Source organism: Anopheles coluzzii, chromosome 2 (genome assembly GCF_943734685.1).
Source record: "Anopheles coluzzii chromosome 2, AcolN3, whole genome shotgun sequence".
NCBI lineage: Eukaryota > Metazoa > Arthropoda > Insecta > Diptera > Culicidae > Anopheles > Anopheles coluzzii.
In genome coordinates this window covers 9,648,711-9,862,116 of record NC_064670.1, presented here as the reverse complement: position 1 = coordinate 9,862,116, position 213,406 = coordinate 9,648,711, and the positions used below count along the sequence as shown (strand labels likewise).

At 42.2% G+C, this 213,406-nt stretch overlaps 3 protein-coding genes across 9 annotated transcripts; 2 read left to right on the top strand and 1 right to left on the bottom strand.

Annotated features, from left to right (window-relative positions):
• Positions 1-319: 319 nt before the first annotated feature.
• On the bottom strand, positions 320-63,161 carry LOC120948470 (allatostatin-A receptor-like). 5 transcript variants are annotated; one of them, XM_049607496.1, is made up of 6 exons: positions 62,992-63,161; positions 21,995-22,264; positions 18,329-18,487; positions 7,825-8,060; positions 7,327-7,482; positions 320-2,151 (listed from the first exon to the last, which is right to left on the bottom strand). In XM_049607496.1, the coding sequence occupies exons 1-4, from the start codon at positions 63,013-63,015 to the stop codon at positions 7,959-7,961; spliced, it is 555 nt and encodes a 184-aa protein (XP_049463453.1). In that variant the 5' UTR covers positions 63,016-63,161; the 3' UTR covers positions 320-2,151; positions 7,327-7,482; positions 7,825-7,958. The 5 variants fall into 5 exon arrangements, with proteins under 5 accessions (XP_049463453.1, XP_049463451.1, XP_049463450.1 ...); XM_049607494.1 differs by lacking the exon at positions 7,327-7,482 and having other exon boundaries at positions 320-1,159; positions 1,915-2,151; XM_049607493.1 differs by lacking the exon at positions 7,327-7,482 and having other exon boundaries at positions 320-1,159; positions 2,004-2,151.
• Positions 63,162-65,086: 1,925 nt separating this feature from the next.
• On the top strand, positions 65,087-207,019 carry LOC120950787 (allatostatin-A receptor-like). 3 transcript variants are annotated; one of them, XM_049607488.1, is made up of 5 exons: positions 65,087-66,282; positions 102,534-102,803; positions 180,458-180,616; positions 190,872-191,107; positions 203,194-207,019. In XM_049607488.1, exons 1-4 carry the CDS (start codon positions 65,734-65,736, stop codon positions 190,971-190,973), a joined length of 1,080 nt encoding a protein of 359 aa, XP_049463445.1. In that variant the 5' UTR covers positions 65,087-65,733; the 3' UTR covers positions 190,974-191,107; positions 203,194-207,019. The 3 variants fall into 3 exon arrangements, with proteins under 3 accessions (XP_049463445.1, XP_049463446.1, XP_049463444.1); XM_049607489.1 differs by lacking the exon at positions 180,458-180,616 and adding an exon at positions 106,218-106,376 and having other exon boundaries at positions 65,088-66,282; XM_049607487.1 differs by lacking the exons at positions 180,458-180,616; positions 190,872-191,107; positions 203,194-207,019 and adding exons at positions 106,218-106,376; positions 116,951-117,186; positions 122,614-126,323 and having other exon boundaries at positions 65,090-66,282.
• LOC125906840 (uncharacterized) lies at positions 195,492-198,332 on the top strand. The gene has a single exon (XM_049607486.1). It carries the CDS (start codon positions 195,492-195,494, stop codon positions 196,770-196,772), a length of 1,281 nt encoding a protein of 426 aa, XP_049463443.1. The 3' UTR covers positions 196,773-198,332.
• Positions 207,020-213,406: the final 6,387 nt, after the last annotated feature.

Below are 213,406 nucleotides of genomic sequence, written 5' to 3'. Positions count from 1 at the left end.
TCCCATGTCCATTATGTTTATTTAACTGGATTGATAGCGAACAGGTCATCATCAGCGAACAGGTACAGGCCGGCAATAATTACCATGTAACCTACAGCGAAAAATAAAGTATAACTATGGCTAAGGGTTGAGGTTGTATTGACAATGGCAAAACAATAATTCAAATTAAAAAAAAACAGTAACATATCTATCGTTAAACAATAATGAGTAAAATTTGCATTTTAATTAATAATTTTCCCAACAAACCTTTTGTTCTCCCCCAATACTTTACATTGTTCCCAGAAATGGCATCGAAATAAAACTGCAACAGCAAAACCGATCGTGATGCTTTTCGGGCAAATGTTTATTGTTTCAACTGTTGGATAGACTTTAAAAATTGTTTATCGTACACTGGCTTGACTTGGCTAAGAAAGCAATTTGTTTCTCTATCGAATCGATATATATGTGTTTAGGTTAAGTCTAAAATTGCATGGGTTTTTTTTGCACTTTTCCCATATACTCAGATTTAAAATCAGCAAACAACATATATTCTACTCAGCTATGCTATAAAAATTCCCGATTATTGAGGACAGCACATTGCGTACCCAATGTTAAAGAACGTTCGATTCTATATGTATTATTTTTTTCTTTCTATCCACAATAAACATCTCTACTACTACTACTCTATCGAATCGTTTGTTATATTTGTTATCTATCGATTAGAGTTTGCTATAAAAGGAAGTACCACGCAGCAGCTGCCGACAAGAAAGCACATGGTTGTTTGGAGTTTTCTTTTTTTGTGTCGCGCAGAATAATTGAGGGATTTTACGTACATTCCGTTTTTGTTCATCGAAGGACACATATTTACACCACTGTTTGGTTTGCTGATGGATGGGAAAGTTCACGCTGCTACAAGTACAGAAATACAAGCACGGGTCCACGTTTTGCAAGCTGCTTTCGGTATAATTTTCCATTCTCGGGACGCACATGGTGATGTGTTGATATGGGTATTTTTGAGTACAGTAAGGAGTGATTTATGACGTTCGCGTACCACCGAACCAAGCGTGCTCCACCATCCTCCGCGTCTTTCTGTCGATGCGTCCGTTACCCAATGTGCGCCCGAATGGTGAGAAGGAACTTTTATAGCAAACTGTCGCCGCAGTTCCCAAAATTCCTCACTCTGCAAAACCAAACAGAGAAAAGAATGCGGATGATGATGATGTTCATGATGACGATGGCGATGTTGATGAAAATAGCTTTGTGACAGTCTTTGCTTAGCGAGCAGCACAATGCGCGAATCGGGGCGCGTTTTAGAGACCCAAAAGTGGTGCCGGCCAAATTTCAGCATGAACTTTGCACAAATGAGGAATGCTGAGAGCATCAGCGTACAATCTGGTATCCCTTTTGGCTGGCGTTGTTTGCGACACAATTCTCCGTCCGTATAGCGAGACTGTGCAGGGCAGTTTATCACGGAACAACGCGCCAACACGTGTATCGGAATGGTGTTGTGATCCGCTAGTACGCTTGGTTTGATTGATGTCACGTACTTAACTCAAACGGTGACCCGAAACAAATCCGAATCGATTTTTGGCAGTCGTCACGTGCAAACAAAACATGGCGTAAGCAGCACAGGTGCTCCTACAAGAGTGCCAGACGCGAACGAAACATAGCAAATCACGGTATCCTTTACTTTTACTTCTCTGTTTGTTATTTTCATACGCATACACAAACCATTCCTGCACTTGATCTTCGCAGAACACCGGTGGGGCTCATTTGTCCAGCCTAAGTCGTTTGAAAGCAAAGCCACACAGCAAGCAACGAACCGCCAGTGCCTGTTACGCTATACATGCACAGCTTAATTGTACCACACAGTTTTTAAGATGTGTGAAGCTCTGTTTCATATTAGATTTTGGTTTTGTTCCCTAATACACGTACCAATCACTACCATTCAGTATTGTTTGTCAAGCATTAGCACCCTCATACAATACAGTTGAAATTTAATAAAGTAGGAGATTAGACTGGACCTGCAAATTGTGTCCATTATGATAAACACACCATACGGTACGAAACGATCTGTTAATTACTACCGCTTATAATGAAGATGATGATGAGAGTGATTAAGGTAACGATTGGTTGGTTCGGTATGCATCACTGTTAAGCCATTTGGTGAACCTGTAATTAAGGTAGGGAAAAAACAAGAGCAAGGTTAATTATATTTCAGCATTTATTGTACGAATGCACATGTTCAATGTACTATTCCCTGTTATGGACAGGAATAGTATGAATAAACACTCGCAAAAATACTTAATTACAATTTTCGTTCAATGTTATATTTGTGTCAAAATTTAAACTTTCACAAACCAATTATCGCTTTTGTTTACTTTAACTTTAACCTCTAGCTCCGCCGACCGGTTCATATCCCTAAACACAAAAACTCATTCTACATGCAAATTATGTCGGTACAGCCAACCTCCATTACGATGTGCTGCTGTCGTAACATTGCGATGAAAGCTAACGATAAACTTTTTGCTACTTATAACGCCCAAGGGAATGTTACTTTGTTGATTTGGGATGGACGACCAGCATCAAATTACTGAACTTTTATGGTATATTCTTTACTTGCAACATAAACAATGGCATGAAGAGCATTCAGCTAGATTAATTTAAAAAATGATGCTCTTACAACGCTATGATTATTACATATTATTGCAATTTTAAATAAAATGCAAATGCAAGTCTGATCAACTATCTGATACTTTCTGTTCGAAAAAAGCAGGAAACGTTGATCTTTTGTTACTGAAATCATCTCGTACTTATTTAAAATTGCATTCTACCAATGCAGCAATCAACGTTATAAATTCACTCAAAACAACTATCAGTTGTTTTCAATGTACAATTGTGATTGTTTAAATTTTACAGAAACTTTACTGATTTTTACATTGTTTTCTGTCCTTTTGTTCGTTTTTCCCTCGAGGGATGAATCTTGTTGGCATAGTTATAGTGTAAGCAAATACCAGTGACACATTTACCAACAGAGAACAAAGCACACTGTACAGCTGGTTTGATATTGTATCTGAGAAAACATTGACCATTACTCTTTGTATTGCCGGTTGAGTTCGTCGGATGCAAGTGGATGCAGAAGGCATGAGTTTGCAGGCAAGCGAAAATAAAGTAATAACTTTTACCGTCCGGTTGTTGCTTTATATTCAACTTTCACAGTGAGGAACGTTTCATTTGACGACAAGTTTCTGTTGATTCAATTAGGCGAGTCCCTTTTATGAAATACACGTAGAACCAGGCATAAAGCATTTACTTTATTTTGCTCCACACTTGATACGGTATAGAATGATTGAAGGTATTACTTCACATAACGGTATCGTCTGAACTAAAAAGAAATAAACACAAAAACTCTTTCATAACACAACTCGAAATGCATTGAAAACTTTCAACTTCGTCTGGTGATCCATCCAGGATCTAGGTACGAGTGAGCTTTTCCGCTCTTTGCCAGTGTGAGAGTGTTTGCCTTATGATGGAAGTTTAATGTGCACCACGGGGGATAGTTTTCCACACATATGCCAGTAATGAACGAATGCAGTGGATCCATGGTTAAACTTTCTGACCTAATGTACTTTTCAATTTTCCAGTGATATCGTTATAAAATACCAGGAGAAATTCGCTGTTAGCCAAAACGCTGTCAACACTAAAAATACACCAAATAGTTGGTTGAAAACAAAAATATATAAAAAGATTTCTTTTTTCTTCTACCCTTTAATCAACGTCGTTGTTGTTCCTGCATGGTGTGTGTGATTCATCTGCCCGCAAAATAAAACCTTACGTAGCGTAGCGTTATGGCAGATGGAGCTTCCTATCTATCGAGCACGAATGCATATTTACTTAGCCCCATAGACCGCAGTAGCAAATGCGTAACCAGATCATGGACCGAAATTGGACCGAGCTTCGTTTCTGGCCGGCAACGCCAGTTCATAAACTTCGATAAAGGAACACACAATTTCACTTACGTGCCATGTAGTCAGTAATCTTGCTCTCATCTCAAACCGGTTATCCATCCATATTAATCTAAGCCGGAAATGGAACTCACTAGTCGACCAGCTGAACGTCAGCAGAGTCCCGTGCCCCGAAACCATACCGAAGAAAGAACAGGGTCAATCATTACGAGAAGGAAAAAAGGCAATCTTGCGTCTTCTTTTTATTACCCGTACGCTTTCTTCACCTTACCGTTCCGTACGTCCGTCACTCTAGGCATTCCGACGACGTTCCCTTCATCCCGCAGGCTACATCCTGGTAGCGTGCTCTCTGATACAGCCAACGGCAACCTGAGCAACGGTATATCGCTACTCAAAGTTCCGGAACTGAAATGTACCTTGGTTCTGCCTGCTCCTTGCGTCGGTTTATTTTTATTTTATTTTGCTATAAACTTTTATCCACTTCCGCTTGGCCACAAATTTTTCGTTTTAGTTTTTCATGTTTATGAGGGTCGACGCTCTGATACTCCCGTCACAGAGGGCAGGCAGTAAAACTCCTAACGAAAAACTGTCGAAAATAAGAACCAGGAACCACACATCATTGGAAAATATTATTGTATAAAAAATACAACATGGAAAATGCGAAAAATGTTTAAACATGAAGAAACTGTCGAGGAAAACTGTCTGCACGATGTGCTTTTTTTGGGGCGAATTTCATTTTTACGCAATTTCTTTGAAGTTTTTTGATGTTCTTGATAAAAAACGAAGTAGGAAGTGGGATGATTTTGCTCTACTCGGCTTTACAAATCACCGGAAACACTCTTTTAACTATGGTTGAGTGATAGTTGAAAGTTCGCAGCATTTCTCAAGTCTACGCTTCTGCTTGTGAAAGCGTGAAATTGCTCTTGCCGTAATAGATAAAATGCTAGCCTGAAATGAAACCAGTCGTGCGTTTGTGTAAGTAAAACTTTATCCTGCCATCAAGTACACTGGTTCACAGCAGTACTAGGCTAAAAATCCAATTTAATTTCAAGAGCTACGATAATGACCATTACGCAAGTGTATGAACGAATGTCTATAAGTCCCTTGTTATACCTTAATTTTACAACTACCTTTATTTAAAATAACTATGAAAAGTTATGTGCAAAGTTTGTTCGCATTGACTTTCTCTTCTAATTTCTACAACAAATTTTACTAGCAAAAAAAAAATCCATAAAACTTTACAACGCTTACGTACAAAATCAAAAGAAATTATTGTAGCTTGCTCCACACACCTTTTTAAGAAAAAAACCAAAAACACCGTTTAAACCGCACCCAACAGCCGAATAAAACGTATAGTTCTCTCCATTGCAATCGATATAAAACTCACGATACAACAGACATTACCTGGAGATTTATGTGGATTGATAAAGCAATATTTCGCCAATAATAAAAATACAATCCAAGCAATGTTTTCATGAAGATGCTTCTCGTGGAACAAAATGTGCAATTTCATTTCACACTCACATTCCCCATTGAAACAATCGAAGTCCGAAGAATTATGGTTGTATCGTGTCGATACAAAACCTGCCTCGGATATGTATTCGATACACACAATGAACGTTTTCATGAAATATCAAGCAAAAACATAAATTAGCACCAGGAATGCTGGCGATCTATGAATGTATGACTTGCACTCTGAAAACCAATTTTAACAAACAATAAAATATGCAAAAAGGTCAACATCTATTTCAGACCAACATTTTACATTTTTGGACCTATTTTACCTTCACATTCATTGTTAGGCTCGGTTCGTAACATTCATTTTGTCGGTATGCTTAATGAATGCTGAATGATAGATGGTAGTAGATGGCTGTAAGGCCCTTTTTTCACAAAACTCTTTTTTAAACGAATCTCTGGAAAAACCAGTGGCAATCTCCTTGCAAACAGTATTCTCTTTCCTCCCTAAAGTGCACTAAACCACCGTATTGGCTATTCGATCATTTACTGCCGGCGGAGATGAGCCGGTGATGAGAAAACAAGAAAAAATGATTTTCTACTTTATCCTTATCCTATCCTTTATCCTTTATAGTTCATTTTCTATTAGTTTTAAGTTGCTTTATCTGCTCCCGTGTAACCATCATTTTATTCCAGGAACTAAATGTTCCCGCCAGCTCCGGTGGACCAGCTGATGACCGGAAATGAGAAAATGCTTTTGATTAAAGGATGGACTAGCCTGTGCGCCCGTGCTGTGTCATTTGTCTTGTGTCACTAAATGCATTGTGCATTAAGCTGTTGCATTCAAGCGTAATGCCCGTGGGTAGCTTACCAGCTTGACTTGATACATTGTGCCAAATTTGTCTTGCTTATCAAAAGTGCTCTGTCATTTGCTTCATTCGATGATATTTAAGATATCATTAAATGTTTTACAATGTTACGAATTCGCAATAACAAAAATTGTTCAAAAAAACTCTCAAGTAATATTCAACTATCTCTAGCAGCCACCTGATAGCAACAAATCACAAAGAAAAGCTATAGTAAACAAGCCTTAAATCCCCATTAAACATTAACCATGAAATAGTTGTATTTACTTGTTCTGTTCTTAATCTTAAACATCCTCAAGTATTCACCAGTTAATTCACCACCCAAAGGAATGGACCTACCGTGCTTCCAACGCCTAACCATAGGGAGTTTATTTAATTTTGCCGATTACTTATTTGCCGTCTCACGCAACCCGGGTCGAGCAAACCAGCGAAAACATTTCTAATCTTCCAACCCAACCTCAAATTCCATCACCCATGGGAATGACCCCAGAGTACGGCTGAAAGAAATTCAACAAAATTCAGCAAAATTTGTTCAACTTAGCAAGATTTGCATGGTGTGGATCAGTGCGTTCCCAAGAGAGCTTTGTCACACGGAAGGTGGAATGAAAGAGCACAAACAGGTAACTTCAAGCCTTGGACATGGGTGTGGCTGCTACGCGTACTGTACAATAGATACCTGTCCTGGACTGAAACCCTTACCACTTTCCCCTTGCATATCGTCCGTACTAGTTAGTAAGTGGGTGGACTAGATTTCTTCAAACTTTCTTCATTTAAGACGTAACCAAAATGAATACAATCCCAATGGTTTAGATAAATTTTAGCCACATCCAAAGTATATACAATTTCCTGGAAGGAAAACCTCAATACTATGCCAACAACAGGAGAGAAGAAAAAACACTCTCACACTTAATTGCAAACCGTGGGTTGGATCGTGTTAGGCCAAATCCGATTAATGGTTTTTCGAGGCGAGTTGATGATGAGCTTTCGTGTTTGGTTTGAAAAGTGGGTTCGTTTCCTTTTCCTGCGGCCCTATCCTAATTTTGATCCCAACCATAACTCACCCTCACAGCCAATCTGTTTTGCTGCGGTGTTTTTTACTCCGGTCGATAGCGGTGGAAAGGTTTAAGTTGCTAAAATAGAACCGCTTTGTTGGATGATTTATTGGATTCCAGTCGTTCAACTTACTTTACGTGTAATTCATTTATGCTTCAACAGCTCTGCAAATATTGGAATATTGAGCTTGCATTAATTCTATTTCATCTTTCTATTAGGCTAATCAAACAGTTTTATGTTGCTCAAAATTTCGGAAGGAATCTTTGTTTTTGTTTGGTCGTGTAGCTAACGATATGCGCCGAATTCTTGCTATTAATTAGATGTTCCGTTTGATGTTCTGTATTTACGGACGCAACATTAATTGAAGTCAAATTTCCTACGATGTTTCAGGCTTAAACGTTATTTAAAGCTCCTCTCTTTACACTCCTGATACTGATACCAATCCAACACTATAGCAACAAACATATTGTATTCCCCAAAATGAGCCAAAACCCGTAGAGGCTTACCGTTTCGTAGAAGCTTGTGCCGCTGTGCTGATGATCTGTCGAGGACAGGATAAAAAGGAGACTCTGGGCTGCACTGTGCGAAAACAAAGAGTGTATTAAACGAAGGTGACGGACGTTTCCTCCATTGTTTCCGGTTATAAAATGTCTGGACAGCTGCCGGTTCGCGTCGTTTTCGTTGGCAGTGGCATATGTCGCTGGCTGCCCTGGCGACGGCTCCCCGGTCCACAGTAAACAATCTGAAATGGTACAAAAAAGACAGGAAATACACATGCACACAATGAAATGGTAGTAAATCTCTCATGAGAGCTAGATAAACGAAAAGCCGGCCGTCCGTCGAATGGTGGACGATCCCTTCCTGCACTCGTGATCCCGTGATCCTGAGAGGGCTCCCATCAGTCAACAACAATGGTAGGTGACGTAAAGGCGGTTATGCTCCCAGCGGATGGTACGTGATGGTTGTTTATTGCCGAATACTTTGCCGAAACAATAATCCATAATCTTGCGTGCCAGATCGTGCCACCTGCCTCATAAATTGGTGAAAAGGTGAAAAGTTGTTGAGATTGTAATATTCACCAAATAGAATATTTATTAATTGATATTAATTGAAGCGTATATTCGCTTACGAGACGTATTATGTCAGTGTTTCGGAAGATGTGCGTATTACTCGATATGAATGTTAGATGCAACAATAAAGTAAATATTTCCTTTCAAGCTAGCATGGAAAAGGCTTACAGACTTTACCTCTTAAAACTGTTGGAACTCTTAGAAATTCAATATGCTCATGCCTTTTCAATTGCACATCCGTTTTGGTTTAAATGAACCGATTCATACTATGGTTTCAATCAAGTTTTATTTAAAATTATACCTTCTTCTTCCATCGACCTATTACAATGCTGGTGCAATCATTGTTGAAGAGTAACAAAAAGCTTGCACAAGGCTGTTGGTTAAAGCAATGTTGCACCATGATGGATCCGGTTCAGGATAACAGAATTACAAGCAAAAGAAAAGGCTGTAGCAAAACATTATTACATTCTCACGTCGAGAGTGTTGTTCTGAGCATTTTCCCCCATCGACTGTTTGTGGACAGCTCTCTAGTGGCATTCCGGTGGGAAAAAAGAAGGCAAAACCACAAAAATCCCAACCAACAGCGGCCTCAATACAGAAGGATACTGTAGGAGAAGAATAATGATGATGGTGCAAAGTGTTTATGAGCAAGTATGCAATTTACTATGATGAATGGGCATGCCTAGAATGATGTTGGTGGTGGTGGTAATAGTATAACAAGTAAAACGTTTTAACACTGCACTTCACACCATAATGCACAAGGCCAGTGTTCGCGTATGGTTTGCAAAGTTGGAGAGAAGGAAGAAAGGCAAACTAAGATAAGCTTCCTATACCGTCAATTTCATCCCATACTACGGTTAAGGGCTGAACATTTATCATTCAAATTAGTCACATTTAAGCTTGGTGTGCGTGGTAGGTGCAATAAATCATTTAATCTCTGTGCTGTGTTTTTATGGTGACGCTGTGAGCTTAAAATCGATTCTGGGTGGATTTAGTGCATTGTGTATGATTAATGAAGGTGTTGAATTATCGCCCTTGTGGTTCTATTATATCATGGCTGTTGAAATATTTGTTGAAAAACCGGTTAGGTCCTTCGACCGGATCAATGAAATTTAATATAAAAAATAATGTTTGAAAGCTTTTTGAATTCATACAATTGTTATATTGAAACTGTAGCTTGCACTGTTAGGGCGTACAACTTTCCCTTAAAACCTTAAAGCTGTTGATTTGGTTGGTCTTTTTTAATTTATTTTGCTATTCTTGCACTGTACGAAGCGCCTAGCCCTCAGCCAAACTACCGTTTCAAATAGAGACCGCAATTGTTTATGCTTACTTTTCAGACGATTAGCCAATTGTCGTTAACTTCCTGCAACAACTCATCCCGCTTCTCCTGTGGCCGCTAATTACACCTCACCGTACCAATACAACGAGTAGCAGTGATAGTAGCCAAAGAGCGTAGAGAGCCCTCGACAGAAGCACGTTAAATAAATTTTCTCTTCCCATTTGCTGCACGACTACTGCGGTATGTTCTGGTACGGTGTCAAAATCGCAATAGTAGCCGCAGTGCACGCGTGCAGCATAAAACATTTAACATTTAGGCAAAGTATCCCACACTCAATCTGCCGCAGCAATCTGTTCCGTCGCTATCCATCCACCATTCCCACCGATACTTTCTTTCACTCGCTGTACCACAAGGACGCCTTTTATCAGCGCTGCATGTGCACATTTCCATGTTGTGCGCCAATTGCATGTTAAGACGTGTAGTTCGGTATAAAAGCAGCCAGCACACAATCACAACCAACAACTAGGAACGCCAGCAGCTCGTGCAGCACACGTGTATAGTAGGAGCCGCAGCAAGCGCAGCTGCAATTAGTTCACTGGAGCACAGGAGCCAACATTCTCATCAACGCGACCCTTTCCTCGTGTGACGGGTGTGCTCCTCATCAGACCGGTATACATATGCACATGTCCCAACGGGGGAAGTCTATTGTGTTGGGTTATATTAAGCAACAATTTTCCCGCGAGGAGCGAACAGTAAAGTCAGTTAGAGCACACCCAGCTGTATGAGTGCGCTGATATACATATTTACGTCGGTACGAAGAAAAGGGAATGAAAAGCTTTAAAAATAAGACAACAAACCAGCAAGTCCCGCGATAGAGACGCTGCAAGGAAACACCGGAACTCATTTTATGTGAACCCATAACCGCGATCTTGTTTGTCAACTTGCGCAGTCGGGAAACAAAACATGAAAAGCATCTGCACCAAGCGTGTCAGTCTTCTTGACATTCTGATGTGTTCGCCGCAACAACTTTCTCCGGTTCCTTCTTTTTTCTTCTTGAAAGAGTTTCATTCGCCATCTGCTGTATTTCCACAATGTGGAAATATTGTTACAATCGACAAGTTTGAGGAAAATGAACTACTAACAACGCCCAGGCTGGAAGAGTAAATGTGGAACAATGCGTTTTCGATACGAGGTTTGCTGAGAAAGCTGAGCGCTCTTGTTTAATTTTATTAACTTTGTCATTTTACGTGCGAAGTGAACACGAACACATACACAGGAATCTGGTTCATCGTATGCTTTGCGGCGTTAAGGAGCGTTGAAACTAAATTGATTTCTCATTGTTTGTGGAAATTCAACAGAGAGACGGACTGCAATAAAAATAGAAAAATAAATCGCCACGATCCCAGGAGCAGCTTGAACCATGTAACAAACTTCTACAATCTATTTTAACTTAACTCGTAGCTCCATTTACAACTGTGTCAACTTTTGTCTCAGTACATACTGTACACACTGTGTGTTTATTACAGTGAAGGGAGAAACGGACCCTAGTGTTTTTGATACTGTTTGGTAAATATCGTTTAGTTTTTATTTGTTCTTTTTGCTTTATCTAACTTAAATTTTATCGTTTATAATGCCACAGACCAGGAAAATAGTACCCTTCCCTGTTATGGATAAACTTTGACAAGGGTGCCGGGACCAAAGGGAAGATGAAATCTCCCAGGATAGCTTGGTTGGCTGGTTGGAAACAAGGACGAGTACCGTTGAATACCTAGCTGTTCTTCCGAAAGGACGAGTTGCTATTCAATAGAATTTGCAGCATTTGTCACATTGCCATTTGTCGCATCGAGCAGAACGCTATCGCTGTCCCCGGTGGGTATGAAACTGTCCAAGTTGTGTTTGCTGACAATTTGCACCAAATATGACAAATGGTAAAATAAAGAAGGGTCTTTCGATTGCTCCCATGTTTTGGTCGTGGTTTCTATAGGGAACTGGCATCCCATCGTATCAGAATACTTTTTAAATGTTCCACTAATAATACAATGTTACATTTACTTTATAAAATATACACCACTTTAATTTGGCAACAGAACAATGTGATTTGATAGTATGGATTTTATATTCCATCCTGAATAGCCTAAAACAGAGTATGATTATTTACAAGCTTTCACACGTTTTCATACCGTATGATACGGATGGAGTTTGTGTTTTATTAGAAGTAAATCTCATACACGCATGTTTCCAACCAATCATTGAATAAGACAGAGCTAGATTTAATCCATACTCGGATGGATTTGATCACGAACCGATACGGTACTGTGTTGTGGTACACAAAACCAACAGTTTTTTATGAAATAACATAGGAATTTACGCTCAAATACAAATGTCCTGCTGAGGTTCGTTTTGCGTGCGTGCCTAAATGAGAGACGCTCCGTCATTCCAATCCAGAAAAAGCCGCCGTATCTGTCGCATTAATCCATTGTTTCATGACGTAGGCGAAACCCAACCGCACAAAAAAGTATGCAAATTCATGCTTCGAATGGGCGGCAGCAGACATGCAACAGCTTCATTCAACGGGAAGTGGATGATTTACCAAAATTTGTCATACGGTTGGCACAAATTGACTGATTTTTACCTTTCGGTGAAGACCAAGATTATTCACTCATGATGCCATGTTTCCTTAATAATTGTATGAAAGACATAACAGCATCGTCACTGTAATGAAAAATTCACAAGCTGGTCTAGCAGCAAACTTTTGAACATTGAAGCACTGCGGGCATCTCGAGATAGATCTACGGCTGCATCACAAAACAAGCCAAATTGAAACCATCTTTTGGCAGGTTGCAGGCACCCTGGAGCCTTTCCTGCACTACGCAAACCGCCACAGTCCCTGACACGCCATCGTCTGCTCGTAAATAATCCAAACGATGGTGGTCTCTCCCCGCTGAGTGCAGTGCTGGAACACTTTAGCCGAGTTTTCCGACCGAGCGCAGAGGATAAATTCATTCCGATGAAAACGATTTAGCAAACCATCGCCACCTCCCACAACGCTCGAGCGGCCAAAGCGACGGTCAAAGCGTGAGGTCTCGTTTCGGCATTGTGTCACTACCGTTCTACGGTGGTTTTAGGCCGTGAGTGGTTGCAGGCTGCAGACACGCTTATACTCGCAACCTACGTTTTGCGTGCCTGCCTTTTCTCTGGGCCTGGCGTTCTGCAGTAAAATGTCACGCCAACGCTACTTCCGGCAGCTCATTCGCCATGGTTTTAACATTATGGGCTCAGAAATGACTCTCGTATTAAATATTTATCAGGTTAAATCGTGTCCCACCAGTGTGGTTCAGCGGTGTGCTTGCTATGGGAGGCGTTCAGGCAGTGGTCCGAAGATGGCTTGCCGGCAAGTGTCGGAAATGTGTCTTGCAGCAGCGTGATGATGGTGATGGTGGTAGTGGTGAGAATGGTGAAGAGATGGCACTGCCCGCTGCTGTGCCTGTCAACACTGGTCCCTCCTGTGACCGAGAAGGCCGACTAATGGGAGAAACAATGACGGCGCAAGGTAATGACTCTCGAGAATGAGGAATAGCTTATCGGAAAGTAGGTCACTCAAAGACCACCATGGAGTGGAGTGCTTGCGATGCTTGTCTGTGTCACTTGGTCATAAAATCAAGTTCAAGTATGTTAAACATTCTCGAAACAGCTAACCACCAAGGGTCACTTGACAGCCAAAATATAGTACACGTTCTGTTTTTTCCAACTTCCCTTCCTAGACGATAATATTGCGAGATGCTTTTATTGAAGAGGGAAAAATTTTGTAACTGTAACAAGCCCAAAAGTGTTGTATGTTAATACATGCCTTGGTAAGGGCTATAGAAGCTCATGAGTAACTTAAACTTCACTTCAGTTGGTTGTAGCCATAATTTTAAAATTTTAGGAACAAATGCACTAAGCACAGCCACATCTTTCCGTTTCAACGTGTTCATCTTTTCAGTGACATTGTTTTGGAAATATGTATTTCTCGTGAAATATGTATTTTCGTGCGGAACACATACTCACTAAAGTTTTGTGTTTATTTGACAGCTTTAAATGTGAGATAAGGAACGAGCCCGTTTGTACCATTCATCCATTTGACATTTAAATTGCCAAAATGATCATACACTTCAGAACGTTGCCAACAAACTCTCCCTTCGCCCTGGTGCGTTAACTGTCACGCAAGTTATATCAAGCTCCAACACAGCGTGACATAGAAGTGTGACATTCAAACGTCAACCGACAAACATACAGACGATTAAATGGCAACAGTATGGCAAAGATATGTTTCGATAGTGGAATAAACTTTGCCACGGATGTTTGTAATGGTAATGGAGGTTGGTAATGTGACAGATAATTGAACAGGTTATTATTTTGGCCACAATCTACCACTGTATTTCTTTGAAAGTCTGTAGATATATGAAAAGAATGATGTTTTTTTAAAGCAATTTGGTAATACGCTCGTAATATATAACTTCAAGGTAATATTGGTAATTGGTTTGGTAACATTTGGTAATATATCTTCAAGGGGTTTTTTTATGCTGCACAAAGGCTGTTGATACTCTCATGACATGGATAGGTTGAAAATCCTCTTGCAAACAGCTACGCATGGTATGAAACAAATGATCTTCACCTACTCGCTGCATTGGACACAACTTTGAGCACGAATCACACGCGCAATTCGCTTTGCAACACCACTGCCACCATAAAAATCCATTCTCATCGGTTTAATAAAAACGAGACTGTTTGCTCCGTTTTCTTTCGCACAACCCATGACACCGTTGCTGACAGCTGTACCATCATACGAATATTTCTCATTTACCTTTTCACAGAAACCCAAACACTCTGACCTTGACCGGGAGCTCCCATGGTGTTGTGAGCAGCGATAAAAACAACGCCAAGCCACCATCCCTGACCGTGGGCGGTCAACACTTCGCTTTATCCTGTTCGTCGTTTCCATTAACCTTTAATCGTTTGGGAAATCGTTTCAAAACAGACAGAGAGCTTGCACGACAATTTGCTTCGGGCTAGTACACCACGATCCTGGATTGCCTTTACCTTTTCCCACCTGACCGGATGAACTCGGATGTTGTGCAGTGAGAAGGTCTTCATCGTTGGATCGTTGAATCGTTTCCCATTTTCCTAGCACAAAAGAAAATCGTTCTCTTATCGTGTGGCAACGAATGCACGAATGCCGCTGATTCGTATGCCACGCCAATGCTGCTGCATACTGCCGTCGGTGCGAGCAGTATGAATACACAAACGAATCTCTCTAGCCTTGGGCTGGCCGTCAGCCATGAATGCACATGACATCGGATACATTGCACATTTTTCTGAAGTTGAAATATCTTGCCGACGAGCAGTGGTGACGTTGTTGTCCAAACTGATTCTACAGCGACTTTGTGACCTTTTGAATTGAATAGAGAACCCAAGCAACTGGTTTGTGACTTTTGAACTTTATGTAGAAATCTATGACTCACCAAAACCACACCGTACTGGAAGCTATTCTGTTTACTTTCCCATTATTTACCCGAACATTATTTGTCGTCTTCTAGGAACTTACCAAACAAGCTTTTACCACCTCAGCGCCCATCTAAATTGCATCATATATCAACTCTGTACGTTGACAGGAAGTAGCTGTTATCTGCCGTTGCCAATCGATAGCAACACGTGTGACTAACAATGCGATCAGGTCATACATTTATGCACAAAGCGTTCTAATAAAAGGAAATGGAAGCAAAAATGCCATACTGAATAGCTCAATTGAGATGATGACAGAAACGATGATCAAAATCAAAGCCCTTGCCAACTCGGCACCGACTCGAAGAAGTTTTACCGTCTGGCTGCAATCGTTTGATGTTACGACTCTATTTACACACTCTCTCTCTCTCTCTCTCTAGCGCACATAAACAAAACGTCCGTTACATGGGCACCATCCGTAAGTTCGCACCTCGCAAAGACGGCCTTTTCCGCTGGTCGTTTAGCAGTTTTCAAATAAACAATTTCCAACGGCCAGAAATACCGCAGAACCACTACGTGCGGGTAAGTGTATGACGTTCGTATGGTTTTTGTTTTACCTTTCTCCTTTACCATGCGGCAATCGTTCTAGATTACGTGCCAAAAATAGTATTTGGGAAATGATGATCAACTGAATCGGAACCGATGGATAGCCATTGAAAGTAAAACCAAATAATGAAGCCGAAAGAAAATTGCTTCTCCACTTCTGCACACTATCAATGGCAGGTTAGTTTGTTTTGTATCTAAACTTAAAAGTGCAATACGGTTTGAAAAGATAGACAGGCTGTGGAGGCAAGCGAATGGTTGATAGGAATGAGTTGAGCTGGATACGGTACAGAGATGAATGATACAGAGCAAACCCAGTGCGGATAAGTCCAAACATAATATGATTGAGATGAGATGCCTTTCATCGATCCGCACTGCCATGAGCATACGTAATCAGAATGTCACCTCACACAACAAGACCGGAAATGAAATCACCAAGAGCCTGGGAACACACTGCAAATGCGTCCGCTCTATTCTTGCATGAAACAAACTACCGCTTTTCACATGTTCAACTCTCAACAGGGAGCTCTAAGCCGGCAATTGTTCTCAAAAGCCATCCAATGAACATCAGTCCACATTTCTACGAACGAAAGCTACATGATTTCATTCGACATACGTTGCGCTTCTTCTGTCAGCCAACTGTCAGGCACTGCGATTTCCGCAATTTGACATTCAAACACAACAGTCAACAGTTCGTGGTAAGCGTGTCAGATGTAAACATGATTGGAATTCGTCGTAAATTTAATCTTTGCACAAGTTCTGGTGAATCTGAATATACGCCAAGATCGGCACAACGGCTATTAGGCATTAGTATGTTTGTTCTTTCTTTATAAAGTAAATTTCACAAAAACAACATCGCTCAGTGTGTTGCAGATGCTATTCAAAACCCTTTGTTCAGTGTTAAAAACTATCGTGTTTGCATTGTGTGCTCCGCTCAATACGGTTTGTGTCTTATCAGCTAATGTAACATTTCACTTTTGTCACAAAGGTTCAGGATTAGGTTGATTACTTTCTCCTTGAAGCAATCGTCACGTTTTACGACCCTTTGCAGGCTGACCAATAAAATACAAGCCGTAAGCCACGTGTTGACATAGCCTCCATCCAACTGCGAAAGCTGCAAAATGCAAATCAGCCCCGAACGATCGGACCTCTCCCTAGCCTCGGTGGTCCAGTTGTATCGATGAAAATCAATTTTGTTTCCGGTCACGTCAACCGGAAAACACACTCATCACACAGAGGTGCCGCAAATGACGGCAAAAACACGTGAGCAAACTTTACCCGTCTTCCTCGAATGTCACAGTGGTTGCTTTGGAAAAGGACACAGGTTGAGTGACAGAAAAAGGGAAACATGGGAATGATTTTACTTGAATGTTTGATGCCGTTGGTTGATGAAAATGTTTTTCTGCCAATTGCAGTACTTCTCTTAGGTTCAGAATGGTACAGGTTGTAGCATAAATAGGGCACCAGGTTGGAGTTCCTAATGAAATATAAACAATTGTTGCCAGCATGCGTGTGCGTAAATAATTTCATCTTTGTTATTTATTTGTACCATGCTCGAACATCTCAAAGATCGACTTTCAGAGGAAAAAGGTTGTGTTCAATAAAAAATACATTCTGTTGAACTGAAAAGAGTGAATAAAAACTTCGGTACGTAATATTCTACACAGTGTAACATCCATACAGTCGCCAATATCCTAGGGCGAGTAATTCATAGTCTGTATGTTTGTTATCCATCATGAAAACATCTCTTCTTAATGCATTCATTTACAGACAGCCTTAAAATACAACATTTGGTCATGATCTACGAGATTCGTCTCGCCGTATAGGTATATTGTGTTCATTTAAACAAACTCCAAAGCAAACAATTGTATGTTGAAGCTATTTAACCAACTGCACAGAACAACATCATTTCAGACTTTTTTACCCCGAAGTAAGAAAATCAAAACCCGATTGCAAACTCACATTCTATGGAGGCTCAAATGTACTGTCAACAAACATTCCAAGAAGCAAAGTAACATAGACGTGAATGCTTGTATTGACACAGTGAAATTCTGATGTTTTTTCTATGGTATCTCTTTATAAAAAATACCCCAAAACATTGTCACTATTTACGGTCTTGGCTTATCTTGGAATCCATGTTTTCCAAAGGAAAAAATAGCATGTACCGTGACATGTTTGGAAGGGAAAAAAATAAAATAAAGCACCACGCCTACAGAGATTGTTAGCAAGTGAAGATGAGAACAACCGCAAACCATAAACCACAGAACTAGAGAACATTGTTTCATCCAAACGGGAGAGAGAGAGCGAAACGATACAATTTCTTACTGCTCGGCAACGCTGATACCGCATTCTTACCCAACAAAACATAATGGAATGACAAATGGCTCCCCGCGGTGAGATGACTAGTCACGACAACTAAACCACAGACGATGAAAATAACGATGAAATCACCACAGCTCCCTATGCCCTGTGTCTAATGCGAAGGAGAACCAACTGAACAAATCTAATCCGATAGCAGAAACCAACAAAAAATTACCAAATTAACCTCAGGGGATACCTTACATGTAAACCTACCTTACGGAATGCTTTCCGAAAGTTTTCGGACAGGAACGCGTACAGCAGCGGGTTTATACAGGAGCTCGTGTATGCCAGCACGTGCGAGACGATTTGTAGTGAAATTTTAAAATGCGTGTCTGGTTTAAAGACGTCCACACTCTTTAGGACCAAGATGACCTGAAAACGTGAAATAGAATGAGAGAAAATTAATGAAAAGAAAGTCAAACAGAGAAGTTGTCTTCCCATATGACGCAACGTGGAAAATTGTACAGAGGAATAAAGAGTGCCGTAAAAGCTCTGTTGAAGCTTCTCAATTCCACTTCCGACTGATGCTGAACATCACATGATAACAGCTGAAAGCGAAGAGCCATTCGTGTGGTATGGGTACGTTCGCCTTGTGGAAAATTACCATCTGCAAATAGTTGTGTTGTGTTATCAAAAGCAAACCAACGTCCATAAAATAACACTCCGAACTACTTCAACTGCCCTTGGTGGAAGCTGCTAAGCAATTATCATTTTAATGAGATTGAATTTACACCGTGATGTGCAGTAACATGTTGACCCCGCTTTTACATGGTGTCCGATGCATCTCGTTCCTTCGAAGCATAAAATTAAAATTGGGATAATGTACTCTGGTACGGTAGAGTACCGTCCCCCGTGTTGAGCACTGCTGATGACGAGCCGGGATTGCCGCTTTACTATGTAGCATGGCACTTGTACTCAACGGCAATCGTTTTGCCAGATGTACAACACACTCTCATGACACACATAAGGTCGTGCTAATCTACAGTATGCAAACGAAATTAAATGGGTTGCATTAAAGCAGCTGGGAACTGCAATTTGAGAGCGGGTTAGACACTGAATGAGTATAATTAATATTAATAAGCTTTCTACAATATTCTAAGGATCTTTTTCACATGTTTCTCTTGCACACACTTGATTCGTCAGTGTTCATGACCTGATTTCTGTCGGAACTGTTAAAAACTAGTAAAAAAACTAGTGTTTGTCCTCCTAACTATGAATCAAATAAAACTCATGCTGTTTTCATCTAAGCTAAATTGATTCGTTCTTCGCACAGAAATAGTTCAAAGTGCAATATTTGGCTGGCTGGTGGAATAGCACGGAATGGAATATATAAATGCAGTGCACTGATGGCCGCCTCTAAACCCAACAACCATAACCACACACACAACCGTATGCAGATTATTTTGCCCATTTTGCAAAGCTGTTAATGGATCTCTCGTGCTCTTCCGTGCTATGATATCATACGGAATGGGTCACGGAGTCGTTTCGGAGCTGCAGTTCGAATAGTGGTGCTCATCCCGATAGTACCAAAACCGAAAAGAAAACGGAACAACGTTTCACGGGGGTTTCCATCCATTAGATTACTTTGGTCACAGCGAATCCAGCGAGTACGTACCATTTCATTGTGTGGTAGATTGGTTGTGCATAGTCGAAATCAAATTTGTTTACAAGCTATTTGCAAGTGGCGAGACAGAACATACAATACATCTGGCTGTTCTAGGAGTATTTCAATCGGAAGTGTGTAAATTATGCTAGGATAACCAAACATTTGTTGCAGAGCATTAGCCAATTGCGTAAAGCTTAGCAGCTCTTGGCACCGATTTGTAATGATTTAGCTAAACGTTGCGGTTACCAACGGTTTAAAGCTACTTTTATGATTCCTTTATCAAAATGAACCTTCGTCGTTTTATTCCAAGCGATTTAACAAGAATTCAAATGAATTGTGCTCCAGGAAATATCAACACGTTTGCCACATAAATGTACTTTAATTCAACGATCAAAGGGCGTTTAAATCGGCATGTGCAATTGATCATCGTTTGTAGTTGCATTCCTATTTGTGAAGCAGAAATATTCACCCCTTCAGCCACGGTCGGTAAATCATTCAATTAAACACAAGTAAATCCCTTTATTCTTCTTCTTCTTTGGCTCAACAACCGATGTCGGTCAAGGCCTGCCTGTACCCATTTGTGGGCTTGGCTTTCAGTGACAAATTGATTCCCCCCCATAGCAGGATAGTCAGTCCTACGTATGGCGGCGCGGTCTATTTGGGGATTGAACCCATGACGAGCATGTTGTTAAGTCGTACGAGATGATGACTGTACTACGAGACCGGCTCAAATCCCTTTATAAACCATTAATAATGCAGACAACAATCGGTTACACAATTCACCGAACCTCTGCTGAATGATTATGAATTTTGCATCCCTCTTCGCTTTGTTCACTCGACTAATCTCACCCACTGAGTAATATCAATCAAATGCAATCGGGGTCAGTTCATACGCATGCCGGCACAGTCCGCTTGTCAGCATTTTGGGTCATCCATCAATCACGGCACCCTGATCTGATTCGCACCGTCACGCTACAGGGCCCCTTGATTTGATTTGCTACAATTTATTAAACACATTGCGTACGCGTTTCGGAACAACTGACCGACGGCCAGAAGATCAGAGACGGGTTGGGGTATGCAAGCATCAAATACTGGAGAATGGTACGTCCCAAAGGTTGAGCCTTCTATGGCTGGTCAGCTATGGAATGAAGAGCGCATACCGGTTCCTGATACGGCCTACCGTTTTAGTATCCTACACGTCTGACCAACGCACACAAATACACAAGGATGTAGGCGATCGAGCAATTGCATTGCGGTGCTGGTACTGGTGGTCTTGGTGGTAGTGGCGACGCCCCTCGTTTGGGATAATGTTTGTAAAAGCGGCCCATTAAACGAGGGACTCAAAAGTGTTTCGTTCCATTCGCTGGGAATTCAGTACATTGGAACACTGGGGTGGAATTTACGGCGTCCTGTATGATCGGGCAACGATGCTAGCCATTTTATGGGGTATTTTTTGTTGGGCTGAAACCATGTTGATGACCCAAAACCGGTTGTTCTGGTTTATGGATATAGCTGCAAGGAAAAGGGCATTGGAATGATGATACGAATTGCGGGCGTGCTTGAATTGCTTCATAGAATGAATTTAAAAGAACCATGCCATGCTTCCATTACACATGATCGGCTAGGTCAGCACCAGCACGACGTGTATGTATTGGTTAGGTCTATATACTGCTTAAAACCTACCATTTTTCCCCAGTTTTCAGTGCGGCACAATTTTCCCGCACAATTAAAAATAGTACGATGCAAAAGCCAGTGACATTCGTGAATTGTTGATTGTTTGCAAACAAAATGTTCAAGCTCTAAATGTCCCAGATCAATTCAACTTCACCTCGGAGCGACACTCATCCTCAGCTTAAAAAACTTCGAAATAATTCGAGGCCACCCGATTCCTCAGCTATTTTTCCTTCTTTCGTTTACTATCACAACAAATGTTTGTGACAGCATTGGTTGGAAGTTTTACTCAACATTGTACGGAACCATTTTGTCAATGGAAAATAAACCTTAAAACCGTCCCACATCCAATACTTTCTCGTGGCTTCATTTTCGTAGACAGTAACGTGGTAGCTGCTGGCAAGTAAAATCTTTAACAAAGGCACTTCCTTCGCCTGCTTTCACTCCATTGTTCAACACTTTGTATGAGTGTTTGTGTTTCTATTGCCACCACCATGCTGCATCCTTCCACCCAAAAATGCTCTAATGCCATGACAACCATCGCACAATTTAAACCCCTCTCCACTTGCCTTTCGACCCTCCCATCAATCGCCTACACTTACCTGTATGGGAAACCATAATGAAGCAAACGCTGCCACCACAATCACCACCAGCCGGGTAACGCGCTTTTTGCCCTTCTTCGATTCGGCCGAACGACCGCCGACCGAACTTCGCCACAGCCGGGACAACATCCACATGTACAGGACGCTGATCAGTATGAGCGGGACCACGTACGAGCTAAGGAAGAACGCGATGTGGAAGGCGGCCCAGGAGGGACTATCCTTTTCGAGGAAGCCGCATGTCTCTATCTCCCGGTCTTGGTATTTGAATTTCTGAAATGGAAATAGAAAAGGGTGAAACGATGGATAACCCCGATTTTGTGTCACATATCTAAGAAAGCGCCATCATTCCATATGTTTCTTGGTAGTTCCACACAAATCAATTAAAGTGAGCTATCTTCCTCCCACCGGAGACATTGTTTATGCATTGTTTTTTGTGGTCTGTACATCTCTGAAATTTGCTCTATGTGCTCTAGAGTACAAATTTCCATAAATAGAATTGAAATACAATTGACTCAGCTGAACCCGTACGAGTGACTGCATTTTTGTGAGCTTTATTGTTTGTTTAGCCCACGCGATCGACACGATGACTGTTGCTTTCTTGTTAAGGATGAAGGATGATGAAACTGCAACCTTACAAATTCGTTTGGAAAAAGGAATTGACACTGCCAACGTGTTTTCTAAGATGACCTCAGCTGTGTTTGGTAACCACACATTGTTTCGGTTTTCGATTTCTCTAAAACTTTATCTGTGGTTTACTCCTTTCTTCTCTGCTTTCAATATTACTGATGGTGTATTGCGCAAAATAAACATTATTATTTGAAGTGGCACACTATTTTGGGCGCATAAATTCCAGTCACGTAGGTAGGGTATGTTTAATCCCATTTTCTTCCCTTCCAGCGTGTCATCGGGTATGGGCTTATCCTTCTATCCCGTCAGATATCATTTCTCAATTCCATCATGCATGGTTACGCGCAGACACCATCATACTTTCATTCCGGTTATTTACCTCGCATCACTAACAACAATCATCATCATTATCGTCATCACCATCGCTCAACCGGTGGACCGAATGAACCCGGGCCGGAATAATCCCGAACCGAAGGTCATGCAGGCGTAAATTAATTAATCAACACTTAATATATTTAATTACCGAGCAGTAACTCCATTACCTCCGAAACTCGATCGCCATCACCATAGAAGCGAACGCATCCTTTCCCCTTGGTAGCTGGCATCCGCTACTGCCGACAGAGGCCGGACAGTCTACGCGGTCTTTGGTTTTGTGTCGTAAATAAAAAAAAGGGGCAGCCATAAATTTTAGCACTGCATTTAATGACTAGATCTGCTGTGGCAGTGCCCAAAGAGTCGATTCGCTAAGCATCGTGTCGAGGCTGCCTCGTGCTGGCCGCAACAGTTTTAATATAACGCTCAGCGACTAAGCAGATAATGCGGTTATATAGAGGTGGTGCTTTAGTTTTCAATCTTCGCATTTCGACTCGTCTTACCAGTTAAAATGGTTTCGTGGAGGAAAAAGCCTCGATAATAAATTGTTCCATGAAATTTGGTCTCTTTTGATCGTTTTAAGTTGTGGTAAAGTTAAATCAATCAGCTATTAAAATATGTATTATCAATTGTATTAGGTTTGCTTCTGGGAAGAATATGATGTATTTAACCAATATAAATCAATCAATAACTCAATAACACCCAACCCTCAATAACTACCAAACCCAGATTAAATATTGCTCCATCATCCCCAGTAATCCACATTGGTCCCCGGGAAGCAGGTTCAAATGTGACAGCTTATTGTTATTCTTATCATCCATTTTGAATTGCGTCGGCTAGTATCCTTCTAGGGATTTCTTTGTATATGAACGCATTTTGCCTTTTATTCCCTTATCCCAGAACGTTAGGATATTCCACAAAAAATAGAAATGATATGCAATATAACAAAGGTTCGTAGGATTTGCCACATGATTTAAAGATATCGCAATCACGCAAACACAAACACGATAAAGCCGGACGTGTTTTGATCTCACATTCTTTCATAAGCAGAATCTCAAACCAATGTTTTGAGCAGATATCTCTCTTGTGTTGGTTGGATTTTAGGATGTGAAAATTCAATATTATCATTACTATTTCTAAACTCCCAATATAGCCCTGATCACGTAAATTAAAAGCATTTTCTGAGATAGATGATCTGAGTCTCTGATTGTATAATTTACATCACTTTTTTACTTTTTTTTACCGCAAGTTTCAAGATACTGGTGCCTTCTTCAACATACTGATAAGGTTTTTCGTGAACAAGAAAAAATACCAGCAGACATTTTCGAAATTCAATTCCATTTAACGCCACAGCCACGCACAAAGTTGTGGTGAACTCATCAAAACACGTTTCTTTTTAAACGCTGCCCACTCGCACTGCCTTTGAATGGCTGGCAGTGTGATGATGTTGAAAAATGTCAAAATCATCTACGTCATCCTCTAACGGCTATCAATCACATGAATGTTCTTTTTTTAACACCCGTTATCAAAATCTAATCGATAGATAATATATTAAACCGTCTGTACAGATCTTTTGCAATTGATGCAACAACGAGACATAATTTCACATTTACATTTTACACAAATACATTCAATAATGTTTGCATTATTGCCTTCATAGAACTGCTCATACTTTTATTGCATATTTATGCTTTCCAATAATTGGGTACCAAACGGAGTGGAATGGATGGATGTACAATAATGTGCTTCGCTGCAGAAACGTTTGATGATTTATTCAATGGAATGATAAATCAACACTTCAACTGGCCTCACCACGCATTTTTCATTTCCATCGATTTATTTGAAATGAAAAAAGGTTTTATTTTCTAGCGGATTTGATTTTGTTAGGGAACAAATCCCACCTACTCGACAAACCTTCTATTGGTTAGAAAGAAATGTGGTAAAATGTGTAGGAAGTGAACGAAGATTGGAAATGAGATGCTGTTAGTGGGCAGGCAGACATTCAGGAAATATTATTTCAAACTCTTCAAAATAATCCGAATCGTTTTACAACAAGTATGATGGTCGAAAATGATTCATAAATTAGTATTGTAAATACTAAATAAACTTCAACGATCAAATTATTTGTTAAAAAAAATCTACAATCGATGTACTACTCTTTACCATTTTTCCACAATATTATTTTGGTTGGTTAGTAATCTAAACAGCTTAATTAGCTTAATGAGCTTGATTCGTGACTCTCATTACACGTATCCAACATTGTGTCGATTTGGTTCAACCTCTTAACGACTATGGCCTAAGCAAACTACAGTCAGTATCGCTCTCAAACATTACTTCACCAGTCGTTTACCAAACCTGAAGCAGAAACATCGCAAGAAGAAAAGGAGCAAATTCCACACATAATTCTGCTTTGTGCTACGCTCGTCACATCGTCACGGAATTCCAGAAACAGGTTTGATACCACCCGCACTAGTGCGAATCACGGAATTGAAAGCGAGATTCTTTTGTTGTGCTCCTCTTGTCAATCAGATCCATCGATTCCATACCGAATAGGTATTGGAATGCTGAAACTTCATCAAATCGACAGGTAATAAAGTAACTTCACGGTGGTTCAGGGTGCCAAGATTCCTACTGCTCCCACACCGAGGATGCCGACTCATTCAATTAACAAACACTCTATTGTACGCTCCTGGAAGTTGGAATCTTCACTCCTATTGAGCTCCTGGAAATTGGAATCTTTGGTTTCGGTCCCGCTTGATATTGAGACTTTGAAAACACTTCATAACACACACACAGGTGAACATTCGCACACACCGACCCATAGCCGTCAAAAATTTCCCGTATTCCCGTATTGATTTTCAATTTCCCGTAAAATGGAAACGGTTCACTGGGAGCAATGAAGGAAGGATGCGCCATTTTTTCCTTAACTCCGTACAAAATACCTTTTCCAAACCCATAAACCCGATCCAAAACAACAACAAAAACAAGGATGAAATAGGTGTGAAGCATACAGAAAGGAGCATTCGGAAACATCAGCAAACCTGAAACAGTTCATCTGGTCAGTGTCTTGTGTGCATGCGGCAAAGAGCTTGTAGTTCTTTTTTCGAAGCTTGCGTGAAATGAAAAGAACAACATAAACCACCAACTTCCAGGTGTGTGTGATGCAACAACAAAAAAACTCATCCATCCTCATACAATCCCTTTGAATGATTCGCTCGAATTCGAACCGATAAGTGGGGAATAGTTCAGTGCAAACACGATGAGTGCAGTGCCATGCATAACAGCATCCACCTTGCACCATGGTAACCGACACCGGGGTTCGATTTCACACAAATACTCCTTTACACAATGATACAACGAATCTCTTACGAAATAAATCGCCCAGCTTACGATCGCGCACCTTCCCGGCCGGCTGTTTTGCTGCATGTAACAGGAGCATTCCAGTCGTCCCGAGCGCATAATGCGGTATGGAACTGGAAACCGGATAGAACGGTAAAACTACATACATGTACGAAAACGTGCACTATCATCGAACATTAGCAACCCAGGACCGGCGTAAATCCCATACTCCCATACACGTCGCAACCATCAGAACAGTCGTTTCCAGCAGTGGCGCTTAAAGTGAATGATGAGAAAATGGGAGGATCGTGGCTTGGTTGCGCATAGCATAGCGCAAAGATACACCGAGAAACATACAATTTCCGAACCGCAGAATGTAATCTTGTGCATTCTATGTGCGGTTTGTTTGTTCCCTCTTTTTGTGCCATAGAAGATGGATATGAACAGTGATTACTAAGCAGTAAAAAAAAACAATCATTTGCTCCGTCTAGATGTGGCTAGAAAAGAGCTACTCACCATCATTCCACCAGCTCGTCATTAATTGTACAACGCCCAACACACTTCTGACAGACACATGGAACTGGAGCATGGTGACACGGCCGCAGGAGGCGTTACAGAAGCTTACATTTATGGCACTTCGCATATTTCTCTGTGTTGGCGTAGCAAGCAGTCGGTGATGATTTTCCATTTAAATCGTATCCAACGAATCAAAAGACTTATCGCAATACTGTAAAAGGTTTCACACGAGTTTTTTTGTTTCTTTTTTTTATATCTGCTTTAATGAACTATATTCCTCGAAATTCAAAAAGGCCATAGGGCAGCGATAGACCTACGGATATCATCAGGCTCCAGTGTGTTTGTCCATTTAACTTCTGGGAAAAGTGAACCACTCTAATCCACTGGCAAATTAAAATTTGAGACCAGCTGAACTAAATCCGTCGGTTTGAGCTGCTCACGGCAACACGGGCGGATGTTTATTTACTATGTACACACCACAGGCCACACATGCAAGTACTCAAGATGAGTGCCGTTTACGTACGTCATTACCATTAGGTGTATTGGATAAACTAATTGAAGCAGCAGCAGCAGCCAACTGGCTTCCTGTGTGCGCTGTACATTCCGAATGATGGCAGGTTATTGCGCGGTTGTAATGTGTATGAAATATTTGTGCTACTACTCTACGGTGGAAGCGTATTTACCTTTGAAGAATGCTTCGCAGACCTGTTTGTTGGTTACAAGGCTGATCATATTAATTGATACTTTACGGCTTCGAATCAAACATATCAGAGCGGATTAATGGGCGAATCTTGCTGGATGCGTCTGGTAGTTGCCATCCAGCCGGCATTGCTGGCAGAGGAATGTGTTAACATTGTTTCGTTTAATGTGAGCAACTATATGGTTTTCAAATTTGATGAACGCAAGCCATTCTGATTTATGGTGGAAAGTGTAAGAACATTAGAGCTAAATGAAATTATTCTGAGCTCATGTCCCAGCTTTTGTTTGTTCAAAAGTGAATACGAGTATCCTTTTTGAAGGAATAAGCTCTCCTTACATTTGTTTTAATTAAATAAAAGATAAATGATTCCTGAGCTGGTCACTAGCGTAATCCCTACACATTTTTCTTAACCTCAAATCCAAACTATACAAAGCTCTCTTTGCAATGGCTTCATTGCTATGCAGTACTTTCAGTGCAAGGTTTATAATGTATGCGAACATCAAACGAGCTTACCACTAAACTTATGCTCTCAAACAATTGGTCGCAAAGGCTTCCTCTCCAGCAGACGCTAGCTAAGGATGCACCGAACATCTTCGCAAGACCGAAGAGCCATTTTAGAAAATCGATGCCAAAGGTAGCTGGGTAACCGGCCTTAGCTAATATGCCAGAATTTATACCCTCCTTAAGTGTGGGTAACTCCTTCATTATCGCCTGAACTTTGCATTATTTCCCAAAAGACACCAACTGGCCGGTATAGGGCACACAAAGAGTATGTGCCAACTACTGCTGTTCGTTTGGCTCACTCAACACGACACAACGGCGAAAGTGAGCACCAAAGGAAGGAGCACGGGTACGGATATTTGCAATGCAGATTAGCTTCACTCCATTTGCGCTCAAAGTATAAACGCAGCGACAAGTGAAATTTCCAGCCCAACTTTCCCTATTGTTAGTGTACTTAGGGGACCGCATGGCTGAACGATAGAAGGAGTGACACGCGACAGCTCGGTAGCTTGGAGGCTTTAATAAAATTCACCACAATTTACTTGTCAAGAGCTTTCTCATGAATAATATACACCAGCACCATCACCACGTCAGGCAGCAGACGTGCTTGAGGCGTACGGGTGAAAACGTATCCTTTAGTAGATTCAATGAGAACAAAATGAGCGTTCGAATGGGGAAGCAAGTGAAATGGGGAAGAGCATTAAGGCAGTCTCGCCCTCGTGTAGATCAGAGCCCTCGTAGAGATCAGATCATCACACCCAACGGCATAATGTCATTGATAACCTGATCGGTAGGCGAGCTCAATTGTAAAGCATTGAGTATACGGATGACAGCAGCATGATGATGCAGTCAGCGCGTTTTGAGGAGCTAATCGATTTAAACTGGTGAAATAAAACAAACCAAACGTGTGACATCAAGAAGGCAAAACACCATTACCCAGTTCTGAAAAGATAGTTGTTACGGTTTCTTTCACTTATTTATCCTCAAGACGATTATTACCGAGCCACTCAAATGAGCGCCCAAATGATAGCCCTCTGGAGAGTTAGCAAATCGATCGAAATTAAATCGAACTCCCCACGAATTGAAGCCCCTTTCTCGGTCCTCATTTGTATCGATTAAATGAATATCACATTAGTGTGCACGTCTTCCCTCGAAAACGGATAATGAATAATGGATTAGGCGCAACACATTGTTGCGTGTGTGTCGCTCGTTCATATCGAGCACAGGTGTGGTGGTGGTTTAGATTACATACCTCAAGCCGGCACTAATCACTAACTGTTGAGGTCAACCGTGACACACTTATCGACTTACCCCGTACACCAACACGATGCACGAAGCGAAAGGCAATCGATACTAATTAACACAACGGCAGAATGAATGGGCCAAAGCATATCCGAACCGAGCCACAAATTATACGCCGCACCGGCACCCTCTTCGTAATACAGTGCTCAACCGTGCTCTATGGAAAATCAATTACCTTTTCTGTCGTCCACCTTCTCAGGATGCCATTAATCGCTTCGTGTGAAATCTCCAATTTAATTACCAGTGCAACAACGCTGCAATCTTGCCACGGCTTAAGGAACCACTCGGCAATAACGCACAATGTGCACGTCGGAAATACTCGTCCATCCTCTCACCAACGTTGGGAGACAAGAGATTGTTTCATTTCCCCCTTAACATTTTGCTCGCTACGAACAGTTACTTAGTTGCAAATCTGTGGTTTTTGCAGCCTGTCTTTTCATTTGCCAGTCGGTTTGACATCCCAAACTGCTTGAGGCATTGCGTAGGCCAGTGAATCACGAGAACTGAGAAAACAACCACTGTCCAATTTCTGGCCAGGAAGCTTCTACGCAGATTTTCCCCCGTGGCCATTAAAACTGTGCCTTTCCGTCGTTGCGTTCGCTAGTCCTTGTTAGTGTCGAGTTAAAAGTGAAGAAACAACCCCGAGTACAACAAGTTCGTCTCAGCCCTAGAGGGTTCGTCCCTTTCAATTTACGGCGTAATGGTGCAGAAATTCTATATCTCAGTGATTGATAAACTGCATTAGCCGGTGCGCTATGAATCAAGAGAATCTCTAATGCATCCTCGCTTAGACTGTTGGCAGATAAGCGATAACTTGCTAATAATCCCACACCCCATGGCTAGCCGTTGTCGGACCTCAATAACAGCTCAGCGTCTTATCAACCCTACCATGGCTGAGAGCCACCCATTATGGTAACTTTTGCTACCGCTATTCACAGTAGCCGGCCACACTGTAGAAAGCTTTTTCCAATTAGCAAACACCTGTTGTAAGCACTTTCCGCTTAGCTCCAGCTCACCAGCAAGCTTAAACAAACCTTCCGCAGCTGATGCCTCGCCGTCGTCATACTTCACGCTCCACTTGCTTACGAACCCGCTCGTCATCTTTGTGTTTTTCACTAATCTGTTTTCCCAAACCGAAACCTTCCCATTCCTACTCCCAAAATGGATGTTTAATGCACCCATTTCTCAACCCGAGACCCTTTCAACTAATAACCTGTTCGACCATTTTCTGTAGTCTCTTTCATACGCACCTTTGCAGTCTGCTGGCCTCCCTTCCGATTTCACCCATCCCATACAAACATAAGAAAAAATACCTTCCAAACGCCTTTTTCCACCATTACGTTCATCGAGAACCAGGCCGCTTTTTGTCATAGCCACACCTCTGTTTGCTTCCATGAGTTTGGATGCCACTTTTTTCGTTTAGATATTTTTCTCTTTTTGTTTATTTGTGTGTTTCTGTTACCTAGGGGATCTAACCAGGGTCTGCTACTTAACCTCTCCAACACCTTTACCACCACCAGGCCAGCCCGTTTCGACCCATTGTAACCTGCGAGTAAAGTGCCTGCAAAGAATTTCGAATTTGATTACATTGTGTCTAATTTATCTTGTCCCTGTTTTATTAGACGAACCACTCGTTAGTAGCAGTTTTCACGGGACGAGCCTTTTGGAGTGTGAATGCAGCCGAAGCAGTTGAAGGAGAGGAACGGTGCTACACGTCGTTTTTTACCCGCAGTTGGGCAGTAGATGAAAATAAATGCGCTTCATTTAGCAAACAAAAAAGGCATATTCTTTACGAGCATTATTGATGCTGGTGCTGCTGCTTGTGGCCCTCCAGAGCCACACCTGTGTTCTGGGTTTTTTCGGGTCCATTTCGAATGAAATTACTTAACGTAATCATTGAACCATCCGAGACCGATTTCTATTGAAGCGTAACCAAACCAATTGGGAGGCAGCTCGAATTGAAGCGAATTTAATTACGTTTCATGTTGTAAATTATGCATCATTTTCGATCGTGAACTTCCACCAAATCGAAGCATTGGAATTAATGGTAAAGCCTTGGGCTAGTTTATCCATGAAATTGAATAAAAGAACATAACTTTCAAAACCCAATAATTCATCCATTTTGCGCTGTCATTCCTGTTCCCGAGGAAGTTGAGCTTGCGGTCGTCACAAGTTTTATCTTTCAAAGCGTCGGATGCTTAACTTCCGCGATCGCTAGCAGCTTGAACGCGTCCTTGGTGTGCAGATTCACGGTCCAAACCAACGACCATTAACCGTCATTACGCGTCGGAAGCGCGTGCCTCATTCAATCTCCTTCTCTTTCCGGAACGGGGTTTAATTTAATCAGCATCAGCGTTTGAGCTTTTCATCTACGGCATCGATAATGCAAAGGCTAGTAGGTCCAGTGAGAGGAAGGCAGTAGTACAGGAGGACATTTTCAATTAAGATTCGCATCCATTCAAATCGAGCAGCAAACAAAACGCCAGTAACACCGCCGGAGTAGATGTTTCAATCGACAGCGGGTTCGAACGGTAGTGCGATGGTGCACTTGCCTTGGTAGAAATCCGTACACAGCTTTTGATAAACTAATTAAATGCGTCTCGGTAATCAGACGGACGGTGGCTTCGACAGTGTAAGTTCGCGAGAGCTGCTGTCGCTGGCAGCCGCACTTGATGAAAGGAAAGTCGCCAACGTACCCTCCTTCACGCCATCGAGCACCACTTCACCTTGGATCTCTTGTGTGGTATGTGTGAAGCGGAATACCACTACTACTTCATCAGCGCAATAGTAGCGAACTGGAAGCCAATTTTGAAGTACGCAGAAGTACAGCCACGAGCTCAGATCCATCGTCTCCGTCTTTGATCGTTCGTTTGTGTTGAATCTTTCCCTTCTTCTCTCTTTTCAATCTACTATTGGATATGTTTACTGTCCATCGTACCAATTTTTGAGGGCACAGATCATTCAAAATTAATGAAACACTCCCGCCAACCACCAATGAGTGGCGCAATCTTCATGGAATTCCGAAGAATTCCAAACTCCCCTCAGCTCAGCCCACGAAAATCAATAAATGCTCATTCAAATATAATTTCATTTGCCCGTCAAAACAACATCCAATCGCTCCGCTGGCGATGACAAACCGCGCGGTGACACCCAAAATACAGCCGAGACCCTTCCGGTCCTTCCGTCCCCTGATGCGAGACGTCGCTACTTTGCGTAACAAACATTTGCGATCATAAATCATTAATATATTATTGATTATCGCCCCACTAGCGTGACGACGAATGAGTGGCAAACGAGCTAGAAACACTCTTCCCACCCACACCAACCATCCTCGGTCACGATGGAACGAATCGCGCGCGCTCTCTCGAATAGATCGGCCACGGAAATGGGTTAATCGAATTATGAATGACGGAGCCAGAGCGAGTCGATCGCCTGCAGTGAAAGTTACGGTAACTTTTAGCGCGAAACTCCAGAGGGCAGGATTACTTATGCCCGCTGTAATGAACTCATTTGCATGGCTTTTCCATACCGACCTCGAAGTCTGTGAGCTGGTTGCTGCTGTTTTTGGCCGGTGTTTGCGTCAGTGTACGGGTGAAACATTATGCAATTATTGGTGGAAATGTTCTTTCATTTATTTGGAACGGGAAAATACTCGAATAGTTTTAAACTGTTTTTGTGCCACGGGGGAAGGAGCAACTATTTGATTATATTTCTGGGAAAATGTTATTAAAAAAGTTAAGTTTAACTTTCCACGTAAGTCTTTGCCATCAGGGGTAAAAGTAAACTAATTCTATAAACTCACTATTAAAACGAAAAGCGCAATGACCTGATAACAGCGATTCTGTTAGCAAAATATGCTTTGCAACGCTTGTCTGACAGCATGAAACGACCGTGCCTTAATCATCTAGCCCTTTTTCCGGTGTAAAACCGTCATAAGCCAAACACGTGACTGACATTCAAATGGCGCTTTTCGTTTTCCGCTTAGCTGCACCGGCAAGTGTTGAGGATAAACCCTGATTCAACCTGATTCAAGTGAAACACAAGACTCAAAAAAGGAGCTCTCGCAACAACGAACTGTTTAGTGCAGCCAAAAGAGAAACAAATCTTAAAGCTCCCACGGAAACGGAGACCAGTTTTATGCTGGTTGGACAGATTTTTTGCACCTTCAGCAGGCAGTGGAAAGCAAAAGCAATAGCAGAAGAAGTAAAAAATGTCAAAGGTTAAAACAAAAGCAAAAAATATTACGCGGGAGGATGCGGTGGCTTGAAAGTGCCATTTGCTTAAAACGCGAAGTACAACATTTTTGTCCGATTTTACAAAAAAACAGGCAAGAAATTGAAAAGAGAGGGAACCAAAGAGCAACAAAAAGAAAGCTACAACGCTAAAAGGTACAACGAGTTCGGGCTGAGAAAGGCTTCCATCCGTACTTTGCCCGTACAAACGCTGCGAAACCCGGCGACACAAAGTACCGTAATTTATAATTTTATTGCCCCGCGAGTAAGCCGAAACCTTCGAAACGAATTCTTAATCCTAATGCCACCGGCAGACGGCCAGGAAGTAAGATGTTTGCCGGATAATCCCACCCTCCGCCGTACAGTCGACTGAAGAATCTATCGTTCTTCTATAATGTGGGCAGAAGAACAAAAGCGTAAAGAAATAGAAGGCTTCAGTGTGTTGTCTTGAGCTGTTTGATATTGAGAAGTTTACTTTCTTTTAGCCTCAGTTTGCCCCTTGTTTGCCTTGGCGATGGTGAGATGGATTTCGAAACACCAGGCATTGGGGATCACACTCGGTAAACACCAACACGCTCCAACCTCGTGCAAAGTGTCCCTCGGGGTGTCATCATCGTGTATCGGATATGTATCAGCAATGTGGTGCGAAAACGATCCAAACGATTCAACCAGCCAGTGATCATAAAGATGCGATTTCCATTAGACGCATTTATTGGTCTCCTACTGCGGCCGCCTCCATCTAGTCTGCGAGCGAACCCGCTAGCCAATCATCGATAGACCGATACGGCATTCTAGACACGTAAGCCACGTTCAGCAGAAAACAGAACAGGGCTCGTGTGGCGACCCGGGCAAAATTGTTGGATTAAGATTGTGCCGTGTAACACTACGTGCGGGCTTTGCCAAAGCCGATGAAAATCACTTTTACTCGTTAAAAACTCTTGTTAAGGTTGTACGGCCAAGCCCACGGGGAATTATTAATGTTGCGCCGTCGGAATACTGAAAGCATAATAGGATTATGAGCTGTTTATGTGCGAAACTGAAACAATGGTGTCGGCCGCTGGATCGACGTTAAACGACACAAGACCCTTAAAGCGCTTAAAATGGCAGCTCTAAATCTTCACGCGCTACTTAAATTTCGGTCTCTTGATTACTTTTCAAACGATCGGAAAGTTAGGTAGACTCCCTAACTAGACTACCACACAAACCCTTTACTCATCGCCACCAGCCGTACGGGAACCGGTGCGCTTGTTCACGAGTCGGGAAAAACAACCTCCTGCTGCACTGATAAAAACAAGCGAACAATGTTAGTGAACAAAGCGAGTGGGCACAGGTCCTTCGAGACAACCCTTCTGCCACTCCGGTCAGCAGAAATGAGGTCAGCCAAACAGCATCGTACAGCTCAACACTTGTTCCGCACTGCATTTCACTGAAATTATGCAACAGAATGTAAACCACCTGTGTGGTTTGTCTGGCCCCGCATGCTTCTGCATTTGTTCTCTTTCGAATTAACTGTTTTCACCCTGCCAACTGCAGTGCTGGAACAAGTCGCCTGCACCTTTTGTTTCGGCCTCATCATTCACCACCATGCCCATGTGGGAAGCAGGGTCGAATGTTGTGGCCCAATTTGTTGGGTTAAATGCAAACATGCATCGGAAAATCGAGGCACAGGGTTGTTCGTACTCGGTTGGTCCGGAATGGTTGACGGTAGCGGTGATAAGGTAACAATCGAGTGCGAGTTCCAACGAATGCTGTGGCAACCACTATGCAGTAAGTGAGAAGGCCAAAATAGCCGAACCGGAACCTTTTAAACGATTTCAATAAATGAAACGTTCTGCTCTTGGATATATGAAAAAGGGATCGAGGCCGTCCCCAAGCACGCATGGTATTATGGTGTATAATATCCCTAGATAACTGGGGTGCATTACTCGACCAGGTTTCTGGGGATGTAGAGAGGATGTAAAAAGGCCCTTAGAACTATAACAACGCCCAGTACCTTATCATCATTGTAGCTTTATGCCTGCCCGGTTGCATGCAATATTCATTAGAATTTTAATTGCTTATCCTGTACCTGCTGAGCGTTCACAACTACACAACTCGAGCTTTTTGTATAGCTTTCCCGTGCTGGCAGAAGATGGATGAAAAAAAGTCCTGAATTAAGTTTTACACATTTCAAGTGATACCATTTCAAGTACGCCCGTACACCACAACAGCGTCTATTCCACGGAGATGGCAAACATTACACACTGCGAACGAACAGTTCATTTCCTTGTGGCTTTACTGTTTGAACTTAGTAAAGTGTTGGGTTCCCCGGCGTGTGGTTGTGGTGTAATGTTAGCTTTCCCTTACCTAAAGTTGGGCTCGATCGTTGATGGTGGTTGGTGGAGGGAGAATATTTGCAAATTTAATCCAAACCACTGGACAACCTCTTTGTTACGGATGTTTGTTTTGGCTTTACATCACCTACCGTCGGTTACTACAGGTTGCCCGGGATCGTTCCTGCGCAATAAATGTCCGTCCGATATGAGCACACGCGTTTGTTCAGCTTCGTGCAGGTTGAGCCCTTTATCGTCCGACACTGGGCATGGGGGTTTGGGAACCATTTTCTGCACGATTTTTCTCCACTTGCAAAGTAAACTACTCCAACCAAGTTTCATGTGCTGCATGCTGTCTCCGCCAGAGTAAACACTGAATGCTGCCATGTGATAAAGTTAGCAGGAGGCGGAGAGGCAAATCGGCGTGATGTGATCGTGAAAGCACATCCTTAAAGCCTGTATTATGGCACGTTTATGCCTGCTCACTGCCTATGATAAAGGAAGAGGAATGAACCGGCACTGGGAGGAAAAGGTTGGGTGTAATTGAATTTTTCTGGTAGCGATAGTTGCTTGTACAACCGGCAACCCGGTGAAGAATGTTGTCGTACTTGAATTGGTTTTTTTCGCTCCGCTCCCACTTACTTTGTACTTCATAGTATATTCGTACTGCAGTACTGCAACCATGTATCGTGCAGGTATGTGTAGTGTAGCTGTAAGGCGTTACGGACCATAATTATGAGGACGTGCGTGGTCGTTAAGCTGCACAAGTTATTGAAGGGAGATTTGCATGGCGTGATTGTTGTTTAATAGTAAACACACTTAGCAGTGCACAATTTCAATGCGGATTGCGAACAAACATGTTCAATTAGCATATTACACTATTGTGCAGCAAATTACAATAAGCAAACCACCACCGATTATAATTCAATTCTTGACATTCAAGGTTAATATTGTGACTTGCTGATTGATTGCATTATTATGCCATAATGTTAGCGCAGTTTGATCGATTAAAACGAACTAAATAGTAAAAACTTGTTACAAAATATTTTACGTTTGCCTTATTTCAAGGATTATTCTTTGCGTGAAGCTCTAATCAACATTCTTGCATCAAATGCTGAATCAATGATATCTTATATGGCAAATAGCTAATATTTTAGATAAATCAAACGTAAAACTGTCATGTGGATTCACCAGAACTCAGAAAGCACCATGCGTCTCCACCAACAGTAATAAACCGAAAGTACCGCATGGTACGGCTCCTTAAAACACCATCGTACATTTTAAATTGCAAAGGTTGACGAATAGAAGATTAAAATGAAATCTTTTCATATTCTTATTGGAGATGTTTTTACTGATTTCCATATATTCACTTCAAAATGGAAACTTAAAACGAAAAATTGTAAAATAAATCAACCTTGAATGTTTAAAGTGTAAATGCATTATTTCTATAGTTTAGCTACGCTCAAACCTACGTTTTAGCAATCCATATTTCTTTTCCAGCCATTTTATACAATGCAATGGTAAGCAAAACCTGTGACAACGAATGCCGGCCGCTGAATGATAAATCAGTATAAAATGTAGACTGAACCCAACGATGATGAATTTACGATCGCTTCCATTTGCGCCAGGTCTACCTTTTCTCGTTATTTACGCTGTAAAATGTAACTGTCACGCTAGCACACGCAGCACGCTGTATCGCAGCACTTTCGCTCGACCATAAATCGGAAGGGGTAGGGAAGATTCTACATTTTTGCATCGTCATCTTTGCAACGCAATCAAAATCACGTTTAGCTGTCTGCCGGAACGCTGGCAGTTGTTCTGGTGTCCTGTTCTAACGATGTTGCCGTTTCCCGCAACCAAGAACGATGAGCAAGCAAACGGAAGCTAGTGTGCCTGTGTAAGGATATGAAACCACCGACAGCGAACGCTTCAGCAGCAGCAGACCCAGAAGCTTCAGCGAAAACTCATCATTATTCTGTCAGTCTGGTGAGCAAATTGATTCCGAAGCCTCACACACCGTGACACAAATCAAAATGCTTCATTGACAGCGCACCCAGTTTGTACGCACCGAGCCTGGGAGCAGTAAACTGAAAGCCTTTTTGCACATTCGTCTACATTCAAGTAAACATTGCTCATTTATTGCACCACCAACACCAACCAATGGTTTCTCCACGCGATGTGAAATTCTCAATACACGGTCACCAACAGTTCCTAGAAAAAAGAGATGGACCGAGAAAGAAGGAAAGAAAGACCGAGTAGCATCAACTGCCTGTTCCAACCGAGCAATTCATTTGATGTTGTTTGTTTTCGCTATTTCAGTGACCACATTTTGCAACATCATTCCATCACCACCACCACCACTAACACCAGCAAATACACAAAGCCAGGGCGATCGTGTCGGGTGTCTGGTAGAGGGCATCCTGGGGGAAGGATTAGTGGTAAGTGGCAAGACCGTAGCGTCGCGCAACCGTAGCTGTCAAAATTAACAGCTTCGGTACACATAAATACCCCTCCGTTTTGCGTCCTCCGACCTGTGTCTACCTCTAGTCCGCCGCACCACCACCCATCATTTTGGAACGGAAACCAGAAGGGTTAATCTTCCGTTGCGCTCGCTTGCTTCCGGTTGTGCTAACGAGCTGAAAATTTTCCACCAAGTGACCGAGCGAATCGAACCGGCAGACGCTCCGGCTTTATCCAAAGATGTGAGTCTGGGCGCGAAGGAAGCAGAGCCATCGAGTATCAGTATCGAAAAACATCGCAGCACACAATTCGTCGCGAGAAACCCTCCCCTATCCGATGCTTTCGTGCTCGCGCTTTCTCGGGGCATATCTCGAGGCGCTGGGATCAATTTCGATTGAAATGTACTGGAGCGTAAGGAGAAAATCGGCAGAAAATGAAAATTCCTCCCAGCGTGCAACAAGACATCGACGCTACTCGGTCCTTTCGCCCGTACAGAGGTCATGGGAATTTCTGTTTTCGCAAACGGATTTTGTGCCAGAATTCATCACTGAACTGAATTCACAGCAGCAGCAGACGACGAAACGAAAAGAACACGTAAGATGACGCGCTTCACATAAAAACAAATAAAATGTACTACTTTGGGGATTAAAACACAAATTCCAGTCTATTGTAGAACCTTATGGCCCCATCCAACTTGGTGGGAACACAGAGCAAGCGCCATCCATCATTAAAGGTAACAAGGAATTTCAACCAATCTTTTAATCGCAACCCGTAGCCACTCGAAAAACAAAGCAACGAATGCCAGCAAATTGAAAACTAGCGGAATACAAATAACATGTCACTCGAGGTAAGTGCAAGTGTTCGCTTACAACAAAATGTCACTAAAAAAGGGTAAAAGCTTTACCCGGGCAAATAACAACACAGCCGGTTGGACAGGTATGGAAAAATTTATTTTTACCGATCGGGTCGAGAGCGACCAACAAGGTTACAAACCGAGTCGAAAAATATGTTACAAAACCGACACGCCAAGGGCCTTCGAATTGGTTGGCTGTTTTGTCGGGGGGTTGGGATTTCATCAGCCGTTATTTTTCGTTTTATTCAGTCCAACACAGGCGCGGTAAGGCAATTTGGCCAAACGACACGCGTATCTACGGACGGGGGAAGATTGGCCCCGTTTATCCGTCAGACCTGTTACGGTTAGATGGAATCATGCATATCACCCAGTTCAAAGGAATGCCGAAATATGCCCAAAAGGCTCTACGGTTCTACGGAGAGTAGGGGAGGCCAACTTCTTAGAATCTGGGGCCACATTCGTACGAACGCTGAAGAAGCAACAATAAAAAAGGAAAGGTCCTCAAAATGGCCGTCACGAGTGTGTCTACTTTTCAATCACCGAACGATTACCTTCCCTTTTTTGTCATTCTTCGCATGTAGTGTGTGTGTGTGAGCGTCCGAAAACTGGTGACGACTTAACAGATTGCAACCCTCCGGCATAACATATGGTCCAAACATATTCATGACCCGTGTCCGTGTAACATTCACATTCACGCGTCAAGTGACACCCTCCGATAGGCTCACAATTCACTCGGCAATCGAATCTGCATGGTCCAGATGGTTGAGCTTTTGGGAAAGTCACAGTGATTCTCCCCCATCATCCCCTTCAGGGCAGATAATCGTTCGTTAAACGTTTTCGCGTCGAGGCAATTTTTTTCGTCGGTATATGTGTGTCTTATTGTATGATATCTTCCTTTTGGCTGTGACAACTATAAGCTTTCCTTCGCTAACTGGGACACGGTTTCAACATATTTGGTATTTACATTTTCACTTGTCCAGCCAGCGAACCATAAATCAGAAAGCGCACAATATGTGTCCCGCACATTCGCAAACAAACCGTTTCGAGCGGTACGTTTATTGGTTTCAATTGGGAATTTTACGCAACCGGAAGTGGCGGGAGCTTTGCCAGTGCCCCGCGTTATAAAAATATGAGCTAGCGGCTCGAGGCAATTTCTGCACTATTCAATATTCAAAAGGCCGTTCATATTTATTGCGACCTATCTTTCGCAGAGCAAAAATAGCGCAATCTTCCCTACATGCGATCAGATGACAACCAAAAGTTAAAAAAGCTTAATATTATTTGCGAAAATATGTTTTATCGGTAGCTCGCTTAAGTTCAATGAATTTCTCACATATAAAAGGTATTTTCATAAGGTTTCGTTTTCTAGTATGATTGTCAAGGTAACGCTGCAACTTCACTTTAAAAGAAATACGTTTTCATAAACATAAATAGGCCACAACATTATTCTGATTATCTTCTATTTTAATGACTAGACTTTTAATTAGTGACTCAATGGATTTGAACCACCATTCATTAAGCTAATGAGTGCGCACAGTTGAAAGTCTAGAATTAATGCTTCAAATATGATAAATGTACTTTTTTGTTGTTGTAGCATTTTTTTCATCGTGGGGCGTAAGCATTTCTTAGACCCTCGCATCTAGTATTTGCGTAACTCAAGCACAATGAAGCGCTACGCCTTAATCTTGCCTTTCCGATTACGATTAACAGTCATGTGCCTTTCGTTTGAAAGCGTTCCAGATTGTTGATTGTTGTTTGCTGTGCAATCTTTTCTTAAGCGCACAGTACCCGCTACACTTGAACGGATATAACAACACGCACAAAAAATAATGGGAAAAGATTGACGATTTCTTCAGAATGGTACCACCATTATCTTTGCTTGCTCATCGTGGGAGCGCCGCTAAAGACTGCAACCGGCGTCTTCAAAAAGCTCTCCAGCCACCTCCTCATCTAATCCCTCACACGCCTTGTTGCTTAAGGGGTGTCCCCCATAAAAAACAGCAAGCAAACATTAGCCTCGGTCCTGTATTTCCTATTACACGCTGCCGTGCGTTTGCATTTACATTCGACAACTGATGCAATGACGAACGATAACAGCACCGTCACAGAGACAGCGGTTAATTTGGAGACCAATAAGGGGTACAGGTCACGATCGCCTTCGGTGAAAAGACAAGCTGAAAAAAAACTGACTGACTTTATAACGGTAGAATCGAAACGATGGCGAACGAGGTATACGAAATCGGCTGAAGACAAAATTACAAAAGGTAGGAGACAATCTCGATAAATTATAATTACTAACACAGCTGAAAAAAAAACGATTCGACACATCGCAAAGTAAAAGATAATTTCGAAATGGCCAACACCACTACACATTCAAACATAACAGAATTCAAAAAATCCTATCGTATAGGAAGTATCAATATCTGCAATATATCTAACACAACCAAAACAGACGCTCTTATAGCCACAGTAAAAAAGCTAGATTTAGATATAATATGCATGCAAGAGGTCAATGATTCGTCATTGGAAATAATTCAAGGCTATGAATTAATAACAAACATAGATGAACGACAAAGAGGGACTGCAATAGCTTTGAAGCAAGACATTTCATTTACCCATGTAGAAAAAAGTTTAGACGGGAGAATTATATCCCTATGCTTTGGCAGAACAAAACTAATTAATATCTACGCACCATCTGGTAGCCAAAACAGAATACAAAGAGAACGTTTCTTTCAACAGTCGTTAGCATATCACTTAAGACATCCCGTTGAAAATATAATTATTGTAGGAGATTTCAACTGCATTATTGATAAAAAAGATGCACTTGGAACCTCGAACTATAGCCCAGCATTACGTAATGCAATTGATAATTTGAATTTAGTAGATACTTGGAATTTGTTAAAAAACGATCCAGAATTTACTTACATTACTTCAAACTCTGCTTCACGTATAGATAGGATCTATATATCACGTAATCTAAAAGAAAATCTCCGCTCGGTTGACATTCACAGCGTTTCGTTTAGCGATCACCGTGCTTATGTCATACGATTAGCACTGCCAAATAATAATCAACAAATAATAACAAGGTAAAAGCTATGGTCATATAGGAAATATATTACAACACAAGAAATTCAAAACGAATTCAAAGAAAACTGGATAAGATGGACCAGGCAAAAAAAACACTATGGAAACTGGTTAACATGGTGGATAAAATATGCAAAACCAAAAATCAAAAGTTTTTTCCTATGGAAAACTAAAATGCATTACAAAGAATATAATCAAACGCATGATAGGTTACAATCTAGATTAAATGAATCATATTCGAAGCTTGTAAATAATCCTGATGAAAAAATAACTATAAATCGTTTAAAAGCTGAAATGCTTACACTACAAAGGAAACTGACACAAAACTTTATCAAAGAAAACAATAACTACATTGCAGGAGAACCAATGTCTACTTTTCATCTATTTAAACGAAGGAAAAATCGTAATTTCATTAAAAAACTCCGTTTAAATAATCGAACATTAGAAAACGAAAAAGAGATACTCGACGCCATTCAGGAAAAATTCAAGCTACTCTTTTCAGGCAACGATAATTGTTTAAATTCAACTCCAATTATTCCCAGAAAAATACCTGAGGCATGTGAGCTCAATAATGATCTAACAAAAGAAATTGAAACTGTAGAAATATTTCATACCATTCGAACAGCAACTAAAAATCGTAGTCCAGGATTAGATGGTTTACCATATGAGTTCTATGAAACATTTTTTGATATTATTCATAAGGAACTTAATCTTATAATCAATGAAGCTCTTGATAATGATATTCCACCCGAATTTGTTGAAGGAATAATTGTTTTAATACCAAAAGATAATAATACCTTCGAAATCGAAAATTGGAGGCCTATAACACTGCTCAACGCAGATTATAAGATTTTTAGTCGAATTTTGAAATTCAGAATGAAAAATATCCTTGACACACACAATATCCTAACATCTTCTCAGAAATGTGGCAACGGAAAAAACAATATCTTTCAGGCACTTCTTTCGATTAAAGATAGAATTATGAACCTCAAGGAAAAGAAAATAGCAGGAAAACTCATCTCTTTTGACATGGAAAAGGCATTTGATCGAGTCGACCATACATATTTGTATAAAACCTTGACGGCAATTGGATTTAAAGAAAACTTTATAACGCTCATCAAAAAAATTTACTCAGTATCTTATTCAAGATTGTACATAAATGGATCCCTCCAAGAAAAACTTCATATAAAAAGATCGGTAAGGCAAGGAGACCCCATGGCAATTCATTTATTTACCTTGTATATACACCCGCTTCTATGCAAATTAGAAAACATATGCAACAGTCAGAATGATCTAGTCAACTGTTATGCAGATGACATTTCTATTATCACAACGGATCTTAATAAAATATTCAACATAAAAAAAGCATTCGAGGAATACGAAACTGAGTCAGGAGCAAAGCTTAACACAAACAAATCCCTGGCAATGGACATAGGAGTAGTCAATAATCAAAATAGAATCAACACAGAATGGATTGAAAACAGAGAAAAAATCAAAATCTTAGGGATTCTATTCACAAACTCATTTCGTTTGACGATGAAATTGAATTGGGAAGCGACAACACATAAGTTTGCTCAATTAGTAAGACAGCACAGAATGAGGGAGCTCAACATTCAGCAACGGGTTATACTAGCCAATACTTTCCTAACATCGAAATTGTGGTACATTGGATCAGTTATGACAATAAGCAAATACCATCTTGGGAGGCTTACATTCTATCTGGGAATATTCATATGGTCAAATGGAGGGCCAAGAGTAAAAATGCAACAACTTGCTCTAAACAAAGCCAAGGGAGGTCTTAACTTGCTAATACCAGAACTCAAACTTAAAACATTATTGATCAACCGACACCTAATTGAAAAACAACACATGCCATTTACAAAAAGCTTCTTGAATCAAATAGAAAATCCACCTAACATTAAAGATCTTCCATCATTCTATCCTTGTTTAGTGCCAATAAGAACTGAACTAGCCTATTTAAATGATAGATATAAAAATAATCCTTCAGCAAAAGAAATTTACAAAAAAGTTACGGATTCGCTTCCTCTACCACATATTCAATCTAAAACACCATCACTGCATTGGAACAAGATATGGCGTAATATTAATAATAACAAAATGAATTCAAAACAACGAAGCTACTATTATCTTTTGGTAAATGAAAAAATTATGACAGAAGAAATTAAATTTAAATTCGGAATGAAAACAAACCCGAACTGTGAGAAATGTGGAAATATCGAAGATCTCGAGCATAAATTTAAAGATTGTAAAAATATTAAAAACATATGGATATTGTTTACACAAATAGTGAAGGACGAGTTGCATATAAAACCAAATTTTCATGAACTTATTAAACCAGATATGAATAATATAAAAAAAGAAAAAAGAGCTAAAATTATGTCATTATTTATCAATTATTTAATATTTATTTACAAAGAGAATTTCACCAATAGCATAGGCAAAAATCAATTGAAAAACATAATATGTTAAACAAGAATTATTATAGATTTAAGCTAGCGAATAAGAATTTTTTGTTATAAGTGTGAATAAACTGTTCTTTGTTTTATAAAAAAAATTCATTAAGCTAATGAGTGCGCACAGTTGAAAGTCTAGAATTAATGCTTCAAATATGATAAATGTACTTTTTTGTTGTTGTAGCATTTTTTTCATCGTGGGGCGTAAGCATTTCTTAGACCCTCGCATCTAGTATTTGCGTAACTCAAGCACAATGAAGCGCTACGCCTTAATCTTGCCTTTCCGATTACGATTAACAGTCATGTGCCTTTCGTTTGAAAGCGTTCCAGATTGTTGATTGTTGTTTGCTGTGCAATCTTTTCTTAAGCGCACAGTACCCGCTACACTTGAACGGATATAACAACACGCACAAAAAATAATGGGAAAAGATTGACGATTTCTTCAGAATGGTACCACCATTATCTTTGCTTGCTCATCGTGGGAGCGCCGCTAAAGACTGCAACCGGCGTCTTCAAAAAGCTCTCCAGCCACCTCCTCATCTAATCCCTCACACGCCTTGTTGCTTAAGGGGTGTCCCCCATAAAAAACAGCAAGCAAACATTAGCCTCGGTCCTGTATTTCCTATTACACGCTGCCGTGCGTTTGCATTTACATTCGACATCGCGAACGTCGTTGTTGTGGCGCATTAGACCCTTTGAGATATCGTCGTAGATTTGTTCGTGGACAAATTAAAAACAGGAAAACGACCGAAACAATCTTACCGAAAGCTCTGCATTTGATTGCCCCAAGATAGACCGTAAAATGTTTCAAGAGACGGATGTGGGAGAGGAACGAGAAAGCCAGATAAGTGCGCTGTAGTATTGGATTGTTTAAGGGTGGGAGACAGAGCTATCAAAATAAAATATGCACAAGACAAACACACACAAACACAGCGATGGCAAAGCGCACAAGACGTTTAGGAAAACTCATTTCACATTTCCCCTTTTCGGAAAAGGATCGCTTTGATGTTTGATGTGGGGAACAACATATCAAAAGGGGATTTGGTTTTGATCCGTTAAATCGAAATCCCACAACCCATCGTTCGAAATGATCTGTGGAGGGGAAAGAGGGCAATAATTTTCCCGATGTCACTTGGGAAAGCACAGAAAAGCTTCGGCCAAGCATTGCCGGCATATCGTCATGCACGCTGACAGAGTATTGAGATAATACGCAATGACAGCCGGTTGTTGACGACGAGCGAACCAACGGGGTTTTTTGGCAGCCCGGGAAGCGTCTGCGTGTGTGTGACTGTGTGAGAGACCTTCGAATGGGTTTGAGTACAAGTAAATCATCATAAATTTTGAATATGTGTTTCTGGCGATTGTGTGTTGACATTGCGATAGGAATTTGTCATAGCGATGTAATTCAAATGGCTCGTTTTAGCTGCTTGAAAAAGCTTGCCCAAACGCCTACTTCAGTAGGACCCGTTGAAGCATTCGGATGACAAAAGACATGACTTTTTCAATTTCAATATCATAATGCTTTATGAGCTCGAACCTACCGAGCAAATATTGAGCCTCTCGAAAGTACTTATCGTGCACTGAAGCAGCAAGCAACGATTCAAAACTATTTCTTCATTGAAGTATGGATTTTGTCGATTAGAAACATCCATCCGTCTTTTTTTTGTCTGCGATATAAACGGTGCGTTTCATTATGAAGGCTAAACATGAGCCAAAGTTTAATAGCCTTTTCACGTGCAGCAATCAAACAAAAGACTGTTGGAAACAACGCGAATGTTCATTTGATGTAATGCCAACTTTAACCAAAACTTACTCCAAACAGCAATTGGAGCACTTTTTTCTACTTTTCCCTATTAAACGAGAGGCTGTGCCAGATCCAATGCCAAAGATAAAGCAAAAACAGAAAGACTTCTCCTCACAAAACCTCACACGCCACATTTACTCAACCGAGGCCCTTTTGTTTCGTGTTGGTGCGCTCCTGGTGCGTGGTAGACGAAAATTCATTACTCAGAAAATGGCTCTAATATTCAAATAACTTCGACCAACGGGGCGCAACACCCACAGGGGTCATTCAATCCACGCACACTGTCCTCGCCGGTTCCGGGCAAAGTTCAGGCGATTGGGGCGAGAGATCTGCCTTTTTTGTTGTTTGTGCTGTTTGTGTTTTTTGCTTCTATTATTATCTTTGCTTGGTTGCTTGCATACTGCTTGCTGGTCAAAACGAAAATTTTCCTTCGTTCAATGATCCGATCACGAGCTGGAGAATGGCTCAAATAGCAAAAATCACGTTTGCGACCGTTTAACGCAGGGCAAGCCAAACATCATTTATTTGCGTTGAAAAATGGACGTTTCACTACCCTTCTTCCCACATCGCGGCAGTAGCGACTGATTCGTCGCAATTCAATTCGGTTGGGGGAATGTTGCAAATTGGAAATACATAACTACTTTATTGGAACCTTCCCGAACCGACCCGACCAAACGAATCAACGGTTTTGGATGACTATTACGCTCGGTTTTGGTGCACGACCGTTTTTAAATTTCCACCAAATGAATTATAAATTTATTTCAGAGTTTTTCCTGACAGGGTTTCTCTTCTTTTTTTCGCTTTCTGCGCCAGAAAATGCAACTCATCCAGATAATAATGCTAGAGAAGGTATTGGATTGGGGTCTGGTTTTGAAAAATGCAACCATCACTATATCCGTATCCTGCATCCTGTTTTGTTGACCTAGTTTTTCCTACCTCTCTCTCACTCTTGGTCTCTTTTTCTCTCATGCAGTGTAGATATCAAGCATCATCGGCTTCCGCATATCGAACGCTATATCTTCTTCCACCCGATTGACGACAGACTTATCGTGGTGTGTTCTCTGACCCCAACGCCGACACACCCAGTATAATGCAAGAAAGAGACACAGAAAGAGCGGGAACGAGATCGAGAGCGTGTGTGAAGGGTGTCTGATTACTCGCACACGATGACGCTCATCCTGCTCGCGTCAGCATGTCTGCCTAGGGCAACCCCGCAGAGTGTAAGTCAATACCGAGGGGACCCGACTCGCCATTCCATCCTGCATTTTACCCGCTTCACAGGAAAGTGTAAAACTTCATCAACTCCGCACTGGGTCACGGACGCCGGGGCGAATCCAGTTAACGACAGTGCCAGCTCGGAACGAAAGAAAAGAATAAAAATTGCAGAAAGCGTCAGAAAATAGCACATGTTGTCGCCCGATGAGCTCCAACTTCATCTTTTCCCGTTGCTAGGTAACTTCCGGGTCGTGGGCTTCGTATTCAAGTTATGACTCCGACTAACAAGCTTTTGACGCACGCTATGCTTTTGTTAGATTTTTCTACGTTTCAATTTTCGGGCACGTCACATCAAAAGGTGAAACGCATTTCTCCGTACTTATCAGTTATGAGGGAAACTTTTCGCCGAAAGCGCATGGTGATGGTGTTTTTGACTCATTTTATAGTATATGCGAGAAAGTAGGTGAAACTGTTTGAGAGCAAACTTTTAAATTGAAATATACTGTTAGAAAAATGAAACATAACATACTTATTAAAACACAAAAAAAACTTTTATCAATCTACGCTACGTGGCCTCAAAACGTGGCCTCGCTAGTATTAACTACATCAATTAAGCTCAGGTTGATTGCTTCACACGTATCGTTGAGCGTATCAGAAAACTCATTATCTGGGGTTGGTTTTATCGACCGTGAGGGGTTTCTTCCCTTTTTTCCAGGTGATTTTGTATCGCATCCACAAAATTTCTCTCGCCTTTCACCTAAATGATTGATGGCCAATCGATGGGAAACGATTAACTGTGTACTTTTTTGTTCCATTTTCCGGTACTCTCGTCTTTTGTCTCTCTGTATCATTCTCTCTTTCTCTCTATCTCAAAATTCAATATCGTTCTAGCTTGTTAAAGCGTACACAAACACACACACTTATAGCCAAACGTTTGCAACATTCGACCCATTTCGAGGAAAATTGTGAAAAATATTTGCTTTTCCTAATGCTATCGAAACGAGTGGCTTCCGCACCATGCCTACGTTACCTTTTTTCCCCCAAACACCGTGCGACCCCGTGCTATCACAGGGAAATGGTTTATCATGAAAATAAAAAAAGTGAATAGACAAACTGCCGGAAGGTGAGTCGATATAGAAACGGGAAAAGCCATCAAGGATCAATACACGGATCTCGATTGCTTGAAACTTTGTGCCGACTACTCTCACGGTCATTAATAATGCACCAAATGCTTCTTCCCGATTCGATTCCGGCTGCCTTCGGTGCTCGCAAACCTATGCCGTTTGTTTTCAATTTTTAATATTAGCTCGGTGTTAAATATTTTGTTAAGAAGAAAAAAAGTTCTCCCAACCAAACGGTAGCAAAAGCACCATAAATAATCTTTCTTCTCACCGGATTCTGTTCAACACTTTCTGTGCATTATTGAAAGAAAATATTTCAATGTTTTCTACCTTGTTGCGCGTACATACTACCAAAATAAGTGCATACATTTTCCAGGTTGAACTTTTCGCAGGGAGTTTGTATGCTGCACAGCATTGCTGCATAAGCAGAACTAGGCAACGCGGGGCCAGCTTGACGTCAATGCATCAGGCAGTCTTGATGGGGACACCCACAAAGTACCAGTATCTAAAGTTTCGGCAAAACGCTCGAGGTCACGTTCTGGGAAGATGTTTGGACTGTTGATGAAGTTTATGGACAGGCAGGCAGGCAGGCAGGCAGGCAGGCAGACAAGAGCGTTTCTGCTTCACTCTGCCTCAACGGCGTCACTTCATAAATCAACAACCTGCTACTTCCCGGTGGCATAAGAAGAATTGTGTGTTTGTTCGACTAGGTTCCCGTAGAGACGATGCGCTACACTCCATACATGATAAGCATACACTCCCGCATACAAATTCACACTTGCACGTGTAACCTACCGAGCGTCCACACCGTCCACAATGACGAGCTGCTTGAGTGAGTGTCATTCAATTTGCTGTCACCGGCGGGACGATCAGAAGGATAGTTTTGTGGCTGTGAAAGTGTGTGTGTGTTTGTGTACATGAAACGTGTAGAAATGTTTATACATTCTTCTCCTCCTCCCAATCATGGAGAGAAAGGCGTTTTAGCACTTGTTCATCATGGCAGATGGAAACAGATTTGTTGCAAAAGCTTGCCCAACAAGTGATTGAAAAAGAAAGATGTTTTATATGTTTTATGTAATTAACCATACACAGACACACACACCACTTCCGTTCCCTGGTTCTGGTCGATGATCTTTGAAGATACATTCATCATGACCACATTCCGTTCCATTCCACTGCTACGTATTATCACCTTCCTCACATGGTCTTTTCTCATTTCACCTCCTTCTAGAACACGTCGACTGATGACAAACAATAAGTTTAATCCAAAGACAACCATTCTCCTCCCCCTGAACAAACGAACGAGCCTGCCCAAAGAATAATCACCCATCCTCTCGTTGTGAACTTCCTCGTTGAACACTAGCCGTCTTCAATATTGCCAGTAGAAAATATGATTTCTGTTTTACAAAAGACTCCCCACACATACACACGTAAACGAGAATGTGTTAGCTAAAGTGTATGGATGTAAGATAAATTATTTTACGACAGCCATTATACGATAGCAGCCGCTGTCAAAGACATCGATCCATGTATGGTTTTACGAAAGTTTGTGCCCCTTTTCAATCGCGGAGTTTAATTAAAATAAGAGCTTCTTTATTAACTGCACCAAGCGAGGAGATGCCGTTAGATGGTGGAAGTAATATTGCGGCTAGCAAGAACAAAAATTAAATCATAAGGTTATACGAAGATGAAAAATGAGTCCTTCCACCTGCAATCCACCACCACCGCCACTCAAAAGTCGCTGACTGGTTTCTTTCGAGCGCGAGTTTCGTGTCGATAGCGATTTTATATGTTTGCACCTACCGTGCAATGGGGAAGTTGGTTTTAATACCATCGTCACCACCACCACCACCGACTGCCTGTACACTGGAAGTGAATTCAATTATGTGAAACAATAACGCCAAAAGCATTTTCATTATTGCCCGCACCACGCTGTCAGTCCTGGTCTTGCTCGAACTTGCCTGGGCCTTGCCTTGTAATCGAGGTCGTAACGCTTGCACAAGCATTTTTCTAGCAGCATGGGTGTGCCGGTAACCGGCAATCGAAATTAATTCACTCCTATGCTCTTCTACAGCCCCTTCCCCTCGGCAAAGACTTTCTGGGCACATCAAACGGTAGGCAGCAAAAACAACACGCTCGTGCGATGCTTTAAAGCAAACAACGAAACACAAAGGGCCCCAAAATCGGAAAAACAAATAGTATTTTAGTGTACTCCCAACCCGTTGCCTTATGCAGGAGCACCTGCTCGAGGAGATTTAGCGAGCGGAACCAACGAAGGAGTATCCAACCTAAAGCGTTCTCGCGCACAACGAGAAGCTACGATCGCATCTATTCTGTGGAGCAATTTACGTGGCAGCAGGTGGCTCACATTGTCTACGAAAGCTTTGAAGTGAAAGAGAATGTGAGATGTTTTTCAGATATGTAAGCGATTTTAAGAGAGCTTATTTCATTACCTAACTTGTTGTTCTATTAGCTTAAATAACAACGTCGTGTTGTTTTTGAACTCAACTGTTTTGATGCTCCGCCATAACCACCACACAACCTAATCCTTTTGTTTGACTGCATCGTTCTCAAACCTCATACAACCAAACCCTTGAGGCACCTTCATGTGGAAACATAACACACTCTAATGCTTCCATCCTGCACCTCTGCTTCCCAATGGAGAAGGGTTGCCGCCGTCAAGGCCAACGCGAGCAACGGTTGTTCACCGGCTGTTATGCTGATTACGGCACGATTTTGATTCCCAAGTGGCCAATTTGAGGAAGGACCCGAAACAGTGGATCTCAACCAACCACCGCCACTTTCGACAACATCCAGAGAAACCCAAAAACCTACACAAAAATTAGGTTAATTCAACGACTACCCCTCCCGTGCCCGTGGCATTACGGTTCGCTTCGCTACTATTTGCAGAGGAAAATGGAAACAAAACTAAAAATGGCTTCCTCTTTTCACAATCGGCTGAAAACACTCGACAACTGGAAAAGGCACCAAACAAAGCCTCGGTGACACTGCCGAACCGAGTCCTTGTCGGTTTTTCGTACATTATTGGCCAAAAAAAATCAAGGTATAATTTTAACGCCCCATGTCTAACCGGCCTTTTCATCCCTTCACGGGATGGGACGGATGCAAAGTTTGGGAACGGCAATTGTTTTTTTTGCCTACCAACACATCCATGCTTGGGTTGTAATGGTGGAAATTAATAGCGAAACAACAGCAACAAAAACGTTTCAACTATTAACAATGTTATCAGAGACTCACATTTGCCAGCGTACATCTCACTTCAATAATTTCGGACCTTCATCAGTACGGGCCTCGGGGACTCAGGGATACGTTTTGAACAACGTTCAACAGAGAACAGCCAAACAAATAGCAAAGTAACGACAACATAAAAAGACGTACTCACAACTAAACTAAAGTCAACAATGGCTCAGGTATTACGGGTAGAAGAAGGAGGATCTGTTTTAAAATGGATGTTTGTAATAAATTTAAATGAAATAAAAACAAAAGGATTTAATCCCGTACAGGCGCGTCTACCGTGCTATCATGCTTTCAAAGCGATTTTATACCCCTGTGGATTAGTTTCGGTCTGTTGACTTGTGCAGCTTCATTAGTCACAATGCAAAGACATAGGAAGGAGGTTTGAAGGTAATTAATTGACGACACAGACGGCATGCAGATGAATAAGATTCCATTCATAGACAATATAATTCTTTGAAAATTTTAAAGTAGAGCATCGCGCTGGAAGGTGAGTCGCTGTGATGAATGAATTTATTTATTTATATATTTGCACGTCTCATATTCAAGCAGCGCTTTATTTTCACTGCTGCCTTCGCTTAGGGGCTCTTATCGGTAAGTCAGGTTCAATGTGGATTGTGCTGCTAAGGTAAGCCTAGATCCAATGAAGTCGTTAAGGCGCAGGATGTATGACTTGCAAAAATGTTTACAAATGATGATAATGATGGTAATTATGTAGTTTTTTTTTACAAAAAAGCAGCTTCAGTGTGCCCATAGCAGAGTTTTCTATCAAACATCTTAAAACCGTATAATTTAGCAACAAATTTAGAAACATTTGATAGTATGACTTTTAAACTAAGTTTACTATACATCAACATTTTCATGCTAAAATAATACGATTTATACATCAAATAGAAAGTAAAGAGAACACATATATTAAATCCTTCGACTACTCCGTTCGGACTCCGTTAATTCGCTTATCAACCGTGGAAAATAAGGATTTTTATTCAACAACAGATTCAGGAAATTATGTCTATAGATTGGGATATTCAATTACCTATCGTTCGATGCATTAAAGTTCATTTTCCAAATTGTTTCGTGGTAAAGAAAATTTACATTTCTTTTCAACATTCACACTACTTCCATTTCATTAAAGAGATTCCAATCAAACTAGCTCTCTCCGTGGAAGATAATGTTGTTTTCGCTCAAACACTCCAATCGAAAATATAATAACATAAAATCGCGTACTATTAAACAATTCATCTTGTTTCACCATGACAAATCATTAAAATCTGCACACAAACCATTTAACGGTACTAGATTGCCATTTTCGGCCTTTTACCAAAACACATCGACACACACGCACACTGGTTTGTGATTGATTGAAGGTGATTATTTATTTGTTTATCTGTAGCAAACGCAGTCAAAGCCAACGCCACCCAGTCTTCGCATAGCGGCGCCGCTCAAAAATTGCCCAATTTCCGGAGTATCGCCGGACTTTTATCCTCCTTCCACGCCACTCTGTCAAACCATGTCAGATGCAATCGATGAAGCGAATAAATCACACCGATTAGAAAACTAACGGCCAGTAACCAGTGCACTGAAACAACCGGCGTCGGCAATAATGGAGATTTATGGATGCTGAGCAAATAATAACTCACTCCGGTTGTGAAAGTAACGCGTACTGCCATACACACACACGCACTGACACACGCACTACGAAGGGAAGCTGATTAAATTATTTGCTTACTGCTAGCCTTACATATCAATCGGCAGGAGAGCACGTGTGGAAGTAAGGAAACAATCGCAATGGATAAATTGGTAAAAAAAGCCCACAAACAGCCATTCGGCAGACACATCTGCCGCTAGACGGTTCAAGGAAATGAAACAGAAATTGGTACTATCTTGGAAGTGGGTGAGAGTGAACCATCGTGAGCCCGGATTGCCATGTATGTCGGGTGTATTGATTTCCTTTCCAGCAGACGAGCAGCAGAAGCTAACAAGCTCAGGAGCCAATGTGGCAGCGCATTTTCACTCGAACTCGATCGTGCGTAGGTTACTGGCGTCTGGACGCGATACCGAAACCATCAACACTGCCTCGTCACAACACTCGCTCAAGCATGAACAATGTCATTGGAGGCCGAACATGAGCCTTGAAAACAACTCAAACGAAGCAGAAATGCCGGTTCGTCAGGGCGAATTAAGAATTATTATTTCATTATACCATTCCCAAGGCTTCACGCGATCGGCTAAGCCAAAATCCAGCTAAGCCATACACCCCAGGCTCTATTCCTTCCCTGCTTCTCTCCCGGTACACTTTCTGAGCGGAAATTGCCCGACCAAAAAAAGAACTTGATTCCGAAGCAATTCGGGAAAGGCAACAGACCGAGAATAATGATTTCCGCCTCCGTCCGGTAGAGGGAAGGAGAGTTTAAGCACAGATTCCTCCCCACCCGTGGGACGGAGAAGAAGTTTGTCCAGTTGTCGATGCCAAGATAATTCAACCGTCGGCCCCTTTCCCCATCCTTCCATACGAAAAGACAAACATCCGGCTAATGGTAAGATGATGCAAATCCTACAGAGCAGAGAGAGATACCGAGAGAGCCAGCAACAGAAGCATGGCTACGCGCGGTAAGAGGGAAGAAAAACACTGGAAAAAGGGAACCTAATTATTCGACAAGTTTTCTCAGCTTCCGGCTGAGCGAAGGGAAACATACTGCCCAGAATTACTTAGAGCGTGTAGCAAAGTGTTTAAGTTTCTACTTGCCGATATTAATTGTACCCAGGGAGAGAGCCAATGAGAGAGTGAGCGAGAGTAGGGCCTACCGGAAAGTGGTCGTTATCAGCAGCTTCGCGTGGGTAATATATTTTAAGGTCCTTCTTCGTCTCCCGCACCAGAGCAGGGAAGACGAAGAAAAATAAAACATCCAGCCAGGCAAGATCAACGAGTTCAAAGCATATACGTTAATAATTCGCACCAATATAAACAAACTCATGCGCATATCTTGCAGACGGTCCCCGTGACGGGCGGCAAGCGGCGTAAATTAATTCAAACTTTGCTTACCCACGCCTCCGACCCACGCACGCAGTTCAGCGTTCTTTTCCGCCATTTTTATCACGTGCCACCAAACAACAGTGGGAGGGAGCAAAAAATATGGTCTCCACCGAGGGTCAACTGGTGTGTGTGAGGAGTAAATTTACCAAAATGTGAGCAGAATAATTGGAAGTTTCGGCACTGGCGGATGAACGCCAATTCCGTGTAGAAAACGTTCGCCGAATTTAAGATTTTTGGCTCCACGACTACAGGAGTTTGGGCTTTCTTGTCTTTTTCTTTATCTTCTTCGTTCTGTTTATTCATTCCAGATTCTATTCAGTTGGTCATTCGCGACAGAACAGTGCTTGTCTATTGACAAGGGGGGAGGGTAGGAGGAGTCTCTTTGAATTGCATCTCGGCGAGCAACAAAAATAAATGGCGACACGATCCGAGAAAATGGTACATCCTGACGCCGGAAGGCATTAGGGCAGTAAAAGCTCACTGAAAAGAAGAGAAAAGCATGCACACTCACACACACAAGCAAATACCAACCCGAACATATCCAAGGTCGGCCAGTGGTACAACGTTTTATTATTATCATTTTGTTTTCGGCACTGCTTCACTTTCAGCAACATTAGGCATTACGCAGGCCCAAGCTTGCACAGTCCGTTGGTGGATGATATAAATACGGGGCTCGATATAACAATTTCCCGGCCCACGAGATGTAAAAAGCGCAAGCCTTCAAAGTGTTCGAACGATCCCAGGCTCGTGTTGGACGAACGGAATTGTGAAACTGTTGCCGACATTTTGCTGGGCCGTGAGGATTTTTTTCGGGAGTTTGACCTTCCCTTTTTGAATGATATTATTTCGTAGAACCTTGCCTCGTGGCTTCCCAAGGGTTCGAAAAGCTTTTGGATGGATCGCGCGATGAAGCATCTTAATGCGATTAAAACCGGCGAATTGTCCTGCAAGGCCGTTTCTCCTTCCGCTCAGGCTTAGGTTGCGAGCGGTTGGCGTACCATGTCGCCTTGATGTATCGCCTTGATGATGTATATCTTGGAGAAACCGTTTAAGATGATTTGGGACGCTATTCGCTCTTTTCGGTTTGTAAATCGGTAACCTTTTGTGGCACTGGCTCACTAATAGCGAGGTAGGTATTAGTATGTTTCAGTTAGATGCAATATTATGATCGAGATCATAAATTAAGGATTCAATGAATCTCCTTTTCAAGACTATCAGGCTTGCAACACTGTATCTGCCCACACAAAACAAATCTTCAAAAATTGAAAACCCTGCCAATGCTAACCCAATCATTCGGTATCATTGACGCACTAGAATCGATTCAAACTGTAACCTTTTCGCAAACAATTGGGCAGAAAATTCAGGCATGTTTTGCGCGTCGGCTTTGATGGTCTGAAAGCTCAGTTGCTGCTACAGGGAAGCTTAAACAAGGATGGGGATAGTAAACCATTCTAAGCGTTCGATCGAGTCACCCATAGAGTAACCCATCCCTCACCTCAATTCTTTGAAAAAGTTATTGTGCAAAACTCTTCAAGGTAAATGGCTTCTTCAGGCTGCTTAACGCTCGACCGAACGTGCGGTGCTGACAGTTTTCGGCAATGGCAATTATCATTCCACAATCCTTCGACCTGCGCTCGACCGCTTCGCCGTTTCGGTTCGTTAGGGGGCTAGATGATATAGGAATGGTCTTCCCGCCCACAATCTGCCCACTTCGGCGTTTAAGCCTTTCCGTTGAGCACACGAAGACTCTACGAACAATTGGCTTTGATCTAAAAGCAGATTCCATCGGAAAAAGCCATTAAAATCTGATTATAACCGTTACGCTTACTTGAGGCTGGAACCATCGGCGATGCCGCGCGGTAATTAACATTTGTCGGCCAAGAAAATGAACCACTGAACACAGTGCCATTTGAATAGATACACTTTTCGTGTGCTCTTTTACTTCTTCTGTTACGTTCCCTGCTGTCTCTTGCTCCTAATCGCTGGTGATGTAAGCTCATTGGAAGAAGGTGCCTTTTCCAACCCCCCTCCTCCGACAAATTAGACAGCTAATTAGTATTCGTGCATCGAACAATAGCCGGCCGGTGCAGGATGTAAACGATTTTTCAACGAACTTCTCGTTTAAGATGGGGTGGTCGATTTGTTGTTGTCGTTGATGTTTCTTGGCAGGGATTTAAGAGTGTACCTGTCTGTCCATCTGCCTTGCTTTCTTCTCGCACCTGCGCACACTGAGCCGGCCGGAAGCTTACGCTGTTGATGCTGCTTATCTGGGGCCCCGGTGTTGACAAATTTCTTGTGCCTGCTCTTTTCCTCTTATCTGCATGGGTATGCGAACAAAGTCCAATTGGTGGAAGATGGTGGATTATGTTAATTATGATTGACTGGTAACAGGCGAATGTCGACATAATTTCATCAAACCAATATTCGTGCCGGAATATTCTAGCGAAATACTAGCGTGTACGAACAATGTCACCCAGCCTTAATGATTCAAAGTCAGATGAGGTTTTGGGCAGATTTCGTTTTGATAGTGCCGGGAAGGGGATCATAGTTAAATTTCGATTTTGTTCATTGTTCAATAATTCAATACCATTCCTGGATTATAGCCTTCAACTCGCACGAAATGCCCGTCATGGGATCATACCCTTTATTAATCTTGCTCCTAGTACGAAGGACCTAGCCTATCCTGCTATAGGCCAACATCATCAACGCATCCAGATATTGGAGTATTGTAGTTTAGTAAATCGCTACCTTGAGTGACCATTTCACTCCAAAGGGCATACGGTTCCAAGCCCATACTACTAATTTCAACGCTGTCAAAACGACTGACAGATGAAACGTACCACCAAACAAGTGCGGCATGCTCGCCATGCCATTTCCAGCGGCACTAGCACACTACACCACACCTTTCCCCATGCATTTACGCGCCTGCACTTTCTCAATGCAAATCCAGCCAGCAAACTGTCGGTTTATGCAAACAATTTGCATCAAATGCCATACCTCAACTATTCCATATTCACCATACGGGATGGTGCAAGATCGCTCTCTCGCCCGCCATTGGATAAATTGCATTTCGCAAGCCGAGTCCGTCCGCAGCGCACTGAACGTTTAATTTGCATTGTTTACTCATTCCTGAGAGCATCCAGCCAAGAGAAGAAGCCGTTTATTGATACAACGGCAGCAAAACAAACGGTGAGTCAGGCGACCTGCTGCTGCTGCTGCTGCTGCTGCTTTTCTTTCTGTTTCTTTACCACCATGCCAAGGATGCATGTGCAAGGTGCTTGAATCGAGCAAGTTTGCCCTCGAGAGGTATGGAAAGTATACTTCACACAGTCACACACACAAAGAGACTATGCAGCAATACAAGAGCCGAGAGAAAAAGTGAGTGCAATCTAGTAAATGCAATTTCCATTAAGATATCACCATTGATGGATCTGATTGAACCGAACAAAGCTCGCGAGCATCGATGCGCCCGGTGTTTGTGTTTCTGTTTTCCTTGTACAAATAGCCAGTGGATTTTTTTTCTCACTCTCGTCCTATTGTTGTCTGTGTTTCCTCCATTCTCATGTGACATAGCTTCCAGCGACAAAATAAAATCCCATTAACACTTGAGCGACTAATGGTGCCGGTGTGTTCCTCAGAAACAACTCCACTCCCCATGCGCTTCAGGTGTTCAACGATGTGTGCATTTGCGCTCACGTTTTATCAACTAAAAAAATCACAGAAAATGTCACCGTTGAAGCTCGAACCAAATTCAATTCACTTGTTGCGAACGAGTTCATTTCGCGCGAGCTGGATAAACGAAAGCGAAGCACTGCGTCGAAGCATACCAATTGCGCAAATGGCTCATCAGGCAGAGAGTGCACAGATCGATAGGCGATGGGATTGAATTAAAAATAGGACTCCTACAGCGTACATGGTTGCTTCCCTTTCCAGGCATGCCAAAATCGCACAACATCTTTTCGTCATGCCATATTTGTGCCTTCTTCACGCTGTGTGTGCGCAAGTGTGTACAAGCAGTCTTTTTGCGTTTGCCAGCCAGAACTAATTGGGTTGCCGCCCGTGGAGGAAAAGCTCTCTGCACACACGCACACTCGAGCCATGCGTTCCTTAGCCTCGGCAAAGCACACGTATCCTGGAAACTGGGGAGTCTTTGATCTTGGAGCTCGAACTCGAATGTAACACGTGTGTGTACATTATTTTTGGCGGGAACACAGCGAGGCAGCGACTTCGTGCAGGGAAATTCGTTTCGTACTAGGACTAACAACATTAGACGCAAGCAGCAGGGCCTGCAGCATCGCTAAATACATCAAATCAACGAAAAAAAAACAAACGTTGTTGATTCGACTCGCATTAAAAACACGAGCATAGAATGCCATTAGCCGACGAGAAATTGGGTTTTACACTGGCAAAAGAAAGTGTCATTAGTACGGTGGCCGTGGTAAAAGTATTAGGCTAAGAGGAGAAAAACGAAGCAGAGAAAAAAAACCGCCCCTTGAATGTGTTCACATCCTATAGCACATCGATTGAACAAAGTGTTTGTGCGCCACGCTAAGTGACGAATGGAGATTCAATAGCTTTTGCAGACACAAATTTCCAATCTTTATTTTTTTGGGCGTCTCATTCACCCTCGTCTGCGGGAAATGTACCAGTCAGCAGACTGAAAAAATACAACTCCTTTTCTGTGGGACGCTCTTAAGTGGAATTGAATTTTCCATTCCGCATCCTGTAGCTTATTCTCATCTTCCCAAAAGGGCGGCGGGGAGAAGGTGCATTAATTTCATCACCTTAACGATCCTTTCTAATAACATAAAAGGGTTGAGCGAATAGCTTTTGATGGTACTTAGTAACGGGAATAAATGCTCTTTAGGCTGTAATTTAATAAGCAATTGAATCCTTTTGCCTTTTCGATCACCCTCGTATTGTTCTCTTCCAAACAACATAAACCAATAATAAAATTGTATACCAAACAAGAATCGGTCTACAATAACTTCAATAAATTGATCTGAATTGTGTCACTGACACCTTCCAAATGAAATACTGCGGTTGAAACCAGAAATCGAACACTACTTTCGCCCGACACCGATACTTGGTACGGATCAATTTGCTGTTTTAAATATGCATAATCTCACCGAACACGAGCCGGTGTGGAAAAGGATATTGCATACATATTTAAACAGCTAATTAACATACCTCCGACAAGATCACACCAGATACCAAACGCATCAAAACAGGTGAGGTCAAAGAGGAAGTTATGTTGCGCTCGGCAGTGAAATTTATAATACTGTCACGGCATCAGAGGCTAAAGTAAGACTGGCACAAAAGTGATGAAAAAAATGCAGTTGTTTTAAAAATAATATTGACGCAATGTGCGCACCGTTAGAACAATCAAATTGAACAACATTAATTACCAATAATTGGATTTTTCTGGCGGTTGAATCCGTTCTGGTGCATGAAGGCAATTAGTAGGATTGTCATTGTCTGTGAGCTTCTGCGTTGTGACTTGACGCACATAACTCGTAACTCGTGACATAACTCAACAAAATATATGAAGCTTCCTGTTTCCTTGATGAACAGAACCAAATCCTATGGTTGGAAAGTGCATTGAAGCTAAATGTCCTACTGATTTTCTGCTGAATGTTTCCATTTTGCTCATCCTTATCATCACCACCCATCATGTTTAATTTGATTTTATCTCTTTTCATTGTATATTGTTTCATTCAAGTACTAATACAAGTACTACACCGTGTCAATAAGATAAAACCCCTGCCAGATAAAACACTCGTAATGCGTGCCCTGCTTTCCGAGAATTCGCAACAAGCGTAACATGCCTTCTGCTCTTGCATCCTTATTTCCAGCTCCCATCGCTAATCAATGGCTGGTTTATGGCATCCTAAAACACACGAAAAGTATTGTGACACGTTCGGCCAGCCAACCATGCCAGATGGCATCACGGCTTTTCCTTATCCCGAGTTATCAGCGGTCAATGCGGTGAAGGAGTGGTGTTGTTTTTCTGGCGAATTAATGGATGGCAGCAGGAGGGCTGACAGTGACATAAAACACAAACAAATCTGCTGTACGCAACCACCAGCGTTTGGTGTGTGTCTGAGTGTGTGTTTGTGTGAGTGTGAGTGTTTGTGTATGAGAAAAAATCCGCATATTCCATCATCGCATTCCATCGCTAACCTGGTCTGAGGTGTTGTGCTGCATTTACTGGCCAGAAGGAAGCGATACGTTTGATTCTAGCATACATTCGAACGAAGTAAGTGAGAAAAAATCAATTCAAATGATTATTTGAATCGGTTAATCGGCTCGTTTTACTGGTCATTTTTACTGGTGGGTTTTATTTGCCCTGAATTTTCGGATTGCTAGTAATAATGACGCTTTTCAATTTGCTTCAGGCACACTTTCATAGGCTTTTATTGAACTTTGTTCTCACAGTTTCCACATGAGTTTCGGCATACTCACACTCTGTACTAGAAGAAGGGCGAGTCAATACAAACCTAATGGATCGGAGCCAATGGATCGGAGCTCTGCCCCAACGGTTCGGAGTCGCGTATGCTTTATTGTACCTACTGATCATAGGGGTCGACCATAACTCATTACACCCACGTGTCGGATTTGATTCCGACTTTGATCTAGTGCACCCGCTGCAACCACGGGTTGGAATTGCTTATGAAAGATTCCCACCGTAACTGGGACGTACAAGAAACGTATAACTCATCACACGGCATCACACCCAGCACACGGTAGGATGGAAAAGTTGCGGTAATTTTCCTTAACCCTTTCTCTCGTCCTTCCATCCATCGCTCAAGGATATCATGAACTGGTGCTGCGCATGTTCAGTCGGCACCTGTCTGCTAATGACATCATCGACTGGTGCTGCGCATCTTTAGACGCGTCCTTGGCGCCCTTGACAATCGTTCTTCTATGTATTAGCTGTGTTGAAAGCTGTTGATGGAAACTTAACCAATAATTAATCCATGCTGTTTAAAGACCCACTTACTCACTGCCACTTTAAAATTGTAAAACCAGACACCGTTTTCTTTCCTTCAATGATTATGCACGTTGTTGTCGAGGCCAGCAGATAGCCGTCGATTAATTGTGGACGAAAAGCTTCTGATGAATGTATCCATTTAAACACTCACGAGAACAACCTTAAAATTTCCAAATCATTCCACAATTGAAGAAACAGGACAACGGTGTAAAACGTAGACGAAGAAAATACGAGAACACAAGAAACTCCACACAATTCTAAAACATCAGGGCAGATCGAGAGCGACAGGTGGATTCAGTCTAGCTAAATTCGCTTGCAGATGCATGTGTGCATGTTGTTCTCAGGATATCGGTTGCTCCTTCATCCGTCACCCCACCACCCCTTCACGAACATTTCCGTCTCGTCCTCGTGCGACATGGTTGGACCGGCGTCGGTACTGAACGCAGACAGATTGTACCGACTCGTCGCATCCGTCAGCATCAGCGTGTAGTTCTCGCTTACCATTGTGATTGAGTTGTCGGTTCGATTCGGTTTGTTTCTCTTCCTTTCACCAAACACTACACAAACACATATGACCAGCTCATCTTATCTTCGAGCGATATTAAAGTAAAGACTACTAGCGATCATCTTGCGAGCTTCAATGTTAAATTCAACGTATAACGAAAGGAATCACCCAGACCACATCAAACAGCAGGTGCAACAGGTTGAAAGTTAAACAAACCTCCCCATGCACCATCAATCACAGGCATTTGTCATACAATTTTCGCTTCATTTTTATTCTTTTCACTTCATGCACACTTACACACTTACTGCCTCCATCTTGCATGTCGTTTGAACGGAGGAACTCTACGAACTGCCACTATTAGCACCGCGGTTGATGGAAATCACGCTCGCACTGAAAGTAATCGAAACCACCAGCAGCAGTGGATGTCAACCATGAACTGAAGCAGTCCCGTCGTGGAAAACCACCCTGAACCCGAACTGTGGGTACGCACGGGAGGAAAAACATCGCCACCGACTCGAACTCTCCTGGTGAGCGAGAACCGTGGCGCGATGAGAGAGCGCTTGGTGGTTCCAGCACGATTGGCCCCCATTTTACGCTCCGGAACGGCAACGCATTTCCATCCTCCATATCAACTGGTAGCGAATGTTATGCTCTTTCGTGGTTGCTTTGATGGCACTGATACGGTGGTCGTTTTCATGAATGAAATCGTGAACACGCACACACACACACAAATGCGTTCACATACACGTAAAGCTTTTTTTCGTAGGTGTCCGTGCCCGTTGCAAACGTGTCTAGCGCTCGTAGTGGCGTGTCAATCATCAGCATGTGGTGTATCCTTTTGGCTGATGACACCATTCTAGGTTTCAAAAAAGGTGTGAACGTACTCGACTAGACTCGTACGTTCGCAATCGATCTTAAATGCCTTTTTTTTGGAATATTGCCGAAGGTGCCACAACATGTGATTGATTGATAAGACGTTTTAATTGGGTAGAACAACACTAAAAGTGTTTAAAGAGTGCGGTGAATGTGTTGTCTTTAAAAGTAAATAATAATTATAATACTCGCATAACACGATATTCTAAAAAAAACCCATTTACCTTTATTTTACGCCAAAAATCAAAAGTACCAGGCGCCTCCATCACATTACGTCTGGGTTTTATTGCCCTTCACAAGAATTTGCAATAATCATGTGATAAAGTAGATCACTTTAACTTAATTATTTCATGGATAACGATTCAACCACATGAGATTAAATTTACAATTACTAGTCATATTGGCCCGGTTACAGGGCTATGCATCAGATCTTAGGTAGCTTACACAATGTCAAGGGTGTACACAGCTATGCTACGTTTGTGCTACGCTTGAAAGACAGAGAAATAGTTTAAATAATTAATGCCAGCTGATACCATCAGTATTTTTGCATTTTAAATATACGGCCGTAGAAATTTAAAATGTCACGCCATGGCCCGTGGAAGACGTTGAACACGTGCTGTTCCGCTGTCTACGGTTCGATCGGGTCCGGCATTAAATGCAGCTGCGGTGCCATTCCCGAGTAACAACATGGACAACATTGTCTCGGAAATGTGCGCCCGCAGCGATACGTGGGAGGCCGTCCGCGCCGCCGCCAGGACAATCTTCTCCACTCTCCAAGCGAGATGGGATGTTGAGCGTCCACCAACGGCAAGGCGACGCAGGCGGGCCAGACGGCGGGCGAGGGACGCAAATGGCGGTCCTTCAAGCCCTGCGGCACGGCAACAACCCGCGCCGCAAGGGCCACCGTAAGCTGGAAAGATACTAATCTTTTATTTCCTTTCTTTACGGTTCTTTCCAGCTTCCTTTTTTCTTTTCTCTCCTTCTATTTTCAGACTTTAACTTTCTCTTTTTTCTTTAGTTCTTTTCTTGTTTTCTCTGTCCAATTTCGTTAAAGGTGAACTGCAGCAGATGTGCGTCGTGAACCGGGTGAATTTAAAGTATGTTACAGTCTGTTCCCAAGTTACGCGAATTCGAAATACGTGAATTTTTATTTCTTACAGTTTAAAGGCCCATATCATTAGGATCGAAAGTGATAATACGGGCATAGTCGACTAGTTACACTTCTGTTCACACCTCTTTTGGAACCTGTAGGATAATGGTGTCACTACCCTAAAGGGTACACCACATGCTGAAGATTGACATGCCACTACCATAGCTAGACACGCTTGCGATGGGCACGGGCACCTACGAAAAAAAGTTTTACGTGTATGTGAACGCATGTGCGTGTATGCGTGCTCACGATTTCATTCATGAAAACGACCACCGTATCAGTGCCGTCAAAGCAATCACGAAAGAGCATAACATTTGCTACCAGTTGGTCTGGTGGGTGGAAACGCGTTGCCATTCCGGAGCGTAAAATGCGGGCCAATCGTGCTGGAACCGCCAAGCGCTCTCTCATCGCGCCACGGTTCTCGCTCACCAGGAGAGTCCGAGTCGGCGGCGATGTTTTTCCTCCCGTGCGTACCCACAGTTCGGGTTCAGGGTGGTTTTCCGAGACTGCTTCAGTTCATGGTTGACATCCGCTGCTGCTGGTGGTTGCGGTGATTTTTAGTGCGAGCGTGATTTCCACCAACCGCAGTCCTACTAGTGGCAGTTCGTAGAGTTCGTCCGTTCAAACGACATGCAAGATGGAGGCATTAAGTGTGTAAGTGTGCGTGTAGTGGAAAGAATAAATATGGAGCAAAAATTTTACGACCATTGTTTGTGATTTATGGTGCATGGGGAGGTTTGGTTAACTTTCAACCTGTTGCACCTGCTGTTTGATGTGGTCTGGGTGGTTTTTCCGATGTTCGTTGAATTTAATATTGAAGCCAATAGAGTGATCGCTAATAATATGTGAAGCTTACTCTTGAAGAATACTGGAAGTTAAGATGAGCTAGGGAAATTGGCCATGTGTTTGAGTGGGGTGTGTGTGTGTGTGCGCGTGCCTGTGTGAGCGTCTGTAGCTGTGCAGTGTTAAGTGAGAAGAAAACAAACAAATCTGACCGAACCGACAACTCAATCACAATGGTAAGCGAGAACTACACGCTGATGCTGATGGATGCGACGAATCGGTACAATCTGTCTGCGTTCAGTACCGACGCCGGTCCAACCATGTCGCACGAGGACGAGACGGAGATGATCGTGTCCACGATAGTGGCGATCTTTTTCGGCTTTATCGGTATTACTGGGCTGCTGGGGAATGCGCTCGTCGTGCTGGTTGTGCTGTCCAACCCACAGATGCGCTCGACGACCAACCTGCTTATCATCAACCTGGCGATCGCGGATCTGCTGTTTGTCGTGTTCTGCATTCCGTTCACTGCCACCGACTACGTGCTTGCGTCCTGGCCGTTCGGCGAGCTATGGTGCAAGAGCGTCCAGTACCTGATCGTCGTGACGGCACACGCCAGCATCTACACGCTCGTGCTGATGTCCCTGGATCGGTTTCTCGCCGTGGTTCATCCGATCGCGAGCATGGTCATACGCACGGAGCGGAATACCGTGCTGGCGATAACGATCCTCTGGGTGCTGATCATCACCACCGGGCTACCGGTGTCGTTTGCGCACGGAATCAATGTGAGTAGTGTGGGATTCGCCGTCCTTTCCTCGTTTATATTTGTTCTATCGTCAGCCCGAAATAACTACAACTAAGAACGCAAACAGAAGAGTTTGCATTTAGCGAATTAAGATATTTGTGCAAAGCTAAGTGGCTACGATAGGGGAACGGTTTTTTTATAGCCTGTAATTTCATATCGGATCCCGATACCGCAAGAGGGAGCCGATAAGAGCAATGAACGAAGGGCACGATTAAGCAAGGGGTATACAATAAAATACAACAAAAACACTACAATTTGAACATGGAAAGGAGACTTCCACAGCAATCCACCACCCGATGCGGATTCCATGTAAATCGATAACGCCAGACCTCGAGCGTGTGCCAATCATTCGCATTCTATGTATATTCGTGGTTTCGTCTCGTGATGTTTCTTTACACGCGCACTCAAGGACTGCAATATGGGGATCCACTTGTTGTTTGGTGTTTGTTTATCAGTGATGCTTGTGTTTTTGTTCGTTCTTTTTTTCTCACTTACTTCGTACGATTGAATCATTGTTATCGCTACGCTCTGGTCAACAAACGCACCAGAACACCTCAGTCGTTCATGGAATGCAATGATAGAATGTGCGTATTTTCTCACTCTGTTTCTCCCTCTCTCGCTCTCTCTTCCTGTTTCTCTGTCTCTTTCTCTCCCTCTCGCTATCTCTCTCTCTCTCTATTTCTCTCCATCTCAAACACACACTCTGACACAACGTCATATCGTTGATGGTTGTGTACAGCAGGTTTGTTTTGTGTTTCATATCACTGTCAAACCTCCTACTGCCTTCCATTCGTCAGAAAGCAACACCACTCCTTCACCGCATCACCCGTTGATAACTCGGGAGACGGAAAAGCCGTGATGCCATCTGGCGCGGATGGTTGGTCGAACGTGTCACAATACTTTTCGTGTGTTTTAGGATGCCATAAACCAGCCATTGATTAGCGATAGGAGCTGGGGAAAGGGGCGTCAGAGCAGAACGCATGTTACGCTTGTTGCCAATTCTCGGAAAGCAGGACACGCATTACGAGCGTTATTGTACTGGCCGGGGTTTTATCTTATTGACACGGTGTACTAGTACTAATGAAACAAAATACAACGAAAATAGATACCATCAAATCACATTACACATGAAGGGTGGTGATGATAAGGATGAGCAAAATGGAAACATTCAGCAGAAAATCAGTAGGACATTTAGATTCAATGCACTTTACAACCTTTGGATTTGGTTCTGTTCATCTAGGAAACAGGAAACTTCGTATGTTTTGTTGAGTTATGTTCAAAATAATCCAACTAATTGCCTTGATGCACCAGAACAGGTTCATTCAACAGATAAAGCCGATTATTGGTAATTAATGTTGTTTAATTAGTTCGTTCTAGCGGTGCTCAAACTGCGTCAAAACCTGTTTTGCTACAACTGCATCAACGCTATTTTTGCATCCCTTTTGTGCCAGTCTTACTTTAGCCTCTGATGCCGTGACAGTATTATAAATTTCACTGCCGAGCGCAACATAACTTCCTCTTTGACCTCACCTGTTTTGATGCGTTTGCTATCTAATATGGTCTGGTCGGAGGTATGTTAATTAGCTGTTTAAATATGTATGCAAATTCCTTTCCCGCACCGGCTCGCGTTCGGTGAGACTATGCATAATTAAAGCAGCAAATTGATCCGTACCGGGTATCGGTGTCGGGCGAAAGTAGTGTTCGATTTCTGGTTTCAACTGCAGTATTTCATGTTATTGGGGCCCTTTCCGTTGCAAGTTCGTAGGCTTAAATTTCAGCCTGTCAGCTGTTTGCATTGTATAGCAGTTTTCGAGCAGCTATCTAAGTGGGTATAATATACAGGTGGGCTTATCCCAAGGTGTATGAATTTTGAATCAGCCTTCATTTTATCGCTTCTGCTTCTGAATGAAGATTTTAAGAGTGTTTTGAGTATTCGTCAAGCCTCAAGAAAGCTTGTTTGAACAAAAATTTTCTCCCATCCTGTCAAAAAGTGATATTAAAATTTAGTTTTAAAAAACATACTTTGAGACCACCTGGACTACATACACTTTGATTCTAGATTCCACCACCTGATCTCTTTAATGCACCTTGGGGTAAATGTAAACAACACCGTGTTTTCGAGCAGGTACTCGAATCTAATTCTAGCTTTGTAGCTAGAATAATCTAGACTGAAAATTGCAGGCTAGTTTTTTGTGTGGTTTTGTATGGAGTGTTTACATGATTTCAGCCTCCAACTGTCAAACTCCATACAAAAAACTGACTAGAATCGTGAAGGGCCCCATTATTGGTTATCAGTATCAAATGTTATTATTGGTTTATGTTGTTTGGAAGAGAACAATACGAGGGTGATCGAAAAGGCAAAAGGATTCAATGGCTTATCAAATTACTGCAGCAAGAGCATTTTTACTCGTTACTAAATAGCATCAAAAGCTGTTTGCTTAACCCTTCTTCGTTGTTAAAAATGATCGTTAAGGTGATGTAATTAAACCACCTTCTCCCTGCCGCTCTTTTTGGGAAGATGAGAATAAGCTACAGGATGCGGAATGGAAAATTAAATTCCACTTAAGAGCGTCCCACAGAAAAGGAGTTGTATTTTTTCAGTCTGCTGACTGGTACATTTCCCGGAGACGAGGGTGAATGAGACGCCCAAAAAAATAAAGATTGGAAGTTTGTGTCTACAAAAGCTATTGAATCTCCATTCGTCACTTAGCGTGGCGCACAAACACTTTGTTCAGTCGATGTGCTATAGGATGTGAACACATTCAAGGGGCGTATTTTCTCTCAGCTTTGTTTTTCTCCTCTTTGCCAGATACTTTTACCACGGCCCCGTACTAATGACACTTTCTTTTGCCAGTGTAAAACCCAATTTCTCGTCGGCTAATGGCATTCTATGCTCGTGTTTTTAATGCGAGTCGAATAAACAACGTTTGTTTTTTATCGTTGATTTGATGTATTTAGCGATGTTGCTGGCCCTGCTGCTTGCGTCTAATTTTGTTAGTCCTAGTACGAAACGAATTTCCCTGCACGAAGTCGCTGCCTCGCTGTCTTCCCGCCAAAAATAATGTACACACACGTGTCACATTCGATTTCGAGCTCCAAGATCAAAGACTCCCCAGTTTCCAGGATACGTGAACTTTGCCGAGGCTAAGGAACGCATGGCTCGATTGTGCGTGTGTGCAGAGAGCTTTTCCTCTACGGGCGGCAACCCAATTAGTTCTGGCTGCCAAACGCAAAAAGACTGCGTGTACACACTTGCGCACACACAGCGTGAAGAAGGCACAGATATGGTATGACGAAAAGATGTTGTGCGATGTAGGCATCTCTGGAAAGGGAAGCAACCATGTACGCTGTAGGAGTCCTATTTTTAATTCAATTCCGTCGCCTATCGATCTGTGGACTCTCTGCCTGATGAGCCATTTGCGCAATTGGTATGCTTCGACGCAGTGCTTCGCTTTCATTTATCAGGCTCGCGCGAAATGAACTCGTTCGCAACAAGTGAATTGAATTTGGTTCAAGCTTCAACGATGACATTTTCTGTGTTGTTTTTTAGTTGTTAAAACGTGAGCGCAAATGCACACATCGTTGAACACCTGAGGCGCATGGGGAGTGGAGTTGTTTCTGAGGAACACACCGGCACCATTAGTCGCTCAAGTGTTAATGGGATTTTATTTTGTCGCTGGAAGCTATGTCACATGAGAATGGAGGAAACACAGACAAATACAGGACAAGAGTGAGAAAAAAAAATCCACTGGCTATTTGTACAAGGAAAACAGAAACACAAACACCGGGCGCATCGATGCTCGCGAGCTTTGTTCGGTTCAATCAGATCCATCAATGGTGATATCGTGATGTAAATTGCATTTGCTGGATTGGACTCACTTTTTCTCTCGGCTCTTGTATTGCTGCATAGTCTCTTTGTGTGTGTGACTGTGTGAAGTATAATTTCCATACCTCTCGAGGGCAAACTTGCTCGATTCAAGCACCTTGCACATGCATCCTTGGCATGGTGGTGAAGAAACAGAAAGAAAAGCAGCAGCAGCAGGTGGCGACTGACCGTTTGTTTTGCTGCCGTTGTATCAATAAACGGCACCTTCTCTTGGCTGGATGCTCTCAGGAATGAGTAAACAATGCGAATTAAACATTCTGTGCGCTGCGGACGGACTCGGCTTGCGAAATGCAATTTATCTAATGGTGGGCGAGATAGCGAACGTGTACCACCAAGGATGGTGAATATGGAATAGTTGAGGTAAGGCATTTGATGCAAATTGTTTGCATAAACCAGCAGTATGCTGGCTGGATTTGCATTGAGAAAGTGCAGGCGCGTAATGGTGGTGCTGTGTGCAGGAACCGCTGGAAATAGTTCACCATGCTGTGCTTGTTTGGAGGGTCGTTTCATCTGTCAGTCGTTTTGACAGCGTTGAAATTAGTTGTCTGAAGGCAGAACTGGAAGTCGTATGGGGTCAAATGGTCACTCAAGGTAGAAATTTGATCCGTACAAGGATAGGATAGGTCCTTCGTACTTGGAGCAAGATTAATAAAGGGTATGATCCCATGACGGGCATTTCGTGCGAGTTGACGACTGTACAATGGAATTGGTATTAAATTATTGAACAAAATCAACCCCATCGGACCGCGGATCATAAGACGCAGTTTCCCTGGACTCGATCAGAAAAAGTACAACATCTCGTCTTATCGTGTGCTCACGGAACATGAACATAATTAGATTTCCGTTCATCGGCCACACAGCTTATTGAGATTGGTTTGATGAAATTATGTCGACATTTGCCTGTTACCAGTCAATCATAATTAACATAAACCACCATCTTCCACCGATTGGACTTTGTTCGCATACCCATACAAACAAGAGGAAAAGAACGAGCACAAGAAATTTGTCAACACCGGGGCCCCAGATTAGTAGCATCAACAGCGTAAGCTTCCGGCCGGCTCAGTGTGCGCAGGTGCGAGAAGAAAGCAAGGCAGATGGACAGACGGGTATACTCTTAAATCCCTGCCAAGAAACATCAACGACAACAACAAATCAACCATCCCATCCTAAACGAGAAGTTCGTTGAAAAATCGTTTACATCCTGCACCGGCCGGTTATTGTTCGATGCGCGAATACTAATTAGTTGTCTAATTTGTCGGAGGAGGGGGGATGGAAAAGACACCTTCTTCCAATGAGCTTACATCACCAGCGATTAGGAGCAAGAGACAGCAGGGAACGTAACAGAAGAAGTAAAAGAGCACACGAAAAGTGTATCTATTCAAATGGCACTGTGTTCAGTGGTTCATTTGCTTGGCCGACAAATGTTAATTACTGCGCGGCATCGTCGATGGGACCGGCCTCAAGTAAGCGTAGTGGTTATAATCAGATTTTAATGGCTTTTTCCAATGGAATCTGCTTTTAGATCAAAGCTAATTGTTCGTACAGTCTTCGTGTGCTCAACGGAAAGGCTTAAACGCAGAAGTGGGCAGATTGTGGGCGGGAAGACCATTCCTATATCATCTAGCCCCCTAACGAACCGAGACGGCGAAGCGGTCGAGCGCAGGTCGAAGGATTGTGGAATGATAATTGCCATTGCCGAAAACTGTCAGCACCGCACGTTCGGTCGAGCGTAAAGCAGCCTGAAGAAGCCATTTACCTTGAAGAGTTTTGCACAATAACTTTTTCAAAGAATTGAGGTGAGGGATGGGTTACTCTATGGGTGACTCGATCGAACGCTTAGAATGGTTTACTATCCCCATCCTTGTTTAAGCTTCCCTGTAGCAGCAACTGAGCTTTCAGACCATCAAAGCCGACGCGCAAAACATGCCTGAATTTTCTGCCCAATTGATTGCGAAAAGGCTACAGTTCGAATCGATTCTAGTGCGTCAATGATACCGAATGATTGGGTTAGCATTGGCAGGGTTTTCAATTTTTGAAGATTTGTTTTGTGTGGGCAGATACAGTGTTGCAAGCCTGATAGTCTTGAAAAAGAGATTCATTGAATCCTTAATTTATGATCTCGATCTTAATATTGCATCTAACTGAAACATACTAATACCTACCTCGCTATTAGTGAGCCACTGCCACAAAAGGTTACCGATTTACAAACCGAAAAGAGCGAATAGCGTCCCAAATCATCTTAAACGGTTTCTCCAAGATATACATCATCAAGGCGATACATCAAGGCGACATGGTACGCCAACCGCTCGCAACCTAAGCCTGAGCGGAAGGAGAAACGGCCTTGCAGGACAATTCGCCGGTTTTAATCGCATTAAAATGCTTCATCGCGCGATCCATCCAAAAGCTTTTCGAACCCTTGGGAAGCCACGAGGCAAGGTTCTACGAAATTATATCATCCAAAAAGGGCAGGTCAAACTCCCGAAAAAAATCCTCACGGCCCAGCAAAATGTCGGCGACAGTTTCACAATTCCGTTCGTCCAACACGAGCCTGGGATCGTTCGAACACTTTGAAGGCTTGCGCTTTTTACATCTCGTGGGCCGGGAAATTGTTATATCGAGCCCCGTATTTATATCATCCACCAACGGACTGTACAAGCTTGGGCACAATGCCTAATGTTGCTGAAAGTGAAGCAGTGCCGAAAACAAAATGATAATAATAAAACGTTGTACCACTGGCCGACCTTGGATATGTTCGGGTTGTTATTTGCTTGTGTGTGTGAGTGTGCGTGCTTTTCTCTTCTTTTCAGTGAGCTTTTGCTGCCCTAATGCCTTCCAGCGTCAGGATGTACCATTTTCTCGGATCGTGTCGCTATTTTTTTGTTGCTCGCAGAGATGCAATCCAAAGAGAGTCCTCCTACCCTCCCCCCTTGTCAATAGACAAGCACTGTTCTGTCGCGACTGGCCCACTGAATAGAATCTGGAATTAATGAACAGAACGAAGAAAAGAAAAAGATTAGAAATCCCAAACTCCTATTGTCGGGTGGCCAAAAATCTTAAATTCGGCGAACGTTTTCTACACGGAATTGGCGTTCATCCGCCAGTGCCGAAACTTCCAATTATTCTGCTCACATTTTGGTAAATTTACTCCTCACACACACCAGTTGACCCTCGGTGGAGACCATATTTTTTGCTCCCTCCCTGTGTTGTGTGGTGGCACGTGATAAAAATGGCGGAAAAGAACGCTGAACTGCGTGCGTGGGTCGGAGGCGTGAGTAAGCAAAGTTTGAATTAATTTACGCCGCTTGCCGCCCTTCACGGGGACCGTTTGCAGGATATGGGCATGAGGTTGTTTATGAGGTGCGTATTATTAACGTATATCCTTTGAATTCGTAGATCTTGCCTTGTTGGATATTTTATTTTTCTTCGTCTTCCCTGCTCTGGTGCGGGAGACGAAGAAGGACCTTAAAATATATTACCCACGCGAAGCTGCTGATAACGACCACTTTCCGGTAGGCCCTACTCTCGCTCACTCTCTCATTGGCTCTCTCCCTGGGTACAATTAATATCGGCAAGTAGAAACTTACACACTTTGCTACACGCTCTAAGTAATTCTGGGCAGCATGTTTCCCTTAGCTCCGCCGGAAGCTGAGAAAACTTGTCGAATAATTAGGTTCCCTTTTTTCCAGTGTTTTTCTTCCCTGTTACCGCGCGTAGCCATGCTGCTGTTGCTGGCTCTCTCGGTATCTCTCTCTGCTCTGGTGGTTATGCATCATCTTACCATTAGCCGGATGTTTGTCTTTTCGCATGGAAGGATGGGGAAAGGGGCCGACGGTTGATTTATCTTGGCATCGACAACTGGACAAACTTCTTCTCCGTCCCACGGGTGGAGAGGAATCTGTGCTTAAACTCGCCTCTCCTCTACCGGACGGAGGCGGAAATCATTATTCTCGGTCTGTTGCCTTTGTCGAGTTGCTTCGGAATCAAGTTCGTTTTTGGCCGGGCAATTTCCGCTCAGAAAGTGTACCGGGAGAGAAGCAGGGGGGAATAGAGCCTGGGTGTATGGCTTAGCTGGATTTAGGCTTAGCCGATCGCGTGAAGCCTTGAGAATGGTATAATGAAATAATAATTCTTAATTCGCCCTGACGAACCGGCATTTCTGCTTCGTTTGAGTTGTTTTCAAGGCTCATGTTCGGCCTCCAATGACATTGTTCATGCTTGAGCGAGTGTTGTGACGAGGCAGTGTTGATGGTTTCGGTATCGCTTCCAGACGCCAGTAACCTACGCACGATCGAGTTCGAGTGAAAATACGCTGCATCATCAGGCCGTTATCTTGGCTCCTGAGCTTGTTAGCTTCTGCTGCTCGTCTGCTGGAAAGAAATCAATACACCCGACATACATGGCAATCCGGGCTCACGATGGTTCACTCTCACCCATTTCCAAGATGGTACCAATTTCTGGTTTATTTTCTTGAACGGATAGTGGCAGATGTGTCTGTCGGATGTCTGTTTGTGGGCTGTTTTTACCAATTTATCCATTGCGATTGTTTCCTTACTTCCACACACGCTCTCCTGCCGATTGATATGTAAGGCTAGCAGTAAGCAAATAATTTAATCAGCTTCCCTTCGTAGTGCGTGTGTCAGTGCGTGTGTGTGTATGGCAGTACGCGTTAGTTTCACAACCGGAGTGAGTTATTATTTGCTCAGCATCCATAAATCTCCATTATTGCCGACGCCGGTTATTTCACTGCAGTGGTTCCTGGCCGCTAGTTTTCTAATCGGTGTGATTTATTCGCTTTGTCCATTGCATCTGACACCATTTGGCGTGGTGGCACAGGAGGAGGGTGGAGGCCGCAAGCTAGTATGGAGGCGATACTCCGGAAATTGGGCCATTTTTGAGAAGTGCCGCGCGTCCTCCTACCGATTGCGAAAAGTGGAAGGTTTGGCTGCGTTTGCTACAGATAAACAAATAAATAACCACCTTCAATCAAACACAAACCAGTGTGTGAGCGTGTCGATGTGTTGCGGTAGGAGGCAGCATTAGGCAGAAAAGGGCAATCTATTACCGTTAAATGGTTTGTGAGCCGATTTTGACGATTTGTCGTAGTGAAACGTAATGTTTTGTTTAATAGTACGCGATTTTATGTAACGACATTTTTAGTTGGAGTGTATGTGCAAAAAAATCATTATGCTCTTTTGTGAAATTAAAGTAGTTTTAAGTGAAAATTTAAACATCATTTTCATGTCGTTCATTAAAAATGAAACAATCTAGAATATGAAGTTTAGTGCTTTAAACGAAAGGTAATGGAATCTACCCAATCTACCGGCACAAATTGTGTTCAGTTTGTTTATATCAATTGCTGAATAGAAACCTTAACATTCCATGGTTGATGAGCAAATGAATGGATTTCAATTTGGAGGACATTGAATAAATTTATTCCCTTAAATTTCTGTTATCAATCATGACATATCACCGTGTTAAAACTTAAGGTTTAACGTATATATTTGAAAGTGGTATTACAGTTATCACAGTTATATACAGTTACAGTTAGTTATATACAGTTAGTTAAAATGGTTTCTAGATCATACGGGTTTAAGATGTTTGATAGAAACCACTGCTAGAGGCACACACGAGCTGTTTCTTTGTAACAAACCTTCATAATCACCATCACGATAAACATTTTTGCCACGCATACATCCTGTGCCTTAGCGATTTATTTGGATCTAGAGCTACCTTAGGAGCACAATTGAAAAGAATATTGTTATCCATAAATGGATTCTGGCTCAATTCCCTTCAAACCACCTTACTACGACTTCGTATTGTGACTAATGAGGCTGCATAAGTCAACAGACCGTAACTAATCCACAGGATAAACACTGAGAGCAAAGGCGCTTTGAAAGCATGGTAGCACGGTAGCCAGACCTGTTCGGTATTGTAGCTTTTTGTAAGTTTCATTTAAATTTATTACAAACATCCATCTGCAAAACTGATCCTCATTATTCTACCCGTACTACGTTTGCCATTGTTGATTTAAGCTGAATCCTTTGAATTTAGTTGTGAGCACGTCATTTCAGTTGTCGTTACTTTGATATTTGTTTGCCTTCTCTCTGTTGAATTGAGGTCAAAACGTATCCCTGAGTTCGGGCATCGGGGAACTGACGAAGGTCCGAGATTATTGCAGTGAGATTTACGCAGATAAATGTGGTTCCCTGATAACGTTGTTAATAAGTGAAGCGTTTTTATTGCTGTTGTTTCGCATTTCATATCCACCATTTCAACCCAGACAGGCATGCGTTGATAGGCAAAAAATGAAAAAAAAACCATAGCCGTTCCCAAACTTTGCTTCCATCCCATATAACCCATATAACATCCCGCCAAGGTTTGAAAAGGCCAGATAAGCAGGGGGGGGGGGGGGGAGGGGGGTTAAAATTATACCTCCATTTTTTTAGCCAATGACGTACGACAGACCGCGATACGGACTCGGTTTAGAAGCGCCATCAGGGCTATGTTTGGTGCCGCAAATGAAACGATGAAGCGTTTTTCTGAGTGAGTGTGGTGTTTTTGTGTGCACGCCTACCGTTTCGGGCATCTACAGTGGAAAGTGGAAGCTTTTTCATGTTTTAGTTTTGTTTTCATTTTCCACAGTAAATAGTAGCGTTGCGAACTGTAACGAAACGGGCACGGAAGGGAGAGTCGTTGAATTAACCTAATTTTTGTGTGAGTTTTTGGGTTTCTCCGGATGTTGTCGAAAGTGGCGGTGGTTGGTTGGGTTCCACTGTTTCGGGTCCTTCCTCAAATTGGCCAATTGGGAATCGTAATCGTGCCGTAATCAGCATAACGGACGGTCTACTGCCGATGCTCGTGTTGGCCTTGACGGAGGCGACCTTTCTCCATTGGGAGACAGAAGCGACGGGGATGAAAATTGTGGTGTATTTTGTTTTCACATGAAGGTGTTAGTATCATATATCTTGGGTTTGGTTACGGTTGTATGAGTTTTTGATGCTAATGCAGTCAGACAAAAGGATTGTGTATTATGTTTTGTGGTAGCTATGAGGGAGCATAAAATCGGTTGGACTCAAAAGTAACACAGCGATGTTATTTTTTATAGTTTAATGAGTTTGATTATAGAGAAAACTCTTCTATAATCGCTTACAATCCCTGAAAATAAATGACATTATCTTTCATTTTAAAGCTTTCGTAGACAATGTGACCCATCAGCACGATATGGCTGTCATAGAATCTGGGCCATAGAATAAATGCGATCGTAGCTTCTCGTTGTGCGCGAGACTGTTTCGCTTTTTTGTTGGTTACTTCTTCGTTGGTTCCGCTCGCTTTATCTTCCGTAGCAGGTGCTTCTGCACGAGGCCACGGGTCAGGAGTACAGTAAAATACTGTTTTTCCGATTTTGGGGCCCTTTGTGTTCCGTTGTTTGCTTTAAAGCATCGCACGAGCGTGTTGTTTTTGCTGCCTACCGTTTGATGTGCCCAGCATGTCTTAGTCGAAGGGAAGGTGCAGTGGACGAGTATAGGGATGAATTAATTTCGATTAACGATTACCGGCACACCCATGCTGCTCGAAAAATGTTTGTGCAAGCGCGAACGCGCACATTGCGACCTCGATTAGAAGGCAAGACCCAGGCAGGAAGGTTAGAGCAAGACCAGGTGCGGGAAATAATGAAAATGCCTTTGGCGTTATTGTTACACAAAATTGAATTCACTTCCAGTGTACTGGCAGCCGATGGTGGTGGTGGTGACGATGGTAGTAAAACCAACTTCCCCATTGAATGGTAGGTGCCAACATATAAAATCGCTATCGACACGAAACCCGTGCTAGAAAGAAACCAGTCAGCGACTTCTAAGAGATGGTGGGGGTAAAATGCTGGTGGAGGGACTCATTTTTCATCTTCGTATAACCTCAGGATTTATTTTTTGTTCTTGTCTCCCGAGAATTACTTCCTCCGTCTAACGGTATCTCCTCGCTCGATACGGTTAATAAAAAAGCTCTTATTTTAATTAAACTCCGCGATTAAACTTATTGAACTTTGGATTAAACTTATTGTTTGTTATCAGTCGATGTGTTCTAGAAGGAGGTGCAATGAGAAAAGACCATGTGAGGAAGATGATAATACGTGATAGTGGAATGGAACGGAATGTGGTCATGATGAATGTATCTTCATCAATCATGGACCAGGACCCAAGAATGGAAATGGTGGTGTGTTTGCCTGTGTGTGTGTGTTTAACACTTGAAGCGCAGGCTTAAACGAATTCGCTCAGCGCTCAGTTTTGTATCTGACGCAAAGTAATTCTCTTAAGAACTAATCAGGCAGGCAAGAGAGAACGTGATCGACATGTGCTACGTCACTTATCGCAATCCAACAAAAGGGTGATATCAATCACACCAGACATTGTGGCTCGCGTCGCTCTCTTGCCATGCGTTACTCACTCAAAAAACTGAGACGTCAGGCTGGCGGACAAAGCGTAAATTACTTAAAAATCCGGCAATTAATTCCGGTAATTGTAAGTTCGATTCTGACTTCAGCTAAATCAGAACCATCAGGCTCCTGACGTACCTGACGGATTCATTCAAAGACGAAATCATGCAGAGTTGAAGTCGTCCAAAGTAGGACTCACCCGCAGTACGGCATTTCATATCGTTTTATTTTTTATTGTCTTTTCCTTTGCGCGTTCTCTTCGTAAACAGACCTTTGTTTCTAAGAATATCGCTCAGCGATGACAGCAATACTTTGCGACAGCATCCTTGCACCGGCCGTCTCCAACTCCGACACACTGACTCCCGTCGACTTCGGTCGATTCCAGTAAACTTTGATTCCCTCTCGAACTCCGAAATTGCACAACTTTGTCTCGGCAACTGCGGATAATTCGGACTTGGTACGATTCCAGGCGGCTCCGGGTATTGCTGCTTGGACTCACCTTTCGGAGACAGTGTGGAGGGTGCTGTCACTCGGTGGGTTACTGCTTAACGTCAACATATTGCTTAACCACTTTTCAATTTCAACCTCTAGTTAATATGAATGTGTATGTGCGTATGTTTGAACCTACAATTCTTCCTTTAGGCACCCGCAAACATTAGCAGTAGAAGCAGCAGCTTTTTGATAATTTTGAAGTAAAAGTGGTTACGAAAGGTGAAACAGGAACACCTGTGCATGCCTGCCTGTTCACAAACTTCGGAATTGTCCAAACACCTTCCCAGAACGTGACCTTGACCGGTGAAACTATAGACGCTGGTGCCTTGCGGGAGTCCAAATTATGACTGCTTGATGCATTGACGTCACGCTGGCCCCGCGTTGCTTCGTTCATCTTAGGCAGCAATGTTGTGCAGCATTCAAACCCTCCGAGGAAAGTTCAGACTGGAAAACTTATGTACTTATTTTGGTGACGCGGGTGCAACAAGGTTGAACATTGCAATATTTTCGTTCAATAATGCACAGAAAGCGTTGAACAGAATCCGGTGAGAAGAAAGATTATTTATGGTGCTTTTGCTACCGTTTGGTTGGGAGAACTTTTTTTCTTCTTAAAGAAATATCTAACACCGAGTTAATATTAAAAATTGAGCACAAACGGCATCGGTTGGCGTGGACCGGAGGCAGACGGAACCGATTTGAGCAGAAGGATTTGGTGCACTATTAATGGCTGCGAGACCAGACGACAGAAAGTTTCTAGCAATCGAGAACCGTGTATTGATCCTTGACGGCTTTTCCCGTTTCTTTATTGAGTCACCTTCCGGCAGTTTGTCTATTCGGTTCATTTCTTTTCCAGGTAAACAATTTTCTTGTGATAAACCGTGTTAGCATGGCGATTGGAGGAAAAAGGTAACGAAGGAAACGTAGGCACCCGTTTCGATACCATTAGGAAAGCAAATATTTTTCACAATTTTCCACGTATTGGGTCAAATGTTGGAAAAGGTTTGACTGTTGAGAATGGATCCTGATGGAATGGAAAGTAAGTGTTAGTATGAGTGTAGGTTGTAACATGCTCGAAAAGATGTCGAATGTTGAGAGCAAAGGATACGGAGAGAGAAAGAGAGTACCGGTAAATGGAACAAAAAAAAATGCGCAGCTAATCGTTTCCCATCGATTGGCCATCAATCATTTTAGGTGAAAGGCGGGAGAAATTTTGTGGATTCGATACAAAATCACCTGAAAAAGGAATAGAAAAAAGGGGAGAAAACCCTCGTGGTCGATAAAACCAACCCCGTATAATGAGTTTTCCGACACGCTCGACGATACGAGCTTAATTTATATAGATAGTGCGAACAAGGAAGGGCAATCGATTTTTTAGGTCATCGGAGATAGATGCGGTTGCTTTCATATTTTTTATCCAAATCGTTTATTCCCTTTTTCTAATAATATATTGCAATTGCAAAAGCTAGCTCTCAAGCCTTTACTTACTCTTAAGTTATTGCTTGTATAACAAAACTAGTTAAAATCATCATCACCATGCGCTTCCGGCGAAAAGTTTTCCTTCGTAACTGATAACATAAGTACGGAGAAATGCGTTTCACCTTTTGATGTAACGTGCCCGAAAAATGAAACGTAGAAAAATCTAACAAAAGCAAAGCGTTCGTCAAAAGCTTGTTAGTCGGAGTCATAGCTTGAACACGAAGGCCACGACCCGGCAGTTACCAAGCAACGGGAAAAGTTGAAGTTGGAGCTCATCGGGCGACAACATATGCTATTTTCTGACGCTTTCTGCTCTTTTTATTTTTTTTTCTTTCATCCCGAGCTGGCACTGTTGTTAACTGGATTCGCCCCGGCGTCCATGACCCAGTGCGGAGTTGATGAAGTTTTACACTTTCCTGTGAAGCGGGTAAAATGCAGGATGGAATGGCGAGTCGGGTCCCCTCGGTATTGACTTACACTCTGCGGGGTTGCCCTAGGCAGACATGCTGACGCGAGCAGGATGAGCGTCATCGTGTGCGAGTAATCAGACACCCTTCACACACGCTCTCGTTCTCGTTCCCGCTCTTTCGCTGTCTCTTTCTTCCACTGGACTGGGTGTGTCGGCATTGGGGACAGAGAGCACACCACGACAAGTCTGTCGTCAATCGGGCGGAAGAATATGTGGCGTTCGTTACGCGGAAGCCGATGATCGTTGGTGCTTACACTGCATGAGAGAAAAAGAGACCGAGAGTGAGTGAAAGGCAGGAAAAACTAGGTCAACAAAGAAGGATGCAAGATGCGGATATAGTGATGGTTGCATTTTTCAAAACCAGACCCTAATCCAATGCTTTCTTTTGCATTAATGCCAGGATGAGTTGCATTTAGTAGCGCAAAAAAGCGAAAAAAGAAGAGAAACCATAGCAGCAAAACCCGAAATAAAATTTTCAACTCAATCGTTGGAAATTTCAAAATTGTCGTGGACAAAAAACGAGTATCATCTAAAACCATTCTGTTGATCCGTTTGATTGGGGTGGTTCGGGAAGGTTCCAATAAAGTAGTTATATATTTCCAATTTGCAACATTCCCCCAGCCGAATTGAATTGAAACGAAAACAAGCATTATCGGTCAGTCACCACTGCCGTGGTGTGGAAAGCAAGGTAGAGAAACGTCCATTTTCCATTGCAAATAAATGATGATTCTCAGAATGACTTGCCCTATGAAATGGTGCGTAAAACGATCAGGTAAACGTGTTTTTGCTATTTGAGCCGTTCTCCAGCTCGTGATCAGATCATCGAACGATGGAAACATTTTCGTTTTGACCAGCAAGCAGCAAGCAGTAAGCAAGCAAGCAAGCAAAGATAATAAAAGAAGGAAAACACAAAAACAACAAAAAAGCAAACCTCTCACCCCAATCGCCTGAACTTTGCCCGGACCCGGTGAGGACAGTGTGCGTGGATTGAATGACCCCTGAGGGTGTTGCGCCCCGTTGGTCGAAGTTATTTGAAAATAAGAGCCATTTTTTGAGTAATGAATTTTGGCTACCAACGGCAGCGAGCCGGCTCCTGTACCTGCGTAGGACCGCAAATTCTATCGCAACGCCAGATACACACGTTTGAAATTTATGACTTTTAGTCGAGCCTATTCAAAGCTCACATTCACACATACGCAGACGATTCTCCGGTCGTCAAAAGAACCCTGTCGGCCTGCTCGTCGTCAACAACCGGCTGTCATTGCGAATTATTGCAATACTCTTTCAGAATGCATGACGATTTGTTGGCAATGCTTGACTGCAGCTTTTCTGTGCTTTCCCAAGTGACATCGGAAAAATGATTGCCCTCTTTCCCCTCTACAGATCATTCCCAACGATGGGTTGTGGGATTTCGATTTAACGGATCAAAACCAAATCCCCTTTTGATATGCTGTTCCCACATCAAACATCAAAGCGATCCTTTTCCGAAAAGGGGAAATGTGAAATGAGTTTTCCTAAACGTCTTGTGCGAATTGCCATCGCTGTGTTTGTGTGTGTTTTGTGCATATTTTCGTATGGCAGCTCTGTCCCCCGACCTTAAACAATCCAATACTACAGCGCACTTATCTGGCTTTCTCGTTCCTCTCCCACCCCGTCTCCTGAAACATTTTACGGTCTATCTTGGGGCAATCAAATGCAGAGCTTTCGGTAGGATTGTTTCGGTCGTTTTCCTGTTTTTAATTTGTCCACGAACAAATCTACGACGATATCTCAAAGGGTCTAATGCGCCACAACAACGACGTTCGCGATGTCGAATGTAAATGCAAACCCACGGCAGCGTGTAATAGGAAATACAGGACCGAGGCTAATGTTTGCTTGCTGTTTTATATGGGGGACACCCCTTAAGCAACAAGGCGTGTGAGGGATTAGATGAGGAGGTGGGTGGAGAGCTTTTTGAAGACGCCGGTTGCAGTCTTTAGCGGCGCTCCCACGATGAGAAAGCAAAGATAATGGTGGTACCGTTCTGAGAAAATCGTCAATCTTTTCCAAAATTGTTTTTTTGTGCGTGTTGTTGTTTCCGTTCAAGTGTAGCGGGTACTGTGCGCTTAAGAAAAGATTGCACAGCAAACAACAATCAACAATCTGGAACGCTTTCAAACGAAAGGCAAATGACTGTTAATCGTAATCGGAAAGGCAAGATTAAGATGTAGCGCTTCATTGTGCTTGAGTTAGGCAAATACTAGACGCGAGGGTCTAAGAAATGCCTACGCCCCACGATGAAAAGAATGCTACAACAACAAAAAAGTACATTTATCATATTTGAAGCATTAATTCTAGACTTTCAACTGTGCGTACTCATTAGCTTAATGAATGGTGGTTCAAATCCATTGAGTCACTAATTAAAAGTCTAGTCACTTAAATGGAAAATAAAACAGAAGAATATTTACGGAAACGAATTTCTGTTAAAGTGAAGTTTCGTAATCACTTGCAGCTTTACCTTGACAATCATACTAGAAAACGAAACCATATGAAAATACCTTTTATATGTGAGAAATTCATTGAACTTAAGCGAGCTACCGATAAAACATATTTTCGCAAATAATCTTCAGCTTTTTTAACTTTTGGTTGTCGTCTGATCGCATGTAGAGAAGATTGCGCTATTTTTGCTCTGCGAAAGATATATCGCAATAAATATGAACGGCCTTTTGTATATTGAATGGTGCAGAAATTGCCTCGAGCCGCTAGCTCATATTTTATAACGCGGGACACTGGCAAAGCTCCCGCTACTCACGGTTGCGTAAAATTCCCAATTGAAACCAATAAACGCACAGCTCGAAACGGTTTGTTTGCGAATGTGCAGGACACATATTGTGCGCTGTCTGATTTATGGTTCGCTGGCTGGACAAGTGAAAATGTAAATACCAAATTTATTGAAACCGTGACCCAGTTAGCGGAGGAAAGCTTATAGTTGTCACAGCCAAAATGAAGATATCATACACAAACACATACAACCACACCAAAGAAATACCAATCTCGATGTGGAAACGTTTAACAAACGATTATCTGCCCTGAAGAGGAAGATGGGGGCGAATCACTATGAAAGTCCTCAAAACTCAACCATCTGGACCATGCAGATTCGATTGCCGAGTAAATGGTGAGTCGATCAGAGTGTGCCACTCGACGCGTGAATGTGAATGTTGCACGGACACGGGACATGAATATGTTTGGACCGTATGTTACGCCGGAGGGTTGCAATCTGTTAAGTCGTCACCAGTTTTCCGACGCTCACACACACACAACATTCCACCCAGTCGATACCGAAGAATCACAAAAAAGGGAAGGTAATCGTTCGGTGATTGAAAAGTAGACACACTCGTGACGGCCATTTTGAGGATCTTTCCTTTTTTATTGTTGCTTCTTCAGCGTACGTACGAAAGTGGCCCCAGATTCGAAGAAGTTGGCCTCCCCTACTCTCCGTAGAACCGTAGAGCCTTTTGGGCATATTTCGGCATTCCTTTGAACTGAGTGATATGCATGATTCCATCTAACCGTAACAGGTCTGACGGATAAACGGGGCCAATCTTCCCCCGTCCGTAGGTACGCGTGTCGCTTGGTCAAATTGCCTTACCGCGCCTGTGTTGGACTGAATGAAACGAAAAATAATGGCTGCTAAAACCTCAAGCCCCCGACAGACCAGCCAACCAACTCGAGAGCCCTTGGCGTGTCGGTTTTGTAACATATTTTTCGACTCGGTTTGTAACCTTGTTGGTCGCTCTCGACCCGATCGGTAAAAATAAATTTTTCCATACCTGTCCAACCGGCTGTGTTGTTATTTGCCCGGGTAAAGCTTTTACCCTTTTTTAGTGATATTTTGTTGTAAGCGAACACTTGCACTTACCTCGAGTGACATGTTATTTGCATTCCGCTATTTTTAAATTTTTTGCATTCGTAGCTTTGTGATGTCAATAGGCACCGTGTTTTTCGAGTGGCTACGGGTTGCGATTGAAAGATTGGTTGAAATTCCTTGTTACCTTTAATGATGGATGGGGCCATAAGGTTCTACAAAAGACTGGAATTTGTTTTGTAATCCCCAAAGTAGTACAGTATATTTGTTTTTATATGAAGCGCATCATCTTACCTGTTCTTTTCGTTTCGTCGTCTATGCTGATGTGAATTCAGTTCAGTGGTGAATTCTGGCACAAAATCCGTTTGCGAAAACATAAATTCCCACCACCTTCTTACGAGCGGGAGGACCGGTTGACGTTGTCTTGTTGCACGCTGGGAGGAAATTTCATTTTCTTCCGATTTTCTCCTTACGCTCCAGTACATTTCAATCGAAATTGATCCTAGCGCCTCGAGATATGCCCCGAGAAAGCGCGAGCACGAAAGCATCGGATAGGGGAGGGTTTCTCGCGACGAATTGTGTGCTGCGATGTTTTTCGATACTGATACTCGATGGCTCTGCTTCCTTCACGCCCAGACTCACATCTTTGGATAAAGCCGGAGAGTCTGCCGGTTCGATTCGCCCGGTCACTTGGTGGATAATTTTCAGCTCGTTAGCACAACCGGAAGCGAGCGAGCTTCCCGGTTTCCGTTCCAAAATGATGGGAGGTGGTGGGGTGGACTAGAGGAAGACACAGGTCGGAGGATGCAAAACGGAGGGGTATTTATGTGCACCGAAGCTGTTAATTTTGACAGCTACGGTAGCGCGACGCTGCGGACTTGCCACTTACCACTAATCTTTCCCCCAGGACGCCCTCTTCAAGACACCCGACACGTTCGCCCTGGCTTTGTGTATTTGCTGGTGTTAGTGGTGGTGATGATGTCAGTGGTGATGGAATGTTGTTGCAAAATGTGGTCACCAAAATAACGAAAACAAACAACATCAAATGAATTGCTCGGTTGGAACAGGCAGTTGATGCTACTCTGTCTCTCTTTTCTTCTTTCTCTGTCTCTCTTTTTTTATAGGAACTGTTGGTGACCGTGTATTGAGAATTTCACATCGCGTGGAGAAACCATTGGTTGGAGTTGGTGGTGCAGTAAATGAGCAATGTTTGCCTGTGTTTACTTGAATGTAGAAACGAATGTGCAAAATCGCTTCCAGTTTTAGTACGTTTAGGCTAGGCACGAAGCAAACTGGGTGCGCTGTCAATGAAGCATTTTGATTGGTGGCACGGTGTGTGAGGCATCGGAATCAATTTGCTCACCAGACTGACAGAATAATGATGAGTTTTCGCTGAAGCTTCTGGGTCTGCTGCTGCTGAAGCGTTCGCTGTTGATGGTTCCATATCCTTGCTCAGACACACTAGCTTCCGTGTGCTTGCTGGTTGATTGTCATCGTTCTTGGTTGGGGGAAAACGGCAGTATTGTTAGAACAGGACACCAGAACAACTGCCAGCGCTCCGGTAGACAGCTAAACGTGACTTTGATTGCGTTGCAAAGATGACGATGCAAGAATGTAGAATCTTGCTTAGTCTTTTCGATTTATGGTCGAGCGAAAGTGCTGTGATACAGCGTTCTGCTTGTGCTAGCGTGACAGTTACATTTTACTGCGCAACTAACGAGTAAAGGTAGACCTGGTTCGAGTGGAAGCGAACGGGTGCGATCGTAAATTCATCATCGTTGGGTTCGGGCTACATTTTATGCTGATTTATCGTCCAGCGACCGGCGTTCGTTGTTATGGAGTTTGCTATCAATTGTATTGTGTATTTTACTTGGAAAGGTTCTGTGCTAAGTAGCACAAAATAAAGAATGCATTTGCGCTTCAGACTTTCATGGTTGATTTATTTTGCATTTTCCCGTGTTAGTTTATGTAATAAAAGTTATAGTAAAAAATGGTTAGATAACATTTCAATTTTAGTAAATAATTCGATTTCATTTTCATTTTGATTTTCCAACTAATGCAATTGAAAATGATTTGTACTACGCATCGAGTCGCATGGTACTTTATTACTGTTGGTGGAGACGCATGGTGCCTTGTGAGTTTCACCAGAATCCACATGACAGTTTTGCGTTTGATTTGTCTAAAATATGAACTATTTGCCATATAAGATATCATTGATTCAGCATTTGATGCAAGAATGTTGATTAGAGCTTCACGCAAAGAATAATCCTTGAAATAAGGCAAACGTAAAATATTTTGTAACAAGTTTTTACTATTTAGTTCGTTTTAATCGATAAAACTGCGCTAACATTATGGCATAATAATGCAATCCATCAGCAAGTCACAATATTAACCTTGAATGTCAAGAATTAAAAACTAATCGGTGGTGGTTTGCTGATCGTAAGTGCAGCAAATTGTGTAATATGCTAATTAAGCCCTGTATGCTCGAAGTCGGCATTGAAATTGTGCACTGCTAAGTGTGTTTACTATTAAACAACAATCACGCCATCCAAATTTCCTTTCAGAATCTTGTGTTATTCAACGACCACGCACGTCCTCATAATTATGGTCCGCAACGCCTTGCAGTTGCACTGCAAAAACCTGCACGATACATGGTTGCAGTACTGCAGTACGCTTACACTATGAAGTACAAAGTAAGTGGAAGCAGTGAAAAAAAAACAGAACTATTTCAAGAACGACAACATTCTTCACAGGGTTGCTGGTTGTACAAGCAACTGTCGCTACCAGAAAAATTCAATTACACCCAATCTTTCCTCCCGGGCATGGACCGTTCTTCTCCCTTCATCACATGCAGTGAGTAGACATAAACGTGCTATAATACAGGCTTTAAGCATGTGCTTTCACGATCACATCACGCCGATTTGCCTCTCCTCCCGTAACTTTATCACATGGCAGCATTCAGTGTTTACTCTGGCGGAGACAGCATGCAGCACATGAAACTTGGTTGGAGTAGTTTACTTTGCAAGTGGAGAAAAATCGTGCAGAAAATGGTTCCCAAACCCCCATGCCCAGTGTCGGACGATAAAGGGCTCAACCTGCACGAAGCTGAACAAACGCGTGTGCTCATATCGGACGGACATTTATTGTATAGGAACGATCCCTAGCAACTAGAAGCAATCGGTGGTAGGTGATGTTAAGCCAAAACAAACATCCGTTACAAAGAGGTTGTCCAGTGGTTTGGATGAAATTTGCAAATATTCTCTCTTCACCAACCGTTACTGATAAAGCCTTACTGTAGGTATGGGAAAAGCTTTCTTTACACTAGCACAGGGTGGCGGTCCTACACACTTTACACAGCTCAAACAATGAAGCCACAAGGAAATGAACAGTTCGTTCGCCGTGTGCGTTGCTAGTCCTCTCGAGAGGAAAGGCGCGCTTGTGGCATACGTAAACTTAATTCAGGACTTTTTTTCTTTCATCCATTTTCTGCCAGCTCGGGAAAGCTGTACAGAAAGTTCGAGTTGTGTAGTTGTGAACGCTTCACAGGTACAGGATAAGCAATTAAAATTCTAATGAATATTACATGCAACCGGGCAGGCACAAAACTACAATGATGATAAGGTATTTTGCGTTGTTATAGTGGTAGGGGCGTTTCACAACCTCTCTGCCTCCCAAAAACAGACGGGTCTGAGTTATGCACCCAAGTTATCTAGGGATTTTATACCTCATAATACCATGCGTGCCTCCGATCCCTTTCCGAGTTTTCTTGTGCATAACGTTCCATTTATAAAGATAAAGATATCAGTTAATAGATACCAGTTAGGCCATCACACCTGCTTCACAGTGGTTTTCACAGTACTCGATGGAACTCGCACTCGATTGTTACCGTATCAACGCTACCGTCAACCATTCCCGACCATCCGACTACGCTCAACAACCCTGTGCCTCGATTTTCCGATGCATGTTTGCATTTAACCCAACAAATTGGGCCACAGCATTCGACCCTGCTTCCCACATGGGCATGGTGGTGAAAGATGAGGCCGAAACAAAAGGTGCAGGCGACTTGTTCCAGCGCTGCAGCTGGCAGGGTGAAAACAGTTAATTCGAAAGCCAACAACAGCTGTAGCAGACGGTAGCAAACAAACCACACAGGTGGTTTACATTCTGTTGCATAATTTCAGTGAAATGCAGTGCGGAACAAGTGTTGAGCTGTACGATGCTGTTTGGATGGCCTCATTTCTGCTGACCGGACTGGAAGAGGATATCCCGAAGGATCTGTGTCCGCTGGCTTTGTTCACTCGCTTTTATCAGTGCAGCAGGAGGTTTGTGTTTCCCTACTCGTGAACAAACGCACCGGTTTCGATCCGGCTGATGGCGTTTAATAAAGGGTCTGCATGCGTTAGCAAATTGTTATTGTTCATATGTGAGTTTTTAAACTATGCAACCATTTGAAAAATAATCAAGAGACCAAAATTGAAACATCGTTTGGGGATTAAAGCTGCTATTTTAAGCCCCCAAAGGTGTGTCGTACAGCGGTCGACAACTTCGCTTCTGCGGTGCACATAAACAGCTCATAATCATATTACATTATCAGCATTCTGAAGGCGTAACATTAATGATTCCCTGCGGCGACCTCGACAAAACAACTTTCGAACAGTACTTTTAACGAGCAAAAACGATTTTCATCCGCACGCAGCGTTACACGGCACAATCTTAATCCAACAGGTTTGCCCGGGTCGCCACACGAGCCCTGTTCTGTTTTCTGCTGAACGTGGCTTACGTGTCTAGAATGCCGTATCGGTCTATCGATGATTGGCCAGCGGGTTCACTCGCAGACTAGATGGAGGCGGCCGCAGTAGGAGACTAATAAATGCGTCTAATGGAAATCGCATCTTTATGATCACTGGCTAGTTGAATCGTTTGGATCGTTTTCGCACCACATTGCTGATTCATATCCAATACACGTTGATGACTCCCCGAGGGACACTTTGCACGAGGTTAGAGGAAATGCCCGTTATGTGTGTGTTTACCGAGTGTGATCTCCAATGCCCGGTGTTTCGAAATCCATCTCACCATCGCCAAGGCAAACAAGGAGCAAACTGGAAAAAGGCAAAAAGAAAGTAAACTTCTCAATATCAAAAAAGCTCAAGACAACACACTGAAGCCATCTATTTCTTTACGCTTTTGTCCTTCTGCCCACATGAAGATGAGGCGATGGATGCTTCAGTCGACTGTACGGCGGAGGGTGGGATTATCCGGCAAACATCTTACTTCCTGGCCGGTCTGCCGGTGGCATTAGGATTAAGAATCGTTTCGAAGGTTTCGGCTTACTCCCGGGGCAATAAAATTATAAATTACGGCACTTTGTGTCGCCGGGTTTCGTAGCGTTTGTACGGGCAAAGTACGGACGGAACCCTTTGTACCGTTTAGCGTGGGAACTTTTTGTGTTGAATTTTGGCCACTCTCTTTTCGTTTGCTTGTCTGCTTTTTTTGTAAAATCGGACGAAAATGTTTTACTTCGCGTTTTAAGCAAATGGCACTTTCAAGCCACCGTATCCTTTCGCGTAATATTTTTTGCTTTTGTTTTAGCGTTTGACATTTTTTACTTCTTCTCCTATTGCTTTTGCTTTGCCTGAAGGTGCAAAAAATCTGTCTTACCAGCATTAAAATGGTCTCCGTTTCCGTGGGAGCTTTAAGATTTTTTTCTTTTTTGGTTGCACAAAACAGTCCGCCCAGTCGGTTGACGGGTTTTGCGAGAGTTCCTTTTTTGTGCCTTGTGTTTCGCTTGAATCAGGTTGAATCAGGGTTTATCCTCAACACTTGCCGGTGCAGCTAAAGCGGAAAACGAAAAGCGCCATTTGGATGTCAGTCACGTGTTTGGCTTATGACGGTTTTACACCAGAATAAGGGCTAGATGATTAAGGCACGGTCGTTTCATGCTGTCAGACAAGCGTTGCAAAGCATATTTTGCTAACAGAATCGCTGACATCGGATCATTTCGCTTTTCATTTTCATAGTGTGTTTACAAAATAGCTTTTCTATTTTTCAATTGAAGGCAGAGACGTGGAAAATGATACGTACCTTCTTTAATAACATTTTCAGCGCAAAGATAATCAAATAGTTGCTCCTTCCCCCGTGGCACCGAAACAGTTTAAATCCATTCGTGTATTTTCCCGTTCCAAATAAATGAAAGAACATTTCCACCAAAAATTGCATAACGTTTCACCCGTACACTGACGCAAACATCGGCCAAAGGGAGCAGCAACCAGCTCACAGCCTTCGGAGGTCGGTTTGGAAAAGCCATGCAAATGAGCTCATTTTAGCGGGCATAAGTAATCCTACCCTCTGGAGTTTCGCGCTAAAAGTTACCGTAACTTTCACTGCAGGCGATCGACTCGCTCTGGCTCCGTCATTCATAATTCGATTAACCAATTTCCGTGGCCGATCTATTCGAGAGAGCGCGCGCGATTCGTTCCATCGTGACCGAGAATGGTTGGAGTGGGTGGGAAGAGTGTTTCCCACTCGTTTTCCACTCATCCGTCGTCATGCTAGTGGGACGATAATCAATAATATATTAATGATTTATGATCGCAAATGTTTGTTACGCAAAGTAGCGACGTCACGCATCAGGGGACGGGAGGAGTGGAACGGGCCCGGCTGTATTTTGGGTGTCACCGCGCGGTTTGTCATCGCCAGCGGAGCGATTGGATGTTTTTTGGACGGGCAAATGAAATTATATTTGAATGAGCATTTATTGATTTTCGTGGGCTGAGTTGAGGGGAGTTTGGAATTCTTCGGAATTCGATGAAGATTGCGCCAGTCATTGGTGGTTGGCGGAAGTGTTTCATTAATTTTGAATGATCTGTGCCCTCAGAAACCGGTACGATGGACAGCAAATACATCCAATAGTAGATTGAAAAGAGAGAAGAAGGGAAGGATTCAACACAAACGTACGATCAAAGACAGAGACGATAGCTCTGAGCTCGTAGCTGTGCTTCTGCGTGCTTCAAAATTGGCTTCCACTGCGTTGCTATTTCGCTGATGAAGTAGTAGTGGTATTCCGCTTGACACATACCACACAAGAGATCCAAGGTGAAGTGGTGCTCGCAGGCATGAAGGAGAGTACGCTGGCGTCTTTCCTTTTTCATTAAGTGTGGCTGCCAGCGACACCAGCTCTCGCGAACTTACACTGTCGAAGCCACCGTCCGTCTGATGACCGAGACGCATTTAATTAGTTTATCAAAAACTGTGTACGGATTTCTACCAAGGCAAGTGCACCATCGCACTACCATTCGAACCCGCTGTTGATTGAAACATCTGCTCCGGCGGTGTTACTGGCGTTTTGTTTGCTGCTCGATTTGAATGGATGCGAATCTTAATTGAAAATGTTCTCTTTTACCACTGCCTGCCTCTCGCTGAACCTACCGGCCTTTGCATTATCGATGCTGTAGATAAAAACCAAGTTGAGCATTAATTAAACCGTTCCGCAAAGAGAAGGAGATTGAACGAGGCACGCGCTTCCGACGCGTAATGACGGTTCATGACAACACACATTGGTTTGGACCGTGAATCTGCATCCCGTATACGCGTTCGAACTGCTAGCGATCGCGGATATACAGTATTTGACCCTTTGAAAGATAAAAATAGTAGCGACCGCTAGCCCATCCGGAAATGCTTGTCATAGCGAGTAATTTGTGCTCAACTTGCCCGGGAACAGGAATGACAGCGCAAAATGAATAAATCATTGGAATTAATAGTTATATTCTTTATTTCAATATAATTATAAATCTAACCCACGGCTTTACCATTAATTCCAATGCTTCGATTTGGTGGAAGTTCACGATCTAAAATAATGCATAATTTACAATATGAACCGCAATTAAACTCGCTTCAATTCGAGCTGCCTCCCAATTGGTTGGGTTACTCTTCACTGGAAATCGGTCTGGGATGGTTCAATGATTACGGTAAGTAATTTCATTCGAAATGGACCCGAAAAAACCCAGGGCACAGGTGTGGCTCTGGAGGGCCACGTGCAGCAGCACCAGCATCAATAATGCTCGTAAAGAATATGCCTTTTTTGTTTGCTAAATGAAACGCATTTATTTTCATCTACTGCCCAACTGCGGGTAAAAACGATGTGTAGCACCGTTCCTTTCTTTCTACCAATTGGGCTGGATGGATGCATTCACACCCGAAAAGGCTCGTCCCGTGAAAACTGCTACTAACGAGTGGTTCGTCTAATAAAACAGGGACAAGATAAATTAGGCACAATGTAATCAAATTCGAAGGTTTCGTTCCTTTCGCTGCTTCTTTTTTGTGCCCGTTACAGGCACTTTACTCACAGGTTACAATGGATCGAAAAGGACTGGCGTGATGGTGGTAGAGGTGTAGGGAAGGTTAAGTAGTAGACCCTGGTTAGATCCCCTAGGTCAGCAACACACGAATAAACAAAAAGAGAAAAATATCTAAACGAAAAAGATGGCACCCAAACTCGTGGAAGCAAACAGAGGTGTGGCTACGACAAAAAGCGGCCTGGTTCTCGATGAACGTAATGGTGGAAAAAGGCGTTCGAAACGGTTTTTTCTTATGTTTGTGTGGGATGGGTGAAATCGGAAGGGAGGCCAGAAGGCAGCGAAGGTGCGTATGAAAGAGACTACAGAGAATTGGTCGAGCAGGTTATTAGTTAAAAAGGCTTCGGGTTGAGAAATGGGTGCATTAAACATCCATTTTGGGAGAAGCGGGATTCGGTTCGGGAAAACAGATTAGTGAAAAACACAAAGATGACGAGCGGGTTCGTAAGCAAGTGCAGAGTAGAGTTTTACGACGGCGAGGCATCAGCTGCGGAAGGTTTGTTTAAGCTTGCTGGTGAGCTGGATCTAAGCGTAAAGTGCTTACAACAGGTGTTTGCTAATTGGAAAAAGCTTTCTACAGTGTGGCCGGTTACTGTCAATAGCGGTGGCAAAAGTTACCGTAATGGCTCTCAGTCATGGTAGGGTTGATAAGACGCTGAGCTGTTATTGAGGATCGACATTGGCTAGCTATGGGGTGTGGGATTATTAGCAAGTTATCGCTTATCTGCCAACAGTCTAAGCGAGGATGCATTAGAGATTCTCTTGCTTCATAGCGCACCGGCTAATGCAGCGTTTGCTTTTCATCAGCCTCTGAGATGTAGAATTTCTGCACCATTACGCCGTAAATTGGAAGGGAGAAACCCTCTAGGGCTGAGACGAACTTGTTGTACTCGGGGTGGTTTATTCACTTTTAACTCGACGCCAACAAGGACTAACGAACGCAACGACGGAAAGGCACAGTTTTAGTGGCCACGGGGGAAATTCTGCGTAGAAGCATCCTGGCCGGAAATTGGACAGTTGTTGTTTTCTCAGTTCTCGTGATTCACTGGCCTACACAATGCCTCAGGCAGTTTGGGATGTCAAACGGACTGGGAAATGTCAAGACCGGCTGCAAAAACCACAGATTTGCAACTAAGTAACTGTTCGTAGCGAGCAACATGTTAAGGGGGAAATTAAACAATCTCTTGTCTCCCAACGTGGGTGAGAGGTCGAGTATTTAAGACGAGCACATTGTGCGTTGTTGCCGAGTGGTTCCTTAAGCCGTGGCAAGATAGCAGCGTTGTTGCACTGGTAATTAAATTGGAGATTTCACACGAAGCGATTAATGGCATCCTTGGAAGGTAGACGACAGAAAAGGTAATTGATTTTCTATAGAGCACGTTTGAGCACCGTATCACGAAGAGGGGGCCAGAGCGTCGTTTAATTTCTCGGATCGGATATGCCTTGGTTCATTCATTCTGCCGTTGTGTTAATTAGTATCGATTGCCTTTCGCTTCGTGCGTCCTGTTGGCGTATGCGGTAAGTCGAAACGCGTCTGATGGTCAACCTCAACAGTTAGTGATTAGTGCAGGTTTGAGGTATGTAATCTAAACTACCACCACACCTGTGCTCGAAGGGAACGAGCGACAAACACGCAACAATGTGTTGCGCCTAATCCATTATTTATCATCCATTTTCAAGGGAAACCGAGAATGTGATATTCATTTAATCGATACGAATGGTTACCAACATGGGGCTTCAATTCGTGGGGAGTTAATTTCGATCGATTTGCTAACTCTTCAGAGTGCTATCATTTGGGCGCACATTGGGATGGCTCGGTAATAATCGTATTTAGGTTAAACAAGTAAGTAAAGCCGCTGCCTTCTAGAAACGGTTAATGGAGTTTTGCCTTCTTGATGTCACCTGTATGTTATTTTTTTCTTGCCTATCTTGTGCTGTCAGTTGTACCTTGACGGGTTACAGGTTCTAGAAGTGATGAGTAGTGTAAATCGATTAGGTGCTCGAACCGCGCTGCTGCTGTCAGATTATACTCAATTCCTTATTTGAGTTTGAGCCAGCCATCCGAACAATTTACCAACGACATTATGTCATTAAGTGTGATGATCTGATCTCTACGAGGGCTCTTTGGCATGAGACTGCCTTACCTTACACTTCCCCATTTCCTGGCATCCCCATCCAAACGGGCATTTTGATGTCATTGAGTATACTAAAGGATGCGTTTTCTCCCATACGATTCGTTATCGCCTTAACTACGCCTGCTCCCTGGTAATGGTGCTAGAGTATATTATTCATGACAAAGCTCTTGACGAGTAAATTGTGGTAAATTTTATTAAAGCCTCCAAGCTACCGAGCTGTCGCGTGTCACTCCTTCTATCGTTCAGCCATGCGGTCCCCTAAGTACACTAGCTGAAGGGCAAGTTGGGCTGAAAATTTCACTTACCGCTGCGTTTATACTTTGAGCGCAAATGGAGTGAAGCTAATCTGCATTGCAAATATCCGTACCCGTGCTCCTTCCTTTGGTGCTCACTTTCGCCGTTGTGTCGTGTCGAGTGAGCCAAACGAACAGCAGTAGTTGGCACATACTCTTTGTGTGCCCTATACCGACCAGTTGGTGTCTTTTGGGAAATAATGCCAAGTTCAGGCGATAATGAAGAAGTTACCCACACTTAAGGAGGGTATAAATTCTGGCATATTAGCTAAGGCCGGTTACCCAGCTACCTTTGGCATCGGTTTTCTAAAATGGCTCTTCGGTCTTGCGAAGATGTTCAATGCATCCTTAGCTAGCGTCTGCTGGAGAGGAAGCCTTTGCGACCAATTGTTTGAGAGCATAAGTTTAGTGGTAAGCTCATTTGATGTTCGCATACATTATAAACCTTGCACCGAAAGTGCTGCATATTGATGAAGTCATTGCAAAGAGAGCTTTTGATAGTTTGGATATGAGTTTGAGTAGAATGTGTACGGATTATGGTCAGGAATCATTTAACTTTTATCTAATTTAAACAATCTTCAAACAAAGAAACCAACAAACAAAATGAGGATAGCCTATTCATTTAAAAAGGTTTCTCGTGTTTCAACTTTCAAACAAACAAAAGCTGAAATAACAGCTCAGAATAATTAAATTGCTTTAATTCTACTACAATTTCTATCAAAACTCAGAACATCTTTCGTTCATCAAAGTTAGGATACCATCATTGAATAGCTGCTCAAATTATACAAAACAATGTTAACACATCCCACTGCCTGCAATGCCGGCTGGTTGCAGACTACAGACACAGACACATCCAGCAACTAGCAGACACATCCAGCAAGATTCGCCCATAAATTCGCTCTGTTACATTTGATTCGAAGCCGTAAAGTATCAATTAATATGATCAGCCTTGTAACCAACAAACAGGTCTGCCAAGCATCCTTCGAAGGTAAATACGCTTCCACCGTTGAGTAGTAGCACAAATATTTCATACACATTCCAACCGCGCAATAACCTGCCATCATTCGGAATGTACAGCGCACACAGGAAGCCAGTTAGCTGCTGCTTCGATTAGTTTATCCAATACACCCAATGGTAATGACGTTCGTAAACGGCACTCATCTTGAGGGCTTGCATGTGTGGCCTGTGGTGTGTACATAGTAAATAAACATCCGCCCGTGTTGCCGTGAGCAGCTCAAACCGACGGATCTAGTTCAGCTGGCCTCAAATTCGAATTAGCCAGTAGATTAGAGTGGTTCACTTTTCCCAGAAGTTAAACGGACAAACACACTGGAGCCTGATGATAGCCGTGGTCTACCGCTGCCCTATGGCCTTTTTGAATTTCGAGGAATATAGTTGATTGAAGCAGATATAAAAAAAGAAACAAAAAAAAACTCGTGTGAAACCTTTTACAGTAATGCGATAAGTCTTTTGATAGTTCGTTGGATACGATTTAAATGGAAAATCATCACCGACCGCTTGTTACGCCAACACATGGTGATAGAAAGCATCATGCGAAGCGCCATAAATGTAAGCTTCTGTAACGCCTCCAGCGGTCGTGCCACCATGCTCCAGTTCCATGTGTCTGTCAGAAGTGTGTTGGGCGTTGTACAATACATGACGGGCTGAATGATGGTGAGTGGTCCCTTTCTAGCCACAACTTGTTAGAGTAAAATGATTGTTTTTGTTTTACTGCTTAGTAATCACTGTTCATTTCCATCAACTATCGCACAAAAAGAGGAAACAAACAAACCGCACATAGAATGCACAAGATTACATTCTGCGGTTCGGAAAACGAAATATATTTTACTCGGTGTATCTTTGCGCTATGCTATGCGCAACCAAGCCACGGTCCTCCCATTTTCTCATCATTCACTTTAAGCGCCACTGCTGGAAACGACTGTCCTGATGGTTGCACCGTGTCGGAGGATGGGATTTACGCCAGCCCCGGGTTGGTAACGTTCGATGATAGTGCTGGTTTTCCAACATGTATGTATGTAGTTTTAACGGTCTCTTCCACATACCGCTCCACAATGCGCTCGGGAAGACTGGAACGCTCCTAGATATGCAATTACATGCAGCAAAGAGCCGACCGGGAAGGTGCGCGATCGTAAGCTGGGCGATTTATTTCGTAAGAGATTCGTTGTATCATACTGTAAAGGAATATTTGTGTGAAATCGAACCCCAGTGTCGGTTACCTGTACAAGGTGGATGCTGTTGTGCATGGCACTGCCCCAGTACTATGGGCAAAAATGCAAGGTGGATGCTGTTGTGCATGGCACTGCACTCATCGTGTTTGCACTGAACTATTTCCCACTTATCGGTGTTAGCATTCGAATTCGAGCGAATCATTCAAGGGGATTGTATGAGGAAAGATGGTGTTTTTGTTGTTCCATCACACACAATGAGAAGTTGGTGGTTTATGTTGTTCCTTTCATTTCACGCAAGCTTCGAAAAAAGGACTACAAGCTCTTTGCCGCATGCACACAAGACACTGACCAGATGAACTGTTTCAGGTTTGCTGATGTTTCCGAATGCTCCTATCTGTATGCTTCACACCTATTTCATCCTTGTTTTTGTTGTTGTTTTGGGTCGGTCTGTATGGGTTTGGGTAAGGTATTTTGTATGGAGTTAAGGAAAACATGGCGCATCCTTCCTTCATTGGTCCCAGTGAACCGGTTCCATTTTACGGGAAATTGAAAATCAATCCTCTTAGAAAGTATTATTTTGATGGCTATGGGTCGGTGTGTGCGAATGTTCGCCTGAATGTATGTGTTTTGAAGTGTTTTCAAAGCCTCAATATCAAGCGGGACCGAAACCAAAGATTCCAATTTCCAAGAGCTTGGAACGTACAATAGATTACGAGTGTTTGTTAATTGAATGAGGCGGCATCTTCGGTGTGGGAGCAGTAGGAATCTTGGCACCCTGAACCACCGTGAAGTTACTTTATTACCTGTCGATTTGATGAAGTTTCAGCATTCCGATACGTTTTCGGTGTGGAATCGATGGAGCGAATTGAGAAGAGGAGCACAACAAAAGAATCTCGCTTTCAATTCCGTGATTCGCACTAGTGTGGGTGGTATCAAACCTGTTTCGAAATTCCGTGACGATACGGAGCGTGGCAGAAGCGAGAAATGTTCGTGGAATTTGGTCATGTTTTTGTTGCAATGTTTCTCCTTCAGGTTTGTTGAACGACTGGTGAAGAAATGTTAGACAGCGATATTGATTATAGTTTATTTAAGGTATAGTTGTTAACAGGTTGAGCAAAATCGAGACAGTGTTTCAAATGTGTAATAAGAATTATGATTTTGCAATAAAGTCTCGTTCTTTTTAAGTGGTCACGAGTTTGGGGAAACAATTTAGTGATAATGCAAAACATTAAGCTGTTTAGATTACCAACCAATCGAAACAATTTGATGAAATAAAAGAAAAATGCTTGTAGTAAAGAGTTATAATTCGATCAAACATGTTTTATCAAACAAATTGATCGTTGAATTTTGATTGCTAGATGCAATATGATAAAATAACAGTTTGACAAATTACAGAATAACAGGTTCTTTACGATTTTCTGCCTTTTTCTTGTTGTTTAATAATGCTTAAATAATACTTCAAGAATGTCTGTCTGCCCACTGATCGTGAGTAACCATTTTGAGTGTTCGTTCGCTTCCTACACATTTTACCACATTTCTTTTTAACATGCAGAAGCTTTGTTGTGTAGGTGGGTTTTCGCAGGCACAATCAATACCACCACAAAGTCACTCTTTTCCATTTTATAAAACGATGAAGTCACTACGTGGAAATGAAAAATGCGTGGTGCGGCCAGTTAAAGTGATGATTTATCATTCCGTTGAATAAATCATCAAACGCTTCTACTGCGAGGCAAATAATTAAACATGCATAATTTCCACTCAATTAGGTGCTCTATTATTGGAAAGCTTAAATTTGCAATCAAATTATGAGCAATTATATGAAGGAAGTAATGCAAACAATGAACATACTGTAGTATGTTTGATTTTAGATACGGTTGCCATGTAATGTGTTCGGAGAAAGTTACGGTCACCATATAATGTGATGATCGTACAAACGGCACAACTGATCATCAAGTACCGTCGCGGTAGGTCAGTGTGTCGCTGGCATGTATCGAGGTAGAATGAAACGTTGGTCGAAGCGGACTTTTCAACACTTGATCGCCCAGGCGATCATAGAAACTCAGCAGATATGTTACAATACCAATAGATCATAAGCCTTGATGTTCATATATTTACCCATTACGACTGCAAATTTATGTGTCATTAATGTATTAATAATTAAAATAAAATCAAATTGTGTTTTAGTTCTTCATCGACTATAATCTTCTTCTTCTTTGGCTCAATAACCGTTGTCGGTCAAGGCTTGCCTGTACCCACTTGTGGGCTTGGCTTTCAGTGCCTAATTGATTTCCCCCCATAGCAGGATAGTCAATCCTACGTATGGCGGCACGGTCTATTTGGGGATTGAACCCATGACGGGCATGTTGTTAAGTCGTACGAGTTGACGACTGTACTAAGAGACCGGCTCAATTGATCGACTATATTTTGATAAAAATGTACTAAAACATCCTTGTAATTGATAATTATTTCAGGATGATGTAGATGTTTTTGACGTGTTTCGACATCATTACATTTTGAGCCATTCAAAGCCAGAACGAGTGGCCAGCGTTTTAAAAAGAGCGTGTGTTGATGATTTTATCACTACTTTGTGCGTGGCTTTGGTGCTAAATGGAATTGCAATTCGAAATTGCCCGCTGGTATCTTCTCTAGTTCGCGGAAAACCTTATCAGTCTGAAAAAGAAGGCACCAGTAACTTGAAACTTGCGATAAAAATGGTATAAAAGTGATGAACATTAAACAATCAAATTCAATTTAGTCACTGACTCAGATCATCTATCTCAGAAAATGTTTTTAATTTACATGATCAGGGCTATATTGGGAGCTTAGCAATAGTAATGCTTATATTGAATTTTCACATCCTAAAATCCAACCTACACAAGAGATACATCTAATCACATCATTGATTTGAGATTCTGCTTATGAAAAATGTGAGATCAAAACACCTCCGGCTTTATCGTGTTTGTGTTTGCGTGATTGCGATATCTTTACACCATGTGGCAAATCCTACGAACCTTTGTTATATTGCATATCATTTCTATTTTTTGTGGAATATCCAGTCGTTCTGGGATAAGGGAATAAAAGGCAAAATGCGTTCTTATACAAAGAAATCCCAAGAAGGATACTAGCCGACGCAATTCAAAACGGATGATAAGAATAACAATAAGCTGTCACATTTGAACCAGCTCCCTATGAACCAATGAGGATTACTGGGGATGATGGAGCAATACTTAATCTGGGTTTGGGATTTAATGACCTATATTGGTTAAATACATCATATTCTTCTCAGAAGCAAACCTACTGCCATTGATAATAAATATTTTAATAGCTTATTGATTTATAAAATTACCTGTTTAACAACTTTTAATATAAGAATCGGACCAAATTTCATCGGTGAATTTATTATCCAGGCATGTTCCTTAACGAACAATTTCCACCGGTTAGACGAGTCGACGAAGATTTATAATTAAAGCATCACCTTAGTAGCTTAGTAGCTGAGTGTTATATTAAAACGGTCGCAGCCTCCAAAGTATGCTTAGCGAATCGACACTTTGGAAACTGCCACAGCAGATCTAGATATTAAATGCAGTGCTAAAATTTATGACTGCTCCCTTTTTTTGGTTTACGACCCAAAACCAAAGCTCGCGATGGCTGTCTGGCCTTTGCTGGTGGTATCGAGCGGCCACTACTGGGAATGGAAAAGGATGTGTTTGCTTCCAAGGTGATGGCGATCGAGTTTCCGAGGTAATGGAGTTACTGCTCCATAATTAAATATATTAAGTGTTGATTAATTAATTTACGCCCGCAAGACCTTCGGCCCGGGACTAGTCCGGCCCGGGTCCATTCGATCCACCGGTTGAGCGATGGTGATGACGATGAGGATGATGACGATAACGATGATAATTGTTGTTATTGATGCGAGGTAAAGAAGAAAAATGTTTAGAGAAACCGAATACCGAAATATTTCATTGTTACCATCCATAGCTGAGATCATTGTTATGTGCCCATGGGTATTGTGGAACACGTTGGCACTGTCACTTCCTTTTTGCAAACGACAACGAGTATAATTTTCTCCGTAGCAGTTTCATTGGTTTCCTCTGCCAAAAAGCAACAGTTATCATGTCAATCACGTGGATAAACCAGTGGTCTCCATCCTGTGGTCTGCGGACCACTTGTAGTCCATGGCGTTTACAGACGTGGTCCGCAAAATAAATTATTTTCGAAAAAGAAAAGCTTATTACAATACATTTTGTGCATTTTCCCCCAAAAATGCTCTCAAAGGATGTGGGTCGTAGCAAATGTATTTTCAGAGCCAAGTGGTCCTTAGGATCGCGGACCTAAGGTTGAAGAGCACTGGGTTAAACAAAGGAAAAGGCTTACAAGCATTGTTCGCACTCGTACGGGTTCAGCTAGATGAATCGTGTTTCAAATCTCTTTACAGAATTTTTACTCGACATCGCAATTTCTGAGGAGTACAGAGGATTGTAACACAACAAAAATGCATAAACAATGTCTTCGGTGGGAGGAAGATAGCTCACTTTAAAAGAATCGTGTGGAATTACCAAGAAACATATCGAATGATGCCGCTTTCTTAGATATGTGATACAAAACCAGAGTTATGCTTATTTCCATCGTTTCACCTCCATTCCATTTGCCGTTTTTCCATTGCAGAAATTCAAATACCATGACCGGGAGATAGAAACATGCGGCTTCCTCGAAAAGGATAGTCCCTCCTGGGCCGCCTTCCACATCGCGTTCTTCCTTAGCTCCTACGTGGTCCCGCTCATACTGATCAGCGTCCTGTACATGTGGATGTTGTCCCGGCTGTGGCGAAGTTCGGTCGGCGGTCGTTCGGCCGAATCGAAGAAGGGCAAAAAGCGCGTTACCCGGCTGGTGGTGATTGTGGTGGCAGCGTTTGCTTCATTATGGTTTCCCATACAGGTAAGTGTAGGCGATTGATGCGAGGGCCGAGATGGACGTGGAGAGGGGTTTCAATTGTGTGGAGTTTGTCATGGCATTAGAGCATTTGGGGAGGCAGAATGTAGCATGGTAGTGGCAGTAGAAACACAAACACTCTTACACAGCGTTTAACAATCAAGATAAAGCATTGGATGTGGAGCGGTTGGAAGGTATATTTTAAAAAATGGTTCCGTAAATTGTGGTGTGAAGTTTTCAACCAATGCTGTCACAAACAAGTTGTGTGATAGGAAACAAAACGAGGAAAAATAGCTGTGGAATCGGGTAGTATCGAATTATTTCGAAGCTTGATAAGCTGTGGGTGAGTTTCCATCTAAGGTGATGTTGAACTGAACTGAGGCATTAAGATCTTGAACATGTTGCTTGTAAACAATCAACAATTTACGAATGCCACTGCCTTCTGCATCGCACTGTTTTCAATTGCTCGAGAATATTGCGTTGTCAGAATCCATGGGAAAAATACGGTTAGTTTTAAGTGATGCAATACTATTACGAAGTAGCTTTTTGGAAAATAGCTTAATGTCTGCATTATTGTGTTTTCTTGGAATTTATATTCAAAATCAATATTAATAAAACAACAAACTTAAATATGTTATCTTTGACCTCGATCTGCAGATGTTTCTGCATTCAACCGTATAAGCTCATACATAATTCCCAAGCAACATAACAGCTAACCAAATCAGACTCGCCGTGTTTTTGCTGGTCTAGCCGGTCATGTGAAACGACAGCACGAGATTGTTCTTTTATATTCATTCTTTGAACCAATTCAAGCACGCCGGCAACTCGTATCATCATTCCAATGCCCGTTCCTATACAGTCATAGCCATAAACCAGAACAACCGGTTTTGGGTCATTTTTCAGCCCAACAAAAAAATACCCCATAAAATGGCTGGCATCGTTGCCCGATTACAGGACGCCGTATATTCCACCCTCACCCAGTACCGAGTGTACGTAAACCCAAGCGAACGGAACGAAACATTTTTGAGCCCATCGTTTAATGTGCTGCTTTTACAAACATTATCCCAAACGAGGGGCGTCACCACTACCACCAAGACCACCAGTACCAGCACCGCAATGCAATTGCGCGATCGCCTACATCCTTGTGTATTTGTGTGTGTGGGTCAGTGGTGTAGGATACTAAAACGGTAGGCCGTATCAGGAACTGGTATGCGTTCTTCATTCCATAGCTGACCAGTCGGGTCGGCTCAACCTTTGGGACGTACCATTTCCCAGTATTTGATGCTTGCATACCCCAACCCGTCTCTGATCTTCTGGCCGTCGGTCAGTCGTTTCGAAACGCGTACGCAATGTGTTTAATAAATTGTAGCAAATCAAATCAAGGGGCCCTGTAGCGTGACGGTGCGAATCAGATCAGGGTGCCGTGATTGATGGATGACCCAAAATGCTGACAAGCGGACTGTGCCGGCATGCGTATGAACTGACCCCGATTGCATTTGATTGATACTGCTCAGTGGGCGAGATTAGTCGAGTGAACAAAGCGAAGAGGGATGCAAAATTCATAATCATTCAGCAGAGGTTCGGTGAATTGTGTAACCGATTGTTGTCTGCATTATTAATGGTATATAAAGGGATTTACTTGTGTTTAATTGAATGATTTACCGACCGTGGCTGAAGGGGTGAATATTTCTGCTTCACAAATAGGAATGCAACTACAAACGATGATCAATTGCATTTAATGACCAATTACAAACGATGACTGGCACATGTCGATTTAAATGCCCTTTGATCGTTGAATTAAAGTACATTTCTGTGGCAAACGTATTGCTTTTTCCTGGAGCACAATTCATTCTAATTCTTGTTAAATCGCTTGGAATAAAACAACGAAGGTGCATTTTGATAAAGGAATAATAAAAGTAGCTTTAAAACCATTGGTAACCGCAATGTTAAGATAAATCATTACAAATCTGTGCCAAGAGCTGCTAAGTTTACGCAATTGGCTAATGCTCTGTAACAAATGTTTGGTTATCCTAGCATAATTTACACACTTCCGAATGAAATACTCCTAGAACAGCCAGATGTATTGTATGTTCTGGCTCGCCATTGGGCTACACATGGCACAAATTTGATTTCGACTATGCACAACCATTCAGCCACACAATTAAATGGTACGTACTCGCTGGATTCGCTGTGACCAAAGTAATCTAATGGATGGAAACCCCCGTGAAACGTTGTTCCGTTTTCTTTTCGGTTCATATACCATCGGGATGATCACCAGTATCCGAACTGCAGCTCCGAAACGACCCCGTGGCCCATTGCGTATAATATCATAGCACGGAAGAGCACGAGAGATCCATTAACAGCTTTGCAAAATGGGCAAAATAATCTGCATACGGTTGTGTGTGTGGTTCTGGTTGTTGGGTTTAGAGGCCAAGAGCCTGCATTCAGTATTTATGTATTTCATTCCATTCCATTCTACCAACCAGCCAAATATTGCACTTTGAACTATTTCTGTGCGAGAAACGAATCAATTTAGCTTAGATGAAAACAGCATGTGCATAGCTTTGGTTATTTGGTGCATAGCTGGGCGGACAAAAACCTTTTTTGACCAGTTTTTGACAGTCACGACAGAAATCAGGTCATGAACGCTGATGAATCAAGTGTGTGCTAGATAAAAATGTGAAAAAGATCCTTATAATATTGTAGAAAGCTTATTAATATCAATTATACTCATTCAGTGTCTAACCTGCTCTCAAATTGCAGCTACCAGCTGCTTTTATGCAACCCATTTAATTTCGTTTGCAGACTGTAGATTAGCACGACGTTATGCGTGTGTCATGAGAGTGTGTTGTTCGTCTGGCAAACCGATCGTCGTTGAGTACACGTGCCATGCTACATAGTAAGGCGGCAATCCGCTTGTCATCAGCAGCGCTCGACATGGGGGACGGCACTTTACCGTACCAGAGTACATTATCCCAATTTCAATTTTATGCTTCGAAGGAACGAGATGCATCGGACACCATGTAAAAAGGGGGTCAACATGTTACTGCACATCACGCTGTAAATTCAATCTCATTAAAAAGATAATTGCTTTGCAGCTTCCACTAAGGGCAGTTGAAGTATTTCGGAGTGTTATTTTATGGACGTTGGTTTGCTTTTGATAACGCAACACAACTGTTTGCAGATGGTAATTTGTCCACAAGGCGAACGTACCGATACCACACAAATGGCTGTTCGCTTTCAGTTGTTGTTTCGTTTGATGTTCAGCATCAGTTGGAAGTGGAATTGAGAAGCTTCAACACAGCTTTTACGACACTCCTTATTTCTGTCCAATGCTCCACGTAGCGTCATATGGGAAGACAACTTCTTTGTTTGACTTTCTTTTCATTAATTTTCTCTCATTCTATTTCATGTTTTCAGGTCATCCTGGTCCTAAAGAGTGTGGACGTCTTTAAACCAGACACGCATTTTAAAATTTCACTACAAATCGTCTCGCACGTGCTGGCATACACGAGCTCCTGTATAAACCCGCTGCTGTACGCGTTCCTGTCCGAAAACTTTCGGAAAGCATTTCGTAAGGTAGGTTTACATGTAAGGTACCCCTTGAGGTTAATGTGGTAATTTTTTGTTGGTTTCTGCTATCGATCAGATTTGTTCAGTTGGTTCCCCTTCGTATTAGGCACTGGGCATAGGGAGCTGTGGTGTTTTCATCGTTATTTTCATCGTCTGTGGTTTAGTTGTCGTGACTAGTCATCTCACCGCGGGGAGCCATTTGTCATTCCATTATGTTTTGCTGGATAAAATTGCGGTACCAGCGTTGCCGAGCAGTAAGAAATTGTATCGTTTCGCTATCTCTCTCTCCCGTTTGGATGAAACAATGTTCTCAAGTACTGTGGTTTATGGTTTGCGGTTGTTCTCATCTTCACTTGCTAACAATCTCCTTAGGCGTGGTGCCTTATCCTATGCCTTTTCCCTTCCAAACATGTCACGGTACATGCTATTTTTTCCTTTGGAAAACATGGATTCCAAGATAAGCCAAGACCGTAAATGGTGACAATGTTTTGGGGTATTTTCTTTCATAAAGAGATACCATAGAGAATGCATAAGATTTCAACTGTGTAAATACAAGCATTCACGTCTATGTTACTTTGCTTCTTGGAATGTTTGTTGACAGTACATTTGAGCCTCCGTAGAATGTAACCAAATTTTGCAATCGGGTTTTGATTTTCTTACTTCGGGGCAAACAATGTCTGAAATGATGTTGTTCTGTGCAGTTGGTTAAATAGCTTCAACATACAATTGTTTGCTTTGGAGTTTGTTTTAATAAACACAATATACCTTTACGGCGAGTCAAATCTCGTAGATCAAGACCAAATGTTGTATTTTAAGGCTGTCTGTAAATGACTGCATTAAGAAGAGATGTTTTCATGATGGATAACAAACGTACAAACTATAAATTACTCGCCGTAGGATATTGGCGGCTGTATGGATGTTACACTTTGTAGAATATTACGTACCGAAGATTTTATTCACTCTTTTCAGTCCAACAGAATGTATGTTTTATTGAACACAACCTTTTTCCTCTGAAAGTCGATTTTTGAGATGTTCGAGCATGGTACAAATAAATAACAAAGATGAAAATTTCTACGCACACGCATGCTGGCAACAATTGTTTATATTTCATTAGGGACTCGAACCTGGTGCCCTATTTATGCTACAACCTGTACCATTCTGAACCTAAAAGAAGTACTGCAATTGGCAGAAAAACATCTTCTTCAACCAACGGCATCAAACATTCAAGTCAAATCATTCCCATGTTTCCCTTTTTCTGCCACTCAACCTTTGTCCTTTTCCAAAGTAACTACTGTGACATTCGAGGAAGCTGGATAAAGTTTGCTCACGTGTTTTTGCCGTCATTTGCGGCACCTCTGTGTGATGAGTGTGTTTTCCGGTTGACGTGACCGGAAACAGAATTGATTTTCATCGATACAACTGGACCACCGAGGCTAGGGAGAGGTCCGATCGTTCGGGGCTAATTTGCATTTTGCAGCTTTCGCAGTTGGATGGAGCCTATGTCAACACATGGCTTACGGGTTGTATTTTATTGGTCAGTCTGCAAAGGGTCGTAAAACGTGACGATTGCTTTAAGGAGAAAGTAATCAACCTGATCCTGAACCTTTGTGACAAAAGTGAAATGTTACATTAGCTGATAAGACACAAACCGTATCGGATGGAGCACACAACACAAACACGATAGTTTTCAACACTGAACAAAGGGTTTTGAATAGTATCTGCAACACACTAGAGGATGATTTTTTTGTGAAATTTACTTTATAAAGAAAGAACAAACATACTAATGCCTAATAGCCGTTGTGCCGATCTTGGCGTATATTCAGTTTTACCAGAACTTGTGCAAAGATTAAATTTACGACGAATTCCGATCATGTTTGCATCTGACACGCTTACCACGAACTGTTGACTGTTGTGTTTGAATGTCAAATTGCGGAAATCGCAGTGCCTGACAGTTGGCTGACAGAAGAAGCGCAACGTATGTCGAATGAAATTATGTAGCTTTCGTTCGTAGAAATGTGGACTGATGTTCATTGGATGGCTTTTGAGAACAATTGCCGGCTTAGAGCTCCCTGCTGAGAGTGGAACATGTGAAAAGCGGTAGTTTGTTTCATGCAAGAATAGAGCGGACGCATTTGCAGTGTGTTCCCAGGCTCTTGGTGATTTCATTTCCGGTCCTGTTGTGTGAGGTGACATTCTGATTACGTATGCTCATGGCAATGCGGATCGATGAAAGGCATCTCATCTCAATCATATTATGTTTGGACTTATCCGCACTGGGTTTGCTCTGTATCATTCATCTCTGTACCGTATCCAGCTCAACTCATTCCTATCAACCATTCGCTTGCCTCCACAGCCTGTCTATCTTTTCAAACCGTATTGCACTTTTAAGTTTAGATACAAAACAAACTAACCTGCCATTTATAGTGTGCAGAAGTGGAGAAGCAATTTTCTTTCGGCTTCATTATTTGGTTTTACTTTCAATGGCTATCAATTGGTTCCGATTCAGTTGATCATCATTTTCCAAATACTATTTTTGGCACGTAATCTGGAACGATTGCCGCATGGCAAAGGAAAAAGGTAAAACAAAAACCATACGAACTTCATACACTTACCGGCACGTAGTGGTTCTGCGGTATTTCTGGCCTTTGGAATTTGTTTATTTGAAAACTGCTAAACGACCAGCGGAAAAGGCCGTCTTTGCGAGGTGCGAACTTACGGAGGGTGCCCGTGTAACGGACGTTTTGTTTATGTGCGCTAGAGAGAGAGAGAAAGAGTGAGAGAGAGAGAGAGAGAGAGTGTAAATAGAGTCGTAACATCAAACGATTGCAGCCAGACGGTGAAACTTCTTCGGGTCGGTACCGAGTTGGCAAGGGCTTTGAGTTTGATCATCATTTCTGTCACCATCTCAATTGAGCTATTCAGTATGGCATTTTTGCTTCCCTTTCCTTTTATTAGAACGCTTTGTGCGTAAATGTATGACCTGCTCGCATTGTTAGTCACACGTGTTGCTATCGATTGGCAACAGCAGATAACAGCTACTTCCTGTCAACGTACAGAGTTGATATATGATGCAATTTAGCTGGGCGCAAAGGTAGTAAAAGCTTGTTTGGTAAGTTCCTAGAAGACGACAAATAATGTTCGGGTAAATAATAGAATGATAAACAGAAAAGATTGCCGTTCGATGTAGGTTTGGTGGGTCAAAGTTTTGCATTTAAAGTTCAAAAGTCACAAACCAGTTGCTTGGGTGCTCTATTCAATTCAAAAGGTCACACTGTCGCTGTATCATCAGTTTGGACAACAAGATACTGACTTGCAGCGAACGTGTGTTGATCTCGGCAGCTGCACACGTCATCACTGCTCGTCGGCAAGATATTTCAACTTCATAAAAATGTGCAATGTATCCGATGTCATGTGCATTCATGGCTGACGGCCAGCCCAAGGCTAGAGAGATTCGTTGGTGTATTCATACTGCTCGCACCGACGGCAGTATGCAGCAGCATTGGCGTGGCATACGAAACAGCGGCATTCGTGCATTTGTTGCCACACGATAAGACTACGATTTTATTTTGAGCTAGGAAAATGGGAAACGATCCAACGAACCAACGATGAAGACATTTTCACTGCACAACATCCGAGTTCATCCGGTCAGGTGGGAAAAGGTAAAGGCAATCCAGGATCGTGGTGTACTAGCCCGAAGCAAATTGTCGTGCAAGCTCTCTGTCTGTTTTGAAACGATTTCCCAAACGATTAAAGGTTAATGGAAACGACGAACAGGATAAAGCGAAGTGTTGACCGCCCACGGTTAGGGATGGTTGCTTGGCGTTGTTTTTATCGCTGCTCACAACACCATGGGAGCTCTCGGCCAAGGTCAAAGTGTTTGTGTGTCTGTGAAAAGGCAAATGAGAAATATTCGTATGATGGTACAGCTGTCAGCAACGGTCTCATGGGTTTTGAAAAAGAAAAGGGAGTGTTTTTATTAAACCGATGGGAATGGGTTTTTATGGTGGCAGTGGTGTTGCAAAGCGTATTGATTGTGGTGCTTAGTGCTATTTTAATTGCAACAAATAGGCGAAGATCATACCATGCGTAGCTGTTTACAAGAGGATTTTCAAGCTACCTACGTAAGCATAAGCGTATCAAAATCTGAAGCTTTTCACCCGCAAATCGAGTGTACGATTGTTTTCGACTTTCGAATAAATTCAGTGCCAAATTTAAGCAATAATAATAACCTGCTCAGTCATCTGACACAACACGACATTGCGTAGCATTTAAGTGGCAGCCTTGTCAACACAAACGTCCGTTTCAAAGTTTATTCCACAAATATATACGAAATATACATTTGATTGCCATACTGTATGCCATACTGTAACCGGTTGGCGTTTGAATGTGTGGTGGAGTTTGATATAACTTGCGTGACAGTTAACGCACCAAGGCGAAGGGAGAGTTTGTTGGCAACGTTCTGAAGTGTATGATCTTTTTCGCAATAAAATGTCAAATGGATGAATGCTACGAACGGGCTCATTCCTTTTTTTACATACCATACAAAGTTGTCAAATAAACCCTAACCTGGGGTGAGTATGTATTCCGCACGAAAAGAAATACATATTTCCAAAGCAATGTCACTTAAAAGACGTACACGTTGAAACGGAAAGATGTGTCTGTGCTTAGTGCATTGTTTCCTAAAATGTTAAAATTATGGCTACAACCAATTAAGGTAAAGTTTAAGTTACTCATGAGCTTCTATAGCCCTTACCAAGGCATGCAATAAAAGACGACACTTTTGTGCTTGTTACACTACAGATTTTTTCCCACTTCAATAAAAGCAACTCGCAATATTATCGTTTAGGATGGGAGGTGGGAAAAAACAGAACGTGTACTATATTTTGGCTGTCAAGTGACTCTTGGTGGTTAGCTGTTTCGAGAATGTTTAACATACTTGAACTTGATTTTATGACCAAGTAACACAGACAAGCATCGCAAGCACTCCACCGGCACGAAGCGATCGCCCGTACGCGATGGTGGTCTTTGAGTGACCTACTTTCCGATAAGCTATTCCTCATTCTCGAGAGTCATTACCTTGCGCCGTCATTGTTTCTCCCATTTGTCGGTCTTCTCTGTCGCAGGAGGGACCAGTGTTGACAGGCACAGCAGCGGGCAGTGCCATCTCTTCACCATTCTCACCACTACCACCATCACCATCATCACGCTGCTGCAAGACACATTTCCGACACTTGCCGGCAAGCCATCTCCGGACCACGACCTGACCGCCTCCCAGAGCTAACACACTGCTGAACCACACTGGTGGGACCCGATGTTTAACCTGATAAATATTTAATACGAGAGTCATTTCTGAGCCCATAAAGTTAAAACCATGGCGAATGGGCTGCCGTGGCAGTGGCGTTGGCGTGACATTTTACTGCAGAACGCCAGGCCCAGAGAAAAAGCAGGCACGCAAAACGTAGGTTGCGAGTATCAGGGTGTCTGCATCCTGCAACCACTCACGGCCTAAAACCACCGTAGAACGGTAGTGACACAATGCCGAAACGAGACCTCACGCTTTGACCGTCGCTTTGGCCGCTCGAGCGTTGTGGGAGGTGGCGATGGTTTGCTAAATCGTTTTCATCGGAATGAATTTATCCTCCGCGCTCGGTCGGAAAACTCGGCTAAAGTGCTCCAGAACTGCACTCAGTGGGGAGAGACCACCATCGTTTGGATTATTTACGAGTAGACGCTTGCATGATCGGGATGATGGCAGTTGTGGGAGGTTGGTCGTGGTTTGCGTAGTGCAGGAAAGGCTCCAGGGTGCCTACAATCTGCCGAAAGATGGTTTCAATTTGGCTTGTTTTGAGATACAGGCGTCTCTGTCCCGAGATGCCCGCTGTGCTTCCATGTTCAAAAGTTTGCTACTACATCATCTTATGAATTTTTCATTACAGTGTCAATGCTTTTATGTCTTTCATACAATTGCTAAGGAAACATGGCATCATGGGTGGATGATCTTGGTCTTCGCCGAATTTGTTTATGTGCCTAATTGTGCCAACCGTATGACGCAGTTAGATACATCATCAATTTCCCATCGAATGAAACTGTTGCATGTCTGCTGCCGCCCATTCGAAGCATGAATTTGCATACTTTTTTTGTGCGGTTGGGTTGGGTTGGGCGGCTCACGTCATGAAACAATGGATTAATGCGACAGGTACGGCGGCTTTTCTGGATTGCAATGACGGGGCGTTTCACGTTTAGGCACGCACGCAAAACGAACCTCAGCTGGACATTTGTATTTGAGCGTAAATTCTTTTGTTGTTTCATAAAACTGTTGGATTTATGTACCACAACCCAGTACCGTATCGGTTCGTGATCATATCCATCCGAGTGTGGATTAAATCTAGGTCTGTCTTATTCAATGATTGGTTGGAAACATGCGTATATGAGATTTACTTCTAATAAAACTCAAACTCCATCCGTATCATACGGTATGAACACGTGTGAAAGCCTTTGAATAGTTATACTTTGTTTCAGGCTAAGTTTTATGTTCCATTGATACTATCTAATCACATTGTTCTGTTTTCAAATTATGGCCATATTTTTAAAGTAAATGTAACATTGTATTGCTAGTAAATCATTTAAAAAGCATAATGATACGATGGGATGCCAGTTCCCTATAGAAACCACGACCAAAACATGGGAGCAATCGAAAGGCCCTTCTTAATTTTACCATTTGTCATATTTGGTGCAAATTGTCAGTAAACACAACTTGGACAGTTTCATACCCACCGGGGACAGCGATAGCGTGCTGCTCGATGCGCCAAATGGCAATGTGACAAATGCTGCAAATTCTATTGAATAGCAACTCGTCCAACTTCGGAAGCACAGCCAGGTATTCAACGGAACTCGTCCTTGTTTCCAACCAACCAACCAAGCTATCCTGGGAGATTTCATCTTCCCTTTGGTCCCGGTACCCTTGTCAAAGTTTACCCATAACAGGGAAGGGTACTATTTCCCTGATCTGTGGTATTGTAAACGATAAAATTTAAGTTAGATAAAGCAAAAAGAACAAATAAACACAAAACGATATTTACCAAACAGTATCGAAAACACTAGGGTCCGTTTCTCCCTTCACTGTAATAAACACACAGTGTGTACAGTATGTACTGAGACAAAAGTTGACACAGTTGTAAATGAAGCTACGAGTTAAGTTAAAATAGATTGTAGAAGTTTGTTACATGGTTCAAGCTGCTCCTGGGATCGTGGCGATTTATTTTACTATATTCATTCCGGTCCGTCTTCCTGTTAACTTTCCACAAACAATGAGAAATCAATTTAGTTTCAACGCTCCTTAACGCCACTAAGCATACGATGAACCAGATTCCTGTGTATGTGTTCGTGTTCACTTCGCACGAAAAATGACAAAGTTAATAAAATTAAACAAGAGCGCTCAGCTTTCTCAGCAAACCTCGTATCGAATACGCATCGTTCCACATTTACTCTTCCAGCCTGGGCGTTGTTAGTAGTTCATTTTCCTCAAACTTGTCGATTGTAACAATATTTCCACATTGTGGAAATACAACAGATGGCGAATGAAACTCTTTCAAGAAGAAAAACGAAGGAACCGGAGAAAGTTGTTGCGGTGAACACATCAGAATGTCAGGAAGACTGACACGCTTGGTGCAGATGCTTTTCATGTTTTGTTTCCTGACTGCGCTAGTTGACAAACAAGATCGCGGTTATGGGTTCACATAAAATGAGTTCCGGCGTTTCCTTGCAGCGTCTCTATCGCGGAACTTGCTGGTTTGTTTTCTTATTTTTAAAGCTTTTCTTTCCCTTTTCTTCGTACCGACGTAAATATGTATATCAGCGCACTCATACAGCTGGGTGTGCTCTGACTGACTTTACTGTTCGCTCCTCGCGGGAAAGTTGTTGCTTTATGCAACTCAACACAATAGACTTCCCCCGTTGGGACATGTGTAGACGTATATCGGTCTGATGAGGAGCACATCCGTCACACGAGGAAAGGGTCGCGTTGATGAGAATGTTGGCTCCTGTGCTCCAGTGAACTACTATACAATATACTACTATACTACTATACTACTATACTATATACTATACAGTGCTGCGCTTGCTGTGGCATCTACTATACACGTGTGCTGCACGAGCTGCTGGCGTTCCTGGTTGTTGGTTGTGATTGTGTGCTGGCTGCTTTCATACCGCTCTTCACATCTTAACATGCAACTGGCGCACAACATGGAAATGTGCACATGCAGCGCTGATAAAAGGCGTCCTTGTGGTACAGCGAGTGAAAGAAAGTATCGGTGGGAATGGTGGATGGATAGCGACGGAACAGATTGCTGCGGCAGATTGAGTGTGGGATGCTTTGTCTAAATGTTTTTGTTTTATGCTGCACGCGTGCACTGCGGCATCTATTGCGTTTTTGAGATCGTACCAGAACATACCGCAGTAGTTGTGCAGCAAATGGGAAGAGAAAATTTATTTAACATAGTTCCCTCGAGCTCCCAGTATGCTACTAGTTGCTAGCTATTGTATTGGTCCGGTAAGGTGTAATTAGGTGTAATTAGTCACGAGAGATGAGGGATGAGTTGTTGGCAGAGGTAAACGACAATTGGCAAATCGTTTGAAAAGTAAGCATAAACAATTACGGAGGCTGTTTGAAACGGTCGTTTGGCTAAGCGCTAAGTGCCTGGACGTACAGTTCATGAAGAATAAAAACATTTTAAACAGCAGGAGAAACAACATCAATAGCACTCAGGATTTAAGGGAGGGTTTTACGCTCTGGTAATGCAAGCTACAGTATAAATATAGCAATTGTATTCAATAAAAAAGCTTTCATACATAATTTTTAAATTGAATTTCATTGATCCGGTCGAAGGACCTTACAGGCTTTTCAACAAAAAATTGGAAAGTCATGGTGTAATAGAGCAACAAAAGCAATAATTCATCACTTGCATTAATCAAACACAATGCACAAGATCCATCCAGAATCGATTTAAAGCTCACAGCGTCACCATAAAAAAACAAAACAGAGATTAAATGATTTATTGCACCTGCCACGCACACCAAGCTTAAATGTGACTAATTTGAATGATAAATGTTCAGCGGTTAAGAGCAGTATGGCATCAAATCGACGGCATAGTAAGCTTATCTTAGTTTACCTCTCTTCCTTCTCTTGAATTGTACAAACCGTACGCGAACGCTGGCCTTGTGCATTATGGTGTGCAGTACAGTGTTAAAACGTTTTACTTTTTATGCTAGTACCACCACCACCAACATCATTCTAGGCATGCCCATTCATCATAGTAAATTGCATACTTGCTCATAAACACTTTGCACCATCATCATTATTCTTCTGCTACAGTATCCTTCTGTGTTGAGGCCGGTGTTGGTTGGGATGTTTGTGGTTTTGCCTTCTTTTTCCCCACTAGAGAGCTGTCCACAAACAGTCTATGGGGGAAAATGCTCAGAACAACACTCTCAACGGGAGAATGTAATAATGTTTTACTGCAGCCTTTTCTTTTGCTTGTTACTCTGTTAGCCTGACCTGGATGCATCATGGTGCAACATTGCTCGTACCGACAACCATTTAAGAACTTTAATTTACTCGTCAAAAATGATTGTATTAGCATTGAAATGGATAGTTGGAAGGATAAAGTTTGATTTGAAATTCGGTTCGGTTATTGCTTAAAGCAAAACTGATGTGCTCTTCAAAAGGCTTTAGCTGCGTACCATTTATCGTTGGAACTGTAAAACCTCGAATTTTACTTATTTGAATTAAACGTCGAACGTATCACAAAAGGACAAATACGAAAGGCAGAAGAATAAACCGAAGGCTGAAGGTGTTGTCAGTACAACGATCCGTAAACGAATGATCTTTATTTTGACATTCAGATTATCGCACAGTTGTCACGGTGATGGTCATATTCTGATCCGGCATAATGAGCACTATGGTCTTATCAGGGGTCAAATCTCCAGGATATTACAGAACCTCTTTTTGTAATAAGCATTTTAAATTTTTAAGAGTTTGTGTAAGCCTTTCCTATCCTTGATTGAAAGGCAGTATTTACTTAACTTATTCTTTCAACAAACATGCACATCGACGTACAAGTACTAGACTCTTAAGGAAATAGACTCCTCGATTCTTTTCTTTTTGCACGAATATTAAAATTGAAACCCTTTCTACAACCTATCCTATTTTTTTGTAAATAAACACACACTTACTGATCCCTTCACTGTGCCAACGCACCATGGCGTACGCTCGGGAGACTTGTAAGGCAGGCGGTACATGGGCACAATATGCCGCGTAAGATTATGGATTATTGTTTCGGCAAAGTATTCGGCAATAAACAACCATCACGTACCATCCCCTGGGAGCATAACCGCCTTTACGTCACCTACCATTGTTGTTGACTGATGGGAGCCCTCTCAGGATCACGGGATCACGAGTGCAGGAAGGGATCGTCCACCATTCGACGGGCGGCCGTCTTTTCGTTTATCTAGCTCTCATGAGAGATTTACTACCATTTCATTGTGTGCGTGTGTTTCTTCTGTCTTTTTTGTACCATTTTCAGATTGTTTACTGTGGACCGGGGAGCCGTCGCCAGGGCAGCCAGCGACATATGCCACTGCCAACGAAAACGACGCGAACCGGCAGCTGTCCAGACATTTTATAACCGGAAACAATGGAGGAAACGTCCGTCACCTTCGTTTAATACACTCTTTGTTTTTGCACAGTGCAGCCCAGTGTATCCGTTTTATCCTGTCCTCGACAGATCATCAGCACAGCGGCACAAGCTTCTACAAAACGGTAAGCTTCTATGGGTTTTGGCTCATTTCTGGGAAAACAATATGTCTGTTTGTTGCTACAGTGTTGGATTATATCAGCATCAACAGTGTAAAGAAAGGAGCTTCAAACAACGTTTTAGGCCTGAAACATCATAGAAAATTCGAATTCAATTTATGCTGCGGTCGTAAATACAAAACATCAAACAGAACGTATAATTAATAGCAACAATTCGGCGCATATCGTTAGCTACACGAACAAAAACAAATATTCCTTCCGAAGTTCTGAGCTACACAAAACTGTTTGATTAGCCTAATAGAAAGATGAAATAGAATTAATGCAAGCTCAATCTTCCAATATTTGCAGAGCTGTTGAAGCATAAATGAATTATACGTAAAGTAAGTTGAACGACTGGAATCCAATAAATCATCCAACAAAGCGGTTCTATTTTAGCAACTTAAACCTTTCCACCGCTATCGACCGGGGAAAAACACAACAGAAAAGCAGATTGGCTGTGAGAGTGAGTTATGGTTAGGATCAAAATTAGGATAGGGCCGCAGGAAAAAGAAAGGAACCCACTTTTCAAACCAAACACGAAAGCTCATTATCAACTCGCCTCGAAACACCATTAATCGGATTTGGTCTAACACGATCCAGCCCACGGTTTTCAATTAAGTGTGTGAGTGTTTTTTCTCTGCTCCTGTGGTTGGCGTAGTATTGAGGTTTTCCTTCCAGGAAATTGTATATTCTTTGGATGTGGCAAAAGTTTACCTAAACCATTGGGATTGTATTCATTTTGATTAACCAGTCAAAAATGGTTAAGTCTAAAATGAAGAAAGTTTAAAGAAATCTAGTCCGCCCACTTACTAACTAGTACGGACGGTATACCAGGACAGATATCTATTGTACGGTACTCGTAGCAGCCACACCCATGTCCAAGGCTTGAAGTTACCTGTTTGTGCTCTTTCATTCCACCTTCCGTGTGACAAAGCCCTCTTGGGAACGCACTGATCCACACCATACAAATCTTGCTAAGTTGAACAAATTTTGCTGAATTTTGTTGAATTTCTTTCAGCCGTACTCTGGGGTCATTCCCATGGGTGATGGAATTTGAGGTGGGGTTGGTACAGATTAGAAATGTTTTCGCTGGTTTGCTCGACCCGGGTTGCATGAGACAGAAAGCAAGTAAACGGCAAAATTAAATAAACTCCTCATGACCAATCGCTGTAAGCACGGTAGGTCCTTTCTTGTGGGAAATAGGGATTGCTTGAGATTGTGTAAGATTAAATACAGGCTTAGTAAATACAACAAATTTATAGTTAATGTTTAATGGGGGTTTAAGGATTGCTTACTGTCGCTTATCTTTGTGTTCTATAGCTAAGAGTGAGCTTCTGAAGATATTACATGAAAGGTTTTTTCTTAATTATTTATTTTATTCTGAGCTATGAAATTATTTCTCAAATTATACAAAATGAAGCAAACGATAAAGCCCTTTGGATAAGCAAGACAAATATGGTACGATTAATCAAGTAAAGCTGGTAAGCTACCCGCAGGCATTACGCTTGAATGCAACAGCTTAATGCACAATGCATTTAGTGACACAAGACAAATGACACAGCACTTTCCACTGTCACAGCGCTTTGTGAAACTTAATTAAACGGGCGCACAGGCTAGTCCATCCTTTAATCAAAAGCATTTTCTCATTTCCGGTCATCAGCTGGTCTACCGGAGCTGGCGGGCGGTGGGAACATTTAGTTCCTCGAACAAAATGAACGTTGAGCGGGAGCAAGCAAAGCTACTTAAAACAAATAGAAAGCGGACAATGGAAGAAAAAGGATAAAGTTGAAAATTTCTTCATTTTCTTATTTGCTCATCTCCGGCTCATCCCCGTTGGCAGTAGATGGCCGGATGGCCAATGCGGTGGTTTAGTGCACTTTAGAGAAGAAAGAAGATAATGTTTGCAAGGAAATTGCCCAGGGTTTTCTCCAGAGATTCGTTTAAGAAAGAGCTTTGTTAAGAAAGGGTCAATCTGCAAGTATCCATCCAACCATTTAGCATATGGATACGGGACAAAATGCATGTGGAGGCAAAATTAGTCAATTAAAATGTCGATCTGAAAAAAAGCTGTTTAGCTTCTTGCAAATTTGTTCTTAACCATTCAAAAAGAGTAAACATTTAGCTATAAAACTTATTCTAATTATTTACATGTGATAAATGCGAATTGTGAATCGTGGTTTCGATAGCGCAAGTCGTACATTCATAGATCACCTCCAAACCTGGTGCTTATTTATGTTTTTGCTTGATATTTCATACTAAACGTGCTTTGTGTGTATAAAATACGTATCCGTCAAGTTATTTTTTATTGTTTATGCCATCGACACGAAACAACCATAATTCTTTTGACTTCGATTGCTTCATAGGTGGAATGTGATTGTGTTTGTGAAATGAAACTGCACAGTTTGTTCCAAGAGAAACATCTTCATGAAAATATTGCCTGCATTGTATTTATATTGTTGGCGAAAAATGGCTTTATCAATCCCCATAAATCTCCAGGTAATGTCTGTTGTATCGTGAATTTTATATCGATTGCAATGGAGAGAACTATACGTTTTATTCGGCTGTTGGGTGCGGTTTAAACGGTGTTTTTGGATTTTTCTCAAAAAGGTGTGCGGAGCAAGCTACGATAATTTCTTTTGATTTTATACGTAAGCGTTGTAAAGTTTTATGGATTTTTTTGCTAGTAAAATTTGTAGTAGAAATTAGAAGAGAAAGTCAATGGTAACAATCAACTTTGCACATAACTTTTCATAGTTATTTTAAATAAAGGTAATTGTAAAATTAAGGTATAACAAGGGACTTATAGACATTCGTTCATACACATCCGCAATGGTCATTATCGTAGCTCTGGAAATTAAATTGGATTTTTAGCCTAGTACTGCTGTGAACCAGTGTACTTGATGGCAGGATAAAGTTTTACTTACACAAACGCACGACTGGTTTCATTTCAGGCTAGCATTTTATCTATTACGGCAAGAGCAATTTCACGCTTTCACAAGCAGAAGCGTAGACTTGAGAAATGCTGCGAACTTTCAACTATCACTCAACCATAGTTAAAAGAGTGTTTCCGGTGATTTGTAAAGCCGAGTAGAGGAAAATCATCTTTCTTCCTGCTTCACTTTTTATCAAAAATGTCAAGAAACTTCAAAGAAATTGCGTAAAAATGGAATTCGTCGAAAAAAAAGCACATCGTGCAGACAGTTTTCCTCCACAGTTTCCTTATTTTAAAACATTTTTCGCATTTTCCATGTTGTATTTTTTTATTGTATAATATTTTCCAATGATGTGTAGTTCCTGGTTCTTATTTTCGACAGTTTCTGGTTAGGAGTTTTCCCTCGACCCTCATAAACATGAAAAACTTTAACGAAAAATTTGTGACCCAGAGGAAGTGGATAAAAGTTTATAGCAAAATAAAAATAGACAAACCGACGCAAGGAGCAGTCAGGAGCTGGGTACATTACAGTTCCGGTACTTTGAGCAACGATATACGGTTGCTCAGGTTTCCATTGACTGTACTAGAACGCACGCTACCAGGATGTAGCCTGCGGGATGAAGGGTAGGTCGTCCGAATGCCTAGAGTGACGGACTTACGGAACGATAAAGTGAAGAAAACGTATGGGTAATAAAGAGAAGACGCAAGATTGGTTGCCTTTTTCCCTTCCCGTAGTGATTGACCCTGTTCTTTTTTCTGTTTGACTTCGGGGCTCGGGACTCTGCTGACGTTCAGCTGGTCGACTGGTGAGTTCCATTTCCGGCTTAGATTAATATGGATGGATAACCGGTTCGAGATGAGAGCAAGATTACTGGCTACATGGCACGTAAGTGAAATTGTGTGTTCCTTTATCGAAGTTTATGAACTGGCGTTGCCGGCCAGAAACGAAGCTCGGTCCAATTTCGGTCCGTGATCTGGTTACGCATTTGCTACTACGGGCTAAGTGAATATGCATTCGTGCTCGATAGATAGGAAGTTCCTTCCGTTTTCCATTACGTTACGCTGCGTAAGGTTTTTATTTTATGAACAGATGAATTGCACGCTCCATGCAGCAACGACAACGACGTTGATTAAATGGTAGAAGAAAAAATAAATATTTTGGTATATTTTTTCTCTCAACCAATTGTTTGATGTATTACCAGTTCCGACAGCGTTTTTAAAGCAGCGCTTTTCTCGAAGTTTTTTGTAATAGATCACTGCTAAACTTTAAAGTTCATTGATTTAGAAAGTAGAATCGTCGAAGTACTGCATTCCTCCATTACTGGCATGTGTGTGGAAAACTATCTTCCGTGCTAGGGAAGAGGTTTTGTGAAGTTATAAAAATTTCAATCATTCTATGCAATAACACCTGTGTAGTAAAAGAAAGTAAATGCAACAGGCCAGGTAGAACGAGAATTTCAAAAAAATTAACTCGTTTCTAAAATCTATAAAAGTCTTATTAAATCAACTGAAACTTGTCCTCAAATTAATCGTTCCTAAGACGATGATACTTGTTCAACAACAGTGAAAGCTGAATATATTAATCAACAACCGAACGGTAATAGTTATTACTTTCTTTTCGCTTGCCTGCAAACTCATGCCCTTGCATCTACTTGCATCCGAAGAACTCAACCGATAATACAACAGATACACAGCAATATCAAACCAGCTGTACAGTATGCTTTATTCTCTGTTGGTGAATGTGTCCCTTGCTTGTAGTGTTTCTATGCCAACAAGATTCATCCCCCGAGGGAAAACAAAGATTAAATCAGTACAGTATCTTTAAAATTAAAACAATAACAACCGCTCAAAGTTGTTTTGAGTTAACTTTATGCGTTTATTGTTGCATTGGTAGAATGTTGGATGCATATGGCATACACAAAATTACAATTTCACAAAATTATTATGAGGTGGATTTATTTAAGTAATATTAAGAAATCATGACGATGTAAGGGAATTATTTTTAAAATTAATCAAGTTCAATCATCTGCATTATATTGTTTATTTTCCGCGTTAAAAGAAATATCATAAAAGTTCAGTAATTTGATGCTGGTCGTCCATCCCAAATAAAAAAAGGAACATTCCCTCGGGTGTTATAACCAACAAAAAGTTTGTCGTTAGCTTTCACCACAATGTTACGACAGAAACACAACGTAATGAGTTTTTATGTTTAAGGATATAAACCGGTTGGTAGAAATAACTAAGGTAAACTAAGGTAAATAAGGTTAAAGTAAAACACTAAAACAAAGGCAATGGTAATTAGTTAGTGCAAGTGTTAATTTTGTCATTCCACGGAAATTAAAATTAAGTATTGGCGAGTGTTTACTCAGAACGAAAGGAGAGTACATTGAACATGTGCATTCGTACAATAAATGCTGAATAATAATTAACCTTGCTTTTATTTTTTTCTATTTTAATTACAGTTTCACTCCAAGGGCTTGACAGTGATGCATACCGAACCAACCAATCGTTATCATGATCACTCTCATCATCATCTTTATTATGAGTGGTAGTAATTAACAGATCGTTTGGTACCGTATGGTGCGTTTATCATAATGGACACAATTTGCAGGTCCAGCCCAATGTCCTACTTTATTAAATTTCATCTACGTTATATGAGGTTGCGCTTGATCGTTACTGTACTGTGCTTTACAAGTTTGTTATGTCAAGGTAAAAACGTATAACAGATTCAAAATAAACAATTTTTTTCGAGGCAAAACTTTAGCTTCTGCCAGCAATGATCGTATCAAGAGCGTGTAAATGACAGGGTTCAGTTCGACTGTGGAAGACTAGCACAACGATTTACATTAGCTCGAAAGCAGTATATGGTTAGAGAAAAAACAAATCAGCCACTTTATTCGAGATGTTTCCTATTGTTATTAAACGTTAAGCAACGAACTGAACATATTCAGTCCTGATACAGGATCCATTGGGGTGGGCGAACGATGAGAACAAAATCGAGCTACGGCTGTTGTGAGTGGTGTTATCCATTTAGAAGCGCCACTAACGAGTAGTAATTACGATTCATTCGAATAACAAGCAGAAACGAAGTAAAATAGAACATTTCTTTGTGTAAATAATTGCAACTAATACAAACAATACTGAATGGTAGTGGTTGGTAGGTGTACTAGGGAACAAAACCAAAACCTAATGAGAACAAACACTGTACGGACTTGCTTCTCGCAGTACAGTACATGAAATGACGAGGTGTCAGGAAAACAATTGATAGTTGGTTTCAAATGTACCATTTCAGTAAAACATAATCCCTAGATAAGTCTCAAACGTGAGTAACTGAACAGAGCGTCATACATCCGACGAACTGTGTGGTAGAATTAAGCTGTGCATGTATAGCGTAACAGGCACTGGCGGTTCGTTGCTTGCTGTGCGGCTTTGCTTTCAAACGACTTAGGCTGGACAAATGAGCCCCACCGGTGTTCTGTGAAGATCAAGTGCAGGAATGGTTTGTGTACACTTATGAAAATAACAAACAGAGAAGTAAAAGTAAAGGAAACCATGATTTCCCATGTTTCATTCGCGCATGGCACTCTTGTAGGAGCACCTGTGCTGCTTACGCCATGTTTTGTTTGCACGTGATGACTGCCAAAAATCGATTCGGATTTGTTTCGGGTCACCGTTTGAGTTAAGTACGTGACATCAATCAAACCAAGCGTACTAGCGGATCACAACACCATTCCGATACACGTGTTGGCGCGTTGTTCCGTGATAAACTGCCCTGCACAGTCTCGCTATACGGACGGAGAATTGTGTCGCAAACAACGCCAGCCAAAAGGGGTACCAGATTGTATGCTGATGCTCTCTGCATTCCTCATTTATGCAAAGTTCAAGCTGAAATTTGGCCGGCACCACTTTTAGGTCTCTAAAAAGCGCCCCGATTCGCGCATTGTGCTGTCACAAAGCTATTTTCATCAACATCGCCATCGTCATCATGAACATCATCATCATCCGCATACTGTTCGCCGTTTGGTTTTGCAGAGTGAGGAATTTTGGGAACTGCGGCGACAGTTTGCTGTAAAAGTTCCTTCTCACCATTCGGGCGCACATTGGGTAACGGACGCATCGAAAGTAAGACGCTGTGGATGGTGGAGCACGCTTGGTTCGGTGGTACGCGAACGTCATAAATCACTCCTCACTATACTCACATGCTCATATCAACACATCACCACGTGTGTTCCGAGAATGGAAAATTATACCGAAAGCAGCTTGCAGAACGTGGAACCATGCTTGTATTTCTGTACCTATATCAGCGTGAACTTTCCCATCCATCAGCAAACCAAACAGTGGTGTAAATATGTGTCCTTCAATGAACAAAAACGGAATGTACGTAAAATCCCTCATTTATTCTGCACGACACAAACAAAGAAAACTCCAAACAACCATGTGCTTTCCTGTCGTTTTGTCGTTTGTTTTGCTATCCTTTGCAGCTGCTGCGTGGTACTTCCTTTTATAGCTAACTCTAATCAGCAAACCATTTCACTGCACTCCTTTTCACGGAACACCACTCTTTAAGCCTCCGATTGAAAGCAAAAGCCACACTGAAATCAACGGGGTAGATTCATCAGTGCGACAGTGGGTAGTGCGTTCGGTAAAAGTACTAATAAGAGTTTTTGTTACGCTTTTGAAATGGAAAGCCTAGCAGAAAAAAAACCTGATGCGGCAAACGAGTGTGTACAAAAGTATCTACAGTATCCGAGCCGAATGTCAATGTTAGATTAGCGCTGTACGTAAATTACACTGCTGTACACGAAGCTACTGATTACAGTGTTTGAGGTAAAAAGCAGCGCGTGCGTGTGGACGGAGTGATAAAACTTCAGTCAATACGTTCAGTTCAGAGTGCGAAACAGGAGAACTTTTGCAAAAATATGTCCGAACGAAAATCGTAACTTAAATAATATAAAGTATAGTATAGTGTCTCAAAGGATGCAAAAAGGTAAGGTTGCGGGTTAAATGGTAACATACGAAGTACCAAATTAAAATATAATGAAACGTCGGTCATGGCTTTGAACAAACAAATGAACGTACTAGAAAGAGCCGTATTAAATTTGACATGATTATTGAATCTATTTTTACACACTGGTAGTACGAAAAAGAGGAAAACCCGATTGCCCGAAAGCTGTACCCACTTCAAACGGCACAATGATTGTAAAGATAATGCAGGACGAGCAGATTCGAGGATTACGGGCGCATGAGGCACTCTTCGGTATCCACCCATGCATCCCAATGGTTTGATATGAGTCAGTAAAGCAAAACTTTATCAATTTAACGCAAGGTTAGCATGTAACATAGCTGGCAGCTGTTGGGTTTTGTGGTTGAAGCGCTTCAACGACTATCATACAGGGGGGTGAACAGCAAGCGAGGAAACTAAACATCACTTACACACAGGAATGTTATTCAATGTAAGGCAGCTCCAGTGAACGTGTAAGTATGTGATGTTAAAATTGAACGGATAATACAAAAAAGAAAAACGTTGGAAGGAAATAAAAAAACAAACTAAACGATAAAAACGAACGTCAAACCGCAATGAAATGTCCAACCACAGTGCGTAAAAGGAGAATGATGTGTGTTTTGTTTGAGTAAGCAAAAAACAGCAACAGCAAAACGAACGTATTTGCTGCGGTATTTGTTTCAAAAGTGAACAATAAAAACTTTTTAAATTAGAATATTGCAGATGGCTATGCTAAATGAAGTAAAAATTGTATTCTAACAGCGCTATTTCGGTGTTAACTTGCCCAGTTGCAAGCAGTCCACTTAAGTTGGGATGCAATTAATTATCGAAATGAAATTTTTCTTACCAACCATGAAACAAGGGACAAAACGTTGACCCAACAACAGCGTGCAATCATTGAATGAAACCATTTGTGCGTGCTGTAAGGAAAAAGTAAACTTTTTTAGATCTAACGAAATAACAATTCAACCAAACTATTAACAAATGCAACCGTACAGGGTCTCAAAAATTGGACAACCGATTCGATAGAGAAACAAATTCTTTTCTTAGCCAAGTCAAATTAACTAACGCGGTCAGATGAATCGCTCACCGATTGAATAGTGTACGATAAACAATTTTTAAAGTCTATCCAACAGTTGAAACAATAAACCTTTGCCCAAAACAGCATTACGATCGGTTTTTCTATTGCAGTTGTATTTCGGATCAACTTCTAGCAACAAGGTAAAGTATTGAAGGAGAAATAGAAGGTAAATGATTTAGAAAAGTATTAATTTTAATGATAATTTTGCTCATTAGTGCAAGACGATTGATACGGTATTATTTTGTTTTTAGTTTCAACCGTAAATGAGACTGAACCCTTTTGCAATATCAATTATTTATTTTTCGTTCTACGTTACACGACAATTATTGCCGGTATTTGACGTGTTCGATAACAAACCAGTAAAATAAATGGAATGATAAGATAAATAAATGGAAATAATATAAGATGCAAATGTAAGCAGTGAACCATATTGATTTCCATTGTTTTCATTGTTGAGATAAACCTATTCGTATTTCATATATTTCAAAATAAAGATTGCATATAAATCATTCAGAATGTTACGTGTTTAGATTTAGTTGGAGTACGGTGCTCAACAACAAAGTGTTACGTGAACGTACTTAGTATTTGATTGATTTCTGGTGGTTGGCTTGGCTTTTACACTAGGCAAGCTTTTGATCGGGTACAGTAAACTTCTTCTCTCTAGATACAGTTTTTTCCGCACTTGCATATCACAAGTTTTATCCATTATTCAACACCAACCACCAGGCGTCTCCATCTCGCACATCTCAAGTCAAACGTTTTGCGCCAGCGTTGCTATCGTGGTACATCTCATAGCACCATCTTACGGGAAAGTGTACGTGAAGTTGAAAGAGAGAAATTCTCACGACCACATCCGTTGCCACTGGCAGCCGGCCACCCACCCTTCACCTGTCCCAGGTAAACTGCCAGTCGTACAGGATTATTTATGAGCATAACCGCATAACGTCCCCCACCATGTACAGTGTGCTGAATGTTTCAGGGCGCCCCGTTCCACCAACTGACTACGGGGGCAAACTTTTGTCCAGGTCAATTTTCTTTCTTTATTTCAGCATCCGGACGCAAAAGTCAAACCAAAGTTACATACGAAAACGGATCAAATATATCAAACAAGAACTGAGGGTGCGTAGTTTTGCACACCGGCTCAACACCTTCCGGAGGAGTGTTTTGGTTTGCTGCGTTTAGTCGAGCTACCTTCTCTAGCTATTGGGCACAAGAACGGTTCGAAAAGTGTTGGAAGATCTTTGTCCTAGGCTGGGTCAAAATGTTGGGATAAATCGACAGTCTCAGTAGAGAAAACATTGTTCATGCCGCCGGTCTATTTTCGGGGGTTAATCTGTGGGTGTACACGCACGATATCACAGTTTGGCTGTGCTGTACCGTGTGTGGATACTTTGTGGATGAGAAAATTGTTGTGATAAATTCAATAACAGGATACTGTACTGTTTACTGTCTATTCTTCTGTTCAAATAGATGCGGAAACACATTGATAAAATGGTAGAATTGAGATATGATTTTGGTTGTAATTTCATGCGTCATAATGTAGATCAAGTAATGATGTAGAATTTTATCTTATTTTATTTGATTATTTTGTTGTTTGTTTTCATATATTTACTAAATTCAATAACAAACTTCATCAGAGATTTCATGTTTTTTACGGGAGAATAAATTATTATCATTTAAAGCAAGAAAACAGGTAATTATTATTTATAATCATAAATAAACAGCCATCAATCAGTGATTTCAATGTTGCAAACAAACACGATAAACTTCAAAACACTCACCTCACGCAAAACCAACCCAATAACTCAAAGCTTTGTGGAGCGATCTGTACCGGTGTACCAATGTACACTAACAACAGTATGCTCCACTGCACCACCGAATGGAGACGATGTAGATCGTAATAAGATGTAAACATTCGAGCTTATATCTTGCTGCGTTTTGGAGGAATAATTGTGTGCGTACTGGTTCGTATGGGTGTGCGTGTGAATCTCCACCAACATGGCTCCGTCGTTTGGAGGTGATTTATGAACTTTACCACCTCTTGCTATGGGGTGCATGATTTATCACCTCAAGCCAGCAACCGGCAGTTTTTTTCTCTTCTTCCTCTCGTAGCTTAAGCTAAGCTACAAGCAGTGCAAGACAAACTACCAACCATGGGAAAGAAAGATTTAGGGTTTGCTCATGTTTATGTATATTTGGTACCCTTCCTTAACGTTTGGCGAGCCAACTCATGTCAGTCCCGAGACCTAGGGAAGCTTTCTTTTCATGCGAGATTTTCCTCAGACCATGAGTGAGAAAAGGTTCATGGATTTCGGTCAATATCGCGTTCTGCTTTAGTGGTAACTTACTCAAACACATTACAAAATGACACAGGGATAATAAAGTTATAGCCACCGACGGAGGAAATAATCTTTAAAGTGGTTTAAGATGACAACAATTTGGAAAAATGTAACAATCGTTTGTTTTGCTTTGGAAATCAAATGCATTAAAAATATACTAAAAAATGGTTCCGACTTTATGGAAGCAGCATACGAAAAGTTGAAAATTCCAGTTAACCAATTAATGGATCACAAACGACTATTTTTCATTATGAAGCTTCATTTTCCTAGAAGTATGGAAATTTAAACCTTTTTGTAATTTCCTAGTAAACCCTGTTTGCTTTTTAATTCATATGGGCGGTATTGAACATTTTACTACATTAAATTTCATATCATACGATGCACCAAACCTGCTCCAGCATAATGGGCCATAAATTCCAATTTACAACTTTTTTCGTAAAATGCAGCATCAAACCATAGAATGCTGCAGGTGAAGAATTCCGGTGCTGCGCCCAATATTTATAACACAAGTAAATTTCAAAGGTAGACCAAAGGTAGGTAGATCGACTACGGGCTGAACACTCTGACTCTGGTGTTTGCAGCTACTTCATGCTTGTAACCATCTGTTACACCGAGTGAATTTGAAATTTACTGTACAAGACTTGCGATTACAGTAGAAGTAGTGAAGAAATATACCGCTGTTGATGTGGCCAAACGTGTTTTAACGTTGAAAGGCAGCAATCGGAGATGCTGCAGTTAGCAAACGATTTTAGTACAGTTAAAGCTAAAGTTAAAGCACCTTGACTATATCCGATTACAGCCTGAGGAATAGTGGATCGTTAAGAAATTCCGGCTAAACTTAAATGTTGTGTTTCTTCCGTTAAACAGAAGCAATTGCACGTTGCTCACATTTAATTGAATGTAGATAATCTTTCGCTGTAACTTTAACTGTTCAGCGAATTGTTCAACGTTGTACATTTATTCGCACAATTTCATGCGGCACCATCTTCTTCCCTTCAAGTTGTACTGTTTTTTACGTATGTTTTGCTGCTGAATCAAGAGATCTCTTTTGCTACGAAAGCAAGCATTGCGCAAAAGTTACTTCGTTTGCAAGAGGATAGAAATCGCCTATATTCAGACTAGGCTGGCTGTTGTTCCATCTGCAAACGCAATCGCCTCGCATGATAAGGGACGGCAATGTTGTGCTGTGTTCACAATCGTCCAAACTTTTGCGTGCGAAAGTAAGTTTCACGTTCCTTCATTCTCACAGAGAGTGGCATGGAACAGGCCAACGCCTTACGTTACGTGCGTGCGTGACCGAGCACAAGGGAAGCGTTATTTGTGACCTCGTACACAACATTTTGAAACAGTGCTGGAAAGACAACAGTGCTGGCGAACTATGTGGACGCCATCGTTGGAACGATTAAGTTGGCGTAAAGACACACTGTGCATAGAATGTATCTTATTTTAGGGAAAAACATTATACGATAATGTAGAAACTACAATGGAAAAATGTGCAACAGCTTACAGGGTTTCCCACGATATATTGGTTGGTTCCCATCAATTTTTGGTGGATTCCCATATTTTTTTGGTGCGTTCCCACGATTTTTTGGTCGTTTCCCAGAATTTTTTGGTCTAATTGTATTGATATCCAATCGGAAAATACCAATAAATTATAGGATCGAACCAAAAATCTATGGGATACAACCAAAAAATCGTGGGAACGCACCAAAAAATCATGGGAACTGACCAATAAATCGTGGGAAACCCTGTAAGTAAAATTATCAATGACAGTAACGCGTGAGGATCTATGGCACAACCCATTCACTCATAACATCAATATCTTCGAATACTGTGGTAAGGTGTAACCAGAGCTGCCAAAATCACTATCTGCACAACAATACCTGCGTGTTTGTATGTGTGTATGGGAGAGGTGAAAGTTGTTCTTTCCCACAAACCATGCTGTGCTGGTGTTTGTGTAAGAAGAAACGATTGTTTTCTCACTTCCATTGTGTGCTTTGCATTTTTTGCCTTGTTTTGTTTTAATTAAATCTCTTATCAGCAGGAAACGCTAACGACGAAATCGAGAATGACACGAACAAATGCAAACAAAACCCCCTATAACCGTTGCAACTGACTGCAAATGACAGACGTGCAGACGCAAACACTCTCACCCAAGGAGGTGAGGGCTTTCGGAACAAAATGGATGATAACGCCCAGACCTGGACAGGCCATACTGTAGAGGAAGAGGAAGTGGAGAGGTGTTGAGGATGCGTACAAGTAGATAATTCCATTAGGTTTCGCTTTGAATGCCTCCACCGCTCTGGTTGCTTACTTCCGCGGTTTGCCAAACGCGTTGGCCTCCGCACGCCACTAGCGCAGTTGCTCCCCGTGTGCCTTGGAGAGTTCCGCCGAGCACAGTTTTGGTAGGAAAACTGATTAAGGCTCAATGGGCTGAAGCAATCTGTTGACACAATCACGCCAACGAGGACGATCGTTGACAGAACAACACAACAACAATTAATTTGTTTAATTAGCAGCAAACTCTCGGCTTCTGCGCTGCTACCCATGCTTCCTGCCAGACCTAAAGCCACCACATCCTCCATTACCTCCGAAGGGGAGAACATATTTACCTACCAAACATTGGGACAACGTCTGACATTAGGACACATTCACTGGAGCTGGCACACGGAACTGTAATTGGTGTTAAAGTGTGTTTGGTACGATGTTTGCTGAACGAAAACGATAACGGGCAGACAGAGAAAAGGTGAAAAATACATCGAAAAATATATAAAGCTTTCATAAGAACAAACAACAAGAGGAAATAAAGACAGAAGATGAAAGAAATACGTGGTGAGGTCGCGCTTTTCACCATTTGTTATGCAAATGTTGTGCGCCTTAAAAAGAAAAACGAGAATCAAACTCTTTCACCCCGAGAAGGGTTCATGTGGTAGAGAGAAAAACGAAATCCTATGCTTCGTCTGAAACTTTTTATCTGACTTTCACCAGTTCACATTCTGTTCCAACGCCCCTGCCCATGTTGCGTTTGTCTCATCTTCACCCATTGACATCACACACCTCTATCACTTACAAGAGGTTCACTCTTTTGCTATCACAAAAATCCAGCACGTATTCCGACCGTACGGTTCTTGGCTGTACTTAAGTCCCCTTTTCAAAGAGATGTCGAGTGAACCGCTGCCCAACTGATAATGGGGCAATGATACATTGCGTTGCAGGATTTGTCTTCAGTGTTGATGGCGCCTTTTCGCTGCGTTATTCCTATGCCGTTTATTCGTGACACAGCTTTGTAACTATTCCCCTGCCCCGGAGCGACCGTATCGATTGTAAATATTAGGCCGCTTACTCACTGAAGCGTCCAAGTCCAAGCAAAATGTCCAGCGATAGCTTTCCGGTACTTCCCGCGCGGTAGCCAAAGGTCAGCAAACGAGTGACTCCAAGAGGCTTGCGACTCAAAAGCGGATACGCTTAAAGCTCTACTGGTCCGTAAAGTAGATGACACCGTCTGACTTTGCCACAGTTGTGTATCGTCTTTAGTTGCGTCGGGAGTTGAGTAAATTGCCTGCAGCTGTTTGCGTTTATGTTGTCACTTATCTTCCGGAGACAATCTCCGCTTCTTGGCGCGTTCAATCACTGGCGTTACGGTAACGGACTGTTTGCTGCCAGCAGTGCCAGCACATTGAAAGCAAATTGGAAAAATCAAATAATCATAACGCCACAGACAACCAGCTGGCTGGCATGTCGTTGGGTCTCAATATAGTTGCTTTGGGTTGATGTTGATGCCACTTTTGGATGATGTTTGAAAAGCAAAAATCAAGGGATTTTGGTGTAGTTATCATGCGTGAGAGATAAAATTTAATAATATATTTGCGCTGCAGATAGTTTTTTAAATAGTTTATTTTGTCAGCATACCGGATTCTAGTTTGGGATTCCCTGTCTAGGTCAACCTATCCTTTTAACTTTACAGTTTAGAGGAAAATATAGAGTTTAGAGAAGTGTTTAGTAATGAAGAAGGATGAAAGCCTGTCCGTAAAGCTGTTACATGATTGGTGGTACTTCATTTTTTCTATTTGTGTAACAGCTACAGGAAGAAAAAAGGGTCACCTAATGATATCGATTTCACCGTGCACCTTCGTTCGTAGACGGGTGGAAAGTGTCTCTTGAAACTGGAATTTTTGCCCACCGTTCAAATGCGATCCCAATCGTGCGAAGCTACCACCAAGTGGTCCGGACAGTCTGGGGCTATGGGTCAGGGACTTCTCACTATCCTGCCGGTGTACCCTTATCACTCAAATTAACACATCGAATCGGCGTTCCACAGTACTGTTGTTGCTGCTGCTGCTAGGTTAGCAGCCGCACGAAAGCAGAAGCTTTGATTTGATGGCAACACTCGCCGGCGAAGATTCGAAGAACGAGGAAGACGGGAGCACCGTGCATATCAATTTCCAATCAAATAGTTAAATCCATCGATTGGATCGTAGATGAAACCTCCGCAATCGTCGGCCCACACCATTTGCCCACCTAATTTGCCACGATAGTGGATCGTGCCTGATGCGATGGATGGACGCACACACACACACATGGACAACACGTTCGATCGAAAGATACAAAATGGAAACAAGCGTATTTCCCTTTTCAAACATTTCTTTCCCGTCTGCTGATAAGAACATCTCGCTAGCAATGTACATGTGTGTGTATGTGTGTAAATGGTTCAAGACGGGGGAGGTTCCGTTGGATGTACCGATTGCTGCTCGATTCTCATTGCTGGTGGTGTGTGAAAACTGAATTTAGTTCAGGTTGACTGTGGTGGTTCGAACACGTTTTCCACGAAACAGGGAAACCACATCAGATATAATGGTTGGATGGAAGTTGTGTGAGTGTATGAGAGAGAGAGAGAGAGATAGAGAGAGAGAGAGAGAGAGAGAGAGAGAGAGAGAGAGAGAGAGAGAGTGGAGGTTACCGCAAAAAGGGGAAGGAGTTGTCTATATCATGTCTATGTCGAAATGCTGGCGGAACGAGCATTGACACAATATATTGTATGAAATACTGAGAAACAACAGAGAAAGAAACTTGCCAAACATTTGAAGGGTTGCATGGTAAGCCATACATGTTTTGTAAACCATTTGGCACGAGTTTTATGCAAACTGATGCGGAGGCGTGTATTTTTGACAGTAAGTTTTGTTACTGTTCTTGTTGTTAAAACACGTTTGGACGAGGGTGTTGTGATACGTCTATTGCATGGGCAATGATAGCGTTTTGAAGTATTGATATGGTGTATACAATAAAAAAGAGACGAAATGGGGACATTTCTTCTTGATGGCTTTATTAAGACCCCCACAAAAAAATATGTATACAAACATTCTTTTGTATGTTTTTTTTGTCTAATACTAGTTTTTTTCCAATCATTCATTTCAATGGAAAATATTTTATTATCTAAACATCTTTAAAATGTCAATGGATGCTCTCAAAAAAGCATTTAATGGAAACTACATGCGTTACCAAATAAAAATATATACATGTACATGTATTTTATTATTATTTTTTATGTTATTTTTAGGCAAATCTTATTTTAAGCAGATTACCGCGCTAAAAAGATCAAGAAAACATGGAAACTTTCTCAAATTCATGGTAAAACTCCTTCATCTCATCCCGTGAGGCGTTAAAGCTTCACGCTTGCAAGCTTTCCTAAACACGATTCTGCATCAACGATTCAGCGTCACGCCACAACACACGCCGTCGTGTTTGCAACCCCCTTTTGATGCTTATTTCGATTATTATCGTTATGATAAGCGGAACAAGGCTAGGGTTCGAGCAAAGGTGTTGTGCGGGAATGCGATTCCTGGCAAACAGCAAGTCACCGTAACGAAATTGTGTGTGCAAAACAGCACACACTCATACAAACACACATTTAGATACACTATCCATCTACAATCTGGTGGCGTTTGAACTAAAAATAGTCCAAATCTTGTGTGAGGATACATGAAGGCATCGCCAAAACCGGAGAGCGACGAACGGGTACGACTTGAACGACGACAGAAAGCATTTCAGCAAAAACATTTCTTCTGGGGTGCCTACAATTCACAAACACAACAAAAAACAGTGTGTGGGTTTAAGTGTGTGTGTGTATGTGTGTTTTGTCTCCTTCCATCCCAGTCCGTCACGTCGGGATAATATCATGTGAAGTGGCAGTAACAACGGATCAAAAGATATCGTGTTGATGGTTTTTTTATTTGTTTTTATGTTTTGACGGCAAAGAAGTTGGATAAAGTTGACGAAAGGCGGAAGAAAGCTGTTGATAGAAAGTATAATGCTACGATGCAGCGAATGAGCACCGTTAAAGACAACTCTTACGGCCTGGGCCGATGGGGATAAAGTTTGCCGACGATGTACAATCGATTAGTTGTAGTGTTTATCTACGAAATGGACACGTATCTATGTCCTTTTGAGGGTTTGGTTTCGGCTCGGAAAAAGAGAACACAGCACTGTGGGCGATGCTGATCCATCGTTGCGCAAGCTGTTAACAGGGAGGAGCACATCACTGAAGAAAGTTCTTGAAATGGCTAAATAACTTGTTTCACTAACTTTTTCCTGCAAAACAAAAACATACTTTCTAGAAGATTTTTGTACAAAATTACATATAAGCATAAGGAAGCTTAGGGCATGAAATTCAATTTATAGCGGCTACCAGCACTTATCGTTGTAATTTACATTATCTCGTTCAGATCAACGACATCCTAATTTAAGCTTTCATTGCCAGTTGTTGTGACAAGTTGGCCATGAAAGGAATATTGAACGACTCGACGCATTACAGTAGCCGTAACGACGTTGGAAAATCCTCGTGCGTACAAACAGTACAATAATCGTTTCATTTTACTGTTACAGTTACTGTTTGATTCGCGTTCAAAAAGCGTAGATTTGGCTTGTGATGGTGCAAGAGCACAAGTCGTCGTACAATCTCCGCGGATGGAACCACGTCGCCAGTTGGAAAAGATTCAAGATTGTTTAATCGCCTTGATAACTAATACAATTTCGCCGATTTACTGATACAGAGACTTGGTTGGCATGCCCGGAAAATGGTTTAGTGCCACAGATAATGAAAAACAGACCTTTAAAGCACGTTGCTACAAGTTTGGGATTAATTATCTAAACGAGCCATTTTAAACAAACCATACACTAATAGACCGGTAGAAGAGAATTTCCTACCATTTCCTGCTGGTGATCCGGATGTTCCGACTAGCAAAGCTGCCACGAGCAGCAAATGATGGGATCTAAATTTAATTTTACTCTCAACATTCGTGCCCAACATGGATGCCGAAGCATTTCTAACGTTTGATAAGGTTGCTGTATGTACCGGAAGCGATGCATCAAAAGCTGTAAACTAAGTAATTTTTAGCTTCAGATTGGTATAGTTATTTAGAGCCGCCCGAAGAGTAGCGAAGGAAATACTCAATTGTCAGCTTCCGGGTTCAGCTTGCGCAAAGTAAAATGTAATAGACCATAAACATCTGCTCTAGGAAAATAAACGGGTTTAAAATAGCTTATCATCGTACTATATGTTTTAAGAAAAAACCTTATCAAACAAGGAAGAAACTTTAATTTGATTAGAAATTGTAATTTAACTACATATTTGTTTTCAAAACCTCTTTTCAAGCATTAAAACAATTTAAAACCAACATAATCCTACTGTTCCCACATTACCGCATGTTCTATAAGCGTAAATTCAATCAATAATACAAAGTAATGCAATAAAGAAAGTGTTCACTGTCTCCATGAAAACACGCCAGGTAGAGCGATACCACAGTTTTTCATCCGACTAAAACATGTCCACGGTCTAACTTTATTGAACGTAACACGCCAGCCGATGAAATGCGGGAGCCAGTGCCGGAAGTTTGCCGTGCATTGGCACCTCGAAAAAGAAACTAAAAGTGATGTCGGTTGGCACCACCATAGTTTTCATAAAATGTTACAAATTTAATATTGCTCGAGCGTGAGGGAAGTCGGGCATTGGATGGTTAAATTTACGACCGATGACCGGTGCACCATCGCAATGGACACAGTTGACGGGCGGGTTAGGATCAAACTGGCGATAGTGGACAATAAAATTTACTGTCCCGAACTGTACCGAACAAAATGCACTTTCGACAATACTTCGATGACGCTATACATCGTATCATCTGTCGGTTGAGGAACGCAATATAGCGGGGATCAAATAGGTGTCATTTGAGCAACTGAGGAAAAGCTGTTTTGTTTTACTTTTTGGTTCGTATATTAGGGCGCCCAAACCAGCCGTTCCATTGGTTGCTAATCAAACTTGTGGTTCGTAAGTTATATTGTAAGTAAATGCATAAATGTATTGCTTTCACTTGAAGCTCATCACTTGCATTTTATGTAGCATTTGTTATTTAATAACGCGTTTTATTGGCTAAATATCAAACCAGATATTCACATCTACGACGGCAAACTTATTTGATACAAAATAACACTTTTTTACTTAAAAAGTTGACGATAAGTTTCGAATCACTTTCATAGTGTTTGCTTCAGTGGTCTGAAATTTATTGATACGTTCGCAATGTCACTAATTACCACAGCTTTATGACAAACATTCACTGAACTGCTCAAACGCAATAACGCAACGTTACAACGATACATTTCGAACAGGCCATACAGAGAGAGAGCATAAAAGTAATTAATCCAAACACTGATTCATTCGTAAACACATATACATTTAGTACGTGAGTGTAATAAAGTTTCCCGGTATAATCGTAAGCAATGATTGAATTTCATGTTCCACTCTCCGAACACCAAATTGTTTCGAGTACGAGTCATCGCAATGAACAAATTGCCTTTCATGGCAATGATTTAAAAGAATTGGGATTTGTGGTGACTGATAAATGATGGTAAGCGATGCAAAGAATCAGCTGCAAAAAAAACGGTTTTTATTTATCCTTTGCCTTTGTACAATCTGCTTTGTATCTGCAATTACGTTTTTTACTGCATTGAGTCATAAATAAATCAAGGTCGCAATAAATCAAGGTATATAGCACAATTTTCGTATAGTGCGTTACCAAGTAGCGAATTTCTGTGCATCTGTTGTACTACTGTTACAACTTTCAGATGAAATCGAAATTTGAATCGAATCGCGCAGGGATCAGAAATGGAATTTGTTTCATTTCATTCTATTTGAACGGCTTAAATGCTGAGGGTATGCCTGTTGGTGTTCAGCCTCGCATTAAAGTTAAAATAAGCTTTTATTCACGATGTTCTGCATTCTAACAGTTTAACAGTACTCGCGATGCAAAATCTATACAGCGCAATCCGAAATCATTTTTAAAGCCATGGTAGCAAATTGTCAAACATTGACGCTTTGGCAAACCGCTTCCAATTCCATCTATTATACGTAACAGCAGGTTTAAGCGACACTTTACCGAATTGTTCAAGAGTTTTGATACTTACGGGACTTGCACAGTATTAGAAGTTTGTATTGAAAGTTTAATTGATTTTTTTATTAAATATATGAAATTTAAAATACATGACAATTGTTTTCCTAGTTTAAAAACTTAACTGTATCTGACAGAGGCCATTCCCTGGAGAATCATATGGAATGTTTTGAATGGATAAAATATATTTTTATTTAATCACATGCTGTTATATTGAATTGTAGTTTTATGACACCGTTGGCAACGTTCGAAACAAGGCCCGTATCTTAAGCATCGAGATGGAAAGTACTAGGCTATCGACTAGTTACACTTCTGTTCACACCTCTTTTGGAACCTGTTGGAAAATGGTATCATTAGCCAAAAGGGTACACCACATGTTGATGATTGACACGCCACTACGATCGCTAGACACGCGTGCGATAGACACGGGCACCACCGAAAAAAAGCTACACGTACATGTGCACGTGTGTGTGTGTGCGTGCTCACGATTATCATTCATGAAAACGACGACCATACCAGTGCCGTCAAAGCAATCACGAAAGAGCATCACATTCGCTACCAGTTGATCTGGAGGGTATAAACTCGTTGCCGTTCCGGAGCGTAAAATGGGGGCCATTCGTGCTGGAGCCACCAAGCGCTCTCTCATCGTGCTACGGTTCTCGCTCACCAGGAGAGTCCGAGTCGGCGGCGATGTTTTTCCTCCCGTGCGTACCCACAGTTCGGGTTCAGGGTGGTTTTCCACGACGGGACTGCTTCAGTTCATGGTTGACATCCGCTGCTGCTGGTGGTTTCGATTACTTTCAGTGCGAGCGTGATTTCCACCAACCGCAGTCCTACTAGTGGCAGTTCGTAGTGTTCAAACGACTTGCAACATCGAGGCAGTAAGTGTGTAAGTGTCCGTGAAGTGGAAAGAATAAAAATGGAGCGAAAATTTTACGACCAATGCTTGTGATTTATGGTGCATGGAGAGGTTTGTTTAACTTACGACCTGTTGCACCTGTTATTTGATGTGTTCTGGGTGATTCATTCCCGTATACGTTAATTTTAATATTGAAGCTCGTACGGTGATCGTTTATATTTTGTGCAGCATACTCTCGAAGCATACTTAAAGCTAAGATGAGCTAGGTGAATTGGCCGTTGTGGGTGTGTGAGCGTGCCTGTGTGATTATTTGTAGCTGTGCAGTGTTAAGTGAGAAGAAGAGATACTAACCATACCGAACCGACAACTCAATCACAATACTACACGCTGCTGCTGATGGATGCGACGAATCGGCACAATCTGTCTGCGTTCAGTACCGACGCCGGTCCAACCATGTCGCACGATGAAGCGACGGAAATGATTGTGAAGGGTTGGTGGGGAGACGGGTGAAGGAGAAACCGATATCTTTCGAACAACACGCTCGCACATACATCTGCAAGCAGATTCCGCTGGATTGAATCTTCCCGTATCCTCGATCTGCCCTGATTCGTCTGCTATCCCGCTCATCCGGATGTTGTGCGTCGTCAGTTTATCCAAAACATTCGCTGTGAAAAGGGTGCTGGAGTGATGTGTGATATCTTACGTGTTTTCTTCGTCTATGCTTTACTTCGCGGGCCGTCTTCTTCAATTGTGGAATGGTTTATCCTAGCAAATTTTACGGTTGTTCTCGTGAGGACTTTAATGGATATTTTCATCAAAAGCTTGTTGTCTACGGCTCATCGACGGCTACCTGATGGCCTTGTCAACAACGTGCACAATCACCGGTTGTCCGGTGATCAGAAGGAAAACGTTGTCCGGTTTTGCGATATTCAGGTAACAGTTTCTCTCATCCTCTGCAAAACTCCAAACTCTGTTTAGTTTCTATGTACAGTATGGATTAATTATTGATAAATTTTCATCAACAGCTTTCAACGCAGCTAAATCATAGAAGAACGCACTTCAAGGACGCCAAGGACGCGTCTAAAGATGCGCAGCACCAGTCGATGACGTCATCGTAACCACACCAGACATATGCCGGTACAACACGCGCAGAGCTGGTCGATGATATTCTTAGGCGGTGGGTAAAACGAAAAGTAGAAGGGAGGGTAAAGGAAAATTATCGCGTCATTTGGAAGGGGTAAAGCATTATGCCGTGTACTGGGTGTGACTGGGTCTGGGTCATACAATTCATTTCACGACCCGACCCGTTGTAAGGTGCAAACCTTTTGGAAGCAATTCCAATCCGTGGATGCAACGGGTGCACTAGATCAAAGTCGAAATCACAACCGACCCGTGGGAGTAATGAGTTTGGGTCGACCCGAATAACCAGTAGGTGCAACAAATCATAAGCAAGTTCAACCCTTTGGAGCAGCAAACCAGTAGGTTCGGATCGACCCGCCCATCACTAATACAGAGAGTAAGCAGGCCAAAACGCACGTGGAAACAGTGAGAAAAATGTTCAATAAAAAGCATGCCAAAGTATGCATAAAACAAATAGAAAAGCATTACTATCACAGCCAGAAATCCGAAAGCATTAGAGCATCTAAATGTATGCACGAAGGAGACTTCGTGCGACTTCTTCTATTTTTACTTTGGTACTGCTGGTGAAATAGTTGAGGTAATGTTTTGAGTAGAAAGATTTTATACGTGCCTTCGTCGGCGTGGGATTCGCCCTCTTTGCCTCGTTTATATTTGTTCTACCGTCATTCCGAAATAAAGACAACTCATCCACCAAGACCACCGCCATTTGACCTATTAGGCATTTGTGCAAAGCTGAGTGGCAAGATAGTGGAACGATATTTTAATTGGCCTGTAATTTTATACCGCATTCCCACACCGCAAGAGGGAGCCGATAAGCTCAAAACACCATAGATACGATCTGGCAAGGGGTATAAGATAAGATAACAAAAACACTACAATTCAAACACGGAAAGGAGACAGCCACAGCAATCAACAGCCCGATCCGAATTCCATGTAAATCGATACCGTCAGCAACCAAGCGTGTGCCAATCATACCCTTTCTACGTGTGTCTATCTCGTGATATTTGCTTCCACGCACACTCAACGGCCGCGATATGGGGCCGTGAGGACTGGGTTTCGCTTGGTTTGTTTATTAATGATTCTTGTGTTTTTGTTCGTTCATTTTTTCTCAGTTACTTTGTACGGTTGTACGATTGAATCATTGCTATCGTTTTCCTCCGGCCAGATCACACCACCACGCACCACAACACCTCATTCCAGCTCGCCGATGGAATGCGATGATGGATTAAGGGTTTTTTTTTCGCACACCATCACACGTCGGTGATTGCTTACAGCAGGTTTGTTTTGTGTTTTATGTCACTGTCAGCCCTCCTGCTGCCATCCATTAATTCGCTAGGAAAACGACACCATTCCGTCACCGTGTCGACCGCTGATAATTCAGGTGACGGAAAAAGCCATGATGCCATCTGGCGCGGTTGACTGGCCGAACGTGCCACAATACTGTTGGCGTGTTTTAGTATGCCATAAACCAGCCATTGATTAGCGATGGTAGCTGGGAAAATGGGCGTCAGAGCAGAACGCATGTTACGTTTGTTGCCAATTCTTGGAAAGCAGGGCACGCATTACGAGCGTTATTGTGCTGGCAGGGGTTTTATCTTATTGACACGGTGTACTAGTACTAATGAAACAAAATACAACGAAAAGAGATACAATCAAATAACATTTCACATGATGGGTGGTGATGATAAGGATGAGCAAAATGGAAACATTCAGCAGAAATTTAGTACGACATTTAGCTTCAATGCACTTTCCAACCATAGGATTTGGTTCTGATCATCTAGGAAACAGGAAGCTTCATATATTTTGTTAAGTTATGTCACGAGTTACGAGTTATGTGCTGTGAATTGCCGAAGAAGCTCATAGACAATGACAATCCTACTAATTGCCTTCATGCACCAGAACGGATTCAACCGACAGAAAATCCAATTATCGGTAATTAATGTTGTTCAATTTGATTGTTTTAACGGTGCGCACATTGCGTCAATATCATTTTTACTACCACTGCATTTTTTTCATCACTTTTGTGCCAGTTTTACTTAAGCCTCTGATGCCGTGTCCGTATTATAAATTGCACATGCCGAGCGCAAAATAACTTCCTCTTTGACCTCACCTGTTTTGATGCGTTTGCTATCCAGTGTGGTCTGGTCGGAGGTATGTTAAATAGCTGTTTAAATATGTATGCAAATTCCTTTCCCGCACCGGCTCGTGTTCGGTGAGATTATGCATCATTAAAACAGCAAATTGATCCGTACCGAGTATCGGTGTCGGGCGAAAGTAGTGTTCGATTTCTGATTTCAACCGCTATATTTCATTTGCAGAGTGTGTCAGTGACACAATTCAGATCAATGTATTGAAGTTATTGTTGATTGATTTTTGTTAGGTATCAAATGTTATTATTGGTTTATGTTGTTTGGAAGAGAACAATACGAGAGTGATCGACAAAAACAGGATTCAATTGCTTATCAAATTACTGCAGCAAGAGCATTTATTCCCGTTACTAAGTACCATCAAAAGCTATTTGCTCAACCCTTCTTCGTTGTTAAAAATGATCGTTAAGGTGATGTAATTAAACCACCTTCTCCCTGCCGCCCTTTGGGGAAGATGAGAATAAGCTACAGGATGCGGAATGGAAAATTCAATTCCACTTAAGAGCGTCCCACAGAAAAGGAGTTGTATTTTTTCAGGCTGCTGACTGGTACATTTCCCGCAGACGAGGGTGAATGAGACGCCCAAAAAAATAAAGATTGGAAATTTGTGTCTGCAAAAGCTATTGAACCTGCATTCGTCACTTAGCGTGGCGCACAAACACTTTGTTCAATCGATGTGCCACCGTACTAATGACACTTTCTTTTGCCAGTGTAAAACCCAATTTCTCGTCGGCTAATGGCATTCTATGCTCGTGTTTTTAATGCGAGTCGAATAAACAACGTTTGTTTTTTATCGTTGATTTGATGTATTTAGCGATGCTGCAGGCCCTGCTGCTTGCGTCTAATGTTGTTAGTCCTAGTACGCGACGAATTTCCCTGCACGAAGTCGCTGCCTCGCTGTCTTCCCGCCAAAAATAATGTACACACACGTGTCACATTCGAGTTCGAGCTCCAAGATCAAAGACTTCCCAGTTTCCAGGATACGTGTGCTTTGCCGAGGCTAAGGAACGCATGGCTTGCGTGTGCGTGTGTGCAGAGAGCTTTTCCTCCACGGGCGGCAACCCAATTAGTTCTGGCAGCCAAACGCAAAAAGACTACGTGTACACACTTGCGCACACAAAGCGTGAAGAAGGCACAGATATGGCATGACGAAAAGATGTTGTGCGATTTTGGCATCCCTGGAGAGGAGAGCAACCATGTACACTGTAGGAGTCCTATTTTTAATTCAATTCCGTCGCCTATCGATCTGTGCACTCTCTGCCTGATGAGCCATTTGCGCAATTGGTATGCTTCGACGCAGTGCTTCGCTTTCATTTATCAGGCTCGCGCGAAATGAACTCGTTCGCAACAAGTAAATTGAATTCGGTTCGAGCTTCAACGGTGACATTTTCTGTGTTGTTTTTTAGTTGTTAAAACGTGAGCGCAAATGCACACATCGTTGAACACCTGAAGCGCATGGGGAATGGAGTTGTTTCTGAGGAACACACCGGCACCATTAGTCGCTCAAGTGTTAATGGGATTTTATTTTATCGCTGGAAGCTATGTCACATGAGAATGGAGGAAACACAGACAACAATAGGACGAGAGTGAGAAAAAAAAATCCACTGGCTATTTGTACAAGGAAAAACAGAAACACAAACACCGGGCGCACCGATACTCGCGAGCTTTGTTCGGTTCAATCAGATCCATCTATGGTGATATCGTGATGGAAATTGCATTTACTAGATTGCACTCACTTTTTCTCTCGGCTTTTGTATTGCTGCATAGTCTCTTTGTGTGTGTGACTGTGTGAAGTATACTTTCCATACCTCTCGAGGGCCGACCTTCTCGATTCAAGCACCTTGCACATGCATCCTTGGCATGGTGGTGAAGAAACAGAAAGAAAAGCAGCAGTAGCAGCAGTAGGTCGCCTGACTCACCGTTTGTTTTGCTGCCGTTGTATCAATAAACGGCTCCTTCTGTTGGCTGGGTGCTCTCAGGAATGAGTAAACCATGCGAATTAAACATTCTGTGCGCTGCGGACGGACTCGGCTTGCGAAATGCAATTTATCTAATGGCGGGCGAGAGAGCGAACATGTACCACCAAGGATGGTGAATATGGAATAGTTGAGGTATGGAATTTGATGCAAATTGTTTGCATAAACCGACAGTTTGCTGGCTGGATTTGCATTGAGAAAGTGCAGGCGCGTAAATGCGTGGGGAAAGGTGTGGTGTAGTTTGCTAGTGCCGCTGGAAATGGCATGGCGAACATGCCGCACTTGTTTGGTGGTACGTTTCATCTGTCAGTCGTTTTGACAGCGTTGAAATTAGTAGTATGGGCTTGGAACCGTATGCCCTTTGGAGTGAAATGGTTACTCAAGGTAGCGATTTACTAAACTACAATACTCCAATATCTGGATGCGTTGATGATGTTGAACTGTAGCAGGATTGGCTAGGTCCTTCGTACTAGGAGCAAGATTAATAAAGGGTATGATCCCATGACGGGCATTTCGTGCGAGTTGAAGACTGTAATCCAGGAATGGTATTGAATTATTGAACAATGAACAAAATCGCAATTTAACTATGATCCCCTTCCCGCCACTATCAAAACGAAATCTGCCGAAAACCTCATCTGACTTTGAATCATTAAGGCCGGGTGACATTGTTCGTACTCGCTAGTATTTCGCTAGAATATTCTGGCACGAATATTCCCTTTAAGACCAAAAAAAGCTTCCACCAGCCGTCACCAGATGCGCCAGTGAAAATCGAAATTACACTAGCGAGTACGGACAGTGTCCTCCGGCCTTTAGACTTGGTTTTGCTTGATCAGAAGAAGTACAACATCTCGTCTCATCCCGTGCTCACTCAATGTGAACATAATTTGATTTCCGTTCATCGGCCACACAGTTTGTTGAGATTGGTTTGATGGAATTATGTCGACATTTGCCTGTTACCAGTCAATCATAATTAACATAATCCACCATCTTCTAACGGTTGGATACGATGGACGTTGTTGGCCTTGCAGAAAGACAAGAGAAACAGAACAAGCATAAGAAATTTGTCAACACCGAGGCATCCCTTATCCCTAGATTAGTAGCATCAACAGCAGGTGCGAGAAGAAAGCAAGGCAGATGGGCAGTCAAGCACATCCTTAACTCTCAGCTAAGCAACAACAACAACAACAAAAACACCAAAACGACCACCCCATCTTAAACGAGAAAATCTTTGAAAAATCGTTGACATCCTGCACCGGCCGGCTATTGTTCGACGCGCGAATACTAATTAGCTGTCTAATTTGTTGGATGGGGATGGAAAAGGCACTCCCCGAAAGCTTTGCGAATGCACCTCCTTCCAATGAGCTTACATCACTAGCGATTAGGAGCAAGAGATAGCAGGGAACATGACAGAAGAAGTAAAAGAGCACACGAAAAGTGTATCTATTCAAATGGCACTGTGTTCAGTGTTTCATTTTCTTTGCCGACAAATGTTAATTACCGCGCGGCATCGTCGATGGGACCGGGTTCAAGTAAGCGTAGTGGTTATAATCAGATTTTAATGGCTTTTTCCGATGGAATCTGCTTTTAGATCAAAGCTAATTGTTCGTACAGTGTCCATGAGCTCAATAGAAAGGCTTAAGGCGCTTCCCAGCAAACAGTAATGGACAGAGTGTGGGAGTGGAGCCATTCCGTTATCATCTAGCCCCCTAACTAACCGAGACGGCGATTCGGTCGAGCGCAGATCGAAGGAATGTTTAATGATAATTCCGAACGCCGAAAACTGTCACCACCGCACGTTCGGTCGAGCGTGAAGCTGCCCGAAGAAGCCATTTAGCTTGAAGAGTTTTGCACAATAACTCATTCCAAGAAATGGGGTGGCTGTATGGGTGACCCGATCATACCCTTAGAACGGTTTTTCCTTCCCTTGTTTCCCCTGTTCCCCTGTTTCTCAATTTTCTACCGAATTGTTTGTCAAAGTCATAATTTTCTGGAATATTGTTCTGAGCTTTCGAGCGTAGGGTAGATATAAGGAGATTCATTGAATACTTAATTTATGATGTCAATTTTACTGATGCTTCAAAATGAAACACACTAACAACCATCTCGCTATTAGTAAGTCGTATTACCACCACAACATGATAGCAACTAGAACAAAACGAATAAAACAATGTCTCTCAAATCATCTCAAAAGGGTTTCTCCAAGAAGCACATCATCATGTGAAAGCGATAAAGCACGCCAACCTTCATCGGCCTTTGACTGAGACACAAGGAGAAACGATCCAGCAGGACAACTTGCCAGTTCTAATCGCATTAAAATGCTTCATCGCGCGATCCATCGGAAGGCTTTTCGAACCCTTGGGAAGCCACGAGGCAAGGTTCTACGAAATTATATTACCCAAAAAAAGAAAGGCCAAGCAAAATGTCGGCGACAGTTTCACAATTCCTTTCGTCCAACACGAGCCTGGACTCGTTCGGTCACTTTGCAGATCTGCGCTTTTTACATCCACCCAGACCGGGAAATTGTTATAGCGAGCCCCGTATTTATATCATTCACCAACGGACTGTGGAAGCTTGGGCCCAATGCCTAATGTTGCTGAAAACGAAACAGTGCAGGAAACAAAATGATAATAATAAAACGTATTTCTACTGGCCGACCTTGGGCTCGTTGCTGGGTTGGTATTTGCTTGTGTGTGTGAATGTTCGTGTTTTTCTCTTCTTTTCAGTGAGCTTTTGCTGCCCTAATGCCTTCCGGCGTCAGGATGTACCATTTTCTCGGATCGTGTCGCCATTTTTTGTTTGTTGCTGCTCCTACCCTCCCCCCTTGTCAATAGACAAGCACTGTTCTATCGCGAATGAGCTACTGAATAGAATCTGGAATGAATAAACAGAACGAAGAAGATAAGGAAGAATACTAGAAAGCTCAAACCCCTGTAGTCGTGGAGCCAAAAATCTTAAATTCGGCGAACGTTTTCTACACGGAATTGGCGTTCATCCGCCAGTGCCGAAACTTCCAATTATTCTGCTCACATTTTGGTAAATTTACTCCTCACACACACCAGTTGACCCTTGGTGGAGACCATATATTTGCTCCCTCCCACTGTTGTTTGGTGGCACGTGATAAAAATGGCGGAAAAGAACGCTGAACTGCGTGCGTGGGTCGGAGGCGTGAGTAAGCAAAGTTTGAATTAATTTACGCCGCTTGCCGCCCTTCACGGGGACCATCTGCAGGATATGTGCATGAGTTTGTTTATATTGGTGCGTATTATTAACGTATATGCTTTGAACTCGTTGATCTTGCCTTGCTGGATGTTTTATTTTTCTTCATCTTCCCTGCTCTGAACTTAAAATATATTACCCAAGCGAAGCTGCTGATAACGACCACTTTCCGGTAGGCCCTACTCTCGCTCACTCTCTCATTGGCTCTCTCCCTGGGTACAATTAATATCGGCAAGTAGAAACTTACACACTTTGCTACACACTCTAAGTAATTCTGGGCAGCATGTTTCTCTTTGCTCGACCGGAAGCTGAGAAAACTTGTCGAATAATTAGGTTCTCTTTTTTCCTGTGTTTTTCTTCCCTGTTACCGCGCGTAGCCATGCTTCTGTTGCTGGCTCTCTCGGTATCTCTCTCTACTCTACAGGCTTTGCATCATCTTACCATTAGCCGAATGTTTGTCTTTTCGCATGGAAGGATGGGGAAAGGGGTCGACGGTTGAATTATCTTGGCATCGACAACTGGACAAACTTCTTCTCCGTCCCACGGGTGGGGAGGAATCTGTGCTTAAACTCTCCTTCCCTCTACCGGACGGAGGCGGAAATCATTATTCTCGGTCTGTTGCCTTTCTCGAGTTGCTTCGGAATCAAGTTCGTTTTTGGCCGGGCAATTTCCGCTCAGAAAGTGTACCGGGAGAGAAGCAGGGGGGAATAGAGCCTGGGTGTATGGCTTAGCTGGATTTAGGCTTAGCCGATCACCTGAAGCCTTGGGAATGGTATAATGAAATAATAATTCTTAATTCGCCCTGACGAACCGGCATTTCTGCTTCGTTTGAGTTGTTTTCAAGGCTTATGTTCGGCCTCCAATGGCATTGTTCATGCTTGAGCGAGTGTTGTGACGAGGCAGTGTTGATGGTTTTGGTATCGCTTCCAGACGCCAGTAACCTACGTACGATCGAGTTCGGGTGAAAATGCGCTGCATCATCAGGCCGTTATCTTGACTGCTGAGCTTGTTAGCTTCTGCTGTTCGTCTGCTGGAAAGGACATCAATACACCCGATATACATGGCAATCGGGACTCACGATGGGTCGCTTCACTATCCGCCAATTTTTGGTTCAATTTCCTTGAACCGTCTAGCGGCAGATGTGTCTGTCGGGTAGCTGTTTTTGGGCTGTTTCGTCAATTTATCCATTGCGATTGCTTGCTCTTTTCCACACAAGCTCTCCAGCCGATTGATATGTACGGTTAGCAGCGAGCAAATAATTTAATCAGCTTCCCTTCGTAGTGTGTGCGTCAGTGCGTGTGTGTATGGCAGTACGCATTACTTTCACAGCTGGAGTGAGTTATTATTTGCTCAGCATCCATAAATCTCCATTATTGCCGACGCCGGTTGTTTCAGTGCAGTGATTGCTGGCTGCTAGTTTTGTAATGGGTGTGATTTATTCGCTTCGTCCATTGCATCTGACCCGGTTTGGCAGGATGGCGCGGAAAGAGGGTGGAGGCCGTGAGCTAGTATGTAGGCGATACTCCGGAAATTGGGCCAGTTTTGAGCGGCGTCGCTATACGAAGGCTGAATGGTTTTGGCGGCGTTTGCTACAGATAAACAAATAAATAACCACCTTCAATCAAACACAAACCATGTGTGCGTGTGTGTCGATGTGTTGCGGTAGGAGGCAGCATTAGGCAGAAAAAGGGCAATCTATTACCGTTAAATGGAGTGCAGATTTTGTTGGGCATTGTGCTATAATTTTGAGAGTTTAATAGTACGCGATTTTATGTAACGACATTTCCATTTGGAGTGTTTGGGTAAACGGGGAGAGCTAGTTTGATTTCGATCTCTGTGTCGAAAATGAAAATGTTTTTTGTTTTTTTAATTAACCGAGTCATCAACTATATTAAACTTGCTTTGTATGTTTTCTAGATTTTACAAACGTTATATTTAAAAATGTGACTATTTTAGATTACGATCATGTGACCAACGCTTTAAATAGTCACAAAAGCTTTGTTGGAATACCGGTCTCATGGTACAGTCGTCAACTCGTACGACTTAACAACATGCCCGTCGTGGGTTCAAGCCCCAAAGAGACCGTGCCGCCATACGTAGGACTGACTATCCTGCAATGGGGGGGTCATTGAAAGCCAACCCCATAAGTGGTACAGAGGCAGGCCTTGACCGACAACGGTTGTTGAGCCAAAAAGAAGAAGAAGAAGAAGCTTTGTTTAATTCACCATACGAGTTTGAGATGTTTGATAGAAAACACTACTATAGGTACACATAAGTTGTTTCCTTAACGACTTTTTTTGGATTTAGACCTCTCTTAGGAGCACAATGCACTTTGGACCTGACCCACCGATAAGAGCGCCTGAATAGGCTGAGATGGTCCTAATTGTCGAAAAGGCAGACGGAGACAGCTGTGTAAATAAAGCCCTCCTTCCTTAAGAGATGTGCAATACGAGGCGGACATGGTATAACAGTAGCATTTGTTGATCGCAACGACTTTCCTTGCAGGAAAATATTCTGCTTTAAATTTGCCAAAGAATTAGATTATACACGAAAGGATTCCGGCTCACCTGGATGCTGTCTGTGTCGTCAATTAATTACCTTCAAACCTCCTTACTACGACTTCGCATTGTGACTAATGAAGCTGTATAAGTTTTGTTTGCCTTCTCTCTTTTGAATGTAGATTTGTGGACAAAAAACCTAACGTCCCTGAGGATCTCGACCCGTCAAGGGTCCGAGATTATTACACTGAGATGTACGCAGGCAAATGTGAGTCTCTGATAACGTTGTTAATAGTTGAAACTTTTTTTGTCTCTGCTGTTTCGTTTTTAATTTCCACCATTTCAACCCAGGCAAGGATGTGTTGGTAGGCAAAAAAACACAACAGCCGTTCCCAAACTTTGCATCCGTCCCATTCCGTGAAGGGATGAAAAGGCCGGTTAGATATGGGGCGTTAAAATTATACGTCCATTTTTTTTTTGCCAATAATGTACGAAAGACCGACAAGGACTCGGTTCGGAAGTGCCACCGAGGTTTTGTTTGGTGCCTTTTCCAGCCTTTCGTTGTCAAGTGTTTTCAGATTGTGAAAAGAGGAAGCCTTTTATGGTTTTGTTTCCATTTTCCACTGCAAATAGTAGCGAAGCGAACCGTAATGCCACGGGCACGGCAGGGGTAGTCGTTGAATTAACCTAATTTTTGTGTAGGTTTTTGGGTTTCTCCGGATGTTGTCGAAAGTGGCGGTGGTTGGTTGGGTTCCACTATGTTGGGCCTCTCCCCAAATTGGCCAATTGGGAATCGTAATCGAGCCGTAATCAGCATAACAGCCGGTGAACTACCGTTGCTCGCGTTGGCCTTGACGGCGGCAACCCTTCTCCATTGGGAAGCAGAGGTGCAGGCTGGAAGCATTAGAGATTATTATGTTTCCACATGAAGGTGCCTCATGGGTTTGATTGTATGAGGTTGGAGAACGAAGCAGCCAAACAAAAGGATTAGATTTTGTGGTGGTTATGGCGGAGCATCAAAACAGTTGAGTTCAAAAACAACACGATGTTGTTATTGAAGCTAATAGAACAACAAGTTAGGTAATGAAATAAGCTCTATTAAAATCGCTTACATATCTGAAAAAAAAACTCACTTTCTTTCACTTCAAAGCTTTCATAGACAATGTGAGCTAGCTGCTGCCACGTAAATTGCTCCACAGAATAGATGCGATCGTAGCTTCTCGTTGTGCGCGAGAACGCTTTTGGTTGGTTACTCCTTCGTTGGTTCCGCTCGCTAAATCTCCTCGAGCAGGTGCTCCTGCATAAGGCATCGGGTTGGGAGTACAGTAAAATACTATTTGTTTTTCCGATTTTGGGGCCCTATGTGTTCCGTTGTTTGCTTTAAAGCATCGCACGCGTGTTGTTTTTGCTGCCTACCGTTTGATGTGTGAAGAAAGTCTTTGCTGAGCGAAAGGGGCTGTGGACGAACATAGGAGTGAATTAATTTCGATTACCGGTTACCGGCACACCCATGCTGCTGGAAAAATGCTTGTGCAAGCGTTGCGACCTCGATTTGAAGGCAAGACCCAGGCAGGCAAGTTCGAGCAAGACCAGGCCTGACAGCATGGTGCGAGCAATAATGAAAATGCCTTTGGCGTTATTGTTATACATTAATGAATTTACTTCCAGTGTACAGGCAGTCGGTGGTGGTGGTGGTGACGATGGTATTAAAACCAACTTCCCCATTGCACGGTAGGTGCAAACATATAAAATCGCTATCGACACGAAACTCGCGCTCGAAAGAAACCAGTCAGCGACTTTTGAGTAGCGGTTGTGGTAGATTGCAGGTGGAAGGACTCATTTTTCATCTTCGTATAACCTTAGCATTTAATTTTTGTTCTTGCTAGCCGCAATATTACTTCCGCCGTCTAACGGCATCTCCTCGCTTGGTGCGGTTAATAAAGAAGCTCTTATTTTAATTAAACTCCGCGATTGAAAAGGGGCACATACTTTCGTAAACCCATACATGGCTCGATGTCTTTGACAGGGGCTGATATCGTATAATGACTGTCGTAAAATAATTTATCTTACATCCATACACTTTAGCTAACACATTCTCGTTTACGTGTGTATGTGTGGGGAGTCTTTTGTAAAACAGAAATCATATTTTCTACTAACAGTATTGAAGACGGCTAGTGTTCAACGATCAACTTCAGAACGAGAGGATGGGTGATTATTCTTTGAGCAGGCTCGTTCGTTTGTTCAGGGGAAGGAGAATGGTTGTCTTTGGATTAAACTTTTTGTTTGTTATCAGTCGACGTGTTCTAGAAGGAGGTGAAATGAGAAAAGACCATGTGAGGAAGATGATAATACGTAGCAGTGGAATGGAACGGAATGTGGTCATGATGAATGTATCTTCATCGATCATCGACCAGGACCCAGGAATGGAAGTGGTGCTTTGTGTGTGGTTGTCTGTAACCATACTTAATTACGTAAAACACATACATACATCATCTTTCTTTCTGCATCACTTGTTGGGCGAGCTTTTGCAACAAATCTGTTTAAATCTGCCATGATGAGCAAGTGCAAAGACAATTTTCCTACAACATTGGAAGGAGGAGAAGAATGTATATACGTTTCAGCACGTGTCATCTACGGACACACATTTTCACACCCACAAAACCATCCTAAAGTAGCTCGTCAGCAGCAGTCTAGAGAATGCGGCCACTCGGTAGGTTACTGATCGTCAACGTATTGTTTAACTACATTTGAATTTCGACGTCTAGCGACATAATCAGCATACATAAGCAAATTTGAATGTGTGAGTGTGTATCTGCTTTCAAGCTCACCTTCTCTACGGGAACCTAATCGAACACACACACTATTCTTCTTATGTCACCGGGAAGCAGCAGGTTGTTGATTTATGGAGTGACGCCGTTGAGGCAGAGTGAAGTAGAAACGCCTTTGACAGCCTTCCTGCCTGCCTGCCTGCCTGTCCACAAACTTCATCAACCGTCCAAACATCTTCCCAGAACGTGACCTCGAGCGTTTCGCCGAAACTTTAGATACTGGTACTTTGTGGGACTGACTGCTCAATGACTGCGTGATGCATTGACGTCACGCTGGCCCCGCGTTGCCTAGTTCTGCTTATGCAGCGATGCTGTGCAGCATACAAACTCCCCGCGAAAAGTTCAACCTGGAAAACTTATGCACTTATTTTGGTGCCGGGCGCGCAACAAGGTAGAAAACATTGAAATATTTCCTTTTAATAATACACAGAAAGCGTTGAACAGAATCCGGTGAGAAGAAAGATTATTTATGGTGCTTTTGGTACCGTTTGGTTGGGAGAACTTTTTTTTCTTCTTAACAAAATATTGAACACCGAGCTAATATTAAAAATTGAGTACAAATAGCATCGGTTTTTCGTGGACTGGAGGCAACCGGAACCGATTTGAGAAGAAGGATTTGGTGCATTATTAATGGCTGCGAGAGTAGTCGGCACAAAGTTTCTAGCAATCGAGAACCGTGTATTGATCCTTGATGGCTTTTCCGTTTCTTTATCGACTCACCTTCCGGCAGTTTGTCTATTCACTTTTTTATTTTCATGATAAACCATTTCCCAGTGATAGCACGGGGCCGCACAGTGTTCGAGGGAAAAAAGGTAACGTAGGCATTGTGCGGAAGCCACTCGTTTCGATAGCATTAGGAAAAGCAAATATTTTTCACAATTTTCCTCGAAATGGGACGAATGTTGCAAACGTTTGGCTATAAGTGTGTGTGTGTAAGCTTTAACAAGCTAGAACAACATTGAATTTTGAGATAGAGAGAGAGAGAGAGAGGGAGAGATATAGAGAGAAAGTGAGAGAGAGAGAGAGAAGGATACAGAGAGACAAAGGACGAGAGTACCGGAAAGTGGAACAGAAACTACGCAGCTAATCATTTCCCATCGATTAGCAATCAATCATTTCAGGTGAAAGGCGAGAGAAATTTTGTGGATGCGATACAAAATCACCTGAAAAAATAATAGAAATAAGGGAAGAAAACCCTCACGGTCGATAAAACCAACCCCGGATAATGATTTTTCTGATATGTCCGAAGATATGTGTGCAGCAACCCACCTGGGCTTAATTGATGTAGTTAATGCTAGCGAGGCCACGTTTTGAGGCCACGTAGCGTATATTGATAGAACTTTTTTTCGTGTTTTAATAATAATCTTATGTTTCATTTTTCTAACTGTATATTTCAATTTAAAAGTTTGCTCTCAAACAGTTTCACCTGCTTACTCGCATATACTATAAAATGAGTCAAAAACACCATCACCATGCGCTTTCGGCGAAAAATTTCCCTCATAACTGATAAATACGGAGAAATGCGTTTCACCTTTTGATGTGACGTGCCCGAAAATTGAAACGTAGAAAAATCTAACAAAAGCATAGAGTTCGTGAAGAGCTTGATTGCGCGGGATCATAACTTGAATACGAAGCCCACGACCCGGAAGCTACCTAGCAACGGGAAAAGGTGAAGTTGGGGCTCATCGGGCGACAACATATGCTATTTTCTGACGCTTTCTGCATTTTTTATTCTTTTCTTTCGTTCCGAGCTGGCACTGTCGTTAACTGGATTCGCCCCGGCGTCCATGACCCAGTGCAGAGATGATGAAGTTTTACACTTTCCTGTGAAGCGGGGGAAACGCAAGAAGAAACGACGGTTCGGATCGCCTCGGTATTGACTTACACTCTGCGGGGTTGACCTAGGCAGACATGCTGACGCGAGCAGGATGAGCATCATCGTGTGCGAGTAATCAGACACCCTTCACACACGCTCTCGTTCTCTCTCTCTCTTTCTCTCTCCATCTGTTTGTCTCTTTCTTCCACTGGACTGGGTGTGTCGGCATTGGGGTCAGAGGGCACACCACGATAATTCTGTCGTCAATCGGGCGGAAGAAGATATGGCGTTCGATATGCGGAAGCCGATGATCGTTGGTGCTTACACTGCATGAGAGAAAAAGAGACCGAGAGTGAGTGAGAGGTAGGAAAAACTAGGTCAACAAAACAGGATGCAGGATACGGATATAGTGATGGTTGCATTTTTCAAAACCAGACCCCAATCCAATACCTTCTTTAGCATTATTATCTGGATGAGTTGCATTTTCAGGCGCAGAGAGCGGAAAAAAAGAATTGAAACCCTGTCAGGAAAAACTCTGAAATAAATTTATAATTCATTTGGTGGAAATTTAAAAACGGTCGTGCACCAAAACCGAGCGTAATAGTCATCCAAAACCATTCCGTTTATCCGTTTGGTTGGGTCGGTTCGGGAAGGTTCCAATAAAGTAGTTATGTATTTCCAATTTGCAGCATTCCCCCAACCGAATTGAATTGCGACGAATCAGTCGCTACTGCCGCGATGTGGAAAGAAGGGTATTGAAACGTCCATTTTTCATCGCAAATGAATGATGTTTGGCTTGCCCTGCGTTAAACGGTCGCAAACGTGATTTTTGCTATTTGAGCCGTTCTCCAGCTCTTGATCAGATCATTGAACGAAGGAAAATTTTCGTTTTTACCAGCAAGTAAGCAAGCAAACAAGCAAAGATAATAAAAGAATCAAAAAAACACAAACAGCACAAACAACAAAAAAGGCAAATCTCTCGCCCCAATCGCCTGAACTTTGCCCGGAACCGGCGAGGACAGTGTGCGTGGATTGAATGACCCCTGTGGGTGTTGCTCGAAGTTATTTGAACCCCGTTGGTCGAAGTTATTTGAATATTAGAGCCATTTTCTGAGTGATGAATTTTCGTCTACCACGCACCAGGAGCGCACCAACACGAAACAAAAAGGCCTCGGTTGAGTAAATATGGCGTGTGAGGTTTTGTGAGGAGAAGTCTTTCTGTTTTTGCTTTATCTTTGGCATTGGATCTGGCACAGCCTCTCGTTTAATAGGGAAAAATGGTGCATCGTAGAAAAAAGAGCTCCAATTGCTGTTTGGAGTAAGTTTTGGTTAAAGTTGGCATTAAATCAAATGAACATTCGCGTTGTTTCCAACAGTCTTTTGTTTGATTGCTGCACGTGAAAAGGCTATTAAACTTTGGCTCATGTTTAGCCTTCATAATGAAACGCACCGTTTATATCGCAGACAAAAAAAGACGGATGGATGTTTCTAATCGACAAAATCCATACTTCAATGAAGAAAAAGTATTGAATCGTTGCTTGCTGCTTCAATGCACGATAAGTACTTTCGAGAGGCTCAATATTTGCTCGGTACGTTCGAGCTCATAAAGCATTATGATATTGAAATTGAAAAAGTCATGTTTTTTGCCATCCAAATGCTTCAACTGATCATACTGAAGTAGGCTTTTCGGCGAGCTTTTGCAAGCAGTTAAAACGATCCATTTGAATTACATCGCTATGACAAATTGAGCAGCAACGGCGGCGTGCCGGCTCCTATATCTGCGTTCAAGCTCAAATCCTATCGCAATGTCAACACACAATCGCCAGATACACATATTCAAAATTCATGATGATTTACTTGTACTCAAACCCATTCGAAGGTCTCTCACACAGTCACACACACGCAGACGCTTCCCGGACTGCCAAAAAACCCCGTTGGCCCGCTCATCGTCAACAACCGGCTGTCATTGCGAATTATTGAAATACTCTGTCAGCGTGCATGACGATTTGCTGGTAATACTTGGCCGAAGCTTTTCTGTGCTTTCCCAAGTGACAACGGGAAAATGATTGCCCTCTTTCCCCTCCACAGATCATTTTGAACGATGGGTTGTGGGATTTCGATTTAACGGATCAAAACCAAATCCCCTTTTGATATGCTGTTCCCCACATCAAACATCAAAGCGATCCTTTTCCGAAAAGGGGAAATGTGAAATGAGTTTTCCTAAACGTCTTGTGCGCATTGCCATCGCTGTGTGTGTGTTTTCTGCATATTTTCGTATGACAGCTCTGTCCCCCGACCTTAAACAATCCAATCCTTCGGCGTACTTATCTGGCTTTCTCGTTCCTCTCCCACCACGTCTCCTGAAACAATTTACGGTCTATCTTGGGGCAATCAAATGCAGAGCTTTCGGTAGGATGGTTTCGGTCGTTTTCCTGTTTTTAATTTGCCCACGAACAAATCTACGACGATATCTCAAAGGGTCTAATGCGCCACAACAACGACGTTCGCGATGTCGAATGTAAATGCAAACGCACGGCACCGTGTAATAGGAAATACAGTACCGAGGCTAATGTTTGCTTGCTGTTTTTTTATGTTGGCCCTTAAGCAACAAGGCGTGTGAGGGATTAGTTGAGGAGGTGGCTGGAGAGCTTTTTGAAGGCGCCGGTTGCAGTCTTTAGCGGCGCTCCCACGATGAGAAAGCAAAGATAATGGTGGTACCGTTCTGAGGAAATCGTCAATCTTTTCCAAAATTGTTTTTTTGTGCGTGTTGTTGTTTCCGTTCAAGTGTAGCGGGTACTGTGCGCTTAAGAAAAGATTGCACAGCAAACAACAATCAACAATCTGGAACGCTTTCAAACGAAAGGCACATGACTGTTAATCGTAATCGGAAAGGCAAGATTAAGATGTAGCGCTTCATTGTGCTTGAGTTACGCAAATACTAGACGCGAGGGTCTAAGAAATGCCTACGCCCCATGATGAAAAGAATGCTACAACAACAAAAAAGTACATTTATCATATTTGAAGCATTAATTCTAGACTTTCAACTGTGCGCACTCATTAGCTTAATGAATGGTGGTTCAAATCCATTGAGTCTCTAATTAAAAGTCTAGTCATTAAAATGGAAGATAAGCAGAATAATGTTGTGGCCTATTTATGTTTATGAAAACGTATTTCTTTTAAAGTGAAGTTGCAGCGTTACCTTGACAACCATACTAGAAAACGAAACCTTATGAAAATACCTTTTATATGTGAGAAATTCATTGAACTTAAGAGAGCTATCGATAAAACATATTTTCGCAAATAATCTTTAGCTTTTTTAACTTTTGGTTGTCGTCTGATCGCATGTAGAGAAGATTGCGCTATTTTTGCTCTGCGAAAGATATATCGCAATAAATAAGAACGGCCTTTTGAATATTGAATGGTGCAGAAATTGCCTCGAGCCGCTAGCTCATATTTTATAACGCGGGACACTGGCAAAGCTCCCACCACTTCCGGTTGCGTAAAATACGTAAAACGTACCGCTCGAAACGGTTTGTTTGCGAATGTGCGGGACACATATTGTGCGCTTTCTGATTTATGGTTCGCTGGCTGGACAAGTGAAAATGGAAATACCAAATATATTGAAACCGTGTTAGCGGAGGAAAGCTCTTAGTTGTCACAGCCAAAAGGAAGATATCATACAATAAGACACACATACACACGAAAGAAAAGTCAATCTCGATGTGGAAACGTTTAACGAACGATTATCTGCCCTGAAGGGGAAGATGGGGGCAATTGGACCATGTTGATTCGATTGCCGAGAGAATTGTGAGCCTATCGGAGGGTGCCACTTGACGCGTGAATGTGAATGTTGCACGGACACGGGACATGAATATGTTTGGACCGTATGTTACGCCGGAGGGTTGCAATCTGTTAAGTCGTCACCAGTTTTCCGACGCTCACACACACACAACATTTTACCCAGTCGATACCGAAGAATCACAAAAAAGGGAAGGTCGTTCGGTGATTGAAAAGTAGACACACTCGTGACGGCCATTTTGAGGAGCTTTCCTGTTTTATTGTTGCTTCTTCAGCGTTCGTACGAATGTGGCCCCAGATTCGAAGAAGTTGGCCTCCCCTACTCTCCGTAGAACCGTAGAGCCTTTTGGGCATATTTCGGCATTCCTTTGAACTGGGTGATATGCATGATTCCATCTAACCGTAACAGGTCTGACGGATAAACGGGGCCAATCTTCCCCCATCCGTAGGTACGCGTGTCGCTTGGCCAAATTGCCTTACCGCGCCTGTGTTGGACTGAATGAAACGAAAAATAATGGCTGCTAAAACCTCAAGCCCCCGACAGACCAGCCAACCAACTCGAGAGCCCTTGGCGTGTCGGTTTTGTAACATATTTTTCGACTCGGTTTGTAACCTTGTTGGTCGCTCTCGACCCGTTCGGTAAAAATAACTTTTTCCATACCTGTCCAACCGGCTGTGTTGTTGTTGGCCCGGGTAATGCTTTTACCCTTTTTAGTGACATTTTGTTGTAAGCGAACACTTGCACTTACCTCGAGTGACATGTTATTTGCATTCCGCTATTTTTCAATTTTTTGCATTCGTTGCTTTGTGATGTCGAAGGGCAACGTGTTTTTCGAGTGGCTACGGGTTGCGATTAAAAGATTGGTTGAAAATCCTTGTTACCTTTAATGATGGATGGCGCTTGCTCTGTGTACCCGACAAGTCGCACGAGGCCTTAAGGTTCTACAACAGACTGATTTTGTGTTTTAATCCCCAAAGTAGTACATTTCATTTGTTTTTATTTGAAGCACATGATCTTACGTGTTCTTTTCGTTTCGTCGTCTGTGCTGCTGTGAATTCAGTTCAGTGATGAATTCTGGCACAAAATCCGTTTGAGAAAACAGAAATTCCCACGACCTTCTTACGGACGGGAGGACCGGTTGGCGTCGATGTCTTGTTGCACGCTGGGCGGAAATTTAATTTTCTCCCGATTTTCTCCTTACGCTCCAGCACATTTCAATCGAAATTGATCCCAGCGCCTCGAGATATGCCCCGAGAAAGCGCGAGTACGAAAGCAGCAAGAAGAGGACGGTTTCGCAATGGACCAAGTTTACCGCGTATCGTTCTGCGACGAATTGTGAGCCGCCTTGTTTTTCACGCTCTGCTTCCTTCGCGCCCAGACTCATATCCTTGGAAAAAGCCGGAGCGTCTGCCGGTTCGATTCGCTCGGTCACTTGGTGGAAAATTTTCAGCTCGTTAGCACAACCGGAAGCGAGTGAGCGCAACGGAAGATTAACCTTTCTGGTATCCGTTCCAAAATGATGGGAGGTGGTGGGGTGGACTAGAAAGAGGCACAGATCGGGGGACGCAAAACGGAGGGGTATTTATGTGTACCGAAGCTGTTAATTTTGACAGCTACGGTAGCGCGACACTACGGTCTTGCCACTTACCACTAATCCTTCCCCCAGGATGCCCTCTACCAGACACCCGACACGTTCGCCCTGGCTTTGTGTATTTGCTGGTGTTAGTGGTGGTGGTGGTGTTAGTGGTGATGAAATGTTGTTGCAAAATGTGGTCACCGAAATAGCGAAAACAAACAACATCAAATGAATTGCTCGGTTGGAGCAGGCAGTTGATGCTCCTCTCTCTTTCTCTTTCCCTCTTTTATGTCTAATAACTGTTGGTGACCGTGTATTGAGAATTTCACATTGCGTGGAGAAACCATTGGTTGGTGTTGGTGGTGCAGTAAATGAGCAACTTTTTTTCAATGAAGAAACGAGTGTGCAAAATCGCTTCCAGTTTTAGTACGTTCAGGCTAGGCACGAATCAAACTGGGTGCGCTTTCAATGAAGCGTTTTGATTGGTGGCACGGAGTGTGAGGCATCGGAATCAATTTGCTCACCAGACTGACAGAATAATGATGAGTTTTCGCTTCTGGGTCTGCTGTTGCTCTAGCGTTCGCTGTCGGTGGTTCCATATCCTTACCCCAGACATACTAGCTTCCGTGTGCTTGCTGGTTGGTTGTCGTCCTTCTTTATCTGGCACACGAAAACAGTGAGAAGGCCAAAACAGTATCGTCAGAATAGGACACCAGAACAACTGCCAGCGCTCCGATGGACAGCTAAACGTGACTTTGGTTGCGTTGTGAAGATGACGATGCAGGAATGTAGATTCTTCCGTACACCTTCCAATTTATGGTCGAGCGAAAGTGCTGCGATACAGCGTTTTGCGTGTGCTAGCGTGACAGTTACATTTTACAGCGCAACTAACGAGTAAATGTAGACCGGTGCCAATGGAAGCGAACGGTCCGATCGTAAATTCATCATCGCTGGGTTCGGGCTACATTTTATGCTGATTTATTATTGTATAAATTGCATGGAAAGGAAAGGTGGAACGATATAAAGGTGGTTTGTGAATATGGAAACAATAAAAATAATGCATTTACGCTTCAGACATTCATGGCTGATTTATTTCGCATTTCATAGTTTAAGTAAACGCTATGAAAATTATAATAAGGAAGTAATTGAAAAACAACTCCAATGAGAGCATAAATCAATTTTATTTTAATCTACTATTCGTCAACCATTGCAAATTAGAATATATGATGGTGCATTTTGGGGCCGCATGTTACTTTGTTACTGTTGGGGGAGACGCATGGTGCTTTGTGAGTTTTGTTGAATCCATATAACAGTGTAGTACGTACTGTATAGTACAGTAGTGTGCCGAAACAGACAAAACTGAAGTGGATACTGTTTCGAAGCGGATTTTTAACACTCGATCGTCCAGGAGATCATAGAAACCTTTAACACTTTAAGCGCCGCGTCATATAAATTCGCATTGCGGTTTTGCTCACCGCTCAGATTTATATCTCACCCTCGATGATTCTCTTGAGAATGAATAAGATAGTAAAAAAAGGATGAGAACGACATGTGCTACTCCGCTTATCGAAATGAAAACAATCGCACGAGAAATTGTCGCTCTCATCGCTCTCGTGCCATGCGCCACGTGCTCACTCGAAAAACTCTGTCGTCAGACCGGCGAACAAAGTGTTAAGAGGTATACCATACTGGTAACCTTGGAATTTAAATGACTTGCCTTGGGTAGGGGTACTTAATTTAATTCGTTTAATGAGAAGTTTATGCTTGTAGTAAGGGGGTAGTCATATCCTGACAGTTCCTGTTTATGTTGTGCGTTTCGGTTGTTTTTGTGTCACAAATGTTTGCTTGTATGTACGGTGTGGTCTGAACTCTTTCTGGTCTATTGCTATGGTATAATATAATTTACTAAATGTGTTATAATGAATCCGTTACAATGGTTCAATTTGGCTTTCCAAAGTGTGTTACAACGTTTCTAGAGCTGATAGAGTGTAATATTAAAAGTTATATGTAGAGGATGTGCAAAATAGTTTTGCGCTTGTGTTGTCAACAATGTCAAAAACAGCTTTATTTTTTAGTATTATATATTCAAATATTAAACTATATTTAAAAAAATAGTAACCCATAATGTGCTACAGTGTTCATAAGAGCCTCGTTTAAACAAGAATCATTGAAGTAAGGCCAGAGGATTTTTTTTCCAAAAAGTGTTCAATATTAAGATTGTTTTGAATGATAAAACTTCGCTACTGTTATGGGATAATAAAGCAATCCATCAGCAAATCACAAAATCAACCTTGAATGTCAAGAATTTAAAACTAATCGGTAGTGGTGTGCTTATCGTATGTGCAGCAAATTGTGTAATATGCTAATTGAACATGTTTGCTCGCAATCTGAATTGAAATTGTGCACTGCTAAGTATGTTAAGTATTACACAACAATCACGCCATGCAAATTTCCCTTCTACGACTTGTGCAGCTTAACGACCACGCACGTCCTCATAATTATGGTCCGCAACGCCTTGCAGTTGCACTACACATGCCTGAACGATACATGGTTGCAGTACTGCAGTACGAATATACTATGAAGTACAAAGTAAGTGGGAGCGGTGCGAAAAAAAAAACATTTCAAGTACGACAACATTCTTCACCGGGTTGCCGGTTGTACAAGCAACTGTCGCTACCAGAAAAATTCAATTACACTCAATCTTTTCCTCCCAGTGCCGGTTCGTTCCTCTTCCTTTATCATAGGCAGTGAGCAGGCATAAACGTGCCATAATACAGGCTTTAAGCATGTGCTTTCATGATCACATCACGCCGATTTGCCTCTCCTCCCGTAACTTTATCACATGGGAGCGTTCAGTGTTTACTCTGGTGGAGACAGCACGTAGTACAGGAAACTTGGTTGGAGTAGTTTACTTTGCAAGTGGAGAAAAATCGTGCAGAAAATGGTTTCCAACCATGAAGCGTCGGACGATAAAGGGCTCAACCTGCACGAAGCTGAACAAACGCGTGTGCTCATATCGGCCGGACATTTATTGCACAGGAACGATCCCTAGCAACTAGAAGCAATCGGTGGTAGGTGATGTAAAGCCAAAACAAACATCCGTAACAAAGAGGTTGTCCAGTGGTTTGGATTAAATTTGCAAATATTCTCTCTCCATCCACCACCATCAACGATCGAGCCCAACTGTAGGTAAGGGAAAGCTTACTTTACACCACCACCACACGGTGGCTCTACACACTTTACACAGTTCAAACAGTAAAGCCACAAGAAAATGAACTGTTCGTTCGCAGTGTGTTATGTTTGCCCTTTTTCGCAGAATAGACGCTTTTGTGGTGCACGAGCGTACGTGAAATGGTATCACATGAAATGCGTAAAGCTTAATTCAGGTCATTTTTTCTTTCATCCATCTTCTGCCAGCACGGGAAAGCTATACAAAAAGCTCGAGTTGTGTAGTTGTGAACGCTCAGCAGGTACAGGATAAGCAATTAACATTCTAATGAATATTACATGCAACCGGGCAGGCATAAAGCTACAATGATGATAAGGTATTTTGCGTTGTTATAGTGATAGGGGCGTTTCACAACCTCTCTGCCTCCCAAAAACAGACGGGTCTGAGTTATGCACCCAAGTTATCTAGGGATTTTATACCTCATAATACCATGCGTGCCTCCGATCCCTTTCCGAGTTTTCTTGTGCATAACGGTACATTTATAAAGATAAAGATATCAGTTAATAGGTACCAGTTCGGCCATCACACCTGCTTCATAGTGGTTTCCACAGTACTCGATGGAACTCGCACTCGATTGTTACCGTATCAACGCTACCGTCAACCATTCCCGACCATCCGACTACGCTCAACAACCCTGTGCCTCGATTTTCCGATGCATGTTTGCATTTAACCCAACAAATTGGGCCACAGCATTCGACCCTGCTTCCCACATGGGCATGGTGGTGATAGATGAGGCCGAAACAAAAGGTGCAGGCGGCTTGTTCCAGCACTGCAGTTGGCAGGGTGGAAACAGTTAATTCGAAAGACAACAAAAGCAGCAGCATGCGGGGCCAGACAAACCACACAGGTGGTTTACATTCTGTTGTATAATTTCAGTGAGGTGTAGTATGGAACAAGAGCTGGGATGATGTTGTTTGGGTGACCTCATTTCTGCTGACGGGAACGGAAGAGGGGTTGTCTCGAAGGACCTGTGTCCACGCGCTTTGTTCGCTCGCTGTTTTATAAGTGCAGCAGGAGATTTGTGTTTCCCGACTCGTGAACAAACGCACCGGTTCCCGTACGGCTGGTGGCGATGAGTAAAGGGTTTGTGTGGTAGCCAATTATTACGATACATATTTTGAGTTTATCAAACTTCCGATCGTTTGAAAAGTAATCAGGAGACCGAAAATTGAGCAACGCGTGGAGATTTAAAGCTACCATTTTAAGCGCTTTAAGGGTCTTGTGTCGTTTAACGTCGATACAGCGGCCGAAACCATTGTTTCCGTATCGCACATAAACAGCTCATAATCCTATTATGCCTTCAGCATTCCGACGGCGTAACATTAATAATTTCTCGTGGGCTCGGCCGTACCACCTTCGAAAAGAGTTTTTAACGAGCAAAAGTGATTTTCATCGACTTTAGCAAAACCCGCACGCAGCGTTACACGGCACAATCTTAATCCAACAGGTTTGCCCGGGTCGCCTCATGAGCCCTGTTCTGTTTTCTGCTGAACGTGGCTTACGTGTTTAGAATGCCATAACGATGATTCGCCAGCGGGGTCACTCCCTGACTAGATAGGGGTTGCCGCATTAGGAGACCAATAAATGCGTCTAATGGAAATCGCATATTTATGATCACTGGCTGGTTGAATCGTTTGGATCGTTTTCGCACCACATTGCTGATTCATATCCGATACACGTTGATGACTCCCTGAGGGACACTTTGCACGAGGTTGGAGTGTGTTGGTGTTTACCGAGTATGATTCCCAATGCCCGGTTTATCGACACCCTTCTCACCATCGCTAAGGCAAACAAGGGGAAAACCAAGGCAAAAAGAAAGTAAACTTCTCAATATCAAAAAAAGCTCAAGACAACACACTGAAGCCTTCTGTTTCTTTACGCTTTTGTCCTTCTGCCCACATGAAGATGAGGCGATGGATGCTTCAGTCGACTGTACGGCGGAGGGTGGGATCATCCGACAAACATCTTACTTCCTGGCCGTCTGCCGGTGGCATTAGGATTAAGAATCGTTTCGAAGGTTTCGGCTTACTCCCGGGGCAATAAACGGTACTTTGTGTCGCCGAGTTTCGCAGCGTTTGTACGGGCAAAGTACGGACGGAACCCTTTGTACCGTTTAGCGTGGGAACTTTTTTTGTTGTTTTTTGGCTCACTCTCTTTTCGTTTGCTTGTCTGCTTCTTTGTAAAATCGGATGAAAATGTTTTACTTCGCGTTTTAAGTAAATGGCACTTTCAAGCCACCGCATCCTCCCGCGTAATATTTTTTGCTTTTGTTTTAGCGTTTGACATTTTTTACTTCTTCTCCTATTGCTTTTGCTTTCCACTACCTGCTGAAGGTGCAAAAAATTTGTCTTACCAGCATAAAACTGATCTCCGTTTCCGTGGGTTTGTTTAAAATTTGTTTTTCTTTTGGCTGCACAAAACAGTCCACTAAGTCGGTTGACGGGTTTTGCGAGAGCTCCTTTTTGTGCCTCGTATTTCGCTTGAATCAGGTTGAATCAGGGTTTATCCACAACACTTGCCGGTGCACCTAAAGCGGAAAACGAAAAGCGCCATTTGGATGTCAGTCACGTGTTTGGCTTATGACGGTTTTACACAGGAAAAAGGGCTAGATGATTAAGGCACGGTCGTTTCATGCTGTCAGACAAGCGTTGCAAAGCATATTTTTCTAACACAATCACTGTTATCGGGTCATTGCACTTTCCGTTTTGATAGTGAATATTTAGAATTAGTTTACTTTTAACCCTGATGGCAAAGACTTCTTCGTACCTTATTTCATAACATTTTCCGCACAAATATAATCAAATAGTTGCTCCTTCCCCCGTGGCACCGAAACAGTTTAAATCCATTCGTGCATTTTCCCGTTCCAAATAAATGAAAGAACATTTCCACCAAAAATTGCATAACGTTTCACCCGTACACTGACGCAAACACCGGCCAAAGGGAGCAGCAACCAGCTCACAGCCTTCGACGTCGGTATGGAAAAGCCATGCAATTGAGTTCATTATAGCGGGCATAAGTAATCCTGCCCTCTGGAGTTTCGCGCTAAAAGTTACCGTAACTTTCACTGCAGGCGATCGACTCGCTCTGGCTTCGTCATTCATAATTCGATTAACCCATTTCCGTGGTCGATCTATTAGAGAGAGCGCGCGCGTTTCGTTCCATCGTGACCGAGAATCGTTGGAGTGGGTGGGAAGAGTGTTTCCCACTCGTTTTCCACTCATCCGTCGTCATGCTAGTGGGACGATAATCGATAATATATTAATGATTTATGATCGCAAATGTTTGTTACGCAAAGTAGCGACGTCACGCATCAGGGGACGGAAGGACCGGAAGGGTCTCGGCTGTATTTTGGGTGTCACCGCGCGATTTGTTATCGCCAGCGGAGCGATTGGATGTTGTTTGGACGGGCAAATGAAATTATATTTGAATGAGTATTTATTGATTTTCGTGGGCTGAGTTGAGGGGAGTTTGGAATTCTTCGGAATTCAATGAAGATTGCGCCACTCATTGGTGGTTGGCGGGAGTGTTTCATTAATTTTGAATGATCTGTGCCCTTGGAAACTGGCAGAATGGAGAGTAAAAACATCCAATAGTAGATTGAAAAGAGAGAAGAAGGGAAGGATTCAACACAAACGTACGATCAAAGACGCAGACGATGGCTCTGAGCTCGTGGCTGTGCTTCTGCGTGCTTCGAAATTGGCTTCCACTGCGTTACTATTGCGCTGATGAAGTAGTAGTGGTATCCCGCTTGACACATACCACACAAGAGATCCAAGGTGAAGTGGTGCTTGATGGTGTGAAGGACGGTACATTGGCGACTTTCCTTTCATCAAGTGCGGCTGCCAGCGACACCAGCTCTCGCGAACATACACTGTAGAAGCCACCGTCCGACTGATTACCGAGACGCATTTAATTAGTTTATCAAAAACTGTGTACGGATTTCTACCAAGGCAAGTGCATCATCGCACTACCATTCGAACCCGCTGTTGATTGAAACATCTGCTCCGGCGGTGTTACTGGCGTTTTGTTTGCTGCTCGATTTGAATGGATACGAATCTTAATTGAAAATGTCCTCCTGTACCACTGCCTGCCTCTCGTTAAACCTACTGGCCTTTGTATTATCGGTGCTGTAGATGAAAAGCTCAAACGTTGATGCTGATTAAATTCAACCCCGTTCCGGAAAAAGAAGGAGATTGAACGAGGCACGCGCTTCCGACGCGTAATCACGGTTCATGGTGATTGGTGTGGACCGTGAATCTGCACACCAACGACGCGTTCAAGCTGCTAGCGATCGTGGAAATAAAGCATCCGGCCTTTTAAACTGTTAAAAATAGTGCCGAACGCTAGCCCATCCGAAAATGCTTGTCATGACTTGTAATTTGTGCTCAACTTGACCGGGAATGATGTATAATTTCTATCTATATAATAGCTCACGAACGAAAATAATATATAATTTACAACATGAAACGCAATTTAATTCGCCTCGCAATTTAAACGCAATTTAATTCGAACTGCCTCCCAATTGGTTGGGTTACGCTTCAATGGAAATCGGTCTTGGATGGTTCAATGATTACCGAAAGTTATTTCATTCGAAATAGACTCGAATGAACTCGGCACAGGTGTGGCTCTGGAGGGCCACGTGCAGCAGCACCAGCATCAATAATGCTCGTAAAGAAAATGCCTTTTTTGTATGCTAAATGAAGCGCATTTATTTTCATCCACTGCCCAACTGCGGGTAAAAAACGACGTGTAGCACCGTTCCGCTCCTTCAACTCCTTCGGCTGCATTCACACCCGAACAGGCTCGTCCCGTGGAAACTGCTACTAACGAGTGGTTCGTCTAATAAAACAGGGACAAGATAAATTAGGCACAATGTAATCAAATTCGAAGGTTTCGTTCCTTTCGCTGCTTCTTTTTTGTGCCCGTTACAGGCACTTTACTCACAGGTTACAATGGATCGAAAAGGACTGGCGTGATGGTGGTAGAGGTGTAGGGAAGGTTAAGTAGTAGACCCTGGTTAGATCCCCTAGGTCAGCAACACACGAATAAACAAAAAGAGAAAAATATCTAAACGAAAAAGATGGCACCCAAACTCGTGGAAGCAAACAGAGGTGTGGCTACGACAAAAAGCGGCCTGGTTCTCGATGAACGTAATGGTGGAAAAAGGCGTTCGAAACGGTTTTTTCTTATGTTTGTGTGGGATGGGTGAAATCGGAAGGGAGGCCAGCAGACTGCAAAGGTGCGTATGAAAGAGACTACAGAAAATGGTCGAACAGGTTATTAGTTGAAAAGGTCTCGGGTTGAGAAATGGGTGCATTAAACATCCATTTTGGGAGTAGGAATGGGAAGGTTTCGGTTCGGGAAAACAGATTAGTGAAAAACACAAAAATGACGAGCGGGTTCGTAAGCAAGTGTAGAGTAGAGTTTGACGACGGCGAGGCATCAGCTGCGGAAAGTTTGTTTAAGCTCGCTGGTGAGCTGGATCTAAGCGGAAAGTGCTTACAACAGGTGTTTGCTAATTGGAAAAAGCTTTCTACAGTGTGGTCGGTTACTGTCAATAGCGGTGGCAAAAGTTACCGTAATGGGTGGTAGGACGCAGTCATGGTAGGGTTCATAAGACGCTGAGCTGTTATTGAGGTCCGACAACGGCTAGGTATGGGGTGTGGGATTATTAGCAAGTTATCGCTTATCTGCGAACAGTCTAAGCGAGGATGCATTAGAGATTATCTTGCTTCACAGCGCACCGGCTAATGCAGCGTTTGCTTTACATCAGCCTCTGAGATATAGAATTTCTGCATCATTACGCCGTAAATTGGAAGGGAGCGACCCTATAGGGCTCAAAATGAACTTGTTGTACTCGGGGTGGTTTCTTCACTTTTAACTCGACACTAACAAGGACTAACGAACGCAACGACGGAAAGGCACAGTTTTAATGGCCACGGGGGAAATTTTGCATAGAAGCTTCCTGACCGGAAATTGGACAGTTGTTGTTTTCTCAGTTCTCGTGATTCACTGGCCTACACAATGCCTCAGGCAGTTTGGGATGTCAAACGGACTGGGAAATGTCAAGACAGGCTGCAAAACCCACAGATTTGCAACTAAGTAGGCGCTCGTTGCGAGCAAAATGTTAAGGGGGAAATGAAAAAATCTCTTGTCTCCCAACGTTGGTGAGAGGATGGACGAGTATTTCCGACGAGCACATTGTGCGTTGTTGTCGAGTGGTTCATTAAGCCGTGGCAAGATTGCAACGTTGTTGCACTGGTAATTAAATTGGAGATTTCACACGAAGCGATTAATGGCATCCTTGGAAGGTAGACGACAGAAAAGGTAATTGATTTTCCATAGAGCACGTTTGAGCACCGTAACACGAAGAGGGTGCCGGAGCGGCGTATAATTTGTGGCTCGGTTCGGATATGCTTTGGCCCATTCATTCTGCCGTTGTGTTAATTAGTATCGATTGCCGTTCACTTCGTGCGTCCTGTTGGCGTATGCGGTAAGTTGAAACGCGTGTGACGGCGACCTCAACAGTTAGTGATTAGTGCCGGCTTGAGGTATGTAATCTAAACCACCACCACACCTGTTCTCGATATGAACGAGCGACACACACGCAACAATGTGTTGCGCCTAATCCATTATTTATCATCCGTTTTCGAGGTAAGGCGTGCACACTAATGTGATATTCATTTAATCGATACAAATGGTTACCAACATGGGGCTTCAATTCGTGGGGAGTTCGATTTAATTTCGATCGATTTGCTCTTCTCTCTTCAAGTGAATGAAACCGTAACAAGATACTTTCCAGAAATGGGTAATGGTGTTTTGCCTTCTTGATGTCACCCGTTTTGTTTTTTTTTATTTGACCAGTTTAAATCGATTAGCTCCTCAAAACGCGCTGACTGCATCATCATGCTGCTGTCATCCGTATACTCAATGCTTTACAATTGGGCTCGTCTTCCGATCAGGTTATCAATGACATTATGCCGTTGGGTGTGATGATCTGATCTCTACGAGGGCTCTGATCTACACGAGGGCGAGACTGCCTTAATGCTCTTCCCCATTTCACTTGCTTCCCCATTCGAACGCCCATTTTGTTCTCATTGAATCTACTAAAGGATACGTTTTCACCCGTACGCCTCAAGCACGTCTGCTGCCTGACGTGGTGATGGTGCTGGTGTATATTATTCAAGGGAAAGCTCTTTACAAGTAAATTGTGGTGAATTTTATTAAAGCCTCCAAGCTACCGAGCTGTCGCGTGTCACTCCTTCTATCGTTCAGCCATGCGGTCCCCGAAGTACACTAGCTGAAGGGCAAGTTGGGCTGAAAATTTCACTTACCGCTGCGTTTATACTTTGAGCGCAAATGGAGTGAAGCTAATCTGCATTGCAAATATCCGTACCCGTGCTCCTTCCTTTGGTGCTTATGTGGTGTCGAATGAGCTGAATGAACAGCAGTAGCCGGCACCTGCTCTTTGTGTGCCCTCTAACGGCTAGTTGATATCTTTTCGGAAATAATGCCAAGTTCTGGTGAGTGCCAAGCGATAATGAAGAAGTTACCCACACTTTAGGAGGGTATAAATTCTGGCATATTAGCTAAGGCCGGTTACCCAGCTACCTTTGGCATCGGTTTTCTGAAATGGCTCCTCGGTCTTGTGAAGACGTTCGGTGCATCTTTAGCTAGCGTCTGCTGGAGAGGAAGCCCTCGTGACCAATTGTTTGAGAGCATAAGTTTAGTGGTAAGCTCGTTTGCTCTTCGCATACATTATAAACCTTGCAGTGAAAGTACTGCATAGCAATGAAGCCACTGCAAAGAGAGCCTTCGATAGTTTGGATTTCAGTTTGAAAAGAATGTGTACGGATTACGCTTGTGACCAACTCAGGAATCATTTATCTTTTATTGAATTAAAACAAATATAAGGAGAGCTTATTCCTTCGAAAAGGATACTCGTATTCACTTTCGAGCAAACAAAAGCTGGTACATGAGTTAAGAATACTTTAGTTTACGTTAATTCAATTTCAATTTCTATCAAAACTCAGAATGTCTCACGTTCATCAAATTTAGGATACCAGAATTGAATAGCTGCTCAAATTAAACGAAACAATGTTAACACATCCCACTGCCAGCAATGCCAGCTGGTTGGCAACTAGCGGACACATCCAGCAAGATTCGCCCATAAATCCGCTCTGTTATGTTTGATTCGAAGCCGTAAAGTATCAATTAATATGATCAGCCTTGTAACCAACAAACAGGTCTGCAAAGCATCCTTCGAAGGTAAATACGCTTCCACCGTTGAGTAGTAGCACAAATATTTCATACACATTCCAACCGCGCAATAACCTGCCATCATTCGGAATGTACAGCGCACACAGGAAGCCAGTTGGCTGCTGCTGCTGCTTCAATTAGTTTATCCAATACACCCCATCGAAATGACGTACGTAAACGGCACTCATCTTGAGTACTTGCATGTGTGGCCTGTGGTGTGTACATGGTAAATAAACATCCGCCCGTGTTGCCGTGAGCAGCTCATACCGGCGGATCCGGCTCAGCTGGCCACAAATACTAATCGGCTAGTGGCGTAGAATCGGTTCTCTTTTCTCGGTGCGTGAAAATGAGATTATTACTGCCCAGCTGATAATATCCATTGGTCTACCGCTGCCCTATGGCCTTTTTGAATTTCGAGGAATATAGTTGATTGAAGCAGATATAAAAAAGAAACAAAAAAACTCGTGTGAAACCTTTTACAGTAATGCGATAAGTCTTTTGATAGTTCGTTGGATACGATTTAAATGGAAAATCATCACCGACCGCTTGCTACGCCAACACATGGTGATAGAAAGCATCATGCGAAGCGCCATAAATGTAAGCTTCTGTAACGCCTCCAGCGGCCGTGTCACCATGCTCCAGTTCCATGTGTCTGTCAGAAGTGTGTTGGGCGTTGTACAATACATGACGGGCTGGTGGAGTGATGGTGAGTAGCTCTTTTCTAGCCACATCTAGACAGAGCAAATGATTGTTTTTGTTTTACTGCTTAGTAATCACTATTCCTTTCCATCAACTATCGCACAAAAAGAGGGAACAAACAAACCGCACATAGAATGCACAAGATTGCGTTCCGCGGTTCGGAAATTGAAATATATTTTACTCGGTGCATCTTGGCGCTACGCAACCAAACCACGATCCTCCCATTTTCTCATCATTCTCTTTAAGCGCCTCTGCTGGAAACGACTGCCCTGATGGTTGCAACGTGTCGGAGGATGGGATTTACGCCAGCCCCGGGTTGGTAACGTTCGATGATAGTGCTGGTTTTCCAACATGTATGTATGTAGTTTTACCGGTCTCTTCCACATACCGCTCCACAATGCGCTCGGGAAGACTGGAACGCTCCTAGATATGCAGTTACATGCAGCAAAGAGCCGGCCGGGAAGGTGCGCGATTGTAAGCTGGGCGATTTATTTCGTAAGAGATTCGTTGTATCATACTGTAAAGGAGTATTTGTGTGAAATCGAACCCCGGTGTCGGTTACCATGGTGCAAGGTGGATGCTGTTGTGCATGGCACTGCCCCGGTACTATGGGCAAAAATGCAAGGTGGATGCTGTTGTGCATGGCACTGCACTCATCGTGTTTGCACTGAACTATTCCCCACTTATCGGTGTTAGCATTCGAATTCGAGCGAATCATTCAAGGGGATTGTATGAGGAAAGATGGTGTTTTTGTTGTTCCATCACACACAATGGGAAGTTGGTGGTTTATGTTGTTCCTTTCATTTCACGCAAGCTTCGAAAAAAGGACTACAAGCTCTTTGCCGCATGCACACAAGACACTGACCAGATGAACTGTTTCAGGTTTGCTGATGTTTCCGAATGCTCCTTTCTATATGCTTCACACCTATTTCATCCTTGTTTTTGTTGTTGTTTTGGGTCGGTCTTTATGGATTTGGGTAAGGTATTTTGTATGGAGTTAAGGAAAACATGGCGCATCCTTCCTTCGTTGGTCCCAGTGAACCGTTTCCATTTCACGGGAAATTGAAAATCAATCCTCTTAGAAAGTATTATTTTGATGGCTATGGGTCGGTGTGTGCGAATGATCGCCTGTGTGTGTGTTTTAAAGTGTTTTCAAAGCCTCAATATCAAGTGGGACCGAAACTAAAGATTCCAATTTCCAAGAGCTCGGAACGTACAACAGATTACGAGTGTTTGTTAATTGAATGAGTCGGCATCCTCGGTGTGGGGGCAGTAGGAATCTTGGCACCCTGAACCACCGTGAAGTTACTTTATTACCTGTCGATTTGATGAAGTTTCAGCATTCCGATACGTTTTCGGTGTGGAATCGATGGAGCGAATTGAGAAGAGGAGCACAACAAAAGAATCTCGCTTTCAATTCCGTGATTCGCACTAGTGTGGGTGGTATCAAACCTGTTTCGAAATTCCTCAACGGTACGGAGCGTGGCAGAAGCAAGAAATGTTCGTGGAATTTTGTCATGTTCTTGTTGCAATGTGTCTGCTTCAGTTTTAGAGAACGACTGGTGAAGAAATGTTAGAGAGCGAAATTGATTGTAGTTTGCTTAGACCATTGTTGTTAACAGGTTGAACCAAATCGACTTAACGTTGGAAACGTGTAATGAGAGTCACGAATTAAGCTTATTAAGCTAATTAAGCTGCTTCGATTACTATTCATCCAATAATATTATCGAAAAATGAAAGAGACATAAAGTAAAGAATTGTAAATTGCTTGTTGATTTTTTAACAAATAATTTGATCGTTAAAGTTTGCATTTTCTTCTGAGCATGAGTTTGAATTTTAAACTGCAAAACAAACAATACTACAATAGTTTAAGAATCATTATCGATCATCATAAATTTTGTTAAACGATTCGGATTATTATGAAGTGTTTGAAATAATACTTCAAGAATATCTGTTGGCCCACTAATAGCATATGATTTCCATTATTCGTTCACTTCCTACACATTTTACCACATTAATTTTTAACCAATCGAAGGTTTGTTGTGTAGATAGGATTTGTTCCCTTACAAAATTGAATCCGCCAGAAAAAAAAAACCTTTTTTTCATGTCATATAAATCAATAAGGCCTGATCATGGAAATGAAAAATGCGTGGTAAGGCCAATTAAAGTGTTGATTTATCATTCCGTTGAATAAATCATCAAACTCTCTTAATGCGAAGCATATTATTGTATATGCATCATTTCCACTCCGTTTGGTACCAAAATGTTGGATAGCTTATATATGCAATAAAATTATGAGTAATTCTGTGAAGGCAATAATGCAAACATTTATGAATGTATATAGATACCCCTTCACATTACGCATTACGACCGACAAATTATGTCTCTTTAATGCATCAATTGTAAAAGTTCTCTACAGATGTTTTTTTTATAAATTATTAATCGATTAGATTCAAATAACTGGAGTTAACAAAAAGAACATTCATGTGATTGATAGCCGTTACAGGATGACGTAGATGTTTTTGACATTTTTCAACATCATCACATTGCGAGTGGGAAGCCAGTGCGAGTGGGCAGCATTTTAAAAAGAACGTGTTTTGATGAGTTAACCACAACTTTGTGCGTGGCTGTGGCACTAAATGGAATTGAATTTCGAAAATGCCTGCTGGTATTTTCTCTTGTTCACGGAAAACCTTTTCAGTCTGTTCAAAAAGGTACCAATAACTTGAAACTTGCGGTGAAAAAGGTAAAAAATGATGAAAATTATACAATCAATTCCAATTCAGTCACTGACTCAGATCATCTATCTCAGAAAATGCTTTTAATTTACATGATTAGGACTATATTGGGAGCTTAGCAATAGTAATGCTAATATTGAATTTTCACATCCTAAAATCCAACCTACACAAGAGATACATCTATTCACAACATTGGTTTGAGATTCTGCTTATGAAAGAATGTGAGATCAAAACATGTTCGGCTTTATCGTGTTTATGTTTGCGTGATTGCGATATCTTTATACCATGTGGCAAATCCTACGAACCTTTGTTATATTGCATATCATTTCTATTTTTTGTGGAATATCCCAACGTTCTGGGATAAGGGAATAGAAGGCAAAAATGAGTTCATATACAAAGAAATCCCTAGAAGGATACTAGCACACGCAATTCAAAACGGATGATAAGAATAACAATAAGCTGTCACATTCGAACCTGCTCCCTGGGGACCAATGAGGATTACTGGGGATGATGGAGCGATACTTAATCAGGGCTTAGGAGGCATTGACCTACAATAGTTAAATACATCATATTCTTCTCAGAAGCAAACCTACTACCATTGTTAATAAATATTTTAATGCCTGGTTGATTTATAAAATTAGGTGTTTAACAACTTTAAACAATCAAAACGGACCAATTTCATGTAACAATTTATTATTGAGGCTTTTTCCTCCACGAAACCATTTCAGCTGGTAAGACGAGTCGATATGCGAAGATTGAAAACTAAAGCACCACCTCTATATAACCGCATTATCTGCTTAGTCGCTGAGCGTTATATTAAAACTGTAGCGGCCAGCACGAGGCAGCCTCGACACGATGCTTAGCGAATCGACTCTTTGGGCACCGCCACAGCAGATCTAGTCATTAAATGCAGTGCTAAAATTTATGGCTGCCCCTTTTATTTACTTACGACACAAAACCAAAGACCGCGTAGACTGTCCGGCCTCTGTCGGCAGTAGCGGATGCCAGCTACCAAGGGGAAAGGATGCGTTCGCTTCTAAGGTGATGGCGATCGAGTTTCGGAGGTAATGGAGTTACTGCTCAGTAATTAACTATATTAAGTGTATTAATTAATTTACGTCTGCATAACCTTCGGTTCGGAACTATACCGGCCCGGGTGATGACGATAATGATGATGATTGTTATTATTGATGCGAGGTAAAGAACCGGGATGAAAGTATGATGGTATCTGCGCGTAACCATGCAGGATGGAATTAAGAAATGCTATCTGACGGGATAGGAGGATAAGTCCACACCCGATGACATGCTGCAAGGGAAGAAAATAGGATGAAACGTTACCTACGAGACTGGAATTTATGCGCCTAAAATAGTGTGCCACTTCAAATAATAATGTTTATATTGTGCAATACGCCATCAGTAATATTGAAAGCAGAGAAGAAAGGAGTAAACCACAGAAAAAGGTTTAGAGAAATCGAAAACCGAAACAATGTGTGGTTACCAAACACAGCTGAGGTCATCTTAGGAAACATGTTGGCAGGGTCAATTCCTTTTTCCAAATGAATTTGCAAGGTTGCAGTTTCATCGGTTTCTTTTGGCAGAAAGCAACAGTCATCGTGTCGATCGCGCGGGCTAAACAAAGGAAAAAGCTCACAAAAATGCAGTCACTCGTACGGGTTCAGCTGATTCAATTGTATTTCAATTCTATTTATGGAAATTTTTACTCTAGAGCACATAGAGCACTTTTTATGAGATGCATAAACAATGTCTCCGGTGGGAAGGTAATAGCTCACTTAAAATGATTCGTGTGGCATTGCCAAGAAACATATCGAATGATGGCGCTTTCTTAGATATGTGACACAAAATCGGGGTTATGCTTATTTCCATCGTTTCACCCTTTTCTATTTCCATTTCAGAAATTCAAATACCAAGACCGGGAGATAGAGACATGCGGCTTCCTCGAAAAGGATACTCCCTCCTAGGCCGCCTTCCACATCGCGTTCTTCCTTAGCTCGTACGTGGTCCCGCTCATACTGATCAGCGTCCTGTACATGTGGATGTTGTCCCGGCTGTGGCGAAGTTCGGTCGGCGGTCGTTCGGCCGAATCGAAGAAGGGCAAAAAGCGCGTTACCCGGCTGGCGGTGATTGTGGTGGCAGCGTTTGCTTCATTATGGTTTCCCATACAGGTAAGTGTAGGCGATTGATGCGAGGGCCGAGATGGACGTGGAGAGGGGTTTCAATTGTGTGAAAGTTGTCATGGCATTAGAGCATTTTGGGGTGGAAGGATGTAGCATGGTGGTAGCAATAGAAACACACTCATACAAAGTGTTGGACAATGCAGTGAAAGCAGACGAAGGAAGTGCCTTTGTTAAAGATTTTACTTGCCAGCAGCTACCACGTTACTGTCTACGAAAATGAAGCCAAGAGAAAGTATTGGATGTGGAGCGGTTGGAAGGTTTATTATCCATTGACAAAATGGTTCCGTACAATGTTGAGTAAAACTTCCAACCAATGCTGTCACAAACATTTGAGGTGATAGGAAACGAAAGAAGGAAACATAGCTGAGGAATCGGGTGGCCTCAAATTATTTCGAAGTTTTTTAAGCTGAGGGTGAGTGTCGCTCCGAGGTGAAGTTGAATTGATCTGGGACATTTAGAGCTTGAACATTTTGCTAGCAAACAATTATCAATTCACGATTGCCACTGCCTTCTGCATCGCACTGTTTTAAATTGTTCGGGAAATTTGTGCCGCACTGTAAACTGGGGAAAAATGGTAGGTTATAAGCATTACAATGAATCGCAATACGATGTGAAATTTTGGAAAATAGCTTAATGTTTGCAGGTTTTCTTTGTTTGAGAATTTCTATTCGAAATCAATATTTATAAAACGAGAATCGTAAATATATTCATATGTACCTATATCTGCATGTGTTTCTGCCGCCAATCGTATATTCTCATGAATATGATGCATGCAGCGTATAGACCTAATCAATACACGCTCTCCGTGCTGTTGCTGACCTAACCGATCATGTGAAAAGACAGCATGACATGGTTCTTTTAAATTCATTCTGTGAACCAATTCAAGCACGCCAGCAATTCGTATCATCATTCCAATGCCCTTTTCCTTGCAGCTATATCCATAAACCAGAAAAACCGGTTTTGGGTCATCAACATGGTTTCAGCCCAACAAAAAACTACCCCATAAAATGGCTGGCATCGTTGCCTGATCGTACAGGACGCCGTATATTCCCCCCTCACCCACTACCGAGTGTACCTAAACCCAAGCGAACGGAACGAAACATTTTTGAGCCCATCGTTTAATGTGCTGCTTTTACAAACATTATCCCAAACGAGGGGCGTCACCACTACCACCAAGATCACCAGTACCAGCACCGCAATGCAATTGCGCGATTGCCTACATCCTTGTGTATTTATGTGTGTGGGTCGGTGGTGTAGGATACTAAAACGGTAGGCCGTATCAGGAACCGGTATGCGCTCTTCATTCCATAGCTGACCAGTCGGGTCGGCTCAACCTTTGGGACGTACCATTTCCCAGTATTTGATGCTTGCATACCCCAACCCGTCTCTGATCTTCTGGCCGTCGGTCAGTCGTTTCGAAACGCGTACGCAATGTGTTTAATAAATTGTAGCAAATCAAATCAAGGGGCCCTGTAGCGTGACGGTGCGAATCAGATCAGGGTGCCGTGATTGATGGATGACCCAAAATGCTGACAAGCGGACTGTGCCGGCATGCGTATGAACTGACCCCGATTGCATTTGATTGATACTGCTCAGTGGGCGAGATTAGTCGAGTGAACAAAGCGAAGAGGGATGCAAAATTCATAATCATTCAGCAGAGGTTCGGTGAATTGTGTAACCGATTGTTGTCTGCATTATTAATGGTATATAAAGGGATTTACTTGTGTTTAATTGAATGATTTACCGACCGTGGCTGAAGGGGTGAATATTTCTGCTTCACAAATAGGAATGCAACTACAAACGATGATCAATTGCACATGCCGATTTAAACGCCCTTTGATCGTTAAATTAAAGTACATTTATGTGGCAAACGTGTTGATATTTCCTGGAGCACAATTCATTTGAATTCTTGTTAAATCGCTTGGAATAAAACGACGAAGGTTCATTTTGATAAAGGAATCATAAAAGTAGCTTTTAACCGTTGGTAACCGCAACGTTTAGCTAAATCATTACAAATCGGTGCCAAGAGCTGCTAAGCTTTACGCAATTGGCTAATGCTCTGCAACAAATGTTTTCTTATCCTAGCATAATTTACACACTTCCGATTGAAATACTCCTAGAACAGCCAGATGTATTGTATGTTCTGGCTCGCCACTGTGCTGCAAATAACTTGTGGACAAATTTGATTTCGACTATGCACAACCAATCTACCACACAATGAAATGGTACGTACTCGCTGGATTCGCTGTGACCAAAGTAATCTAATGGATGGAAACCCCCGTGAAACGTTGTTCCGTTTTCTTTTCGGTTTTGGTACCATCGGGATGATCACCACTATCCGAACTGCAGCTCCGAAACAACCCCGTGGCCGATTGCGTATAATATCATAGCACGGAAGAGCACGAGAGATCCATTAACAGCTTTGCAAAATGGGCAAAATAATCTGCATACGGTTGTGTGTGTGGTTATGGTTGTTGGGTTTAGAGGCGGCCATCAGTGCACTGCATTCAGTATTTATATATTCCATTCCATGCTATTCCTCCAGTCAGCCAAATATTGCACTTTGAACTATTTCTGTGCGAGGAACGAATCAATTTAGCTTAGATGAAAACAGCATGAGTTTTATTTGATTCATAGTTAGGAGGACAAACACTAGTTTTTTGACTAGTTTTTGACAGTTCCGACAGAAATCAGGTCATGAACACTGACGAATCAAGTGTGTGCAAGAGAAACAGGTGGAAAACCATCCTCAGAGTATTGTAGAAAGCTTATTAATATTAATTATACACATTCAGTGTCTAACCCGCTCTCAAATTGCAGTTCCCAGCTGCTTTAATGCAACCTATTTAATTTCGTTTGCATACTGTAGATTAGCACGACCTTATGTGTGTCATGAGAGTGTGTTGTACATCTGGCAAAACGATTGCCGTTGAGTACACGTGCCATGTTACATAGTAAGGCGGCAATCCCAGCTCGTCATCAGCAGTGCTCGACATGGGGGACTTCACTCTACCGTACCAGAGTACATTATCCCAATTTCAATGTTATGCTTCGAAGGAACGAGATGCATCGGACACCATGTAAAAAGGAGGTCAACATGTTACTGCACATCACGCTGTAAATTCAATCTCATTAAAATGATAATTGCTTTGCAGCTTCCACTAAGGGCAGTTGAAGTAGTTCGGAGTGTTATTTTATGGACGTTGGTTTGCTTTTAATAACGCGACACAACTGTTTGCAGATGAAAATTTGTCCAACAGGCGGACGTACCGACACCACAGGCATGGCGGTTCGCTTTCAGTTGTTATCGCATGATGTTCTGCATCAGTTGGAAGTGGAATTGAGAAGCTTTAAAACATCTTTTACAACACTCCTTATTTCTGTCCAATGCTCCACGTTGCGTCATATGGGAAGACAACTTCTCTGTTTGACTTTCTTTTCATTAATTTTCTCTCATTCAATTTCATGTTTATAGGTCATCCTGGTCCTAAAGAGTGTGGACGTCTTTAAACCAGACACGCATTTTAAAATTTCACTACAAATCGTCTCGCACGTGCTGGCATACACGAGCTCCTGTATAAACCCGCTGCTGTACGCGTTCCTGTCCGAAAACTTTCGGAAAGCATTTCGTAAGGTAGGTTTACATGTAAGGTACCCCTCGAGGTTAATGTGGTAATTTTTTGTTGGTTTCTGCTATCGATCAGATTTGTTCAGTTGGTTCCCCTTCGTATTAGGCATTGGGCATAGGGAGCTGTTGTGTTTTCATCGTTTTTTTCATCGTCTGTGGTTTAGTTGTCGTGACTAGTCATCTCACCGCGGGGAGCCATTTGTTATTCCATTATGTTTTGTAGAGTAAGATTGCGGTACCAGCGTTGCCGAGCAGTGAGAAATTGTATCGTTTCGCTCTCTCTCTCTCCCGTTTGGATGAAACAATGTTCTCAAGTACTGTGGTTTATGGTTTGCGGTTGTTCTCATCTTCACTTGCTAACAATCTCTATAGGCGTGGTGCTTTATTTTATTTTTTTCCCTTCCAAACATGTCACGGTACATGCTATTTTTTCCTTTGGAAAACATGGATTCCAAGATAAGCCAAGACCGTAAATGGTGACAATGTTTTGGGGTATTTTCTTTCATAAAGAGATACCATAGAGAATGCATAAGATTTCAACTGTGTAAATACAAGCATTCACGTCTATGTTACTTTGCTTCTTGGAATGTTTGTTGACAGTACATTTGAGCCTCCGTAGAATGTAACCAAATTTTGCAATCGGGTTTTGATTTTCTTACTTCGGGGCAAACAATGTCTGAAATGATGTTGTTCTGTGCAGTTGGTTAAATAGCTTCAACATACAATTGTTTGCTTTGGAGTTTGTTTTAATAAACACAATATACCTTTACGGCGAGTCAAATTTCGTAGATCAAGACCAAATGTTGTATTTTAAGGCTGTCTGTAAATGAATGCATTAAGAAGAGATGTTTTCATGATGGATAACAAATGAACAGACTATAAATTACTCGCCCTAGGATATTGGCGGCTGTATGGATGTTACACTGTGTAGAATATTACGTACCGAAGCTTTTATTCACTCTTTTCAGTTCAACAGAATGTATTTTTTATTGAACACAACCTTTTTCCTCTGAAAGTCGATCTTGAAAGATGTTCGAGCATGGTACAAATAAATAACAAAGATGAAAATTTTTACACACACGCATGTTCTTGGCATGTTGTTTATATTTCGTAACTCGAACCTGGTGCCCTATTTATGCTACAACCTGTACCATTCTGAACCTAAGAGATGAACTGCAATTGGCAGAAAAACATCTTCATCAACCAACGGCATCAAACATTCAAGTAAAATCATTCCCATGTTTCCTTTTTTCTGCCATTAAACCAGTTTCCTTTTCCAAAGCAACCACTGTGACATTCCAGGAAGACGGGTAAGGTTTGCTCACGTGTTTTTGCCTTCGTTGCGGCCTCTCTGTGTGATGAGTGTGTTTTCCGGTTGACGTGACCGGAAACAGAATTGATTTTCATCGATACAACTGGACCACCGAGGCTGGGGAGAGGGCCGATCGTTCGGGGCTAATTTGCATTTTGCAGCTTTCGCAGTTGGATGGAGGCTATGTCAACACATGGCTTACGGGTTGTATTTTATTGGTCAGTCTTCAAAGGGTCGTAAAGGGGGACGATTGCTTCAAGGAGAAAGTAATCAACCTGATCTCTGTGACAGGAGTGAAATGTTACATTAGCTGATAAGACACAAACCGTATCGGATGGAGCACACAACACAAACACGATAGTTTTCAACACTGAACAAAGGGTTTTGATTAGCATCTGCAACACACTAGAGGATGAGTTTTTTGTGAAATTTACTTTTAAAAGATAGAAAAAAAATACAGAAGCCTAAAAGCCGATGTGCCGTTTTCATTCTGATTCACCAGAACTTGTACAAAGATTAAATTTACGACGAATTCCGATCATGTTTGCATCTGACACGCTTACCACGAACTGTTGACTGTTGTGTTTGAATGTCAAATTGCGGAAATCGCAATGCCTGACAGTTGGCTGACAGAAGAAGCGCAACGTATGTCGAATGAAATTATGTAGCTTTCGTTCGTAGAAATGTGGACTGATGTTCATTGGATGGCTTTTGAGAACAATTGCCGGCTTAGAGCTCCCTGCTGAGAGTAGAACATGTGAAAAGCGGTAGTTTGTTTCATGCAAGAATAGAGCGGACGCATTTGCAGTGTGTTCCCAGCCTCTTGGTGATTTCATTTCCGGTCCTGTTGTGTGAGGTGACATTCTGATTACGTATGCTCATGGCAGTGCGGATCGATGAAAGGCATCTCATCTCAATCATATTATGTTTGGACTTATCCGCACTGGGTTTGCTCTGTATCATTCATCTCTGTACCGTATCCAGCCTAACTCATTCCTATCAATCTTCCCTCCACAGCCTGTGTATCTTTTCAAACCGTATTGCACTTTTAAGTTTAGATACAAAACAAACTAACCTGCCATTGATAGTGTGCAGAAGTGGAGAAGCAATTTTCTTTCGGCTTCATTATTTGGTTTTACTCTCAATGGCTTTCCATCGATACCGATTCAGTTGATCATCATTTTCCAAATACTATTTTTGGCACGTAATCTAGAACGATTGCCGCATGGCAAAGGAGAAAGGTTTTTAAAACAAAAACCATACGAACGTCATACACCTACCCGCACGTAGTGGTTCTGCGGTATTTCTGGCCGTTGGAAATTGTTTATTTGAAAACTGCTAAACGACCAGCGGAAAAGGCCGTCTTTGCGAGGTGCGAACTTACGGATGGTGCCCGTGTAACGGACGTTTTGTTTATGTGCGCTAGAGAGAGAGAGTGTGTGTAAATAGAGTCGTAACATCAAACGATTGCAGCCAGACGGTGAAACTTCTTCGGGTCGGTACCGAGTTGGCAAGGGCTTTGATTTTGATCATCGTTTCTGTCATCATCTCAATTGAGCTATTCAGTATGGCATTTTTGCTTCCATTTCCTTTTATTAGAACGCTTTGTGCATAAATGTATGACCTGATCGCATTGTTAGTCACACGTGTTGCTATCGATTGGCAACAGCAGATAACAGCTACTTCCTGTCAACGTACAGAGTTGATATATGATGCAATTTAGATGGGCGCTGAGGTAGTAAAAGCTTGTTTGGTAAGTTCCTAGAAGACGACAAATACAGGTTGGGTAAATAATAGAATGATAAATAGAAATAGAATGATAAGAAATAGATTGCCGTTCGATGTAGGTTTGGTGGGTCAAAGTTTTGCATTTAAAGTTCAAAAGACACAAACCAGTTGCTTGGGTGTTCTGTTCAATCCAAAAGGTCACACTGTCGCTGTATCATCAGTTTGGACAACAAGATACTGACTTGCAGCGAACGTGTGTTGATCTCGGCAGCTGCACACGTCATCACTGCTCGTCGGCAAGATATTTCAACTTCAGAAAAATGTGCAATGTATCCGATGTCATGTGCATTCATGGCTGACGGCCAGCCCAAGGCTAGAGAGATTCGTTGGTGTATTCATACTGCTCGCACCGACGGCAGTATGCAGCAGCATTGGCGTGGCATACGAAACAGCGGCATTCGTGCATTCGTTGCGACACGATAAGAGAACGATTTTCTTTTGTGTTAGGAAAATGGGAAACGATTCAACGAACCAATGATGAAGACATTTTCACTGCACAACATCCGAGTCCATCCGTTCAGGTGGGAAAAGGTAAAGGCAATCCAGGATCGTGGTGTACTAGCCCGAAGCAAATTGTCGTGCAAGCTCTCTGTCTGTTTTGAAACGATTTCCCGAACGATTAAAGGTTAATGGAAACGACGAACAGGATAAAGCGAAGTGTTGACCGCCCACGGACAAGGATGGTGGCTTGGCGTTGTTTTTATCGCTGCTCACAACACCATGGGAGCTCCCGGTCAAGGTCAGAGTGTGTGTGTGTCTGTAGAAAGGCAAATGAGAAATATTCGTATGATAGTAAAGCTGTAAGTAACGACGTGTTGCAAAGCGTAGTGCTCAGTGTTGTGTTCAATGCAGCGAGTAGGCGAAGATCATTCGTTTCATACCGTGCGTAGCTGTTTGCAAGAGGATTTTCAACCTATCCATGTCATGAGAGTATCAGCAGTCTTTGTGCAGCATAAATAACCCCTTGAAGTTATATATCGAGTGTATTATCAAATTGCTTTTAAAAAATTTTGTTCTTTTCATATATCTACAGACTTTCAAATAAATACAGTGGTAGATTGTGGCCAAAATAATAACCCGTTCAATTATCTGTCACATTACCAACTTCCATAGCATTTAAGTGGCAGCCATATCATCGCAAACATCCGTGGCAAAGTTTATTCCACAACTGAAATATACCTTTGATTGCCATACTGTATGTTTGTCGGTTGCCGTTGTAATGTCATACTTCTATGTCATGATGTGTTGAAGCTTGATATAACTTGCGTGACAGTTAACGCACCAGGGCGAAGGGAGAGTTTGTTGGCAACGTTCTGAAGTGCATGATCTTTTTCGCAATAAAATGTCAAATGGATGAATGCTACGAAGGGGTTCGTTCCTTTTCTCCCATACAAAGTTGTCAAATAAGCACTAAACTTGAGTGAGTATGTATTCCGCACGAAAAGAAATACATATTTCCAAAATAAAATCACTGAAAAGATGAACACGTTGAAACGGAAAGATGTGGCTGTGTTCAGTGCATTGTTTCCTAAAATGTTAAAATTATGGCTACAACCAACTGAAGTGAAGTTTAAGTTACTCATGAGCTTCTATAGCCCTTACCAAGGCATGTATTAACATACAACACTTTTGGGCTTGTTACATTTACAGATTTTTTCCCTCTTCAATAAAAGCAACTCGCAATATTATCGTTTAGGAAAGGGAAGTGGGAAAAAACAGAACGTGTACTATATTTTGGCTGTCAAGTGACCCTTGGTGGTTAGCTGTTTCGAGAATGTTTAACATACTTGAACTTGATTTTATGACCAAGTGACACAGACAAGCATCGCAAGCACTCCACCGGCACGAAGCGATCGCCCGTACGCGATGGTGGTCTTTGAGTGACCTACTTTCCGATAAGCTATTCCTCATTCTCGAGAGTCATTACCTTGCGCCATCATTGTTTCTCCTATTAGTCGGCCTTCTCTGTCGCAGGAGGGACCAGTGTTGACAGGCACAGCAGCGGGCAGTGCCATCTCTTCACCATTCTCATCACTACCACCATCACCATCATCACGCTGCTGCAAGACACATTTCCGACACTTGCCGGCAAGCCATCTCCGGACCACAACCTGACCGCCTCCCAGAGCTAACACACCGCTGAACCACACTGATGGGACCCGATGTTTAACCTGATAAATATTTAATACGAGCGTCATTTCTGAGCCCATAAAGTTAAAACCATGGCGAATGGGCTGCCGAGAGTGGCGTTGGCGTGACATTTTACTGCAGAACGCCAGGACCAGAAAAAAGGCAGGCGCAAACTGATCAGCCTGCAACCACTCACGGCCTAAAACCACCGTAGAACGGTAGTGACACAATGCCGAAACGAGACCTCACGCTTTGACCGTCGCTTTGGCCGCCCGAGGGTTTTGGGAGGTGGCGATGGTTTGCTAAATCGTTTTCATCGGAATGAATTTATCCTCCGCGCTCGGTCGGAAAACTCGGCTAAAGTGCTTCAGAATTGAACTCAGTGAGGAGAGACCACCATCGTTTGGATTATTTACGAGTAGACGCTTGCATGATCGGGATGATGGCAGTTGTGGGAGGTTGGTCGTGGTTTGCGTAGTGCAGGGAAGGCTCCAGGGTGCCTACAATCTGCCGAAAGATGGTTTCAATTTGGCTTGTTTTGTGATACAGGCGTCTCTGTCCCGAGATGCCCGCAGTGCTTCAATGTTCAAAAGTTGCTAGTCCAGCTTGTAAATTTTTCATTATAGTAACGATGTTTTTATGTCTTTTATACAATTGCTAAGAAAACATGGCATCATGGGTGGATAATCTTGGTCTTCACCGAAATGTACAAATCAGTCAATTTGTGCCATCCGTATGACAAATTTTGGTAAATCATCCACTTCCCATCGAACGAAGCTGTTGCATGTCTGCTGCCGCCCATTCGAAGCATGAATTTGCATACTTTTCTGTGCGGTTGGGTTTCGCTCACGTCATGAAACAATGGATTAATGCGACAGGTACGGCGGCTTTTCTGGATTGCAATGACGGAGCGTCTCCCATTTAGGCACGCACGCAAAACGAACCTCGGCAGGACATTTGTATTTGAGCTTAAAATCCTATGTTGTTTCATAAATACTGTTGGTTTTGTGTACCACAACACAGTACCGTATCGGTTCGTGATCAAATCCATCCGAGTATGGATTAAATCTAGCTCTGTCTTATTCAATGATTGGTTGGAAACATGCGTGTATGAGATTTACTTCTAATAAAACACAAACTCCATCCATATCATACGGTATGAACACGTGTGAAAGCCTTTGAATAGTCATACTCTGTTTCACGCTATTCAGGACGGAATATAAAATCCATACTATCAAATCACATTGTTCTGTTGCGAAATTCAAGTGGTGTATATTTTATAAAGTAAATGTAACATTGTATTATTATTGGAACATTTAAAAAGTATTCTGATACGATTGTCAGCTCCCTAAAGAAACCACGACCAATAAAATGGGAGCAATCGAAAGACCCTTCTTCATTTTACCATTTGTCATATTTGGTGCAAATTGTCAGCAAACACAACTTGGACAGTTTCATACCCACCGGGGACAGCGATAGCGTGCTGCTCGATGCGACAAATGGCAATGTGACAAATGCTGCAAATTCTATTGAATAGCAACTCGTCCTTTCGGAACAACAGCCAGGTATTCAACGGAACTCGTCCTTGTTTCCAACCAGCCAACCAAGCTATCCTGGGAGATTTCATCTTCCCTTTGGTCCCGGTACCCTTGTCAAAGTATAAACATAATAGGGAAGGGTACTTTGTCCCTTGTCTGTGGCATTGTAAACGATAAAAATTAAGTTAGATAAAGCAAAAAGAACAAATAAACACAAAACGATATTTACCAAACAGTATCGAAAACACTAGGGTCCGTTTCTCCCTACACTGTAATAAACACACAGTGTGTACAGTATGTACTGAGACAAAAGTTGACACAGTTGTAAATGAATCCACGAATACAGTTAAAATAGATTGTAGAAGTTTGTTACATGGTTCATGGTGTTCCTAAAATCGTGGCGATTTATTTTACTATTTTCATTCCAGTCCGTCTTCCTGTTAACTTTCCACAAACAATGAGAAATCAATTTAGTTTCAACGCTCCTTAACGCCGCAAAGCATACGATGAACCAGATTCCTGTGTATGTGTTCGTGTTCACTTCCCACGTAAAAGTTCATAAAATTGTTTCAAATCAGAACGCTCAGTTTTCTCAACAAACCTCGAAAACGCATCGTTCCACATTTACTCTTCCAGCCTGGGCGTTGCGAGTAGTTCATCTTCCACAAACTTGCCGCTTGTTACAAACTCGCCAAACAGATGGCGAATGGAACTCTTTCAAGAAGAAATAGAAGGAACCGGCGAAAGTTGTTGCGGAATCGAAATGGCAGGAAGGCTGATACTCTTGATGCATGGGCCTCAACACATGTGCTTTTCATGTGTTGCTTCCTGACTGCGCCAGTTGACAAACAAGATCGCGGTTATGGGTTCACATAAAATGAGTTCCGGTGTTTTCTTGCTGCGTCTCTATAGTGGAACTTGCTTGTTTTCTTATTTTTAAAGCTTTTCATTCCCTTTTCTTCGTACCGACGTAAATATGTATATCAGCGCACTCAAACAGCTGGGTGTGCTCTGACTGACTTTACTGTTCGCTCCTCGCGGGAAAGTTGTTGCTTTATGCAACTCAACACAATAGACTTCCCCCGTTGGGACATGTGTAGACGTATATCGGTCTGATGAGGAGCACACCCGTCGCACGAGGAAAGGGTCGCGTTGATGAGAATGTTGGCTCCTGTGCTCCAGTGCACTAATTGCAGCTGCGCTTGCTGCGGCTTCTACTATACACGTGTGCTGCACGAGCTGCTGGCGTTCCTAGTTGTTGGTTGTGATTGTGTGCTGGCTGCTTTTATACCGAGCTACACGTCTTAACATGCAACTGGCGCACAACATGGTAATGTGCACACAACACTGATAAAAGGCGTCCTTGTGGTACAGCGAGTGAAAGAAAGTATCGGTGGGAATGGTGGATGGACAGCGACGGAACAAATTGCTGCGGCAGATTGAGTGTGGGATGCTTTGTCTAAATGTTTTCGTTTTATGCTGCACGCGTACACTGCGGCTACTATTGCGATTTTGAGATCGTACCAGAACATACCGCAGTAGTTGTGCAGCAAAGCGGAAAAGAAATTTATTTAACGTACTTCCGTTGGGCACTAAGTACGCTCTTTGGCTACTATCACTTGCTAGTCGTTGTATTGGTACGGTGAGGTGTAATTAGCGGCCACAAGAGAAGCGGGATGAGTTGTTGCCAGAAGTTTCACGACAATTGGCAAATCGTCTGAAAAGTAAGCATAAACAATTGCGGTCGGATTTGAAACGGTAGTTTGGCTGAGGGCTAGGCGCTTCGTACAGTGCAAGAATAGCAAAATAAATTAAAAAAAGATCAACCAAATCAACAGCTTTCAGGGTTTAAGGGAAAGTTGTACGCCCTAACAGTGCAAGCTACAGTTTCAATATAACAATTGTATGAATTCAAAAAGCTTTCAAACATCATTTTTTATATTAAATTTCATTGATCCGGTCGAAGGACCTAACCGGTTTTTCAACAAATATTTCAACAGCCATGATGAAATAGAACCACAAGGGCAATAATTCAACACCTTCATTAATCATACACAATGCACTAAATCCACCCAGAATCGATTTTAAGCTCATAGCGTCACCATAAAAAAACACAGAACAGAGATTAAATGATTTATTGCACCTACCACGCACACCAAGCTTAAATGTGACTAATTTGAATGATAAATGTTCAGCCCTTAACCGTAGTATGGGATGAAATTGACGGCATAGGAAGCTTATCTTAGTTTGCCTCTCTTCCTTCTCTCCAACTTTGCAAACCATACGCGAACGCTGGCCTTGTGCATTATGGTGTGCAGTACAGTGTTAAAACGTTTTACTTTTTATGCTATTACCACCACCACCAACATCATTCTAGGCATGCCCATTCATCATAGTAAATTGCATACTTGCTCATAAACACTTTGCACCATCATCATTATTCTTCTGCTACAGTATCCTTCTGCGTTGAAGCCGGTGTTGGTTGGGATTGTTGTGGTTTTGCCTTCTTTTTTCCCAGCAGAATGCCACTAGAGAGCTGTCCACAAACAGTCGATGGGGGAAAATGCTCAGAACAACACCATCGACGTGAGAATGTAATAATATTTTACTGCAGCCTATTTTTTTGTTGGCAATTTTTGTGGAATGGGCCGGATGCATCATGGTGCAGCATTGCTTTAACCAACAGCCTTGTGCAAGCTTGTTGATACTTCGAAAATGATTGCACCAGCATTGTAATGGGTAGATGGAAGATGAAGGTATAATTTTAAATAAAACTTGACTGAAACCATCGTATGAATCGGTTCATTTAAACCAAAACGAATGTGCAATTGAAAAGGCATTTGCAGAACCATTCATGATTTAAATCTTTTTGTGTAATGAGCATATTGAATTTCTAATAGTTCCAAGAGTTTTAAGAGGCAAGGTCTGTAAGCCTTACCCATCCTGGCTTGAAAGGAAATAATTGCTTTATTGTTACATCAAACATGCACATCGAGAAATAAGCACATCTTCTGAAAAACTGACATTACGCGTCTCGTAAGCAAAAAGACGCCTCAATTAATATGTATTTGTACGAATATTACAATCTCAACAACTTTTCATCTTTTCACCTTCACCATTTCATTCATTTTGTTTCTCAAAAATCAACACACACGCACACACTCACTAATCCCTTCACTCTGCTAACCTACCGTGGCGTACGCGTGGCGAATTTATGAGGCAGGTGGCACATGGGCACGATCTAGCATGCAAGATTATGGATTATTGTTTCGGCAAAGTATTCGGCACCTTCTGCTGGGAGCATCACCGCCTTTACGTCATCTACCATTGTTGTTGACTGATGGGTTCAGCAAAACGGGATCCTAATAAGGGAAAGGAAAGGAAACACCATTCGACGGACGGCCGTCTTTTCGTTTATCTAGCTCTCATGAGAGATTTACTACCATTTCATTGTGTGCGTGTGTTTCTTCTGTCTTTTTTGTACCATTTTCAGATTGTTTACTGTGGACCGGGGAGCCGTCGCCAGGGCAGCCAGCGACATATGCCACTGCCAACGAAAACGACGCGAACCGGCAGCTGTCCAGACATTTTATAACCGGAAACAATGGAGGAAACGTCCGTCACCTTCGTTTAATACATTCTTTGTTTTTGCACAGTGCAGCCCAGAGTCTCCTTTTTATCCTGTCCTCGACAGATCATCAGCACAGCGGCACAAGCTTCTACGAAACGGTAAGCCGCTACGGGTTTTGGCTCATTTCTGGGAACACAATATGTTTGTTTGTTGCTATAGTGTTGGATTGGTATCAGTATCAGGAGTGTAAAGAGAGGAGCTTTAAATAACGTTTTTAGACCTGAAACATCATAGAAAAATCGACTTCAATTAATGTTGCGTCCGTAAATACGGAACATCAAACGGAACATCTAATTAATAGCAAGAATTCGGCGCATATCGTTAGCTACACGACCAAACAAAAACAAAGATTCCTTCCGAAATTTTGAGCAACATAAAACTGTTTGATTAGCCTAATAGAAAGATGAAATAGAATTAATGCAAGCTCAATATTCCAATATTTGCAGAGCTGTTGAAGCATAAATGAATTACACGTAAAGTAAGTTGAACGACTGGAATCCAATAAATCATTCAACAAAGCGGTTCTATTTTAGCAACTTAAACCTTTCCACCGCTATCGACCGGGGAAAAACACAACAGAAAAGCTGATTGGTTGCGAGGGTGAGTTATGGTTAGGATCAAAATTAGGATAGGGCCGCAGGAAAAAGAAACGATCCCACTTTTCAAACCAAACACGAAAGCTCATTATCAACTCGCCTCGAAAAACCATTAATCGGATTTGGTCTAACACGATCCAACCCACGGTTTGCAATTAAGTTTGTGAGTGTTTTTTCTCTGCTCCTGTGGTTGGCGTAGTATTGAGGTTTTCCTTCCAGGAAATTGTATATTCTTTGGATGTGGCAAAAGTTTACCTAAACCATTGGGATTGTATTCATTTCGGTTAACCAGTCAAAAATGGTTAAGTCTAAAATGAAGAAAGTTTAAAGAAATCTAGTCCGCCCACTTACTAACTAGTACGGACGGTATACCAGGACAGATATCGATTGTACGGTACTCGTAGCAGCCACAGCCATGTCCAAGGCTTGAAGTTACCTGTTTGTGCTCTTTCATTCCACCTTCCGTGTGACAAAGCCCTCTTGGGAACGCACTGATCCACACCATACAAATCTTGCTAAGTTGAACAAATTTTGCTGAATTTTGTTGAATTTCTTTCAGCCGTACTCTGGGGTCATTCCCATGGGTGATGGAATTTGAGGTTGGGTTGGTGTCGAAGCAAAAGAATACGATGCTAGGAACTAGGGGCGCCAGATGGTGTGAGCGAAGCGAAAACAATACCGAGAACTCTGTATTTGCTTTGTAAAACAAAAGACAATTGTCTGCGCTAAGGCACGTGCGCGCTTTTGGTGGCCGATCGGCCTTTCTTAGAATTTCATAGGTTAAGCGACAAACCAGAGAAGTTTGCTATCATGAGCGTATGAAATAAAAGGTGAGTCCATCTTTAGCACTCGACGCGATCGGTCAAAATAAAAGAATTTTCACAGCAGTCCAAGTTTTAATGTTTAAATTCAAAACATTTTTTGGTCCTTCTAACCGTATTCGAACATTTGGTTACTCGAAACGAATTCCAACAGCAGTTTTGCTTAGTTCGATTCGAAACCTAATGCTAGCTACAATCACTATCCGCGAACGTGATTGTGCACAGTGAAAGTGTTGATGAACAATAAGAACAATGTCAGTGGAACGCACGCCGGTAAAAGTTGCCGATCTAGTGGGCGACCATGAAAAAAGTGTCACACCAGGTGAACAATTGCCGTCGACGTCTAAGATGGATCTCTCTGACCCGTTCAAAGGTTTCGGAACGGGAAAAAGTGACATGTTGGAACATGAAAAGGCTTCCAGAGTGCGCGATCATCTCGATCGAAAGATGAACCGACTGGATACCATTCTAAGCGATGCGGATCTGGAAATTTCCCAGCTTAACGAATGTGCGGACCGACTTGCGGCGGTGCAGTCGGAATACGAGAAAGTGCATGTGAGCATTTTAGAAGTGTCGGACACAATCGAAGAAGAGGAAGAAATTTATGCACGCTTCGAGACGAAGTTGTATAAATTAATTCGAAACGCAAAGCAGCGAATCGCAGCTGCTACAGTGAAAGAAGTGTTACCTTCTAACGTTTCGAAGCAAATATCGCGAGTGAAGCTACCGGAAATCAAATTACCGAAATTTGACGGTTCTTTGCAAAATTGGACGACGTTTCGTGATAATTTCAAAACGCTGATAGATGCGGCGCCGGAGCTAAGTGAAGTGGACAAATTTACGTATTTGATTTCATGTCTAACGGAAGATGCAAAGCGCGTGATTGAAGTGATAGAAGTTACCACAGCGAATTACAGCGTTGCTTGGGATTTACTATGCACCAGATATGAAAACAAATATCTAATAGTGAAATCTCATGTGGACTCTATTTTTGCCATCTCTCCGATTAAAAAGGAATGTCCGGAATCTATCATGCGTCTGGTGGATGAATTTGAGCGAAATTTGAAAATGTTAGAAAAGCTTGGTGAACGGCCTGAAGGGTGGAGTACGTTGTTAGTGTTTCGCTTGTCATCGTGTTTGGATCCGGCTACTTTGCGACAGTGGGAAACACATAAGCGTTCGACTGAAGTTCCTACTTACGACGAGTTAGTGAAGTTTCTCCGAGATCAATGTAGAGTGTTACAATCTGTGGAATCAGTGAAATTAGATCCGTCGGACAAAACCTCATCACAGTTTCGACGCAAACCGGTCCAGAAGAACACAGCAGCGTATTCGACAGTGTCCTTAGGTGCAGCGGAAAAGTGTGTTTTTTGTCGTGACGTGAAACATTCTCCTTACAAGTGCGTTATGTTCCGAAACATGGCAGTGAATGATCGAAAGGATTTAGTGAAGAACAAGAAACTGTGTTTCAATTGTTTATCATTGGGTCATACGGTTAAGGACTGTCCATCAGGTACATGCCGTATTTGCCACAAGAAGCACCACACCATGTTACACGAACAATCGAATGCCATGCCAGTTCAGGAAGTATTGCAACAGCAAACGATACCCGAATGCCAACCCGGTCCTTCCACTTCTGCTTCGTCTAATCCAGAAACTCCAGCTTCGTTAAATCATTGTTTTGTGAATGTGCCACCGGCTTCTAATCAGGTATCTTCAACGGTCTTGCTTCAAACGGCCGTGGTCAAGGTATGTGACTGCAACGGAACGCAGTATTGGGCGCGAGCTCTGCTCGACTCAGCATCACAATTGAATATTGTGACAGAACGACTAGTACAACGTCTTCGACTCCCTCGCATCAAGGAAGTACACTCGATCGGCGGTATTGGTGAGTCGAAAATCATGTCTTACTCATCGGTCATGGTGAGCATCAAGTCAAATTGCAGTGCTTTTAGAACGACATCCAAATTTCATGTGCTCAGCCAAGTCACAAGAAATCTACCGGTAAGTGCAGTCGATCTAACAAAGCTAACCTTACCTCTAAACATCGAACTAGCAGACCCTAATTTCCATGAACCCGGACCAATCGACATGATAATCGGCATGGACCTGTATTATCTAATCTTGGAAGAGGGCCTTTTGAAAATGCAGTCAGGTGCATTGGCAGTACAAAAAACTGTGCTAGGATGGGTCATAGCTGGAAGAGCCACCGTTTGCCAACCAAGTGAGCAAACATCAGTAGTGGCTCATGTGAGCAGCAACCTCGACGCACAGCTTAGACAATTTTGGGAACTTGAAGCATGCCAGACTAACAGCAAACTATCGGTGGAAGAAAGCAAATGTGAACAATATTTTGATAGAACAACAAAACGTAACACCGCAGGTCGGTTTGTGGTTTCTCTACCAACACGCGACGACAAAATTGCCCAGCTGGGCGAATCCAAATCTATTGCTTTACGCAGATTCCTAGCATTAGAAAGACGTTTAGAAACCAGACCACAACTTAAAGCAGAATATTCACAGTTTGTTTCAGAATATATAAACCTTAACCACATGGTACAAATAACAGAAAACACCACAGGACAAGTTAGCCCAAGCTATTACATGCCGCACCATTGTGTGCTTCGTCCCGATAAAACTACCACCAAGCTTCGGGTGGTGTTTGATGCGTCGTGCTCTTCCAGCAGTGGAGTCTCATTAAACGATTGTTTGATGGTAGGCCCAATCCTTCAAGACGATCTTATGTCTATCTTACTAAGATTTCGTATGCCAAAATTTGTACTCGTGGCTGACATTGAGAAAATGTACAGACAAATTTTGGTAGCTGACGAAGACCGTCCCTTGCAACGAATTCTATGGCGAAATAAACCAACCGATCCAATTTGTACATTTGAATTGAGCACAGTCACTTATGGTACTTCTTGCGCACCATACCTCGCAACTAAAACTCTACAACATCTAGCAAAACTAGAAGCAAATACTTACCCAGAGGCAACAAACATCTAGCAAAACTAGAAGCAAATACTTACCCAGAGGCAACAAAGGTTTTAGCTAACGACTTTTACATGGACGACATGCTAACAGGAGTCAATAGTGTAGAGGAAGGGCAGAAACTCAGTGACCAATTATTGAATTTACTTCAATCTGCTGGTCTTTGTCTTCGTAAATGGACATCTAACTGCTCCGAACTACTAGAAAAAATTCCCGTTGATCTTCGGGATGATCGAACTGTTTATGATCTTGATTCGCCAACATCATGCATCAAAACATTGGGTCTGAAATGGCAACCAACAACCGACAATTTTCTCTTCGAAACACCTGAGTACAGCAATCATGACAATCCAGTTACGAAACGCATTGCTGTATCAGACTCGGCAAAACTTTTCGATCCTTTAGGATTGGTCGGTCCTGTGATAGTGGCAGCTAAAATGTATCTTCAAGAGCTTTGGCGCAATGAAACGTCTTGGGATGAACCTCTCAACCCACCACTACAGAAACAGTGGAGAGATTTTCGTAAAAATCTTGCAGAACTTAATAACATAAGTATCCAACGTTGGGTTCTTTCTCACACGCCTGTAAAACAAATACAGCTACACGGATTTTGCGATGCGTCTGAAAAGGCGTACGGCGCTTGTATTTACATCAGATCTGTATCCAGCGATGATACAGTTACAGTGAATTTACTAACGGCTAAATCTAAAGTAGCTCCTCTGGCAACTTCGCGTAAACAAAAACGAGTTTGTTTACCTCGTTTAGAGCTATCAGCCGCATTACTCTTGGCACATCTGTATGAAAAGGTTTCCGGTGCCTTGAAAATTGAAATAAAACCATATTTTTGGTCAGATTCAAGTATTGTCCTACACTGGTTGGCAGCAAACCCATCGCGCTGGAAAACTTTCGTTGCGAATCGTGTATCGGAAATACAACATCTCACTGCAAATGGAAAATGGAATCACGTACCCGGTATAGAAAATCCAGCAGATATAATTTCTCGCGGAATGGATCCAGCACAGCTACAGCATGCCACATTATGGTGGAACGGCCCGAATTGGCTAAATGAAGAACCTCTGATTTTCCCTACAAAGGTTGCAAGTAAGGTTGAACTACCTAAGGAAGATCTCGAAGAAAGAGTTACGTTGGCAGCTCATTCTATTGAACCGAGTTTCATTTTTAAACTGCGTTCGTCATTCGGCGATTTGAAAAGACTTGTAGCATGGATACTCAGATTTGCTCACAACGCAAAACTCAAAAATCGTGATCAACGACGATATACGCATCTGACCACTGAAGAACTAAACGATTCAATCAAGTGTCTCGTCCGTCTTGCACAACATGAAAGTCGTTAAATCCATACATCGAAGCCGGCATACTGCGAGTAGGTGGCAGGCTACGTCATGCAGAAGTATCTAACGATCGACGACATCCTATGATACTTCCATCCAATCATCCCCTCACCGACATGATTGCAATGTTCGTTCATCTGAAAATGTTGCATGCCAGCCCTCAATTTCTGACCACGAGCCTGCGCGAAAGGTTTTGGCCTTTGCGAGTCAGAAATTTAGCCCGAAAGACAGTGCACTCATGTTTGCAATGTTTCCGCTGTCGACCAACATCGCTTCAACAAATTATGGGCGACTTACCAATGGAACGCGTGTCTCCAGCCTTACCATTCGTCCGCACTGGAGTGGATCTATGCGGCCCGATAGCATACCGCTATCCCCATAGAAAATCGCAGCCGCTAAAAGGATACGTGGTCATTTTTGTATGCATGGTCGTGAAAGCGGTGCACATCGATCTTGTTACAGACTTGACCACAGACGCCTTTATTGCGGCCCTACGCAGATTCATCGCGCGCAGAGGTAAGCCTTCATTAATTGAATGTGACAACGCTAAGAATTTTGTAGGCGCATCGAAAGAATTGGCTGTCCTAGCTCAGCAATTCAAGGATCAGGCATGGCAAGGCGACATAACTCGGAAGTGCAGCGATGAAGGCATCGAATTTAAGTTCATCCCCCCTCGTTCTCCGAATTTTGGCGGCCTATGGGAGGCGGCTGTCAAATCCTTCAAAAATCATCTTAGGCCTACGATGGGAAACGCGTTGCTGACCTACGAGCAGCTCACCACGCTTCTAACGCAGATCGAGAGTTGCATGAATTCTCGACCGTTGACTCAACTATCAACCGATCCAGCTGATCTTGACGTTTTGACGCCGGGACATTTCCTGATCCATCGTCCGCTTTCTGCCTTGGCCGAACCATCCCTGGAAGCGGTTCCAATCAACCAGCTGAATCAATGGCAGGAAGTACAAGAATATCTTCGAAGGCTGTGGAAACGTTGGAGTACTGAGTATTTGTCCGGTCTACAACCACGGACAAAGTGGACCCGTCAACGCAACAACATCTCCGTCGGAACAATGGTGCTTGTGAAAGACGATGGTTTACCACCCCTGAAATGGTGTTATGGTAGAATAGTTGAGATTTTTCCGGGAAGTGATGGGAACATAAGAGTAGTTACCGTCAAAACGAAAGATGGTTTGTACAAGCGCGGAATATCAAAAATCTGTATTTTGCCTGTAACCGAAAACAATTCTGTTGAATTCAATAATTCAACCGGGGGGGAGTATGTCGAAGCAAAAGAATACGATGCTAGGAACTAGGGGCGCCAGATGGTGTGAGCGAAGCGAAAACAATACCGAGAACTCTGTATTTGCTTTGTAAAACAAAAGACAATTGTCTGCGCTAAGGCACGTGCGCGCTTTTGGTGGCCGATCGGCCTTTCTTAGAATTTCATAGGTTAAGCGACAAACCAGAGAAGTTTGCTATCATGAGCGTATGAAATAAAAGGTGAGTCCATCTTTAGCACTCGACGCGATCGGTCAAAATAAAAGAATTTTCACAGCAGTCCAAGTTTTAATGTTTAAATTCAAAACAGGTACAGATTAGAAATGTTTTCGCTGGTTTGCTCGACCCGGGTTGCATGAGACAGAAAGCAAGTAAACGGCAAAATTAAATAAACTCCTCATGACCAATCGCTGTAAGCACGGTAGGTCCTTTCTTGTGGGAAATAGGGATTGCTTGAGATTGTGTAAGATTTAATACAGGCTTAGTAAATACAACAAATTTATAGTTAATGTTTAATGGGGGTTTAAGGATTGCTTACTGTCGCTTATCTTTGTGTTCTATAGCTAAGAGTGAGCTTCTGAAGATATTACATGAAAGGTTTTTTCTTAATTATTTATTTTATTCTGAGCTATGAAATTATTTCTCAAATTATGCAAAATGAAGCAAACGATAAAGCCCTTTGGATAAGCAAGACAAATATGGTACGATTAATCAAGTAAAGCTGGTAAGCTACCCGCGGGCATTACGCTTGAATGCAACAGCTTAATGCACAATGCATTTAGTGACACAAGACAAATGACACAGCACTTTCCACTGTCACAGCGCTTTGTGTAACTTAATTGAACTGGCGCACAGGCTGGACTGTCCTTTAATCAAACGCATTTTCTCATTTCCGGTCATCAGCTGCTCCACCGGAGCTGGCGGGCGGTGGGAACATTTAGTTCCTGGAACAAAATGAACGTTGAGCGGGAGCAAGCAAAGCTACTTAAAACAAATAGAAAGCGGACAATGGAAGAAAAAGGATAAAGTTGAAAATTTCTTCTTTTTCTTATTTGCTCATCTCCGGCTCATCCCCGTTGGCAGTAGATGGCCGGATGGCCAATGCGGTGGTTTAGTGCACTTTAGAGAAGAAGGCAGAAAAAAAGCAAAATACTGTTTGCAAGGAAATTGCAAAGGGGTGTTTCCAAAGATTCGCTTAAGAAAAGGCTTTGTTAAGAAAGGGTCAATCTGCAAGTATCTATCCAATTATTCAGCATACGGGTACGGGACAAAATGCATGGGAAGGCAAAATTAGTCAATTAAAATGTCGATCTGGAAAAAGATGTTGAGCTCTCTGCATCTGTGAGCAGTCGAAAAGAGTAATCATTTAGCTAGAGACTAATAAAACTTATTCTTATAACTTATATAAATATGTGATAAATGCGAATTGTGAATTGTGGTTTCGATAGCGCAAGTCGTACATTCATAGATCACCTCCAAACCTGGTGCTTATTTATGTTTTTGCTTGATATTTCATGAAAACGTGCTTTGTGTGTATAAAATACGTATCCGGGCAAGTTATTTTTTATTGTTCATTCCATCGACACGAAACAACCATAATTCTTTTAACTTCGATTGCTTCATAGGTGGAATGTGATAGTGTTTGTGAAATGAAACTGCACAGTTTGTTCCAAGAGAAACATCTTCATGAAAATATTGCCAGCATTGTATTTATATTGTTGGCGAAAAATGGCTTTATCAATCCACATAAATCTTCAGGTGGTGTCTGTTGTTTCGTGAGTTCGATATCAATTGCAGAGCATCCTGACTCTGACTGTACGTTTTATTTCTAACAGATTGTTGGGTGCGGTTTAATGGTATAGTTGAGATATACTACGACGAATGGAACGTGCAAGCCATTTCTTTTGATTTTGTACGTAATTGTTATAAGGTTTGTTGGATGGTTTTTTTTTATTTGCTAGTGAAGTGCTAGTGCTAGTGAATTTCTAGTAGAAATTAGAAGAGAAAGTCAATGCTAACATTTAACTTTGCACATAACTTTTCATAGTTATTTTAAATAAAGGTAGTTGTAAAATTAAGGCATAACAAGGGACTTATGGACCATTGTTTATACACTTGTGTAATGGTTGAGCTTGCCACAATACTCTGATACGTTGCCAAAATGGTCTGTCCTGCTCTGTGATTCACGGCTATCAAAAAATCAACCTCTTAAAATTCAATTGGATTTCAGCCTAGTACAGCGGCGAATCAGTGTACTTGATGGCAGGATAAAGTTTTACTTACACAAATGACGACTGGTTTCATTCAAGGCTAGCATTTTATCTTTATACTGCAAGCGCAATTTCACGCTTTCACAAGCAGAAGCGTAGACTTGAGAAATCCTGCGAACTTTCAACTATCACTCAACCATAGTTAAAAGAGAGTTTCCGGTGATTTGTAAAGCCGAGTAGAGGAAAATCGTTCCACTTCCTACTTCACTTTTTATCAAGAACATCAAAAAACTTCAAAGAAATTGCGTAAAAAAGGAATTCGCCCCTAAAAAAGCACATGGTGCAGACAGTTTTCCTCGACAGTTTCTTCATGTTTAAACATTTTTCGCATTTTCCATGTTGTTTTTTTATTTAATAATATTTTCCAATGATGTGTGGTTCCTGGTTCTTATTTTCGACAGTTTTGCGTTAGGAGTTTTACTGCCTGCCCTCTGTGACGGGAGTATCAGAGCGTCGACCCTCATAAACATGAAAAACTAAAACGAAAAATTTGTGACCAAGCGGAAGTGGATAAAAGTTTATAGCAAAATAAAATAAAGACAAACCGACGCAAGGAGCAGGCAGAAGCAAGGTACATTTCAGTTCCGGAACTTTGAGCATGCAATATACCGTTGCTCAGGTTTCCATTAACTGTACTAGAACGCACGCTACCAGGATGTAGCCTGCGGGATGAAGGGTAGGTCGTTGGAATGCCTAGAGTGGCGGACGTACGGAACGGTAAAGTGAAGAAAGCGTACGGGTAATAAAAAGAAGACGCAAGATTGGTTGCCTTTTTCCCTTCCCGTAATGATTGACCCTGTTCTTTCTTCGGTATGGTTTCGGGGCTCGGGACTCTGCTGACGTTCAGCTGGTTGACTGGTGAGTTCCATTTCCGGCTTAGATTAATATGGATGGATAACCGGTTCGAGATGAGAGCAAGATTACTGGCTACATGGCACGTAAGTGAAATTGTGTGTTCCTTTATCGAAGTTTATGAACTGGCGTTGCTGGCCAGAAACGAAGCACGGCCCAATTTCGGTCCATGATCTGGTTACGCATTTGCTACTGCGGTCTATGGGGCTAAGTAAATATGCATTCGTGCTCGATAGATAGGAAGCTCCATCTGCCATAACGCTACGCTACGTAAGGTTTTATTTTGCGGGCAGATGAATCACACACACCATGCAGGAACAACAATGACGTTGATTAAAGGGTAGAAGAAAAGAGAAACATTTCTATATATTTTTGTTTTCAACCATCTTTTTGTTATTTTTTTCAGTTTTGACACTGAAATTGAACTTTATATCGTTATATCTTCATGCTTTGGCATTACAAACATTTGTTTTGTATTGGATATAAATATATTTTTCATATTAATACGGCACGTTTATCTTGGTATTTCATTTTTTCATAATGAAAGTTGATTAGTTCAGAAAGTTTCACGATCGAGGCGCTCCATTCATCCATCTTTGGCATGTGTGTGGAAAACTATCTCCCGTGGTACACATTAAACTCCCATCATTAAGCAAACACTGGCAATGAGTGGAAAAGCTTACCGTATCTAGAACTTGATGGATAACCAACGTGCAAATTTGAAAGTTTTCAATATATTTCGAGTTGTTTTATGAAAAAGAATATATTTCTTTTAAGCTCAGTTGATCCCATTATAAGAAGTAATAATAACTTCAATCATTCTATGCCGTATCAAGTGTGAAGCAAAACAAAGAAAATGCGATAGGCCAGGTTGTACGCCTGGTTGGTGCGTACTTTATGAAAGTGACTCGTCTAATTGAATCAACTGAAGCTTGTTATCAAATGAAACGTTCCTAAGATGACGATACTCGTTCAACAACAGTGAAAGCTGAATATAAAGCAACAACCGGACGGTAAAAGTTATTATTAAGTTATTACGCTTGCCTGCAAACTCATGCCTTCTACATCCACTTGCATCCGACGAACTCAACCGGCTATACAAAGAGTAATGGTCAATGTTTTCTCAGATACTCAGCAATATCAAACCAGCTGTACAGTGTGCTTTGTTCTCTGTTGGTAAATGTGTCACTGGTATTTGCTTACACTATTTCTATGCCAACAAGATTCATCCCTCGAGGGAAAAACGAACAAAAGGACAGAAAACAATGTAAAAATCAGTAAAGTTTCTGTAAAATTGAAACAATCACAACTATACAGTGAAAACAACTGATAGTTGTTTAGAGTGAATTTATAACGTTGACTGCTGCATTGGTAGAATGCAATTTTTAATAAGTACGAGATGATTCAGTAACAAAAGATCAACGTTTCCTGCTTTTTTCAAACAGAAAGTATCAGATAGTTGATCAGACTTGCATTTGCATTTTATTTAAAATTGCAATAATATGTAATAATCATAGCAATGTAAGAGCTTCATTCTTTAAATTAATCTAGCTGAATCCTCTTCATTCCATTGTTTATGTTGCAAGTAAAGAATATACCATAAAAGTTCAGTAATTTGATGCTGGTCGTCCGTCCCAAATCAACAAAGTAACATTCCCTTGGGCGTTATAAGTAGCAAAAAGTTTGTTAGCTTTCATCACAATGATACGACAGCAGCACATCGTAATGGAGGTTGGCTGTACCGACATAATTTGCATGTAGAATGAGTTTTTATGTTTAGGGATATGAACTGGTCAGTGGAGCTAGAGGTTAAAGTTAAAGTATACAAAGCGATAATTGGTTGGTGAAAGTTTAAATTTTGACACAATATAACATTGCACGAAAATTGTAATTAAGTATTTGCGAGTGTTTATTCATACTATTCCTGTCCATAACAGGGAATAGTACATTGAACATGTGCATTCGTACAATAAATGCTGAAATATAATTAACCTTGCTCTTGTTTTTCCCTACCTTAATTACAGGTTCGCCAAATGGCTTAACAGTGATGGAAACCGAACCAACCAATCGTTACCATAATCACTCTCATCATCATCTTCATTATGAGTGGTAGTAATTAACAGATCGTTTCGTACCGTATGGTGTGTTTATCATAATGGACTCAATTTGCAGGTCCAGTTTAATGTCCTACTTTATTAAATTTCAGCTGTATTGTATGAGGGTGCGCTTGATCGATACAATACTGTGCTTTACAAGTTTGTTATGTCAAGGTAAAAACGTATAACAGATTCAAAATAAACAATTTTTTTCGAGGCAAAACTTTATCTTCTGCCAGCAATGATCGTATCAAGCGCGTGTAAATGACAGGGTTCAGTTCGACTGTGGCAGACTAGCACAACGATTTGCATTAGCTCGAAAGCAGTATATGGTTAGAGAAAAAACAAATCAGCCACTTTATTCGTGATCGCGCAAACCCCTTCGTTGTGTTATATTTTTTATGAAAACCAGAACACGCTTTCACAATTTTACATACTTTTAACGCGCGCTGTCGAGAGCCGTTTCTCCTTCGTGGTCGGTTACAAGAATGAATATCATTATGGCAGCTTATTCCCGCGATCTAATTCCCTACCAATACACACAAAAACAGCACCTGTCAATCGTTTCGTTTATCGGTGAAACGCATATGCAAATAACGCAAGTGAAATATTTCACTCGGAACTATGGTATATTTAAAAACATGAAACGTAAACAATTCGAGTTGTTTCCTATTGTTATTAAACGTTGACACTAATGCTTGACAAACAATACTGAATGGTAGTGGTTGGTACGTGTACTAGGGAACAAAACCAAAATCTAATATGAAACAGAGCTTCACACATCTTAAAAGCTGTGTGGTACAATTAAGCTGTGCATGTATAGCGTAACTGGCTGTGTAATGTATAGCGTGGCCGGTCTCGTAGTACAGTCGTCAACTCGTACGACTTAACAACTTGCCCGTCATGGGTTCAATCCCCAAATAGACCGCGTCGCCATACGTAGGAATGACTATCCTGCTATGGGGGGAATCAATTGGTCACTGAAAGCCAAGCCCGCAAGTGGGTACAGACAGGCCTTGACCGACATCGGTTGTTGAGCCAAAGAAGAAGAAGTATAGCGTAACACGCACTAATGATTCGTTGCTTGCTGTGTGGCTTTGCTTTCAAACGACTGATGCTGGACAAATGAGCCCCACCGGTGTTCTGCGAAGATCAAGTGCAGGAATGGTTTGTGTACACGTATGAAAATAACAAACAGAGAAGTAAAAGTAAAGGAAACCATGATTTCCCATGTTTCATTCGCGCATGGCACTCTTGTAGGAGCACCTGTGCTGCTTACGCCATGTTTTGTTTGCACGTGATGACTGCCAAAAATCGATTCGGATTTGTTTCGGGTCACCGTTTGAGTTAAGTACGTGACATCAATCAAACCAAGCGTACTAGCGGATCACAACACCATTCCGATACACGTGTTGGCGCGTTGTTCCGTGATAAACTGCCCTGCACAGTCTCGCTATACGGACGGAGAATTGTGTCGCAAACAACGCCAGCCAAAAGGGGTACCAGATTGTATGCTGATGCTCTCTGCATTCCTCATTTGTGCAAAGTTCATGCTGGAATTTGGTCGGCACCACTTTTAGGTCTCTAAAAAGCGCCCCGATTCGCGCATTGTGCTGCTCGCTAAGCAAAGGCTGTCACAAAGCTATTTTCATCAACATCGCCATCGTCATCATGAACATCATCATCATCCGCATACTGTTCACCGTTTGGTTTTGCAGAGTGAGGAATTTTGGGAACTGCGGCGACAGTTTGCTATAAAAGTTCCTTCTCACCATTCGGGCGCACATTGGGTAACGGACGCATCGAAAGAAAGACGCGGAGGATGGTGGAGCACGCCTGGTTCGGTGGTACGCGAACGTCATAAATCACTCCTTACTGTACTCAAAAATACCTATATCAACACATCACCATGTGCGTCCCGAGAATGGAAAATTATACCGAAAGCCGCTTGCAAAACGTGGGCCCATGCTTGTATAGCTGTACTTGTAGGAGCGTGAACTTTCCCATCCATCAGCAAACCAAACAGTGGCGTAAATATGTGTCATTCGATGAACAAAAACGGAATGTACGTAAAATCCCTCATTTATTCTGCACGACACAAAAAAAGAAAACTCCAAACAACCATGTGCTTTCCTGTCGTTTTGTCGTTTGTTTTGCTATCCTTTGCAGCTGCTGCGTGGTACTTCCTTTTATAGCAAACTCTAATTAGCAAACCATTTCACTGCACTTCTTTTCACGGAACATCACTCTTTAAGCCTCCGATTGAAAGCAAAAGCCACACTGAAATCAACGGGGTAGATTCATCAGTGCGACAGTGGGTAGTGCGTTCGGTAAAAGTACTAATAAGAGTTTTTGTTACGCTTTTCAAATGGAAAGCCTAGCAGAACAAAAAACCTGATGCGGCAAACGAGTGTGTACAAAAGTATCTACAGTATCCGAGCCGAATGTCAATGTTAGGTTAGCGCTGTACGTAAATTACACTGCTGTACACGAAGCTACTGATTATAGCGTTCGAGGTAAAAAGCAGCGCGTGCGTGTGGACGGAGTGATAAAACTTCAGTCAATACGATCAGTTCAGAGTGCGAAACAGGAGAACTTTTGCGAAAATATGTCCGAACGAAAATTGTAACTTAAATAATATAAAGTATAGTATAGTGTCTCAAAGGATGCAAAAAGGTAAGGTTGCGGGTTAAATGGTAACATACGAAGTACCAAATTAAAATATAATGAAACGTCGGTCATGGCTTTGAACAAACAATTGAACGTAGGAGAAAGGGCTTGATGAAATTGGACATGATTATTGAATCTATTTTTACGCACTGGTAGTACGAAAAACATAAAAAACCGATTGCCCGAAAGCTGTACCCACTTCAAACGGCACAATGATTGTAAAGATATTGCAGGACGAGCAGATTCGAGGATTACGGGCGGATGTGTGTACACAGGCACTCCTCGGTATCCACCCATGCATCCCAATGGTTTGATATGAGTCAGTAAAGCAAAACTTTATCAATTTAACGCAAGGTTAGCATGTAACATAGCTGGCAGCTGTTGGGTTTTGTGGTTGAAGCGCTTCAACGACTATCATACAGGGGGTGAACAGCAAGCGAGGAAACTAAACATCACTTACACTCCTGTTTTATCCAATGTACGGCAGCTCTATTGAACGTGTAAGTATGTGATGTTAAAATTGAACGGATAATACAAAAAAGAAAAACGTTGGAAGGAAACAAAAAAAAACAAACTAAACGATAAAAACGAACGTCAAAACGCAATCAAATGTCCAACCACAGTGCGTAAAAGGAGAATGGTGTGTGTTTTGTTTGAGGTTTTTTGAGATCCTCTTTTTAGTTTACAATAGTACGCATGAATATGCTTGCATCATCACCACAACATAAACCATTCAAAACGAATGTATTCGTTGTGGTTTGTGTTTCAAAAGTGAACAATAAAAACAATTTTAAAGCACAATACTTCAGTAGACAAGGCAAAAGCAAACAAAACTTGCTTACTAAAAGCGCTTTGCTTGTATTTACTTAACGAGTCGTGGGAAATCAATTTAGGTTTCAATTCTCTCAGTTTAAAAGCAACCGTACAGCGTCTGAACAATTGGACAAACGATTCGATAGAGAAACAAATTGCTTTCTTAGCCAAGTCAAGCCAGTGTACGATAAACAATTTTTAAAGTCTATCCAACAGTTGAAACAATAAACATTTGCCCGAAAAGCATCACGATCGGTTTTGCTGTTTCGCAGTTTGCAGTTTCATTTCGATGCAATTTCTGCGAACAATGTATAGTATTGGGGGAGACCATAAGGTTTGTTGGGAAAATTATTAATTAAAATGCAAATTTTACTCATTATTGTTTAAAGATTGATATGTTACTGTTTTTTAAATTTGAATTATTGTTTGGCCATTGTCAATACAACCTCAACCCTTAGCCATAGTTATACTTTATTTTTCGCTGTAGGTTCCATGGTAATTATTGCCGGCCTGTACCTGTTCGCTGATGATGACCTGTTCGCTAACAATCCAGTTAAATAAACATAATGGACATGGGAGTGCTTTATGTTGAGTGTTCCAGAGAAACGTTAATTAGACCTTTTGATGGAACTGTTCATTGTTGAAAAAACCTTTTTACATTTCATATCATTAACAAGTTAATACAAAATGAACAATGCATCTCAAACAGTGCGAATGTTACGTGTTAATATTCAGTTTGTGTACTGTTCTCAACTGCAACTATCATCTTACACAACCTAGTGTTACGTGGAAGCACATAGTATTTGATTGATTTCTAACTACTTTCACACTAGACAAGCTTTTGATCTGGTACAGTAAACTTCTCCTCGCTATTTACGGATGTTTTCCGCACTTGCATATCACACAAGTTTTATCCATAATTCAACACCAACCACCAGGCGTCTCCATCTCGCGCATCTCATGGCAAACGTTTTGCGCCAGCGTTGCTATCGTGGTATATCTCATAGCATCATCTTACGGGAATGTGTACATGAAGTTGAAAAAGAAATTCTCACAACCACATCCGTTGCCACTAGCATCCAGCCACCCACCCTTCCCACCTGTGATTATTTATGAGCATAACCGCATTCCTCCCACCATGCACAGAGTGCTAAATGTTTCAGGGCGCCCCGTTCCACCAACTGGCTACGGAGGCAAACTTTTGTCAAGGTCAATTTCCGTTCTTTATTTCAGCATCCAGGCGCAAAAGTCAAACCAAAGTTACATACGAAAACGGATCAAATATATCAAACGAGAACTGAGGGCGCGTAGTTTTGCACACCGGGTCAACACCTTCCGGAGGAGTGTTTTGGTTTGCTGCGTTTAGTCGAGCTACCTTCTCTAGCTATGCGGCACAAGAACGGTTCAAATAGTGCCAGAAGAACTTTGTCCTAGGCTGGGTCAAAGTGTTGAGATAAATCTTGAGACTCAGTAGAGAAAACATTGTTCATGCCGCCGGTCTATTTTGGGGGTTAATGTGTGGGTACACGCACCCACACGATATCACAGATTGGCTATGCTGTACCGTGTGTGGATGCTTTGTGGATGAGAAATTGATGTAATAAATTCAATAACAGGATACTGTACTGTTTACTGTCTATTCTTCTGTTCAAATAGATGCGGAAACACATTGATAAAATGGTAGAATTGAGATATGATTTTGTTTGTCATTTCATGCGTCATAATGTCATGTTCATGTGTTTTCACTCGGGAAAGTAAATTATTATCATTTCAAGCATTAAATCAGGTAATCATGAATCATCATTCGTAATCATAAATAAACAGCAATCAATCCGTGATTTCAATGTTGCAAACAAACACGATAAACTTCAAAACATTCACCTCACGCAAAACCAACCCAATAACTCAAAGCTTTGTGGGGCGATCTGTACCGGTGTACCGATGTACCAAAACCGCAGTATGCTCCACTGCACCACCGAATGGAGACGATGTAGATCGTAATAAGATGTAAACATTCGAGCTTATATCTTGCTGCGTTTTGGAGGAATAATTGTGTGCGTACTGGTTCGTATGTGTGTGCGTGTGAATCTCCACCAACATGGTTCCGTCGTTTGGAGGTGATTTATGAACTTTACCACCTCTTGCTATGGGGTGCATGATTTATCACCTCAAGCCAGCAACCGGCAGTTTTTTTCTCTTCTTCCTCTCGTAGCTTAAGCTAAGCTACAAGCAGTGCAAGACAAACTACCAACCATGGGAAAGAAAGATTGAGGGTTTGCTCATGTTTATGTATATTTGGTACCCTACCTTAACGTTTGGCGAGCCAACTCATGTCAGTCCAGAGACCTAGGGAAGCATTCTTTTCATGCGAGATTTTCATCAGACCGTCGGTGAGAAAAGGTTCATGGATTTCGGCCAATATCGCGTTCTGCTTTAGTGGTAACTTACTCAAACACATTACAATGTGACACAGGGATAATAAAGTGATAGCGTTTGACGGAGGAAATAATCTTTGAAGCAATTTACCATCACAACAGTTTGATAAAAAGAAACAATCTTTGTTTCGTCATGGAAATAAAATGCGTTTAAAACTTGTTAAAAATGTAGGTGCCGCTATGGAAGCAGCTTACGAAAAGTTGAAAATTCCAGTTAACCAATTAATGGATCACAAACGACTATTTTTCATTATAAAGCTTCATTTTCGTAGAAGGTTGGAAATTTACACCTTTTTTTAATTTCCTAGTAAACCCTGTTTGCTTTTTAACTCATATGGGCGGTATTGAAAATTTTACTACATTAAATTTCATATCATACGATAAGCCAAACCTGCTCCAGCATAATGGGCCATAAATTCCAATTTACAACTTTTTTCGTAGAATGCAGCATCAAACCATAGAATGCTGCAGGTAGGAAATCCCTTTGCAGCGCCCAATATTTATAACACAAGTAAATTTCAAAGGTAGACCAAAGGTTGGTAGAACTACTACGGGGCTGAACACTCTGACGGTGGTATTTGCAGCTACTACAAGCCTGTAACCATCTAATACATTGAGTGGACTTGAAATTTACTGTACAAGACTTGCCATTACAGTGGAAGGAATGAAACATAAATATGCTGCTGTTGATGTGGCCAAACGTGTTTTAACGTTGAGAGTCAGCAATCGAAGCTACTGTAGTCAGCAAACGATTTTAGTACAGTTCAAGCTAAAGTTAAAGCACCTTGACTATAGCCGACTACAACCTGAGGAACAGTGAATCGTTAAGAAATTCCGGCTAAACTTAAATGTTGTTTTTCTTCCGTTAAACAGAAGCAATTGCACGTTGCTCACATTCAATTGAATCTAGATAATCTTTCGCTTTGTAGAAATGTAGATAAGCGCTGTAACTTTTACTGTTCAGCGAATTGTTCAACGTTGTACATTTATTCGCACAATTTCATGCGGCACCATCTTTTTCCCTTCAAATTGTACTGTTTTTTCTGGATTTTTTGCTACTGAGTCAAGAGATCTCTTTTTCCAGGAAAGCAAGCATTGCGAAAAAGTTACTTCGTTTGCACGAGGATAGAAATCACCTACATTCAGAGCCAAGCTGACTGTTGTTCCATCTGCAAACGCAATCGCCCCGCATGATAAGGGACAGCAATGTTGTGCTGTGTTCACAATCGTCCAAACTTTTGTGTGCGAACTTACAAACCATACATCGAGGAGGAAATACACAGAGAGTGACATGGAACAGGCCAACGCCTTACGTTACGTGCGTGCGTGACCGAGCACATGGGCAGCGTTGCAATGGTGAATGTTGAAACAGTACTGGAAACAGAATGCTGATGAACCATGTGGATGCCATCGTTGGAACGATCGAGTTGGTGTTAAGACACATATGATGCGTAAAGACACACTGTGCGTAGAATGTATTTCATTTTAGGGAAATGCATATAATGTACAAAAGGCAATGGAAAAATTTGCAACAGCTTAAGTAAAATAATCAATGACAGTAACGTGTGAGGATCTGGGGCACAACCCATTCACTCGTGAAATCAATATCTTGCAATACCGTAGCAAGGTGCACCCAGCGCTAACAGCATCAATATCTGCACAACAATACCTGCATGTTTGTATATGTGTATTTGTATGGGAGTGGTGAAAGTTGTTCTTTCCCACAAACCAACCAAACCATGCTGCGCGGAAGTTTGTGTAAGAAAAAAAGATTGTTTTCTCACTGCCATTGTGCGCTTGTCATTGTTTGCCTTGTTTTGTTTTAATTAAATCTCTTATCAGCACGAAACGCTAACGACAAAATCGAGAATGACACGAACAAAAGCAAACAAAACCCCCTATAACAAATGCAACTGGCTGCAAATGACAGACGTACAGACGCAAACACTCTCAGCCAAGAAGGTGAGGGCTTTCGGAACTGAATGGATGATAACGCCCAGACCTGGACAGGCCATACTGTAGAGGAAGAGAAAATGGAGAGGTGTTGAGGATGCGTACAAGTGGATAATTCCATTAGGTTTCGCTTTGAATGTCAACCCCACAGGATGGCCTCTGCCGCTCTGGTTACTTACTTCTGCGGTTTGCCAAACGCGTTGGCCTTCGCACGCCACTGCCACAGTTGCTCCCCGTGTGCCTTGGAGAGTTCCGCCGAGCACAGTTTTGGTAGGAAAACTGATTAAGACTCAATGGGCTGAAGCAATCTGTTGACACAATCTCGCCAACAAGGACGATCGTTGACAGAACAACACAACAACAATTAATTTGTTTAATTAGCAGCAAACTCTCGGCTTCTGCGCTGCTACCCATGCTTCCTGCCAGACCTAAAGCCACCACAGCCTCCATTACCTCCGAAGGGGAATAATATATTTACCTACCAAACATTGGGACAACGTCTGACATTAGGACACATTCACTGGAGCTGGCTCACGGAACTGTAATTGGTGTTAAAGTATACCAGGCTCGATGTTTACTGAAGGAAAACGATAACGCGCAGACTGAGAAAGTGTGAAAAGTGCAACGAAACATATATAAAGCTTTCATAAGAACAGACACGGAGAAGAAAGAAAGACAGAAAATGAAAGAAATACGTGGTGAGGTCACGCTTTTCACCATTTGTTATGCAAATGTTGTGCGTCTTAAAAAAATGGAATCAAATGTCTTCACTCCGAGATGGATTCATGTGGCAGAGAGCAAAACGAAATCCTATGCTTCGTCTGAAACTTTTTGTCTGTCTTTCACCAGTTCACATCCTGTTCTAACGCCCCTGCTCATGTTACGATTGTCTCATCTTCACCCATTGACATCACACACCTCTATCACTTACCACGAGGTTCACTCTTTTGCTATCACAAAAATCCAGCACGTATTCCGACCGTGCGGTTCTTGGCCGTACTAGAAGTCCCCTTTTCGAGTGATGTGGAAGTAGCTTACGGTACCAAACTGCTTCCCAACTGGCAATACCCCGGGGGCAATGATACATCGCGTTGCAGGATTTGTCTTCAGTGTCGACTTTGCCTTCCCTTGTCCGTGACACTCCTTTGTAAATATTCTGAAGAACGGTTTGCTAGTCCAGCTTGCCCCGGGGCGACCGTATCGATTGCAGATATTAGGCCGCATACTCACTGAAGCGTCCAAGTCCAAGTGAAATGTCCTGCGACAACGTTCCAGCGCTTCCCGCGTGGTAGCCAAAGGTCAGCAAACAGAAAGACTCCAAGAGGCCTACGGCAGGCAAGGAAAAGCGGATACACTTAAAGCTCTACTGTGCCGTAAAGTAGATGACACCATCTGACATTACCACAGTTGTATATCGCCTTTAGTTGCGTCGGGAGTTCAGTAAATTGCCTGCAGCTGTTTGCGTTTATGTTGTCACTTATCTTCCGGAGACAATCTCCGCTTCTTGGCGCGGTCAATCACTGGCTTTATGGTAACGGACTGTTTGCTGCCAGCAGTACCGGCACATCGAAAGCAAATTGGAAAAATCAAATAATCATAACACCACAGACAACCAGCTGGCTGAGGATGCGTCATGTCGTTGGGTCTCAATTTAGTTGGGTTTGGGTTGATGTTGATGCCACTTTTCGATGATGTTTGAAAAGCAAAAATCAAGGGATTTGGGAGTAGTTATCATGCGTGAAAGATAAAATATTATATAATATTTGCGCAGCATATAGTTTTTTTTAAAATATTTTATTTTGCCAGCATGCCATACGGGATTCTAGTTTGGGATTCCCTGTCAAGGTCAACCTATGCTTTTAACTATACAGTTTAGAGGAATATATAAATTTTAGAGAAGTGTTTTGTAATGAAGAAGGATGAAAGCCTGTCCGTAAAACTGTTACATGATTGTGGTGCTTCATTTTTTCTATTTGTGTAACAGCTATAGGAAGAAAAAAGGGTCACCTAATGATATCGATTTCACCGTGCCTCTTGATCGTAGACGGCCGGAAAGCGTCCCTTGACCCTGCAATTTTTGCCCAGCCATCCAAATGCGATCTCAATCGTGCGAAACCAACACCGAGTGGTCCGGACAGTCTGGGACTATGGGTCAGGGACTTTGCACTGTCCTGCCCGTGTACCCATATCACTCAAATTAACACATCGAATCGGCGTTCCACAGTGCTGATGTTGCTGCTGCTGCTGCTAGGTTAGCAGCCGCACGAAAG

Excerpts from the sequence above, each read along its gene's own strand:
- LOC120948470 (XM_049607496.1), bottom strand. The coding sequence starts at position 63,015 with ATGCAAGATGGAGGCAGTAAGTGT. Across the intron at positions 18,488-21,994 it reads CATTATGGTTTCCCATACAG|GTCATCTTGGTCCTAAAGAG; the intron begins GTAAGTGTAGGC and ends TCACGTTTTCAG. Across the intron at positions 8,061-18,328 it reads TTCGGAAAGCATTCCGTAAG|ATTGTTTACTGTGGACCGGG; the intron begins GTAGGTTTACAT and ends GTACCATTTCAG.
- LOC125906840 (XM_049607486.1), top strand. The coding sequence starts at position 195,492 with ATGGACGACATGCTAACAGGAGTCAATAGTGTAGAGGAAGGGCAGAAA.
- LOC120950787 (XM_049607488.1), top strand. The coding sequence starts at position 65,734 with ATGGTAAGCGAGAACTACACGCTGATGCTGATGGATGCGACGAATCGG. Across the intron at positions 102,804-180,457 it reads CATTATGGTTTCCCATACAG|GTCATCCTGGTCCTAAAGAG; the intron begins GTAAGTGTAGGC and ends TCATGTTTATAG. Across the intron at positions 180,617-190,871 it reads TTCGGAAAGCATTTCGTAAG|ATTGTTTACTGTGGACCGGG; the intron begins GTAGGTTTACAT and ends TACCATTTTCAG.